The 260,151-nt window shown below is 47.7% G+C and overlaps 6 protein-coding genes and 1 long non-coding RNA gene across 10 annotated transcripts; 5 read left to right on the top strand and 2 right to left on the bottom strand.

Annotated features, from left to right (window-relative positions):
* The first annotated feature begins 3,892 nt into the window (after positions 1 to 3,892).
* On the top strand, positions 3,893 to 20,511 carry ZMYND10 (zinc finger MYND-type containing 10). The gene is made up of 12 exons (XM_078609824.1): positions 3,893 to 4,119; positions 4,476 to 4,584; positions 5,079 to 5,195; positions 5,989 to 6,042; positions 7,422 to 7,574; positions 8,153 to 8,241; positions 9,063 to 9,166; positions 10,518 to 10,690; positions 11,205 to 11,330; positions 15,177 to 15,298; positions 15,539 to 15,664; positions 16,587 to 20,511. Exons 1-12 carry the CDS (start codon positions 4,022 to 4,024, stop codon positions 16,675 to 16,677), a joined length of 1,362 nt encoding a protein of 453 aa, XP_078465950.1. The 5' UTR covers positions 3,893 to 4,021; the 3' UTR covers positions 16,678 to 20,511.
* A 9,884-nt stretch (positions 20,512 to 30,395) lies between these two features.
* Positions 30,396 to 75,043, top strand: LOC144729490 (ras association domain-containing protein 1-like). Of its 3 annotated transcripts, XM_078609821.1 has the most exons (8): positions 30,396 to 30,696; positions 34,655 to 34,747; positions 37,595 to 38,388; positions 60,360 to 60,470; positions 60,857 to 61,039; positions 61,505 to 61,628; positions 65,954 to 66,069; positions 66,855 to 75,043. In XM_078609821.1, exons 3-8 carry the CDS (start codon positions 38,257 to 38,259, stop codon positions 67,068 to 67,070), a joined length of 882 nt encoding a protein of 293 aa, XP_078465947.1. In that variant the 5' UTR covers positions 30,396 to 30,696; positions 34,655 to 34,747; positions 37,595 to 38,256; the 3' UTR covers positions 67,071 to 75,043. The 3 variants fall into 3 exon arrangements, with proteins under 3 accessions (XP_078465947.1, XP_078465946.1, XP_078465948.1); XM_078609820.1 differs by lacking the exon at positions 34,655 to 34,747 and having other exon boundaries at positions 30,397 to 30,696; XM_078609822.1 differs by lacking the exons at positions 30,396 to 30,696; positions 34,655 to 34,747 and adding an exon at positions 33,394 to 33,541.
* Positions 75,044 to 76,294: 1,251 nt separating this feature from the next.
* GNS (glucosamine (N-acetyl)-6-sulfatase) lies at positions 76,295 to 97,732 on the bottom strand. The gene is made up of 14 exons (XM_078609819.1): positions 97,523 to 97,732; positions 96,653 to 96,712; positions 93,056 to 93,259; positions 92,695 to 92,760; positions 91,714 to 91,812; positions 90,806 to 90,973; positions 88,300 to 88,382; positions 87,298 to 87,416; positions 86,456 to 86,559; positions 85,603 to 85,704; positions 84,914 to 85,018; positions 83,889 to 83,999; positions 81,377 to 81,537; positions 76,295 to 80,862 (listed from the first exon to the last, which is right to left on the bottom strand). Exons 1-14 carry the CDS (start codon positions 97,664 to 97,666, stop codon positions 80,793 to 80,795), a joined length of 1,596 nt encoding a protein of 531 aa, XP_078465945.1. The 5' UTR covers positions 97,667 to 97,732; the 3' UTR covers positions 76,295 to 80,792.
* A 4,544-nt stretch (positions 97,733 to 102,276) lies between these two features.
* Positions 102,277 to 147,894, top strand: TBC1D30 (TBC1 domain family member 30). Of its 2 annotated transcripts, XM_078609817.1 has the most exons (14): positions 102,277 to 103,827; positions 115,916 to 116,080; positions 134,499 to 134,560; positions 136,470 to 136,535; positions 136,890 to 137,015; positions 137,535 to 137,720; positions 139,098 to 139,272; positions 139,843 to 140,011; positions 140,415 to 140,520; positions 141,083 to 141,195; positions 141,979 to 142,130; positions 143,527 to 143,760; positions 144,160 to 144,357; positions 145,280 to 147,894. In XM_078609817.1, exons 1-14 carry the CDS (start codon positions 102,813 to 102,815, stop codon positions 146,035 to 146,037), a joined length of 3,525 nt encoding a protein of 1,174 aa, XP_078465943.1. In that variant the 5' UTR covers positions 102,277 to 102,812; the 3' UTR covers positions 146,038 to 147,894. The 2 variants fall into 2 exon arrangements, with proteins under 2 accessions (XP_078465943.1, XP_078465944.1); XM_078609818.1 differs by lacking the exons at positions 102,277 to 103,827; positions 115,916 to 116,080 and adding an exon at positions 130,485 to 130,557.
* Positions 147,895 to 155,361: 7,467 nt separating this feature from the next.
* Positions 155,362 to 158,266, top strand: LOC144729487 (uncharacterized). Its single transcript, XR_013587711.1, has 2 exons — positions 155,362 to 156,290; positions 157,747 to 158,266. It is a non-coding gene; the product is annotated as an uncharacterized LOC144729487 (long non-coding RNA).
* Positions 158,267 to 182,133: 23,867 nt separating this feature from the next.
* Positions 182,134 to 239,554, top strand: LOC144729484 (diphosphoinositol polyphosphate phosphohydrolase 1-like). Its single transcript, XM_078609815.1, has 5 exons — positions 182,134 to 182,864; positions 220,199 to 220,309; positions 227,166 to 227,210; positions 228,146 to 228,230; positions 235,286 to 239,554. Exons 1-5 carry the CDS (start codon positions 182,769 to 182,771, stop codon positions 235,501 to 235,503), a joined length of 555 nt encoding a protein of 184 aa, XP_078465941.1. The 5' UTR covers positions 182,134 to 182,768; the 3' UTR covers positions 235,504 to 239,554.
* Positions 239,555 to 240,498: 944 nt separating this feature from the next.
* Positions 240,499 to 255,394, bottom strand: LOC144729485 (protein FAM107B-like). Its single transcript, XM_078609816.1, has 4 exons — positions 255,373 to 255,394; positions 249,251 to 249,563; positions 248,953 to 249,118; positions 240,499 to 246,114 (listed from the first exon to the last, which is right to left on the bottom strand). The coding sequence occupies exons 2-4, from the start codon at positions 249,391 to 249,393 to the stop codon at positions 245,965 to 245,967; spliced, it is 459 nt and encodes a 152-aa protein (XP_078465942.1). The 5' UTR covers positions 249,394 to 249,563; positions 255,373 to 255,394; the 3' UTR covers positions 240,499 to 245,964.
* Between the last annotated feature and the right edge of the window lie 4,757 nt (positions 255,395 to 260,151).

The following is a 260,151-nucleotide window of genomic DNA, read 5'->3' as shown; positions in this document are numbered from 1 at the left end:
TGCTGAAAAAAACATCCACTTCATTGAATATATTAACAAATAAAAATAAGGTTTGCTTCTTACACTTCCCCTTTTGCATTTTAAGAGATCAGTTAAAGTGTGTGTTGCTGTAACTTAACGTGCCACAGCATGTGCCATTAGAAGGAGCAGCACTGTCAACCGAGGGGGGCAAGTCGACACGGGCCACCCAAGAGGGTGTCTCGAGGCCTGGGGCATAATTCCACTTCGGGGGCCCCTTTAACATCTGAGGTCTGGGGCAAACTGACCATCCTCCCTCCCACGGGGCAGCTCTAACAACTATACATTTGAATAGGAACATCAATGTGGGGTCCTTTGTTATGGATTCAGCATACTTCTATGCACGTGTCAGGGGAAGTTGTAAGCATTATATCATGTAAATCTTATGCACAATTAAAAAGCAAATAAAACGTGATGTTGGAGTATAATTGTATTCGCGATATGGCTAATTGCACACACTTGCTTTGCAGTTGTAAGATGGCTGTAGAAAACGCTTTCGTCTTTAATGCTGCTCTACTGAATTTGCTATCCACGTTAGCCAATGCTTGTTTAACATCATAGACCGTGACAACTCGGTACAGCATTGCCATGCAGTGAATGCGTGTGCTTTAAACTTATGTAAAGTAGCCCAGTATTTAGCACCACTGAGCCTTTTCACACGCGATATTTGTCGACTTAACCCGTTGTCGACATTTTAAGTCGACAAGAAAACGCCACATGGCGGTTAAGTTGACGTCGATGCAGTCCTGCACACTGCATGCAAATGTTGCACATTTCATCATAGGGTCCGTGATATATTGTTCGAATGGCGACATGTACTTTTAAATGTGTTTGCTAAAATGTATTCATCCCGTTTGGCAAAATGAACATACCCATGTTCACTCATTATTTATCTTCACCTGAGGACGGCTGCTTGCGTTGTGGCCGAAACGTCGTGAGAATTATTTTTTTATGTTTTATTTTTTATTATTTTATTACTTCCCTTCTACGTGACTTTACCGAAAGAACCAAGAAAATGAATCCCTGCAGTCACGAAAGCTTTAAATCGAAATTCATTATTTATATTTTAGTTTTATACCAGATTAGCAAGGGGCCGTCCATAAATGACGTCACGCACCTAGGGGGGGTCAGACATGTGTGACGAGGGGGGGGGTTAGAAATGTGACGTCACGTGAAAATGCGCAACTTTAAATAAATACTAGCAGAAGTACCCGGCGTTGCCCGGGTGAAAAATATATTTCTTAATAACCTTACATATATACACACCCTCACCATTCACCCTCACCACTCTCCCTCACCACTCACACCCTCACCAATCACCACTCACCCTCAACCCTCACCACACCCTCACCACTCACCCTCACCATTCACCCTCACCACTCTCCCTCACCACTCATCCTCACCAATCACACCCTCACCAATCACCACTCACCCTCAACACTCACCCTCACCATTCACCCTCACCACTCTCCCTCACCACTCTCCCTCACCACTCATCCTCACCAATGACACGCTCACCAATCACCACTCACCACTCACCCTCAACACCCACCCTCACCACTCACCCTCACCATTCACCGTCACCACTCTCCGTCACCACTCTCCCTCACCACTCATCCTCACCAATCACACCCTCACCACTCACCCTCAACACTCACCCTCACCACTCACCCTCACCAGTCACCCTCACCACTCAACCTCCCCTCACCACTCACTAATCACCACTCACAATCGCCACTCACAACCGCCCTCACCATTATATTTTTGCCCCAGTCAACGCCGGATATTTCCCATTCGTAGCAGTTTATATCAACTCTATAAGCAACTTATATTAAACAGGAAGCGCGATCCTAAAGTAATTTACAACCTTCGATTAGTCCTTTGTGCGATTCAAAGAATCGATTCCTGGCATGTTGGGGGTTTACATTTTGAATGATAGAGTTTCATTTTCATTGTTATTTTATTTTTTATTCTTTTCAGGAGTTTTTAATTACATTTTTGCCCCGGTCAACGCCGGATATTTCCCGTTCGTAGCAGTTTATATCGACTTTAAGCAACTTATAGTAAACGGGAATCGTCCGAATCTAAAGGAATCTACAACCTTCGATTCCTTTGCGCGATTCAGAGAATCGATTCTTGGCGCGTCGGGTTTAAAAGTAATTACACAGTTGTTTTTTCATTGGTATGTAATGTTTGAAAGTTTTCATAAGATTTTAAATGTATTTCCCCCCCCCCGGGCAACGCTGGGTATATCGAGTTTATACCACAAATGCGTGCGCATATTTTAACGGGAATTAAAAATGGCGTCCACCCGGCAGCGAATGCGTCGCTACCCGTTGCCAGGGGCAACCGCCGTCCAATGAAACTGCGTATGGTCCGGCGACACACAGACACACACACAGACAGACAGACAGATTTTCGATTATATATATAGATAGACAACACGTTCTACTTAATTAAATAGACTTTTTAATAAATGGTTTCTCCTACAACAGAGTACAGCGCCACATTAAATACGCACTACAATGACAATAGTTTAAAGCGATACTCTTAGGTTTTTTCGGTAAAGCCACGTAGGTAAAAAATAATAATGATAAAATAATAATGAATGAAAATACCTAAATTAAATCACGACGTTTCGGAGACAACGAGTCTCCGTCTTCAGGTGGAACGACCGCTTGTCTTGCAATCTAAACATCGTGATATATTATTTTAATTTAATTTTATTATTTTTTCTACCTACGTGACTTTACCGAAAAACCCTAAGAGTATGAATCCTTGCAGTCACGAAAGCTTCAAATCTAGAGTTTAAAGCGATTTGAAGCATGTTTTATTTTTGGGAGGGGTGGGGGGCAGAGCTTTGTGACGTCATTTGAGGGGGGTCTGATTTTTGGGGCGTCGTGTGACGAGTGGGGGGGGGGGGGTAACAAGTATAACCTGTAAAAACAAAGTTTTTCACTATAAATCCTTTATATGCGTGGCGGCTAGAGTCCTCTCGTCCTCTGGCTTGAGATGGCTGCCACCTATGGGTCAGATGATTGCATGGCAGCATTAAGCAATTGGTAATTAAATATAATATTTTTGTCCTAAAAAGTGTAAAATTTTTGAAAAAAAATTTCACGAACATTAATTGTCACGCACAACGAGTCTGTGTGGATAATGTCAGCTCGATTGGATCACGGGAAGTGGGTTAAAAAACGACCGAAAGATTTGCACGGTCGTAAGCAAGCAAGCGAACTTAATATAAAGGATTTTAAAATCGTCCAAAATCGCGTGACGTCATTTATGGACGCCCCCAAAAGTGGACAGAGCAGGGCTGATGATTTAAAAAAGACATGTCTTATTATTCTTGGTTCTTTCGGTAGAAGGGAAATAATAAAATAATAAAAAATAAAACAATACATTTCTCACGACGTTTCGATTGCAACACAATCAATCAACGGATGCAAATTGTCAAAATGTGGTGCGATTAACAAATATTCATACAAATGGGAATGATATGCTAATCAAAATCGAAATGTATTATTGTTTATAACGTGGTTGACACCATAAGTAGATCTCTTGCTTGTAATTCCATGTAAGGCCGGTAAAGTATATTAGTAGTTTTATTACTATTGTCCTGTGCTTGCCTGCCCCAATGGCGATCGCAACGCCGCGTGGTTGCCAGGGTAACGCGTCACGTGGCGCCTGCACGTGGCGGGCAGCGACAAAGAAACCGACGCGGCCGTCGATCACAACGCGGCCTGGCGTGGGGCAGTGTGCAAGAGGCGACGTTTCAGGCCAGTTGCCCTTCGTCGTGGCATTTACAACAAAAGCACAAAAACTAAAGTATGCAGTGGGCGGGTCCACGTCACGTGACTAGCGGTGGGCGGGGCCCGCGCCGTTGCCACGGGAGCAGCGTCCCCGTTGCCGCGGTAACGGCGAGGAACGAGGTGGAGGAGGCCGCGGTTCGAGTGCCGCGCCGGGAGGTCGCTCCCCGTTGCAGGAGGACGAGGAGGAGGCGATGGAGGCAGCGACCGAGTCCGTGGTCACGCTCGGAGAGGCAGAGGGCTTTGTGCAGTCGCTGGAACCATTCCCCATGTTGGAGATCGCCTCCCCCAGGTAAAGGGGACGGGCCCGACTCGCCCTCCACTCGCCGCCCTCCACTCGCCGCCCTCCACGGGGACTGCGCCGTGCCGCGTGTTCTGCTTAGTTGCCGCTCGGGTGATCTCGGTATGAAAGAAGAACACTGAAGTGCAGCCTCACGTGCACCTCATCTGGCTGTGACACGGAGTGTCCAGTGGATGCGATTACTTTCGTCCATGTGTTCAGAATCAGAATGTGTCTACTGGCTGAATCCGATAACCTATAAAGCTCTTTTCACAGATGTCCAGTAGGAATGTGTTGTCCTGCAGCACCTGTCTCGACAGTCTACATTGTCCAATGGTTCATTGTCTTTGTCGTGTGTGCGTGAGTAGGTGGATGATACAGCACACGTATATCGAGAAACTCAATATAGAGGCGATTTTGCAGGCAATCAATAAAGGTGATGAGTTTGTGAAGGAGTTCCTTGTCACATATGAAAAGGTGGGTCTTTGCTCACGATGCATCGCTATTCAACTACACACTGCATGCATCCGCATCAAGAGGTCAAGGGATGGCGTCGCGTAACTGCCAAAGCACTAAATGAATAATAACTTTATAACTTAAAATCTTGCATTATGTTCAGAATTTTGTCAGAAAAGGTATGCCATATATAAAAAAACATAAGGTGAACAATGATAATTACAATATCACGATATTTTCCCAAACAGACAATATTGTACTATTATGGTGGACCTTACGACTACATACCACAGTATGTGAAGTGGTTTCATTTATCTGAATGCCTTATGTGAAAGTTTTACTAACTTTTAAAGCACATTGTCAATGTAACCATTATTTATTTTATGTTTAAACTAAATATCCATATATTATACTCTTTGGGTCTTTCGGTAAAGCCACGTAGATACAAAAATAATAAATACATTTTAAATATATTAATCCATATATTAATCGCTCCTTCATGTTTATCTTTTCAGACCTGCGTCCTTGTCCATGAGGTTTTAGCAATAGAGGTTTGGAAGCGAAAAATATTCCCTATTATTTGTCGTGTGAAAGATTTTGAAACGAAAGCGACATTTCCCATATACATGGTGGTAAGTCACAAAGCACTCTTGTGGGTTTGCTTCTTTTCTCCATTTACACTCACCCTCTTGGTGAATGCAGATAAGTCGTGGCTCTTATTTAAACGATTCACTATTTCTGAGCTCTGACATTACCTGTGTGACCCAGAGCACAATCTCTCACTGTCTCGCTGCCATTGCCACCTGGGTGGCCAATAACTACAACTCAATGTGGATACAACTCACCTCCCACCCTCCCTCTTATCAGTTCTTTTCCCCTATAACTCTCCATACTCCACCATTCAGCCGTCCGTGCAGACCAATACAACATAATAACCACTGCGTCATCTCTCCTTCGTGCTTCATACACGCCACGGCCACATAATTGATGCCTTCCTCTTCCATAACGTTAGTGAAATTCACATTTTCCTTACAACCTCCATTGGCACTCCACGCATTAATACCCTTGTCACCTCATGCTCCAATAATTGATATATCCTTTCTAGTCTCCCATTCTCCCACCTCGCACCTGTTCAATCTGTCCCAACACTGCAGCTAGGACTGTTCACCAATTCCTCTGCTTTAATCCCATCTGCCCCGTCCCTTGTTGCTTTTCGCTGGCTTTCTATTCAACTGTGTTTTCACTTCAAACGCTCTCAAGAGTATACATATCTCCTTTTCTCAGCTGCTGCCTACCTCTACTCTCTGGTCTTCTTGAATAATCTTTGTGAGAGAGAGTACCTCCTTACTGGACTCCTCTTCTGATATATATTATGTTAAATTGCACACGTACAAAACACAGCTCAAACACTTTTATATTTTTCAGATTCGTCATGAGGCAACCATAGTGAACCTTCTTGAAACTGTCTTGTACCATAAGGTATGCGATACATTTGCACGTAATTTCTCTGAAGTTTATTTACACACTTACTACACTGTATGACTTGTATACACAATGTCAGGTTCCCCAAGCACCCTCTTCGGTGCAAATTCAAAAGTGTTCATTGCCGCCAATTATTTTGCATTCACCTCCATCAGTTAATGGTTGGCAGGTGGCTCAGCGGTAGCGTTACGAGTTGGTTTGAGGGGGTTCATGCAGCCCATTATCATCCCTCTGGTGTTGAAAAATGAGGACCACGTTGTAAGGAAATCAACAGTGGTTGTCCAGTAGATAGACTCGCCTCCGCCTTAGGAATGTGGAATTTCCACCAGTTTCTCAGGGCTGTAACACGAGATGAACACCACCACAGTGCTCATTTGAGCACAACATCACTGACTTTTGTTTGGATAGGTGTTGTTATGCTTTAAAAATTAGCAGGACATTAATATTACGTAGCATATCCAGCATCTCAATGCACTGTCTCAATGTACCGTCATGCGGTGTGCAGTACTTCACAGGGTCTTTTAGTTCTATTCAATTTCCATCAAGTGTTGGCAGAGTGTCACACGACAAAGGTTTGTGCTATTAAAAGCATTTTTAATTGACTGCAGTGACTCAACCTAACAGGAATAGCAATGAAATAAGATGTCAAAGGACATCTCCCACTGTTCAAATGTCATTATTTGACTACCTTTCCAAATGCAGTTTCGAACTGTAAAGGCAAGTACAGGACTATAATCTTCATATCCTGACACCATCTTTCCATTATCAGAGTAAAAGTAAAAGTGTCACCCTGCTGAATGTAGCACGGGGAAGTGCTCATCTCTAATTGTAGCCGTGAGTTCATGGTGCTAATTCCACATTGCTATGACAGGCTATTCACTCTGTGGGACGACTGTTGATATCCCTCAATAATTGTACTAACTTTATGAACAATGCAGATATGATACACTAAGTTGACCCTCGACCCTGATTTGAACTTGCAACCTTCTGACTGTGAGTCAGACATTCTTACCTACTTGCTGTATTGCCACCTTCATCCCATATCTTAGTCCTGTTTGTGGGTATCTTCACCTATAATACACCTTGCCTCCAAAGTTCAGGATGACCTGGCCATATCAACATCCCGTTCGTGTGTGTGCATGCATGCCTACATTGTAGGCAGCAGAGGGCAGTGCAGCAAAATACCTGTCCAGTGCCATACCGTACTTCTATTTTCCCACATCTATGCTTCCCACCTTCACCAATCCACACTGATTAGCAATCAAATCACCCCGCCAATCTGGACGGTGTCCAACAGAGCACTGACAAAGGGCTGTTCATTTGCATACCCGTGCACGTCTCTTTATAAGTGACACGTGTGAAACTGGGTGTTGTAGGACGCAGTGGGGTCTCTGGACGATCAGGCACTAGACCTGCTGGACTACGCGCACAGGAAGGTGACGATGTTGGTGGCGCGGCACCAGCAAGGGCAGTTACAACCAGAGAAGGCGCGTGACAAACTATCGCCCATCCACGCCTCCTCCTTAGAGGTACCCGTGCTCGGTTACCACTACAATAGGACGCACTGTTAAATAACAACATCGTATGAACAATATAACAAATAAAATCATGATAAAATTTATATTGTGAACCAGAATCATAACAAATGGTAAATTTTCTCCACCATAGTGAGCTATGGTGGAGCTATGGTGGAGCACCTGATTCACTTTAAAGTCTTATTTCTCATGAATAAAGTTCTAACCGTTTGACAGACATCCCAGCACACGTAGAATGTATCTCGGTATGTTTCTCCAAAAGAACAAATATAAATGTTCTGTGTTGCGTCTTCCTTTAATGTTGTAAATTCACAACCCTATTGTACATCTCTTTTTTATAGAAATGTATATTTTTCTTAAATTGTGATGATGTCTTCTCAATGCAATAATGCAATATGCACTTGCATTTTTAAGTGATTTACTTTAACACCCGGTTCAGTTTAATTTTAGAAAAACCTATCTTTTTCATGGAGACCAGTGTGATTAGTCTGTCCATGAAGTTAATCAAAGCAAGTTTTTCATCTCTGCCATTGTGGGAGTTTTCATTGACATTTGTGTCTTTGTTATGACAGGAGGTGAAGCAGCAGAGCGATGATTTGGAGTTTAATATTTCTCTGAAGTGTGTCTCGATTCTACGGTACTTGATTGATTACCTGGACAGGTGATTAACAGTAACCTTACAGCAGAAATAACACACGTAATTTTAGGAATATTTTACCAGTCTTAAGATATTTAATTGCTTCATACCAAGTGGGGCTAAATATATTTTCCATTTTAAAAAATACATCATTTCTCCAGCAGGAGCCAATCTCTAGATAGTACAACCACTGTATACTTTAACATATAATATTTATAGTCAATTGTTATATAGCTACATACCTTAAAAGTATTATTTGTCGACAGACACTTTTTGTGGTTTTATGTTTGCATATTTTTTTAATAAATATTTTCTTTTGCATTTCCAATTTGCTTAAAAATAAACTCTGCACTTCAGATTAGTAACGTATTTTCCATCTGAACAAATTACATTGTTGCACTAATTAGTCATACATTAAATATTCTGCCCAAGAGAATGATAATCTTGCATGTGATATATATTTTTACTGTAACTTAAATGGATATAGATGTTAAGCAACAAATGTGTATCTCTGCTCAAATGAGCAATGGGTCTATGCTGATGTCTTTTGGGAAAATTGTGGACATTCCACATTTCCATAGTGGGGGCCAGTCTTTGCATAGGATTATCATTGTTAACTTCCCATAAAGTAGAACTAATTTTATCTGCTCTGGAAGGATGATAGGCTGAGTCAACCCCAAATAACTATTTGAACTCACAGCCTTCTATTTGGGAATCGAGTGCTGTAATCGCTGCATCACTTGGCAGATTAAACTGCGGTACCTATGTACACGTGCTGGATGAGTGGTTCAGTCGAATGAATGTGGCTGTGTCATTAATTAGTCTTCCTGTTCCATTGCCCACAGCCTGCCGCTGTCTGTGCACACGCGCATGCTCAACACGCACAATGTGCCGGTGCTGCTGGTGCAACTATTAGACAATCGCCCCTGGATCCGCACCAACAAAGACGGTTTGTGTTCTCGTGACCATGCCACTAGCAATGAGCGAAGGGTCTACATCCACTTAATTACAAGGGGCGTTGGTCTCGCATGAGGGCACTAGCAATGAGGGATTTTCTTCCAATTTGGAATCAGACACGGATACCACAATTTCAGAATTCGTGATTACAGGATATTCAATTCCACAAGACTTTATGATTACAGAATTGCAAACACGGAATTGTCTGTGAAATAGATGCGAATTTGTACAATTGATTTGCTCAATAATTCCCGAATTTCCTTTACAATGGATAGACTATCTCAGAACTGTCTTGACATTGCTGAGCAACTTGAGAACAAGTCTCTCACACACAACACTACACAGTGATCATGAATGTTTTACAAGATTGGATTACGACATATCGATTATCGAAACCATTTATACTTATAAATATTAGCTCTCAGAGCTGAACTCGGTTGAATACAAGTGACATTTTTTGATTTTTTTTCAATCGGTTAAAAAAACATGCATTAAAAGACGCCGCTTTTTTCATCGATACAAAGCTCGACTCTATCCCAGGCCATCCTACACGAGTTTCAATCTACATTGTAGAGAACAGACCTTAACGTTATGGTTAGGCACACAATTCTAGTGCTGTACTGACACAATTAAGTCCCTCCAGTATATTTAAATATTTAATTGCTGTGATGTCACCAGAGTTATGACAGAGTGCCTGACCATGATCTTGAAGTATTTTTTCTCATTGATGAAGCATCCCTTAATGTTGGACAATCCAGGACACACTGACTCAGTATGTATCTACAAGATCAGAGCTACAGTTAACTCTCGATAATTATTTGTGAGAAGATTATCTGGCTTGTGGATTCAAGCGTTCTTGTGAGAAACAATATATGTGTGCATGCACACTTATCCTATTATTTCTGTTCCCCTTTTTCTCAAAGGTCAATAACTTACCCGAATAACCACAAACATGTTGACAAGTGAACTGATAAAAAAACACAACATTTGACATCTCCACCATCAATCTACGATGGTAGATTATGTTTTTCCAGCCGGTTTTAACGACACATTTATATATTTAAGCGATCTAACCCAACAAACCTCTATTATGGAATCTACAAATGTTTTGCATTATCCATGTTTTAGTTTTATTCGGGCCACCCCTTCCTTCCCCATTTCCCAAAATAATCAAGAGTTTACTCTTTTATGGATTCCATATTTCTTTAAACCATCAACTCCCTACAATTGAACATTGTGTTCTAATCACAGATTGCTGCCAATTTTACTTCTCCCGAGGGAGCCTCAGCAGTGCTGCTTCACTATCCTCATCGTTTCATTAACACTGAGACTTGAACAATCAGGTGCTGTGGAACTCTATGTGGACAACGGGTGGCGTGCGCGGAGCAGTGACGAAGTCTTTAAGTTGTCTAAACTCGATGGCCAGCTGTGGATCGCCATCTACAGCCTCGTGCTGCACAAGGAGAGCCTGCGCAAGTACGACTGTAATGCCTACAACAAAGGACAGCTGCTCAAGGTGCGTCGATGTTTGTTGCTTTTTATCCGTCTCCTAATTATATTTCAATTATGGCATCAGCATCACATCATGAGACACATCTGTTTGGAGCACTTGCAGAAAGCAGTGCATCAATATCAACATCTGTGAGGTGGCATCAGTATATCGTTATGACAGAGTTGAACTGCTTTTCGAGAAGCTTTTTTCTCATTAACGAAGTTTCAAACTTTTTTTGGAGAGCCCAGGACACACCCTTTATATGTTCATTCTGCTGGAGTTGATCATTTTTCTGGAGCCAATAAAATCAGTACCACTTGCCGTAAAATGTATAGTGAAGTTGTGTGGAGTAACTGGATCTCGTCATGGGATTGTGAAATGTCCATCACTGTTTTTGGCTGTAAGTTGAAGTTGAATGTCATGGGGACATAATTTTTTTTTTGTCCCTCCCAAAGTGTATTTGTTACTACGTACTGCAAATCCTTGTCCATGACTGATGTAATGTGAATGGATTTGTGCTGTGTTTTTCTCGTTGTAGCTCCGTGGATTTCTGACGGAAGTGCTGGTCGATCAGTTGCCTTGTCTGATGGACCTACAAAAGTTTCTCAATCACCTGGCCATGGTGGATCCCGCACCTCCCAAGAAAGACCTTATTATTGAGCAGGTAATAACAGCTATGGTTAAATGATCGCCAATCCAGCTTCCAAGTTGCTGGATAATTATCCAGCAACTTGGAAGCTGGATTGGTGGATCACACAACCCATCGTGTGCGTGAGTCGCCTATTGACATGTTGTCTGTGGAGGAGAAATATAGACAGTAGGCCGCTGACCGATGTATGCATAGATTGCACGTGAGTTTTTTCTTCTTCTAGGGACTGCTTTGTTCTGACATTGAAAAAACTTTGGATACTCAGTTATTGTGTTATGGATTAATCAAGAATTACAGTGCTCTTATTTTTACGATGATGGGAAACGTGACTTAAAATACAACAAATCTTTCTGGCTTGTGTTTTCCAATTCTTCAAATTACAGTGCAATTTTTCAGTTCCCATGACATCATTTTGTAAATATGAGGCTTAAAAAAGAGTAGACTAGCCTAGATTATTGCGAGTATGCTTATAGAAATCTTTTTTGAAAACTGAACACTTTAAAACTAAGATAAAAATCCAAAGTATATCATCTCTAATTTTGTTATTTAAATCAAGTAAGCCTTATTAATTTCTCACTGGTGAAATGTGTGGCTGGGAAATGTCACTTATGCTCAATTTGGCATAAAATTGAGCATTGCTTTGGCCCTTAAGGAATCTGCAAAAAATCTGAAGAGCGACAGATGTTAACAAATATGGTCTGTTAAGGAGCCTCTTTAAGAGGCTTTGTACTTGAGGAAAGCTACCCAAGTGCCCAGTTAGATAGTATTTCAATTTCATGATGTAAACGTACCCTTTGAAAAGAATAACCTTATTAGAAAGTCACTATTTTTCTTAGCCTTGTTGTTAATCTCACGTAAACAGTAAGCAAAGTGTAGTTTTGTTGCATGGATTTGTCATTCAGAATTACAAAAAATTGCCACTAAATATAATGACTGAAAATTGTCATGATTTTATCTGTCTGCCTCTTCAGTGAGAATGAGTCAATTATTTTCTCCAATTGACGCCCAAAAGCAATGGAACATGTTCTGCATTCTCATGACAGATACCTGTCTTCTATAGGAGACGGTGTAAGGATTCACTTCCCCGGTGATCAATAAATGTTTGTGATTCAGGGTCTTGATTCGATTCAAGAATATTGTGTTTTAACATTGTTGTGAATGTAGTTATTGTGAATTACAATCAACATAAACAGTACACATATGTTAAAATATCAGTTCTTACAGAAAAATGTATTAATACATAATTACACATGTACATTTTATCCATGATGATCCATGGCAACGCATAACGGGTTTGTGCATGCTACTTCTTTATGCTTTCAACAGGGTCCCATAGTTTACGTGGAGTGCCCTTGCCAATAACATCTGGTGATATACCAGCATTAATTTAACAAGCCTAAATGCTGATGAGACCCAGAATGAAAAAATACTGTAATGTTTCTCTGGAAAGCCAACATCCACTAATATTTTGAGGCAATTTCAAAACTTGTACATAATTGAGTACATTATTGTAATAAAAAATAATGTGAGATCGTTTCACAGAAGATGGCGTTGTGTGCATTTGTCATTGTCCATATTGAAACGAATTATAAACACAGAAATATGGATTCAACACTCTTTACAAAATTTGTTGAGTATCCTGGAGTTGCTTAGACATTTGGCCACACTCATTCTAGATTTCAGTAACTTCCTTATGGTTTTGGATTTTGTTTCAGAAATAGGTTTTCCATGGACTAAGCGCAGTAGTGCACACTAATGTTGTAAGATCGATAATGTAATACTGCAGCCATTTATGCACCAGACATATGCATTTAATAAAATGTAATATTACAAGAAATGCCCATGTCCATGAATACATAATAAAGGTTTTTGGGTTTAGATCGCTTTATATATAAACGTGTCGCAACCCTCCACCACCCGACACGGCCAATCAGTAAAAAATGTGTCAGGTTGAAAAAAGACAAATAGTTCAGTACTATAGCCCACCGGGTGTGTTGAAGAGTGAATCCACAACATTTACAATTTTTGAGTACGACGTTTGGCTGGTAATTACATCCAGTATCATCGGGCAATTTGCCAGAATAGTGAAGCCCTCCACCTGCTCCCGGTCTTAAATAGAACAGCAGGCTGACGTCATCGTTTAACCAAATCAGGTGCAGAGATCAGAGGCTAAAGTAGTGAACTATTTGTCTTTTGTCAACGTGACACATTTTTTACTGATTGGCTGTGTTGGATCACATTTATAAATAACGTGATCGAACCCAAAACCTTTATTATGAATAATATTGGTCGCGAAAGCCTCCATTAATACATTTTGTGTTTATCTAACACAGCCTCAATGAGTTTCAAGATAATTTATTGGGAGATTGGTGCTTGGTCATTTGAGCCAATTTCTTGTTAAATATTTACTTCTTGGAAGAAACCAAAATTCCAGGAGAAACACAAATTTAGGAGGAGATAATACAAACATTGTACGCGGAGTATAAATACAGGAGGAACGCTTGTTATCTGCATTTAATGTGTTATTCCTTGATTTCAGTTATTCCTCTACGTATGTAGAGGTCATGTATGTTTTTCTCTAAAGCACTGGTTGCCAGATGTGAACCTCCACACCGGGCATTAATGCTCTTGTTGGGAGAGAGTGATATATTTTGGTCTCTAGTTGTAATATCTTTGTTTTTAACTCCTTTTGACTGTCCTTCACACGTTCAGCACTTTAGTTTAACAGCTGTGGGTTTGTTTGTACAAATTATAATGGGATTCTATCCTTAGTGTACATTACTTAGTTGCACTGTTACATAATGCAATCAGGCTTTTTGCACTTTGTTTAATGAAACACAGCTTTTGTGCCGATGTGTCGTGCTAAGTACAAAAGGCTGTACCAGGCTGCAGTGAGTGCATTTTAGACATGCAACCTTTACTTGTGTTGTTGCCGTTTTTATATGAAATGTATGTCAGCGTGTTGCAGATCCATATATCTTCAGTCAGGGAATATCAAATGCAAGAGCACATCTAATGGCACTTCTCTTTTTTATCTGCATATTAATAACAGTATTTTTAAAGATGTGACTTGAAAATGTTTAGGGTTTTTGAATACTAATGAAGTCAGTCTCCTAATAATTTCAGTCTTGGAGAAAGTTATCATTTACCATTGTCAAGTAACGTATATCTGGTGTGCAAGAAGTTCATTATACATACATACAGCACTGAATATAACTTGCCACTTATTGTATTTAGGATTTGCATTTTCTGAGTGCTCAAATGCATGCATTTCAAAGCGATTCCAAGTGTTGTGAGACAAACATTACATAAGGAAACTCAAGGTATAAAAATAACGTCTAGAATAACATTGAGTAGCAACAGGAAATATCAAGAATCGTATGAATTTTTGAATGGATCAAATGAAAAATATACTTTTCCATGAATAATTAAACAAAGAAGTATTTCCATTATGTTTGACCGCACACAAGTGTGCCTTTAAAAAGGTAAACTTGCCTTCTGCTTTTTGGTTAACAGAGTTTCAATACAGGGAATTGGGTTACTGTATTTGCAGGGTGCAATAAGATTATGTGTTGATGGTAATGCGCCATCTTCTCTTATTTCATGTCAAATTAATGAAAACATCTGGATAAGAGTGACTTTAAAGCATGGATGGTTTTATGAGCTACAGTAATGAATCTTAGTTCAATTTCACCAGGAAAGAGGTTGTCAAACTTGCTATTTGGACATGGTTGTGATTGTAATTCTTCAGAGATCCTTTTGTATGTTATGCTGTCCGAATAAATATTCCGTAACCTTACATCTGCAATAATTACCAGATATGGACGACAGATAATTTCACTTTTTTCCCTTTTTCAAAAGATCCCGGAAATTCGGGAAAAATTCCTGCGTGAAAATGAGAACAAGTGGAAAGCCATTGCTAAGTACCAGATGAAGAATGCCTTCACGCCATCAGAAGCGGAGCTTCGGCAGCAAGCTCAAAGGTCTACAACCACACTGATTGTACCCACAATATTGCTTTTGTTGGTAAAAGGTAAAGGTGCATCCCTACAATTACTTGCTCATATCACTGCTGGCGGAATAGCCTCCACTAGAGGGCAATTTGCCCGATTCTTCCACACTGGCCAGAATTCTTGGGAGAGTATCTGCACTACCCCACCATACGCAACCTGACGTTTTGTGGGTAGATTTGTCTTATAATTGTTTCATTGGCTGTAATGCAGGTGGGTGGAGATGTACAAATCGGATGTGATGGAGGCCCTGCTGCCGGAGGAGGCGCGCTGCTGCGTGTGCGGAGCCACGGCCAAGAAGCGCTGCTCGCGCTGCCGCAACGAGTGGTACTGCAGGAGGTAAAGTTACGGCCATGGCTCTCCACGCCAGCTACAGAGGGGTTCTGTTGTCTGGCAAGGATGAGACTTCACAAAACCACAGAAGAGTGTGGTGAATCGCACTCTACAGGGCTGCCTTTGAGCCCAGCATCTAAGGTTGAGACACTTGACGATGTGCACCAGGTTCTGGGTTGGGTGACGCTAATCCTGAATTTACAAAAATATTTCAATCCATGCCCAACTTTACCAAAACTCTAACCCAACCTATTTATGTGCTGGTTCCAAAATTGCCGGGTTTTCACAGACTTAGATAGCACCATCATATCCCAGCTCTGCTTCCCAATGCTCTGTGAGCCATGAGGCTCTGTGGGTTTGGCTCCTTCTGTTCCAATTGCTCATCTACCCCGACAGCTAGAGGTTAAGGGTCAGAAAGTAGTCTTTAATTAGATGTTTAACAAAAGCATGGGTTAGCTTAGATTTTTTTAATTTGAAAATTAGTTTTGTTATCTTATATTGTGCACAATATTTAGAACACTGATATGGCCAAGAAGTTGAACTGAGCTGGTGAGGTCAAGGTGCGTACGTATCACTTGGGCGTTGACCCCGTAAAGTCACAATCGGTTCTGGGGATGGCCCAACTCAATGTGCAGTTTGAGAAGCGACTTCGGAGGCTATATCGGGGAAACGGCTGTTTCAGCTGGGGTGGGCTGCCATGAGAATTCGAGTTCCTAGACCTGGCTTGGTGCCAGCATAGAGGCAGCATTGATCGTGGGGACAGCCTGGGCCCCTTGTAGGTGACTTGAAATATGTAAATCTTGTGGCGTGTGAACATCTGCACGAGGGAAATCATATATGATGTCGCTCATGTTAAGTGCTTGCAAATAGCATTTTATTCCAATTCAAAGATAATTCTAACGTTGAGATGTTGTCTTTGGTTGTGCAGGGAGTGTCAGGTGCAGCACTGGCCAAAGCACAAGAGCGTGTGTAGTCTGTTGGTTGAGGAGCTCAGTAAGAAGCTCACTCTTGCAGAGTGAGCCACATGCTGGTGAGTAGATTACTGGGCGCATGTTCTGACTGGTAACATGACCCGAAGAGAAAAGTCATCGCATAGTCTGTAAGGCTGAAGTTATCACCATCGGCATCATTAAGAAGCGATGCTTTATAGATAAACAATAATATTAATATAAACCAATATTTGGACAATGGCCTTTCAGAGAAAAGACAGTGCTAAAGAGGTCATTGATCAACTGTTATGTTATTTTATATTTCTCAACATTGTCAACAGTGGTTATACAATGGAAAGAATCGCCCTTGCCACAGAAATTTGGAATTGTCACCACTGGATCAGGGGCACAAATAGGTGAAATAAGTGCTGCCCCTAAACTAATTTAAGCAGAGAGGTGATTTGGCATGACAATCGCGGTATTGTATTTATTAATGACAATGGTGGGATCATATGACCAGCTTGTGTTCCCAAAACACTGCCAATGCAGTCCTCAGAATGATATCGTTTCTCCATATGCATTCTTTTGGATGTAATTGTTGCTTTGAGAAACAAAAGCTATCGACTTTTACAGAATCCACTAAATTACTCTTGATATGAGACGATAATTTTAGTTTCTATATAATTAAACACAGTTACCCAGTAAATGTGTTTGCCATTTAGTGTGTACCAAGTGCATAGTACAGACATTGATCAACATTGCAATTATTTAACTCCAATGACAATTCAATTTATTGATGGTAATTTTTTTTATGTAAGTGAATTTGACAATTATAGCTGTTGCAACATAGTCCTAAGACCAGACTCTAAGTTGGCCTATGGAAGGCAGTACAGAAAATAGGTTGTTGACCTATTCTGTTTATTTACTATTAACTCGTCATATGGATTAGTTTGATCCGTGAATCTCAATGTACTCTCATCCAAAAAAATATCTCCAAAAGAATTTACCCAACATCTAGGCAAGACCTACCTAAAAATAATCTGGACACTCAGGATTTTCTGGGTAAATAGAATATTTTAATTATTTAATTACATTACTGATTTGCATTTTATGGTTGAAATATAGATTTCAAAAGCCCTTTTTTGGATAATGCAAAAATAAAAGTAATCAGATTTCAAATTCACATTTCAATTAACTCAGAAAGAGTGATGCCACGTGAGACATTAATAACGCCATCTCCTTACAGTGCCCGACTGCTGAGAATGATATAAATACGCTCATAGATTACCTCTTCCTGCCCTTGCCTCCGGGGAATTTAAAACCAAGCAGTCGTTAAAAAAACACATTAACATTTCTCCTGACCCTTACATGGAAATGTATAAAATGTAACAGCATAGCGAAAAGTTAACAAAGCACATCTCTAAAAAGAACTAAGACTGTGAGATAAGTGAGAAAATTATGTAAATAACATAAATACTAAAGTGCTTTGCTGTTTGTACAAGAACCTGGATGTAATTTTTTTCATCACAGTTGCTGAGAACAGGTCCAAAGACCTAAAATGCAAAGCGGCCAGAAACCAAGAGCATTATTGTAGTATAGCATATAGGAACTAACCTACTTCATAAAAAGAGCAAGGTTGTACGAGCTGGGCTAGAGAGACGACGGGAGTGAGTTTCGTGGAGCGCATGTGCTTATGGAGACGAAGTGGTGAAAGTCTCCCTATAAATATCTCGGTGCCCCATAATAACAATACCCACGCTTGGTTGTCAACATTGCTGACTCCAGAGGCCTTATTATAGATCTGTGCATTCCGAGTGTTGGTGGATGTTTGTCTCCAACAGTGTGCTTAGTTAATTGACTTGACCCATGTATACATACGTGCATATGGCAGACTAGCAGATTCAAATGTGGGATGTTAAACATACATCATAATATCTCAGTTACCCATAATAACAATAACCACACTTGGCTGTCAACAATCGCTGACTCAGATACATATTTGTCTGCTAGCAGTGTGCTAAGTTAATTAACACGACTCGTGTATACATACATATGACTTCCTAACAGATTCAGATGTGGCATACTAATCGTGCATCATAATAAAAAATAAGGCAAGTGCACGGCAGTGCCCTTACCTGTGTGGCAGTCAAGAGCCAATTGTCGAAGTTCCACATCCCTGTAGCAGGATTCACTCATTGTATGGCACCACCACCATTGGCTTCCTAAAAAGCGGTACGTCCTTTATCCACCCAATGGGGGTGAAGAGCTGAGTTTGATACCTAAATAGAATATGAACTCGCAGATTTTAGTTGTTCAGTTTATTGCTGTGACCACAGAGCCATCTGGCCCGTTAACTGCACAGCTGTGCATAAACATGTTTTTAAATATATATAAGCGTTCTTGCTTTACAGATTTAGAATTTTCATGTTCACCATCTGAATATTTTAAAGTTATCTTAGTGCAATGCTAATGCTATGTATTGGGCTAATTTTGATGACTTAACGATTAAACCTGTTAAGGATGCTGTATGTGACTGTCACAAGACAAGTCACATGGCTCGGACTATTCCAACATGCCAGTGAATTCATGCACAGTAATGCGTGTACTGTATGTGGTTATTGCCCACTTGTCATGCACAGCCACAGCCTTGGAAGACTTGCATACAAACAATTCATTTGTCATGCAATATATCAATTTGAGTGTTATACATTGCATGGAATTTATATATGAACGGACACAATGCACAACACAAGTCATGTTAAGCGTCGACCAAACCTAAAGAGTATAAAATGTCTAATAATAAGTATGTGGCCTTTTTATAGCATTTTCAGAAAACTTTGTGGCGATAGCAGAACATGATTCTTGTTGCCAAGGACTGGGCGACAACCTTGAATGTCAATGATCGTACGTTTACAGCAGCATCGTGGCCCTAACTGCAGATCAATCTTTAATAGGCGACAGGATACGTTTGTGAACAAGGACAACCAGGGAGGAAAGCTGTAACGTGACTACCGTGCACTCGTCTAGGTTCACGGTGAAAGATTATCCGAATATTGTCAGTCTTAGAGTCACATCTTAATGAAAGCCATTCATTGTTGGCAGAAGTTAAATGTGTTTGTTGACACTTGTCTTGGTGTTACAGTTCATGCGCCTGTAGGGAATATGTCTGGTGGGTTTGAAAATGCTGGATTCATTTTGTCAGAATTGGTCTCTACTTCGCACTTTACCATGCGTTGGTGTTCTTGAGAAAAATATTTGTTTAAAAAAATATTTGCTGTGTTTGTGAGATGCGAGAAGTCTGTTTTGATTGCTCTATCTGCTGTTTTTAGTTTGCTGTATTTGCCGTTATATTTTGTGATGGACAATTTAAATCCAATTTTCATTGTTACAAGAAAACCCAGTACATATTGTAGATTGCTTCTATAAAATAACTCGGAACACTGGATAATTCCCAAGTCCACAAATATGTCATTGTCCACAGCTCATTTGCCATCACCTCTGGTGCTTCATGAAATCCATGTCTGTGCGCAAGGTCACGTTATTAATTATGCAGCTGTGCGTGTTGATGTCTTTACTCAGCATGTATCTTGTGCTTGCCTTGGTGACATATATCTGTGTTAAACTGTTTATTATAAGTGCCTGTCATCAAAGTATAACATATAATCTAATTATAACTGGCAGGTATTGTACATACTGTAGTTCCTAACAACTTAACACAGCCAGACTGCAATGGAAGCATCTGTTGAAATGTGGAACATGTAGAATCACACGTCTAACCAGTGACATGAAAAATATGAAGTCTTGTCTAAGATTATTTCATTGCCTGTGTTGATCATGTTTTTTCTGTTGGTTTTATAGTGCGACACAGTCAAGTGTGTTTAAGCTATACAGTGCATTGCTACAATAAAAACTAGTTTAAAATATTATATGCATCATTTGACTTATTTCTGTGTTTGATTTTCAAATGTTTTCATCTGTAAAATTGTATGAAAGAGTACCTACAGATAAACTCCTCTTACTGCACCTCTCTACTTCTCTCCCTTCAGCTTTGTCCCAGCATTGAGCCATGCAACTTCCTGTTATCCGCAACCCAATGGTTCCTGTTATCTGCTAATGTGCTGTCCGGAAGTCGAGGCGAATTTATCCTGTTATCTGCACGCAATTGTAATGCGAGCGTAAACGGGGTTCGTTGCTGGGCTCTGGCCCAATCACACGGCCCGGGGTATTGGGGGGCGGAGCCCAGTATGGGGGCATATGGGAGGGCCCGCCGTTCACCTCGGGTCCAATCGGAAGCGAGGTGAATGGGGGTGGAGCCAGCAGGGCGCTATGGGAAGGCCGGATCTGATGTTCCGGAAGGGGAGGAGACAGGATCACGTGGTAAAGGGGATATAGGTGGGAACCCAGAAAGGCTCCGGGTCAGTTATTGGAGTGAAGAAGCTGAACCGCGTTGGGTGGCCGGAGGGGATCCGCGCCATTAGCCACGTTGTTGGAAGAGCTTCGGCACACCGTCGGCCAGCGGTGTGCGGAGTGGGGGAGCGGAAGGACTGACAAGGAAGCGCGTGTGGGGCGCGCGTGAGGAGATGCTGGTCCGCTGTCAGGACCAGCGGGGTGCGAGCAAGAAGCTAAATAAAAGAGCAACAGAGATCAGCAGTGTGTGACGAAGTCTTTTATTACACAATGATTGTAATTGTCGCTATTGTCAATAAATGAAAAATTAAGTTTCACAGATAATTATTTGACTGATAAAGGGTCAAATCAAGAAAGTATATAGTATCCCCTTAGGACATTATGTATGTCATGCATATGTCTGAATGTGTATGTTGGTGATTGCATTAAATATCAATCACGATATTTAAAATATATCAATATATCGATGACGACTGCATTTCGATTCACTACATGGTAGCATGTGCATAGTTGACCCAGGCATATTTCTAAATATGAAATATAGTTATTGATATTTACTGAAATCACCAACATACATATTGAGACATGCATGAGTGTGACATCTGGCCAGCCAGCATATCGCACACCCAGTCCTTGGGAATGGTATTTAAATTAAGATGCTGGGTTTAGATAATTATCATGCGGTGCATGTGGATCAGAGTGTAATTTACATGCAATACAAGCAAATATGCATGCCACTCATTTGCTGCCCTGTGGGAACGTAATTTTTTAAGTTTTTAATTAAGTGGCAGCAAATAGACCTCCGCGGAATCAGATGTGAAATTTAATTGCTCCATATTTTTTTTATCTGCAAGCAAGCACTGGTGTTTGAAATATAAATATATATTAACTGTAAATTTTAACAGGGTTTCCGATCAAGGATGGTTTGATCTAATGACTTGAAGCTATTAATGTATATATCCCTGATTTTTTGCAAAATGTAAAAACGAAAATACATTTTATACAAGCTAGAAACAAATTCTACCATGGAATGTTCTATTGCATTCCATGATTGTGAGAGTTTACAGCCCATTCTCAATCCACTTCTAGATAAAGGCCTCCACTGCTGCGTCAGGCAATGATTGACCATACTTCACTGTGCTGGGTGGGTTGTTGACGGAATAGAGAGCAGTCAAGGACCGATTCATATATTACTGATATTAGCCATGGCTGGGAATCGAACTCAGGTTCTCAAGCTCACAGCACAGTACACAAGCCACTGCACGAACACTCAAACTTTATTTATTTTATAATTATTTTATAGAAGTATTATATGACACTCAAAAAGTCAAAGTGTAATCCCACTCAAATGAGCACTGGGTGATTTTCAGCTTCACTTGGATGTCCTTGAGTCACTGCACTCAATTTATCCGCCATGGAGGGATGATGAGCTGAGCTGAACACAACTGGGATCTTAACTCAACCTTGCAAATGTCCGATGAGCACTCCAACCACGAGGCCACCTCCTGTGATAATAATCCTCATGTCCTATCCCCATATAATGTCCAAGAGCAATGTGTATGTTTAGTATTCATTTAATTTGAATTGTTGACAACCCATCATCTCTCTAAGGTTGATAAAATGAGGACCACTTTGTGAGAAAGTCAACAGTGGTTTTCCTATGGATATACTCGCCCCCACCATAGGAACGTGGAATATATATATTACTGGCTAAGGGCTGTAGACAGCAGATTTTCTGCTCACTTGAGCAGAAAATCACTGACTAAAATTAAAATTGTGCCGTGAAAAAGTATCAAATTGTGAAGGGTGCCTAATAAGTGCAAATTATGATTATGCGTGATTTTTTGCTGCAAATACAAAACGCAAACTGATCAGCAAAAAAATGCAGTTGTGGGTAACATGTTCACAACTAATTTGAGTATCAGTGTGTGATTGGAATCCGTGGTATCTGTCTGGTATCCTGGCTGTAAGAACAGGGATAGGTATGAGACAACAGCTGTGCATTCCTGCCAGAAACATGAAACACATTCCTACAAAAGTGGCAACCACAGTGGCAAAACCCATACCACTTAAAAATCCAATTAAACAGTCTTCCACCAAATTACACGTCTCAATGGCACTGAGATCTGAGTGAGATCGGGAAAATTAAAGTATACGAGTGTTTTTTGCTAACTTTCCAAGGAAAATGTTTGGTTCAAATATAGTCAAGTCAAAGCTATAGTGTCTGCCTACTCAAGCGAGCAATGGGGAAACATTCGTATCCTGTATCGGGTGGTGTGCTTGTGCTTTGTATCTCTCCAATGTTTCTGGGTTTTACTGCGTATTTTTCAGTTTAATGACCAAAGTTTACCTTTAAATGCTGAAGGCTTCTTTAAGAATGCTGTTCAAAAGCTGAACCCTGAAGAAGCTTGCAGAATCTGGAGCGAAACGTTAGACATGCCGAAAAACACGTGGTACAACCTGAACACATCAAATAGTTATCATCTTTGTTGGCAGCCCGAATCCAGCTGTGAAATTTTCTCATTCTGAGGAAGTGCCTCTGCTGATTTGCATGAAAGTGGTACTCATTTGATCATCCTGCAGGTATCCTTGGCTGAGTCAACCCCCGACTAGTAGTTGCACTTGCACACCTTCCTAGTAGGAGGCAAGTGCTCTTACCACAGCACTGCACGGCCATTGGGTTCTAGGACTGTGAGAGCTCAGTGAACTTTATAAAAGCGAACCGATAAATCTGTCAAAACAAATAAATGTCTTTACTCACAATATTTCTTGATAAATAACTTATGGAGTCCATGTTTGTCTCAGTACTATGCATTCTTGCACCCCGTGGCCCTGCAATGCCCTCACTTGGCTTTCAGCCTTTAATAAGCAAACTACGAATGAATATTAACAATTCTCAGAATGAACTGCACAAACAGCATATGCACTGGAGGCCCATTGATCGTTTTCACTATTACCAATTTATTTGACACCATTTTACATGTACACGTTACAACATATTACAGTATTTTATGTTATATACACGAGTATCTGACCACGTGGTGCTGTGATTCGTGTCTAAATGAGTTGGAAAGATGCAAGTTTAAATCCTGGTCAGGTCTCAACAGGATCATCTATCATCCTTCCTGGGTTGCGAAATTGAGTACCACGTGGTTGTACATCCATAGCGATCATTCTGGAGGAAGTATCGTGGACCTCGCCATGGAAGTGGGGACTTTTCGCCTTCAGCTCGGGGCCACAAATGACAATGGTTGCTGCCTCAACATACCTTGGACTATGGAGAAGCTCCGCATTTACCACAAGCACCCACACACACGTTCACAGGCACCCCCACACACACGCAGACAGTCACACACACACACGCACACAGTCACCCACACACACGCAGTCACCCATACACACGTAGACAGTCACCCATACACACGTACACAGTCACCCACACACACGTACAGTCACCCACACACACATGTACACAGTCATCCATACACACGTACACAGGCACCCACACACACGTACACAGTCACCCATACACACGTACACAGTCACCCACACACACACGTACACAGTCACCCATACACACGATCACAGTCACCCATACACACGTACACAGTCACCCACACACACACGTACACAGGCACCCACACACACGCACACAGGCACCCACACACACGTACACAGGCACCCACACACACACGCACACAGGCACCCACACACACGCACACAGGCACCCACACACACGGCTGCATCCGTGTCCAGGGATACTGGCGTGGCGTGATGGTTAGCACGCTGTATGTGCAATCCAGAGATCACCGATTCGATTGATATTTAGTTGCATCTCCTGACAGGGGAAGCATTGAGCAAGTTTCTTAAACCCCCTTGTCTGTTTCCAGCCAGCAGTACAAATGGGTACAACAGCAGCTGTTGATCGGTAGGTCCCGTGTGGTGGGGTAAAGTGCGGCTACCCCCACCTCTTCCAACACGCCTCGTCAGCTTAGAAGTGTCACCGAAGCTACCCTCGAGAGGGGCTGTCCAGCGCTCCCTCGACTGGATGCCCTTCTGCCAGCAGTCGCGTGAGCAGTGCATATCAGGGCTGCACCTTTAGCGTCTTGAGGCTTAAGGATTTCCTGTTGCTGTCGACACGATTTAGCCCAGCCCGGGTGATTGTGCAGCTCTGTCTCGTGACTCCTGCTGCCCTTCTTCTTCGTCTCCTTCCAGTGGCCCCCGTCAGGTCGCGTGACTCAGTCCCTGCCGACTCTCACAAAGGTCTCTCCGTGACAATTCGTGCCCTTTGTGGTCACGCGGAATGCCACTCGCGAGCCGGCAGCAGCAGCAAACCCTCTTGCTCAGCGGCAATTCACCCACCGGTCGATTAGCCATGAACATGCCTTTATATACCGAGTGCAGGGCAGAACAAAACAATGTAACATTGCAGGCAGCTAAAAAAAACCTACACGTGACCTTTGCAAAAGTCAAAGCACAGCAGACGTTCACAAATAATAATAACACTGCTTCAAGTGTACGAACTGCAGAACATGAACCTTGTGGTGGTACCCCGGGGGTGCCGTAGTACCCCGGCTCTCGCACGATGCCCGTGACGCAGTCACGTCTAGCCTGTTGGTGAGCGACGCGGTAGTCGACTCGTGTGGACGAGCTGTGCACCACGATGCTGCACCACCACCACCACGTGGGGTACACGATGCACCACCACCACCGTGGTGTACACGATGCACCACCACCTCTCAGCGCAGTCGTCGTCCTCGCTGCGTGTCGACATCGCGGAGTGGCACCGATGTCGGACTGATTGGTGCCCCAGTCGCGGAGCGAAGTTACCCCCTGGGCAAAATTAGTGTCCCAGAAATAAAGTATTTAATTGCCTCGGTCATTTAGCATTATGTGGTACCCCGGGGTACCGCCATGAGGATCATGTAATTGTTAATCTGGAGGTAGTAATCAAAGCGTATGGTTGCTTGGGGTGGCACTCGTCTGTTTAAACTGCAAATCGGTGTAAATTCCTGCTCATGAATATTAATGAGGGGGGCTGGTCGAAGTGGCGTGACGTCACGAGCGTTAAGGACAGACATTTCTGGGTGTTTATAGTGTTATGGGGATGGATGGCAAAGTGGATATTGCATTAGGTGTCATATGGATATTATTAGTCCCGCCATAGGAATGCGGAATTTCCACCAGTGGCCTGGGGCAATCAACGGAGGCGAACAGCGGTGCCATCCACATTTCGCAGGAAGACGCATTAGGTGAGATGTGGTACAACCCACCTGGTCGGTTTGACTCATTGTTAGTCATGGAGACGTTGATAACACTGGTAAAAAAAAAACAACGCTTTTTTCTGGCCTGGACTTTTGCAGCTGTGTTAGACTAATTTCAGGGTGCTGATTCCAAATCTGATCTCAGATTTGCTCTATCACATCTCATTTTTATGCTATCGGCATACCCAATTTTCATTGATTTTACCAGAAATTAACTCTGTCACTTATGATTGCAAGTTGTTGCGAGTCAGTGACTGCTTTAGTGTTAAAATATGGTGCTGTATTTTTAGGATAGTGTGTTTATAATATCATTTTATGTAGATATCCACATTTATTTAATATTTTTCTTCTGCAGTTTTTATTGAAAATGCTATATTTTATATCTCAAAAACCTGATGTGATAGACAAAAACTGATGCCAGATTTGGAATCAGCACCCCAAAATTACATTAAGACCGTTGGAATACCTTATGCCAGAAAAAGTGTGTTGACCAGTATAATTAATTTGGCGAAACAATGAAGCTAACATCCTGCTTATTCATGTGTTTTGGAATGCTTTCCAACATGCATTTGTCCCCAGAAGTATTTAATTGGCAATAATAACATTAATAACGTTAATTCTAGATAATAACATTACCTTCCAAGATGCACGACGAGATTACCACACACGTGGCGTGATGAGTGACGCAATCACCTTGGTCGACGAGGTTCATCCATCAAGCGCTGATTTAACCCGCAGGTTTTGGGTCACCCCAGACCCCGTGTGGCAGGTTTTCTATTGCGTAAGTCCCGAATAGCAACGCAACTTTATACTCTGGTTAAATGGACAGTATATTGGCCTTTCTGGACGAGAGTTATCGTGACCCCCCGGTACAGAGTGCACGAACGATTCCAGCTATAGTTGGGAAGCGTTAAAACGGAGCCAAAAGGCACTCCACCCCACGTGTTGTGTTACTGGTAGGAACCTCCTGGTAAAACTCAACGTTTAACCTACTCACGCCGGCTTGTGCCCGCCCTCACAGTCGGGCATATTTGCGGAATACACCACGCCGCCGTTGACCCTGGCCATTGACCGAGCAACCCAACGTTCCTACCAGCTCCCTCCGCAGGACAATGTGTTGATATGTGCAGTGTGTCATTTACTACATAATGAGCCAAGAATGTCTGTGTCCCGCGCGTGACGTCACTCCCCGTCGGCCAGCCCTCCTCATTAATAATCATGAGCGGGTGACGTCACTCCACATGGGGGGGCGAGGCGCCTCCTCCCCCCTCCTCAGCATCAACTTACAACCCTCACTACAAAGGCAGAACCCTCACGTCACGCGATCTCCGTCACGCTGTTGAGACATCGAAGTAAAAAGGACGTCTTGATCAACAAGGGATTATCACCTTTACATGTAATAACTCTGTGTCACCGCGACCTTACACATTGCACACGAATTGATGCAATGAATACCACGTCGCGCTCTGTTTGTCGCATTTACTGCAATACACCCGTCCTTGGACGGGCAACAGGCGAGTTACAGATTATGTTCTCAATGTGTGTGTCAAATATATACCGTGTCAGTGCGCTGTGTGTGCAGTTTGTGTGCACGTGTGTATTATTGTTAATGTGCTGTGTCTGCTGTTCCATAATAACATTGCAGTTATTATAGTTCACGGTGTTGTTGCGTGTTACTGCCATTGTCCACAGGAGGGCTACGCATGGTGAGACATTCCAATAACAAATGAACGAGATGTTATTTCTTTACCGCATTTACATTGACCATGTTACGGTGCCATTAAGAGGGGCGCATTAAACGCCTGCCTCTGGCTTCAACCACAACTCCCACTCCTCCTCGCTGTTCAACACCACACTAAAGTCCATATCTGCCATGCCTAGGACTCATTCATCAATTCTCCCTGCGTAACGGTTTGCATCTCTTGCACTTCCCACTGCCCGTTGTGTGTGTTTCCTGGCCTGCTTGTTCTTGTGCTGTTACAATAATCGATTTATTATCCCCCTTCCCCATTATGCTGACTGCCCCTTCCGTCCCTGTAGTGCACAAGCGTTCTTAGTCGCTCTGCACTACACAATTGTCCATGTTGTCCCTTCTACACACAACTCTAATCATTGCAGTAGCGATTGTGATTAATCTGCTAAACACATTACGGTAATGACCCTACCCACTTGTCCATCCACTGCTAGATGAGGCCTCCCCACGTCACGCTTGGGGGTTATTTGACCATACTTCACCACCCTGGCCAGTGCGGGTTGTCTGCGGGGAGCATAGAAGTAAAGTAAAATTGTTTCCCTCCACTGTCATCTGCTTCCAACAAGATAACACCTGTGACTCGTGCCTAATGGCCGCCCATTCAACAACTATCCAGGCTCAACCCCGCTTAGCTTCCCACATCTGGAGAGATCGGGCGCATTCCGTGTGATCTCGGCACAGGTCTGCTCCATGATCACGATTCACCAACACCCTTCTCCTGCACGTAGTCAGCCCATTGAGCTTGATGTACATACACGAATTGCGAGCTCCAGCAGTCGGCATGGACGTGGTGGGTGGGAAGCCCCTGAGTCGGTGTTGACAGCTCACCTGGACCCACACAGGCAAATGGGTATAGGGACTCTCCGCCCACCCACTGAATGACCTTGATGGTTTACTGTACCTCGCTATAATTCTGTATACAGTATAATACTAAATGAGCTAATGCATTATTCTCCTACAACAATCCATAAAACACCTCCATTAGCTTATTGGGTATGTCTTGAGATGTAATAACTGCTTACAGTTTTTGAAATGCGGATTTATATTGTATGGTACTACATATGCTGCCTGTGAAATGTCACGTTCCAGTCCAGCCCACCCCACTTGCCCCCAAGACCGACCCTCCCCTCCCTCTCTCCACTAGCCCCCCTTTGAAACCTTGTACCCCTAATCCCTGTACCCCTAATCCCTGTACCCCAATAATCCCCCAATGACGATAATAAGCACATTCACCTGGCCCAACATCTTACTCATTACCTCCCTCTCTCTCTCTACACCACCTACCACCACTACGCTATAAATTCCCCAAGGCTTTTCATTGTTAAATATGAAGTGAAACCATTATTACTATCATTGTATTATAACAACCCCTTCATAACTCGCACTTTAAAGTGAGCTTGACTTTACACCTGACAGATAGAGCCATGAAGATCACGGGGCATGTTTGGACTGATGGGAGTATTTTAGAATGTACCCGTGCTTATAGTTCAACATTCAGCAATGTGGAGAGACTGCGTTGGCACCGGTGCAGGGGCGCAAAATCACAAACAACCCAAACATGTTCGTCAATACCAATGCGACCTTAGGGGCCGTCCATAAATGACGTCACGCGATTTTGGACGATTTGTGACCCTCCCCTCTCGTCACACGGCGTCACAAAAAGTCAGACCCCCCCCCTCAAATATGACGTCACAAAGCTCTGCCCCCCCCAAACCATATTTCCATTTTGAAAATAAAACATGCTTCAAATCGCTATCGCTTTAAACTATTGTCATTGTAGTGCGTATTTAATGTGGCGCTGCCCTCTGATGTTGTAGGAGGAAACATTTATTAAAAAGTATATTTAATTAAGTAGAACGTGTTGTCTATATTTATTTAAAGTTGCGCATTTCGATGTGACGTCACATTTCTCAAACCCCCCCCCTCTCGTCACACATCGTCACAAATGTCTGACCCCCCCCCCCCCCTAGGTGCGTGACGTAATTTATGAAAATATACGGAATAGACAACGTTTCCGGCAATGGTCCTTCACAACATAATCTCTCTGGCCATTCACTGGCCACTCTATGTGCTATGAAGAAGGGCCATTGCCCGAAACGTCGCCTGTTATAGAAGCTTACTTTTGAGGCCACAACACTGTCGGAAAAGGTGAATGGTGGGCGGGGTCAAACGGGGAGGGGGCGGGTTCTGGGGGGAGCCAGTGGGCGTAGACCAGACGCGGTGTCTAGGGCGTGGCTCTAGCCCCGGGAGGCCGCGAGCTGATTGGCTGCTGGGCAGGTAGGGGGAGGCGGCGCCGCGCGGGTCACGTGGCTGCCGCTTCCCTGGCGCGGCGTCACTGGCACGTGCGCGGCGACACGTGCGGCACGCGGCGAGAGGCGCGCGCGCGCAGACACGGAGCCCCCCCCCCCGGCTTACGCAGCCCACGGAGATATGCGACGGCCCCGGGTACGTGCTCAGCATCGGGCGTCTTGCTTGGCCTCTGTACAGCAGGCAGCAGCACAAGCCGGCTAATGCCGAGTGGCCGATACGGTCGTGAGCGCACCAATATTGGTTGTTTGGCTGCTACGGAGACGACTGCTGCTGCTGCTACAATCGACTGCCGCTCTCTCCTCCCATTGCCAAGAGGCTGCGAAGACAAACCTGGGATTATTTTTCCTGCACCAGGCTCAACGTTTCTGTATGCAGGTGAGTGCGTGATTGATACAGAATTACAACTGAAATTCACGATCCTCGTTTACCATTGCACCTAACACAGCCCTGCTAACAATCCACCGCTGGATGAAGTAAATATAATCCACGCAGCGAGCGGTTTCGGCTGGTTATTTGACCATACAGTACTTAACTTCACCTGGTCAGTGTTGGTTAGTGAAGATGGTTAAGGCATAGACGTGTGAGCATAGCATAGTATAATAATTGTTTGAGTTGAACTATCCGCCCACCAACTGCCACGTAACCTATACCACATGTTATACAATGGTGGTAATTTCCATGAATATCGTCACAACACCTTCATTAAATTTCGATTTAAAGCTTTCGTGACTGCAGGGATTCATCTTCTTGGTTCTTTCGGTAAAGTCACGTAGAAGGGAAGTAATAAAATAATAAAAATAAAACATAATAAAACAATTCTCACGACGTTTCGGCCACAACGCAAGCAGCCATCCTCAGGCGAAGAATGAAACACCCCAAGCTTGGAGCGTATATTTAAGCTGGGTTAGAGGGGGGGGAGGTGGGAAGAAGAGCGCCTAAACAAAATAATTTGCATATCAAGAGGAATTCAGCATATGGAAAATGCGTAGGAGGTGGGCGGGGGGGGTTCCAAATCAATACTATGCCCGTGCATTATGCAGGATTAGCAGCATCAAAGGGGGGGGGGGAAGGGGGGGAGCATTAACAAAGGAAAGGAATGTTAATAGTATGTAGCTGTAGTTACTAAACAACCACGTAAAAAACTACAGTATAAACTGCATGACAAACTAAAGTATAAACTACATAGCATCATCAGTAAACTTACTATACTCTACAATAAGCTGAGTTACTAACAGTAAGTAATACATGAAAAATTCTACGTTGTAAAAAATTATATAATATGCTTCCATCTAAACTTTATTCTCTTACATCACACGCGTCTATACCGTACTATATACTTCCATAGGCAAAACCAACATTAAATTACATACTGTATTGCTATAAACCACCCTATACCTTATACATTTTTAATATAACACTATGTATTATTCTACCCACCCTAATGTGTATCAAAATGGTTTATTACGTCCTTCCAGTGATTGCTAAGCCAGAATCCATCTTCTCGGTTAAAATTGTCTCTGTGTTTGTAAATGTGGATCGCCTCATGTACGAATCTCTCATGATAGCCAGATGGCTTGCAGAGAACCTCTGTCTTGGAGAAGTCAATGTCATGTGAGCCCACTGAGTTGTAACAGTGATCTGCCACGGCTGAGGTGTTTGTCCTACAGTGTTTCAGGTCAGCTTTATGTTCACGGATGCGGTCCGAGACATGTCGTTTGGTTTCCCCAATGTAACTGCTACCACAGAGGCAACTTAGTTTGTAGACACCAGGGTACTGTATGTCTGGAACCACATCTTTTACAGACGGTACCAGATCACGGATTTTATGTACTGTGTTGAATCGGACCTGGATCTTGTGTTTAATCAGGATTTTGGAGATCTTACCCTACATTGCTGGGGTCACAAAAAAGATCTCCAAAATCCTGATTAAACACAAGATCCAGGTCCGATTCAACACAGTACATAAAATCCGTGATCTGGTACCGTCTGTAAAAGATGTGGTTCCAGACATACAGTACCCTGGTGTCTACAAACTAAGTTGCCTCTGTGGTAGCAGTTACATTGGGGAAACCAAACGACATGTCTCGGACCGCATCCGTGAACATAAAGCTGACCTGAAACACTGTAGGACAAACACCTCAGCCGTGGCAGATCACTGTTACAACTCAGTGGGCTCACATGACATTGACTTCTCCAAGACAGAGGTTCTCTGCAAGCCATCTGGCTATCATGAGAGATTCGTACATGAGGCGATCCACATTTACAAACACAGAGACAATTTTAACCGAGAAGATGGATTCTGGCTTAGCAATCACTGGAAGGACGTAATAAACCATTTTGATACACATTAGGGTGGGTAGAATAATACATAGTGTTATATTAAAAATGTATAAGGTATAGGGTGGTTTATAGCAATACAGTATGTAATTTAATGTTGGTTTTGCCTATGGAAGTATATAGTACGGTATAGACGCGTGTGATGTAAGAGAATAAAGTTTAGATGGAAGCATATTATATAATTTTTTACAACGTAGAATTTTTCATGTATTACTTACTGTTAGTAACTCAGCTTATTGTAGAGTATAGTAAGTTTACTGATGATGCTATGTAGTTTATACTTTAGTTTGTCATGCAGTTTATACTGTAGTTTTTTACGTGGTTGTTTAGTAACTACAGCTACATACTATTAACATTCCTTTCCTTTGTTAATGCTCCCCCCCTTCCCCCCCCCCCTTTGATGCTGCTAATCCTGCATAATGCACGGGCATAGTATTGATTTGGAACCCCCCCCGCCCACCTCCTACGCATTTTCCATATGCTGAATTCCTCTTGATATGCAAATTATTTTGTTTAGGCGCTCTTCTTCCCACCTCCCCCCCCTCTAACCCAGCTTAAATATACGCTCCAAGCTTGGGGTGTTTCATTCTTCGCCTGAGGATGGCTGCTTGCGTTGTGGCCGAAACGTCGTGAGAATTGTTTTATTATGTTTTATTTTTATTATTTTATTACTTCCCTTCTACGTGACTTTACCGAAAACACCTTCATTGTTGTCAACTTCATGGTGACATCATCGGTGTCACGCCCCGTGCGATGGACTTTAGACACCCAGGTGCTGCAGGTGCGGCGTGTGCATTGACGTCTTCTGTTCACGTCCTACTCCCACGTCGCTGTGTCCTATATCCACGTGGGCTGTGATGGGCTGTTTGGATGATGTGTACAAGTGAGTGCCTATTTGTTGTGTTTGTGAAGTTGCAGTGTATGGGCTATAAGTATGTGATTTGTGCATATTCCGTAAGTGTGCAATGTGTAATCGTAGTTTGTGCACATGCAAGTGTGTGTATATGTGTGTGCCCGTGTGCTGTGAATGTGCTGTATGTGTGAATTAAATGTGCACACTATACAACACGTGCTGGGAATGTCTGTGCTGTACGTGTGGGTGCTGTGAATGTGTTTGGTGCTTTCTGTGCTCGTTGTGTTGTGGATGTCCCGTGTGTTGTTCAAGTCTCCACGCGTCTGTTGTTTGTGGTGTGAATCTGCATGTGTTGTACATATGTGAATGGTGTATGTTGTATGTGCTCGCTATGTTGTGAATGTGTTTTACATGTCACTGTTTATGCCCTCTAGATGTACCATAATGTGCTTACTGTATGCCCAATATGTGTGATTAATGTAGTTGGTTTGGTACTGTATACCAGGATGGCTGTCAATACATTAAAAGCTGTGTCCATGTGCGCTCTGCACCATTGGCCTGCACGTCTGTTGTCATTGCATGCGCTTCTCTATGAAGCGATGTGCCTGCTAAATGTGTGTGCTCTGAATGTAATTACTGAAGTGACTTGTAAATGTGCTCAATGCCCATGTGTGCTCTGGTATTGCGTTAAGTCTCCATATGTGGCCGAGTCGTGTGTGTGTGTATACACGTTTGGTCGTTTGCTTTGAATTTGATGGATAGATGCATGGGTTGTGCTCTTTGCATTGCTGTAACTTAATGTGTATTGTGTGTGCTGTGTATGTGCTGTGTGCGTGCTGTGTGTGTGCTATGAGTGTGTCTTGTATGTGACATGAATGCGTGTCTCATCTCTGCTGTAAGTAGAACATCATACACTGCATGACAGAGTATGTGTTGTGTCTACGTGCAGAACGTGATGTGCTGGAAACAATGCGAACACACTGTTTGTGCTGGCGATAGTGGACGACAAGTCCCTCTTCACCTAAATAATATCCTCCACAAAACACTGGTATAGGGACTTCACGACCACCTTGTATGTTCAGCAATTTTTTAACATTGTATGTGCTGTATTGTATTTTGCTACGGTGTGTGTGCCTCCCCTAGGTGCAGTTTGTAAACATCGCCACTAGGGAGACAAAGGCGGCCGGGCGTGGTGCTGGCCACCCACCCCCTCGTGTGCCGTGCCGGGCTTCATAGGTGCTACTCGCTAACAGCACTTGCCCCTACAGTCTGTTAAGGTTATCCGGGGGCTCTTTGTCTAAGTCCAGCATATCCACGTTCATTCCCTTTGTTATTCCACTGCTGCACGATGACCTTCCCATGCCGTGGGTGGTTATTGCCGAAGGTGGTTACCATGGCCATTGGAGCACAGAAGTAGAGTACAACAATGTGTTTGTCTGCAGTGCCTTCTTGCTGTCTCACCACAACGCCTGCTTAGTTTGAGAAATATGATGAGATCGGGTGCATTCCGGGTGCATTCCGGGTGATTTGGTCATTTGCTAAAAGTTCATATTTGGAAGTGTTACAACTTACAACATTACAGCCTAAACAGCGTCCAGATCAACGCTCATAACGCTTCGATGAAAGGGATATGGGTCACGCGTCGTCAATGTTGAATCATTACCCGTGTGTCTGGTGTGTTTCAAGGTTAGGTTAGGATGAGGTTTATTGGTGTGGCGTGTTTTGACAAGTGTCCAGGGCTGGCGTTTATTTTTACGCAAGTCGTGTGCATGGTACTTGTACTCTCTGTCAACTTGAGTCACCTCATTCATCCATACATCGTAGCGCGTCCTCGTCCAGACACACGCAGGGGACAAGTTGGGGAGCACGCCACTCGGACGTGGGGGCTGCCACCTCGATTGTTTTCTCAAGGATCGTCCTCTTATTTGGATAGGTGGTCTTGAGATATAATTTGGCAATCTTAGGACATTAGAGTCCCTGCCTGCTATGGTCAGTTGTATAGTTGTAATAATCATGATCGTTAGACACACCACTCAAGACGATGCTTTCACACGCAGTGGTCTCCCCTGTTCAGCGATTGTGAGAAAACCTTCGTCCCATAATGTGGCCCAGTTTTTGCTCTGAGTACTGATGCGGCATTTTTGCTTACGACAAAAATTCACAAATGTCAGCAGCATGGGTTGACTTCTCCCAGCACACGAAACCCAGTGACGTCTATACGCCTACGCCTGGTACTCATTTAATTCTGTGCCGAGTTGATTTTTCTACCTTTACCATAAGAATGCCAATTATACATCTGCAAAACACTACTTAGCTGCCCCAAACTGTGTACACAGGGCATTCACAAGCGAAGCCAAGCGCCCTCTCTCCTGGTGAAAAGCACCACCACAGAAGCCACACGGTCACTGGTTACTTGGCAACGTTTGCCATGGGGTGATTGGTTTGTTTACTTGGTTAATTACTGTTTGCTGGCTGCGACCGGGTCTCGAACCTGGTTCGGGAGTTAATAGGCCAAGCTGGTCGGACCTGTTGGCTGTCACACTCGATACGCGTTCCCAGGACAAGCGAACGCCGCAGTAATCTGAGCCAAAGTGCAAACCATTCTCTGGCAGCTGTTGCTCTTCAGGTTTCAGAACACTTTGGTGCAAACGGGCTGCACTTGCTGCAGGAAATGCGTTTCCCTGGTGCCAGAAGTCAAGCAGTGTTTTTGGTTTTCAAGCCGTGAATGTGCTACAGAAATGTATTGTAAAGAAAATATTAAATAGTTGAAAGCCAAAATGCATTGTGGATGGATCACGGAGTTAGCCAGACCGTTGGCGCTGTGGTTCGAGTGAGCAACTCAGAGATGGAAGTTTTCTAATTTCAAGGCTTAGTTTGGGGTCTGATCAGCCATTCTTCTCTCCGGGGGCAATAAAACGAACACCTCTCTTTGGGGAGTCAACATAGGTCATCATGATTGACCCTCACCAATGTTCTGGGCAAGGCTGCTAATGGAGATACACTGACCCATTGCTTGTTTCAACAGGGAAACACTCTAATGTTTTAATAATATTTCTATGTTGTCATTCATAACATTTATATTGTGATGTACGGTATGTGTGCGTCGCTAGGAATACCTGTTTTTTTTCAAATGCATAACCTGATGCAGTACAGTCGTGCTTTATATTCTGAGTAAATACCTGTCCACGACACACCCAGTTTCGCAAACACACCCATATCCAGAAGAGTCTACAGCCGAGTCTACACACACTCACATTCACACAATACATACAGCATACAATACAAAGATCCCCCATGTAGCCTTAACAGGCTGCTGGGACAAGTGCTGTTAGAGAGCACCTAAGAAGGCTGGAAAGGCACACAAGGGGGTGGGTGGCCAGCACCACGCTCGGACGTCTTTGTCTCCCTAGTGGTGATGTCTACACATCGCACCAGGTACCCATTTGAGCCTGAGTTGACCTAGGGGAGGCCCAGGACCAGTAAAGATATTCGTCATCGATGTTGGTTGTGAGTGGGAATGGAACTCAGGTCGTCAGTTTCAGAGTGCAATGCGCTAATCGCTGCCCTAGGCTCCCCACACGAACACTCGCTCACAGAAACACCCGGGTGACATATGACGCATTTACCGTAGTTGTGTAGGATGTTGCTTAAGAGGGCGCTATTATTGCAGTTCCGTGGTTGTGCTGTTTAGCTCTCTTGTGTCGTTCAGCATGATGTCCGACGTTTCTCTCCACGTGCTGGGAGCTTCCTCAGGAACTCAGTGGAGCAGATCACACCAGCAGGGGCTCCCAGCACATGGAGTGCAGAGCTGTGTGTTTCGAGTCGTTCCTTGGCGGGAGTTGCCGGGGCTGTTCTCCGATGCGACGCTGCACTCCGTCAACCGTGGGGAATTCCACGATGTCGTTAATATGCCTCACGCCGCGACTCCAATGGCAAAAGCGGGACCTATTTCACTGATAAAACACAAAAACGTCAAAAATACATTACGAGCGTGCAGCAGTTGTTGTAAGGCAGCGACGTAGTGGCAACGAAGCGCTCCCAAACCCTCTAACACTCTCTCTGACTCTGTCGTTTAATTTGCAGCTCGCCAGGATGTGCAAGAGTGAGAGAACTGCAAGATTGAACTCAAGCAGCCACAATCGAAATGCCTCTGTACGCTCACCTCCCACAAATGACAGCCGATTAATTAAACCGTAGCCATCTCTGCCTTGCGTGATATTGTAGGAAGACCTCGCATCTCCACCTCCGAGAGGGAGCCCTTCAACGTGATTCCCATACCGTTTGCACGACAAGTTCTTCCTGGAAGACACGTGACTCGGTGAGAGTTGAGCACAGTTCTGCTCGTCCTGCAAAGGGAACGCCTTGACCCAGACATCCGTACGCAGAAGGAAGGACGTGACATCTACGACTACGGCACCTCGCTACCCGTGTGCTGGATGCTTGGCCAAAGGTAGAGGAATTACCCGCAGCTTGCCCGGTGAGAGTGAGTTGGCTTTCGCCCATTCTTTTTTCAACACCCAGTGCCTTAATTCCCAAACTTAAGGCTGGTGCCGCGTTATTGAGCAACGCCGAGACGCACGGGCTCCAGGACGTCTCGCGAGACACGGAAGACGGGAGATCGTGAAGCGAGCTGCGGTGGCGCGAGAGGTGTGGGGGCGGCGGTGCTGTTGTGGGAGGGAGTGTGGGGCTGGGGCCTGGAGGCCACAGAGCCTGCTGCCAGTCTCCTATGAGTTGGCGCGGTCGCCATGAGCAGCGGGTATTGCACGCTGGAGGAGGGCCTGGAGATTGAGCAGTTCTACACGGCCAAGGGCACACTGCCCACGAGCACCAAGAGCTGGGAGCACGCGGCGGTGGAGCAGGCTGGAGCATCTGAAAGAGTGAGTGACTGTGTGTGCATGTGTGTATCCTTGTGCGCTACGAGCCCTGGGAGCCGGGTTCGATTCCCACTCGTGGTCAATACCAGTGACGATTATCCGAACCTGTCCTGGGAATTATAAGCACGTTGCAAATCTGTGCACGTGTGTGGACATTAGTTATCTGTGCTTCTTTACAAATGCTCGCGTGCGTCGATGGAACTGCACAAGGGGGGAGTGGCGACGTTGTGTTAGTAGCACACCGCAACTCCTTCTTTCCGCCATGGTTCAATTCCTGGCTATACACTCCAGCTGTGGCAGTCGCGGCAAAAATACACTTGCCTCTAACCTCCCATAACAAAAAGCTCAACACATTTGTCAATTAAACTGGCCGAAAAGGGAAAAAAATGTTTCATATAAAGTGACATTTCTTGCAAAAACTCATCATTTTTTTGCTATGAACAACATCCCTTGCCAGGGACGTCCCTGCAGGTTGACTCAGCCCCGCACAGGTACCCGGCGTGGCGCATTGACATCAGCCCTCGGAATACCAAGGCAGCCCGGCGCACTGCTGCCTATCGCACCTTCGTGTGTGCTGTTCTGGCCTCAATAGGCTCTCAAAAGGTCCTCAATAACAGGGTTTGATCCACCCATCACCTTGGTCTATAGGGGCTAACGGGGGATCATTGATCGTGGTGACTCTCTTCGCCCAGCCGGGGTGCGTGTGGTGCAGCTGCCACTCTTCCCAGGCTTATTGAGCTGAACTCGCATCGGTCCCGTGACCTACTGGAAAACAGCGGCCTACGTGGCCACAGACCGCACCTATCCTGGCACGAGTGCCACGGTGATGTTACTGCAACTTAGTGGTGAATAATGGCAATTGTGCTTGTGTGAGTGTGTCTAACCAATCATAAAAATCGGTGGCAAATGGTATGTGAGAGTCACTTATTGGCCTCTCCTAGGTTTTCCCAGCCTTAAATGAGTACCTACATTCAACATTGTGTCATCATTCATAACAATAGTAATTTACAACTCTTTGTCAATCCACCAATGAAGGATCCCCGACACCTTTTATCATTGGGGGTTATTTGACCATACTTCACCTAAATGGTCAGTTGCGGGTTAGTGAAGTGGGCCACTGATGTTAGCAGTGGCCAGGGAGTCGAACTCAGCTCGTCGGGTTCAGAGTACACCAGCGCTAACCATTGTGCCACCAGTCCACCGATTGTAAACATTAGCAATGGAGAGACCAGGGTGGCTGGGCATGTGACCACATAGCCCTTTCTTGTGCCACTCTGGTCTTAAGATGTGCTCTCCAATAGCACTTGTTTACTGGCTGTAGACAGCTGCGTGTGTACGTTGTGTATGTGTTCCATACGGCTGTGTGTGTGTGTACACATTGTATATAGGGTCTATGCGGCTGTGTGTGTGTACACATTGTGTATGTGGTCTATATGGCTGTGTGTGTGTGTTGTGTATGTGGTCTATACCGTTGTGTGTGTGCGTTTTGTATGTGTTATATACGGTTGTGTATGTGTGTACACGTTGTGTATGTGGTCTATGAGGCTGTGTGTGTGTGTGTACACGTTGTGTATGTGGTCTATGCGGCTGTGTGTGTACACATTTTGTATGTGTTATATACGGCTGTGTGTGTGCGCGCGTTGTGTATGTGTTCGTGTGCACGGCTCTCTTAACGTTGTAAATGAATCACTGCGGCTGGGGAAGCGTTGGCTGTGTAGGAGGGACGGCGGCACACCGGTGGGGAGACTGCACACAAATGGCTTTTCTCACTAGCACACCTACGCATGTGCACAGACAAAGATCCCCCATGTAGCCTTTAACAGACTCGGGGGCAAGTTTTGTGAGCGAGCATCTATGAAGGCCGGCACAGCACATGAGAGGGGGGGGGTGGGTGGGCAGCACCACGCCGGTCCCCTCTGACTCTCTAGTGGTGATGTTTTATACACCGCGCCAGGTAGCACAGAACGCGTACACGGCTGAGTTGACCCAAGGGAGGTCCAGAACTGGTTCAGATAATTGTCACTGGTTGGTTTTGGCCCGCAGAGAGAATCAATCCTGGGTTGCTGGGTTCTAAAGCGCAGTGCGCTAACCACTACGCTACCGCTCCCCGCATACATACACACTCACGATACAGCCTCATAAAAGTGCACGCTTGAGCAATCTCCCATTGCAGCCTCGGTTCTTTTTCTTTTAGAGCAACGCTTTTGCAATTGGACGTGGGAGAGTGCCCTTGCACATCTTGTAATATCTCCCCACTCGTCAAGCCTGATACATTAGAAGAATAATCTTGACGTGCAGCGACGGAACTTGTGCATGCCGCCCCTGATCCTCTCCTCCCCCTGCGCCCCCCGACCCGTCGCCCCTTCTCGTTCGGCGTGGCCGAGTCGTCTCGGCCATATCCATGACGGCCACATCAGCCGTCACGCTTGCAACATAACAGAGTAGCCCTGGGGTAATGTTCTCATGCTTTGATTACCTGTACGGATAGACGGGCGGGTGTTATACGTTATTGTGAAGTCAACATTATAAAGGGAAATCGAGCACGTGGAGAATGGAGTACAATGCAGGTTGGATCTCATTGGTGGTTTTTGTTTGTGACTTCCATTGTGCGCTAACGAGGCTAATCGTGTTAATGTAATAAGTGGTTTTTTTTATCTTAACCGGTTCTGGGCCTCCACTAGGTCGACTCGGCCTCAAATGAGCACCTGGTGTGGTGTGTAAACATCACCACTAGGGAGACAAATGCGGTCGGGTGCGGTGTCTGGCCAACAACCCCCTCGCGTGCCGTGCCGGCCTTCATGGGTGCTCACTTTGTGTGTATATTTGATGAACCTCTTTCGCACCGTACGTAGCCAACGGTGCTAATCGGAGATACTGGGGAAGGACAACAAAGTAAACACAAAAACCACTTGCCCCAACAGTCTGTTAAGGCTATATACGAGGGATTTTTGTCTTTGGGAGTAGAGAAGACACATGCTCAATGCGGACGGGCGTTATTGACGTGCATTCCGGTAGCTCTGTGTGTCGGTGCGTTGTGAGTTAACTGTGTGTCGGTGCGTTGTGAGTTAGCTGTGTGTCGGTGCATTGTGAGTTAACTGTGTGTTGGTGCGTTGGGAGTTAACTGTGTGTCGGTGCGTTGTGAGTTAACGCGGCAAATGTGCGAAATGGAATTTTGGTCCAGAAGGTGAAAGGTGGCTGAGCCCGATGTGGCTGAGATCCTGAGTCTCTGATTAAATGGGGTCCTCACGTTTAATGAGCTGATGGTCTCAGCCTGCTCATGACCACACAGAAGAAGCATCGTATAAAATCAGGTGGTTATTAATTTGGATTATATTAGCTTTCAGGAATAAAATGTCACGTTTGATTGCCATACGACAAGCGTGCTCGTCGCCAGGGATCTGACTGGGTTCCACCGCCGTGGATGAGCGCAGTGACCCCAGAGGAGCATCTCTGACCTCTCCTTCTGGGGCCGCTGTGTGGCACACAGTGGTGCACTGCTCACGGCGAGAGTTCCGGATCGACTCCTTACACGCGCCTCTTCATATGATGCCGATTTCACACTTGGAATGCACTGTAATTGTGGGGAAAAAATAAAATAATCAAAACCTAAAAGAACAAAACAACACAGTATGTTGATTCCACATTGGCAGCGGTGTACTGTACACACATTTAACAAAAAGGCACTTGCCAGTGACGCTGCCCTACAAGGACAAAATATACAACAGGCGACATTCGAGAATTGGCCCTCTGCTGTGATTTATTTTTAATAAGAGCCGATACAACTGATGAATGAACGACAAAGATCCCCCGTATTGCCTTAACATACTTTTGGGGCAGGAGCACACACACACACGAAGCACACCATACACACGCGTGCGCGAGCACACACAACCGAGCAGATTATTCCACGTAACCGCGGCATGGATCGCGCTCACACTTTTTTAAAGGCACTGAATAAACTTATCAGCAGGTGCGTTGAAAATATTTACGAATGTTTCCTTGTGAAGATGACACGTCTCCCACTGCGGATCGCGGGAGCCCTGGGGACGCGCGTGAGCGACGCGGCTCCTTTCCCACCGCCTGGCACGGAGCGTCTCCGCGGCATGCCCTCGCTGGTGTTGATTGAAGGCGCGCTCCTGGAAATTAGCTTCTCACGCGGCGGCTCGGTGTTCCGTGTTTTAGGCCTTGTGCTTCATGTGGAAAGTGAGTCGGGACAATTACCTGCCTCAGCTCTCGATTCTCGCTTTGAAGTGCTGTCCCCTTCGTTGCCTTTTATTCTAAATAAGCCACGCGTCTCATTCATCTGCGGTTTCTGCGTGGCTGCAAAAAGGAATGTAGAATTTTCACCGCTGATTCAGGAGCGTCGATTTTGCATCTGGCCGGATAGCGCTGTGGCAAAGCATCTCGATTCACAATCAGGAGGCTGTCGGTTCAAACTCTGGCATGGCCAGAACATCCTTTGTTCGTTCTAGTATCGACAAAAACACGTCAACTTTACCAAACTGCCCAATGCCTATTTGACCAGGCCAACTTTAGCGGGCTACACTTGGCTGGTGAGGCTAAAGAAGGTTTACACCGGTTCAGAAATTAGCTGCTTATAAAACCCCAATGCTGTTGGAAAACATTAGTCTACAAGGCTCATAGCTTGATGGACTGAAATGTGATTTTACGTCATGGAGTGAAACAGACACTATCGTCTCTATTTATTATTCTCGAGGTGTTCTATAAAAGCTCCATCTAGGCCCTTCCGCCAGCAATGGCATGGGCAAGCGATTGCAGGGCTTCACCTTTACCGACCCACTAGAGGCCCAGGCCATGGTCACCATGCCACACACTGCCCTACGTGTTGGTTGAGGCCGGGGCGAGTGCCGGGGCGAGTGCCGGGGCGTGTGCTCGGCGAACCCCCGACTCCCCACCGCTGTTTCACCGGATCGGCCCAGGGCCGCCATCGTTGTTTTTAAGGAGCAGGAAAAGCTGTCGGCCTAAGGGAAGAGTGTTTTTTTTTTCCTCCCTCAATTGTTTTTGCAAAACAACACAAAGGTTATGCTGGGAGCAAATTACAAAAATGCATAAGAGCGCTTAAGTTCAAGATGTTTGTGCGCAGGCTGCGCAATCACAGTATCAAGCAAATCGAGTAACAAGGTGGGCAGACAGTGGTCTGTGTACATTGTGCACTTGGGGTGGTTGTATTCCACGCGTCCACTCGCAGCCATTTTGCAAAGCGGTTCATTTTACGCACATCCGACAGCGGCACGGAGTTTACAGAGCACTACGTGGACGCATGCCCAGTGTGCCCCTTTGTTTCGTGTGTGTGTGTTTAGTGTGTGCATGTGCACCAGATTAAAGAGTTACCAGCTGCTTTATAGATGATTAACGTATGGCTCGATATGTCAGCGGTTTTAATAAAGTCCACGGGAGAGGACTGTGGGGCCCCATGCGACCCGCCGTAAAGGTCCTGGGAAAATGAGAAACAAAACTGCTGTAGGCACAGCGGTACATTTGAGCGCCCGGCCTCGGACAAGCACGTTGTGCTCCATCGGAGCCCAGCTGCCGCGATATTGTGTCCACAGCTCCATCGAAGGAGCAAGCCCAGGCCGTGCGGCGGGCGGGCGCCCTGATCTCTGATTGCCACGTGGACCTCTTCGGTGGACGAGTGTCGTGGTCCAACAATGGAGCGGCGCGTTCTGAGAGACGCCTGCATCAATAATAAATTATAATTTATTATGATAATTATCATAATAAATTATAATTTAGTTTGATAATTATCATAACCCCCCCCTCCCCCCGCACTGTGGCAGAGCTCTTGACTCGAAGGTTTGAGTTGAGAGCTTACCTCAGCCCATCATCTCACAAGGGTAGATACAACTTAGTACGTGTGGTGCAATGCAGTGAGGTAGCCTGCTGGCCTCTCCGTGCAGCTCATTAAGCGGTGTTCTTCTTTGCTATACCTGCGTCATTATACTCCGAGCGCTCAAATTTCCTCCCACACTGAAGAAAAGAAGCCAAATACTTGAAAAGGCGCACAGTGAACTTGAGATCCAAAGCAAGGACCCTCGTGAAATTAGCCTCGACAATCCCACCAGGGTTGTGTTTTTGGAGTCGGTGGGGGGGGGTAAAGATCTGAAACGCGCGCTACTTACAGAGCGGCGTCTCAGCGCGAGCGTCTTCACCCTGATGTGCGCAGATGTCGCGCTCGCGACACAGTGGGCCGCACGGCTCCTTACGCTCGCGATAAGGGCCCCTCGGGTTGAAGTGTGAGTTATCGTGCGAGTCCTCTCTTCCTGTTGCGCTGCTTGTTTAGAGCGGAAACCGCATTTGCAAAAAACCAAAAAACAACCTCTCAAGCTGTCACGAGCGATAGGCGCCGTTTCCCATGCTCACTGCGGGGTTTCCTCACTGTGCAGATGCTTCCCCGGAGCTTCCTGCAGCCACGGAGGCCTCCGCCCCTGAGCAGCGTTGACTTGCATGTCGTTTACACCGCGGGCCGTTCGCGCTACGCCGACTTGAACCGTCAAGCACGGCATTGACCGTTGTGGTCTCGGTTACTTACTTGGGAAAAGCCACGCGGCCTAACCAGCTGGCAGGCTCGTGGAATTAAAGCGACTGTCAGAAGGCTGCAGGGACAATGCAGTCGGTTGGTTGATCTTCGACCTTCACGGAGTGTCTTACAGCCACCTCGACCTGAGCCCAACGAGCGGCATTCGCTTCCAGATTGTTGTGCCGTGGTCCACGCAAGCTGCACGCACGGAGCTGTCAAGTCCAAGGGCAGTATCGGCAACTCGGGTCTCATTGGAATCGGAGTGACCTCCACGGTCACAGGGCCATGGGAAGTTGCATTTGGTCAGTCAGCCTCGGACCGTTGGCGAATGGCAATGTACGATGATGCATGGAGCCGTCCACGTGTCAAAGATTACAACAACTCCCTTTGTGTCCCCTAGCGTTGTAACATTAAGTCACATCAGCAGATTCACTTTTACTCTTCATTGTTGCTCCACAGAGTGAAAGACAATGGACATTCTGGTAGAATTCAGCCAGAGCGACAGCGCCATGGTCCATTTCAAGTGTCTTCCCTGCCCAAACGAGAGATGAGATGGCAATTAACTCCACTGGTACAAATTCCACATTCCCAGGGCAAGGGTATTACGACTGTTCAATGCCAACGAAGTGCTTCTCATATCAAGTCCAATGAATTTCCACAATTAATATTTTGCGGAATATTGATATATATTTTTAAAATCTAGAATCCATAGCAGCATAATTTTGTATTATCTCTAGGCATGCAAGGTGTTGTCGGCACTGTAGTCTTGAGCTGTGAGGTGGCCATAAGATAGTAGTTCAGCAGTGAATTCTTGAATCTCTCTGTATGACACTTTGTATTTATGGGTTTTCTTTGGATACCTCCCTCAGGAAGCCAAACACTCATTCATAGATTCGGCTAAACGTCCAATTGCAAGACCCTCCTGAATTTTTTTATCAGAATTCCCCTCCGAGGCTTTTATAGGTAAAACAGAGGAAATTATTGCTACAAGCATCACCATAAATAGTAAACGATCGATTCCTACACACGAGTACTTATGGTGAGCATAACAAGCAACGCTGATCGAGGAGTCATTTTCATCGTGACATTTCATCGACCCCACTGGGACGATGAACTGAATCAATCCCCGGTCAGGATTTGAACTCGGAAACCCTCCTCCGATGGGACGTGGGCGCTTCTCCCTCCACGGGGCCACCCAGCTGAGGATGGCCGCACTGTACAGTGTTCCCGAGTTGAATGATAACCTTCGCTTTAGAATCTGTTCAAAGCCCTATAGTGATACACCTGTGTATACATTAATGCATTATTTCACTGTATACATAAGCAAGCGTTACCATGCCGTCAGCAGCAGCAGCAGACACCATGACTGTTTCTCTCTATTGAGAAACCAGAAACCACCGTGCTGTTGCTATGCGGGACGAGCGGGGGGCATGGCGAGACACGGGTGGAGTTGCCGGGGAGGCGTGCGCCATGGTGGTGTATGGCGGATTACAAGTTGCTGCTGTAGTTGGATTATTCAAGGCGGGTTCTGGGGATCCTGTATCGTTGTTCGGTATGAATTCACCTCCTCCTGCGCCTTTCCCCTGGCCACTGCAGCCAGACGGCGGCAGGTACGCTGCACGCGGCTACCGCCTGTGGTCCAGCACGGTGGAGCGAGGGTTGGTGGATCGCCACACACTAATGTTGTGGAGCTCCGTCCCGTGGGTGTCGGTGTCGAGGGGGTGCCATACCCTGGCTCGTCAGGAGAAGGCAGGACAGCAAGTGGGCTAATGTCCACCTGCTCCTTCTAGACGGATAGAGTGTTCCCTCTCGCACTGCTGGGTTCTCTACGCGTCCTACAATTCAGTGTAGCGTTCTTGGATAAACAATATTTATAAATAAATATTGTATTAAGTAGATGACTGATTCAGGACCATGGTTCCAATCGGGGATTGATGCTCAATTGTTGCCGCCTTATTGGTGTTGGTTTGATTGCCGTCCTGTTTGTACGATTTGTCGCTCTCTTTGTCTTAAGTGTAATTTGTATACATCGTTAATTTATGATCTCTTGGTTTTGTGCGTAAGCTGCCCGTGTCGGGACTCGTCAACGTTTGATGACCCCTCGATGCGCGGCCATGTTGCTGTGCGCCCTGTGTCCGTTTGTGTCGCCGATCTCCAACACAAGGGGCTGCACTGCTCACTGAAATTTCCCACCAAATTCTGCATCTCGTGACATGACCCCGATATCACGACGTGAAGAAATTGTGGGAAAAAAGTGGATTTTTTGTTGTTGTTGTTAATGACTGACAATCCAGGGTTGTTGCTTAATACACTCGCATTGGCCACGTAAGACATTCGGCACCGCTAACTTTTTGCCACCATACGTTGCACCAATCTCTACTCTCTAAGTGGGTTCATGGTCTTCGAATTAGGCTCAGTGTGAAACTTACAGCTCTGATATTTAAAAGCCGGCCTTTGCCGATTGGTTGAATGGTGACCAAGCACCAGTTCAGATATCACTCGCCACTGATTTTAGCTACTGCCAGGAATCAAACTCAGGTTGCTGGGTTCATAGCGCATTGGCTGGTTTTTCAAAGTAAACACCGGAGGGGTAGAGAGGGTGGTGGTTATCACGCTGCACTACGAACCCAGACAACTTGCGTGGCAATCAGTGGCAAGAAATACCTGAACTGGACCTGCTCCCGCCATCCCCCACCACCTCCACCGCCCTCCCAACCTTCACCAAAACACAGTGACCGGTACGTGGACGTGCGGTAAAACGAGCCCGCATGACTGGTAGGGCATAGGCAAGGCATTCATCGAGCAGTGGATTGACAAATTCTATAAGAAATATGATAATCGGCTGATTTTCTCCACCTTCAAGAGATATGACTTGCAAATGAATTCTGCCGTTGTGCCTTTGCAGTGACTCCGGTTCCGTCGCCGCGCGCTGCTCCGGGCCCTGTTTTCTCTCCGGTTCTCGCTCGCTACGTGACCCGCACCGCTGATGTTCGTGTTCCACCGTGCGCAAAGCGCATCACTAACACCGGACTAACCGGAAAGGTGGATTTTGTATTCTTGCGATGTAAAAATGAGGGTTTTACAAAATGAAAATGCACGCTTCATTTATTATTCATTGCAACAAAATCTGAGGAAATGTTTTAATGGCGATGACGCTTAGTGTTTATTTAGCTGATATATGTTTTTCAATCAACTTGTTCCATCGCTGATGATTAGCCATATGCTTATATGATGTTTATGCTCAACATAACAGCTTCAAAATAATTACAGGTTTATTTTTATATTGTCACTGCGAGGAAAGGAAGATGGATTTCTTCAGGAAATAAGATTTCTACCCTTCGTTTATGTGGGGCACACTGTTGGAAAATACGATTGATCATCAACAAACGTGCCCTTTCCACTGCCTCCCCATGCCAATGCCATCCCTCACAGTTCTGCAATGCCATAATCCATCTCGTGCCTGCACTTGAACTCATCTCATCGCTCCATCTCCACGATGGTCGTGTTCTCGGATGTGTTCTCTCCTTGGAATGCCATTCCATTGGCAGTCTTGTCCATCAGCTGTCATGCCTTGTAGCCATGTGTCCTGCCCAAAGGCAGCTTACGTTCCTAAGCAGTCAAAATTATGTCTCTTCTGTGAAAAGAACGCTGTCATGTGATGAATTTAGCACGCTCGGGAGACCACTTCCTCTGGGTGTCTATGCTTCTCTGCGGATACATGTAGATGAGAGGAAGAATCCATCAGTAGATGACTGCAGTTTCCACGGATCGACTTGGGGGGCACGGATTTTGAGAGTTGGAGATAATAGGGCCCCGGATAATAAGAGAAGCTGCACTGTGCATCGATTACAAAGCAATTGTGTCTGGCCAGGTGGCTCTGTGGACCCAGCCATAGGAGTGTGGAGTTTCCACCACTGGCTCAGAGCCATCAGTGAGAATGAGGAGCACCCCACACTTATTTGGGCATGGGAAGACCTTCACTTTGGCTTTGTTCACCATGCATGCACACCCTCTCTTGTTAGATCTTGGTTTGAGCCTGGTTAGGACTTGGATGCCAGGTGTTATAGGCTTGCGGTAGTAGGTAGTCAGGAGATAGTAGTACAGCCATGGATCCTTGACTATCTGTGTGGAGCTTTGAGCACTACCTCCCTGCATGTGGATTTTCTCTGCGTACTCTAATTTACTCTATCACCCAACACCAGAAATGTTTGAGATTTAGCGATCCTTTTAGGGGTGATTCAATAATTTTATTTACTTTTTGATAATGCTGTATATTCTTATTCTGTGCTGTAAATACTTAGATTCGACAGTATTTGTGTCCTATAAACACTCTACCGTAACAATTACATGTTGGAACTTTGTCAGTCCACTGCAGGATGAAGGCCTCCATATAACATGTCGATCATGAAGGGGGTTGTTTGACCATACTTCACCACGCTGGTCAGAGTGGGTGGGGGCAGGGATGCGAGGTCACGGGGTTCACAGTGCAGTGTCACGAACTGCCCCACCCCAGTAATTCATCGTAATTAGTGATACATTATTAAATGTATATTATTGTTATTTAAAAGCGTGAGCAGTACCTGAGAGAATCTGTGCAAGTCACCATTGATCGCATCAAAGATCTCAGAAGTAACCGAGGCATGAAGCTATTTTTATAAAACAGTTCTGACCTTTCAGTGCCCTTTTTTGTGCAAAGTTGTCGTGTTCGCGTACTCCAAGGCTGTGTCGCCAGCCTTGAGCCATCCAAGTCCTCTGTGTGGATCGTGAAACGGTGGTGAAACTTGAAAGAGGCGGCTGCGAAGATCACGTGGAGTAGCCCGAGACCTGCGTGTGTAATGGGGCTCCTGTTTTGTCCCCATTTTACTGAATTATTCATGTGGCCTGCATGTCACCAGGATTATCGTTCTGCATTGTGTTTCCGGGCTGTACCGCGCGTTGGGTGCCGCGGTGGTGAGATGTTAACTACCTCACCTGGTATATGGGAGGTCACGGGTCCTCCGGGTTTTCCATCCACATTTAGAATCAACGTACGTTTAGAGTATTTGTCTGCAGTAAATTCATGTGTGATGAGCCACTTTGTTGAGCTATCATTTGTGGCCAAGTCGCTTCTGAAAAAGAGTGATATAGCTCAGTGGGCCTTACCTGGTTAAGTAATAAATAGTTTAGTTTAGTTCGGCATTTCGCTCCACGTGCCAGGAACTCTTTCTGAAACGTTCGGTTCCCTCAGGAGCGAAACGTCAGACATCGCGCCAAGTAGCGCGCGATACGACCCGAGACCCCACGCAGTGGAACATTACTCATCCACTCACCGCGCGGTTCAACTCAGAACCAGCAGCGCCTTCTCCCGGCTTCTACGGTTCAACTCAGAACCAGCAGCGCCTTCTCCCGGCTCCTACGGTTCAACTCAGAACCAGCAGCGCCTTCTCCCGGCTTCTACGGTTCAACTCAGAACCAGCAGCGCCTTCTCCCGGCTTCTACGGTTCAACTCAGAACCAGCAGCGCCTTCTCCCGGCTCCTACGGTTCAACTCAAAACCAGCAGCGCCTTCTCCCGGCTCTTACGAGCAGGGGGGCGGCACTCACATCCATTGATGGTCCTGAGCCAGGAGCTGGTGCCTTCCACATTCCCATTATGGGGCCACGAATCTGTAGCGGAGACGACATGTGTCCTCTTTCATCCACAGCCATTGATTGACTTACAAACCTCACTTTGTCAAGCGTCCTTGACTTTCAGAGGCTCAGTGTCTGCTGTGAAGTGCTTTTTGGCAGAGAAGGCTTGGCTCACAAGGCTGTTGACCACACTTACTGACCAGCAAACATTCTTAAGGAGCGTGTTGACCGCACTCAACCTGTCCGTGGCTCAAGACTACCAACAGACCAGGGTAGCACCCGCCGTACATTGCAGCAGGAAGACATGGCGACTTCTTGTGACAGTATTTAAACCTCACTCGGTCAAACTACCTCATTGTGCAATCACAGCTATGTTCAACTGTAAGATAAAACACTCAATCCAACACACTCACATGTTAGCCCAGGTTGCAGGGTAGAGGAGTTGTATCTACAAGGGCAGCTTCTGTCGTGTCTGGTTCCAAAGCCGCTACACTGAAGCTGCTGTTGGCCTGCTACTTGCGGATAATAGGATGAGGTTACCGCTCATAATTGAAGAATTTATATCCGGGAATAACACGCGGATATTGGGACGATTGTCGCAGTTCACAAAAGTTTCCAAGGATCAATTGGGTGGACATTGCTGGTAATTCGTGTGTGGGGGGAATTGATCAAGTGCTTCTCCGCGTGATCTGTGGTGGGGGATGCAGAGGCTGTGACGCCCTTCACAAGAGTGTGCCATTGTGTGGCAGTGGCGAAATGCAAATGTGACATTTAAAATGTTATTTAAAAAGAGAAACAATAAGCTACTGCCCCTCGTCAATCCACTACTGAATGAAGGCCTCCCTACACTGAGTTGGTCATTGGGCTTGTTTGTTCATACTTCACCATACTGGTCAGTGTGGGGTGCCGTGAAGAGTAGAACCCAGAATCGGTTCGAATCGTATAATCACTCGCCACTGATATTCGCCGCGGTCAGGAATCAAACTCAGGTTTCTTGGTTCGTAGTGCAGTGCTGGAGAATGAACGATGCAGAGCTGGAGCGATGAGTGAGCGTGCAGGTCCCTTCAAAGTGGTAGGCGTCGTGTGTCTGGATTAGGCCATCCTCCTTCGGTATCCTAACCCCTGGTTTACAGGAATAGCAATCGGGCAGCAAGTGGTACATGGTGCACAGACGGACAAAAATCCCCCGCAATTCTCAGTAAACAGAATAAATATATATTTCGGAGAACATTTAAAACTAAATTCCTGTTGTGGGTGTGAGTGGGCTTTGCGAGGCCACAAATGCGAAACCAACGAATAAAAATGCAAAGACTTTGTTCATTCTCATCCGATCAGTAAGATTTGGATCACCGAAGTGTTAAGCAGTCGGAAGACACCGACTCACAGCTGGAGGTTTTGAGTTAATCATTCAAATCCCATGCAGAGGTCTACCTGACGGTCATTTGTCCATGGTGCCTCTCTGGGGTCGTTAAAGTGAGTACCACTTCATGGGAAGTCAAAGGTGGATACCCTTTAGAGTGGACGACCCTGCCATGAGAATGTGGAATTTCCACAACGGGCTTGGAGCCGCCAATGGAGATGAGCGCTGCCCCACAATCTGTGATTTTACTTTTAAAATAATTACGCTGTACAGTTTGTATCTGGATCCTGCCGTAGCATACTGTCTAAACAATACAGCAAAATTGTGAAATCATCCACCTGTCCACCCAGCAGTATTAATGGGTCCACCACAGTTGGTATCTCGGCAGGTCGCGTCTGGCAGCATAAAGTGTGGGGACTCCCACCTCGTCTGAGACCTCGTCTGAGACCTCGTGTGAGACCTCGTCTGGACCTCGTCTGAGACCTCGTCTGGACCTCGTCTGAGACCTCGTGTGAGACCTCGTCTGAGACCTCGTGTGAGACCTCGTCTGAGACCTCGTCTGAGACCTCGTCTGAGACCTCGTCTGGACCTCGTCTGAGACCTCGTCTGGACCTCGTCTGAGACCTCGTGTGAGACCTCGTCTGGACCTCGTCTGAGACCTCGTCTGAGACCTCGTGTGAGACCTCCTGGCTAGCATGGAAGAGGAGGCCCAAACCCCTCTGGAGGGGCTCACCTCGCAACTCCGTCAGCAGTGGCCTGAGTCGGCAATACCCCGGGGTGCACCTTCTACAGTTTCCGTGCACATAAAACAAACTCTGTCGCCGTGGTGGTGGTGGTGGATGTTTGTCCCTCTGGGTGTGGTTGTATTGACAGGACAGTAGCGTGTTGGGTTTCACGTGGGCTGCACGGTACACGCGTTGTGATCATCGTTGGCTTTACCCGTGGCGTGTTTACCCACGGGGCACGTCATATACGAGGCTAAAGTGGAGGAAGGTTGCGATGGGTTACCTGCGTTTGCTACATTTGCCTTTAGGGAATTGGTAGAACGTTCACGCGAGGTAATAAGAGACAGCTGTGCGTTTGAAGTGTTCTTTCAATCATGTTCAGGGTCTAAAGACCAAACGAGCCGAGTGCTCGGTCTGCTGAAAGAATAGACGGCAGCCCCTGGTTTTGTTCAGACCTTACCAGGTACCCGTCGGGGTGCTGTCGAGTGGACAGCACTCAACTCACAATTGGCCGGTTCAGAGTTCAAGTCCCAGTCTGAGATTGATTAGCTCATCATAATTATCCCTAAAATGTTGAAAAAGTACCGATTCTTGGGGAAACAATAATGCCCGTCATCATGTGAAGAGACTGGTTCTTGCCACAGCAATGTTGAATTTCCACCACTTGCTCAGGGCGTCACTCATATGTGCTTGGATATATTTAGTTTGTATGCACATCCTAGCAAAGACACGTGCTGAGTGTAGGTGACAGTTTAATCTGCTTAAGGCGTCTGTCTCGAGTCGAGCCGAGGCCGTGTGTGCCGTGTGCTGTGTGTGCCGTGCTGTGCGTGCTGTGCGTGCTGTGCGTGCTGTGTGTGCTACACGTGCCGTGTGCGCCGTGTGTGCCGTGTGTGCTGTGTGTGCTGTGTGTGTGCTGTGTGTGCCGTGTGTGCTGTGTGTGCTCCACTGCGTCACCCTTGTTGTGTGCTTGACCTTGCCACTGAGAGTGCAGCCTCTGCTGTGATGTCACCGGCACGGGGGATGCAAAGCAAAGACTCTTCCTTCTCCTCGTGCTGTTAGCAAGTGCCCATAGGCACTTGCTAACAGCACGGCTGTTGAGAAGTGGCACAATCGTGATCACGCTCTGCCCTCGGAGCCCAATGGCCTGGGCTCAGTGCACAACTGTGGCACTGCACGCGATCCTGCAGTATAAACACGAGGGTGGCCATGGCTTGGGGAGGCATTCATCCAGCAGTGGATTGACCAAAGCTGATGATGACGATGATGCACGACACCGGTGGGAACTGGTGTCTGAACCTGGCCTCGGTGGACTCAGCCGAAAATGACATTCGCACTGGGGAGACAGAGGCTGGGTGTGGTGCTGGCCACACCACCTCTGAAGTGACGGACTGGGCTAATAGGGGCTCGCTTGCAGAACTTGTCCCAACAATGTACGATGCTGAAATGGTGACCTTTATCTTTCATACTTTTCTGTTGTGCTTGCGTATGCGTGTTTGTTTGTACGTATGTTTGAAGGCATGGCTGCTGATCTTCATCTTGGTGAATGATGAATGCGTGCTGTGTGTGTGTTGTGGCGGGGGGCTGTAGCGTCGTGCTTGGCACGCTGCACTACGAACCTGGCACCCAAGTTTGAGTCTTTGCCGTGGTCACATGAAGTTGTTATAACGTGAATCGGCCCTGGGCCTCCCCTAGGTCGACCCGGCATGAATAGAGCCCCTGGTGTGGTGTGTAATTATCATCAGGACTGCGGAGGCAGGCGGCCGGGCTGGCGCGGTTCTATCCCCTCCCCCTCGTGCTCGCTCACAGCACTTGCCCCTGTAACGGCTGCTGCACGGGGACCTTTGTCTGTTCCTTGCGTGCACATCTCTCTGTGTCTGCGACTAGACTCGAACAATAAAATAGGTGACAAACAAACACACCTCGACCTTCCTGCTTTTCAGCTGCTAAGCGGCGTGAAGACAAGAGCAGAGATTTCCCGATAGGATGCACGTAATGGGGACCTTTGACGGACGTGCGGTGTTGAAAGCTGTCGCTGCAATGTCAAAAGCAAATGTTGTTGTGCGGCAGGGCTATGTGGGTTCTATTGTACCGATTGTGACCCAAAGATGACCATTACTTGGGCACGGGGAATTGTTGTGTTTGTGTTCATGCTCAGCTATTTTAGTGTCTTTTGTTTTGTTACATTTTTAAAAGGTGATGTGCACGAATTTTTCAAGATAGAAATGGCTTTCCGGTTGTGCCACGTGTTTTGTTCGCGATACAACCCAAATAACTACATGTTGAGTTGCTGAAGAAGCTCCCAACACGTAGAGGGAAACGTGAGACATTGTGCAGAACAGCGCCCGGCACGACCCGACAACATGGGAGAGTCATACAGCAACGTGAATGCAGTGGTAAATGAGGATTTAGAAAAGTTTTTCGAGTCTCAAACTAACATCTTAGAATCTTGAAATCATGTTAAAGAGATCCAGTTAAAAATGTAATCTTGCTCAAATGAGCAATGGGGCATTGCTAATTTTTGTTGGTTGGCTCTGACGGAAATTCCACGTTCCTATGGCAGACGTGTGAAGTAATGCCGCTCTTAAAATAGTACTGTGCTCCATTCAATCAATAGCTCTATAACTGTACAATAGCTCTAACCCTGCTCATTCCCTTTTTCCCCATGTATGATTATGCCAGGCCCTATGACATATACAAATACCATACCTCATGAGAACCAAAAGCAATTCCTTCGAATGTAGAATTTTCACGATGATCTCAGGAGCATGAGAAGAGGTGAAGATTGCCCAACGCCCGTTAGAGAGTAGCAGCTGCTACTATGCCACTGGATCGTTCACTCTCCAGTAATAGCCGTGCCTTTCTGCTCTTATTGTATCTCTCTCACACACTCACACACACTCGTGTGTCATTAATTGCCCCTGCATGTCTAGAATTGTCCACACCTATCACGATGGCAGGAATGTGTTTTTCCATCACAGCGAGGTGTCTCCAACAATGAATGTAAAATTGTGACAACTGCATTCCACAGCCAGTAGCGTTAACACGATTCAGCCAGAGCCCCGGTTGGGTACCCAATCACAAACTAGCATTGTGTGGTTTAAATCTATAATTTTTAGTTACTGTAATTAAATATTTATTTAAAAGATATCTTTTGCTGGTAAAATGTGTCCATCTTACAATAATATACAGCCCGTTGTCAGTCGATTCCTGGATGAAGGCCTCCCACATGCTGTGTGAGTTGTGCCGTGGGGAGGGGGTTGACCATACTTCTCCATGCTGGTCAGTGCGGGCTGGCGGCACAGAGCCCAGGTCCAGTTCAGTTGTCACTGCCACTGATGTGGAAGCTATGGTCACAAGGTGAACCCTGTTCACTTGCTTCATGGTGCGGTATGCTGTTCGCTTGACCAGGAGCAGTCTATCCATTTTCAAAGTCCTAATTCTAGATTTGAAGCTTTCGTGACTGCAAGGATTCATACTCTTAGTTCTTTCGGTAAAGTCACGTAGAGTGGTATATGTTATTGTAGCTGTAGGTATGATGGGCAGAACCGACCCCAAACCATCGCTTGAATTTGCAACCTTTGCGATTGCGATCCAACCACGGTGACGGCGGCACCGCCGGGCCACGCTGTGCTGCCGTGGTGCTGCCGTGAGGAAGGAACCGCTCTCTGAGACCAAACCACGGCGAGAGCAGCGGTGGCGGCAGGCCACGGTGCGGGTGGCTACAAAGTGCCGGACGTGTCCGGGCCCAGACGGGGGAATTGGCTCCCGGGCTGCCACGGCAGCGGCAGCGTCCTCGTAGCCCTCACCAAGGGGTGGCTCCGTACGCCTGCTGAAGGTCCAGAGAGTGTCCCGAGACACCGTGCTGCTTGATTATGGATAAAGAGGGGACTCACGAGGAGGAGCGCGATGCCCACATCGAAGCACTGAGCCCAGCACCACTGAGATCAGAATTGTAGGCGGCCGGTCTTTGTTGTTTCCAATCGACCTGAACGTAAGCCATCTCATCGCGGCGCGACAGCCTGCCCGTCGCCTGCCACGTCTGTTGCCTGCCGGCTCAAAGGAGCCCTCTAGGACCCCTTCTCCCCGTCGGCATCGCGGCAGTGACCTAGCATTTGGAGAGATATACAGTCCTCTTAATCGGCGAATTAACTTACACACACAGGTACAGGCAAATTAATCTACACGCAGTCTATCGAGTTGCCGTTGACACTTAAATGGTGCCGCTCCCGTGGTGGCATCGTGGTTGTCGTGGATGAAGAGAATCACCGGGGACGCTGGTGGATGGCAGCGAGAGTGGTTCGTGTGAATGCTGTCGCAAGAGGTCACATGGTTAGCGTGACGCTCCTTTGCTGACTGAGTGATGATTGAGTGATGCAGAGTACAGTATATGCAAATTATATCATGGTTTACTAAAAGTAAGACCAAACAATGCAACACCTTTGTAAACCCATTACTGAAATGATAGCCTCTGGTCATCGGAGATTATTTGACCATACTTCACCACACTGGTCAGTTTGGGTTAGTGAAGGGTTGGGGGCACAGGACTGGTTCAGATGTCACTCACGGTTGTTGTTAGCCATGATCGGGAAGCAAACTGATCTGCCGTGTTCACAGGCTGAGCAGCGGGCGTCTCAAATCCACTCGGGTCAAACTCGTCATAAAGGCAGCCAGGCAGGCCATTTAATTAAACAATCACTCGATCAGCCCTTGTGCCAGTGGATAGGGCAATTCCTCCATTCAGTAGCAGATGTGATCCTATTTTGTTTTTATTTGTACACGAAGTTAACAATGAGCGCGCTTCCCCAGCGCTGTTCACGCTCGGCTCACGGGACCTGCAATCGGGAGGTCGCCGGTTCGCGGTTCGTTCTCCTGGCGCGGCGACGCAGACGCCTGGGTCCCCCCCCCCCTCTGTCCCCTACCGCGCCGCCTCGGTCCGCCCAGCGGTGTCAATGGGTTCACCGCCGTCACGCCTTTGGTGGGATGCGTGCGGTGGGGTAAAGTGTCAGTTACCTCCACCATTTCACAGACGTATGTATGTTGAACTTTTTTCGCACCGTACGTAGCCAACCGGGTTATTCAGAGGTGTGGGGGAAGGACAACAAACTAAACACAAAACAGTTTAAACAAAAATGAGTTTTCAATCATGATTTTAAAGTGCATAGCTCCAGTGGATTCCTCATATCGGAAGGAAGAGCGTGACAGACAGACGTCTGGCAAGCGTGGAAGAGGAGGCCAAATACCCTTCAGAATGGCTCCCCCGAGCTCCGGTGAAGGTCTCTTCCACGAGCAGTGCCACAAGTGAGCGGTTGCAATGCTGCACCTTTGCCTTCGCCTGCCCGTTTAACGCAGCTCCAGTAATGCTCCAGTAGTGCTCCAGTAATGCTCCAGCAATGCTCCAGTAATGCTCCAGCAATGCTCCAGTAGTGCTCCAGTAATGCTCTAAGGAAAGAAAAGGTTGGCAAACCTTTGCCTTATTTATTTCTAGACAATGTAAAATATCTTTTTTTTTATTTGAATGAAATTAATTTGCGAATTAGACATTTACTGAAAGTAGCTGAGGAGGGAGGATATGCAATTTTATTTAAAATAACTTGTAAATTATGAATATCATTCATTCATTATGCACCACCCAGGGTTACTTTATTTATTTCTCAACTGTCAAAAAAGGCTATGTTGGTATTGAGGACAACTCGGTTCACAGTCCTTTATTTAGCTGACGCCAAAGTACGTTGAGAATCATTATCTCCTTCTGCGGGAGACTGGAGTAAACTGGATTAACTCGGGAACAGGTAGTTTTGTCAGTAAATTATCTGTACGTAATCTAATCTTGGGGATTTATTCAAACGTCTGGCCAGCTGTGATGTGGTTAAAGCTCTCTTTGTACAATCTAAAGGTTGTGAGCTGGCATCGCGGTCCAAATACTCCATGTCAATCGCATCACAAATGAGCGCCACGCATGGCTCAATTGAACCTGGAGACAAAACGTGATGTTAACACGTCATGTGGTGCTACGCAGTGGCTCACTCTCGCACAGCAACCAGCCAGTGGGTCTCTAATATCCGATCGAGCACAGACAACAGCACTTGCTAATTACACTCCCATGGAAATTACCGGGCGACTGTGGGACTTGAACTGTGAGCCTAATGGCTCGTTAACGAACACGCCAACGAGTTGAGCCGTCTCTCCTTGCTCGGGGACGAAATACCCCCGCAGAACGGAGCCGCCCGATGCCAATGTGTGAATGGCAGCGACGTGATCGGTAATCCACGTGGCGTGAACATGCAACTAATTGCTTGCTTGTGTGAATCGACGTGTACGTGAATGAATGAATTGGGAATAGGGTCGTGCTGTTTACGAGCGATGCAAGAGGTGTGGAGATGAATGGGGATGAATGTTGAATGACACATTTAGTGTGTGCACACAAACTTGTTCTGTGCATGAATACGAGAGTAAATGATGCCATTGAATACGAATGTGAATTGTATGCCCAGTAAAATCACGGGAATGCATGACATTGAATGTTCTTGGGTGAGTGATTGTAAGTGTATGACGTAGTGAGAGTGCTCACGCGAAATTGATTTCTCTAAGACGATGGTACTTTGCAAGCCTACTGGCTATCAACAAAGATTCGTTCATGAAGCCATCCATATATACAGACACAGACACAATTTCAACCGAGAGGATGGTTATAAACTGAGGAATCATTGGAAAGATGTCATCAACCACTTTGGGTCATGACTTGATTTTTGTTTTCTTGTCAACCTCCACCGTCAGCAGTGTGGATGTGTGGAACGAGGTGCAATGCCCCCCCCCCATCTCTACCCCCTCTCTCCCCCCCCTTGTCTTCTCCTACATTAACATTTGCTGCCCCGCCCATTCTGCTGACACACTTGGACTACGCCCATCTCTGAACCTTTATCAACAGTTTGCCTTTGGAGGCTAACCCCCCTCTCCTTTTCCTGATGACGACCGCTTGTGTTGCGATCGAAACGCCGTGGGTTTTTTGTTTTTATTTTCTATCTGCGTGTCTTTACCGAAATATCCAAAGAATATCATCAAGTTTAAGGATGAGTCATTTTCATGAGTGACCTGGGACTTTCCTCTGTCAGCAGAGAGCGATGCTTGCCAAGTACAGTCCCAATTGATGAATTTGCGGGTACTGGCGTTTTCAAATTTCCTAAATGTAGCCCTGAAGCTGGCACACAGACGGCCTACTCAGGGATCTCTAAGATCTGCTGTGAAGCAGGCGGCGCGTCGTGTTGTGGTCATAATTAGCGTCGTCATTTGTGATCAATCCACTGCTGGGTGAATGCTTTCCCAAAAATCCATTTCCATCAACCAAAGTCCCGCTACGTGACAATCCCGTCAGGACGTACACAAACATACACCACGCCGATTCCACCGCTCCATCTCCACGGTGGACGTGCTGTCGTGCACATTCTCGCCTTTGGTGGCCGCTCATCGTCCCCTTCAGCATCGAATCCTGACCAAGCACGCTTGCTACCCGTCACAGGCCTGCAATTGCTCGCTCATGATATTCGGCCCACTCTTCAACGCTTGCAAGCCATCTTCGATTTCAGCAGTTGATCTCTACCATTGAAAACAAACGTCTTGTACATGTTACAGGCGATGAGCATTCTTGCACATTTTATGTACAGCCCCGAGCACTAGACCTGTTGATGTGCTGCGTGCCACACGGACGGCGGTCGATCGGCTGACCGGTTTATCGTGCGAACGTCACAGAATGGGAACGTGGAGCCGCCCTCGACGAAAGCGGAGCTGCCTCGTGACGAGGCGGAGGAGAAGATTTCCTCGTTCAACCGCGCTGCACCCCGCAACGCGCACATGACGCTGGTGAGACGCTCCGTGAGCCGCCGACCCGCGCATGCACACACGTGTCGCGTCCGTGTATACAACGACAACAACAACGGCCTCATTCGTTCACAATGTACGTATGTTGAACATCGTTTGTGCAGTACGTGGCCAACCGTGTCGCAATAGCGACAGCGGTAAGGAGTCGTGCGTTCTTGATAGAGCCGCCTTCTTGACCTTGACAAGCACACCGACCTTCACCGCAAGGCATCTTTGGGCAGAGGCAAACCCCCACTCGGAGTGGCAGCCACCCGCGTGGGAGGCAAATGCCAGAGCGCGGCGGCGACCCTGGTGGCGGCCCACCACGGCTCCACTCACCTGCCGCGTGTCCTTGCTCCCTTTGTTCCGGACCGCCGCACCCCCTCCAGCAACCGGACGGCAGCTTCACGGGATTCATCGAGGTGCAGCTCAAGTTCCGCAGCGTCGACGGCTCCGAGAGGGAAGCTGGAACTGGCCGGGAGAGCGACGGCGATGGTGGTGGCGGCGGCGCGACCAGTGCTGCCCGCAAGCTCAAGAGGCGCTCGGCACGTAGTGGAGAGAGCACTAAGCAGGTACGGCTCTGGCGACCACAACGGTTGAATGAGAACAGGGTGGCAAGCGACAAGGCCACGGTCGCTGACAGAGGGGAGTGGTAAACTGGCACTGACCTATTGAGCCCCAGTCTACCATAGCCCTGACAGCCAGTCCTACCACTTTCGATTACCATGGTAGCTAATCTGCACCTAGCACGAAACTCAACCCCTGACCTTATCCCAGCACCTAACATAACCTCGCTTTTCTCCTCCTGTGGCTGACCGACTCTCCTCTCCGTTTATCTTCTTCTGTCGCGTGCGATGGCAGTGGCGATACGTTCAGGAAACTAAATGCCAATGTCGAGGTCTGCTGGCGACGACGAGAGGAGAGAGTTTGTGTCGTGCAGACTCTCTCTGTGCGTGAAGTGTCTTCGTATACCCCATCTCTATTTGTTAATGAACTCTGTGCGCTCCCCTCCCCGCGGCGCTGCCGGCACGTCCCAGGTTCACTTGAGCAGCCGGACGAGCGCCCTGGAGGTGTCCGAGGCCCTGGTCGCTCGCTTCCGCAGCGGCAACTCCCTGCAGCCGCGCTTCGCCCTCTTCAAGTGCACACAACGCGACGGGCAGGGTGAGCTCCGCTTAGCCCGACGCGTTCTCTTCGCTCGCGATCTTCACTCGCTGCAGGGACGCTTCGCCAGTTTCCCGCGGTTCTCTGCCGGGGGGAGGGTCCCCCCATCGCCGTGTTCAGCCAAATCGTTGAGAGCTGCGATGGAGGCTGCCCCCGCTCAGGCGAGCGACGGCACGGCGGCCGACTCCCTCCGGGCCTGCGCGTCTTTGTCGGAGAATTTAGGCCAGGGGTGGAAATTCCACATTCCCGTAAAGTGGCCCAGTATCCATAGCAAAACCACTGTTGTCTTTGAACGAAGATGTACTCATTTTATTGAACGATGAGGGATGAGAGGCCGAGTGAACTCCCAGCTGGTCGTGGTGCCACCTGACCAGCTATGCACAGGTGCAGGGCGTGTAGCAATGTATTGACGCATCAAGTGGTATTGATTCGTAAGCTCGCGATACGCACAGGGAACCATCTAAATTGCCGCAATGCATTGCATCGCCAGGGCGATGAAACGGTACACCCCCTGACTAAGCTCCATCTGTCCCGTCTGTACGGGATAGAGCGTTGCCCCCTCACACGCGTATGTATTCTCCAACTGCTCCGGTTTACTCCCACATACATAAACGTTCATAATTAATTGGCTAAAAACATATTTATAACATATGCACCTCCGTGCATTGCAAATTACGCAGCGCTGTCAGATGCATTTGCGTGAATGGCGGTACTCTATACGAACTCAAATTTATTAATATATTTACCGTACATTTATTTTTGCGTAAGGTTGAAGCAGCCTCAATTGAGTAATATCTGGTGTGGTGTGTAAACATCGCCACTTGGCAGACCAGGGCAGTCAGCTGTGGTGCTGCCCACATCACCCAGCTCTTTTCCAATTCTGGCCTTAATAGGTGCTCCTTAGCAGCACTTTCCCCCGTGGTCTCCGAGGCCAATGGGGGATCTCTGTAAGTAAACTCCGCGTGTGTACAGCCCGAAATCCCTTGGCACAAACAAACCCCTTTATGGCCACGTGGCTTCACACTGCACACAGGTCTCTTAAACCATCTCTCGACACACACAGTGTTGTTTTAGGGCATGCTAAGCACATTCCCCGTCGTTTAAGGCTTAAGAGTTTAAATCACGCAAAAGAGAAACACGGTGGATTGGAAAAAATAATTCCAAAATATTGAGAGGTTGTGAATGTGAGCGTGTGCCCTTGTCACGTGACGATGGCTGCTGCTGCTGCTGCTGTTGCTGTACAATGGCAGAGGCGCTTTGTGAAGCGCCGGCGTGTAGATGTAGATAATTGCGGAGTTAAGTGCAATGTAAATTTGAGTTCAAATCTTTTATACAAATGCAGCTTGATGCATGTATTTCATAATTATTATGAGTGGTATTATTCCTGGGGTTGTGGAAAAAATTATGTAAGTTTTAATCAGTCTGCATACCTGATGACTTCAGTCTTTTCCAACCCCCGGTCTTTTCCACGCTGCACATATGGCAAGAGCATCTGGAATTCCGAGCGCATACTTTTCAGAATTTCCTTGACTCTCCGATTAAACGCTCTGCATCACACCACCTTGACTTAACGAATCGTAACTAATTACATGAGCCGTCCGTAATGCCATAGCATGCGTGGACAAATAAGCCCACGTGTACGCACGCACTCACGCACGCACGCAGTGCTTACAACTTCATCGATTGTTAGGCAAGGGCTGTTTGCGAGCAGCTATGAAGGGCAGTACAGGTGGTGTTCAGTGCAATTTATGCCCAGCTGCTTTTGTCTTCCCACTGCTGATGTTGACACTGATTCATTATCTTAGTTTTTAGGGAAGGGGGAGAGAGAGTGCTGACCGAATTTGGGAGACTGGTCACTGCCGTTCCCTGATGTGCACAACATTTTTTTCCGACGCGATATTCTCCTTGAGATCAAAAAGTCATCACGGCCAGTGCCACCGATGCTACCACACATTGCCGTCACTTGTTTCCTATTTCCAGATCCTACAACTGTCGCACAGTTCATATTTGACCTCCGAGGTCTGGTCAATAAAATTCAACCGTCTGGCTCGAAGTCTTCCCCGCTCTCTCCCCCGCTGGGTGCCACCCCAGTCCCTATCTCGGTGCCCCCCACCGCCACCCTGCACACGTGCCCCACACAAAATATGCTAAGCGGTACTCATTTATCAATCGTGGATGGATGATGGGATATTTTGGTAATTCTATACCGAGTAATTTTACAAGCGAAACTGCTGCAGGAAACCTGCTTGCTGTACTGCCACCTCACAGCCCAAAAGGTTCCAGGTCTCAAGCACAACATGATATCTGCATGATCCACCAGGCGTGTCACGCCTTCCACGTGTTTATTGTGTCAGAGTCGCTTGGGATTAAATGTCATCTTATTTCATGGTAATTGACAATTTTAGGGTAGGACGTTTTTCTAAAAAAACTCAACAATACCGGTGACCTAATTTAAGTTTGATTAAATGTGTACCGAATGTGAAACTCCGATTTTTATAGTTTTCCATTCGGCTCATGACCTCCAGGGGCCATTGCCACAAATCAAGGTTAAACAGCGGAATTCCACACAGGGAGTTGGAGGCTTTTGTTGAAAATACCTTCACCAAAACTGGTCATTCAAGAGGCTTAGCCCAGGAAAGAGTCAAAAGTAAAATTGAAAGGCTCTCTCGGCTCAAATGTCACAGTGGTCATGGCCCTGAGTCGGTGGTGTTTATCTGTAGGATGACCACTGTTGACTTTCCACAAAGTGGTACTTGTTTTACGAACGATAGAGGGATGATGGGCTAATTTTGTCCCCGACTGCATATGAACGTTTCACCTTCCAAATATGAGTCAAGTGCTCTACCTGCAATGCCACCTGAACCAGATGAATAATGAACACTGTTGGTGCGTCTTCCATTGTGAGTATCATCTCCTGCTTCAAGGTTGCGCTCATTATTAAGTGGTGGAAAAGCCTTCTCACATTTTCAAGTCCACGTTTCAGGCACTGTCAACAGACCCCTTGAAATATCAGACGCACCTAAGCTGCGTTAACCACACAGCTGCAATCAGACACGCGGACAATGTCGAACGGCGCTTATCCGGTACCCTCGTTTGCCTTTGGGACTTAGGGCTGCCGCAGATTTCTACGGACGCTCCTTATTCCCAAAGCTGCCTGATTGGCTGCCTGCCTGACCAGCTTGTGAGGGTTACCACCTCTGCGGTACCAAAAAAATGTACACGTATCATGGTATTGAGAATATGTTACGGTACAGAAGGCCACATAACTGCGAATAATCGCGTTGTCCAGAGTGGCGTAATATCATTGTTGTTATTGTTATGCAACTGACAACAACCGGGACTTTCAGTTCCTCCGGGAAGACTGAAATATTTCTTAGGTCAGCAGCTACTCCAAAACTATTGGCGTCCTGGAAAATCCAGGACAGGTGGGAACCCCCCAGCCGGCCAGCTGGCGGTGCCGGCTGGCTGGGCAGCACGTTGCCTATTTAAGGAAGGCGGCTGGGAGCGGGGAAGGAGCGCGGGCTGAGAACGCCGCCGCTGCATGCAGACGCCAGCCATTCCTGAGCGCCGGCCAGGAGACACGGCGGTGGAGCCGGCCTCAAGTGGCTTCGTTCCGCCGCTCGTCGCGATGCCGAGCCCCGGGCGGGCGGGCGCCTTCACGCGTCCCGCACGGCCCTGCCAGCGATTGCACGGGGATAGACCGGCCAAAGAGCGGCGTAGATGTAATGTAGATGTAATGTAGATGTGATGTAGATGTGATGTAGATGTAATGTAGATGTGATGCGATCGCGATGTCTTGGTGACCTCCGGCCAAAAAGGTGAAGTCCAGGAAGTCAGAGTGTGTGGTGCATATTCCACGTGCGTCGCTCCGACTTGCTGGTGGCTCACCTGAAGATGCTTGACGCAGTTCCAATTGGACCGTCATATCCAATTGATAAATTTGGTTGAGAATCATTCCTTCAACTTTTTGGTGAGCTGAAACGACGCTTGACTCGTTGAACGCTTGTACACGTGGGCATTTCATTTGCGTGGTGGCTATATTGGGTGGTGGAGGGTTTCACGGCATAAATTTAGCCAGATCATTACCTGACTTTCCCCAAAAATGAATTATGAATCATGATATCGGCTGTGTTAGCCTATCACGTTAAATAAACAACTTCCTTGCCATCTGAACCTGACCTGTTCCATTGAGTGCATTAAACTGTGACGCAGTCCCTTTGGCTTCACATCCCACACGGCTGCATTCGCACGCTCGGAAGAGCCGAACGAGCGTGGTGGGGGTGCGGCGACGCCTCACGGCGCTGCGTCTGCTCTGTGTCTGGCAGGCTGCCACCGCAAGCTGGGCGACGCGGAGCGGCCGCTGCTGGTGAGGCTGCTCGCCGGGCCCGACCCCAACGCGCTCAGCTTCCTGCTGCAGGAGAACGAGACCAGAGAAGTTATTGTGAGTGGGAGAGACTATCCCATCTGTGTTCACCTCGGTTAACAATTACAAAAGCAATACAAATACAATAAAGTACAGCAGCTAAGCAAATAGCAATCGGACCCAACATAAAAACTGCGTCACTCGACAAATATAAAATGATGTACGAACACAAATCGAAGTTAAATGTTAAATTCTGTGACTGTGCTTGCATGCCTGTGTGGGGTTGTGCACGTGTGACGGTGTAGGCCTCCTCTAGGTCGATTCGGCCTCAAATGAGTACCTTTTGTAATGTGTTAACATCACTAAGGTGGCCGGGCGTGGTGTTGGCCACCTCTCCCCTCGTGCCGTTCCGCTCTTCATAGGTGCTCGCTAACAGCACTTGCCCCAACAGTCTGTTAAGGCTACACGGGGAATCTTTATCTTTTGGTTGTGTGCCTATGACAAAAATCACACGGAATGCGTCCGCTTTCGTCCGATCTCGGAAACTAAGCAGGAATTGAGTGAGCCTGGAGAGTGCCCAGGTGGCCGACGAGCTTGCACAGACAGAGAGAGTTACCATTGGCTGCGAGGGGCTACATGGTGGACAGTGCAGAAAAATCCATTGCTGTGCTGTACTGCTTCCATCTCTGTGCTTCCCACCAGCACCAACCCACACACGTGCAGATGTGTGCACGTGAACGCTTGTATGGCTCGTGTGCGCGCGATCGTGCGCCCGTGAATACAAGCGCACGCAGAACTCTTTGCACGCACGCGCGGCTTTGCGGGCGCACGTAACGGTTACGCGCGTGCGTCCGCGTGTGCAGTGGGAAGCGTTCTCCATCCCGGAGCTCAAGAACTTCCTGAGGATCCTGGAGCGTGAGGAGCGGGAGCACGTGCGGCGCGTGGAGGAGAAGTTCTCGCGCTACCGTGGCCTCCTGCGGGACGCGGTGGCGGGCGGCGGCCTCCTGCGGGACGCGGTGGCGGGCGGCGGCCTCCTGCGGGACGCGGTGGCGTGCGGCGGCGCTCCGCCGCACGCCTGAGCGGCGGCCGCCACCCTCCCGCACGCGCCGTGGGAACGACCGCGCCGTGGGATTGGACCGACTCGGCGGCCGATTTGACGAACGCGGCCTCAAGAGGCGGCGTCGATGGACAGGAGATGAGGAGGCCGTCCCTGCGGGGAGGGTCGGCCTTCCTTTCGAGCCATAGTGGCCCGCGAGGCCCACCGCCCATGAGCGGCCGCGTGGTCTCTGTGGCCTGCACTGACTTCCATGGGTTGGGGCTGTGACGTCATGATGAGCAAATGCGTAAAATGACATAATCACAATCACCAAAAAAAATACGTTTTTATTTATGCGGAACGAATACAGGTAATGTTACTTTCACAGGTTCACTTGCTTTTTGTTAAGGAGTAAAAATTATTGGAAGGCTTTAATTAATTAATTATTTGTGTTATTATAATTTTGGATTGTTTGCTTTTGGTACATTTTCTGTGTTGACTCCAAATACTGATGACTTTTTTTTTTAAATGCAGGTAGCTGCTTGTTTGTTGGTGTGAGTCTGTTTGTGAAGTGGTGGCCTCGTGGTTAGCACACTGCACTATGATCCTGGTTACCCAGGTTCTATTTCTGGCCCTGAATTTCCCCTTTGGCGAACTCGGCATATAATTAATACTCGGTGTTATGTGGCCCACGTTAACGAGAGGAAACAAAGGTGGCCAGGAATGTCGCTTGCCACACCTTTGCAGGCTTTGCTGGCCTTAGTGCTTGATAATCGCAATTGCCCTGGCAGTTCATGAGGCTCAACAGAGGATCTTTATCTTGCTGCGTGCGTGGAGAGCGGCAGTGCAGTGGTTATCACGCCACCTTATGGACCTCGAGACCCGAGCTTCATTCCCTTTTACGGCCAACTTCAGGACGAATATCTGAACCGTTCCGAAGCCTCGCCTCGGTTAACTCAACCTTATGTGAGTACCTGGTGCGGTGTATAAACATCACTATCGGGGTGACAAATGCGGCCGGGTGTGGTGATAGCCACACCACCCCCTCTTATGCTGCACCCGCCTTCATAGGTGCTGCTCTCTAATGGAACTTGCCCCAACAGTCTGTCACGATTGTACGGGGAGTCTTTGTGTGTGCTTGCCCACATAAGCGACCATTTCGTCTTCACCTTGCGATGTCTGTGATCCTGTGAAGTTGCAAGTCGTTTGGTGGGCTCCGTGGGCCTGTCCCAGAAACTCTTCTGTGCTCCTTTGCATCATCTACAACGTTTACCGCTTGCAGATAGTCGCTGACCTCTGCTTCTTCCTACCGAGACAATCTATACCGGTGTCTAAGTGAGTGAGTGAGTGTGTGAATGTATGCGAAGTGTGATTCCTACAGTGGACATGCTAACATTTGACTCGTGACATCGGCTCTCAAGAACGCTCTTCACCGAGTGAGTCTTTATATGTAGACACAGGCCCGAGCGAAGCGTTGTAGTTGAGCCACACGCTGTAAGGACGGCGATGTGCGGGTGAATGCTTACAAGGAATAGAGCGATATCTTGACTCCAAAGTACTTTCCCCTTGTCCCTGGAATGGGTGCGACTGAGTTGGATGGGGACTCCACTGCTGAAGCTCAAGCAGATAGTGCTGAGTTTGATGTCACCGATTGGACTCTGGGGGCACAACTGAAGTCAAGCACCGTGATACAATGATGTGGATGTCATTTCCCTGCTCGAAGTAGATGGTGATAAATTATACTGCCAGGGAATAGGGTTCATCATAATCATCGTTATCAGACACAGTCAATCTACTGTTGGATGAAGGTTTTCCCAAAGGCGTCGCCAACCCCCACGGATATGCGATGTAACAATTCGCTGAGCAGCGGCACACGAGCTCTCTTCATCGCTCCATCTGGGTGGATGTTCTCCTTTCCGAACTATTTCTGGAATATTCCTGTGGTGGTGACGAGTCAGGCCACGGTGCCCCACCGCTGTTGATTCACCACCCAGTTAAGGAGCCTCACGAGGTATGGTGATGATGATGATAAGTCATGGTGATGAGAAGTCATTCTTCACAGGCAGTCGATACCAATTGCGTCCCGTGATGTTAGCACAGTACTCTTCATGAAATCCACGCAACATTTTTCTATTCTCTTCAAGCAGAGAACAATTTAAATGCCCCCTCCTTTCATCCATCAACCAAATGACCATCAACGGCTCGCATTTTATGAGCAAAGCCATAACCGCATTATTATTATTATGACTTAAAAAAATATACGTTCTGCTTTCAACTCAAATTACAAAAACACACCCTACGTCGTCTGATAATTCTACAGTACACGCACTGAATTACACGTTGCATTTCAAACCTAAAGACTCGCTTGCCAGCATTGGCCTACCCCCGGGTATCACGGTGACTCTGCCTATGGGTGAGCAGACTCGGCGGTGGGTGACATGCGTTCGTGGTTGTGCGTATTTGCTAGGAACTTATTCGATATAAACTTTGGTGCTTTCCACTTGACAGCAGCCGATATGGCCTTAGCAGCTATTGCCCTTAGCTTGTCCTTTGCTGGCTTCAAGTTGTGGCACCTGTGCATGTCATTTTCAATGACTTCGTCTCGTGCAGTTGGTCTCTGCTGCTTTCATGAGATCTAGCCCAGTGGCTTTTTAGTTTTCCCAGGGCTTCTTGGGTGGGAAGCGCGGCTTCTGCGTGACCTGCAGTGGTCTCGTGCTTCGTGTCATTGACAGAACCCATTCTGCTTGCGCACGCCCTGCCAGTCTCGCCGTCCGATATTCAGAAGTCGTTCGCGTGTATGGTGGAGAGGGACTGGGCTTTATTTATTTGCAAATATGAATGCTGGACGTGTTCGTGGAGGTGCGCGCATCTCCTCCCAGCAGAAATAAAGCAGCACCCTTGAAGGGAAGAGCAAATCTGTTGAGAGTTAGCGATTTAAAGAAGACTGGACAGGGACAGATACTTGTATTGATGACGTGGTGTTGTAGTATTTGCTTTTATCCTGGAACGTGGAGTTGGCACATGCGCTCTTTCTTCTTCAAGAGCAGCCAAGGGATCTTGAATATCCACAGTGAGCAGGTCCTTGTGTCTGAGCCCCTTCGCACGGACAGCGCTTCGTACAGCAGGAGCCCCTGGTATTTTGGATATAAAGAGGACTGGCTCAAAAGGGAGTGTCCCCTCTTCTGAGCAACCACCATCACTTTGTTAAGCAACATTTTTTCATCTGCTGATCCTGAGCCAGTGATGGAAATTCCACATTCATGTGGCGGGGTCAAGTATATCAACATTAAAATGTAATTTAGACACTACCACCAAATCGTGCCGCCTAACAAAGCGGTGTCCGTGTTACTCACCCCAGAGGATGGTAACGGAATGCGATGGCCCTGTCCAGGATTTGAACTTGTGTCTCATTGTCGGGAGTTCTTCTGCCAACTGAGCTGTATCCCAGCCAAAACCAATGTTTATGGTCACATTTGGCAGCAAATACTACTACAGTTATTAATGATGATAACAGAACGGGTGGTAATTGTGAAGTGGCTTTGCAAGCAGCACCCTGAATGTACATGCCCTCCTCGTTACTGTCATGTCGTAAATACGACCCTGTTCTATTAAGTGTGGTGTTGTTATTTTTATATTTATAGGATGGTTTAAATTGTTAGTCAAGATCAATGTGAACTGTTAAACTTGTGTGTGCATTTTCAGTCGGTCAACTCTTTGTTAGATTTATTTAAAGATATCAGACAATGTAAATAGAATATGGTACAGTGGTTGTCCTATGTAGACTGACCACCGCCATGGAAATGTGGAATTACTACCACTGGCTCAGGGCTGCCAATGGAGATAAGTTTCAGCAATTTTGGCTTTAACTTGAAGTACAGTATATATATATATATTTTATTGAATATATTGATTTGAATATTAATTTGATTCTTAGGATGAAAAAGGAAGGGATGCTATGCAGCTCCTGATTGGTGCAAACTCGCCAGGTGTGGCGATGTCTGATTTGCTGTTCGGACATGCAGGTAGAGACGTAAATCTCAGCTTCAATGATCTGCTTGGTTCCCTTGTTCTTCAGACAATGCTTTTTGACCAAAGCCAATTTATTGGGTTTAGGTCTCACCAGTGCTGGTGGTATTTAGCTGCCTTGGGTTGGGTGAATGTTTAGAACCTGAGATTTGAAGTGAGCAAGGATTTAATACCTGGATGGAGTAAGGCCCCTTCAGTAAAATGTGAGAGTGAGCTTTTACATTTTTTTGTAATTTAAATGTGTTTGATCCATAATTCTGGTTGTAAATTTTCTTGAAATATAAATAAAATGTAAGGCAGTTTTACAAAAAGTCTTAAACGCGGTTTCTTTATGACAAAAAGCAGGTGGTTAATTTGAGGAAGTAGATACAATAGGTGACGATGTGAGGAAGGAGTTTGATATGTGTGAGACAGAGGTGATCTTGCAGTATTGTGAAATATACTCAAGGGGAGGTGATGCAGGTTTAAGGTGTTTGTAAGTTGCAAGATGGTTGGTGGTGGGAGACATTTCGATTGCACTTGGAAAGGGAATTGTGTTGAGAGAAACCGTAACGATGGCTGCATACTGCTGTATTGAAGAGCTGTGGATGACCGGGCATGTGAAGTTGCCCTCCACGGTTATAAGTAGTCGGTACGTTATAACAAAATCAGTGCTGTGAATTAGACGGCGAGATTTGTCACTGCTCTCAGTTATAGCTGAGATGCACGTTTTCACATTTGTGTAATATAAAAGTGATGTATTTAAACGATACATGAGAGATTTGTAATTCAAATGAGAGATATACACACAAGGCTACTGTTTATAAACGGAGAGAGAGCTGGAACTCAGAATTTATCTGCGTGGGTGGACACCAAACAGCCCTGGTGGTGGTGGTGGTGCCTCTGCACCCCACAAACTGCACGTGTCCCTGGCCACTGCGTGGCGGCAGCAGCGGCGGCCTCGCTCGCTACGCCGCCTACCCGCTAAGCCAAGACTGTGAAACCAGTAGTAGTACATTTACATAGGCCAAAGGATGTGCAATATGTTTGAATCAAAGGCTATTATTGATGTACTGCTCAAATCCGGTCCTTCGGCTTCTCGCGCGTGTGCGAGTCTTCTCTGCTTTCTTTAACTTATTGTTCATTCTTTATCGACTGCATTCGCGCCAGATGTACCAGATGTCGTCGTCGCAGCAGCGTTGATGAGCGGGCACTGCGGTCCCCTTCACTGCGAGTCTTTAAATCGCTTCCTCCTCCCCTGCCGCTGCTGCTGCCGCATGGAATGTCGCCCCGTGTCATCTCGTGTTGGCTGGCTGGAGGTACTGGTGATGGACAATGAAGTGTTATGCAGAAGACTTGTAACGCATTGCTCTGCTTCTTGGAGATGGGGGTTAAAAGCCATCCATCCCTCTGAATGGACAATGCCTGACGACGATAATGTATTGTCGAAAAACCAGGGGTGGATTCGTTAGCTAATGGGAGTGGAGTTTATCTTATGACCTTGGATAACCATGGTAGGATGGGAGTGAGACTTGGACGCTGGCACTTACACATTGCTACGAGCTATGATGCACGTTTGCTGTTAGCAGACAAAGAGCTAGGCGATGATACTGAGCGGAGCAATAATAAGAGTACAGTTGTATTGCGCTTATATTTTTTACAAATGCTGCATTGTAGATTCTGGATCCGTTGTACTCATGGAGATTAATCAGGGTATTTTAACATCGATGATTCTATAACCGGTTCACGAATGACGGCACGAATAAAAATGCATGTTTTGAGCTGGTACTGTGGTGTCGTTTCACGCGAAAGAGAAACTCGAGTTGTTTACACGAAAAGTGTAAATATGTGGAAGGTGAAACACGTGGCGCTGTTGCTGATGTTATCAACATGTGTGCAGCAAATCGTGTTTCTGGGCATGTGGTAATGATTGAGAAGGATTCCTCGATATGGGTCATCAAATACGTGCCTGCTACCGGCGGTGATGTTTTCTCATGGCGATTCATAATGGCCACGTCAGGGCAGCGAACGCGCGTCGTTGAGATCCCGATTTCAAATGTGGGCCCCAGTTGCCCGTGATCAGACTGGGTTCTCTTGCAGCGAGTTGATGGTGGTCTTAGCCTGGTCACGAATGACGCCACAAAAAAAACTCCCAGAATAATAATAGTTGGTGTTGTTGTTTCACGACATGGTGAATATTCCAGCTGAGGAATACAGAACAGATTTAGGCGCATTACCTTGTGATGAATGCTGTCTGCAGGACGGATAATAGATGCATCACCTTTTCTGGATCATAAGCCAAAGTTACGTACCATTGTCATTTGGTAGGCCATTCTCTAACACAAGGTGAGGTGTAATGCTCGATCCGAGAATTCTAATGAATTCCTTTGCCTTGTGACGTGATGCTGATAGCACAATCGAATATAATTGGAACACGATGGGTATCTAAAGAGTTTTGCCAGGCAATTGCTGGTGTTCAACTAACTTCGCGTTGTCATACGAAGCATATATTTCCACTTTCACGTTTTGCCATTTGGATAGTTTTCTAAGCAGTATCATAATGATTGTATTGATAGAATCAGACTGTGCTAGCATATGACTAACAAAAGCTTTGTTCTGTTCGTCTCATTGCCCCCTTCATTTACAGGCAAAAATCCGTTTAATTTTAAGTTTGTCAGTGTCGTTTTCTGTAGCGTTACATTTCAAATGTAACAGAATTTCTGAAATGTTTAAATAAAAAGAAGAACAATCATCAGATTATCTGGCAATGACTTTCAGTGTAACCGAATGCTCGGCTTCTCAAGTCAGAAATGTGCGGCTGCCTATGTGCTCTGTAAAATGAGCAGTTGGAGAACACGTGGTCATACCTGTCAACCCCTTATCAGTGCCTACTTGTTACAGACCAATTCAGACCTTATTGGTCAACCCGTGCCCTTATAAATCTTAACGTTCATCACAAGGGAGAAACACAAATAGACAAAACATGACAAAGCTTTCGTGACTGCAGGAATTCATATTCTTTGGGTCTTTCGGTAAAGCCACGTAGATAGAAAAAATAATAAAAAATATCACGACGTTTCAATCGATGTGTTACGATCATCAGGTGATGACGATTGCTTGTATTGCGATCAAAAAGTCGTTATATATTTTTTAATTATTTCTTCTACCTCTACGTGGCTTTACCGAAAGACCCAAAGAATAGACAAAACATGTTGCTCGTAACGGCTGTATGGACCTGAACTCTCCTGTACACGAATGTGGGTAAACCGTATGGGTTGACATGTATGCTATGTTGATATGTATGCTATGTTGAGTGAGCTGTCAAATATATTCTATCCATAAGATTTTTTTAATGGCTTAGATCGCGTAAATATAAATGTGTCGTTAAACCCGCCGCCACCCGACACATCCAACTCGTAAGGTTTGTCACGTAAACAGAACGTGCCAATTCGTTGCTAGTTCAGCACACCGCTTGTGTGTTGGAGAGTAAAACCACAACACTTACAATTAGAGTACGACGTTTCACCGGGTTTAACGACGCATTTATATTACCGCGATCTAACCCAACAAACCTCAATAATATTGGTCGCGAAAGCCGACGTGTTAAACCAATTCTATTCTATGCGGTCGCAATCGACTCGTCTTGGGAAGCTCAAATACGGAGTCCAAAGTGCGGCAGATCCATGTCCTTGCGGTCCTGCAGCTGCTGTTGTTTTGGCCGTTTAACAACCGGGCGGACACCGTATCTCTGGATTTCGAAGATGCTGCCCTGTAAAGTAAGAGATGTACCCCGAGCGTGTGTTGATTATAATTTAACACAAATCTGGTCCAGCACACACCGACGCGCCAAAACGCGACGTTAGCCACTGTCGAGAAACACTCAATCCGGTGCTCACATCGTCGTGTTCTGGTTGTGGTATTTTACTAAAGACCAGTACTGACATCATCACATTGTGCTGACTGATCGTGTGTTACCAGAGCATGTGCGCTCAATAAAGTGCATCGACTGTAGCTCACGCGTTTGACCGCCTCTCGACACACAACGTGGCCGTGAGTCTCCGCGAGGTCTCCGTGTCACATGCGCCGTCGTCATGCCACTCGGGAGCTCAGCGCCAGCCACTCACGTGCAGCACACGTGTGGACACAGCAGCAGCAGCACGACTACGCGCTACTTTTCCTGCGCTGTGTGCATCTCAATGCGAGTGGTTAGGAGCAGGACTTTCCTGCCATTGCCGAGCAAAGGTGCCTGGAATGTTGGGTCACTGAATAACCAATGCCGTCATTTGCATGCGGCAGCGTTTCTCCACATTCTTGTGCATCCATAGGCCAGGTTTAAAACAAAGTTATAATACACAAACCGCCAACATTAAAATTGATTCTCATCTGGATTCTGCATTCATGTCACCCCGTATTTCAGCAGGGAGATCCATGAACTTGCCCGACAATGCAAGCTCCACATACACATTTTGTCGAGACTTGTGTTAAGCACTGCTTGCAAGCACCGATTAAGAACCATTCAAGATACATAAGTGGGTATAAGTCTGCACCATACCCAGTCTTCTTCGTGCTGGTAATTACAGTGCAGTATAAATGGTACGATATTGTTTTTAGGCTGAGTATATCTAGAAGAGGTCCACGCCAGCTTCCGGCACCGTACTGGCTATGATTTGAGCCCAGCGCCAGGGCTGTGGGGGGGGGCAGCCGCCGACTGAGACGTGCGCGGGTGCTCATCTCTGCAGGCGCCGTCGCCCTTGGAGACTAAACTCCACGGAGTTCAGCGCACACTCGCATGCTACCTTACAGTCACATAGTATTTGTATATTTAGACTGATTAGTACCAGACTCCCACATGCAATTGCTACACACGGGTTTGCATGTGTACACGAGTTCGGAGAGTGACAAGCTCGATACGACACATTGTGAGTTAAGTTTGCTCGGACAACACAATGTCACTGGAAGGGATGACGGCCTGTGGGTTTGGAGGCTAAATGATGGAGCTGCGACCAAGGAGGGCAGTGCACCAGGGAGACCGAGTGATGGAATCCGCCAATGTCCAACGGCTATGGATGATGGCATCACAGGACCGTGATGTCAATGTCTCCGTCTTCATCAGCAACTCGGAGCTCACAGCTGATGATATTAAACACTGTGAAGGATTTACAACGCCCTTGAGTATTCACGCTCTCGATAAGCTCTCGCCAGGTTAGAGATGACGACACACGCTCGGTCCGCGTGTCATGAAATGAAATCGTTAGGCGACAGTTCAAGTCAACTTACTTTTTTAATAACATTTCAAAGGAAATTTCAATCGGTGTTCACGGGGCGGTGGTGGGTCGGTTCACGCGAGCGTGACGTGCGTGGCGGAGCAACACTCCTCGACCCAAGGAACCTCTCAGACGCCGCCATTAACAATAATGGTCCGATAGCAGGACCGTTGCATTGTACCTGCCGCAACGGCACACACACGTGTGTGTGTTTAACTTGGCTAAATCACCTTTGCAGAGGATAAATGGGTCAATAATCGCGGAAACGCGTACTCTCTGGATGTTTGTCAGTACTGTACCATTACGCTATTATAACCATGGTCTGTGTTTACATGACGAGACTCGTACAAGGTTTTTGGTGTTAACCCAAGTTTTAAATAACACTTCTGCTAACATTTGTAGCAGTTTTAGTAATACAGCTTTTAAAAGTTACTCATAACTTAAACTAAGAATTATCTTTAAATTAACGCAAACTTTATTTCAACTAAGCATTTGCAGAATAAAATGGGTCAATGCAAAATAAATCAACATATAGTACACGATTTAAATAACCTAGATAACACAAACACACAATATTTGTGAACATTTCAGTATTGGCCAATGCACTAAGAAGACATCAACTGCCACCAAATCCAACGAACCCAGAGTTCAGCAGCATGGGCCCCACAGAGAACAGCAGCTCCATCGCGATGTCAAGAAGAGACGCTCCTACGCATAGCTTAGCCACGGTAGACGCCTGAAAGATTGCAACAACACTGCAGCTCTGTCCACGCAAACTAAACAGCGACAAAACCAAATGGAAAAACACAAAGCCATTGGTGCAAGCGGTGCGATTCGGGCGAGTGGGAGGCGAGCAGATTGATATAATAGTTGAAGGACAGAGTTGGATTGGGTGCTCCACCCCACGTTGCTCCGAGGTTTTATTTTAGTTTACAAAGTGGCATTCTGGTGTGTACAGGGGGCTCGCGCGACGCAACAGGTCTGGGCCCACTTGGTGCGGGCAGGCAGCGGCGCTGTTCGTCTTTCAGCACCGATGATACCTGCCTGCCTGCCGCCGGGGGGCTGTTTCCCAACGCTTGCAGCCATTCCCTCGGTCGCTTCATTTTTGGTCACTCCACGTTTGTCCCTGCCCAGGTAGAAAATGGAACGATCTAAATATAGAAATCCAACACCGTGTGTCAACAGCCACAACCAAACGGGTGCCAAAATGACTACACTCACCTCTCTTGATGGTTTGCCCTTTGATTTGTCTTCTGTTGAGCGATTTTGTTGCCTGTTTCATCTCACAGGGACGTTTAGATGCTGCGGTCTAAACCACAATTTTCAAAGCTACAATCGCCACTATGTAGTTGCGAGTAGTACAGCACACAGCTTGGTTAAATTAACGAACTTTAAAACTATTGTGGTACCACAGGAAGATGCAGTGCTGGATTTCCTTTTTCATTGTATAAGCCCACGTTCGGACTGTTCCATTGTGGGGGGGGGGGGGGCGCAGCTGGAGGGAACCCAAGCAGTGGAAGGGCATTCACGGAGACGCGCGACTGCCCAACTCTTGCGAGGCAAACGCAACAAACCCGCACGCGCGAGGCACATCGCGCACACGGATTAGGACGCATTCGCACGAGGCGACACAATAGTGCAGATTCACGCCATTTTTAAGAATCGGTGGAAATAGTCGTTAAACTAAAATCAATATGCACCACGATCAATGATCAACTTGGTGATGTTCTTTCGGTTTTTGGTTATAAAATAAAACGAGAGCGTCACTCCTGGCAAGTCACCCGTGGTGTTCGGGTAGAGACCGGTCCCGTTTAGAACAACGTGGAACACCTCCACCACCGCCTCCCGCCACGTAAACGCTCCCAATTCAGATGGGATGGTGCGTTCCCCAAGCGTGTGGGTAACACGTCAGCGTGTGGGTAACACGTCAGTCGATGGCACAGGTGGACCGGTTTACTTGGTGTAGGTAGAGCTATCATTGTATTTCTCTATCTAGTCCCAGCTCAGCATCTCGACCTGAATTGTGGTAATCGTGCCACGTCGCCTCGCGGAGCACACGAACTCCACACAGGATCTGTAAACCGCAGCAGTGGGCCGCGTGGAGGCACAGCTTTCTCAAGCCTCGGTCCGCGTCCCGCTTCAGTCTCCCTCGGACTGAGCCGTCTCCAGACAATCTCTGAAGCTTGGTATCAAGTGGCTAAAGCGCTGTCCACATGAACATAATGCTATGACTTGAACGAGCATATCAACGTCGCTATTAGTCTGAATTCACAGCGGTACAAAATTGGTAAACATAGGCGAAGGTTTCGTTTGGCCAAGGACGTTCCCTTAATGTGAGCAAACGTATTTGCTAACTTGCCAAGCACTGGCACGTCACAGATTGTCACAATTCAGCAATATTTATGCGAAATAGCAAGTAACACGTCGCTTGTTGTCATTCATACATGCGGCTGGGTGGCGCTATACTCACACCACACTCCGATCACAACCAGGTTTTGAATTAAAATTGTTTGGGGGTGGACAATGCGAACACCTCTCCAATTTAAGAAAATGAGAACCACTTTTCTGTGCTGCAGTGGAGACTAAACACCGCAAGTGAATGTGGAATTTCCACCACACTCGCTCAGGGCTACTAATGGCGGAATGCCATCTCATCGCTCATTTGAACAGACAGCTGAGATGCGTAACAGGGCAGTTGTTTGAAGCCGGGAAAGGTCAGGTTTTGTTTGAAGCTTGAGAGATTGGTGATCCTTCCTCCGTACTTGAATACACGATTCACTGTCCTAGTGCCTTCACATCACAAGTTCCTGGAAGGCGGCGCTAGTTCACGCGTTATGCGCTTAAATTCCGTCTCAGTTCCTTAGCAAGCCACCTGTCTCAACGGAGGTCATCGAAGTGGGCTTTTACAAAAGTGTAAAGTATGAAACTTTTAATATAGAATCATGCAAATTATTTATAGCATAAGCAGCACCACCATTTGCAATGGGGGCAGTCGGTGGGATTTCGATGCTGCAGATGGCAGTCACGAGTCTGCATCGAATACGTGGAGGTGCTGTAGCCCAGGGCATAGTCCACCTTGGCTTGGGTTCACACAAAAGAACGGAGCGTTTAACTACTCACCTTCTATGAGCAGTGTGATTTTTAACTTGAAGAACCCCTTAGTACATTTATATGTTAAGTACTAAATATATTATTTACGAGTAAAATGTATCTTTTATCGTTATAGACTCTAATAATACTTACTTTTTCCTGTAAAATGTAAGTCAGTTGGGGTCATATAACCTGTCCACATGGAGTGTTAGTGGGGAGCTCAAGTCTATTGGTTCTACTCCAGGCTGCTAAGTCAGAGAGGATATTTCCAATGTGTTGCCAACTATGGATGCCAGGATGTTGCAGTTCACGGCCAAATGTGCAAGATGGATGAGGGCAGGTGACGGACACGAGAGCAGAGGCCGAGATAGGAGAGCAGCAAGGTGCAGACAAACCCAGACACTGGGAGCCGACGAGAGGAGACCTCAAAGGTTCGGGTGGCGACAACAGCTGATGAGTCTCACAGCAAGAAGCCGTGGTGGGTGGGTGGTGTTGGTGTTGGTGGGTGAGTGGTGGTATCGACATCGCTGGCCAGGGCGAGCTCTTGACCTCAACCCATTCTATGGAGCCCAAAACGTGTAACGACGCATTGATTCAAGGACGTAAAGCGAACATTACACTCACAATGCATGCGTTGTGAGTGTAAGAACCAACTATTTTGATGCATGCAAATTATATGCTCATGTTACGTTGAGGCCAATTGAGTGAACACAAAAACTGTACAAATGAGAGGCAGAAAAAGCAACGATACAAACAAGACGGTTAATGGGAGAAGACAAAAATATATTATTGAATCAAATTGCGGCCCCCAAATTGAGAAAACTGATCGATTCACTACACTGTGTGAAACACAACAGAATGTTTAACATCCACAGGTTAGAAATAATTTATAAATTAACACCATATATCGGGGCTAATGCTTCTTTTGGCAATGTCTTCTAATACTGCAGAAATAATAACTTGTAACAGAGAGCATCGAATGCCACTGAGTGTGACATGACATTGTCTTCGTTGTCACCCAACCAACTGCTGACGAAGCCCGAGCCTGATGATGAAGTGTGTCGACATGCCAGCCACAATCTGCTGCAGCTGTGGACCAATTTGGTTTAACTATAACTATAGATCACAGGGCTTCCGATTGACTTATGCCAGTGATTGGCTGGGTGAGATATGGGGAACCATGTGTGGTACTGGCACATGGGGCACAGTTAAAACTAAACATGAATAATATAAAAAACGGGCACACACACCAACAAAACAATCGACATTCACACCTGTGCATTCGCGTGGGCCCTTAGAGACCACACGGTAGGCATTCCCCCAGTTTAGCATGGACTGGGGAACATTTAGGACAACGCTTAGTGGACCACTCGTGTCGTGGAGGAGGCGTGAAGGTGGCGACGTCGTCAGGGAAGGAACCGTGCTCTCTGGGCGAAAGGTTTCCCTGGAAAAATGGCTGCTGGGTCGAACTTGAAACTGGAACGAGAACAACAAAACCCACAATCGTTATGAGAATTGTGGCTTACGGTACTTTGGTGGCCTTGTTTTAAGATTGATTTTGACTTATGCCGACGCAATGATCTCTTAATTAATTTAAGACTGGCTGCATTTGAAAACAAAAACACCATAAACGGCCATGTTCTATCCATTGCTAAATGGTCTCCCCTCATCCTTCATAATCCTGCAATGCCAGAATTGCGCTCCTGTGCATGAGATGATCTCAATCGAGCTCCACGGTAATTGCAAAGGAAGTGTTTTCTCCTTTGGGTGCCATTCTATCAATCAGTCTTGTCAAAATGTTATCATCCTATGTCTCCTGGCCAAAGCCCTCTTAGTTTTAAGTCAACAAGATGTCACTAATTTATCCCAAGCCCAGCTAGCTTTATCTTCATCTGTACTGGCTCCATCAACCCAACCAAGACCGGCTCAAAGGCTGTGTGGGAGGCCGACTCCGGTCTGCGGAACGCCGCTCGTCGTTGCGAACTCTCACCCCGGGTCGAGAGCCCCGGGCGAGCGGCAACTGGGGCCGTGGCACGACTGAAGCATGATGAGCCGCTGGTTCATGCGCACGAGCACCGAGGGGTCGACGCTCTTGGCGATGTTGGTCAGCTGATCCGGGTCACTGGTCACGTTGTAGACTTCGACATACTCCTGTGGGGAGGAAGCGAGGAGGTGTAGACTATAGCGCTGGGCGCCGTGTGTGTGTGTGGTGTACGGCGCTTATGAGGAAAAGTTGTGGCTTCACACAGGAAGTGATCACCGAAGAGCCATGACAAAGTGAAAGGGTTTTTTTTTCCTACACGTTTCTCCTGATGTGCAAAACAATCGGTCTATCACAGTCTTTTAATATCTGCCAAGGATAACTGTTTGTTTTGCATCTAAATGTATCCATTCATCGCACCTTGAAGCACCATGTACTTGGTTCATCAATACTCCCCAGGTTTAATCCGTGCCTGGAAAAAAAAACCTCTTCCTCTTGCTCTGAAATGCAGCTATCCACAGCATACAAAACACTTTCTCCGAAAGATAATTTATTCACTCTGATAACATTGAAGTTACTTTGAAAGTCTAAAAGTGGGCATCCTATGTTGAGCCTGGCCACTGTTATGGAAATGTTTTAATGTCAATTATTTACTCAGGAAAGCATCATCGAGTGTGAAGACTTATCCAAAGGTCCTGCATTGGGATGTTTGCACGGTTCCATTCATGACATTTGGCAAGCGACAGGAAACAAAGCCCAAGTGTAGAGCGACACGCAACACTGCCATCTCACCTCGCAGCTCCACCGAGCCCCGGTGGTCACTGACCAGGCCTGACCCTGCACAGCCTCTGAGACGCAATGAGGTCGGGCACATGCAGCGTGACCGTCATAGACCACGGTGTCACAATGGGCCACACATGGAGATGAAGACCGCTCTATTTAGATTCGAGCAGAGACCCCTTGACAAACGTGAACCTATCAGAATAACAGTACAGTCTGTGCAGCTATAACGAGCAACGCAGCCGAACACGAGCACAGCGTCCCGTCACACGGCGGACACGGCTGGCTGTTCGCCTCGTTTGTTAGTTGCTCCAAAGCCTCTCGTGTGATGACAAGGGCCTTGACGAATGCCGAGGCGAGCACTGCAGCACGCTCTTGAGCACCCATCACGTCTGCAATGAGTGGCCAGGTGCTAATTGATCTGTCCGCAGGTGCCGAGTGGCGGTGGAAACAACAGCGGCGTGGTTCAATACGTTCTGCGATGACTCGCAAGAACACAAGCGCACAGAAGCTGAGAAGCAGCCGGAGCTGTGTTTGGGATTACCGCATTGCATTAAGTAGCGAGCTCAAAATCTTTACCCACGAAAGCCTCTTGCTTTATGTACATCTCTGCTTGGGAAGTTGGTGGCAATGTGCCAGCTGTGCCCATGTGGTATTTCATGTCATTGTCAAATACCCACATCATTCAAGTTCCATGTCACCTTCCTCAGACCCAAAGTGTCGTGATGTTATTTTTTAAATAAGGTTCCGCTTACAACATTGGGCCAATTGACATTTTTTATTAATTTGAAAGGAATCCAAAGTGCCTGGAGAAAGATCTAACGTGCAAGGGGAGAATCTTTAATCACTAAACTTGTCAACCTTCCTGCTGTACTGCCTCCAAAGGGCACATCATTTTCCATGTAGTGCATTAGAAACTCGGAGCATAATGACTTTACAAGTTTAATACAATATTTTAATGTATTCAGAGTTGGTGATCTACAATAAAAAGTACTCTTAAAAATCTGTTAAATTACATGGACTGTTAAAAAAGTTGTCATTAATTCCCCATTCAAACCAGCACGGAGCAGCTCTCTGTTTTGGTAAACATTGGAGGTGGAAGTTGCGTATCCTTAAAGAACCAGTCATGCCAGGAAAATTCCACTGCATCATTTTATAACATTGTTTTAATTTCATCAGGCCTGGAAGGGATGATGTTCTAAATCTATTTACAACCTTCTAATTGCGAGTCAAGAGCAAATAACCGCAGCGCTACCCAACAGATGACAGGGGGACATTGCAGACATATTTTGGCAACAGCAATGAAGGCCACTGCCGTGTCACTGTGGCTTTCTCTATTTGCCAATGCCACACAGATCACACTGCCCTTAGACAGCGTGAGGCTGTCTCGTTATGCCTGTGTGTGGGGAGCGGTGGCTCAGCGGTTATCGCACTCTGCTACGAACCCGGCGACCCAAGTTCCATTCCCACTCATGAGCAAAAACCTTGGCGAATATCTGACCGGTCTTGAAGTCTGCCTTAAGTCGACTCAGCCTCAGAGAAGTACCCAGTACAATGTGTAGATATCACCACTGGGGCGTGTTGCTGGCCATCCACCCCCTCATGTGCCATGCCGGCCTTCATTGGGTGCTCGCTAGCACCACTTGCCCCAAACATCTATTATGGCTATATGGGGGATCTTAGTCTTGGATATGTGCCAATGCCTGCCTCAGTTGGGATGGGGGGGGGTGCGTTTCATCACCTCTGTGTCGGCAAACTCGCAGTACTGCAGGTTGGCGGAATTGGAGAGGGTGCGCACGCACGCGTACGTGTTGTTGATCGAGTCCTCGCACACGCAGTCCGGGAAGCAGTGCTGGGAATAGAGCAGTGCAATATTACCGCAAGACAAACGCCTGCACTGGCAAAACATTGCAATACATCTCCCTGCCTTATCGTCTCATCCATTCATTCTCTAAAAAAAGGTTTGATGACCAAATATTTCGAGGTTAAGAGGTACAGCTCCTTACTGTTACTTCCTTGTGCTCGATCTCACAGCTGCTGCACGGTGAGTACATGGTGCACCTCAATAAGGTCGGCCCTTTCCTTGCATTATTTGATTTTGTTCTCAGTTGCCGAGAACAAAGCCTGAAGATCTATAATGCAATTCAAGCAGCAACCGAGACCACTAATGATAGAACACCACACAGGAGCGAACACGTGTGGTGGTGGTGGTGTTTGGAAACGAGACGATGGGGGAGTTCCAAAGTTGGCCAGTACCGTCCTGCGACTACGGTAGTCAAGCACGAGAGTACGGACGAGAACCGTGATGCTGGCGGAGGTAACAAGGCGTGAAGTCCCAGTAAGACGAAATGGTACGCCATCCTATAATCTAACAAAACCAACGCCCGTCTGAATAACCGGCAATTCTCCATCCAGCACATGTTTCCTTCTCATCCCAATCAATGTCCACTTTTTATTGCAATATTTCAGGTTGTTTACCCTTTCCTGCTATATACTCCATTTCCCCACTTCCATCTCATCTTCTTGATGAATGCAATGTTATAAATATTTGATTCATATTTAATATATTTATGAATGATGCACTTTTTTCCCCACCGTTTCAATACAGCATCTGGATAAGCGGTCACACCGAGCGCTCTATAAATCCACATTGTTCTTGGCGTTTATGGTTATTATTACAGGGGTGCGTTTGCTAATGCCTTGGGTGATGAAGTATTTTCAGCCCACGCTTCTCTGTAACACTGCCAATGTTCGCCGGGCACTTACATAGACACCTGGGCCCAAGTTGGGGCAGTGGGGGTCGCTGTGGGCCCCCTGGCCCTGGTATTCGACGAGCACATCGGTCCTCCACGGTGCCTTGCTCGTCTCGTTCTGTAATCCCACGCAGATTCCCGCAGAGCAGGCAGACGGGGTCGGGTTAGCGCACTCCCATTGACCGCCACCACATTCCACAGCACGTGGCCCATTAGGCCGCATTTGTTGTGCAGCCATCAGGGCTCACGGAGATTTAGGGAGAAACTCGGAAGCACGCTGCTGCTGCTGCTTTACGATCGCGTAGTCACTGTGTGTGTGCGCTAATGTATGATGGAAACCATCAACATTCGTTTCTATTCTTCCAAGCGCAGATCCTTCATAGCCACCACTGGTCTCGCACTCCGCCAGTTCGTGACCATGGTGCGCCCCCTCCTGGCTACGATGGGAACGTTATTAATCAGCTTCAACCGTGTGCACAGCCAACACCTGATCATATTTATGAAAATGTAAGCTTATTGCGATCACATTTTCGACAATTTTCTTCCATATCTCTAACAGAACACTGACCGCCGAGTTGTAGCTGGTGAAAGAGCCACTTACAAAGCAAGGTGAACGATATAACATGTAATCCGCGTGAATGTAGATGCATTGCGAGAGGTTCAAATGTAGTTGACGTTCCGTGACGTCTCTGGGCGTCTCACCAGCAGCGGCAGCAGCGACATCCCGTCAATGTCGGTCTTGGACACGTCGAGGCCTGCCAGCTCCAGCAGGGTGGGGGCTATGTCCACGTTCACCACCAGTTTCTACAACAAGCGACAACGGGCAGTTACTCTCATCCCCTGCGCAGGGGGAAAAGCTGGGAGCAGGAATCAACTGTTGGATGGACGACAACAGGAGGAACAGCCAGAAGTGACAGTCACGTTCCTGAAGAGCTGTTGGTAACCGAATGGCACTTGGTTTAGATTTCCCAACCCAAAAAGAATGTTGAGTATTAAAATCCTGCTTGGGGGAGTGGTTGAATCAACTCTTCAGTGGCCTATAGAGTGCTAATATGAGGGAAGTGGACAGTGGTTGTCCAATGGAGAGACCGATCCTCATCAAGGGAATATTGAATTCCCACTGCCAACTCAGACGGGTAGAACATGTTGCGCAGCACTGCATTAGTCACTTTATCTTTTGGAGGCATAACCAGACGTTCAATATCCATAATCTGGCTTCAAATATATAGCGAAGGAAGCAAAAGATGTATAGACAAATGCAATTTACTTCCAATCAGATAGGAGCTCATTGACGGTAGAGGAGTGATGCAGTGGTAAGCACATTGACTCATCAACCAGGTGACCCGAGTTTGATGCCCAGCCAACATCAGTGGAAAGTGGTGTTTTTATGGCCACCCACCTTTGCCAGGCCAAACTTACGAGCAGTGACTTGAAAACAGGCCGTCAACTACCATTTATATTGATAAAGAGCTCATTAAGATCAAAAGTGCTCCGAGGTCAATTCCCACTGAAGCGGTGAAAGTTAAGCGAAAGTCAACGCGTGCCGCGTACGCACTGAGCATTTCTGGTTGGCCGCGACACCGGGCCCTCTGAGCAGCAGCGGAACCCGGATGTCGAACTCGTACAGCTGGGACTTCTCGACGGGTAGCGAGAACTGGCCTGCAAACAACGAGCAGATGTCACGCGCACAAACGTCGTCACAATCCCGCATTAAACTCCGCTGCTCACGTTCACCTCTTGTAGGTCATCTCCCTGGCATGAGGAGCTTTGGGGCAGCGTTTATCTCTGTTTCTGGCCATGAGGAAGTGTTGGAAAATTCCACAAGCTCATCACAGAGACCAGTCTGTCTAAAGGACCACTGTTAACTTCCCATGAAATGACAAGTTCAACTCTGGATTATCCCCATTTTATATCTTTAGGCAGATACAAAGAAAACTTTTAAACTTGCACTCTGGTTAATCATTAGCTACTCCCTCAATTGTGACTCAACGTACACACGTTGGCAAGTAAAACTTACTCCCATTGTACAGGTAAAACAAGAATGATACTGCTCACCTAATTTGTTTGATTTCCTTTACCCTGCTTGTTTTATCCAGGTCACCCCTCCCCACCATTACCCCAGACAATCAGAGTAAACTGTGTTCCATTTATCAACCCTGAAGGGGTGATGGGCCGAGTCAATCCCAGACTAGGATTTGAACCAGGATCCTCGAAATTCAGGACATGAGTGCTGCCCCGTTGCTAGTTTGAACAGGGACACACCGCCTAGACTTTTTGGATTTTTATTCATCAACACCAGGCGGAGAAGCAAAACCACACAAAATGCCCACTTGCGCCACAGAGTGACCTTCGGGAAGCCAAACGGCGGCTAAACATGTGTTCATGAGACCGGATTACCTGCGTGATAACCGTTGTCGGACGTGAACAGAATGTAAGTGTTTTTCAGGTCTCCAGTTTCCTCCAGCTTCTTGACCACTTTCTCCACGAGGTCATCAACAGACAGCAGAGTCTGCCACCTGCCGGCAAGCACAGGCAGGGCACACACCCGAGCAGTGGCGTCATATTAATCATCACCATCCATGACGGATCCATTGCTGGATGGTCTCCCCAAACCGTCGCTATTGCTCACGGTCATGCGATGTAACAATCCATTTTGTTGCCGCACGTGAGCCGCTTTGATCCCTTCGTCTCGGCAGTGGACGACATTTTGGCATCCGCTTCGTCGTTGGTCTTACTCGCTGGGTTCACAGCGGCCATGGAATCGTTCACTCCCACCACAGCACAATGATTCACCAGGATTCAGGGATCGGGACTGGATTCAAGACTATATTATTTAATCAGTCAAATTTTTTATCCTCTAATATATTATTTCTCTATAATTCATCCCATTAGCAAAATTATAGCTTATGCACACACAAGTTATGAATTGTAAACAAATGATCAATACCCACCTTCCAATAACTCCCCTTTCTGCATATTGAATCAGTGACACTCAACTCATTTGCCTCGGAGGTGACAGAGCATCTACTTTGTTGGAAGTCAATTGCAAACAACCTCTGCTGACTTTCAAATAAATGTTCAACGCTCAAGAAAAAAAGGGCACCGCCAAGACTGTTTCAAACGTCGGTGTTGTAACGGCATTCAGCGGCCCCCTCTGACAGTTTAACTGCTATAGTCATCCACCACCTGTCTGGCCTAAATTCTCAGAGGACTCCGCTTAATGTTTATAATGACAGTTACCGCTGTAGCAAAACAAGTGCCACACTTCAAAAGATCCACGTGGGACCTCCGGTGTTGCCTCCAAGGTGTTGCACGTAACATAGGGTACCGCAGCTCTTGCACTATGGCAAGGGGGGCTCTGTTTGATGCTCAGCTTGCGAGTACGAGCCGTGACGTTACCTCTTTCTGAAGATCTTGTCCAGGTACGCGATGGATGTGTTCGCCATTGGAGTGCGCGCCTGACGTATCAACCAATGCTTATTCTGAGAACAGCACACCAACCAGCACGTGTACCACAGCAGTGTTATTGTGAGTATAAAGTTACTGAACCATTTAATTGCAATTGCAAACAACCTGATAAAATAAATCACATGGATTTGGCCACCAATCCAGTCAGCCTGTGCTGTGGTAAAGAGAGCGCCTATCTCGCAATCTGAATTCTGCAAGTTCAAATCCTGGTCGGGGTTGAAATCGACTCATCATCCTTTGAGGTTACTCGAATGCATCTGTGCAACAGCAAGGTGCACTGATGTCTTCCTGGAGCTCCCCCGTCTATGCAATTCAGCAATGTAGTATATGTAGAGCAGTTGTACCCCAGTCATGTCTCTCAAGGACATTACGATGATGTGCCTGTCACGTTTTCACACCGACATTCCATTAATGAGGCTCAAACAAATTACCACCTGTTTGTTTCTGTGTTGTATATTGCTTTTTTACCTTCCCCTCCCCCCCAATGTCATCCCAATCGCACAGCAGTGCAACCCTTCATGTAGAAAACGGCCACACAAATAAGGGGGCAGCACTGTTCCACCTGCTCTGCCACTGACGATAATATTCGTCACATCACAGATCTCGAGCTTACCAAATTTAAGTGCAAATTTTTTTTGACTTAAAGCTTTTGTGACTACAGGAATTCATATTATTTTGGTCTTTTGGTAAAGTCACGTAGATAGGTTCAAAGAAAATAACAAAAACTACGACGTTTCGATCGCAACGCAAACGGTCGTCATCAGGAAAAGGGGGTTATAGCCTCTAAAGGCAAACTGTTTATAAAGGTTTAAAATGGGCGTAGCCCAAGTGTCAGCAGCATGGGCGGAGCAGCTAATGTTAATGTAAGTGATGGGCAGCGACGGCGCTGGTGGTGGGTTTCCACCAAATAAAGGGCAGCCAGGTAAAAATTAGCATGTTAATGTAAGATCGGAGAGCGGTCTCCAAGGCGAGCGAGCTGAGGTGGCTATGTTAATGTGAGAGATTAGCATGTTAATGTGAGAGATTATCATGTTAATGTGAGAGATTAGCGTGTTAATGTGAGAGATTAGCATGTTAATGTGAGAGATTAGCGTGTTAATGTGAGAGATTAGCATGTTAATGTGAGAGATTAGCGTGTTAATGTGAGAGATTAGCATGTTAATGTGAGAAATTATCATGTTAATGTGAGAGATTAGCGTGTTAATGTGAGATCGCAGAGCCACCGCCACGTCGAGGTCAGAGCACGGAGGTGGCCGTGTTGGCGTCAGAAATTGAACCTGTTAATGTAAAATCTGAGACAGACGCCATCCAGGCATCCACTCTACGTCCGTCTTTGTGGAAGAGGTACGTAGATGACACGTTCGCCATCTGGCCACATGGCCGACCAGCTCTGAACCAATTCCTCAACCACATCAATTCCATACACCCAGCCATCACATTCACCATGGAGGTGGAAAAGGATGGCAAGCTACCATTCTTGGATGTTTTAATCGAAAAGAGACCAGGTGGCTCAATGGGACACTATCTACAGGAAAGCCACCCATACGGATGCCTACCTAATCCTGACTCCCACCACCATCCATCCCAGAAGAATTCCCTCATCAAAACTCGACACCATAGAGCTCGATGTATTTCCGACCATCATCACCTAAGCCAGTGAACTGAAACATGTACACCAAGCTCCCAAGATGAATGGATATTCAGACTACACAATCCGTAAAGCTATCACCCCAACCGTTGGGAAAGAACCATCTGAGGACCCAACCAAAACCATCACCTTGCCATACATAGCAGGGGTCACCAAAAATATTTCCTAAATCATGATCCACGTTCGATTTAACACAGTACATAAAATTCGTGATCCGATCCATCTGTGAAGGATATGATCCCTGACCTGCAATTCCCCGGCATCTACAAACTAAGCTGTGTCTGCGGCAGTAGTTACATTGGGGAAACTAAGCGACATGTCTCGGACCGTGTTCGTGAACATAAGGCAGATCTGAAACACTGTAGGACCAATACCTCGGCCGTTGCTGATCATTGTTTTAATGCGGTGGGCTCACAGGAAATAGATTTCTCTAAGACGAAGGTGCTTTGCAAACCCACTGGCAGCAACAAAGATTAGTTCATGAAGCCATCCATATTTACAGACGGACACAATTTCAACCGAGATGGGTGCAAACTTAAAAATCATTGGAAGGACGTTATCAACGAGTTTAAGTCATAACTGTCTGTGATATTCCCATCCTGCCACCTTCCTATGTTCGTTGTTATTGTTAGCCCTCCGATTTTACATTAACAGGCTCAATTTCTCACACCAACACAGCCACCTGGATTCAAAACCAGGGTCTCAGCGGTGCCAGCTCGGACCTCCGATCCCCCCAGGGTTGCTCAGCGCCATCCTTCAAGGAGGGCGAGCGGACGAGCGTGGGCACACCTTGCCGTGTACGTTGAAGCTTTTGGTGCGCGGTGCCCGCGTGTCGGGGAAGCTGTTGGCGTACTGCGGCGCCACATCCCACGGCTCGTGGGGGGCGGGCGGAGAGATCATCATGAAGAAGGGACTCACGCGCCACCGGTCCTCCAGGAACTCCAGCGACCTGTTCGTCTGCCGCCCCACGCACACGCACAGACCAGCTCGGTGAGCGTTGGCATCATCAGATTACCCAGCGATGCTTTACGACAGATTTGGTTCGCAGCGCATCCTTCTGGGCCCCGTGTGTCGTACGTGTGCCTTTCGAGAAATTCTGAAATGCAATGGCTGCTCATTAGATAATTTTTACATTAAATATGTTAAGATTAATATTAGAATCATCTCTGTGTAACCGCCTATGTTTCTTCGTAGAGAAGGGAGTGACCACAGACTTGGTGTAAACTGCCACTGTAACCATATATTACAATCATAATACCTTTAGGAGGATCCTTAAGAGAAGAGATGACAAGCCACAAGTACATGCTCATAGTGATGAAGAGAAATGAGTGGATGGATTATTCTTTGCAAGGCAATGAAGTGAGGGTGATATTTGTTTGAATAGAATAATATAACTCCAAAATACAGAGGTATTTTTTGGCACAGTAAAACGTTTTTTTCTTAGGTACTCGTTGTTGTAATGTTTGTCCAGCAAGCATACTTTAATACTTGGGATGAGAATACACCAATAGATTAATGTACAATTCTATACAATTACACAACTGTGAATGGTATTATGTAAGCGGGCAATGTGCTAAATAATTGTCTAATGCAACAGATGGGTTATTTCGAAATACAGCGAAGCTGCAACTCCACGCATTATGCAAATGCATAAAACTTAGAATGGAGGCTGTGTGTGAGGAAAGTGAACCACTCACTATTAAGTCCGTTAAATAGTCCATCGTGTAGTTCTGCCCATGGAATTCTTCCTTGCCATTGTTAGACACGGTGTAGTTATAGTACTTGGAATTCTTCACCTGTGCAACCGAAAGAAAATGCGTACAGAACATGACTCTTACTCGATTTCAGTGAGACAAGACATCAATCCCTAAACACCGACTCCATCCCAACTATGTTCCCACACTCCTCCTCCTGAAGTCTTGAGCAGTGGTGCAGAGTTTGATTCCAGACTCGGAGGGCCTTTCCGTGTGGAGTTGGTATGTTCTCTCCGTTCGGCATGGGTTTGCTCCAGGTTTTCTGGTTTCTTCCCATTGCAAAAAAGAAACTTTATGCAATATTATCAGTATTGGCCAAAATATCAAAATGCTTAAAAAATTAGCACTTCATGTGATATGGCAAGGGCAATGCGGATGCATGCACGGTGCTTGCCTTACCACTACCCTTGTAATGCCATGCAACCTTTAAGAGATGTTCATTAACAGCCCTTATCTCATTTTTCTATGCGACTACACTGGACCCATGATACACTGGACAGTTTAGAGTTTGTGTGTGTAATGTCTATTTGCAAGTATAGCAAAAACAAAGCCATCAATTTACTTCTCAAATCAATACTGGATAGACACATATCAGTTAATGTACCTGATGGAGGTAAAGAATTCCCCATTCCCATGACCGGGGCCAGTATATCCATAAGAACAGGGGTCAGCAAACTGTGGCTCTTTAAATACTGCTTTGTGACGTTCTTGTATTCACATTGCGGCTTTTGAAAGAGTTTTTTTTACCGAATTCGAAAAAAATGTCTCTTCCTGTTATTTTGGTTGCCGACCCCTGCCCTAGGCGTTTCATAGATTAGCTGTGGTACAAACTACAACAAAGGGAGATTAATCTGATAGCAGAGACATTGGGCAACCAGACCTGCAGTGGCCCCGCCTCGTGATTCCCATTGTGTTGACACTCACCAAGCCCAGCCAATCATCCCAGCCTGGGGGCACGTACGAGGGGCCACCCACTTCAGCAGATCCATACTGCGCACGTACGCACAGGGGCAGAGAGCAGAGTCACCTTCTGTAACTTAGTTTCTGAGAAATATTTCACTGGTTACACATTTGTAATTAAAATATATCACCAACCTTAATCCAATAAAAAAAATATGGATCGGCGGGAGGGTGACAGGCAGAAAGGAAGGCAGACATTCAGAAAGGCAGACTGACAGACCAACAGATGTGCAGACCAAAAGAGCCATAGACTAGAGACAGAGGCAGACCGCCATGCAGCCAATGAATTCACTGATCAGCCAGAGAGACCAACAGGCAGCCCTACCTGGTTCAGGTACTTCCCAGCGAAGAAAGTCTGGTACCCAGCGGTGCGCAGGCGCATGGGCAGGGCGTGCGGCTCCTCGCGCTTCTGCCACGTTGCTCCGCTGCAGTTGCCCTGCAGGGAGTTGTTGGTGACGCCGTGGTTGTGCGGGTACTTGCCCGTCAGCAGGCTGCTGCGGCTGGGGCAGCACAGTGGGCTCGACACAAACTGGCGCAGCATACAACCACAATTAGTTATCATCCCCCATGCACAGAGAATACGGATCAGCCACAGTCTGTCTCACCGAGCAAGTGATACATACAAGTTCTAATTAAGTGGATGTTCGAGAAGATGTTTTATAATTCTGGCAGTTGAGCCTACGCTTAGAATTATAGAAACTCAAATACTCAAGTTTTAAGTTGAGCCATCAACAATGATGGCTCAGGGGTTGATAGCTTTCACTCATATGGCACGGTCAGTTTAAAGTTCTAAATTATCATATGTAAGTAATGAATAGATAATAATACAAATAAGATATCCATTATCAGTCATTTATCTCCTGTGGCACTAAAGTTGATGAAAAGAAAACTGTTGTGCACTCAACCACATCGTCTTTTCCACTTAAAGTGAATTTTCTCACTGGCTGATTTGGAAGGGATGATGTTTGATTATTGATTATGCAAGATTTTAGATGTAACATTGTCCAATGGTAACCCCCCACCCCCTCTTTAGTAATGCAACCTTACTGCTTGATTTTGAGAGTACTTTGTTCAAGTTTTGCACATTATTTACATTTAAACTTGGAAAGAACAGCATTGATTCAACAGTGTGACAATCCAACAATGGGCTCTGTAATTAAGTACATCAGGCAGCATGTTATTATTGGTACTGTACCATGCATCAGAAAACATGAATAACGAAAACTGAGACGAGAAGGGACTTTCCTGAGTAAGGGACGACAATGCGAGTGTTGTAAAGTTTGCTTTTTAATGAAAAACACTTTTCATTTTGCCACGGAGAAAGAATAGAAGTAATTTGACCCATGCATGCGCCTCCAAGGGTCACTGAGCAAGACACTTACCTTCATAGTTTCAACCATACACAGAGTGACTACATTACGCATAGACGTTCTTGTGTTAGAAGTATGATGAACAATATTACAGCCACCAGACTTGCTTTCGTATATTTACTTCAGAGTGTAACACTGCAGTGTCCTGTTTTTTATTAAACAAGTAATGCAAGCCACCAATTCTGCTGTCTGCTGCATCACTGTGTTGTGCAGTCTTCTCTCACACTCATTCAGCTGTTTTAGAGGAAGTGATACATTTAAATGGATTGCCTTAAATGTTTTACATCACTGTTTTGGGAGAATGTTTGCTTGACATCTGGTGAGTGTTAATTAAAAAAATAAACTTGCATGAACCCCTTTGTTCAACTGTGGCTTGCAGGTGAGGTATACGTTCTCCAAAGGCACTTAAACAAAAGGAATTCCTGTGGGGGGGGGGGGCATTGCATAAGCTCAAGCATGTGAGTCATCAGGCAATGCCCATTGGGTGAGTCATCAACTACGCTGGTCTATACAGTTACTTGCCAGTGAGGAATCCAACATCACAGATTGTTTTCACCGATAATAAAACTGTTTGTGACTGCCATCCACTTTACAACATATCTGTCCTAAACATTAATTTAATTTCCGCTGTCTGGGTATCGTTATTTTATAGGACTGCCATCACTTCCCAGTTTAAAGTTCCACTGTGTTTTGGGAAAGCTAAGACAAGCAGCTGGTACAGTGAGGGCAGGCAATGATCTCATTTCATCACATGTCTTGTCAACCATCTCTCGTGTGTTGTTGTTCAAGGCGATTTCGAAACACCTCACCAAGACAAGCTCTGCCCAAGCATTTTTTCCCTTAATGAACGTGGTAATATCTTGGATTCATATTTATCTCCAATCCCAATATTTTCCTTATAATATGGGCACCAAGCAAACATTCTTTGAAAACACATGTGTAGGCATGTACGGTCTATATTATATTGGAAGTGATATCACAATTTGTTCCAGTAGTGACCTAAAGTTGATAGGTGCTCACTAACATTACAAGCCTACGTAGAATTGGGCATCTACATCAGGGATATTTTAAAATGTGTACCACGTGATGATGTATACATCTATCATACCTGGTCCGCAAGGGGAATGACGATTGATCTGACCTTGGGGTATGAAGAAGGGCTATTGGCCAAAACGTCACCAATTATATATTTTTTTAAGGCCATGTTGTTTAAGGGGGGAGGTAAGGGTAACTCCAGACCAGTATATTTTTCAACTTGAGGGCGCCAATTACTGTTTAGTAAAGCAGTAGTATAGTGAAGGATATAACAGTGTATTTAAGACACCCCCCCCACCCCAACTGCATTATGGAACCAAGGTAGAGGTCCTCCCCCCATGGCCTAACCTTTCATTTATCGAGGTTGAAAACTCTTTTCTTTGGAACTGATTTTTGTGTTTAGTTTGTTGTCCTTCCCCCGCACCTCTGATGAGCAAGGTGGGATACGTACGGTGCGAAATAAGTTATATACACTGTACATGTCTTTGCAAGCCCCTTGTTGATTACCAGTAACTTCCTATGGGTCTGCAGAGCCCTGTTCTAACACATCAGCTCTAGAATGCCGGTCTATAAAGACTACAAGCTTGGCAGCACAGCACATACTCGCAACAGATGGGGGGTAGGTGGCACATTTACTATTTATGACTCTATGGGAGACAAACAGAGGAAGAGCTTATGGGTCTACTTCAAAAGGCAACACAACATGTTTAACAAACATGACAATGGAACTACATGTTGACACGTTTACAAATCATACCCATTGCTGTGAATATACAAATTTTCCTTCCAAACTTGGCCCAGATATTTGGAGACAAAAATAAAGTATACACCAAGTCCTGAAACACGACTTTTTCTTTTCTACAAGTGCTCAGGCTGACAGATATAGGTTGTGTGAGAGTGAGTATTGCGATAGAAGGAAATGGTGCTAAATTTCACAATAAAAACAAATGGAAACTAGTCATATCGTACTACTCTTGGCAGTTCAATTAAATATTCATTTCAACAGGGTTTATACACAAATATCATATCTGAAAGTACATTGAAGCTCATAACCATTGCTATACCTCTTAAGAGTGAATTCAAACTGAACAATACCCTTAAACTTCACTCCTCTGGAAATACATTTGCTGAAACATGTTCCATTGGGAATCATTATTTTTAACATAACAAACCGCACCTACGTATTGTACATACATTTTCCTGGATTACATTACTTCATTTAAAGACAAAACTACAGTACTGTACTTTTTTACTGGAATTCTATACTTGGGTATATTAACATACAATTAACTTACGTTTATTTATCCAAGAAAGCATCATTGAGTCTCAAATCGTTGTGCATTACTTTAATGTGAAATTCTGAGCAAAGGCTCTCGGATGCCAATCAACACCAGTGCCACAAAATACTCCTCTAGGAACACAAACACAGGCTGTGGAAAAAAAAATTCAGACTGGACAGAGTTGGCAGCATAGATGACTGGGGAAAGGAGGTCCAGAAATATCCTGCACGAGTTTACCATGTTGGTGAATGTGAAGCCTGCATCTCCAATAAGCTTCTGTGTCTTGCTTAGCGGTGTCTGTAAAAGAAACACAACAGTTAAGCTGCACTCTCAATTCACAGCACAGGCGGAAACCAAATACAGTATGCAGTTTGGTGCTTTGCGGTTCCAACTAAAATGGTGCGCAGGGCTCAAGTCGAGACCAATCGATAACCATAATAAGCATCTCATCCAAACATTGTTACACATTTACATTTCATATAATACTATGGATGGGACACAATCTGATTTTCTGTAAAGAAATCGTATGGGGCAGCCAGGGACAACCTCGGTGTTTTCAGACGTAATTGTCATCTAGGTTATGTGCAACCGACTTACACCTCACTGTGTGTATGGAGTTATAGGTGCAGGGTTATAGGTGCGGAGCGATGGCGCAGTGGTTAACGCACTGCGCAATGAACCCTACGACCTGCGCTAGATTTCCAGCCACGTCTAACGGCGAACAGGTACTGCCCACAACACGACCCCACCGCTTCGCCACCCCGCAATGACCAGCGTGGTGAAGTATGGTCGAACCCACATAACACACATAGCGTGGGAGGGCTTAATCCAGGAGCAAACGGACAAAGGGCCGCACGCAATAACATCGCGATCTACGACCTTACAAACAGCATCGGTTACATTCTACGTCTGGCAATGCCCAACATATTAAAAGCTTGGATGATCATTAAATCAAGTATATCGCAGTGTCCAAGCTAACGCATTCTCGACACCGACCCCCTGCAGGCCTACATATACCAACGGAGTGAGCGCCCGCTCCCGCAGCAGGGGAACTAGTCCAGACGGGGTCCCTTTAAACGCGTGGAGCGTCAACAAACAGTGCCGTACCATTCCGCCCAGCGAGACATCCTGGTCGTCGGTGAGGATCAGCACGAGGTTCGGTCTGGCCTCGCAGCGCTCCGCGTTTTGAAATGCGGCGGCCGCGACGAGGAGGAGGAGGAGGAGAGACCGCGTCGACGACGAGGGCGACATCTTCACGGCGCGCGCAGCGACGACGTTGGATCTCGTCTTTACCGGAAGTGGGCAAGGAAGGTGGGGCGGGTCTTGTGGGACAAGGGGAGGGGCTTGTAGGTATGTGGGCGGGGCTTTGCGGCGTGGAGATCTGTCGTGTGGGCGGGGCTTGTGTGGAGGTGGGCGGAGCTGTAAGTGAGTGGGCGGGGCACGCGGACAGCCGTGTCTGTCTGTGGGGCTGATGATGATGGCTCCCTTGGGGTTGGTGGTGGTTCGCGCGCTGGATTTGAAATGTAGAACATCGTTGTTGGTCCGCGCAGCAGTGTACATGAAAAACGCAACACATTCGTGAATAACATTGTGGCCTTAAAATTACAAATATATAATAGGCCACGTTTCGGCTAACAGTCCCTATCCATAGCAGCAGTATAATAATACTACATGGGTAGACCACAGTCAGTCGATCTGCGGGCAGGTGGGGGTGGTGGTGGTGGAGAGCGCCCTCTCATGCACAGCCCTGTTTCTCGATTTAAAGCTTTCGTGACTGCAGGGATTCATCTTCTTGGCTCTTTCTGTATATTATAATATTTTATTATATTATGTTATTTTATTTTTATTATTTTATTACCTCCCTTCTACGTGACTTTACCGAAAGAACCAAGAAGATGAAGCCCTGTCTCTCTTCACTGCGATCTGTCACCGTATGACGCGCTCGGTGGCCCAGGTCACTTGCAAATGGCACGAGCCTGGCCTTGAGTTCCCACCTGATAAAACTCCGTATAAAAATTTACCTACTAAATAAGTAAGTTATGCGTGAGGTCCCAGACACCAGATTATCTACATAATGTGGCGACATGGTCAGGAGTGATACATTCTTAATTTTAGAACTTTCGTGACTGCAGGAATTATTATTTGGTGTGATACATGAATACATGATTTGGAGTGATACATGATTGATCGTGATTTCAAAGTCCCCCCCCCCTCCATTGACGAAGCTACAAACTCCTTTCGGACAGTCCGGAACACAGCCCAAGGCGTCTTACAAGACAACAATGATAATGTGTAATTACTATCTTACGTTCGGGCGCGATTCAATATGTATTTATTTTAAAACCAAGCTATGTCCATAGTATAGGTTTTTGGGTTAGATCGCGTAAATATATACATGTGTCGTTAAACCCGCCACCACCCGACACAGCCAATTAGCAAAGCTTGCCACGTAAACAGAACGTGCCAATTCGTTACGAGTACAGCACACCGGTGGGTTGGAGAGCAAATCCACAACATTTGCAATCTGAGTACGAATTTCGCCACTAATTACAGCAAGCTGTGTCGGGTGGTGGTGGCGGATTTAACGACACATTCATATTCACGCGATCTAACCCAAAACAACATATATTATGGATGATATTGGTCGCGAAAGCCTACTACGTGTTGAACAAACAGCGTCGTATTTGCTCCTTCACAATGATTATATGATCACAGAGCTTAGGCAATTGTTGGCGCCGGTTCTGGCTACCGACCCGCTTCCCTGTGGTATCCTTGTGTTCTCAGACCCAACTTTGCAAGAGTAACGCAAAACACACACACACAACATCTCACAGCTTATAACAGCAGCCCATGTGCACTCTCACGTGGAACGAACTCGTCACTCTCCCACGTGCTTCACAATCGGCCATTGTCAGGCGGTAAATGACGCATTCACAGAGCTCGCCGAGCAGGTTTAAAAACCCGAACAACAGCAATTGGTCGAGAGGGCCCTGCATTGGTATGTCGTGGCTGTGTGTGGGAGGAATCCAGAGTCCCCGGAGAAAACGCACGCATACGAGGGGGGTAGCCCTTGCACGTATGCAGGGACAAGTTCACAACCCACTTGCTGTACTGCCATCCTGGCCTCCTCGCAGCCCAGCAGGTTGGGGAGTTTCACGAACGTACGTGATCCACCAACCCTTGCCTGCAAAGTGCCGGACTGCAGGTGTGTTGCTGAGATGGCGTTATTCCCTGTGACTGCTAAACTATGTTTGTCGTGGGATAAATGTGCATACGCCGGGGAGTGGTGGTGCAATGGTTAGCGTATTGCGCCCTGAGTTTGAGTGCAGCTAATCCGTGCCGAATATCAGAACTGATGCCGGTCCTTGGGCTCCCCGAGGTCTATTCGGCCTTACGTCATGGTCTGGGCGAGGTTTAAACATCGCTATTGGGGAGACAAAGGCGGCCGGGCGTGGTTCTGGCCACACCATCCCGTCGTGCGCTCACACCTACTTTAATACTTTCGGTCGGACTTGGCTCTTACTCGACCATGAGGTACACGCAGTTGGTAGTTGGATACATCTCTCTTGGGGGCGGTATAGCCTCGTCAATGGGTACCACATCCACCACTATACCGTGACGACGCCTCTTGGACTATTCAAAGCTTACCCGTGTTGAAGCGAGCGTGAGTTAACTCTCATGGGCGACCGAGCCATTGGTGGAAATTACACATTACTGTGACGGTGCCAGGTCGTCCCTTGAACACGCAAGTGTTAATTGTTCGATGTAACAATGTGTGTACTGTATGCATATTTCAGGAAACGTGGTGGGATATATCTTAGTGCAACGAGTCCTACAATATATGAGTTAGGTTATGCAATTATGGCACATATTCGAAGACCTTGTAATTCTACAGGTGAATATTTGAAATGATTGTTTTCAGTTTTATAGTACCACTGTGGCAAAAATAAATAAATGTATCTCCTTTATTTCAACGAGGTGTGAGAACCCATTGAGTATACGCGCCTTGTTTTAAAGGGCACGCTGTGTTTCCCAGATAAAGACGTGGAGAACAACAAGCTATTGAGAGCCCTTGAACGAGAGAAGTAGGTGGCGCAGTGGTTGGCACACTGCGCTATGAACCTGGCCAACCTGAGTTCAGTGCCCGGCCACGTCTTGCAGAACGTTCCCCCCACGTTACTCTTTCCCGACCCTTGGCCAGCCCACATCTCGCCAACATAAAGTATGGTGATCCCCCCCCACCCACCACGATACCATCATCCAGCAGTGGATTAACAAAGGGGTTGCGAATTTATAGTACAGTACTGCACCGTATTATGAATTATACAAAACAGGACTGCATGAATATTCTACGCCAGCTATTTTGTCGCCATGAGGAGTGTTCAATGGCTAATCGCGCAGCCGGTGTTGCCCAATGCGAACAAGACGCACACGGTATTGACATGACACACGATGGGGCTGATCACACACCTCCAAGAATGCACACTGTAGCGGCGTCCAGAATAGCCTCGCAAGACCACCACGGCCACTCATTGTCGCAGCTTTGTGTGTTAAACTATTGTTCTTGTGCGCGTGTGTGTTAAATTACTGTTCTTGCGTGTGTGTGTTAAATTACTGTTCTTATGTGTGTGTGTTAAATTACTGTTCTTATGTGTGTGTGTTAAATTACTGTTCTTGTGTGTGTGTTAAACTATTGTTCTTGTGCGCATGTGTGTTAAACTATTGTTCTTGTGTGTGTTAAACTATTGTTCTTGTGTGTGTTAAGCTATTGTTCTTGTGTGTGTGTTAAACGATTGTTCTTGTGTGTGTGCGCGTGTGTGTTAAACTATTGTTCTTGTGCGTGTGTGTTAAACGATTGTTCTTGTGCGTGTGTGTGTGTTAAACGATTGTTCTTGTGCGTGTGTGTGTGTTAAACTATTGTTCTTGTGCGCGTGTGTGTGTTAAACTATTGTTCTTGTGCGTGTGTGTGTGTTAAACTACTGTTCTTGTGCGTGTGTGTGTTAAACTACTGCTCTTGTGTGTGTTAAACTATTGTTCTTGTGTGTGTGTTAAACTATTGTTCTTGTGCGTGTGCGTGTTAAACTATTGTTCTTGTGCGTGTGTGTGTGTTAAACTACTGTTCTTGTGCGTGTGTGTGTTAAACTACTGCTCTTGTGCGTGTTAAACTATTGTTCTTGTGTGTGTGTTAAACTATTGTTCTTGTGCGTGTGCGTGTTAAACTATTGTTCTTGTGTGTGTGTTAAACTATTGTTCTTGTGCGTGTGCGTGTTAAACTATTGTTCTTGTGTGTGTGTGTTAAACTATTGTTATTGTGCGTGTGTGTGTGTTAAACTACTGTTCTTGTGCGTGTGTGTTAAATTACTGTTCGATAGAGTATAGTGGTGTTGGATGTGCTGTTACTGTGTAGGAAGTACATTATTCGTATTTTGTATATATTTAGTTAGCATGAACAACACAAACACGTGTATATGCACACACCACGTATGCAATCTTAACGAACAACTAGCTTTTAAAAAGGAGCTACTGTATTGCTAAATAAACACTTAAGCACAGAGCCAAAAATAACTTAACGTGGACATTACATCATTTCCCAACTTCACCAGCAACATCCTTGTTACGTTTAAGTGTGTACTGCACATGTATATGTACATGTAACCATTAATCTACGTCTAAGCAATTTTCATAAACTTGTAGCTGCAAAATACACCGCGTTGCCAACACGTATGGACACCGCCACTGTCATAATGATAATCCTGACGATGTTGCAATGGCTCATATTGTTTGGAAGTTACGTGGCGGAGTAGCCTCAATGAGAACGCGAGTTGTTTATTTATTTATTTACATGTCGAGAGGTCCCGCCCAGGAGGCTGTGGCCGGAGGAGACCGCGGAGCGAGTCGGGTCCCGGTGTCAACCCGGAACCCGCGCGCTCCCTCTCACCTGCTGCTGCTGCTATCCACGTCAACACTGGGCAGCACACACCTACAGCGTTGTTTAACTTCTCTCTCTCTCGCCTGAGTGGCCGTGTCTATGTGTTTGTCTCGAGCCGAGCCCGTGTGTCTCTCGCTGTCTCTGTCTGTCTCCCTGTCGATCATTTCTTTGTCGGCGTGTGTAGCAGCTGTCTCTGGGTCTGTGTGTCAGTCGGCGTGCGTGTCTCTCGTTAGTACTGTATATCTATTTGTCTCTGCGTGAGATACCTGTGTGTTAACACGCTGCGTTCTCTAAACTGGTGTAACTTCAATAGTGCCGCTGCCAACTTGTCTACAGTCATTAGACCACCCCTGCCTCGAGAGGAGCAGCACACCTGCCTCTGTGACATTACTACTCTCAGACTCGAGGGAGTTGACTGTCAGTCTACGACGCGTCTGTGGGCGCAAGGATGCCGCCACCTGCATAGCCATGGCCAGTCACTCGTCCGCTCCGGCTCTGAGCCTCAAGTCTGATGTTTCTGCTACCACCGCCGCCGTGTTGAGCCAAGATCTCGAGCTGACTCTCATTCACCTCGACGACGGCGACCATCAACATTCAGACGCCGACTCGCTCGAGGAGTGTTCTCTCGACTCGTTCGTCAACTCCGTGTCCCCGAGCCAGGACCCTGTGGGGGGGGGAGTTGGCGGTGGAGTCGCTGCTGCTGCTGCTGCTGCTGTTGGTGTTGGCGGAGGAGTCGGAGGCTCCACCTTGACCCCCCCGTGGGGTCGCCACGGCCAGCGAAGCGATGTCGCTGCTGCCCAGGGAAGCCGAGAAGAGAAGACGATGTCAGGACGACCCAGAGCTGCCATCAACGGCACGAGTGACTGTGGAGGTGGTGGTGGCTCACATTCCCCCAGACCCGCTGCCGCTGCTGCTGCTCCAGTGACGCTGCGGGAGCTGGCGATGCAGTTCACGGACGGGAGCGGCGTGTGCGGAGCGGTCACCCCTCCATGGGGCGATCCTCAGTACGACTCTGAGCAGTGGCACCACCACCAAGCCCGGCACCACCACCACCTCCTGCTCATGCACCAGCGCAATCAGCAACACCACCATGAAGCAGCTGCTGCTGCTGCTGCTGCTGATCCACCTCACCATCAGACGAAGAGGCAAGCTTCATTCGGGTCCAGGCGTGAACATTCCAGATCATCTATCTCAGGAGGACCACCACCATCATCAGGAGCAGCAGCGGGAGGAGACCAACACGGGGTGTCCTCAACCTCCCCTGGGTCAGGACGTGGAGACATGGGGCCTGGCTCCATGCAGTTGGTGGAGTGTCTCCTGACGGAACTCTACGACTCGGGACAACTCCTGCAGCGAGGAGAGAGCTTTGACAGCTCCACAGAGGCGTCGGGCACCGACCGCCCAGGGCCAGACTCCAACTACTTCCAGGAGCTGAGCGCACGACGCACAGTGAAGCTGCAGCAGCAGTACCTGGCCAGCAAAGGTGAGAGTGGCAGTGGAGGAGTCAGCCAAGTCGTGGAGCGCCTGGGTTCGTTATTTGTCTCTTACGTTTGTTAGCCGACTGGTTCGGGAGGTCTCGTACAGAGGCCCTCATGGAATCTTACGTCTCGAGTGTCAAGAATCGATTACCTGCGCGTTATGGAAAAGGTGCCTCGAATGCAGTGATGTCGATGTGGGTTGGTGGATCACCTAAAGATGGGACCGCCATGTCTGTGTAGGATTTGATCAAATGTTTGGAATAAGAATGTTTGCTTCATCTGCACCATATGCAGGCTTTCTCCATCCCACTCGAAATGATCGACCTTCTGCAAATATGAAAAAATGATTGGTCAAACATTCGAAATTGATTGGCCAACCATTCCAAATCATGACCCTCTTGAAAATTATTCTTAAGACTTGGACATTTTTCTTGAAGAATTGGCATTGAACTACACTCCAGTTTATTATTTTGCATTATTGTTTTTTAAGTCTTGCTATTGGGGGTGTATGGCTCATTCCATTGAATGAAGGGAGGCATTTTGGCGTTGTCAATGTACTGGTCAGCCACTCTCCGTGGGATACAACAACAAGTCCCACGTTGTGGCAAGATAAACAGTGGTTGTCCCGAGTGCCTCAGAGACACTAATTTATGTGAGCTCCGCGTCCCACATTGACTCGAGCATTGACATAATTTGTCTTGATGAATATATACATGCAATGATGACATGACAGTTTGTGGCACCTTCCACAACAATGAATAAACATGCCTTTTACATCTACAGTCTTAAAAAATGTTCATGTACATAATTATCTCAGAATAAATCTATTTGCATATGGTCTGCAAATGTGCTTTGTGCTGGATCACTGCCCACTGTTGAGTGGTTAAAATAAACTGACATCGCTTGCTGGTGCCAAAGTCATGTTCTGGGCAAGTGGCTATTGAACGTCTCTTGAGTCCCACTGGATACGTTGGAGCATTGCGTGGCGAACACTGCAATAGGGGCACAACCTAGGCTGGATTGACCTCGTGCATGTCCTGTTGTTGTAACGCTCTTAACCGCCCCTACTCGGCATCTGTGAAAAAGAGCGTTATAGCCCATCGGATTCCTCCAGCATAAATCTATATTTTGATTCTGCCATGGTCGGGTTAATATTGTCACTTGCGTCGTGCGCGTGGCTTGGGAATCTGACGAGGTAGAGTCGGAGAGTATTCGGCATTGTAGCGAGGTGTGTTCACCGCCACGCCACCATTGCCCATAGGTTGAATATGCAGACACAATACTGCACGTGCAGCACAGTGTCGTGTATGCATACGCACCCACGTGTCGTTTTGTGCATGTGTTTAGAGTTTGCGTTGGGTGTAGATATATACATGATGTGCTTATGACCAATTCAACCACCATCCAGAAAGACGCCGGTGCTATACACTCCTGCGGGGCTGCGGAGTGTGCAGGAGAGAGCTGTGCAGCAACATGAATTTTACTAAGCACCATGTTGAGATATAACCCCCACGACATTGACGTTGGGAGGCATCTCATCGAGCAGTGGATTGACCACATGGGCTGCTCTACATGTATTTTTTGCAAGTGTTTACATTGTAAACAGTGACCAAACACTTGTTAGAGATGTGCCCGGAGTCTCTTTGAATCCAGTAGCTGCAAAGGTTATTATTACCGTATATTTTGGGCACCACGGTGGCTAGGAGATGTTAACGACCTCTCAGAGTATACAGGAGGTCGTGGGTTCGATCCCGACCCTGATGCCTGTATATTTGGAGTTTGCGTGTCTCTCCCCGTCGTCGTGTGGATTTTTCTCCGGTCCTCCAGTTTTTCTCTCCACATTTAGAAAAATGCGTTTAAAGTATTTGGCCGGTATACATTTCAACATGATAAGCCACTTCGTTGCGCTATATCGTCTGTGGCCAGGTCGCTTCTGAACAAGAGCTGTATATCTAAGTGGGCCTTACCTGGTGAAATAAATATAGTTGTCGGGTTTTTTTACATGCACAGTACAATACAGTAGTTGGTTTTAGTTGTGTGCATGCGGTGATCGATTGCATTGAGTGTGGTCCCACCCTTGGAGTCTAGGGTTCAGTCGATCTCACCTGTGTAGTAGACTGGGTGAGCGACCATTATGTCCCTGCATTTCCAGTCTACCGTCCTTGTTGGGATAAGTACCGATATCCTGTGCCATGCTACATGTTAGCTTTGTGGTGGTATTGGGATAAGTACCAATATCCTGTGCAATGCTGCATGTTAGCTTTGTGGTGGTATTGGGATAAGTACCAATATCCTGTGCAATGCTGCATGTTAGCTTTGTGGTGGTATTGGGATAAGTACCAATATCCTATGCAATGCTGCATGTTAGTTTTGTGGTGGTATTGGGATAAGTACCAATATCCTGTGCAATGCTACATGTTGGCTTCGTGGTGGTTTTGGGAAAACCTCCGAAGGGTGCTGGGCAACCGCTCGGTGGCACCATGCCACGTCTCCACGAGACGTGTGTGTGTGGTTCTGCCTCTTCTTGTAAGGGACCCCAGAATGCAGGGTGCACCCATTATTCAACCATGTGCGATCGGGCTGTAATTAGCAAAGGTCATATCGGACAATGTAGCGATAACAGCCATGGTCATGGACCTATTATCGCGTTTAAACATTTGCACAGTGAACACTTGTCAACGCTGCACACCGACTCGCACCACGAATAAGAGCGGCAGTTTTACACACCGTGCTTACTGCTTACCCAGCAGTAGCTGCAGGATGTGCATGTGGGCTTTTGGCGATCTGTATAAACATTGCCACTGTTGCTTTTATGTGAAGCTAACGTGCCCGCCGACAACAATAGGCTTGTGTTGTTAGTGTAAATCCTCACCCCCCCTCCCCAGCGCATGTCCACCCACCCATCGGTGTCAATGGGTAGACCGCGCTCCGTCTATGGGCATGGCGCGAGAGGTGGGGTAAAATGTGAGTACTCCCACCTTTCATCTCGTGGAGGCCCTTCTGTCAGCAGTGACTTGAGCAGGCAATTGCAGGCCTGCACCTTTCCCCCGTTTTACTGAACAGTACTTACATTACAGTCAAAAACATCCAAGACAGGAATACATTACAGCACGTCGCTTCTAAAGACTCGAGGACAACACAGGAACTCGTCTTTGGACTGACTGCAGGACCGGAGCTCTCATCCTTGACCCTATTAGCCACCACTCCTATTTTCCGCAAATGTTCCTAACCACGGATAATAGGATATGCGAAATTGATCCCCCGCATTACAATGGATAAGAGGCCTTCTGTACGCTGCAAATGGTTACCCGACACTTGCTCTCGTGCACCTGTGTTTAGCCACCACTGATGGTTGGAAACCATTCTCTTCTATTGCCTTAAATGCCATTGTCTTTGTAACTCAATCGGCGTCTTAAGCACCGGCCACGCTGCTTGTGTAATACACGAGTGCTGTTCAACGCACGTCTCTCTGCGGTGCGCTGCAGTGCCACGATGCATGCGAAATGAGCACCTGCCGTTATGACGCCATGCGTCGCGAATACAATGTTGTGTCTGCACTGAACTATGCACCTCCTGAGTTGAATTCCCAGTCATCGAATGGCCACTGGTGAATGACATCTGAACTGGTCTCGGGGAGCGGTGCAGCATAGTTCTTCGTGCACCGCTCAGAACCTGGCTACTGGAGTTGAATTTACGGTCGCAGCTAAGAACAGTAGCGAGCGATAGCTGAACCGGTCCTGAGCGCCTCACTTCACGAACCTGCACTGACCAGTGTGGTGAAGTATGGTCCAACAAACCCCTATGACGGATATGGCCAGGGGGACGCCTTCGTCCAGCAGTATATTGACAAAGGTATCGCCACTAGTATTACTGTCCTGTATTAAGATCCCTTGAGATCGCAGGAAAAGAAGACGAGCTTGAGCGTATGCCTGTTAAAACGACCTTTTGACTGTGCTCCTCTCAATTGGAGGCTCTGAGCCACTGGTAGAAATTTCACATTTCCATGGTCTATCTAGGATGTCAACTGCTGACTTTAAGCAAAATCATATTCGTTCACTTTGCATTTCCTAGGTGGTTGATGGGCTTAGTTGACACATGAGCGTCATTTGTATTCATGACCTTCCACTTGAAATACAGAAAGTCAACTTTTTTTCAAGGTTTCTGCTTGCTCAAATTAGCATTAAGACGCCGCTTATCATTGTAGACGCCGAAAGGGCGATGCTAATAAGATGGAAAGTGAGCTGCAAAGCGGTAAAGGAATAACATTGATTTAAAATGCTTTGCCTTGCAGCTACACTGCTAGACTCACAATCGGAAGGCTGCGAAATCAAATCCTGGTTGGGCATCGACTCGGCTCATCATTGCACTCGGGCTGATAAGGGAAGGGACCACTTTGCGATGAAACAACAGTGGAGATACGGGACCCGCTGGCTTGACTCTCATAACGACGGTGTCAACAATAACACAAGTTATGAAACAGCTTGTTTACCACTGGCGGATGTCACTCTCGTTGAGTGCACTTGCCTCAAGTTCCGTGGTCGAGAGGATGTTTTTTGGAACGACAAGTGTCGCCACCTTTTGTTCATCCAACTAGCGGGGCCCCTTCACGCGCCGCTGTGCACTGTTCAGCTCTGCTCGAGCCGCTCCTCGGGGTGTTTGCGATCATCTGAGCAAACCCTGTTATTGACCTGAACTACATTTTGATGTGGTAGATGTGGCAGGCCCTGATACTTCATAGGGTACGCACACTTTTGTCCATGACCCATTGCAACTAAATTCATGGGACGCGTGCCAAACGTTTGACTCGCAATCCGAACGTCGGCAATTATAATCTCGGTCTGGAGTTTAACACAGCTCATCGTCCCTCCTGGAGTCAATAAAATAAGTTCCACTCCTAGAGAAGGTAATGCATTTGTTCGTTGTAAAAATGTGAACTGTATATGCTGTCAATTCTCGTTGCACTCCAGCCAGAGCCAAGTGAGACTCAACCCGGCATTGAAACGTCTCTGCTGGCACCACTTCGGCACAGGATGTCGCCGATGTTGAGCTATGACTACGGGTCCCGTGTTTAGTCGTCGCGGTGTGCTGACTAAAGAGTTCTCTCCTCTTTGTTATGGCCACGCAAGTCGGGGTTGTGAGGTAGTGGGAGTATAGCGCACTCATTATAAACGTGCCATGCTGTATTGTTTATTTGTCAAGATTAGTTCTGCTCTTACAATGAACAATTCAACTCGGCGTACAAAGTCTGATAATGTTGATGCAAAATAGCGGCTTGGGCAGCTGAACAAAACCGGAATTTCCGCTTGCTTTGCATACCAAGATGTGACTTCACACTTCTTGGCTCGGTGCACACCGCCTGGTGAATGCCATCAGCTGGGATAGCTGAGATTGTGACAATTAATGTAGGCACCGTCACGACAAGGCAATTGTAGACCCAGCCTTATTATGACTTGTCGGTACTGTATGACTTTCATCGCCAACTGCTGCTCTCACTTGTGCCCGAGGGGCTTCTGGTGAGCAGCCCGATCCTTGCATTTTTGGGACAACTTCTGGATGCTGTGATTCAAGTCAAACCACCAGACAGCTTCCAAAAACAAACTCGTTTTTATCGCAGCTGTTAAACATGACTGCCACCACACAGTGAGTAGCGCTTTGGTCAATGTGTAAGCGGCGATGGAACCCGTCGGTCTAAACGGTTTTAACAATGGGGGTAGACTAACAAGAGCGTGGTAGCCAGAAGAAAGAGTTTGTCCGAGAGCACGACCAGCAAAGAGATGGAGCTATGAGATCGGCCCGTACACAGGAACAAAAGGACTTGGGGATGGGGGCGGGGGTGAGCAAGTGACTGCAGAGACAACGTTGCGCGTCAAGTGTAACACGAGCCTCGTGCTTGCCCCTTGTGAAGCCAGACGAGCGTTGTTTTACAGCTGTTACACCTGGCAGGCGGATTATTATATCGCAGAATCGTGATAGATGGCGATGGCTTGGGAAGGCGTTCATACAGCAATGGATTGATCTGGCTGATGGTGATAGCTGTAGTTGGGAATTGAATGATGATGATAGAATCTGGCAGCCACACAGGAGCCCTTGAATGATACAATCGCGTTTTCTCAGCGTTTGCAAGGAAAGGACTGCTGGCTGAATCCGAGTAAGACATGGTTCACAACGTCCTGCCCCCACCGAGTGGCATTGTGGGGTGGTTTTCAGCTCCAAAATAAAGCAGGTCGCGGTCTGTTGGTCCAAAAAAGAAACCTCACAAACCAACCGGATTCATCTCCCCTTCCACATGGCGGCGTGCATTGAGGCGGCATGCCCAGCCGCACCGCATCGCGCCACGTGAAATCGGACTCTGATCCGAGAAGCTGAATCCCGCGTGGTCTGTGAATGGCCGCGTTGTGATCGGCAGCGATGGATGATGCTGAGCGCAGGATTTCTCAGGGTGCTCTCATGTCCACCGGGGCCACGATCACAGAACTGGGCACAATGTTGCCCTAATGGGCTTGACAGCTCGGCATAGAAGGCGCCTGTGTGAATGTCGGCAGTGTGCAGCATGCGTGTGTCGGGTTACTGTCGACGTGGGCGCCCTGCGAGGCTGCGTGTGTGTGTGTGTGTCTGAACAAGCCGGGTCAAAGTGTCCGTGTACTCCCACACGAGCCACTCTGTGGTCTTCGTTGGCGGCCCTGAGGCTGTGCTGGAGATTCCACACTCCTCTGACGGGGCCAATCTACAAAGAGCAACCACTGTTGACGTTGCACAGTGGCACCTGGCTAGATTTATGGTGTGTGTGTGTGTATTCTTGCATGCGTGTATTTGTGTATTGTGTACATAATTACGTGTTACATATTGAGTGGTGGAACGGTACATAGCGCACTTCACTATGAACCCGTAGACCTGGGTTCAATTTCCAGCCACGATTTACATTAGTGGTGCGTGATAACTGGACTGATCTTGGTTTCGAATGAGTTTCTGGGGATACAAAGGCAGTAGTAGCATGGTTGCGGCCAAACCACCTTTTGTTTTGTTGGCCATGCTGGTCTTTAAGGGTGGAACGAGTTGCCCTCCGGGGATCCTGTGACTCGTCTGCTTCAGAATAAATATTTAACATAAATAATGGATGGGGAATTCCACTTAATAATATATTTTACAGAAGTTGAAGGTGCGTCGTAAAATCCAACATGCGGCCTGAAACGTGGCACCTTGACATGAGCGTTATCATTGTGCACAGCGTGCAACCCATGTGCCGCTCAATCTCCGTGCCACTCGCTCCGATATGCCCTCAGTCCGCCGGATGGATGTTAGCAAAGTGCTCTGAGAGAAAATGTTTCCCAGTACTTTACACAGTTGTTAAAATATGTATTATTCGTTTGTACATCTGGAAACCCAGAGCAGAGTTCTGCATATACGCTGCTGTTACTGGTATTGAGTAGCTTTGAGATGAGTGGTATTGTCTTACAAGAAGCACCATTTGTAAGACAATACAATTTTAGCACTCCAATCAGTTCTGGCCACCGTTATTCTAGTGGGGTCCGTGTTATGTTGCTCTGCATTTTCCCGCGTCGTATTTACCGGTCTAAATGTACTGTGAAGAAGGGCTATTGCCGGAAAGTCTCTAGAATGCTTTAATCAAAGGCAGCAGTGTCATTGAATGAGAGGATTTTTTTGTCATAAATGTTGATTTTTGGAAACGCCCAAAAATGTTGTGTGTCTTTCTGATGTCTTTTAATCCGGACAATATAATAACATTTGTACACTCAAAACACTTCCCCCTCTCGTCCATAAAGCTAAATCGTGGATCTTTGTATTCTGTCTGTCGCTACGACCGTCATCTATGTACTGTAGTGTGCACAGTTATTGCACAGTATCACCACAAGGCGATACTGTGTAATACAATACAGTACTGCAGTGTGTGGAGTAATATTGCCTCGAGGGACAGTCGGGTGTGATATCGCTTCTGTGGGAGGTTACCCGAAAGGAACAATTTACCAAACCTGTGAATATTCTCTGCAAATGTGGTGATGACAGCAAATTACGTGCGGGACCTTTTACAGCCGAACAAATTAGCACGCCCGTGCGATAATTGTTCCCACGGTGCAGCGTTCAGAGAGCCGAGATTATTGGCTTGAAGCTCAGATTATCTTGCAGCCCATGAACCATGGCCCCAAAGTCCAGCGTGCAAACTATGATGACCCAGCGTTATATATGCAATCTTTGAATGCGTTTTTACCTTACGAAATTCACCTGTGTGGGATGTTTCTGTTATGGCCTCCTGTGTTGGTTTTGTCTGGGCATTGTTGACTCTCCCACGCCCACACATGCGAGGTAAGCACTTTGCAACGGCACTGGTGAACTCTTCCAGTGCACAACCTTCAGAAACTCTGTCAGACATTTCTGGCAAAACAAATAAATGATAAAACTTGATAAAATATGTAATTAACTATGGCCTACGACCAAATCGCATGGAATGTGCGTGCAAATCTCGTCACATCACGGAAAACGGTGAGGGCTTGGATGGGTGACAACTATGGCGGTGTAATTCGGCTGCAGGGTTATACTGTCGTCTGTCGGCCAAAGGGCAGTGCAGAAACATCCATTAATGTGCTGTACTTTGCTCCAACATGTATGCTCCCCACCCTCGCCAATCTGACGTGACGAGCGTAGTGGAGTGTGGTGAGATTTAACCCCTCGACTGATAGTGTGGAGAAGGATGCCCTCACACAGCAGTGGGTTGTACATTTGCAACCTGTTCAGATTCAATATCTCTTGCAAGGGGAAACGTGGACGTCTATATTGAAATTGTATTTTTAAACAATACAGTACTGTAATTAATTTATAAAATGCAACATAAACGTAACTAGGCGAACAAGGGGGCTCGTGGAAGATATGGAGACACGCGGCAGCTCTGTGATTATCTGGTGATGACGTCCCCCACGTTACTTCATGTCCGCCAGTCGCAGCTGCCACTTGTCAATGTATCTTGGAAATCTGGTCCACAACAAGCAGCTGATGATGAAATCCGGGGCCTTCATTTGGAATACAAGTTGTGTCTTCATCACACACATTCTTTTTTATTTATCTATTGTGTCTTTATGTCGTCGTAAGATGTATTTATCTATTTCCCCACAACACGCCGTCTCGCCTACTTGCCCTACCCAGTGTGTGAGGTGACCTTTCCGGCTTGGCAACCAAGGGAAGACGGTGGAGGGGGAGGTGTGGAGCTCTCAGGCCGCATGTCGTGAAGGTGGCTTGTCCATGAGAGTCCCTCTGGAGGTGTTTGTCCTTCCCCGTCCATGCTGGCCACACGCGACACACACCGACACCACGACCTGCCGGTGGACCTGCGGTGTCCGCCGCTGGCTGTCGGAGGCGAGAGAGATTTAAAGAAACCGGCACCATTGTTTCAACTGCCTCTCGGGGAGATCAAAATGAAACACGAACCTCTGAATTGCAAGTCCAGCACGCAAGCCGTGAACCCCACGACGGCACCCCCTGCATATTGGAGAACAATTCCTCTTCATAAGAATAAAGTCCTGCCAATGACTCTCCCTTTACTCCACCTGGCAGGAGATGTTTCAACTGTGAAGTTTGGAAATGTCTCGACAACGCTTCGTGAAGGCTGCAATGGTTTACAGCGGTCACAAAACCGTGTCAAGGTTACGTCTCTCCTGGCTCTCAGAAGGAAGCCGTGTACAGTACTGTACAGCACATGTGGTATAATCATGACTGTACGTGCATACTATGGTTTGCTGGCTCAGCTGTGGGTGGTGTTCACCGGTGTTCGTCATCATCTGGCAGGGGGAGAGGTGTCTCCGTCAAGAGAATGAATTCCTCGCGTGCCTCTCTCTAATTTAGCAAACGCGACCAACAGTAGTCGGAGTCGGGACGTTGGTGGAACGGGCCGGGTCACCCTCGGGGTGTCCCACCCCAACATTCCGTCACGGGAGCTTGACTCAGGTGAAACCTGTTTGGCTGATTGACGTAATTAATGAATTAATGAATTACATTTTTGAAACAACTCGCGCAGCAGTTCATAAACAAACCTGCCTTGTGAAGTCACGAGCTATTACTAGTGCACTGCGCCCATCTCATTTACATAACCCCGCCCACTCTGTCACTAGCCCCGCCCAGTCTGTCACTAGCCCCCCCACTCCGAGTGGCCGCCTCCTCGCCCCCTCCCCCACCTCCTCCTGCTCTCCTGCCAATGCGTTGAGCGTGAGAGGTCGGCAATGTTTCAACCGGCAGAGCAAAAGCATGTGAAGAAGTTGGCTTGGCACCCCAGCCACAGCCCTTCTGAAACGGGGCTGTGTCCTTGCCAAACGGGAATGTTCGGCAGCAGAGGCGGCGCTGTGGATTGACCTCTCGGCGGCTAGGCAGCGCTGTGGATTGACCTCTCGGGGCGGCTAGGCGGCGCTGTGGTTTGACCTCTCGGCGGCGAGGCGGCGCTGTGGATTGACCTCTCGGTGGCTAGGCGGCGCTGTGGATTGACCTCTCGGTGGCTAGGCGGCGCTGTGGATTGACCTCTCGGTGGCTAGGCGGCGCTGTGGATTGACCCCTCGGTGGCTAGGCGGCACTGTGGATTGACCTATCGGTGGCTAGGCGGCGCTGTGGATTGACCTCTCGGTGGCTAGGCGGCGCTGTGGATTGACCTCTCGGTGGCTAGGCGGCGCTGTGGATTGACCTCTCGGTGGCTAGGCGGCGCTGTGGATTGACCTCTCGGTGGCTAGGCGGCGCTGTGGATTGACCTCTCGGTGGCTAGGCGGCGCTGTGGATTGACCCCTCGGTGGCTAGGTGGCGCTGTGGATTGACCTCTCGGGGCGGCGAGGCGGCGCTGTGGATTGACCTCTCGGTGGCTAGGCGGCGCTGTGGATTGCCTTCTCGGGGCGGCAAGGCGGCGCTGTGGATTGATCCCTCGGTGGCTAGGCGGCGCTGTGGATTGACCTCTCGGTGGCTAGGCGGCGCTGTGGATTGACCTCTCGGGGCGGCTAGGCGGCGCTGTGGATTGACCTCTCGGTGGCTAGGCGGCGCTGTGGATTGACCTCTCGGTGGCTAGGTGGCGCTGTGGTTCGAGTGGCTGCGTCAGGAGGCTACTGTCCTCACACAATCCCAGTTTCGGGCTTGAGCAAAACAAATAATCCCCAATGTATTTCAATTGTGTTACTGGGATCCTTTAATGAGACAAAGAATCCATTTAGAAATGTCTCTTAGCAGTGCGCATGTTATATCAGAAACTGTCTCTGGAAGAGGTTCATTCCAGGACATTTCCCCAAAAAACGATTCCACTATTTTTTTTATCCTTCACACAGGAGAATGCACAGTTCCTGATCGTTACTTCATATTTATTAACCTGACAATCTTTACCCGCGTAAATAATCCCATCTTTATGTGCACGTGTCTGTATCGGCGTGTATGCATTTCAGCGTAGTGCTTAGTGCACTGCGCTATGAACCCGGTGACCCGATTTTCGATCCCCGCTCACGAATCCTGAACTGGTCCTGGGCCTCCCCTAGGTCGACTCGGCAATGGGGAGAGAAAGGTGGCCTGTGCGTGGTGCTGTCCAATATGTGCTCGCTAACAGCACTTGCCCCAGCAGTCTGATAAAGGCGACATGGGGAAACTCTGTATCTACCTTTGTGTATCATGCAAAACGTACCTCTACGGTCTATAAGGTTCAATGGTGGATCTGTACCTGCATGTATGTGCATGTGACTTTATCTCTGTGTATATCTCTATGGATGTGTGGATATCTCTATGGATGTGTGCATATATGTGTGTTTCTATACAGGGGAGCTGTGGTGCAGTGGTTAATGCGTTGAGCTATGAACCCAGAGGCCCGAGTTCAATTCCTGCTCACGGTTAACACCAGTGACGATTATCTGAACTGGTCATAGACCTCTCCTAGGTCAACTCGGGTAAAATGAGGACCTGGTTCGGTGTGTAAATATCGCCGCCTGGGAGACAAAGGTGGCGAGGCGTGGTACTGGCCACGCGCCCGCCGCGCGCGCCGTGCCGGTCTCCACGGGCGCCGCTCGCTGACGGCACTCGCCCCAACGGCGTGTTGAAGGCTACGGGGGCCTCTCTGTCTCTGTCTCTCTGCAGACGTGGAGGAGCTGCTGCGCGTGCGAGCCGAGCTGCAGGAGCGGGCCGCGCTGCGCTCCACGCAGCTCGTGCGGCAGCTGCGGCTGCGCGACCGCCGCGCCGAGCGCCTCCAGCGGCACTGCGACGTGCTGACCGCGTGCCTGCAGGCCGCCTCGCAGAAACGCCGTGAGTGGCCGTGGGGCGCGCACACTCGCACGCGTCCGTGCCGTCGTCTGCCATCCATCATCGAGGGTCGCCACGAAGAGTCGTCGTCGTCACGACAATGACCGTTTAGTTGTCTGTTTCATCCTCGTCATTTTAGTTGACAACATTGAGATGAGTATCTACATCATCAATGGCATCCTCATTATCACAAACACATCGTCAACTTAATGACCATACGAGCATCTTGCGTTTAGTTTCATCACCCTAACCATCACATTCTTAATGACTGTCATTTATCAGTATAATCATCATCAATATCCCCATTATTAGTGGCATCATAATTATGATTATTACTGTCCATCAATCACTAGGTTGACGTGCATATCTATCATTGAACAGGGCTAAATTTCAGCCAGGCCTGTCCAGAATGGGTGTTTAAGAAAATACTTCCGCAGGCACACATCACATCCAGTAAAAACTCTCGCTGTGGTTGTGGCTAACAACCGCATGCCACTACTGTCCTGCCTCCAGGACCACGCGAATCCTGCAGCATCACAGAAAATATTCCTTGAGAAACCAAGCCCTGCCAATGACCATGCATTTTGCTGTCAGCTTCAGCATCATCAGCATATCTCACATTTTTATGGTAACCTACATCTTCATAACAGCGCTCAATGATCATCATCATTCAGCAGCAGCAGCAACTGTCTTCATCATGAAAATTGTATTCACAATGACTCATTTTCATTATTAATTCGGCTAAAAGAACCATCATGACTGAGATGAATTAGTATTGTTATCATCATCGTGACCTTTATCAACATCATAATCATGGCATTCACCTTCTTGTTGAGGATTATCATTTTCACAATAACACAGGGTCATCGTCATGACCATGAATCGATGGTACAATCAATGTGGTCGTCGTGCGTAGAGGGGGGCCAGTACCTTAAGGGAATGTGGAATTCCCACCACCTGGCTCTGAGCCAGCAATGGAGGTGAGTGTTGCCACACTTGCGTTTGAGGCGGTTTGACTCGACTGGAACGTCTGTAGATGCCTGTCGGTCATTTTGTGAACACATGACTGTCGCGTATGCCCATGAAACGTGCTCTCTTTGTATCGGCATGCATCTGGGCTTCCAAAGATGAAGGTGGCGATGGCTTTATGAATCCTGCTTCTAAGCCGTTATCTGCGGCTTTATACTCCAAGATTCATGCTGCATGCTTCACGAATGTGCAATCTGTGCTCTACGCTTCCCACTACGAGCTGGGTATGCTGCTCTGTGCGTCTTCGTGCTTCACGACGATAATTCACGAATTGTGCTTCTTGCTTCACGTTCCCTGATCTGTGACCTATTTTCTCCGCGTTATGCTTCACGGCTCATTGTCCACGATGCGTGTGCCCTGATTTATGCCTCGCCCTTCCTAATCTGTGGTCCTCGCTTCATGATTTGTTTCCTATTTAAACGCTGAGCGCCACGCTTTGTGCGTTACGCTTCTTCAGGATGCGCGGCACGCTGCGGCCCTGTTGATTCATGGCTCGTGATCTATGCTTCGTGCGCCATGCGTTTTGTGTAATTAGGATTCAAAATCTTTATGTGTCTTGCGTTTAATGATCACCGTCTGTTCTGCTTGATTCGCACTCCCATTGTCACAATTCAGAGTGAGTGATCCACCGTTACCATGTGTGTGTTGAGTTGCTTCGGACATGCCCTTCATAAGTGCTCGCTAACAGCACTTGCCCCAAAAGTCTGTTCAGGCTATACGGGGGATCTTTGTCTTAGCTTTTTGGTACTAAGATTGTGTACACTTTACAAATGGTGGGTTGCAGTCGACGATAAAACCAGAGGTGGAGTTTGACTTCTATATTTGGGGGAGGGGGGGGCATGGGTTCACTTTGTCCTTCACATTAGGAATCACGGGTGCATAATTTGTTTATTTTTAATCCTTATTGTAAACTACTGAAGATAAATTAATAAAGGTGTCCAGTTTGGGGGGGTATTGCCCCCTCGTGCCCCCCCCCCCGCAAACTCTGTCCACTCAAAAGGTTCTCATGAGTGGAGGTCCCAGGAATACGAAAGATAGAAGTCAGCCATTGTGCATAGCATTAAAACACTTTTAATACATTGGGGTTCATTTAATGTTCCTGAAGGACGCAGGTCCTGTGTCTTAGTCGACTGGATTCAACTGGATGTTCGTTTGGTTCTAAAATCTGCCAGGGCACTGGGGCCACGTCTGTCCTCCCTTCCTGATTGAGCAGTGATGGAGGAGTACCTCTGGTATCGGTGCCGCTCTCACAGCGCAGGGCAACGGTGAGGGCGCCGTGTCGCACAGGGACCACAGTCTCGCCTGCGCTAGATGCACAGTGGGGGGCAGGCACTGCTACGAGGCTTCACCCAATTAGGTGATTAATCAGCAATGTTCTTGTTTGTAAAATGTTAAACATGACTCGAGCACATGTGGCTCACTTTCAAAATGTTCATATTTTATAGAGCCAGAAATACCCCTTTTATTGGGATTTAATGAAGCAATCATTAATAATAATTACTTATTTACTCAGGAAATATCAGGGATGATGGTCGATACTGAGCACAGAGTGGCAAGTAAGGGAGGGGACAACCACCGCTGCACAGATCAAGCCACGAGTTCGACTCGTGTGCAGAACTGGATGGATTGTTGCATCACGAGGCCGGGAGTGATGGTGACTACTTGGGCAGATCGTCCAACGATGGTTAGATCATGGCTGATGATGTGACTACATAGATTCTTACTATTCCATGGGCCACGAGGTCAATTCATGACAATGAATTGTGACAATTCATTGACGTATTGGGAGCTCCATCTGCCATGAAAAATGCCATTCACATTCCCACTCATATCCTTCCATGTTATTGTGGGTTGTGTTTTACCATCAAACTGGTGCTCACATTTTTCATATAACTTTGCATCATGCAGCCTGATAGCACTAGCAGAGGGCTCAACTCCCAATTGTTAGGTTTCAACTTCGAACCTAGGTCAGTGGTTCACATTGCCCAAAAAAAACAATACGACTTTGCGGTAAGTCGCTAGGCCTTGTCCTATGGGGAGAGGTACTGGCCCCCACCATCGCTTCCGTTCCTCCCTTGAAACAACTCCCATCTCTTCTCCCAAGCCCATCATCCTGCTACTGCTACTCCCTAACCCCCCCCCCCCAGCTACGACCAGGCCTACCTAAACTCCTATCACTACCCCAACCCCGATCACTACCTCTACCCCTCCTTAACCTCTCCCAACTGTTCTCCTGTCACCATAACTACGCCGCTACTTTTAATGATATTCGTGGGTCTTTCGGTAAAATCACGTAGATAGGTTCAAAGAAAATAACAAAAAACTACGACGTTTCGATCGCAACACAAGCGGTCTTTATTTTAACCACTGTAATATCTTGCCTTGGACTAACACACGATATAAATCTATTTAAGATAAGAATGCAACGTTTCTTCACTCGATCATAACTGCCAATCGAGTCAAGATCATCTGAGCATAGATCTGCTCTGACTTGCCTGGGCATTGCACGAGCGGTGTGAGCTTGACTTCGTGTCTCCCTGTGTGTTTCATAAAACTATAAAGGGGCAGCCCCTCAATGTCTTGCTCATGCCACTACTGTTGGAAGGGCCTCCACTCGAGAGCTTTGGAGAGCTCCTCTCGAGGGTATTTGGCCTACTCTTCCATGCTGGCCAGATGCCTTGGAAGAGGTGGGCGATTCCCACACTTTAGCCCATGGCCTGGGATCTGCTGATGGACGAGCTGTGGCGTTGCACCCATTTAGGTGGCCGAGTGGCCACAGGCAACGACCACGTTCAGTGACCCACACTCTGCGGTGTGGCACCGCCCACTGCACCTTCGTAGCTGCCTGCAGCCATCGCACAGCAGAGTCTGCATTCATTATGTCTCAGGAATTACAAAAGTCGGACAATGTGCTGCGGTCAATGGCATTACAAGCATTCTGTGTGGGGGACAGCACGTGCTCGCGTTAAACTGATGCTGCAGCACAACGATAGGGCAGCCGGTGCCATGAGAACGGTCATTCTTCTTCTGCTCGACGTAGCATGCCCCACAAAGGTGTTGTCAGCCTTGGGGGGCTTGACGAGATGCAGTTGAATTCTTTGATAGTAAAAAACCGAAGGTTATTTTAACACTAGTGTGACGATAGAGTGATATATAATTGTTTCATGTCATTGTAATGTGTTTACTGATTAGGTTAGTTCCATGGAATTGTTTGTTTAAATTTAGACGAGGTGATTGTGTGGGGATTTACGGGGATTAATGCCCATGACACAGAACTAAACCTTGCACAGCTGTTGGGGAGAAGTCTGCTCCAGACAATGTGGGCCTGTCGTCTCGTTACCAACTGCAGGCACCCAAATCCCATAAGTGTACTCCATGTTCAGTTTGTAATGAAATTACTGATACTTGGAACACCCTGGTGGATTGCCGTTTATTATTATGATGTACTATATAGGAATGATAATAATGGCACACAACAACGATGACGACGTCGATGATAATGATGATTATGGTGACGACAACTTTCAGGTTTACGAGCAATTAAAAGCGTTCCCGACGCGTGACGACATCGCCATGTCAGGGCTGGGTAGGGAGACCGCGAGCCACAATGCGTGGCTCGGTGGGCCCGGCCCTACTCTGACGTCACAGTCCGTGGCTCCACCCACCGCACCCCCGTACACCCCGACCGCTTCCATCTCGTCGAGAACGCATTCTCCACGACGACGGCGGCCGGTGGTCACTGCTGGCATGAAGATCCCGCAGGGTGAGTGTGCGCTCGCTGTGCCCGGCGCGTCCGATCGCGTGCGCTTCCTCGTGGCCGGTCAGCCGTACGATCGGTCAACCTGTTGGGTGCATCGGTCGTAGCGGGGCACGCAAACGAAACAATTAATCACGATTAGAATGATTGTGCTTGGGCATTGCTGTTCCTTTTATTGTTGTTATTTGTTTTATGGTTATTGTTGCCGTAAATATAAATCTTAATATTACGTCTTGTGATTTTACTCGTTGTCTTTTTAAAGGTAATTTTAAATGGTGCGTAATTACATGTTACATTTCATAGTGTGTTATTTTTATGATGCTATGATGAGGTCATGTGGTGTTGTGGCAATGTTATTCACATTGTGTACAAACGCTGCTCGTCCCACGACTGCTGTCTTGCGTGGTAGTTTTGGTGTAATCGTTACGTCCTGAATAACGAGCGAATCTCTCCGCTGGGTGTCACGGCCGATGGACGCGGCTGGTGGTCAGACACTCGCGAGTTCAAATCCCGGTCAGAGGGTAACTCGGCCTCGAATCGTTTTGGTCCGTTCGATCAAATGTGAAATGTCAACAATGGTTGTCTTACGGAGAGACTGGCCCCTTCCATGGGAATGTGGAATGTCCACCCCTGGTCCAGGGCTGATTACAGAAATGAGTGCTGCCCATTGCTCATTTGAGCAGGGAGACACTTTGACTGAGTCTCGTAATTATTATATTATTGTGATTGTATAATTGTCACACTATCAGTGTCTTTCTTGCTGTTTCATGAGAGTTGGCTTGGTCATCTAATTTTACACTTCTGTACTTGTAAATAGCGTAGTGTATGTTCATATTGTTACATATTCGTACGGTATTTCTCAACTAGATGCTGTCTTATTAACTAGATGCAAATCTTTTGAGATTGCAGTCACTTAATAATTTGTGCGAGAGGCGTTCATGTTTCTCGGATTTCCCACCACGTTCAAAAATAATCTCTGGAATTGCCCAAACATCCTATGCAGGACCCTCCTGGACAAGAGTCTGGTGTACTCAATGAAAATTACCTAGATAAACAATTCTGATACCACATTCCAGTATTATTAATCCCAGGACGCTCTTGAGCTGAGTAGTGCACGCAAACATAAATTAATCTAACTTACCACGCATTCCTCTTCATTTCTGTGCATTCTATACCCTTCGGGTGAATAGCAGATTGCAAATGCAATTGACATCCGTTCCACTGCATTTTGCTCAACCCGTGTGTGAGCTGCAAGGCAAATGCATTTGTATGTTTTGTGCCTGTGTCTTTGTGTATTGCCTGCACAAGGTTGTAATAGTACACCGTGTTTTCTCACTAATTGTAATTCAATTGAATATGGTTTAATATTGAGATTTGAATATAATTTGTCTGGACGATTGTAGAAAATCTGACATTGATGGCGTTTTCATCTCAGAGGCTCCCTCCCCTCCACGTGAGCAAAATGAGACTTTCCACCGCTTTGTAGTCTTCTGACTCGATAAAGTGCACGACAAATGCCATTTACTCTTTGTTGAGTTGCCCAAGGCCAAGAAAAATGTTCAAACTCGATTTATTTTTTAACATCGAGTCTTCAAAAAAACCTTGAAAGTTTTCCATTGAGGCTTTGTAGTCGGCATAATTGTTATTGTAGATTATTATTTTATTACAGTAATCTGTCATAATGCTCATCTCAAACCATGACCATATCTGCGGTTAATTATTGGCCAGTACAATACCATTTTTCAGGGAAGTCTATAAGCAGGCACTTTGGCTATAACCAAATCGCCCTGTGGTGGCATCTGCTCTGTGAAGCCAAGCATGGTTGAGCCTGGCTAGTTAGTTGGATTGGTAACTGCCTGTAAATACCTTGGGCTACGAGATTGTGAAGAAATTACAGTGCAAACATGTATTTTAGAATCCATCTGTGTGGAGCTTTTAGTGGATTTTCTCTGGGTATTGTGTTTTTCTCCCACATACCAAACACTCACAAATGGAATTGGCCAAACATCCTAGTTCAGGATCACATATCGAACGATCAAACGTTATTGGGTAAATAAAGGGCATTGTTAGAAGTAAAGTGATTGTTCTATGGAGAGACTGGCACCCCTCGTGTTAATGTGGAATCTCCACCATTGGCTCATGGCTGCCAACAGTAATAAGCGTTACCCCAATGCGTGTTTGAGCATTGGGAGGCACCGATTATAACCATGAAAATGGCTATACAAGTCCATAATGGCATCAGATAGTATGTGGTTTCTCGGCATGATGCACTTCTGGGATTTACAAATATACCTTGTGAGTGTATTAGTACAATCTTGTTTGTTTAATACAATAATCAGCAAAGGGTCTGTTTCATTAGGCCAAGTTCATGCTCGGTTTCAATTACCTGAGTCTCATCAGCAAAGTGTGGCCTGTTGCACAAACTGCTGGGTTGCCTGCTGTTATCAGCAACAACACTGGCTGAACACAAGGGGAGCAATTTGGATCAGTGATCGTAAATGTGTACAAAATTGATGGACATAGGCCAATAGACTATGAAAATTTGTTTTTATTTCGACATGGTGAAATAGAGCCATGTCTTTATTAGTTTAACACCCACATGTCACCACAATGCAACAACGCCCATGTATGTAAACACAAGTAGTCACAAGGAGGGAAGAGTGGTGCAGTGGTTAGCACAATGCACTGCGAATCCACGACCCGATTTTGAATCTCGGTCTTGTCTCCCATCACTGGAGAGTGGTGGTACGTGAACTGGGTTGGGGACCCCCCCCCCGCCTTCACCAACATGCACTGACCAGCGTGGTGAAGTATGGTGAAATCACCCCATGACCGACCAGGCGTGGGGGAGGCCTTTATCCAGCAGTGGGTTGACAAAGAGCTGCATGCATTTGTTGCTAAGTGTACGGGACTTGTTGTTGTTAGCGATTGTCAGGGGGGTGGCCTATGGATGTGCAGCGCTTCAAAGCTCACCTTCGGTGGCTTGATCTGCTGTAATATTTCAATTATAAAACGCTTTGTGAAGTGTGGGAGTAAGTTCAGCACAGAATGTTATTAGCCAAAGGAGATGTTTTAACTTTTTATGCCCTTTATATAATGATGCATCGATCGTTCGACTAAAATAGATTTTTACATTCGCAATACATGTCTCGAATCATGCGTGTGAGAAATGGGTATTTACGATTTTAGAAAATGCTTTAAAATGCCTATGTTATATGTAGGCTAATTGAGCGAACACACCTATAGAGTTATACAACAGAGGGAATAATCAATATAAATGAAATGGTGAAAAGGAGGCAAAATTATAACTGCTTTAATTGAATCGTCACTCCCAATCATGAGAATTTAATCAATTGGTGTGGGGCTGAGTTGTTGTACAAGTTTGTGCCCTACGAGACACTAACTCAGTCATCTTTTTTTAAATATGGATGTATGTACAAGATTATTTACGGGTTTTTATTATAAACACTATGGTGTGATTTCGTTTATTAGAGCTCATAAATATGTATTAACTCACGTCGACGTAACACCTCTTGTTATGATTACATACTTTTGCAGATAATAGAAAAATATGTAATTTATATAGAAACGTTACCGTTGATTTCTGCTCAAATTAAGATGCAGTGGGCACCGTCTGTTGACCGCTCTCCACCGGTGGTGCAAAGTCAGAAGAAGATGATGGAGGTCAACTGCTATTGGCTTGCAATAAAAGGGGACTCGATTTTACTCTCCTTGGGAGATGATGGGCCAAGTGCCATCTCTGAACAGTATTTGAATGAAATAAGTGACCTTCTGATTGTGAGGTTAGAGCTCGGCGGTGGATATTTTGGACATTAATTTCATGTAATTTTTTTTTTTAATGTGGCTGGTGAATGGCTCACGATGCAGTGTATACACAGTATTGAACTCTTTAGACTCACGATGCAGATACACAGTATTTAACTCTTTAGACTCACGATGGAGATACACAGTATTTCACTCTTTAGACTCACGATGCAGATGCACAGTATTTAACTCTTTAGACTCACGATGCAGATACACAGAATTGAACTCTTTAGACTCACGATGCAGATACACAGAATTGAACTCTTTAGACTCACGATGCAGATACACACTATTTCACTCTTTAGACTCACGATGCATGCAGTCTTCTCGTGTCCACCTCTCATCAGAATGTACGCATCGATAATTTACTGCCGACATTTATATTCCAAATTACTACACGCCTGTCCTTAAGATTGATCGATCAATATCGGCCCGCTCTTCCGAACTGAATCGGGTCGCGTCGGGCAGCGCCTCCACCAAAGCCTTCCATCCTGCCCTTAAAATACAAGAAGACACATCAACATGAAGTTCTTCCTCTTGTAGAGAACTCTCACGACGCACCACGTCCTGCGGCGTGTCCTCGAGACGCGAGGTCGCAGGAAGGTCGCAGAGCGCGACGCGCAGCAGCAGCTCGTGGGCAGTGACTCGGGCGGCAGGCGAGTTCTACCGGCAGAACACTCGTGCTGCTGCTGCTCTGGGCACTCGTGCTGCAGCTGCTGCTCTGGGCACTCGTGCTGCTGCTGCTGCTCTGGGCACTCGTGCTGCTGCTCTGGGCACTCGTGCTGCTGCTGCTGCTCTGGGCACTCGTGCTGCTGCTGCTGCTCTGGGCACTCGTGCTGCTGCTGCTGCTCTGGGCACTCGTGCTGCTGCTGCTGCTGCTCTGGGCACTCGTGCTGCTGCTGCTGCTGCTCTGGGCACTCGTGCTGCTGCTCTGGGCACTCGTGCTGCACGAGCTGCATCTCATTTAGAGCCTGAAAGTGCAGCCACGACCGTCCCTGCCCTGCCTCTGTGCTGCTGGCGAGGGCTGCCGTGGGCAGGGGGTGGTGAGTGCGTGTGGAGCACTTGGGGGTGGTCAGTGTGTGTGTGTGGGTGGTGTGTGTGTGTGGGTGGTGTGTGTGTGTGGATGTGTGTGTGTGTGTGGATGTGTGTGTGTGTGGATGTGTGTGTGTGGGTGGTGTGTGTGGGTGGTGTGTGGGTGGTGTGTGTGTGTGTGGATGGGTGGGTGGTGTGTGTGTGTGTGGATGTGTGTGTGTGTGGGTGTGTGGAACACTTGGGGGTGGTGAGTGTGTGGGTGGTGTGTGTGTGTGGATGTGTGTGGGTGTGTGGATGTGTGTGTGTGTGGATGTGTGTGTGTGGGTGGTGTGTGTGGGTGGTGTGTGGGTGGTGTGTGTGTGTGTGGATGGGTGGGTGGTGTGTGTGTGTGTGGATGTGTGTGTGTGTGGGTGTGTGGAACACTTGGGGGTGGTGAGTGTGTGGGTGGTGTGTGTGTGGGTGGTGTGTGTGTGGGTGGTGTGTGTGTGTGGATGTGTGTGGGTGTGTGGAACACTTGGGGGGTGGTGTGTGGGTGTGTGGAGCACTTGGGGGTGGTCAGTGTGTGTGGGTGTGTGGGTGTGTGGATGTGTGTGGGTGTGTGTGTGGTGTGTGTGTGTGGGTGGTGTGTGTGTGTGGGTGGTGTGTGTGGGTGGGTGGTGTGTGTGTGGGTGTGTGGAACACTTGGGGGGTGGTGTGTAGGTGTGTGTGGGTGGCGTGTGGGTGTGTGGATGTGTGTGGGTGTGTGGAACACTTGGGGGTGGTCAGTGTGTGTGGGTGTGTGGATGTGTGTGGGTGTGTGGATGTGTGTGGGTGTGTGGGTGGTGTGTGTGTGTGGGTGGTGTGTGTGTGTGGGTGGTGTGTGTGGGTGGGTGGGTGGTGTGTGTGTGGGTGTGTGGAACACTTGGGGGGTGGTGTGTGGGTGGCGTGTGGGTGTGTGGATGTGTGTGGGTGTGTGGAGCACTTGGGGGTGGTCAGTGTGTGTGGGTGTTTGTGGATGTGTGTGTGGATGTGTGTGTGTGTGGATGTGTGTGAGTGTGTGAGTGTGTGTGAATGTGTGAGTGTGTGGATGTGGGTGGTGTGTGGGTGGGTGGTGTGTGTGTGGATGTGTGTGAGTGTGTGTGAATGTGTGAGTGTGTGGATGTGGGTGGTGTGTGGGTGTGTGTGGGTGTGTGAGTGTGTGGGTGTGTGAGTGTGTGGATGTGGGTGGTGTGTGGGTGTGTGAGTGTGTGGATGTGGGTGGTGTGTGGGTGTGTGAGTGTGTGGATGTGGGTGGTGTGTGAGTGTGTGGATGTGGGTGGTGTGTGAATGTGTGAGTGTGTGGATGTGGGTGGTGTGTGGGTGTGTGAGTGTGTGGATGTGGGTGGTGTGTGAGTGTGTGTGGGTGTGTGAGTGTGTGTGAGTGTGTGTGGGTGTGTGAGTGTGTGGATGTGGGTGGTGTGTGAGTGTGTGTGGGTGTGTGAGTGTGTGTGAGTGTGTGTGGGTGTGTGAGTGTGTGGATGTGGGTGGTGTGTGAGTGTGTGTGGGTGTGTGAGTGTGTGTGAGTGTGTGTGGGTGTGTGAGTGTGTGGATGTGGGTGGTGTGTGGGTGTGTGGACAGTCGCCCGTCCACCTCGTGTCCCCTGGCGGCCTTCACCGGTTGCTCCTCGCTCACAGCACGTGCCCCCCCCCCCCAACAGTCTGTTCAGACTTGACGCGAGATCTCTGTCTTGTGTGAGTCTCTATTTATGGTCGTGATAAAGTATATGGATGGCTGGTTTTTGCATGCGAATGGAAGGTTGTCTGGGTGGGTGTTTTATACGTGTGTGTGGCATGTGTGTGTGTATCTTGTTGCGTAGTTGTGGGTGTGGTTGTGTGCGTGGCTGGGTATCCTTTTGTCAATGACGCTGCTGGATGATGGTCTGCTCATTCCACGTGCGTCATTGGGGTTGATCGTCATGGCACGATCTGTGGTGGATATCTGACGGCCACTCGCCAAGATTGACTCAGCCTTAAATGAGTACTTGGTGCGGTGTGTAAACATCGCCACTAGGGAGACAAAAGCGGCCGGTCTTCATAGGTTGTGACTCGCTAACAGCACTTGCCCCAACAGTCTGTGCAGGCTATCCGGAGGATCTTTGTCTTGATGTTGTGTGTGTGGTGAGGTGCTGCTGTGCCAGAGCCCGACTCAAGTGTTGAAGCCACTGGACACGCGGCCACTGCTGATGTCATCTGCAAGCCAGTCGCCAGGGCGACGGGCGCGTGTGTGCTGTGTGTGTGGTGTGTGTGCGCTGCGGGTGTGTGTGGTGTGTGCTGCGTGTGTGGCGTGTTTGGTGGGGATGCGTGTGTATGTTGGGTGTGTGTGCTGTGTGCTAGGGATGGGTGTGTGTGCTGTGTGTGTGTGTGCGTGCTAGGGATGGGGGTGTGTGTGCTGTGTGTGCTGTGTGTGTGCTGGGGATGGGTGTGGGCTGGGTGTGTGTGTGCTGCGTGTGTGTGTGTGCTGTGTGTGTTGGGGATGCACCACCACCATCTGCTGCTGCTGCTGCACCCTCGGGTGCGGCGCTGCCAAGTGGCCTTCAAAATAAAGGCCTCCCTCATCACGCCCTTCCACACTGCTTAGCTTTAGTAGAGCACGTTTTGGGGATGGATTAGGACAATTTAAAGTGGCATTTCATCGTCGTGAAAACTTAATGTAATGCGCCCTGTTGGGCCTTTTGCAGAAGATAAACAGCAGCTTTAAATCACAATTACATACGTTTGTGTGCAATTTTACGCGCGCACAATGTACTGTAAATATACATTCCTGCTTCGGCAAAGGGAAAATAAAATACCGTAAAATTATACAATATTTGTTTTAAAATCGGAAAGCATTGTAGTTTGACATTCAAAATGAAAATGTACATTGCGGTGTTTAGATTTTTTTTCGCTTAATCCAAATATATCTGTATCCTTGCGTGACAATTATTGTCTATTTAAATTAATACTGTACAAGGGGATACTACAACTAGCCTTTTAGAAACCTACTTGCTGTACTGTCTCAATGAGGCATCCTGTTACCCAACAGCTGGATTGACATCCAAGACGCTGACACTGAATATAGCTGCGGCTAAACATGCATACGGATGAAGGTTGCATCTTGACCGCAGGGTCATGGGTCAAATCCCAGTCGCACAGAGGGCCGGGCACAATGCTCACAACCTACTGTGTTGTGGGCACTAAAGATCCCGTGACAACATTTACAAGAGCACGTCTTGCATTCCCAATGTGTACATGAATCACAGTTGTTTTACCGGTTCTTTGATTGGTGCGCTTTACAAATCTAGGAATCGCTTTCCGCTATCACTTTACTGCTGTATCTTCGTCGTCATGGGAGGAAATGTTGCAAGTCGTTACACTCGTGCTAGGCCACTATGCCGCGGAATGATCATGCTGCTGCTGCTGCCTTGGTAGTGGTGAACAATTAACAAATCAGTTTTGAAATTGAACCGTGGCCCCCGAATTTCGGCGGGTGGGGAGCCACCCGCCGAAATGTCGTCTTAATGACATTATAAAGGAGAGGTAACAAGAACGGGAGAGTAAAAAAGCAATGCGTGGAAGCGCATTGCAGCTGCTGGTGTGCTTTTTTTCCGTGGACGGCACCTGCATTGCTGAGCCAGGAACGGTGGGAGGGAGGCTCTTACGCAGCAAAGGGCTTGCGATTCCAGCGGTGTCCATAGGAGCAGCCCCTCCCTCCCCGTTCTCACGCTGTGAATTATTAAAAGAGAAGACACCCCGTCACCTCCTGCACCACCCAGCCACCACCATTCCCTGGGAAACCGAGCCGGCGATCCACGCCTTCGTTTCACGCCATCGTCGCCACCGCGTTCCCTGCGAGCGGTGGATAAATGGACGGCGTTCTTCTTTTTTCACGGAGGAGACTTCCGCGCTGATTTTTTATTTATTCCACTGCTCGTCCATCGCACGCCAGCCCGGCGGAGGGGAATGCCGCCGCCGTGGGCTCCGCTGCGGATTTGCGGGGAGGCGTCGCCGTTGTTTGGCGGTCCTCGCCGTCGAAAATGTATCATCAATTTTGCAGCTGCTCCGGTTGGGCTGGAAACCCGTTTGTGCTTTTGGGGTTTAATTATTAGGGATCGTCTGAGCCTGAACCTTCGCGAGCGTCCGGCGACGATCGCCAGGCTGCACGACTGATGGTGTGAATCGGCTGCCGCGGCTCATCCGTCACGTCTTCTTGGCGCACCATGGAAGCCGATGGAGCGTTCCGAGGCAGACGGACCTCGCGTTTGGGGCGGTGGTTTTTGCGTCTTCCGTGCGGCCGATGAAGGACTCCGCGTTTCTGGAAATGTCGGCACGTCCATTGCCGCATCTGCGACGATCAATAAAGAAGAGCGAGTGGGCTCTGCAGCATCGTGATTTGGTTGATGTCCTGTTACGGACATTGAAGTCTTAGAATTTTAAATTATAATAATTATAGCCTGCATGTGGTGGTGCTTGTAAACAAAACTAAAAAAAGGCCACAAATACTGAATAGTATTTTTTTGTTGTTAATCCGCTAATCGACGTGACTTGTCGTGGAATTGGCAAATCAACAACAGCAGCGGCAACAACATCAACATCCTGGCAACGAGATCAATTTAAAGGGGCGACTAAATCTGTCGGCCACATGGTGCTGGGACGCTCGCTCTTCAGCATGGCCGTCGGGGCCCACGACGCCAGGGACGTGCAGGAGAAGGGGGCATCTCCGCTGGCTCTGGGGGGGGCTCGCAGGGAAAGCGCCGTGGGGGGCGGCGTCCTGGGCAGGGTGCTTCGTACCCGGCATGGCATTTCCCGCAGCGCACCGCGTCTGCTGTGTATGCTCGAACCAGGTGCGTGGTGGTCTCGCTCATTCACCCTCGGGATCGCTCCCGATCCACTGTGAATCATGACACGCGTGCAATGATAGGTAATAATACATCTAAAATACATGGCAGTAATTATCATCCTTTTGTTAACATGCTGCTGGATGAACGCCTGTCCAATGCCTATCAGTCTACTCCTTCCAGTCGTGTGACCATAGCTCACTACGCAGTGCAGATTGATGAAGGCAGAGGACCCAACATCAGTTCTAATCCCTTGCCACTGATGTTAGCCGTGACCAGGAATCACATTTAGGTTGCTGGACTCACAGCGCATTGCGCTACCTCCTGCGCCACCGCCTCGACATCGTAAGTCGCATACTGTACGATATTTCCCATTCCCCCTCCCCCTTATCTAAACAAGTACATTTCAAATTCAGATTCTCAGAAAATAAGTTGAATTAACATTTTATTTCTTAGAAAATAAGTCGTAGACAGTCGTGCTTCACCTCGTGCATGCGGTGTGCGGCTGTGACACGTGTCGGGACAGACGGAGCGGCACTGCCGAGTGATGAGTTCAAATCTAGGTGGTAACCACCCTTGATTGATTCCGATGTTCAAGTGGAATGTGCTGGTCTCAATCCAGTTATACGTGATCGCTTAAACATAAATTCACGTTCGGTTGTCACTCAATCCAGTTGATTATATTCGGGAGAATAAAACCCTCGATTTGATTGACGTGCAATGAACGGATTTTTTTGATGGTATAAAAGTTGTGACTGTGTGGATACGCAGAAGTCTATTGCAGTGAATTGAGAATGAGTTTTTCTCCGGCCATTCTTTGATGCAAGGTGGTGCACTGCTCACGGTGTGAAAACCAAATGTGTTGTTCATCATCATCACGGGACACGGATAGAACAAATTGGAGTGTCTATTGGAGAAAACTAAAACTAGATTGTTGGAGCATATTTGAATGAACTCTTTGTAACTTGTGATTGAATAATGAGGCAAACAGATGGTGCCTGTGGCTGAATTGAGATAGAGTTTCATCCGTTGAGCAATGGTCCTTCCAGAGCAATATATTTACAAAGTCTCCGATGAGCATGGTTGGCTACGTACGGTGTGAAAGAAGTTCAACATAATACATACAGTACACCCAAGGTAACCCAGCAACAATTATGACCATGCTGATTCCCACCAGCAGCAGCAGGCTGAGGCCTGTTTGACGCCTCTGCTTGATGCCCTCGTGACCTGATTAGGGGCCCGGTTTAGCAGAATACAGAAAAAAGTTCTCAATACTTGCGCAGATAATTGGTTAAAATGGCAAAAATAATTGTCAATTATCAAAATATGTATTTACACGTTCTAGAATGTAAAATAAGTAATCCTTTGATACATTATTTATGAGAAAAGTTAATTGTAAAATTTGAATGACCTTTTGTTAACGTTTATCTTAAGTGAATATTATTCAATGGCCACTGACATTCAGTAAACATGCAGTTTGAATTCATACAGTACTTTGTTATACTGGATTGACACCCAGACCTTGGTATGGTCTGAGTGCTCGACTCACGATTGGAAGGGTCTAAGTTGAATTCTCAGGTTGTGGATCAACTCGGCCTATCGACCTTGTGGGGTAAAGAAAAACGACTGCCACTTTCTGGGAAGTCAACAGTGGACCTCTTGTTAAGACAAAAACCAACCTGGTCCCTCCATGAGAATGTGGAATTCTCACCACTGGCTCAGGGACACGGTAGAGATGAGCATCGCTCCATCGGCAATCGAGCAGGCAGAGTGAACCGTACACATCTCTTGGTGTGATGTATTTCCTCAACTCTTCAGACATTCTCTTGTTCTGTGGCCACAGTCGGGCAGTCTCATCCACCCAGCCTTATGCACACATTTAAGATGATGTTAAAGAGAAACCACTTTGTTTTTAAATAGCATTTGCTTTCTTTCAATTAAATCGAAATTGTGTGTCATTGACGTCACGGCAATGAGACCGTGTTGACCCAGGAGGAACTGATGGGGGGGGGGGGCGTTATCTCGACTCCGCGTCTGTTCAGTGTCCATAGTGACGCAGCAGTGTATGCCTGCAGCTCGGCTACACTGCGCTTTGCGATCACATTCGTGCCCTGCACAGGCAGTGAGGGGTGAACGGTGGGTAGCAGTACAGCAAATAGGTCACCGGCTTGTCTTTGTGGAATTATTTTCTTCCACCCCACTTATGTTAGCCGTGGCCAAGAATAAAACCCAGGTCATCGGGTCCATCACACAGTGTGGCATCTGTGACAACTCAGCAGTGTTGCTATAACAATGCAGCACAGCGATATTCTGTTGTGGATATTCCAACACGCTGTATGTTCACTTGACGACGAGCCACTACCCCATCGACTGTGTGGGGTCCGCGGCCGGGATGTCCGGCTCCCTGACGTGTCTCCGGGTGCTGCCGCGTGCTGCTCGGCGCGGTGTTGTCCGTCGTTTCGCTCCCTGTGCCGGGAGCTTCTTCAGTTCCTCCACTTGCGTGGCCATCGTCGTAAGCAGGGAAGTGGCCATCGCAATAAAAACGTGGAATGTCCTCCACTGGCCCTGGACTGCCAACAAGAGATGGACACCACCTCGCTGCCCTACTGAGCAGGGAGACGCTAACTTCACCATTCACGATCCACAACCCCATCGGTCGAGAGCAACTCACCCAACCGCTCGCTCACATTTACACACGAATTCACTTAGATCATCTATCGGCGGTGAGAGGCGTACCGAGTGATGGCTCTGACCACTGCGTATGAATGGGGACAGCTGTACCAAGTGGTGGAGCAGTCCATCTGATCCACCCTTTCAGGGGGCGGGGCAGGGGTGCACGAGGCTGACCTCCCCAAGCCATAGCAGATGGTGCAGGCCGTGTGGCTCTCAGGACTCGGCTTTAGAGACGACGCTAATCTCCCGGGCACAGTGCGAGCATGCGGTGCTCGGGTGACCTGATGCGATAGTACAGCCGAGCGTCCAGCATGGATGAGCAAGGTCGGTGAACGCACATCTCAGAAGTGCCGAGTCAAACCACTCAGGCTCTGGGCGGTGCTCCGTAGTGATGGGTGAATTGAGATGTCGCTGATGATTGTGATTATTCAGGTTATGAATTTAATCATGATCGTGGTGGTTGAATGTGATGTCGGTCATCGTCATGATGACGCTGGTGGTAGTGATATTGAGTGGTGGATTTGATGATTATGATGATCACCGTGGGGCTAAGTTACTGAAAATCCCTGTATATATTTGCTGTCTAAATGCTAACACTAATATGTTTAAAAATGAGGCATTTTTCGGTATTATTATTTGTGATGATAGAATTTAAATGCATTCATGTGTGGTTTGCTTCTTCCATGATCCGGCAGGAAGAACAAGGCGCTGGTAACCTGCTGCCGTTGGTCGCATTTGTCAATGTCCAACTTTACTCCTCGAAAGCCACGACTCTAGCAAGTAGCCAAGCGTCGTCCCCCAGCTCACGTGAGCGTGCGGTGGGCTTCCTCTCCATTGGTGGCCCCGAACCAGTGGGGGAACCGTCCCCACATTTCTACGGCGTGACCGGTATCTCCGTAGGACATCCACAAAGTGGTCCTCATTATCCCTTGATCCCAGAGAGATGGTGGCTGAGTCGACCCCTGAAATGGGATTTGAGCCGAGTGCTTCACTGAGAGTACCACGGTCGGGTGAAGTTTAGAAGTATGCTGCTCTAAATTAAATACTAATCTCTTTAGAACTGCTTTTTGTGTTTAGTTTGGTGTCCTTCCCACGCACCTTCGATTAGCACGGTTGGCTACGTATGGTGCGAAAGAAGTTCAAAATACTGTATATACATACGTATTGGTGCCGTGTATGCAGAACCTTCAATATACTGTGGTGTGCTCCATTAATGCATGTGCTGTGTGTGGTGTGTCTGTCTGGGTGTGTGTGTGTGATTCTGTACCACACAGGCATCGACACTCGACTCAAGTTCACTGTGGCGCCATCACCGGGAGCTGATGGCTTTCAGCAGGTGAGACGAAGGCAGCCGTGCTTCGTGCTTCTGGAGAAGGTTGTCCACTTGGCTTTAAGAAGCTGCCATTCTAAGACGCCCAGCGATCTGTCGGCATCTGTTGCGCAGAGCGCCTGCGAAATAGCAGGCTAATTCGTTGGTGGGCTGCCCTGGTATATCCATAATATCGATACAATTATATATAAATATTATATATGAAAAATGTCATGTAAAAGACGGGGGATAAGATATGCTACTGAAGCCACTGAGAATCGCAGTCAACTTGTGGGACGCACAATCCAGTGGTACAGTAGTCTACTGTAGAGTACCAGACTGTCACTGCATGGCGTTTCGGCGCAGCGGGGAGATGCAGACGACGACCGCTTACCTCGCTTGTTTTGAATTCCAGGAATGTGGTTTCGAAGCAAAATTATAAATTTGTTTGCTCAATTTGTCTGCGTCTCCTCAAGAAGTAACGGCTCTGTGTGGGACGAGGTATATCCACCTCCCTTCTTTCGAGGACACGCCAAGTTGGGCCTGAGTGGCCGCAATGTGGCTTAGGGAGCTGCATTGTAATGCAGGAATTCAAACCGGCACCCGGGCATTAGCCATGAGGCAGCACTAATGTGCATTGCATACCTTGAGGCAGTGGTGGAAATTCCACATTCCCAATGGAAGGGGGCGGTCTTATCTTTTGAATAACCTCCTCAAACTTCCACAAAGTGGTACTTGTTTTTATAAAACCTGGATGATTGGCTGAGTTGACCCTCGGCCAGGGTGTGAACTCGTTAAGCTTCTGATCGTACATTGCAGTACCCTGTCTCGCTCATGCCACCGCTGACGGAAAGGCCTCCTCCGCTTGAGGAAGCTCTGTAAGCCCCACAAGAGAATATTTAGCCTCCTGTTCCACGCTGGCCACACATCTTTGAAGAGGGGGGAGCACCCACAGTTTACCCCACCACACCATCTGCCGATCCATTCGCTGTGCTGCGCTGATTGGTGGACAGAGGCTGGGAGCATTAAACAAAAAATCCGCTGGCAGATCCAACCAGCCACTTCTAGATCGCAAGTCCCGTGTGCTAACCATGACACTGCGACAGCATTGATTTCATATTTATTTTATGCAATTAACTTGCCGATTAATGGCCAACCATATTGCACTTGATTGGCATTTTCAATTAATTCAGTTTTACCCAATCTTGATTTAAAACGAGCATTGGGCAGACAAACAGTCAAACGACGGGCAGCGGCCGTCACGGTTAAACTCTATTGGGAGATGAGGGAATGCAATTAAATGTGACGGTGCGGTAAGTCGCGTAGAGCCTCATCTCGATGCTGTTGGCAGCCCGGATGTGTTGCTGTGCTGTTTGACCGTTGCTGTGGTCATGGACCAGGGATTTGCTTTGTAAGTGCTGGGAGTGACAGGTCGGTGTTCTGTTGTGGCCCGTTGGAACGTTTGTTTGTCCACTTGGGAAATACTGCCGTCCGTTGCTGGGGCCAACTAACATATGTTTATGTAAACTGCAGGTGCTTCTTAATTACAGCACTTTCCACTCTAAACGTGACAGCCAACGATGACGAATTAGATCTAATGAGCCTCCAATCGGTGCATAACAATAATTATTATTATAATAATAAGCGTGTGGTGATGCACCATGCCACCCTCCCCCACCAGACCTTGAGGGGATAGTGATGGCACGGGAAGGCTTGCAACCAGCAGATGATGATGATAATGATTACGTTGACAGCGATGATTATGACAGTGACGATGTTACTGTTAATCACCTTGATATTGATGATGATGATATCTATAATGTTGATGTTGAAAATGATGCTCATGATGAGGGCGGTGGTGATGATTATGTTGATGTTATGATGATAGTGACGCCGGCGATGATGATTCAATGGAACGTTGTCCCGTGTCCCACAGTGGTACGATGCCCTCAAGGCAGTGGCCCGTCTGCCCACCGGCATTTGCAAGGACTGGCGCAGGAGGGTGAGGCACTCCCACACGTCTGGGCTCTGGGACCACGTTTGCTATTCGCGACCATCATGCCGGTGCTGTGATTCTGACGCGGTTTGCGGCGGTTTCGCAGCGGGGGCTATTTGCCTGCCGTGTGAGCCCAATGGAATCATTTGCAGGTGTTTTTTTGAAATGTGGAAAATTTAGACCTTGATTTCGATGGACTCAACACATACGTTTGTTTAAATGTGGAAACACGGAACAGAGATCTGCTGGTGTAGTTCTCGAGTGTTTGTTGTTGTCTGGGCTGACTGCTAGTGGGTGAGATGTGGTGGTTCTGATCGGAAAGCTCCGTTACAGGTGTCTCACTCTGGCCCTGTTCTACAGGTGTGGCTCACTCTGGCTGACCAGTATCTGGAGAGCAACGCCATCGACTGGGAGAAGACGCTACGTTTCGCCTTCAACGATCGCAGCAACCCCGACGATGAATCGATGGGCGCGCAGATTGTAAAGGTCCGGAACTCGCTGTCTGTTCAAGAAACAAGCGCTCACCCTCAACCCTCCTCCTCCCGGACCTATTGGGAGCACCCATTTTCTATTTGTTTTAACTCCTAGCGAGAGGACAGAAGAGATATAGACCAAATATACAGATGTAGGGAGGTGAGAAAATGTAGACAAAAGATTGAGCTGTAGGTAGATGAGATAAGATAGATGTAGATGAGACAGAAGTAGTGAAATGAGAGCAACGTAGACAAGAGACACAGATGGAGTTTAATGAGATGAGCTATACAGACGGGATGGGGATAGACGAATTCGTATTTCATGTTTATTAGATTGTAATGTCCATCAGCTTTTTAACTCGAGCTAGCGTTTCATCCAACCTTGTATGTTCATGAATCTGGGAACCCCCCCCCCCCCCCCATCCCAAACGGAGCTGTTTGAGGCCCTGGGCATTTCCTTAGTTTGCTCATGCACAGCACGGCCACCCCGCTGCTCCTGCTGCTGCCACTCCTGCTGCGTCTGCCGCTGCAGGACCTGCATCGCACGGGCTGCAGCGCGTACTGCGGGCGCGAGGCCGAGGGTGACCGTGTGGTGCTGAAGCGTGTGCTGCTCGCGTACGCTCGCTGGAACAAGGCCGTGGGCTACTGCCAGGGCTTCAACGTGCTGGCCGCACTCGTGCTGGAGGTCACCGAGGGGGACGAGGGCGAGGCGCTCAAGGTGCCCCCCCCCCTCCCACCACCACCACCACGGGCCTGAGCCTCCCTCGTCGTTACCGTGTCGCAGGTTTCACCCCGAGGGCTGGAGATGGGAGTTGGAGGAGGACCCGTGACGTGACTCGCTCTCGTGGTGTTGTACAGGGATCTTGGTTCGCTTTGTTACGCACTGTCAGCACAGTACTGCTGGGGAACAGTGCTACCTACAGAAGGCCGCTAGGCTGAAGAAAGTGTTTCCATAATCTGTAGAGGTATTATTGCTCACATGTCTATATAGACTTTATCCAAATCCGGGAATATAGCCCTGGGCCAAGATAGGAATATGGAGCTGGCATGGGCCCCTCCCCTCTCGAGCCGTAGTCTCCTCGACAGGCGCCGTCAGTTAGCGAACAATCAGCCTTTTGCCAATTATATCCAGAAAAAGAGGTAATTAAATCCCATGTTTATTTTGGCTCCAGCCATTGGAATGTGGAATTTCGACTGCTGGACTTGAAATTAGACGCCAGTGATCTCAGCCAGTCAATCCATAGCACCTGGGTCTGTGCTGTGACCTCCTGTGAGTGAGCCTTCATCACGTTACGTTGCCTCAAGGTGCACCTAGCCTGGCACAAGCGCCTTGGTGACATCACCGCCACTTGGTGGCGAATGTCGGTGGTTGTGGAGGTGTGTCCGCGTGTAACGTGTGTGACGTGTCCCTGCTGAGCGGATGTCTCTCGGCTTCCTGCTTCCTGGCTGTGTTATCCTTCGGAGCTGATCTTAATGGAACTTTTGGCTTAGTGAGTTTCCACCATCTCCCACTGTACTGCCATGCCTACAGACAACGTGGGACCCGACTTGTATAATGTATGGATTGTAAGATCGCAATAAGGCAGCGACTTGGAATTTTATCGTTCAAATCTGCGACAGGTGAATCTAAAGTTTTTTTTCCCTGCAAAATAAATAACAAATATATTTGCCTGGTGATTGCCTTCTCAAGCACTTGGCAACACAATTTGCCCTTTAATATTTTTCTTTCCACACCTTTCTGTTTATTCCATTTTACCCAATTATAATTATCGGACTTTTCCCAATTGCTACATTATACCTGCACCTTCCTGCCTTTGTCACTCTCTCCATTGCTTCCCCTTTCACTACCACCCCCTTCTTTACCACCCCATTGTCATGCCACCCTCTTCACCACCACCTCCTTTGTTGATTTCGCTACCACCCCCTTTCAGTGCTGCCACCTCCTTCATCCCCCCCCCCCCCTTGTTCATCGCAGCCTTCCTTGCTTCCTCACTGCTGCCCCCTGTAGTTCCCGCCCCAATTGTGTTTCCACCACGGCTCCTGTGCTCACTCGGCGTGGCGTGTGCTGCCCCCTGGCTGCTGCCCCGCTGGTCAGGTGATGATTTACTTGATCGACAAGGTGCTGCCCGACAGCTACTTCGCCAACAACCTGCGCTCGTTGTCCGTGGAGATGGCCGTCTTCCGAGACCTGCTGCGTCTGCGTCTGCCCGACCTCTCGCTGCACCTGGACGGCCTGCAGCGTGCCGCCAACCGCGACACCGGAGGGACAGGTGGGGGTCACGTGGGGTGGTCATGTGGGAGTATGTGGGGGCATCGGTAATTAATATCTAAACCGGTAGTTAAATTGGATGTAGTAAGTGACTGAACATCTTAATATATAGAGGACCGTAGAGATTGGCTGCTGCCATCCCACTTGTCTGCTTCCTCGCACCTCTGAGTTGTTCTATCTCTTCAAGATTGAGCGAATATTGTGCGCGTTAAAAGTTGAAATCATTATTAATATTACAAGAGCTTAGGGAAAAGAGATAATGGGAGGGAATGCCGATGTGGAGGAGCTTCAGGAAATAACTAGAAAGCGACGCGTTTGGCTTGCAGTCAGGTGGCGGAGCACAGGACGGATGGGACAACACCGTGAGCTGTTAGACTAAGTCTGAGTGTACGCTACTTGGGGGATGTTTAGAAAGTAAAAGTCTATTTTACATAGCGCCATTCACTCAAGGCCTCAGTGCTTTACAACACAATCCCAGTAAAAACCCTTCACACTCAAACCAGATGGATACTCAAGAGAAACCTCGACTGACGGAGCTTCCCTGACGGTCTTTGTGTGTGCGTGCGTGCAGGCAGCTACGAACCGCCGCTCACCAACGTGTTCACCATGCAGTGGTTCCTCACGCTGTTTGCCACGTGCCTGCCCAAGGCAGCCGTGCTGCGCATCTGGGACTCTCTCTTCTTCGAGGGTTCCGAGGTCATCCTGCGCGTGGCCCTCGCCATCTGGGCCAAGCTTGGAGAGTAAGCGATGGCCGGGCGAGGGGTCGCGGGGTCGTGGGGTCATCCGGGGATCCGGTGCCTCGCTGTGTTCAAGCCGCTACGGTACATGGAGGGCTCACATCGTCGCGTCTTGACAGAGACCTTTACAAAAAGTGGGTTTGGAACCTACGCCTTGTGGACTGGATATGGGCCCACATGAGGCTTCCCACTCGGAGCATCTTAGCTACACCGATTGGGCACTAGAGGGGAATATTTCTGACTTTGCAACCTTGTTTTCAAATTTTTGTGTAAGCCCTAACCATTGCCCACATTATTATTGGATTACGCTGAGGTGTGTGTGGCCCACCACCAAACATATTTGGAAGCCGTGTTTGGGCCTCGGTAAGGAAGAGGTTCCCCCACCCCCTGCGCGCGTGGTGCCCAGGCGGATCGAGCACTGCCGCAGTGCGGACGAGTTCTACAGCGCCATGGGCCAGCTCACGCAGGAGATGCTCGAGAAGAACCTCGTCGACTGCAAAGAGCTCATGCAGGTGGGGACGACGCTCGCACCGGTGACAGGGCGCGCCCGCCTCGACACGCGGGGCCCGGAGCACTCCGCACTCGACAAAGCGGGTCGCATCGGGACTCAAACGCGGGATTTAAAAGGAGCGCCCCCGGTGGCAGCCGTCCTTATGTGGCACAATACGACTGCATCCGGTCTTGCAAGGGGGCAAGATTTCTCGAGTCGTGGGGCGATGACGTTTATAATTCTGAACGGATTCATTGTGTCGTTGGTGGGTTTTTGTTGAGAATGACCCACAAAGAGTCGATCTCTCAAAACTCATTCTCAGATCTCGTTCCGTGATCCTTTGAAGCGATCCACACTATTGGGGGCGGTGCACTTTCCGTGCATAGCAGTCAAAACAATTAGTTTATTTATCTCTTCCGAATATAAGCCAAATTCCTATGTCACCGACATTAACTTTTATGTGGCGGTTGACCAAGCGGTGCCATTGTCTCATAGGTGTCTCTGTATTGGTTCACTCGATGTGACGGAGGTGGTTCTGACGTTGCTCCCGGTTGAACACCTGGCCCTGTCTCCGTCGTACGCAGACGGTGTACTCCATGGCTCCGTTCCCGTTCCCCCAGCTGGTGGAGCTTCGAGAGAAGTACACCTACAACATCACGCCCTTCCAGGCCCACGTGAAGCCTCACGGCGCGCACGGGTACGCTGCTACAACACCACGTGTCCGCGTGTCTGTGCACACGTGTGTGTGTGTGCAGTTGGAGCCACTACACGCTGCTTGTAATGATCGGTAATTACAGAACGCCGTACCATGGGGGCTCGCGAGGAATGGAGCTGGTCGATAACATTTAATTGTTTTTTTACCTTTGTGTGATGCGTGCATGCCTGTGCATGGCTTCTTGTGTTTAGTTCTGTGCGTGTGTGTGTGTGGGCGTGGGTTGCTCCTTTGCTGCCCCCCCTACCCCATAGTCTTGAACTTCCTTCCCTCGGCCATCGGTGCTGTTGGCTTCCCGCCTCTATTCAAGTCTATGCTCATGGCCTTCTCGTTCACCTGGGCCTTTGCCAGAGTGCCTCTACAAAATAAACACGCCCATCGTTTCTGGAGAGTCTTGAGATGCTGTCACATTTAGTTCATGGGCCAGAGCGGAAATTGCTCCCACCTAAGGTAGCAAATTCTTAAGTAGTATCGATGTGGCTAATAATAGTACATCATTTGTAAAAGAAATAAATAAAAATAATAATACAATGAAAATAACAAAATTAAATCACGACATTTCGGAGGCAACACAAGCTTCCTTGCAGTCACGAAAACTTCAAATCTAGAATAATTTGTTAACTTTACTAATTTCAAATGGCTACCACATCGTTCACAAGCGGTGATTGTGTCTGGTTCCCGTGGCCTCATGAAGTCCCTCTATCGATACACTTTGCGCGTGCGTTCTGGTGAGTGAAGCGTGCGTTGCTGTGCGTGCGTTGCGTGCAGCGTGCCGGTGCTGGGGAGCCGGGACCGCGACAGCGACGACGACCTGGAGCTGGAGGACGACGACACCGCCGCCATCCCGGTCACCTGCCTGGGCCCCTTGGGGGGCCTCTGGCAGGTGGGGACACAGCGGCCGCACGTCCCGAGCCTCCGAGGTAGGGGCGATACCGCTCGAGCTGACGACTGAGACGACGGTGACGATGGGGAGGGAGGTGGCCGAGAGGCTGGCGGTGAGAGCCACTGCTGAGTGGCTCTGGAGGCGAGGTGCAGGTCAGGAGTAAAATACTCCATTTCAGGTCGAATCCAGTCAGCGTCTTGCTGTGGACTCGAGTGAGGCGGCTGCGAGTGTGAACACACTCGCCGTGACAAATTGGGGCACACCGGCTTGCATTTAAATAGCAGAGCTGTTTTGATTATGGTACAGGGATCGTAGTCTTCACATGGGCCAAAAGCATCCCACGGTCGCGATTGGTTTAAGTGTACGAGAGGCCGCACTTCACGGGAAAGGCATGCAAACAACCAGGGATGCAGTGCATTCCAGCAGCATCCATTAAAGAGCTGTTGTCTACGGATGTGACTGTGTGGTGTCTCCACTCACACGACCAGTGGGGTGGTGGTGCTCGTCTGTGAGCGATCCTGAGCCAGAAGTGGTGTTCACAGTCCTTTGCTTGGTGGCAATATTTTTAGAGAACACCCACTGTTGACTTCCTAAAAAGCGGGAATGATTTTGTCGACCCAGGAAGGAGGAGCTGACTCAACCTCTGACCTCTTGAACTCGTGCTTCCCGATCATGAGTTGAGCCAATGCTCTAACCCACACTGACATCCAAACACCAAGATCCTCGGTTTGAATGAGGAGTGAGTTGATGGGCAACATCTGGGCACTTGACTATGAAAAATCTGACTGTAGATCTCTTTATGATATTTAATCATTCTGACCAGCATACAATTACACTGGTGATGTGATGACGAGGTCGCTGATGAATATCACAGTGATGTGTATGTTGGTCTTCAAGATCGTGAGCTATTTTTTATTGAATTAGTTACAGTGATGAACATTGTTATGTAAATGATGATATTCATGAAATTATGCTCGTTATATTTATACTAAGATGAACCTGATAATTAATGATTAAATATCATGTTGTATATGAGCCTGATGATGAAACTTTATAACAATTAACGATGATCATATGCATGACGTCACTGATGCAGATTAAAAAGATGATACTGACACTCGGTGATGGTGCCGACAATGGGAACGAATTACAATGCTGAGAGCGGAGATCACCTCAATGTTGACAATAACAGCGATGCTGACGATGACTGTCGTGATGCTGACGACGACGATATTGACGACGATATTGACGATGATTTTGACAATGACAGTGATGACGACGATTCTGACGATGATGGTAGTGATGACGATAATCCTGGTGGTGATGACGACAACGATACTGACAATGACGGTGGTGGTGACGATGACGGGTAGCGATGACGACGACGTCGATGCTGGCGACGCTGTAACGGCTTCCCCCTCCCTGTGCCGTAGACCACGCCGGGGAGGAGGGCGGCGGTGGCGGTGGGGGCGGCCGTGGCCGCAGCGTAGCCGAGGCGAGCCCGGGGGCCGTGGGCTCGGGCCGCACGGCCGCACACGAGCACCAGGCAGCGCTCAACAGCATGATGATGGAGCGCATGAGCACCGACATCCAGGCTCTGACGCGCCAGTACGGGCGCATCCGTCACCGGCAGAGGCTGCAGACGCACCTGGTGTGCCCCCGTACAGGTGCCTCCTCCTCTACGTTGTCCCTCAGGTCGATCGTTTGTCTCTTGGTCTGCCTGTCAACCTGGCCACCTGTCGGCATCTGTGTGCGTGCATGTGCAGAGCCTAGTGGGGAGCGGTTAGCATGCCGCGCTACAAACCTGCCACCCGAGTTCGATTCCTGCTCAAGGCCAACACCAGTGACGATTACCTGAACCGGTCCTAGGCCTCCCCTAGATCGACTCGACCTCAAAAGAGTACCTGGTGTGGTGTGTAAACATCGCCACTAGGGAGAGAAAGGCAGCCGGGCATGGTGCTGGCAACCCACCCCCTCATGTGCTGTGCCGGCCTTCATAGGCGCTCGCTAACAGCACTTGACCCAAAAGTTTGTTCAGGCTATAGGAGGGATCTTTGTCTTTGCAGAGCCTAGGCCCATGCTACTGTCGGGGCCCAGCATGGAGCCCCCACCTGTGCTCAACCACCTGATGCTGAGCAAGCAGCTGCAGCGCACGGCCTGCGAGAGGAACTGCACGGTGGTGCGCGACGGGGTGGTGGAGGGCGCCACCGCCAAGCGCAGCGCGGGCGCACGCAGCCGCCGGAGCAGCAGCGACAGCGCCCCAGGTGACGATGCCCTCGCGTGTCACGGGACTTTGCTAGGGCTCGTAATAGCCATGTTCGCTGCAGGTGCCGGGGTCCCGAGCTCAAATCCTGGTCAATGTTGTTGCTATGCTGGTCGTGTAGAGGTAAAAATATTCTATCCGTGTGCACAGTCACGTGTGTGTGCATTTTTGTACGTGGCCGTGTACGGATAGACCGGCCTCCACCATAGCAATATCGAATTCCCGCCGGGTGGCGAGATGTTAACTACCTCGCCTGGTAATGCAGGAGGCCGTGGGTTCGATCCCGGCCCTGACGCCTGCGGTATATTTTGAGTTTGCGTATCTCTCTCCCCGTGGGTGCATGGATTTTTCTCCGGGTCTTCCGGTTTTTCCCTCCACATTTAGAATCAACATCACGTGTTTAAAGTATTTGGCTGAAATTGTTTTCCACTTGATAAGCCAGTTTGTTGAGCTATCATTTGTGGCCAGGTTGCTTCTGAAAAAGAGCTGTATAGCTCAGTGATCCTTACCTGGTAAAATAAAACATTTTTTAGAATACTGCTACACCCTTGTTTTATCAGAGAGGCAATTTGATGTTTGACTTATATACAGAACACTTCAGCAAGAGTGGAGACTAGATCCATTGGCAGAAATTCCACACTGTCCTGGGTGCGAGGGGTGATGAGTGATGGGCGGGGGTGTGAGCAGTCTCTGCTTGGTCATCCATTGTTGACGATGCTCAAACTGGTACCAGCTTTTTATGTACCCCGGAGCAATGATAGGCCGAGTCAACCCCTGGCCAGGATTGGAACTCGCGACCTTCCTAAACCAAGTCGGGCACCCTCATCTCCTTCACGTGCAGGGGGGAGTTGTTGGCCAGGTGCTCGCTCGTGCTTTGGCGGCAAAGCCAAACGAACGGCACGTCTCCCCCCGTGCCGGCGCAGGCTCCCGCTGCAAGCCGGACAGCCCTGACGGAGCGGGCGTGACGGGAGACGAGCACGAACCCGCACCGCACGGTCGCGAGCCGCGCGGCGACGCCCGCCCCGACGTCGGCTCCGGCTCCGACGCCGGCTCCACCAGCACTTTGGGGAGCGCTGGGGACGAGGGGCCCCACCGCTCCGACGGAGTGACCGAGGAGCCCGCCGAGGGCGGCTCCGCCAGCACCGTCTCGCCGTCGTCCGGTTGCTGCGGCGGCTACGGCATCGACGCTTCGGAGAAGCCGGCGAACCCGGACATTGCCCGGCCCAAAGAGCTCGCGCCGCAGCCGCATGGACGCGGGGAGACCGCTTCGGACGGCTCAGATGCGGCGAGTGCGGCGGGCGCAAAGGATGCTCGGTCTTCGGACAACAGCTCTGCGGCGGCGGCGGCGGTCCCGGACGAGCGCCCCGTGGCGGAAGGAGGCGTCTCGCGGCCCGTGTTCGGGGACGGGGACGAGAGGCGGCCCAAGTCCCGCACGAGTTCGACGTCGTCGGCCGCGAGCGCCCGCTCGGTGGAGTCGCGCGGCAGCTCGGACGCGAGCGAGGGGCGGCCCGGCTCGTCGGCGGGGCCACGGGCGCCGGCGTTCAACCCGTTCCCCAGCGCCAAGACGCCACGCAAGTCGGCGGCGGCAAAGAATCTGGGGCTGTACGGTTCGGGCGGGCGAACTGCCGTGCCGCCGATGTCTCGGCACAACGGACGAGCCAGCGGCAAGGCCGGCAGCTAGGACTTGATCAGAAACATAGAAATATAGAATATTGAACGGCAAGAGAAATGGTGACGTTGTTTCCACACTCCAAACGAGCGGTTGGTGGTGACGTTCCCTTGTTTGGCAGTTTTGAGCCAACGATGGAAGTTCTTCACTCCTCCCGCGAAGGCCAGTCCCCATAACGTCGCCACCGTTGGTTCCCGTGAAATGGTACTCTATCTACCCAGAAAGGATGATGGGATGATTTGACTCTTGACCAGGGTTGTAACTGGCATCCTTTCGACGGCGAGTCACGGGTGCGTGTCTGTGTGAAAATTGAGAGCAAGGTTCGATTGATATACACTTCAATTGATCTATTGTCACACAATGTTTTCTCATGCTGCAATGTATATATACACATCTATCATGGTAATGATAATGATTAATATATTGAGTAATAATGAAGCAGTGTCATTTCTAAATAATAGTTTATTATAATAGTTAAATAACATTTTAAAAGTCCGTGCCTCCCATCTCCAAAGAAGATTGGGGAATACCCGTCTTCATTGGCGGTCCAAAGCCAGTGGTGGAAATTCCACATTTCTTTGGAGGAGGTCACCCTCTCCATATCATAACCACTGTTGGCTTCCTCCAAAATGGTGAAAAAGTGTGCATATTTATGTAATCCAACTATCGTGTGAATTTAACGCGAAGAAGACTTGGATGGGTTATTTACAGTGCTTATGGTAAAGTTATGGTGTGGTGGTGTTCGGCACCATAGAACATCTATGACATTTGTCGCATTAAATAATGACAGCCCTATCACATCTCCCAGTGTTGGCAAAACAAAAAAATAGGGTTCCTAAAGCAAACCCATAGGGTTTACCCACATTCCTGTACAGGCCCATACGGCGTACAGCCGTTTCAATACGGGAATTTGTTTTTAATTTTGTCTATTTAGTTTTATTTTCTCCCTTGTGATGGGACTTTGTAGGATGAACCTTGAGATTTATAAGGGCACGGGGTGACCAATAAGGTCTGAATTGTTATTTAATAAGGTAGGGCACTGATAAGGGGTTGACAGGTTTGCTAAAGTCGGGTCCCAGTAATCCCATAATACCGCTGCCTCCAGCGTGTGTGCGTCAAGAAGAGGACTATTGTTTATCATGGACTCATGGATCATGTCTTAGGATTACATTTTCCAAAAAAGTAATTCCTAAATTATTTAAAAAAGGAAAGTCGTGGACAGTTTGTGTTATTATGAAGATAGTAGCAACTAATTCAAATAGATGATGCTTTAATAGTCATAGGGTAAATCAGCCTATGATAATATGAAGAAAGTATGCATGGGATTAATAGAGAGTACTGTGCTCGACCGTGTTTTGGAAAGGCCAAATACAGGATTAGGTGACACCGAGTCCTCGAATCTCTGGTCATCTGTAACTATAAACCATCAAGTAAAACTATCCCAACACTTCGTGTCTTTCTACCTTGCCTACTCCTCAAGTCGAGGCTGCCGTGTTTTGTCCAAGTTCGAGAGGAAATAAAAATGTCACATTACAAGACATCTTGTTCATAACAGAAGCAAAGCCTCCAACGAAAATATTCGCATATCGTGGGATTTGTCGTAATAAAGACAATAAAAAATTTTTGACTTCGTCCCATAGGTAATTGTAAACACGAGATCAACATCCAAAATGGCGCAACTCTCATTTCTGCTCGCGGTTGTGATATTTTTCACATTTCAATGTCGTCATTCCAGTCATGGCCTAGTTAACGAGACATGGTCCTAGGCCCAGATGTAGAACAGAGGTTAATGCAACAAAACCAAGCTGTGCATGTGAATTGAAACTTGCTGCTGTTAAGTTTATGTATATAAAAATACAATTCAAAGATGTTCTTTGGTTTTTGTTGTTGCGTTAAACCTGTCCATAGGTGCGTGTATTAGCTCTCAGAGGCTGATTTTAGAGACCTGTTTTAATGCTGCAATTTGACTGGCATTTTGTACAACATTGTACTATCGTATGGCACTCGTACGACGAGAGGGACATGGATTGCATGATGCAGCGAACATCTTTCTCTTCGGCTCCTCTGCTTGATCCACACGCTTGTGTAGTTGTGCTGTGTTTAGCTTTCCTTGAGCAAGTCGGTGAAAGGACAAGTCAAATAATACCTTCTCCAGCTCTGTCATTGGCACTGCCGTACAACTAGTGGTGGACATAATCACACGACTTACTATTCATTAGAATATCACATGCATCATTTAGGCATTCAGCAAAATTTGAAGACGAACTCTATTTTTTTACGTTTGTATTCAGTAGACTGGCATCCCTGTCACCATCTTATCATTTCAGTCTCTATCGCTCTAAACATGCCAAGCAGGGCTCCTGAAATTCCGTCTCCAGGTGGGTTGAGACCTTTCTGGACAGGGGGATCTATTGTTATGATCGCAAATGGTCCCAGTAGCATGTGTGTGGGTGCTTAATAAATGGGATGGGCCTGGAACAGGTCCCATGCTGCTAAGCTGTGTAATTTCACTAAGTCACATTATCGTTCAAAGTAACACAACTTGAATTAAATCTTGACTTAAAGCTTTCGTGACTGCAGGAATTCATATTCCTGTTTTTGTTTTTTGTTATTTTTTTTAACCTATCTACGTGACTTTGCCGAAAGACCCAAATAATACAACTTTAATTGTAAATAATGAAGCACATTGAGTTTAATGTTAACATAACCAAAACAATCAAGCACGAAATTACTGCACAGTATTGTAACCTTTATTACTGGGACGTGTTCCTATTACGATTCTGCTAAATGGTAACCGCAAAACCGGTAACCGTTTCCATTGGAATTGTATTCGGAATAGGTGGGCGCACCCACACTTTACCCCACCACCACCCATTAGTCTGTGAAGCCCAGTTGTGGTTGTTGTTGCTGCTGGGGGCCAGGGGTCTGTGGTGAAGCCCAGTTGTGGTTGTTGTTGTTGCTGGGGCCAGGACTCTGTGGTGAAGCCCAGTTGTGGTTCACCTGGCCTGTTGCTCTGTGTGCGGGCGAGTCTGTTCTAACCGGGGGGGGGGATCCCCCCATGCGGCTCGCGGAAATGCTCGATGCGGATTTGAACATCCCCGGGTCCTCCTCGTGCGGGCTGAGTGTTGGGCACAATTGTGACGGCAGAGGGCGGCAGCTCGCTACTGGGGCCCACAGTCGGGGCCCTCTGGGGGGCCCTCTGGGGCAACGCGAGACGAAGCTCCGCTGCTGTGACGATGGCGTCACGGGCCCACACCGGACCTGCAACACCGGTTCAGATAATCGCCGGTGGCGATTATCTGAACCGGTCCTGGGTCTCCCCTGTCCAGATTCGGCCTCAATCGAGTGCCTGGTACGGTGTGTCAACATCGCCACGAGGGAGACAAAGGCGGCCGGACGTGGTGCTGGCCGCCCACCCCCCTCGTGTGTGCCGTGCCGGCCTTCACAGGTGCTACTCGCTCGGAGCACTTTCCACACAATCATGTGAAGGCTATACGGGGTGTATTTGTCTTGTGTTCTCTGGACAAGGCGAAGAAGCATGGGAGTTGGGATTGCACGCGGGTCGTGATCCAGGCATCGCAGCCAATGGAGGATGACCGCGCGAGGCCGCGGCGGAGAAATTGCGCCCAAGCGCCTCGTGTCCGATGCTGGACACGAGGAGCCGCAGTGGCACCACGTGACACGAGACGTCCAAGTGGCACCACGTGACACCACGTGACACGAGACGTCCAAGTGGCACCACGTGACACGAGGAGCCGCAGTGGCACCACGTGACACGAGACGTCCAAGTGGCACCACGTGACACGAGGAGCCGCAGTGACACCACGTGACAATGTCCGAGTGACACAAGTCAACCCGTATCCATGCTCCAGTGAGCGTTGGGTGACACGAATCTCCACCACCTGCATTGAGCCAGTGGTGGAAATTCCACATTGCTTTGGTGGGGGCAGTCGTTTGCATAGAGCAAAGCGGTGTTCATTTTAATGGCCCCTGAAAAAGGATGACTATTGAACTCGAAAATTCTCAACAGGCGAGTTGATTGCTTTGTAGCCGCTGTGCCTCCTGGCTGTGTTGAGTTTTATCTCAGTCTGTCATACTCGATGCAGCAAAGTTTCACTGAGGCTTAAGGTAACATTTTCAGGAGGTCCTACTTCGTAATTTTTGGCCCAATTCCATGAACCGTGTTCAATATTGTTACACGTGAGAGGCGACTTGAATACCAACATGACAAAGAACTTAAACCCGCGCGTGTTGGTGTGGCACCTTCATGCTGTGCTGGAGCAAGCAGGTGTGACCAACACACCACTCATTCGCCTTTGCACCTCATACTTATTTTATGCTGAGTCGACCTATCGGAGGATCACGACAGGTTCGGATGCTGCTTGCCACTGATATTGTGCATCTTGGACAGGAATCGAACCCCATGTCGCTAGTAATTGTAGCGCGTCGGTGTGGTGTACAGAACCACCGGTCCATATACAAGGGGAAACGAAATGTCCCGTAGAGCCTCTTAGACTGTTGAGGCAACTGCTGTTAGCGAGCACCCATTACGGTCTGCACGACCCATAAGAAAGGTGTGGCTAGTGCCACACGTGGCCACCGTTGATTCCCCAATGCTGATGTTTACATCCTGCACCAAGCGAAGTAGTCATTTAAGGCCGAGTCGACCTAGTTGAGGCCCAGGACCGGTTAAAACATCGCTGTGCACTGATGTGAGACATGACCGTGAATCAAAGGCAGGTCACTGGATGTGAAGTGCAGCACAAAGCACATTGACAAAGATCCCCGTATAGCCTGGGACTGTTGGGGCAAGTGCTGTTAGTGCACGCACACACAACACATTGACAAAGATCCCCGTATAGCCTGGAACTGTTGGGGCAAGTGATGTTAGTGCACAAAGCACACACAACACATTGATAAAGATCCCCGTATAGCCTGGGACTGTTGGGGCAAGTGCTGTTAGTGCACGCACACACAACACATTGACAAAGATCCCCGTATAGCCTGGGACTGTTGGGGCAAATGCTGTTAGCGAGCACCTATGAAGGCCGGTGCGGCGCACGAGGGGTTGGGTGGCCAACTCTACGTCGGCCGCCTTTGTCTCCAATGTTTACACATCGCACCAGATACCCATTTGAGGCTGAGTTGACCTAGGGGAGATCTAGGACTGGTTCAGATAATGGGCACCGGTGTTGGTCGCGAGTGGGAACTGAACTCGGGTGGCCGGGTGTCCAGCGCAGTGCGCTAACCGCTCGACCACCGCTCCCCACAGCACGCTTTGACACACGCACACTCCCCATATCGTATTTGTAAAATCTCAAGAATGTTCCTTTCCACTGGGGACAGTTACCGCTCGCAGCGTGGCCTCCACGCGAGGGCCACACAATCGTTGTGTATCGGCAACACGCGCGACAGAAATAGGAGCTGGTGGTGGGAGCCGCGGCTTGGACGGCCTCCGAGCGCGAGTGTACGAGTCCGTGAAGCGCGCCCTATATACACTTAGCCGCCGCGCCTTGATACATGATGCACGCCGCGCTCCACTTGTATCACCGTGCCATGGTGACAGCTCGGCGCTTAATTTCCCATTGAATATTTGCCGGGGTCGCTGGTCGCCTGGAGGAGGCGCGTGGCGATTGTCGCGAGAGCTCCTGGACGTGGCGTGCCGGAGCGGAGACTCACAGCGGCGAAGTGGGGCGGTCGCGTGGCGGTGCTGTCGGGTGAGCTGGGTCAGCCACCTCTGGGAATCGTTACTGACTGCCATTGTTCGAGTTCCCGTGGGGAGCGGCTGAAGATGATGGCAAGGGCCAGACTCCCCGAAGGGTTACCGCGAGTAAACAGAAGTCATTAGAACAACTCCAGAGGGATTCTGAAGTGCAGCGTCTCGTTCAGTGATTCCCCCCCGCCCCATCTCGCCACAAGCAATTCGATTGTCACAATTCAAGGTTTCGATTTCATTCAATTCTCAATTATATAGTTGCATCTCGTTGGTACCGCTTACATTTGTTTCAGCTCGCGTGCATTTTGCAGTATTTTGTTCGCTCACTAACGATAGCACAATGTTTATAAATCATAATACATTATCACAAGCTGGTGTATGTCATCATCCACCATGGTCAATCCACTGCTGGATGACCGTCTCCCCAAGCCTCCACGACCTCGCACGATTGCTCCTATGAGAAGCAGACGAAATGTCGGACTTGTTTTAATGGAATCAATGCATCGATGATGCATCGTTGCATAACTTGATGCAATCCCCAAACCAAAATGTGAACTTCCAAATCCGAGCCGCATCCCCTGCCAAAGTGCCACCTGGCCGGATCGGAATGTGCGATTGTTTCTTTATTTGCGAGCAACCACAGTTAGCACAGGCAGAGCCAATTCAGAAATGTGAGACGGTGCTGCTGCCGCCGCTGCTGCCATGCAATGCTGGTGGCCTGGGGACTGTGGTGGATGGATGGTGGGTCACGTGTGGTCCTTGAGAACGCGCGCGTGTTCTCTTCGTGGCTTCTCGGACGTGGTTGCCGCCGTGGCTGCGTGTATTTTTGAATTTCGAGGAACTGGTGCTCGAGAAGCTGACATTGAGACCGGTGGCTTACGTTCATATACAAAAACAACTATCCTCCGTATAGCCCTTAACGGGCTGCTGGGGCAAGTGTTGTTAGCGAGCACCTCTGAAGGCCGGCACGGCACGCGAAGAGGTGAGTGGCCAGGACATCGCCCGGCTGCCTTTGCCTCCCCAGTGGCGGTGTTTACAAACTGCACCAGGTACTCATTTGAGGATGAGTCGACCTAGGGGAGGCCCAGGACCGATTCAGATAATCGTCACTGTGAGCGGGGAACGAACTCGTGTTGCCGGGTTTGTAGCACCGCGTGCTCACCGTTACACTCAATACTTCCATTTACGTAAGTTATGTATTTTAATTTTTAAAAAGTTAATTTCCATCCTCATGGCATTTTCAATTATTCATGCCTTCGACACTGTCACGGTGAAGATTATTTTAAATGTATTTCCCTTTTTTCCATAATACAGTCCTTTATTGAACTACTGTATTTCAATAATATTCGCAAAGAATCCTACCTTTAATCAGGCAGAAACTCATTTAGATTCGCTGTCTCTGGCAAAGGAGTCGTGAGGTCATCAATTTGGGAACCATTGTTCATTTTTACTTGACTCAGTCCATTATCCCTCTAAGGGCACCGAAACGTGTACCTCGTGGAAAGTTCGGGGTGTTTGTCCTACAGAGTTTGGCAGCGCTACCAATGACACAAGTGCCACCCTAAGAGTGTTTGAGCAGGGCCGACACTTTGACCCTGTGCTCGAACAATTGAGCCGATAGTGATTTTAAAATGCGGGGCTTGTTTTAAGACTGTGGTTTTGGGGGTTTTTTTTCTCCCTATGAATGATAAATAGTATTCTCTAACATCAATTTTACATCAAACCACATTTCTTGAATAATTCTGATAAATTACCAGGCAGCTGCACAACTCCAAGTGCGAACTGCATAAAACCTGTCCCCGAGGCAGCCACTGAATACTGTCCTCGGCTTTCGAGCATCCCACTGTTTTCTCGATGACCACGAAATCGGTCTTCCCGTCTGTCAGTGCACCCGTTACGGGAAGTGGTGTTTCATGGAATAACATCGAGTCGATATGTCCTGAAGGCCCAGGGACGCTGCTGCACCGCGGTAACTGTGGCATGACACAACTCGGTACAATGCTGAAACGTGTCGTTCTCTCTCTCGGCATTGTGAGATATTCTTCATTTTCCTCCTACCGTGATGTGCCCTGTTCATCTTTGTACCCCAGAGGTGCCAACCCGGCCAGTAGCAGACGCGAGTTACAGAGAGGCGCGATGGCATCGGCGACATTGGATTGTGGTCACGCTGACTTTGGTATAACGGCTGTGGGCTGAGTCGTGAGCAGCAGTCGCTGGCTGCGGCGCAGGCGTCAAGTCGTCGCTACGCAGACGCCTTCGCTGCTTGCCGTGAGAAGCAGGCGAGCATTCATGGGCAGTGATGTTGTGATCCTAAATTGGTGAGCGAGTGCGGTTTGCTTGTGTTTAATTAAAAGTAAGTAGGCAAATAAATAATTAACGGAGCCTTGCTTATCTCGCAAGAGCCTCACAGAGTCTCAAGATTCTTCCACAGGAAGATGGTGCCATTCCTCTGTCAGGAGTGTTTCGTTAGTGAGAAGAGATTGGGAAGACCTCAAGGAAACCCACGCTTACGACAGGATAAGACCCATAGTGAGGGGTTCACAACACCACTTGCCATACAGCCACCACCACCACCCCCATCCCATTGTCTATTTCCCAATCTGCCTATAGCCTTGCTCAATCAAGACGACACGTGTCGACTCTTCACCAACTTCACTTTGCTGTTTGTTGCTGGCCGCTTGACGATTGGGGCCTTGGGCCGTTGGTAGTTATTTCGTGTATTAGTTAGTTCGTGTATTAGTTAGTTAGTTTATTAGTTGGTTAGTTCATTGCGTTTTTTCGCCAGCTGGTCAAGGATTAGGCAAAACGTAGCCCACTTTTTATCCAGGCAATTGGAAATCATAGACTAAGTGTTACTAAGCTAACATTAAAACTATTACATTATTTAAGAATCGAATTTAAGCAACAGTGTTTATCCAAAAAATATTCCCGTGGCCAATTTTCAGCCCAGAGCGATCCTCCACCAGACAGTGATACGATATCCGTGATGCTCATCAGTATTTTGTACCATCCATGCAGCGTCCCAGCAGATCCAGTCGGTGGCAGCCCGCATTATTGGTACATTGTGTCTGCATTCCAGTTATACAGTAACCATCTACGGAACACTGAGCACAAAGGAGGCCCTAAATATTAACAAGATCATTAGTGTGAGCCGACTCAGAGTGGAACCTTCAATTAAGCTGAAGTCACAACGAGTTAAAGAGTATCCCTCTCAAATGAAGATTGGAGAACACTTACCCTCCATTGGCTGCCCAGAGTCAGTGGTGGAAATTCCACATTGCTGTGCCAGAGGCCAGTTAATCCATAGGACAAAGTGGTACTAATTTTATTGAGCCGCAGGCCATGATGGGTTGTGAGAATAGGTTTTCCCCTTTTTCTGGCAACAAAACAGGTGTCGAGATGTTAAAACACCAAACTGAAACCTTTTACAAGGAATCATGTCTGCAGTAGCCACAATACTTGTGGTCAGAATGCAAACAAAAAACACTGATAATAAATGCATTGTCTTTGAAACGGATTAGTCCACACCAGAGACAGTTTTCTTTTGAGCTGAGTCCCTAACGGTGTTAGACCAGAGGACACCGTTTGAGACTAAGCTCAAAAGAAAGCTGTCTCTGGTGTGGACCAATCAGTTTCAAAGACAATGCATATATTATCAGTGTTTTTTGTTTGCATTCTGACCACAAGTATTGTGGCTACTGCAGACATGATTCCTTGTAAAAGGTTTCAGTTTGGTGTTTTAACATCTTAACAGCTGTTTTGTTGCCATAAAAAAGGGGAAAACCTCTTCTCATATTGTTGTACTGGCAAAAGAGGTCCCATGATGGACATGATGATGGCTTGTTGAGTAGATCTCCGACCAGGATTTCTACTGGCAACCTTCTCTGATCGTGGGTCAAGAGCTCTGACGTCAGCGCCACCCAGCCAGTAGAGTACAGATTTAGGATGGAGCTTTCGATTAAGCTAAAATATATTGCAGTCCGCTATAAGGGCGATTCCATAGTAATGGGATTACAATAGGAATGCAGCCATATGAGACACTAAATGTATTGCACCAACCTACTGTGCATAATCATTTCTCAAATATAAACAGTCCGATCGAAGGTTAGGTTTGATATCCAGTGCTGTCATTTTGTCTCCGTGGAATTGTCCAAACACATCGAGCAGATGGTGGTAGCTGGCCATGGCTTGAAAATAAGATGATGGGATCGACTTCACTGGGAGCTGGGTGTCGCACGCCACCACCACCCCCACCACGCCTAGCCCATGCCTCCCCCACGCTGCGTCCCTGCCTACTTGATCCTGATGTGGAAATTGGATGAACGCCACCCTTGCTATTCATAGCGCAGCATGATTGCGAAGACCGTTACATGAGAGAAGTCTCAAAGAGTATGTGTATACATCATCATGAACACAATTCTCACCATCATCATTATCCGTGCAGAGGCAGTACAATGATCTCCAGCGTGCGAGAAAACAACAGTGAATGAATCCGATAGGCAAGCTGGTCCCTGCCACAGGAACATGGAATGTCCAACACTGGTTCAGGGTGAGCATTGGGAGGTTCCACTGTCCAGTGTTCCAAAGAGCATTTGAGCACTCGGTCTTTTATTTATATAATAATAATAATGATAATGTGTTAACGCGTACGAAAGGTGAGGTGACATCTTAGCTGAGAATGAGGCCGTAATTAACATCTGGGCTCACCTACATTGCCTGCAGTGTAGTTTAGCCTTCACGGTAATTACACACTGTTCCATGTGTGTTTCGTGTGCGTGCTCTCTGTATGTGTATGATTATATATGTGTGTGTGCTTATACATGTGTATGATTATATATGTGTGTGCTTATACATGTGTATGATTATATATGTGTGTGCTTATACATGTGTATGATTATATATGTGTGTGCTTATACATGTGTATGATTATATATGTGTGTGCTTATACATGTGTATGATTATATATGTGTGTGCTTATATATGTGTATGATTATATATGTGTGTGCTTATACATATGTATGATTATATATGTGTGTGCTTATACATGTGTATGATTATATATGTGTGTGCTTATACATGTGTATGATTATATATGTGTGTGCTTATACATGTGTATGATTATATATGTGTGTGCTTATACATGTGTATGATTATACATGTGTGTGCTTATATATGTGTGTGCTTGTGTGTGAGTAGTGTGTAGAATGTATGTAGTATGCAGCGCTAGCCAACTGGCGTGGCTGTGGCGGCAGGGCCGCGTGGACGCATTCCGCCGCCTGTGCTGCCGCTGCTGTCGCTGCTGCTGCTGCGATGCGGAATGTGGTGCGAGGCTGCTCCGCGCGACACCCCCCGCCCCCCAGGCGCGACACCGCTCAGCCCTGGAGGCCACAGAGCACTCGCATGCAGACCGGGTTGCGTGTTCACTCGCCACGCTCAACGTACACCGGTTCTTGATTCCGCGCTGCGTTGTGCATCATGGGAATTTGATTTTCAGAAATCTGCCCTCTCGTTGATAACTCTCTCTCTCGTGGTGGCCCTTCCGCCAGCAGTGGCTTGAGCGAGCAATTGCAGGGCTGCGCCTTTACCGTTTACTGTGGATACCAAGTTTGGACACGGCAGCAATTATATTTATCCAGTGAGACATTTTGCCGCAGCAAGGAGATCCTACTCATCGTGATCGTCAGCAGCAGCAACAGCAGCCATAATCAATCCACTGCTGGATGGAGACCTTCCTAGGTTGCCACCGTCGCATGGGTCTGCGATGTAACCATCCAGCGCCTGCACGTGGAGCTGATGGCATCGCTCCGTCTGCTGGGTGGACGACCCTCCCCTGCGCGCGCGGCTCTCCTTGGCTGCCGCTGTCGTTCGCCTCTAGCGGCAGCCACCGCCGTCCCTTCTCGCCACCGTGGGCCGCTCCAACCCCCCTAGACTTGTCTAACAGCCAATATGCCGTCTGTGTGTGTTGTTTTGTGTCTAACCTGCTCTGTTCTCCGATGCCCTCGTAGTCATCATCACCATCACTGTGAAGTTTCCCACCATCGCGATCGCCTTCAATGTGCACGACCCATAACGCAGAGGGGAGTGCTGAGTTTGAGTCTGCAACTCGAGATGCATCGTTCCTCTCGGACCAGCTCGTTCCAGATCCTGCTCTGGAGATATGCATCTGGAAGGCTCACGTGGAGGAGCCATGCAGGGTGAGACGGGACCTGAAAACTGATTCTCGAACAAAGATGAAGAATAAATGCTTTTGAAATAAACATCGCTCTCAAAAGGCCGCGGCGTGCCTGATGGGGGTGTGTAAAAAAAACTCTTTATTTCTCAAGAATGGGATTCATTGACTTTCTGAAGTTGGTGGCGTTGACATTGCCAAGACTGAGCAACTTTCAGCTGCACCAAGACTATAAGACTTAGCAGATGAAATGAATGTATCAGTAGGATTGCGGATTTAAATTAATCACGCAAACCTCAAGAATCATGTTTACACACTCGCTCTTCCGCAATTGCGTAATAAACTAGGGAGGATCACTTGTTATGTTTTCATATTTTTTTCGGGGCGCGGTGGCGTTTTGCACGCACCTGGAATCCGGCTGAGAGCAGGAGGCGTTGAATCACGCGGCGAATCTCATAAACAAATGAGACACACACACACACCGCCACAGGGCACAACCATCCACCACCACCACGGGGGGTACACACCAACAGAGCGGACGGGCTGCTCGCCTCCCCCTAGCAAGGAGGAGGAGGCGTGCGTGTTCGCTGCACCATGCGTGGGGTTTCTCCGGGCAATCCAGTTTCCTCCCATAGCCAAAATAAAAAAAATGACTTTACCGAACATCCCGACCCAAGCAAGAGCATCCTGATCCCACCTTAATATTAACTGAGGCTGTCGTGTGCAATGTATTATTATTTTACTGTGATTTTCACAAGTTTGCTGTAGTATTGCTATCACATGCACAACAACACGTTCTTGCGGAGGGAGCTGGGAGGAACGTTGGGTTGCTCGGTCAATGGCCAGGGTCAACGGCGGCGTGGTGTATTCCGCAAATATGCCCGACTGTGAGGGCGGGCACAAGCCGGCGTGAGTAAGTTAAACGTAGAGTTTTATAAGGGCACCACGGGGTGACCAGCCCCTCCCCACCCAGCCCCACCCCCCCACCCAGCCCCACCCAGCCCCTCCCCACCCTCCCCACCCAGCCCCTCCCTGCACGACGGACACAATAATCCCATGTTGGCTGGTGTAACCAGGAGGTTCCTACCAGTATAAGGAAAATGTAAATGATCGTTTGGAATACTGTAGTAGCTACATCAGTGGGCAGAGACGCGTGATCGCTTGGCCAGCTGGTGCAAGAGGAGGTGACACGTGTGCTGAACCATACTTTACCATGCAGCTCAGTGCGGGTTAGTGGAGGGGGGGGGCGAGTTTACACATCACTCGCCACTGGTGTTAGCCGTAGCTGGGAATACGCCGGGCTCGCTAACCACTGCTGTGTCACTGCTGCCCTCCTATGTGCCGTGTATAGCGAGTTGGACAGCTTTCATGTATTGGGTAACTACAAAGAAAAATAGAGGAATGCATACGTGTGCATAATCGTGTTATGAACCTTTTACAAGCAGAATTATTTCGCGTAGTTTAATCTCGTGCATTGGCGGTGTTTTTTTCTGGAGCTATTACGGTGACACGCATAGACTCCGCGCTGATCGCCTCTGGTTGTGGGCGCGCCAGTGAGCGATCTTGGCTTGCGCAAGTGGCCTCCGCTACGTGTCTATACCGGTATTTCCTACTGCTATAACTTCGTTAATGTTTAACGTTGTAATCAGTACAGGAAGGTTTAACACGAAGGCTTTCGCGACCAATATCATCCATAATATAGGTTGTTTTGGATTAGATCGCGTAAATATATAAATGTGTTGTTAAACCCGGCACCACCCGACACAGCCAACTAGTAAGAGTTGTCACGTAAACAGAACGTGCCAATTTGTCACTAGTATACAGCACTAGTGTATAGTGTAGTGTATAGTGTAGTATATAGTGTAGCAAACTAGTACAGCACTAACCGGTGTGTTGGAGAGCAATTCCACAACATTTACAATCTGAGTACGACGTTTCGCCACTGATTACAACTAGCATCATCAGGCGGACACCCTGATCGTGAAAGCGGACAGCTACATCTGGCTGTGTCGGGTGGTGCGGGGTTTAACAACACATTTATATTTACGCGATCTAACCCCAAAAAAACCTCTCTATTATGGCAGTACAGGAAGGTCGAGGATGTGGATATTGGAAACGTTGAAGGAAGAGGCTATGCGTGGAAATGAAGATGAGGGTAAAGAGAGGATGGAGAAGAAGGTGGCAGCCCTGATGCTGCTGCTGCTCAATCAGAGCACCAGCAGAGGAATCGGTATCAGTGAAACATCTCTGCACATTCCTACAAAGATTTCTTACGTGTTTGGTTACATGGTCTCCTAAAATCATTAACCAATATTGCGTGTGTTTTTTTCTTTTCACAAAAGGTCGTACATTTTTATGGGTTTCCAGAAATTGCACAAGCTGTTAGGAGTGATAAGAGAAAAACTTGATGAATGATGTAGACATCTCAGCGTGTGCTGATGGGTGCTGGCTGAAGAACGACGCGTTTAGCATCGTGCTTCGTGTTGCAATTGTCGTCTTTGAGACTCTTGATTGTCTGCGATACATCGCCGCTGGAGGAGCTGAGACAATAGCCGGATAGATTGCTCAGTGGTTGTCTATTTACCCAGACCAGTCTGATGGTGTGCGCAGACAATACAGGAACAAACCGGTCTCATGGAGCCTTTGAACAATAGGCTAACTCACTCGTCTATGATGCAGTGTTTAGACTAAATAATGACTTAATCTCTGATAGGATCTTTATACAATAGACTGACTGATTATCTATCTCTGAGGGGGTATTTGTGCAGTGGACTGGCCGACTGGTCTCTGATAGGGTGCTATATTTAAGCGATGACTTCATAATGTATGATCCACTTTGGCTTTTCCAATCATCTCACAGATATGCGCAATACGTGCCACCATCAGCTTTACAAAACTAGGCCACTACGTGAGCAATTTAAACACTAATTACCTACTGTAATTGCCTTTAATCGACTTTCATGACTTCCTCCTGCGGGATTGAGATGGATTATGGAATTGCAAGACCACGAGGAATGATGATGACATAAGGAGGCCTTCATCCTGCAGTAGATATAATGTGGCCAACGATAGAGGCCCTCATTGCATTACAATGCGCACTTCGAATGGGAGTTTAATTACATTGCTCGTTACACTTAAAGGCTGCCACTGATGTCAGCCACGGCTGGGAATTCAACTCAGGCGGCCCGGTTTACAGTGCAGTGCACTAACCACTGCGCCACCACTCTCACTCCACCGTGCCCACCAAATGTTCATGGTAGATGGTAGATTGGGTTCCCAAGTGGATGCTAATGGCCGTGGGCAAATATGGAGCGGCCACATCTGAAGTGCTCAAGCTTTGAGAAGATCCCGAGATTAAGTGAATTTGATGGTTTCAACGACGCTCTCAGGTTCTAACGTGTTTGGACTGAAGGTGCTCATCGCTCCTGGAACCTCAGAGCCAGAGTTGGAAATTCTACATCCTCACAGTAGGGCCCTGTCACAGACGAATACGCTCTCCGCGGTTTCCCCCCGGATTTTATTTCAACAGTGCCATCGGCATCCCCTCTTGGAAACGAAGAACTCCTCCAGAATTCTCACAAAGCAGTGTCTCATCGCCCCGTGATAGACATCACTTGGTGGAAGGTGACATCACGGAAATGTTTCTGAGATCCCTTCCATTCACCACGTATCTACATGAAGGGACGCTGCACTTTCCCATTCGCCCTGCTGCAGAGAAATATTTGTTCGTGACAAAGTGGCATTTAAATGCTCAGAAGCAGCTAATTTGGTTGACCAATTCAAGCAAAAAATGGAATTCCATACGACGCGTTTTTTTTTTTACAGTCAACGGTCTCCCCACCATCTTGGCCTGAGGTCTCCTTCCCCTTGGTCGCCAGCTCAGTAGATACAAAACTAAGGGAAGACAAGTCACATGATATCGCGACCAGGGCTCTGCGCAGAGCATGTGGCCCCGCGTATGCGCTGGTCCGAACCACGGCTCGATGTGGAAATTCTCCCCACGCGGGCGGCAGAGCGACAGGAGGGGGGGGGGGGTGCCGAGGCTTCGCTTGAGACGAGCTCGAGGCGAGACGCGGATCGTCACGGCCGCCCCCTCTGCAGCCCCGTGCAGGCGATGGCGCAATGCCGAACGAGCCGACGAGACGACCGCCTCCGCTGTCACGCCGAGGAAGCGAAGACGACGAAGAGGCCTTGCCCCACCCCGCCAGGGCGGTGCTCGAGCACTGAGACTTGGACACGGTCTGGGAGGTCACAGGCGGGGTCACGCCGGGTCACGGAGCAGTGCAGCCTCACTGGCCTGTACGAGAACACACGAGCTGGGAAGTCAACAGGGTTCCACAAGTGCAGTTACATTCCTAGAGATGACTGATTTTTTTTATGCCGTATTGTGTAATGTACTGTACCTACATATATACTCCACACATGTAGGTACAGTATTTGTATGAAGACACACTCCCGTGCATGTACACATACACTCCAGCACATATGAGGCTCGTTAGGGATTAAACCAAATGGATATCTTCGCATGTTAAGTAAGCATCACTTTACATTTGTCTGTTTTTGTACAGTGGTAGGGGCTAAATGCATCTTAATTAAAGCGTGACGGTCCTGTGTAGTTCGTGCTGAGTCAACAGTGGACGTCCAAGAGGACAAACTGGCCCCGTTCATGAGAATGTGGAGTTTCCACCAGTGGCTTGGAGTTTCCAACAGCAATACCAACCCCGGCATAGCACGTCTGAGGCGAGTGGGGGTGGGGGGGCACTCTGGGATACTGAGGGGGGGCCACTGGGGGATACTGAGGGGGGGCACTATGGGATACTGAGGGGAGGCCACTGGGGGATACTGAGGGGGGCACTGGGATACTCAGGGGGGGGGGGGCGGGTAGCTCTGTGAGACGCACAGTACTGGTGGTGGTTTCCAAGGGTAACAAGAAGGTGGCCCCGTTAGACGCTCAAGTCACGTGATGTGTCCCGTGTCCAAACGACAATCGGGACGAGGTCCCCGGTCAGAACGCGCGGCGCGGGGTTCGCGGTGCAGCGCGCTCCGCCTGCCCGCGGGCCGCGAGGGACGGCGGCTGCTCGTGTGTGTCGGCCTTCATCCAGCAGTGGGTAGACACTTGCTGGTGATGGTGATGATCTGTTATCGGATGGTATTGATGATTCTAAATCACTCTAACCAAACCCCTGGAGATAGCGACAATTGTTTTCATCGCTTTATTATTTCACATGACTGAATATATTTCAGGGGGCTTAAATCATTATCACCGAACGGTCCCCGGGTTGCTGCTCGACCGGAGAGGGCAGGTGCATTGTCCGTGGGGTGCCAGGCGCGTCACGAGACATCATCGCACGCCAAGCAGCAAACCGTGCTGTGGACGCCACCCCGAGACGAGGGACGCTCGTTTCGGCACTGACAATCTCACTAAACATTGCCCAGCATATTGAACCATCACTAAAACTGTCCTCGGGGAGTATAATAGCGGTGAGGGAGGCCTGTTTGTGTTGATATTATTATATACATTGTATGAAATAACATTGTCCGTGCACCGTGCCCGCAAGGTGATTGTACGAATTCATCGAGCGATTTTCATATTCCAGCCGTGGGATGGTTAAGTGGATGCAGCTGTGACATTTGTCCCGAACAATACACAAACTGTGGCCTGCCATTGACACATTAACCACCCACTCGCTCTCCATGAGTCATAGCCAAACAGGGCTCCACTGCATACTAAACTCTTGTGGGGAAAACATTACCCGGCTCTTGTGTGTGTGTGCATCGTTTTCATTGCGGTGCAAACGACAATTGGCATTCGGTCCACCTGGGAGGCAATGGTGGTTGATCACTTGACCCACAATAATAATGTTGCAAGTTAGATTCCTGGTCAAGGGTCATGTGATTGTGCAACTCTTTTGTCAATCCGCTGCTGGATGAGGGTCTCCCCACACCACGCGGGTCACGTAAGTTAATGTCCATACTTCACCACACTGGTCATTGCGGGTTGGTGATTTTGCTGCATTTCCGTCTGTTGACAACGTAACGCACCCCACAGCAGCCCCCTGCACCTGCTTTGTGCATAGTGCTCGCCCATCCAAGCACTCTCCAGGGTCAACCCGGCTTTGCTTCCGAGGAGTCAACGATGGCCATCTTATAGTCAGCCTGTCTCCCAGCATGGGAATGTGGGATTTACACCATTGGGATCAGGGAGAGAACTTGACTGAATCGGGAGACACTCTCCCAGCACGACAGTTGAAACAATGAACATATGTTTGAATTTTCCCACCTCTGTCCACCTATCCGTGTAATGGTTGCACCAAAGTTAGTCGATCGTTAGGTCGCTTGTGGAGGGATAAAGTGTGGGTACCCACATCCCTTCCGAGGTGGCCGGCCAGATACCCTCTAGAGGGGCGCGCTCTAGAGCCTCCTCTCGTGTGGAGGCCCTTGTGCCAGCAGTGGCGTGAGCGAGCAATTGCAGGGCCGCGCCTTTACTTTGGTTGATGTTTGGTTTGTAGTCAGATTTGGAGGAGGAGTTATCACAATGAAGTGGCTGAGCAGGGGTGAACACGCTTTACTGGAAACGGCCGGAATGCTTGAGTCACTGCAGGAAACCGCCACTGAGTGCCCTGGGAAAGGGCTGCACGTGACATGAAGCGATAAGCTACTTGCGATTCCTGTCCAGGGCAGTGTCTAGGGCTCACTGATTTCATTGCAGCCTCTCTCAAATGCCAAATACCCGTGATGAGACAGGAACTCCCAATGTGACTTGGTCTCAGAACGGGAGGCTGCACTGGAATGTGAAGCAAGATGTCACAAACAATATGGCATTGTTGCGCTTGACTATGAATGCATGTGTGTGCAGAATATATATGTAGAAATATGTTGGGGAGGGGGGGGTAAAATATAAACCGCACATTCACCGTGATTGGCATCAGTATTTACGTTATCCAGCCAGCCAGGAGGCGACGTAATTAGACCGCTTGACTTAAACTCAGAGTTGCAAGTCAATTTCCAGTAGTGAATCGACTCGGCCAGTCATCTCTTATCAGTTGATAAAACGAGTACTACTCTTAGTTAGAGGTGGCCGGGTGGCTCAGAGGTGAGAGCCCTGAGCTGGTACTGCTGAAAGCGTGGGGTCAAATGCAGGTTTCAGTGGCCTGTGATTAAACTGGGGTTTGAGGTGTAGAGAGTTGATTGTTTCAATCTGGTCACCTAATGACTGTACAAACATCCATATGGCAGAGCAAGTGAAGAAGTGCTGCCTTTGTATTGTGTGGCCTCGAGGCCTCTTGAAGATGTATCTGTGGGGTCGCTCTGTAATGTGCATCGCTGTGGGCTGTCCGCTCGCGTGCAAGGTGGCGCCGCGCTGTGGGAGGTCTGAATATTTTCGTCGTCTCAGGACGCCGATTGCATCATCAATTTTAGTTTCAGGAATAAAAAATAAAATCGCGTGCACCACTTTGTGGGAAGTCAACAGTTCTCCTGTGGAGGAACTGGTTGAGACCACGAGAATCTGGAAGTGCCATCGCTGGCTCAGAGTCGCCGGTGCCGATGAGAGCCGCCCAGGGCCCAGGTTGAGCAGAGACGTGCGTTTGGCTTCAGCGTGACCTGAGAAATGTGAAATATTCATCATGAATCTTGCGTGATTATTGTTGTTATTGAGAGCCTCCATCGCCCATTGAGATGGTAATTGTATCAAAACTGGACTGGTTGCAGCTTGAGTGAAAAAGCGAGTTCAGTCCCAGTGACCCAATTTCACGCTCGATGAACGGGTGTAATTGCGTAATTTGGCACGGATACCAAACAATAAACCTTCCCACAAGCCATCATCCCTTAAGTGTGTGCTACCACAAAGTGAACAATCTCACTGCGCCCTTATTATCTCATGTGAGATTCCTTCCCGGTGATGTTCTCTGGGAAATTGTACAGCATTACAGCTCAATCTAGATTTGAGTAACCATTACAGCTATGTGTTTCCCATCAATGCACCAAGCCTCGTATGATTGTTTTTATTGCTGAGAAAGGATAATTGATATGTGATGTTTTAAATGGTTAGCTATTAAATATTGATACATATATATTTTTACACCAGTTCGATCCCATCTCCCAGTACAGTAGTGGGGAAAAAATGGGAATTTGTTTTTACATCCCCCATGGCCTCTGTCCACCAGCGATATACACGTGTTCGCCACAGTTAGTCGATCGGCAGACCACGTGTATTGGGGTAAAGTGTGGGTACTGCCTTCTCAGCGTGCTAACCACAATGCCACCCCTCCACCCCAATGGAATACCGTGTTGTAAATCTGCAAACAATTTAACATAGAGACAAAAGACTCATTAGCACACATTGTACTTGCTGATCCCAACTCGTGGTAAGTAACATCACAAAAACCAAGCGATTTGTCATGGATTTTACCTGTTATTTAGAAAGCATGTGGCGTCTTTTGTTTAAAGGATACATATTTAACCGGAGCGTATTAATTGAATCGTCCCTTCCTGGTGTGCCCTCTGTTTGTATCTAAGCTTTGCAGGGTGGTTACCGGTAAAGTCTGTCTCACGCTGGAATCCCTGTGTATGAATGTGATTTGCAAGCTGCCCGGTAACACCACCCCACAGCTTCGAGCGCTTGGCTCACAATCAGAAGGTTGCAAACTGAAACCTCATTCAGTCAGATGTCAACAAAACCTACGCTCCCTCGGTGGTCAATAAAACGATTCCTGTTTTTGCTGGAAGTCACTGGTAATCATCCTTTATACAGTAATCACATTGTACGCAGGAATCTGTATGCAATAATCATATTTATACGAGTATTGTAGAGAATTATGGGGGAAAAGTATAAACAAGTTGAAATGTATTCTGTTGCTCTACGTCATTAAAGTGTGTTTAGTTCAATGGGCCATTGACATTCCAGACCCTGGACACCCACGTAAAAGCAATGTTCCATATTAAGGGATATTCCAGGTGAAATATCCCAACCAATAAGTACAAGTAAAATGTTATAAAGCAGCACTTGTTTGAATCAAGAAAACTGGTTTCAACCTTTTGGGTCTCCTCAGCAGAGTGAGGCTTGTCATGCGAATGCTGCTCGGTTATCAGAAGTGTTTGGCAAGAGCACTCGTTATGAATACGACGCCTAATGACCCAGGGAAGCCTCGCTGAGTCTCAAGACTCGTGATCAAGAGGACCCTGCCAAGTTCTTACAGTGGGCATCGATGTACAGTATATTCCAACTGAGTAGTTATAAACTAAAGTGTTGGGCCCCATTCAACCCCCAAAACAATCGCACTGTTCCACATAATAGACCATGTCGTGATTACCAGGTTAGCTTGATCTCGGGTATACAGTGATATTATCTCTCGGCTTTCTGGCATGGTCTACGTGCATTGGATGCTGTTGTCCTCAGTTTTCCGAGCTGGCCTAACCGTGTCTGCGGCTTAATTTATCCACAATCACTTTACATTGTTTGTAATTAACGTAATCACAAAAGGTTATTCACCAGTATGGTACATGCAAAATAATGGCAATCTGATTAAAATAAAAAATGGAGTCAAGGGGTGTCCTCACTCAAAGCAGCAGTGGGGCGGTGCTGATTTCTCTGGACCCGAGACTGAGGTGGAATCTCCACATTCCCAGACGTGGGCCAGTCCATAAGGCGAGCAGCGTCCACCTCCTACAAAGTGGCACTCGACGTATTGACGCCAGAGGGATGATGGGCCGAGTCAGCCCCCCAAACAGGGCTCTGAACCCGCAGCATTCTTGTTGTGGGGTGGAACTGTTCCGCCAATCTGATTAGAGTGCTGCAGGAGCAGCAGCAATGCTCCGCTTCTGGTGCGGCCTCCACTCTGAGCGGTGCTCACCAGCACTCACTGGCTGCTGCAGACCGCGTGCTGGGTCCCCCAGGCAGCACTCGCTGCGACTCGACTTCACACCCACGGCTCGCTCAAAGTTCGCGGAATCTGATTCGGCAGCGACGAAATGTTTACATTGTGCGGCTCCGTGCGATGAACACGTTTCGCCACTTTGTTTGGAGGTGAGGTTGAACGCGTTCCACAAGAACACAATCGGGGCTTGTGCCCGGGTAAAGGAGAAGCTTTGGAAATGTCCCAAGCTTTCCTGGCAAACTCAGCAGCGAAAAGTGCCATTGGGCAAGACGGTCAACAGCTCTACAGATTAAATGACGGTTGCCACACTTTCAGATTCATGTCATACACCCCCTTAGCGTACACAAGTCCCCTTGAGATATTTATTTACAGTGTGTGCCTCTGATAACATTTTCGTGCTTAATTCTCGTTTTCTTCACAGGACAGAGCTTATTTGAATTCGCGTTGGGAGATTTGTAAACATTTAATGCGTTTACAGCATTTTCCAAGCAAATAAAGAGATGCTTGTCTTTCTTTTAGTTGGAATAAGATATAAACAGGATCAGTCAGTTAAACATAAATAAATCCCAATCATTTTGCATTTAATTGAATATGTGCATGGTATTGCCATGCTTGCAGGATCAGTCAGTTAAACATAAATAAATCCCAATCATTTTGCATTTAATTGAATATGTGCATGGTATTGCCATGCTTGCAGTGCAGTGTGAATAACGCTGACGTAGCACTGTTCGCTCTCAGCATCTCTGGTGCAGCACAACGACTTTCCAATGTAATTGCTTAACTGTCGCAACTGTGGCAATGAAAATGTACTCCCATTCTTTAACGGAACCAGGATCAACGTTGCATTACTTCTAAAATGATGGTGCAATTGACCTTAGAGTATGACCAGACTCCAGCAATTGCTGTCATTTTGAGTGCACTCATGGGGTCAATGTGCCATTTGTAGCAGTTGAGTTAAATAATGTCATTTCAAATGTCCTTTGTGTAACCACATTGGAACATATTGAAATTCATGAGCGCGCTCTTTCTCAAGCACTCTGCCCAAGCGCAGGTCCACGGCTCAAGTTTCCTCCATCCCGTCCGACCTCACCTCACACTCTGTATGTGTGTACAGTATCTTAAACTTCTTTTGCACCGTACGTATTCAAGCGTGCTAAACGGAGGTGCGCGTTCACGTGCACTCCAAGCTAACGCGACTGGAGCAAGCTAAAGTTGTTGTCCCTTGTTTTCCTCATTCGTGTTTGTAATCTCATACTCAATAAATGGTGAATAACTTCTGTTTACATAGCGACAAGTTTACATAGGGACAGGTAATATGTTTTATTTTAATATCAACTTTGGTTGGTGACATTATCATGCAGGACTCGAGATTTGTAATGTTAGAACAGCGTGCAATGGCCTTGCCTTGCGAAATAAGTGGCATGGTCTTTAAAGCTGACTTCATCACAGCCTACATGCATTGGTAATGCCTTGCATAAATTGCAGCTGCGGGAATGAAACTGTCGAATCGACAAATAGGCAGAGTGGTGAGCGCTTTAGCGGAATGGGTTCTCAACTGGGCCTACGTGCATGGCCTTGAAGCAGTACGGAATCTTCAAAGAGACACCATGAACCAAAATAAATGGAATGAATGTACACGTATGGCCTTTTTGTCAATTGCTCCTGCAGCCTATAGACACCTGGAAATCATATGTGTCACCCATTCAAGCACCATAAAGGTGCATTGAAAAACGTTGATACTCCGACTGATGCTCCTGCTGTTGTGGAGTGACTCATGCAGCCAGCTATGGCTGCAAAGATTGGTAGTACATGTTGTTAACGTCGTTTATTGTGAAAATTCGGTCACAATTCCTATGACCACTGTTTCATTGCTTTTATGGCTTTATTTTGGTGATTTTCCAAAAGTTTTTTTGGTTTGGCCATGTTTGTTTGTTGTAGTACAGAGTTAGACTGATGGACTTAATCTAAGTTGTCTTGTGGTTGTTGTTGTTTGACTTGCATCCCACTGGGATTTTTGCACACAATGTTGGTGTACGGTGCTTTTTCTGCAATATTTTGCTGTCTTTTCTTGGATTTTCTGTTTGCACATAGTCACTTTAAGATGTTTTCTTGTTCATGTTTTTGTTTTTTGTTTGTTGCGGTTGCACCCGATTCAAGAGCCGAATGGCTCACAGGGTTATACCTAATAAATGAACTTGAACCATCCAGGCTCAATGCTGCTTAGCTTTGGATTTCTGAAAATATTTGGCACGTTGAAAGTGATGTGGTGATTGGCGAAATGAATACCGGGCTATTAAAAATAACATTCGTATTTTTGTCACTAAAAATATAAATTGTGTTTGTTGCTATGGTTACAAAGTAGCGACTTCTTAAAGGTGGGCATGTAGCTACATCAAATTTAAAATTCGACCTTTGCTCAGGAAAATTGTGCTTGTATAATGAATACCTGATTGGGATTCAGTCACAGGGGAAACGATCTGAGCTTACAACCTGGATTTTGCCTTTCTGCCACGTGAACAACCAACATTATATGAAAATTAGGATTCTGAATGTCGATTAAATTAACTTTAATTTTCCCTTTCAAGCATGATGCTTTCTTTGTCTCTCTCTCTCTCTCCCTCGTACCCTTGCCATCTGGTTACACTCCCACTCCCATGTCACTGTTTGCCTTTGCGTTTTACGAAGACCGAAGACCGGTGAGAGGAGGGCGCCTTAAGCAACAGCACTCCCGAATAGAGTTGAAATGTTAAGTTAAGTCAAGACTGTGGAAACCGCAAATCTAAATAAATCTTTCTTCGTCCGCACAATATTTACGCAACTCCTACACTTTGAATGCCTCTTAACAGCCCTGTGCCATGGGACAGCTGCCCCATTACCACCCCTAAGTTTAGGTCTGATTTTGGTTTACAGTGGCATCCCATGATTCATTGATATATCCATCAAGACAATTTCCTTAGCTGGTGATACTGTTCATGCATCGCATTTTGCATGTTAGAATCAGTTATTTACGATTTATGGAAGTTGTATATAATTTAGATGAACAGTGCGAACAAACCTGCGTGCGTAAAGAGCGAGAATATGAGAAATAACACGAAACAATAGAAGAGGAGAAACAATTGATTATCTGATTGAGTCGCGACCCTGAATTGTGACAGTTAAGTTGCTGGGCGATGAATTGTTGCATGCCTGGGAGAGATACTCCAATATACTCCAACTTTATTCCAGAAACACTTCACCTTACGGGATATATGTGGCCATGATAAATACTCGGTCTTGCAGCAGATAGATAAAGATGATGGTGACCATGAAGACGATGATACATTGGCCATGTGTTTTTCCAATCTGACGGGTTGCCTCAATGTAAAGAACAACACGCGGCTGGGAGTGTACACAAACTCACATTTGTGCCATAAAGCTTGCAGTGACAACTACCAGCCTATCCCGAGGCCAAAGTCCCCGGTGCACCTTCTGCGTCGTCGGTAAGCTCCTGACTTCAGCGTGACTCTGCAGTGAGCGACCGCCTCTGCTGCCTCGCAGCTCTCAGAACTTTCAAAGCAGTGGATGAAGTTGACTGGCCATGCTCCCATCCCAGCACTGATGGCTTAGCTCCACAAAGGGGAAGAATGGCACACATATTAATTCACAGTTAATCCAGCCCTCTTGCACTGCGGATGGAGTGGTTGCCAGTTGACCAGTTGACTCAGCCCATTATTCCTTTGGGAAATCATCAGTAATGTCCCGGTTCGCCCCCCCCCCCACCATCAATACTAGTTATTTGTTTTGTTATTACTATCTCATTTGTAATGTTTCTCATTTTTCTGCCTTGTTTGTTCGATATATTGGAGCATAATATAAAGAGTACTGTCTATAATTTGCACTTAATTTGCCTAAATCGTATATAATTATAATCAACTCTCACACGCACGCAAGCGTACATGTAATTGATGAATCAATGTTACATTACCCTATTGAGAGACTTATCACCACAATAGGAACGTGGAATGTCTATTCCCAGAGGTCACCAATGATGATGGGCACCACATTGAATCACATGTCAATACTGCCATGAGGGTCTCAATCATCAGCGTTAGCGTGTTTCGCAAAACGGTGGTAATTCCTCACAATGGTGACAGATTCACCGTCGAACCTTAATGAACTGGCCTAATTTAATGTTTAATATTGATTACAATATTTTAGCGGGATAATCCCTTGAAATGGGAGCCTCCGTTTTGTTCAGAAGGGTGCCCAGTGGCGTGCGCTGTGCCGCGTGGCACCGCTCTGAGTCTCCTGCTCTTCTGCAGAGGCTCCGAGTTCGCCGATTTACCCCATGCCTAAATAAATAGAAAATTTAACTGGTAATTGGCCAAAACATCACAATGCTGACATTTTACCTAATTACTCAATTGGGATTACACACAGTAGAAACAGCCCCCCCCCCCCCATTCTCCTACTGGGAAATCTTGGCAGGACCCTCCTGACAGTGAGTCTTGAGACTCGGTGGGTAGACGAGAGTAATAACAAATAATACAAACATAGCAAACGCACAAACAAACACGAGTTGTGGCCGACTGCGGTGGGGAGGCATTGCCATCTGTTCGGGGCTTTAACCGGCACGCCAGGTGCTCTTCATAGAGGTAGCATCAGGGTGGCCATGGAAATATAAATAAGAACGATCCTTGTTCTTACGTAACTACACACACCCAGGTCTCTCTTGCAAAAGTAAAACTAAATAACTCGTGTTTCATTTTTGTCACTCATTGCGTAGTGTTAGACATACGCTTGTACTGTACACGGCGACCCGTTTAAAGAAATGCCACTAAAATGACGGGGAGAAATAGAGAATTTTTTTTTCAAAGCTTCTACACACCTCCCACCAACATTAACACGTGTATTAAATGTGTCTCTTCTGTCAGCATTCGATCAGCCGCTCAGAAGGAATCGGTGGTGTATCTATAAATGGATCAGCCTGTACAGTACTCTACTGATATATTCTAGACTTCTCATTTACATTGTAATTACGTGTGCCTTATGAGGACGCTGCATTGACAAAAAACGGCATTTGATCACCATTGTTACCTAGGTTTGTTCTCTGATGTGTTCCTATTCCTGTCCCAATGTAATTGGCATTACGCATCTCTGCACGCATCTCTCCACACTTTTCTTCGTCAGTTTCCATAATTTTATCCACATGTTATGGCAGGGAATATGCACGGATTGACAAAATTACTATATTAAGCAAATATATATGCTGCCTTTCATTATGAAATTCCATCCTGAAAAAGCACTCAAAATGCAAATCTGAGACATTAATTTGACTAAAGAAAGGTAAAAAGGGCTTATGCAGCAGACATTGATTGAATGGATGATGGCTGATGGAAGAAACTCGTGACGGACTACCCCTAACGGAATAGGATCGCAACCCAAGAGACAATCACTGTGGACATGGGGTGATGATTTTAGCTCATGTGCAGGAGAACGAGAGGTTGTGGCATCGTGGGACCATGCGGAGTGGCGATGACATGGGGAGACATTCATTCAGCAGCGGATAGAGCATGGCTGCTGATGATAATGCTGATCACCTAGATTTCAACCAGGTTGATATTAACACACGGACGCATTGGTCTGTCTCGCCAAAGTATATTGCCAATAATTATATGCTGTTATGTCATCCCACAATTCTATCCAACTCCACCCAGGTCATTATGGCATTGGCCATTGGCATTGGCCATAATGACCTCTTGGCATCTTGCTCTTCCACAGTCCACGTTTACATTTTTTTACCGGTCGACAGATGCTCATTGATGTAACTCATGTGATATAGAAAATAATGCATTTGTTTAATGTGTTCAGATGTAGGGACTGGAGTTTTGGCAGCCCTGGCATCAAGATTGGTGCGTCGTCGTGCCAGGATAACATATCTCAGGGTTACATGACTCCGGTCACCCAACACCCACATCTGATGAGGCCAAGTCATGCAGTCAAGGCTTGTTTTGGGGTTATGACGTGCACCGTTCACAAGTGATCAAAGTTATAAAAAGCCCAAACTTTAAAGCACGCATGATGATGTACGGGGTTCAGCGCCCACCTTTGTGTGTTCCTGTGAAAATGAGCACGCATGTGTGTTTGTGACAGAAGTTGATGGTGTGTACATTTATGGTACATGCAAAATGGGCGTCGTTACTTATCAAGAGTGTTACTCAACACCTTGCAGATTCGCCTCTCTTAATCTCGTATTCATTGGCAAATTACATAACAAACCCATGAAATACACGTCTCATGTGTATGTAGGTATGGCAACTTTCTTTTCTTCTTTAATTGGACTCCTGACAACAAAAACGTACGAGGTAAGTAACTTAAGCAAAGCTGTACCCTGATGTCGTGTATTCTACGACCTTAAATACTATTGCGAGGAGATAGTGTATTTATTTGTAATGTTGTATGGTACATTGACATTTTATGGCATTTAATTAAAAAAATAAATGCAATTATTTATCATTACAAAGTGTGCAGGTCCAAGGTGCAATGAAATGGTTTATCTGAATGGCATCTCCCCTCGTTAAATAAGTACAGAGTGATTACATGTGACTTATACATTAAATTGTGTTGAACGTTAACAGAAAGTATACCATTCTATGGTGCAAAAAAAAACATTCTGATTTTACCAAACAGTTGCCAAAACAAGATAATGAATGACATTTCCAGTGTGTATAGTCTTACGTATAAAAGTACACTTTCTGCAATTAGCTGCTGGGGCCCCAGCTGCCGTGTGCTCATTTGTAAATTCAAAGTAGATATCGGGTTCGATCACTCCATCCCACATCTGCCACACCTGCTTAATAATTCCCACCGACGTGTGTCATTACAACAACAAAAAAACATGTAACTGGAGTCTCAGTTTGGCGAAGCACATACACATTGCTGGGCATGGTGGCGAAGTTTAAGTGTTCAAGGAGAGCTGGTTTCAGACCATAGTGTGGACATGAAAGAGGAGGCTTGTAGTCCATGGCCCAGAGCAGAAATTGCTACCACCTAAGGTATTAAAACTCGAGTAGTACCGATTTACTTGGCTCAAGAGTCAGGTTTATTTATAGCTCACCCATTTTGAAACGGTTCACACATGATTCCCTGTTATTGGTCACATGAAGAAATTGGAATCGCGAAATGTATGCCACCTCTGGTACCACCAAGTTTAATATCGGGTCAGCATTCTAGGTCAATTGTGACTCCCAGTCAAATACAACAAATTGTGAATCAACCCACCACTGAGGTCTCATCTCCCAATCTCACACCAAATGACTGTCATAATAAAAACACATTACCGTATTTTCAAATTCCAAAGTACGAACTTAGATAACGAATCTCAATGCTCTCGCAAGAGTGAAGTTAACGCCGTCGATGCCACCACACCTCACCACTGCTGGCTCGCTCCTGCTAGCTCTTGCAGCTATTAAACAGTTATAAACTCTGAACTATTTTACATGTTACCAGCTAAGGCCCACTGAGCTATATAGGTCGTTTTCAGAAGCCACCTGGTCACAAATAATAGCTCAACGAAGTGACTTATCATGTGGACATTTATAGCAGCAAAATACTCTAAACGCATGTTGATTCAAAATTTGGAGGGAAAAACTGGAGGATCTGGAGAAAAATCCACACAACCACGGGGAGAACATGCTAGCTGCAAAATACAGATGTCAGGGTCGGGATCGAATCCACGACCTCCTGTATACCAGGCGAGGTAGTTAACATTTCCCCCTGACCTCCATGGATTGCTCTTTCAGTATCTCAGCATCTGGCTGAAGGTAATTCCTTTGGTCACTGATTTCTGCGCGCCCATTACAATGTATTGGTAAGCTGTCCTCCATTGTAACCTTCTTTAGCCGGTTGCATCTTGTGCAATGATTTTTTCCACGTTCCATCCAACACTTCCAAGTCACTGACTCTATTCTGGCTTGAAATCCCCAGTATCCTCAGCATGCAAAATATTATGGGTATAATTGCTTTGTTAAATTCAGCCAACAACTTCTGCAACACACTCCCCATCTTTTAAAACTGAAGTAGATTTTTCCGTTTCCAAAATATTTACAGAGGTTTAAGAGCTCAATGGCTGCACAGTTTATGTAGTTAATGGGATATTACCTTCTTTAAAGATAGAATAAAAAACACATCGAATCAATCGTGCAGCTCCGTTTATTGCCGTGACTCAGCGCAGGCCAAGCTCTGTGTCAGCGGCATGTTCAGTTGAGCAATTGCCATTCCAGTTGCTTAGCGGCTAACAAGTGACAGGTATTAGATCTGATCCACAGCCAAGTGTGTGAATGTTTCCATTGAATTATGGCACAATTAAAGACCTCCAGGGGTGAGGAGTGTACATGTCATCAAACAAGGGCAACCTCAAAGAGTTGGCGTGAATTAAAACTATCACTGCTCTTGAGTCATCCACAAATCTGCACAGCAACCGGTTTTGCTGTATTACAAAACACGAAGTAACAATTGACGTCATTGTGAACAATATAGGTAACATACATAAGCTTATAAGCATAAATCGGTCACTCCACTTTTATTTTCACACACGCATAAGTCACAAGGCTTTCTGCTTTCTGGGATTGCTTCATTTCAGCAGCATTTGTTCAACACAAGCAACCTCTGGACCAGTTTTGACATACAGTGTCTCATGATCTCATCAGCGTTTATTTTCCAGTATGGCTGTGACCTTGCTAAGACGAATGCCCATGCTGTGCTGGGGAATACCCTCAGAGGTACAGCAGCTGTAAGGGAGTACAATACAACCAGTGCCAGATTATCTTAGTTGCAAAAGTAGCTACATATGCTACGGGCCCCGCACTTTCAAGGGCCCCACGCTAAATACTTTCAAGCTATCAATTCCGGTGCAGTGATTCTGCACTTGCTCTATTACTATAGTAATATACTGCCTTCAACTTTTATGAACGACTGGGTGTCTAAGGTTAGCGATTTGTCGTATTATCTGGCTGTATAGCAAACGACAAAATACAGTTACTCTACTAAGAAAGTAAAAAAAATTGAGTTTTAATGTTTACGTGTTTTTATTTTATTTACGGCCCCTTTATAACATCACATGCTACAGGCCCCGCAATAGCTTCATCCGGCACTAAATACAATGCAGCGTGATCGGAATATTCGCCTTGACCAGTGAACCGCCCACACCCCATGCAGTATTTGTGCATCTGTGTAACGTGTCATATTCTATATATATTCACATATCCGCTTTTTTTAATATATGCCTATACCTGAGTCCCCAGCGAGTTTGATATTTGACATTGTACTGGCCCCATGGTGGATAGTATACGTGTTTGCTATAATAAAGATCTCCCTAATGGCCTTATGGGAAAGTGATGTTCGTCAGCATTTACTCCAACGTATGTAACCTGCGATTTCCCCAAAACAAATGCAGTGTCGTTTTTACGATTGCTCCTATAATATTTTAATGTTTCAACATTCTGGTAAATCCATCCCAATTAATCAAACTCAATATATAGATGACATATCAGTCAATAAAAACATTCCTTACATTGCTCCATATGAATGTTCAATCTCTACATTTTTATTGCGTTCTCACCCGATTAATGTTTGCTCTTCTCAAACACAGCAATGTGAGCTTATGCTCTCAACAGCTGACTAAGTGCAGATGTCCATTGTTGTTACTTTATGTGCTTAACCTTGGGGAGAATAATGTAACTGTTTGGTCTAAGTTCTTCATTTACTGCTCACCAATGTTATCACTTAATCTGTAATCCTTTTAATACTTACACACATCACACAATAAGCAATGTCGTATCTACAGTTCCATTTTAAGAGTGGATTTAGACGGGTGTGGTTTGTGACATCATGAACCAGCCCAAACTATCATCACTAGGTTTTCAAGCAGAATATGATCATTATGATATATTCTTGCAAATGGCGATATGTTAGAGAGCTACATGCGAATGTCGAGGCCTGCTAGCCACGATGAGAGGGCTTCAGCAGAGTTCGTGGCGTTTTGCTGTTCATCCTCCGTTGAGGGGGCGCATACGTATAGTGGCGTACTATATGTCCCATAGTCTGGGTTGAAAGACGACAATCGCACTGTCTCTATGGGTCTCTACGTATATCTGTGCCTCTATGGGTTTACGATATGGTAAATAGTTTGGGTCACATGGTTGCAATCGCACCAGAGGCTTTCCTCTGATTTTCCATGAATGAAGGCGATGTGCGTATCGGTCTGTTGGCATTCTGATGCAGCTGGTGGCTCGGGCCACCGCGATATCTTCGAGGAGGAATGGCAAAGCCGGCTGGTGCGCCATGTTCACGCTTCGAATGCGTCTGTGGACACGTCCACGTTACGTAAGTTCACGGCCTCTTGTTGGCTGGCACTCAGAATCAAAGTATATTTATACTGGAGGAATCCGGTATAAGGGTGCAGTATTTCTGCATCCTATCGATGTTTTTTTTACAAACCTCTGAATATATAACAGGACTTATGTAAGCCAAACACTCTGGCGATTGCATGGAAACCCGATGAGCATTATCGGCACATAATTAGACAGCCAAGCGCCCTAGCTGCGGGCGGTCTCAGCCGTGCAAAGGCGACCCCTCTGAACTCTGGGCCACCTCGGGGAGGAGTCGGCTTGCTCACGTAGTTTGTTGTTTATATATATGGTGTAAGTTTACGTCTACCTAGGACCCCATAGCTTAACGGGGCATCTGGAAGCAGTCCACCAGCATCGGTTCAAGAAAGCCCGACTTGCGCTGATGAGAGGCTGACTGTAAAAATCAGGTAGCAGGAGGCCGTCTAACTTAAATGATGTGTAAAAACAATCGTTGTATTTTTGTATGTGGAGGGACAGACGTGTGGTGAAGGAGTCGTCGTGTCGCGTGTTCGTGTATGGGGTCGTTGGCGATGGCACGGGACGACTTCTGCCACCTCCCTACGCAAGATGGCTGCGCGCGCGACTTACTCGCAACTCTGAACCCGCGATTGGCCCAGACCTCGTCACGTGGGCAGAGTGGGCGGATCCCAGTGAGCGTGCCGCCGGTAAGGGACACCACCTACGGCTGGAGTGGGAAGTGCAGAAGTGCAGTGGCCGTGGTGCCAGTGGTGCAGTGGCGGTAGTGCCAGTGGTGTGACTGGCAGTGCCAGTTGTGCACAGTCACACACAGCTCGACTCTTCGCGCGTCCCGCGTCAATAACAACACCGCTGTGTGTGGCCTTTAAAGGGACATTATATAATAGGCGACGGTTTGGGCAATTTTCTTATTCATACGAGTTGGAGATTGCTCGTGTTTACCCCATACGGCATGAGGATAAATACATTTAAATCATGTTCCTTATGGAATGTATTCTATTGTATGTGCTATGACGAAGGGTTATTGCACAGAACGTCGCCTGTTAAATGCATTTTTTCTTAAAAGCCACATTATTATGAACAAATGTGTTGACTTTTTTTCTTGGCATATGAATAGTTTATCCATTATTGGCCATTGAATAACGCTCTCTTCAGTCATCATTGAACCAATCGATTTGGAGAAAGTGCTGTCTGGCGAACGGTCATTGCCCAAAACGTCGCCTATCATTTTTCATGTTAAGGCTATTGTTATTAACGAATGTGTTTCATTTTCATTTAATAATAGATGTGTGTGTATACACAGAGTCTGGTTCCATATTTACTCCGGCCATTCGTCTTAGCAAATTGAATTCGAAATAAGTATAACCCGTAAAAACAAAGTTTTTCACTATAAATCCTTTATATGCGTGGTAGACAACTTAATATAAAGGATTTAAAAATATATTCTGCTGTGGAGGACGTGGGGATCGATCCCGCGACCTTTGGCATGGGAAGCGAGGGCGCTACCAACTGCGCTTCTCTGCCACGGCCTGTGGAGGGGTTACGCTCTGGGCTCTTATACTGTGACGTTCAGCCAAAGCCATGAATGAGTTCTATTTGAATATATGTAAAATCATTTTTTTTGCCTAAAAAGTGTAAAATTTTGGGAACATTAATTGTCTCGCACAACGAGTATGTGTGGAAAATGTCAGCTCGATTGGATCACGGGAAGTGGGTTAAAAAACGACCGAAAGATTTGCACGGTCGTAAGCAAGCAAGCAAGCACGCAAGCAAGCACGCAAGCACGCAAGCAAGCACGCAAGCAAACAAGCAAGCACGCAAGCAAGCAAGCACGCAAGCAAGCAAGCACGCAAGCAAGCAAGCACGCAAGCAAGCAAGCACGCAAGCAAGCAAGCAAGCACGCACGCAAGCAAGCAAGCAAGCACGCAAGCAAGCAAGCACGCAAGCAAGCAAGCACGCAAGCAAGCAAGCACGCAAGCAAGCAAGCACGCAAGCAAGCAAGCACGCAAGCAAGCAAGCGAACTTAATATAAAGGATTAAAAAATATATTCGCCTGTGGAGGACGCTTGGATCGATCCCGCGACCTTTGGCATGGGAAGCAAGGGCGCTACCAACTGCGCTACTCCGCCACGGCCTGTGGAGGGGTTACGCTCTGGGCTCTTACATTCTGACGTTCAGCCAAAGCCATGAATGCGTTCTATTTGAATATATGTAAAATATTTTTTTTTTGCCTAAAAAGTGTAAAATTTTGGGAATTGTTTTCACGAACAATAATTGTCTGGCACAACGAGTCTGTGTGGAAAATGTCAGCTCGATTGGATCACGGGAAGTGGGTTAAAAAACGACCGAAAGATTTGCACGGTCCTAAGCAAGCAAGCAAGCACGCAAGCAAGCAAGCAAGCACGCGAACTTAATATAAAGGATTTAAAAAATGGGAGTGAATCTATCTTGGTCATGCACATTCCTTATAACGCCATCGTGATCGTAAGAATACATTTCAAAAGATCCGTTTAATGCGATTAATCGATGCACAGATACACTGGTTCCTCGCGGGCCCAGTTGAGCCAGCCTTGGGTGCTTCGTAAAGTGAGGGATTTGTGGTTTTACAGAACTGAAGGGTGGAGATTTAATTAACAAAATAAATGACTGTACAATATGCATCCCTTCACACGCCTGTTCCTCCACATGTAAAATGAAAGTATTTAGTACACCTCCCAAAAGTCACACAGCCTGATCTCTGGGAGTACACAATTTAAACAATTGAGAATAGGTTTTCCCCTTTATTCTGGCAACAAAACAGGTGTTAAGATGTTAAAACACCAAACTGAAACCTTTTGGCGTCCTCTGGTCTAACACCTTTTGAGACTCGGCTCGAAAGAAAGCCGTCTCTGGTGTGGACCAATCAGTTTCAAAGACAATGCATATATTATCAGAGTTTTTTGTTTGCATTCTGACCACAAGTATTGTGGTTAATGCATACATGATTCCTTGTAAAAGTTTGCAGTTTGGTGTTTTAACATCTTAACAGCTGTTTTGTCGCCAGAATAAAGGGGAAAAGCTATTCTCATATTTTGGTGACTCGCAAAGGAAGTGCCATGATTAAACAGAATTGGTTCAACACAAGTAAACTTGGCTGGCGAACTGCCATGCACATTGTCTACCGTATTCTTTGGGTCTTTCGGTAGTCACGTAGATCGTCATCAGGAGTGATGACTATCGATGACGATTGCTTGTGTTGTGATCGAAACGTCGTAGTTTTTTGTTTATTTTATGATTATTTTTTATAAATTTGACTCTACGTGACTTTACCGAAAGAGACCCAAAGAATATGAATTTCTGCAGTCACGAAAGCTTTAAGTCAAGATTTATATTGTTTACCAATTAATATTATTTATATTCTCCACAACGACACTCATGACTATTTTGAGATGTGCATTATAGACCTTTCGTTGAATTAGCACCCAATGTCTGAAACAGAGAGATCCTTGTCTATAAGTAACGCGGCATCTGGAAGGTGGTCACCAGCACAATTGGTTCGAGCAACCCGTACCGCTGGTCAGACACAGAATCTTTATTTGGACTGGAGGAATCCGATGAGCTATGAAACTCTTTTTAACAGATGTCCAGAAGACACTGACTATTGAATCCGGTAGAGCATCATCTTGTCTTGTTAAACCAATGCTACATACACATGTTTGCACTCCTAGAACACCGGTGTGGCTGTTGGGATGTGTACAACGTGCTTGTACTGTATTACTAATGCGTGCAGGATTATTCTGTGAAAAATAGCTTTATAGTGCAGCGGATTCCTCCACTATAAATTCTGATTCATTTGTATATTCACGCGATCGAACCCCCCAAAAAAGCATGCATTATAGATGACATTGGTCGCGAAAGCTACAAACTGATTTTCTGTCTGTGGATCGGATTATAAGGGGGCGTGGCCTTGCGGTGTGGGCGGGGTCTAGCGCGGCCACGTGACGCGCCCCTGGTTAAGATGGCGGAAGTGCAGGCGGGACGTGGAGGCAGCGCGGAGCCGCGGCGGCAGCAGCAGCAGCAGGAAGAGGAGCGGCAGCAGCAGCAGCCGCAGTCGCAGCAGTCGCTCTGAGCGGCGGCGGAGACGCGGGGATCCCTCGGCAAGACTGCGAGGAGACGCCAGTGCGGGAGGAGACGCCAGCAGGGGAGACTCGGCCTCCTTCTTCCCCGACCGAACACGATGAGCGCCCACGCCGCCGCCTCCCGCCGCCGCCGCTCCCGCTGCTGCTGCCCGGGCCCGCGACCTTCCCCCCCGTACGAGTGACGCGCGGCCCGCGGTGACTTGGCTCGGCTTCATTTTATATTTCACTTGAGACGTGGCTGCTGCGTTGTCCAGTCCGTGTCGCTGGCGTTTAGCTCCGGGGGCTGCTTGCCTCTGACACCCACAGCCACCACCACCACCCTCCGGGGTTGGCTGTCCGCCGGGTTGGAATCCGGCTGCGGGCGGGAGGGAAGGGCCGAGAGAAGAGTAGCGGGAAGGAGAGGAGCTGTGAGAAGAGCGAGCCGGGAGGAGTGGGGGTACCAGAGGGACGTGAAGAGCGGCAGAGGGAGGACAGGCGGACGGGTCCCCCCCCTCGGTCGACATGGACCTGAAGGCGAGCCAGACCCGGACGTACGACTCTGACGGCTTCGTGAAGCGCGCCGCTTGCCTGTGCTTCAGGAGCGAGGCTGAGGAGGAGGTACGTGTGTGTCCCGTGTGTGTCCGTGTGTTTCTACTCTCCTCACCACCAACCACCACGATACCTCGAGTACTGCCAGCGAATAGTGCTACCGCATTATTACGAACAATAGGCGTGAACACACTCCTCGGGTAACATATCTTTTCAAGAAATGAACGAGTTAATACAGACGATACAAGACGGTGCTATACGCCGTACAAACGAGATGCTGCAATGCAGACGAAAGACTCCAGTCTCGGGGAGTACAAGCGAGGTAATCCGAACAAATTGACGAGGCAGTCGAGACGAGTGGTCACGAGGCTTGCAGTGCAGGTACGACGGTGCAGCTGCAGTCCACACACAGCAGTCCACGCGAGGCGTCTTGGTAGAGACGAGGGAGACACTAGAGACATTGGCGAGGTGCGCACGGGCGGGGGGGGCCGTGCAGACGACGAGGCAGCGGCTTCTTGGCGCTTGACAATGGCAGGCGACTCGCCGCCTTTTCCGTGCTGCTCTCTCTGCTCGTCAATACATCGCCTCGCTTGCTGCCTGCAGCCTCCAGACGTCTCGCGGCCTCGCTCCAATCCTCCCCCGTGCGAAATTGACGGTGGTCAACACTGGATGCCACTGGTCCATGCACGCCATGGGAATGTGGAATTGACACCGCTTGGTCAGCACCGTCAGCAAAGTTGAGCGCCGCCCCATACCGCATTTTGGGAACGGTATCTACTGAACTATCAATAAGCGGACGTTACAAATATTTTTACAGTAGGAAATTGTGTCTGTAAATATATAAATTGTTATAACCAATTTACCAGCAATGCATTCGTACTGTGCTACATTGGCAATATACAAATTCCCATAACGTATTCACCAATAGTGAATTGGTTTTCTGTCGGCCACATTAGAAATCTAAATACTGTATTTCAATTGGCGTAACGTATTCAACAAGATTAATCGTAGATTTGTTACGTTTCGTTTCTAGTAAAATAAATGATTCAGAAGGCCTCCATGGGTTCCCAATTTAGTACGAGGGGCAGCACCGCCTTCACAAGACAACGGGACCTGCTGGTTACCATGGTAACTAATTGGTTAGCATAATTATTTTGACCGAGTATAACTTAAATTTAAATTTGCAGAGACAAGCTATCGCTGGCATATATTGCCACATTCTTTAGGCTTATCCAGATGTTACTTTACTCTTTAGAGATAATTTAGGACCAAAATGCTACAGAGCGATTCTTAGCATGTACAACGATGCTGTTTTAAGTGTCCATATGGTGGCGTAAATAATAATGCAGCAGATACAGTAAAGATACGTGCGAGTTGATAGGTTCGAATCCCAAACAAGGTCAAATCTCATTGTATTGCACGTTCCTTGCAATCCATGGTGATGGTGACGTGAATACCACAATGTGAGGCTGCACTTTTAACTGACGGGACACATGGCTGTGGTTCCCAGTGTGGGTATGGGGGCACTAGCTACAATAATAATTAGTTGCTGTTTTATATAGCGTCATTTAGGCTAATTGTATATCACAAGGCTGTACAGTAATTGTGTATTACTGTATTATATTTTAGCCTATCTTGTGATTTAGTTTATAATACATCGTATTTTAAGAGCTTAAGATGCACCTTTGTTTCGGCCCTTGACAAAATATCATGTACGTGCAGCATGTATATGTTTTACATCCTGCTGTTCTCAATGTTCTAATTTTCCACACTTTTGTGACCCTGAGAAACCCATCACCGTCCAACAAAGATGTGCACATTCAAGAAGAAACAATTTCCGTTTTGCATAATCCAAATTTAGCCGTGACATGGGCACACAGTGCCGCTGCTCACGGTGTCAAGCGAACTTGTGCATTCACACAACTCTCACGGCTTTAATGACCTCGTCGTGCACGTGGGTGGCTGACCCTGAACTCAGCCGTTAAGTCCTTCACCGAGAGGTCGCCAAGCATGCCACATCACCAGCTGAAGCTGTGGGCTGCCGACTCTTAAGATATTTGCTGTGTACTTCTTCGGCTTGGCGAGCCCATCAAAAGCCACAGACTGCCTATCAGGTGAGGCAAAGAAACTGCGTTAGAAGGCGGAAGACTTGCAACGTTCGTAACACTCCCTTTTACTCAACCCCCCCCCCTTCTCCATAAACACAACAGTGCCGACAGTGAGACCCGCCAATGTGCATCGCCTGTCACCATTTGGAGCGCTGCGTCAGTGGCTGTTGTATGCTGTCTACCCACAGCTATCGCCCCACAGACATAGGCTGCGACTTCTAGTCCACATTGCATTGCTTTTGTGGTTATGAATCAAATGCTGCTCGCACTGGAGTGTATAGTAGTTGCATAATTCATGATGAAGTCACTCGTTCACACACTGTTTTCCAGCCTGTTTGATGGCACTTTAGGCTTTGGTGTGGGAAGGGTTGGGTGGAGGGTGGTTGGTCTAAAAAAAGTCCCTTTCGGCTTCCAAGACGTTAACGCGCTCTCTGCCTTCTGCTGGTTTGTTTCGAGCCTTTTATTCCGTGATGAAGCGAGTTCCACATTGTTGCTGGCAGTTTCATCACCGTCTGTAACTTACTGTTTCACCCGAGTCCTTGGCATGGCACTTGCACACGGCAGCTTTGTAAATATAATGGTGTGCATATTTGTTCCGAGAAGCTCGTTATGTGGAACACCTGACAGACAATTCTTTATTTAAGAGCCTTGTCAAAAATACCTACAGCTTTCAAGGCCTGGGCAGCAAAAATGCGGAGAATGTGATGCGATGCTGCCTGGTACACCACACAGGCTAAGTGTTTATAGAGAGGGTAAACAGCAAATATACATGTGAATAATAGAACATTCATATTGGCTAATGGAGTAAATGTAGGTCATTGTCTCTATGATTTAATGTTATTTGGCAGCGCTCTCTCCATTGGCGGCTCTGAGGCAGTGCTGGAAGTTGTACATTCCGGTGGGCAGTTACCAGTTTCCCCATAGGGGGTGACCTCTGTTGACTTCCCACGAAGTTGTGCTCGTTTTATTGAGCCCCCCCCCCTCAGCCACGACGGGCTGAGTTAACCCCCAATTCGCATTCGAGACCACCTGATTGTGAGTTGAACTTTCCAAGACAAAGTCACCCAGCCGGATTGCTGCAATAGCACCTTTAAGAGTTTTACTGCCACCTTTGTGAAAAATTACGATTAAAATAGTTGTGAACCGTAACTTTATTGATAATGTATAATACATGGAAACAAAAATAAATCGCAAGCTTGGTGATCTCATATCCTCCTTCCCGTTTATATATTGAATCAAACAGGAAAGTGCAACCGTGAGTTTAACTGCACTGATTGTGTCAATGGGTTCAATGCTTTTTGAGGCATTGAACGTAAAAAATGATGTCACCTCTTTTTCACACGAGCACTTTTAACTTGTCATGCCGCTCTAGAGAAAGTGCTGCATGTGCTGTTACTTCCTACTGATTTTGGAAAAATAATATGTATATAGACCAAGATCTCCCATATAGCCTTAATAGACTTTGGACAGTTACTGTTAGCGATCACCTATTAAGGACGACATGGTACACGAAGGAGTGGGTAGCCAACACCACGCTCGGCCGTCTTTGTCTTCCCGGTGGAGATTTTTACACACCACACTGGGTACTCATTTGAGGGTGAGTCGACCTAGGAAAGGCCCTGTTCAGACCAGTTCAGTTAATCGTCACTGGTGTTGGTTGTGAGTGGGAATCGAACTTGGTTCGCCAGGTTCGTAGCACAGCATGCTAGCCGCTGCGTGACCGCTCCCCCCATATATGTATATGCACACGCACACATCAATCCGCTGCTGGATGAAGTCTTCCCCAAGCCAGAGCAGGTTGTGAGGGTGAATTGGCCGTATGTCAACATGCTGGTCAGTGTGGGTTGGTGAAGGTTGGGAACATTAATGTGGAAGCATAGAAGTCCAGTACAATAATGGATGTTCCTGCACTGTCCTCTACTGCACATCACGTAGCCCCCCTACAAGCTCAGTGTGACACAACCTGTTTGTGCACGTTAGTCGCCCATTCAAGCACCATCCATGCTCACACTTGCTTCGCTTTCTAGCTCTGACTTGGGACTCATTCCGGGTGATGTTGTCAAAGGCCCCCCGTTCAAGTAAACGTCGCGGTAGTGTAACGCGTTGCCGTAATTGGTATCGGCCTTCGAGCACTGTGGTAGCTGGAGTGCTCTGCTCAAAAGTTGAAAGGTCTGCGTTTCATATCCTCGGTCGTGGGTTGTCTCGGGCCCGCATTCCTCTGGGGTCAGTAAAATGTGTTCCACTGTAGGAAGTCGTCGGTGGTGGCTGTTCTGTGGAGTGACAGTTTGCTGGGTCAGAGTCGTGTGCGGAGATGAGCGCTGTACCACCGCATACATTTGAGAGTGGAAATCATTTAACGTGATGACCTTGTTGCGAATAGAGAGGTCAAAATGTTTGAAAAATCAGATGTCAAAAAACCTGTACTGACGTAATGGGTCACGAGAAAATGAGATTATTTTGGATAATGTTAAACAACGGTATTATCAACAGCAAACCCCTAGCATTTACATACACTGTAGAGGCTGTCACTTGCCTGGTATGTAGAAGCACTTCATGACAAAATAATGATGTTCAAGTAAAATTAATTGCTTGGTCAAGTGAGCAATTGACCATGTTAATCTCAACTGGCAGTCCTGTATCATTGGTGGAACGTTTGTGGTGTCCCATATCTTAATAGGATAAAACTAAATGTGGGACTCATTTGGGCTGAGTCAACCCCCAACCGGAATTTGAACGTTTGACCTTCCAGTTTAGTGCTTTAACACTATCATTCGCCATATGCGTTTCAAGTTAGGTGGTAATTGCGGTGTTTTTAACACAATGTTATGACTCTTTATTGTACCTTGTTCAACAACACCTTCCTCTTACCTTCTCTGTGTCTGTTATGAAGTGCCATAGCCTGAAGCACTGTTTTATTATTTCTCATTTGCAAGGCATTGCTTTCGTTTATAAGGGAGCATTTGTTAATGGCAACGATACCAATATATTTAGAGCCTTTTGGAAATTTGCTACTCCAACATAAGGCGTTCGCCACTGAAAACAATTTGACCGCCTCCCGTAACGAACACTGTTGGGTCAGCAGCCGCCAGCGCGTGCGATGTGCGCTTATACAAGAGTTGGCGCGTACCTCGCAATCCAGTCACAAACGACCTCTCAGCAGTTGTCTCTAAATTGCCGCTTTGCTAAAACACGAGCGCGCCGCTGGATATGCGCGGGCTTAATTATTGGCAGCAGTTTCTGATATTGGTGCCAGTCGCGTGGGGCCGTAGAGGTGACCAGGGATAAGTTTGCAGACCCCACGTTTTCATGACATGGTGCGTACATGCCGGACCCTGGTTCTCTGCCGGGCTGAGTTATTCCTGTCACTTGATATATCCAGGAAAGCCTGGCTGAGTATGATTATTCTTTTTCAGGAGGCACTTTCATTAGGGTGTTTGTTCCTTTCGTTTTAAGGAGGGTTTCGTGTGAGGAAGAACTTGAGTTTACCCAGCATAAAAGGCATATATGGTGTGTTTCATTAATGGACCCATGTGTTGCCTTATTTCCACCTTGAATCCCAATGTATTGCGAGAGTTTAAAAAATCTCTGAGAGCCATCAATCCTTGCCCCCAAAGCGCTACATTCAACACGTTGGCCACCACGGACGACGCAGCTTCGTTCATTTCTGTCCCGTTTCAGCCCACACTTCTCCCTGTCCACATGCCCACCCCTTAGATCAACCCAATGGGGCTCGTGTCCAAACCCAGGGGGGACACCTTCACAAGAATCTAGGTGAAAGTGGTGGTATGAATTGTGTTTTTTGGGGGAGTGAGCTCAGGTACCAGAGCAGGTGCACTCTACCTAAAGAGGTTATCTTGGGCTACAGCTCTGGGCCACTCGTGGAGAAGTGGACTCTGTTATAAAGCCGGGCAGGTAAAACCCTGGCTTGGAACCAGTTCGGTGTGAGTCCAGCACACTTAGAATGATTCGGTGAAATGAGGTGAGGGGGGAGAATGTTCTGCGGGAATGCAGCTGGTCGGGGTTGGGCAGCGGCTGGGGCCTGTCGGCCTGCGTCGCTGCGAAGCAGAAACAAGTTTGTTCTTGTGTCGCTGCCGTGTGATGCACGGCAGGGTTGGGGCGTTGTGGAGAAACTCCTTCTGCCCTAAAGGGAAGTCCTCTGCATTGCTACTGTGGGACACAGTAAAAAGATAATCATGCCACCAATGCAGTATGTGACGTGCTGACATTTTTGTTATTAAAGTTTTATTGATCAGCTATGAAGGCGTTCCAAGTCAAAGGTCAAAATCTTCTGGGTAAAAAAACACAGGCTCTGGGTAAAAAAACACAGGCATTTGGTGGCACTCGCCTCTTCGACCAATTGTGATTCTGAGTTGTCATGAGTCAGCATTACGATTCAACACCAGGATGATGAATATTTTTCTCTCTTATGGTCTCGTTTGTATTCTTTGGCTTTTTTCATCCGAGTCATTTTTACTTAACTTAAATACAACAGAATATTTTTCACGATTTCATATGTATATCGTGGGTGTAAGAATCGATTTTGACGTTTAGCTTTTTCCCAAATTGTATTAAGTTTGTGCATTCGCTGCCCATGTCATGATACAAAGTATACATTTAGATTTCTCTCAGAGCAGTGCAATCCTTCCTGAGAGCTACCTCGAGATATCTAAGTGACGTCTAGTTCACACAATAGGGGGCATCTTCCCTATACCCCCCCTCCACTGCATGGCACATGAGTCCTTTGTTAGTAATCAACTCCAGTCAATACATGCCCATTCATTGGCACAGGAAAGTGAGTACACTGCAACTACATTTTTGGCTAATTTCCGCACCATGTATTATTGTATAATTTTTTAATATTTTATACAGTGACCTCTCTCCCATATGGCAGCCCCTGTTGACTTCCCCACAGTGTTGCTGTTTATTTAGAGTCTGGGTGGATGAAGGGCCACGTTGACCCTGGCTGGAATCACAATCTAGCAAATGGTTGTTGTGAAGTGGCCCTGAGCATGGGCAAATCAAAGAAGCGCCTATTGGAGGTTTTACGAGCAGATATTACTTGTATTTGAAAAAGATCATTGATTGGTATTGTCTGTTGTGTATTGTGCACGTGTGTGTTTATGCTAGAACGACAAGATTAATGTGTGAGCTAATGCTGTAACGTCTGTGGGTGTCTGCAAGTCAAATAAAAAAAAATACAGGGGTTGTTGGCAATGATACAAATGCACAAAGAAAATTGACATCTGACTTTAAGTCATTATTCTTTCTCTATCCTGAAAGTGGGCCCAATGACCACAATATATCCTGTTACATTGTTTGTTATAAGGTTTTGGTAATGATTAACACTAAATTTATTTAAAGACTTCTCTATAGCAGCATGTGTTGGAAAGTGCAAGAGGTCGCTTGAAGGGATTTTTACAAGTAGTTAATTACAGGTAGTCCTCTACTTACGATGGAGATGCGTTACGACGACCCCATCGTAAGTCAAAATATCGTAAGTCGAAGATGGCCTAGCCTACCCAGGAGTCTTAAAGAATGGTCATATTTTAACGAAACAGAGCAATTTACAGTACCGTACTGTATAAACTATATACTGTATGTATTTATTAATTACAATGCTGTATTAGCCTACCTATATGAACTGCAATTTAATAGAAAGTTTTTTCGGGAAACAATCCTATCTGCTCTAAACTTTTAACATGCATTGAACGTATCGTGATAACCCTAAAATGAAATCGCTAAAGCTATGTATCATACATGCATTGAACATATCGTAACATATATTGTACTGACTCACCATGATTCGTACGCTGAGGCGAAATGTAAAATATTTAACAATTTTGTTATATCGCCATCGTAAGATCGAATATCGTAAGTCGGACCATCGTAACTCGGGGACTATCTGTATCTCCTACCAGTGGCTGTTCACTAACACAAGATCATGCAAGAGTTATAAATGGACATTTCATTGTTGTGAAAGCACAATTGGCCTACAATTAAGCGTGCAGACTCGTATGTATGGTGTAAGCTTTTGTTTTTTAATATGTGCACCTGTTTGTGCATTTGCACATTTCTCTCCCCACATTGGTTTCTGCAGTTGAATCCCATGAGCAATGGAGGCTCCCTTAATTGACTGACCTGCCAGTGTGATTTTATTTGTGCTTATAGATGTCTCGACTGGGTAGCTTGAGCAGTCATCACCGTCACCACTGGGACACTTCTGTGTTGACAGTTAAATTGCTTCCACCTTCCCTGGTAATTTCCGCAGGGGATTAAAGCAACACTGCCGCAAAGTGGATACTCAAGACCCTGTGACATCATTTCAAAGTGAAGGCCGTTGCGCACAGACAAAGCATCTCAAATTAACAATTCGCGTTCAGCTACATGAGAATTAATTAATGAAACTGCCTGTTATTACTGTCAGCCTTGTAATTCCTTGTAAAATTAGGTAGTTTTCTGTGAGCTCTTACCTACGAGGCTGATTCCGTTGTGCTTCAGAGAAGCTAACAGTCTCAGTGGTGTACAGTTGCAAGTGTCAGTGCTGTTAGATCATTCGCCAGCCCTGTTAATCTTGGCTAAATTCCCACCACAGTCAATATAATTTCTGCCCAACCTCGCACTTAATGGCTTGATTTTGAAAGCCAGATCTTGGAATGTGGTAGTGGTGGTGATGGCACCCATGCCTGAAGTGTTAGTACTACTGGCCTACTTGGCTATTTCTCAATCTGCAATAAATAATCCCAAATATGGGTTGTAAAATGTTCACATCTATACGAAAGTGGAATGTGCCAGTATAAACAAATGATGTATTTTCATGTAAGCTTTCCTTGTGGTGCTCTGCTTAGTCCACTCTACTTATAATGAGAACAGAATGAGTAGTTAAAATGCAGGTCAGGGGTCAATTTACCGTAGTTCATTCAGGATGGATGATGACGTTAGCTGGGTAAATGTGCAGTGCCTGTCATATGGATATGCTGGCCTCTACCATAGGCATGTGGAATTTCAGCTGCTGAAATTAATGAGCACTGGCCAAATATTTGAGGAGGGACACAACTTTGATTTTTTCACTCTGAAGGAAGAAATCGAGTGCTTATCTTGTGGACAAACTGTCCTCTGCCATGGAAATGTGGAATTGACACCACTGACTCGATCATCATTAAAGACGAAGGTTGCCACGTGCTCACCTGAGCTGGGGACACCTTAATATCTCTACATTTGCACGTACAATGTTTTCTGCAGTGAGACATTTTTCAATGGTGGATTTTCAGAATGTTCCGTTGTGGCGGGTGTTTGTGAAGCATCCGTCACTTAATTGGAGTTGATTTATGGGACAGCTCGGTCTTGTACATTTTACATTTTCTTGCTGTACTTGCAGACTGAAATTGTAAATGTATGCGTTGCGTCATCACTCTCTTTTTAGTCTGTGGAAGCCTTAGAGGCCATGTGAAGTGGTGTTTGGAACGTTGCGTTAACTGGAGCAGTAAGTTAGTGTGTTTGTGATAAGGTAGTGTGTCACTATCTGAAGATTTGTCTCGATTTGGGATGATGATTTGATAAAAAACAATATTTGTTAAACTAAACATTGTCATGAAATTATCACGTATTGTGGTTGCTGGGGTTGTGGTGATCGATTGCATACAGATAATGATCACAAATAAATCTGACCCACATGATTTAGTGCACCTATTTGTGGCACAGTGCTTAGCGCAGTGCACTGAACTGGGCAACCTCAGTCTCATCCACGGCCGACGTCAGTGGTGCGTGATATCGGAACCAGTTTCAGGTTCCCCTTCTGCAAACTGCACTGACCAACGTGGTGAAGTATGGTCATACAACCCCATTACCAACATGGCTTGGGAGGTTTATATCCTGCAGTGGATTGACAAAAGCCTGGCAATTATCATGGGTGTAATAATATATTTGTAAATAAATTGATGCATCATTACATGCCTGATGCTGAACCCCTTGTAACCGACCCCCTTGGAAGGCTCCCATTTGAAGGGCTCCCTTGAGCAAAGATTGCTCACCAGGTGGTTGACATTGGCACTTGTTGACAGTGGTGGGGTTGATTTGCTCAAGAGGTTAAATATATGTGCAACGCTTGCACAATTTGAGTCTCCCTTGTATGTCTTGGTATCCTCTTGAAACCATAGCTTCTCTCCACCATCAACCGTCCAGTCAGACCCCTTCATAGAACCTCAACCTCTGTCTCCCCCACTCCATTTGATGACAAAGTTCACTATTAGACCTCCAGACTCCACATTGAACCTGCAGACCCAACATTGAATCTACAGACCCCATTGAACCTATAGCCCCTCGCCCATTGAACATGCAGACTCTACAATTCACCTATAAAACCCCCATTTAATCTATTTCCCCCCATTTTATCTTGCGTATGGCAATATGTTCTTGAGCTCGATGCTAATGTTGAGGTCTGCTAGCCACGACGAGAGGGCCTCGAGGAGAGAGTTAATTTATTTCTGATATTCATCCTCCGTTGAAGGAGCACATCCTATGTTGGTTTTTACTCTATGGGCCATATTTTGTGTTGCACTACGCTTTGTTTTTTAATTTTCCATTTGTGTTTCCACATTGAACCTATGGCTCATCTGCCTCATTGGGATCCATTTCCATCTCCCCATTAAAGTGGTGCAAGTTATTCTTTATTCGCACAATATTGAGGTTGGTTCATTTGAAATGTCTTCCACCAGCACGGTTAATAACATTGATGCATCAATGGACTATAGTGAGCAAAGTTCTATCTGGCAAACCCGTCATGGGTTTAACAAAGTAAATCGGATTACTAGGACCACTCTGTCCACACTCGTGCTATCAACTTAAGAAAATGGAAGAAAAATCGATCTTGCCAAATGCTGCCAAACTCGCTTACTTATACGAGCCATGCGTCTGAGTCAGCATGTATCATTTATGGCTCTGGGTTGAACATTTTAACCCTTTACCCATACATGTGTATTTAATGTGTTTCCTTCTGTATCTGGTGCTGTGTAAAAGCAGTCGCCTAATAAAACTGGCATATTGCTATTAATCCAAACTTCTGCTGTTAATAAATGGTAAATGGCATTTGTATTGAAATGCAATATGGCTTGGAAGATCTCCCGCTTGTTGAACGGTCAGCAGATGCTTTATCATATGTTGTAATGTAAACTATAATGTACAGTGCTGCCATTTTTCAATTCACTGCTGGATAAAGGCCCCTCCACGAAGTGTCCACGATGGAAGTTGTTTAACCAAACGTAACCGTGCTGGTGAAGGGGAGGCCCAGGAAAAAAAAACCCCGTTACTGACGTTGTGGGGAAACCTTTATCTAGCAATGGATCATGGCTATAGATGATATATTATCCATTACATGCCGCTTAAATTCCTCAGCAACTCGAAGCACCTTGCATCAGATCTCTTCTCAAGCATTCAGAGGGTACCATCAGCGGCAGCTCTCTCTGTGTGGCACGAGGAGACTCGGCTTCTGCCTGCAAGTGTCCATTAGCCTGCCAGTAGGGGGCGGTGATTGTGTAAATCGCACGGAGTAATGTAGCCTTACGAATTCGGAAAGTGTGGACCACAGTGCTTGCACCTAATGGTGTACTAATTTTAAATGACATTTAACGTCCGCTGTGAAGCAGATGGCACGTACTTAGGGTTGGTACACCCACAGCATTGACCATGGCGGCCTACTTGGTACAAACCGCAAATCCCCACAACAAGCAGCGGACGTGCTACTGCACCAGGGCCATAACCAATGATAAGGTCGCACGCACGACGTAACTGCACTGTAGAAGCACACGGCTGCACCGCACTATGTAAGCCCCGTTCGGCCACTCTCCCTCCACTCCGGGACGTTCACTCTGCACAAATAACACGCTTGCTCAAGTGGTGCACTCCGACAATTTTCTCGGCCCCAGCAGGAGGACGTTTTTTCATTTTCCCCTCCACGCCGAGCTGCGCGGTTGTGATTTTCTGGGGCTGCGGGGGGGGGGCACTGTGTACGGACGCTGTTAGGTTGATTAACTTGCACGAGTGCTCGCATCAAGGAGGTACATGCTTAAACGCTGTGTCTGTGCCCGCCTAGTTTGCATCTCGTTTTGCCAGTGTTCGTGTTGCATTTAGCAGCCCTGCAGTGGGCAGTGAAGAGTTGGTGTGTTATAAGTGCTTATAACTATATCACCCAGAATCCATTCCATCCTGGAAGCAGGGCTGAACCTGTATCGTTTTGGAGTGCGTGTGGCTTTCCATTTGAATACGGTAATTTGCAGGAAATTTTTCACCATTGGGATATTTGGCCAGTAGCAGTTACGTTGTGTTGTATTAGTCATCGGAGGCCACTGGAGAACCCGGAGGGAATCTGCCACTACAGTGCACCTTATCGCAGTGGAGCTGTGCAAGTGATTCACTCTTTGTATCTGCCGACTAAGCCCTGAGAGGTCAGCTGACCGAATTGCAATACTGTAGTCTCTGTTTGAATGTAGTTGTGATCATACTGAGACCCATCATGCACTGCTCTCGAACATGGTTTCATCTCGGCTAGAAAATTGTATTTGGGCTGCAATGTCAGCAGGTGGTGGCACTGGACTGCACGGGACATTACAGGGTCTTTAATGTGAATTAAAACATTTCTTGAACCTAATCCTGAGAGTCAAGCGCGACAAATCATCGCATCGCAGTGGTGAATTACATTGTTTCACTGGGAGTCTTGGTGCCAGACGACAACTGTTTATATTACGGAAAGTGGAATTTTCAATTTTAACGATCATGAAGACATGAGCTTAGTCAATCCCCCACTGGGATTTCAACTGGCAACCTTTAGATTGTGAGTCCAGTACCCTTTCTACAGTGCGACTTGCCGGATACGTTTCTACGCTGGTTGGTGTGAAAGCACCGTTGGGCAGTAATATTTATCAACTTGTAATTATTTTTACGTTCGCACACGCGGTACAATATCCCATTACAAGGAACCGCTTTAATGCGGAATATCGTATTGTTTATTGCCTTGAGCGCTTTTAAAATCCAGTCAGTTTCCCCAGCTTCATTTCCAAATGTTTCCTTTTCTTTTCCCCCCACTCGATAAGTCTCAATTATACTGTCAGCATCTCTGCACAGAGCTAAGCATTTTATCATTTTAGATCAACATCAAATTACACATCGTGTCTGGGAATGGCCCTAAATTTCTATAATTTGCATGAACATGATACCGTTAAAAAAACTGTCTGCTGCTGCAGTGCACCCTATCGCTGTGGAGCTGTGCAAGTGATTCACTATTTTTGTATCTGCCGACTAAGCCCTTCGAGGTGAGCCCGACTGAATTGCTGTACTGTAGTCTCTTTTTAATGCCATAATTTGTGATCGCACGGAGACCCATCGCGCACTACACTCGAACCCGGTGTAATCTCGGCTGGAAAATTGGATTTGGGCTGTGATGTCGGCAGCCGGTGGTGCAGGCCTGCACGAGGCATCAACGGGGTCTTTAAAGAAACTTCACGGCACACGGTGTACTTTTTTGTCATTTCCTGCAGAAAATATCATCCAGGAATCGAATTGCAACCCTGCAAACTGTCTGAGCGATGGTAGTGCCGTACACGAAGCTATCGAGGGAGCCAAATGTAGCATTTAAAAGTGAAAGTGCCTCCCTGCTGCTCAAACAAGGTGGGGGTGAGCGGTGCTAATTTCCTTTTAGGCACCGAGCCAGTGGCATTCAAAACGTCTGCGGCAAGAACAGTTAGACACCAACACTTGTTCATAGGCACAAAGATGATATATGGTCCATATCTCGGCCACTCGCACAACCACATGGGTTCAATTTACACACAGCGCATTCATGTATTATTTTAGTTAAGAGATCACCCGAACACATGCGACCAGATACACATTTAGAGGAAACGGCTGAAACGCATCACCTAGGAAACTTACCGCACTGTTCTCAATGGAGACGTCTACACAGTTTTACTGAAGTTTGGGAAAAAAATAAACATTGGTCACGATGTAATTGTTGCCGTAGGTACACAGCCCTCAATCGCAGTCTCTTTGTCCCACACGTAGGTTCGGTTAGACTGCAGAACAGTTTTCACCGTAATAGTGAAACATTTTTACTGTTAAATGATTCCGTACTCAGTTGAGTGGTGCTCATCTCCATTTTACAGCCCTTACCCAGTGGTGGAAATTCCACATTCTTATGGTTGGGATGAGTTTTTATAAAATAGACAACCTCTGTGGACTGGCGCACAAAGTGCTACTCACATTAACCCCGGTGGGATGAAGGGATTAGGTGACACCCCGCCTGATGGGTGTGCACGGCTGTGCCACCCATCCAGGTTTGGCATGGTATTGGCAGAGAGATGTAAATGATTGTTCACCGCACATGGAAGCGATGAGGACAGAGTCTTCGTGCATGCACGCGCAACTGTTGAAAACGCTGCATGTGTAAACAGAGCCCGAGGCCATACATAAATATATGTATGTATGCCGTGCACCACGGCTAACCAGAATACTTGTATTCTTGTTCCGTGTGGCCGCTTCTGTGTCTCCGAGCTCATGGCCAACCCAAGCGGCTCATTGAAAGTGTTTGTGAGAAGGTGCTCTTGCGTAAAAATGGTGCTCCATTTGTTTAAGAAAAGTCGAGCAGTGTCTTCACACTCAAACGCTCATTGGGACTGTGCTGATTTTCATTGATGACACCGAGTGTTGGAAATGCCACATTTCTATGGCGGAGGCATGTCTCGGTGTAATGTGACTGCTGGTGTCTTCACTCAATTCACTACTCATTTCATGCCACTACGTTTGTTTTTTGCAGATTGGACAGAGGCTAAATTAAAGTAGTCCCTTCCCCCAGCTGCTCAAAGCCTCCCATTAAAAAAAAAATGCTGATATAATTCTGGCAATTTACACGTAGGCTTTAATCATGCCGAGTCGCAGGTGTGTGACGCCTGAAGCCATGCTGATTGATTTAGTTAATTAGGCTCTGCAGCTGTGCGGCCACCGCGGTCTAGATCTCTGCAAGGGTTGGAACCTAGCACAAGCAGCTTTCATCTCTCCGTTGTCCGTTATGTTACAAATTGGAAGCCAATTAAGGTTCAATATCTCTTCTAAGATAGGATCGAGTAACCACAGTTTTACAAGGAGAGTTTTCAGGACGATTGCCAAATTTGGTAAATTACCATTAATTTACTCAATTGGGCTTACACACCGCAATCTTCTCTGCTTTCGTACGGCTGATGTAGATGCAGAGCAACACCGATAATTTAATATTCAGGTGGTCAAGCCAGATCACCGCGTCAGCAGCAGCAGCAGCGGAGTGTATATCGCTGTGATGTCTTTTTCGTATTTGCAATGATGGCAATCATCACCCCCTCCTGAAAACGCTTGGCAGGAGCCTCCTGAAAAGAGTCGTGAGACTCTGTGAGGTTTTCCTATGTAAACAAGCGTATTCAAAAGATAAATATATATTTATATTTGATTTCTTTACCAGTAAATGTACAATCTTGTTGTATGGTGGCATTGTGCACTTGACTAACAATCTGCAGTTCAAACCCTGGTGTGGGGGGTGGTCTACTCTGGCCATCATCCCTCCTGGTTCAATAAAATGACTACCACCTCAGGGCTGCCAAGTGTGCTGAGCACTGCCCCATCTAATTGAAGATGTCACTAACTTGACTTTTTTTATATCTATAATGTGTTCAACCATTTCAGAAAAACATTTGTCTAATGAGTGAAATCAATGAACATGGCTTCAGGCTTTGTAAATCTATTTTGCGCTCAGCAACTGGGATAAAAAAAGATTTACGTTGTACTGATATTGTGCTGGAATCATAAAACAAGCTCAGACAACCACTATTGATCTACTGCAAAGTGGTACTCATTAACCCTGAAGGGATAATCGTCTGAGTCGACCCTTAACCAGGATTTGAACGCGCAGCTATCCAATTCTATTGTGAGTGAAGCACTCAACCCATAGCATCACTGGGCCGGTATCTAATCTAACAAAGGCACACGCAATAAAGTTTACTGTTCACCATACCTGTTGGCAATATTCATGAATTCCAGTTTTCTGTAACCTCTCGACGTATTGGGGGCATGATGTTCTTTAGCGTAATGTCGCTCTTGAGTGTTTGAAATGCTGCCTGCGAGATTAATATCGCTGGTAGGAAGATGCTGGTTTAACCCTCGTAAAAAATACACAATAGCATTTTTTCGTACAAAATTTAAGCATTTGATCAGTCCTTGCAGCATCATGCATGGCCCTGTTTCCACACGCCAGCCATCGGAAAGACAGCCGCATTGACGTATCGTTGGCACGGTGCTGAGTTCCGGGTTTCAAACCTGCGTCGCCTCCTCTCCTGTGCTTGCCGCACTGCAGGCCGCCGCGGTTCCTGCGCGCGAGTTGATCGGTGTTTTTTCAGAGTAGCTGCCCCATGCCAATCACGCGAGCGACATAATCGCGACATGGGAGCAGGGCCAGGCTGCTTTTGGACCGCACGCAATGCGGGCGACTGCGCTTGCCTGCCTTCCACTCGCAACGCTTTAGCGGCCGCCCCTCTTGCGCTGTCGCCCATTGGTTCGCGGTGTAGAATATCCAATGTGACAAGCAATACGTGTGCCATCCACAGAATTAAGCCTCCATACAAAGCACTTTTGAGATGTGGCAGTATAAAAAAACCCCATCAAAGTGTATCCATGTTGGATGAGGATTACGCAGTGTGTTGTCATGAGCCGGGGGTGGAAATTCTACATTCCTTTACCGGGGTCAGGCACTACATAGGACGACCACTGATAACGTAAAACAGTGGTACTCATTTTCTCAATTACAGATGAAGCTTCAGATTTTTGTTTACAAGATGTTAACTAATGACTACAGTTCACTGTCAATCCATGAAGGCTGTGTCGGTAAGCAGAATAAGAATTTTTATCCTTGGAGGAATCCGATGAGCCATGCAGCTCTTTTTCAAAGATGTACAGTTATCATGATGTCCAGTAATGGAGGTTGTTTGGTCATACCTTACCAAGATGGTAATTGTGTGTTGGTGAAATAAAGTAATAAGTGCGTGAATTAATTAACTGGCGTATTAAAAGTAACAACTTAACAAGTAAGTTTCCCTTTTCCAAGATGTAAGCAGAAAGAGAATCCGAATCATGCCAACTGCTTCATAGACACTTCACCAGGTCGCAAGAGGGTGAGCCAGGGCCTGAGCGATTCGTTACTCATTAATATGCACCCTGTCCCTTTGGTGTCTGACCAGACATTAGTTAGGTAATTGTAGTTAATATGTTTTGTAAGCGTAATGTAATGAATCTGGGCAGCCTGGTGGTCTGTACTCTCAACTTGAGCCAGTTTGCACAGTGTCCGTAATTCCATTCTTGGTGTTTTTGAAAGAATATTTACCAAAGCCGTTTACAGGAAACTAAGCAGTCAACACCAGTTTTGTAATACAAATTGCACACTTGAAAATTGTGTGAAAATAAAAATGTAATCACTTTTGTGGCTAGGTAGTGTTGTGGTTAGAATTTCTAATCATGTGCCCTAAGTTTGTGAATTGTAAGACCTGGTTGGTTAACTTGTCTGAACTGGCCTCGCCACACCTTAGATTTGCATGGTTGGCTACGTACGGTGCGAAATATGTTCAAATACTTACATTTCCCTGATTCCAAAACTGACCCAGTGCGATGAAGTATGATTAGATAACTACCTCTGAGTGACAGGGTTCACATGGTTTGGTGGGTGGCCTTCATCCAACATTAGATTGACAAAGTTTTTAATTATAATTATTATTCATCACTCCTTCAGGCTATATAAAATTATGTCACGTGGTGGGACATCGGTAGTGGGTGCTGTACAGATCAGCTGGCTACCACCGTAACTATGTGGAATTTCCAGCCCTGGCTCAAAGCTGTCAGCACAGATGACCACCACCCCATGATCATTAGAGGTAAGTAAGTGTCCTTTATAAATGAACGAATAATCGCAGTGTGCTCTCACCTGTTAAGTAAATGACATTGACTGATAATCCCCCTGCTCAGCACTCATTTACAGAAGGCAGAAACGTCAGTCCTCGGCATCCCTTGGAAGTGCATCATCACCCGGCCAGGGCCTTCATTATTATCAGACTTTTCACTGCAGAGAAATGACCCCCGAGATAAAGCGGGCTGCATTTGCATTACGTGCTTAATGGATTTAAGGGAAGTGTAGCTTTCTGATTTCCACTTGGGGACGTCCGCAGTGCTGTAGCATGGATCTCGATGCCGTTCCTCCCTGTAAGCGATGCTAATGCACCCAGCGGGTCCCGATTACCGCCCCGCTTTACCCGCTGGAGGGAGAAACGGAGGCAGCGTGGCAGCCGCGCTCCCAGGCTCCGTGCCGGATCGCATTTCTCGCCGGGCACACCTGATGTGCCAAATCCTGGTCCCCCACTTGCAGTTGGCTTGCTCACTTATTACTGGGGGGAGAGGGGGGTCCAAAAATTATTTGTCTTGATCCTGGTGGCGTGATGTTTGTATTCATTCCTTTATTTCACGGTACAATACAATGTGGATTCAATCTAAATGGCTTCCTTAGAAGTGGCATTGGGGCTTAGAGGTCTAAGCTCGTAGTCTGGGTTTTGTTTGAGCTGCCTGCTGGTCAAACGTTCTCGAGTGTAGTGAGGTTGATGGTCGCAGCCCAGTCATCGGTGACTGCACAACATGCATTTTCTATTTGGCTCTGTGCTAATTTTGGTTAGGCACTGATTGGCCAAATACTAACTCTGAACAATTTAAATATAAAATCTTGACTTAAAGCTTTCGTGACTGCAGGAATTCATATTCTTTGGGTCTTTCGGTAAAGTCACGTCGATAGGTTGAAAGAAAATAACAAAAAACTACGACGTTTCGATCGCAACACAAGCAATTGTCATCAGGAGGAGAAAAAAAACGTCATAGTTTTTGTTATTTTCTTTCAACCTATCTACGTGACTTTACCGAAAGACCCAAAGAATATTAATTTAAATATCAGTTTTACCATTACAAACCTATACCCAATTTAAGAGGAGGATTAACCCAGAAGTGGTGGCAACAATTGAATACTACTAAAAGCTTGGTTAATAAGATCCACAAATTGTGCCCCACATGTCAATACAGATTCGAGGAATACTACCGTACTTATCAATTTGAAACACACGACCACCTTGGATTGATTTTTATAAATGATGAAGGTGTAAGGATCTTTGGGTATAGAAGAGTTTCTAAATTCATGGCATCTGCAGCTTGTCTATTCTATGAAAGCTCTATAACTTACTGATTGAGCTTCCACAAATAAAGACTTCCTTGACGTTTTAACGAGACATTAGACTAACAGCGTCAACTCAATCAAAAAGCTGTCTTCTTTCAGCAGTGACCTTTACAATGGGTGATGATTGCTTATGAAAATCTCTCTGGGAGTAATTGCCTGAGGATTTGGGTGGAAAAAATTGGCTGAATGTTTAACTGTCCACGACCTCATTCGTACCGTGTCCAACGTGCCGATTCGGGCACGATTATCTGGTGTGAAGCCGAATCCTTACTAAGCATTAATCTCACTTTGCAGGTCAATGGTCAGAAGGCTCTGAAAAAGGGCCAACGTTGCGTGTGCCATGGTTGCATTTTGCAGTTGGCCGAAGTTTTCTGCGTTTAATATTTCGCTCATGAGATCGCATGCGTAAGAGCTAATGAGTTTGAACATGACCTGTTGCAAAGGTCACTGCACTTTTTAAAATTGAAATGCCTCTGGCACTTGAGTGTATTGACTGTGGTGCAACAATCTGAAGCAATCTTGCACTAATAGTGATTTAGTAATCCGTTATTTTACCCGTGAAGGCCTCACCAGGTCTAAATCATCGTCTCAGTAGGGGACCGCTTGGCCTTTTTTGGAGTGAACGTTTACAACCGCCCCACATGGCTCGGGTCTAATTTCGAATTGTCATGGAAACACAGCATGAATCTCCAGCAAAAGGACTAACGTATTTAAATATTAGCAAAAACTTTCAGTCCTCTCCTCTGCTTTGCTGTCTGCCTTTATCAACGTGCGCATGTCATTATGTTCGCCTCTAATGCGTCTGGTGGCATCAGCTGTTGAATTAACAGAAGCTATTGACAGTATCGAGCTGTGGCTAGGTGAAGAGATGCAAATGAGGATGAATAATGAAATGAATTCAGCCTGTGACCTTCCTGAAACCCTAATGGTTTGGTTGACAGTTGAATCTACTTGTATTTTTTATGGTCCGAAACATTTTAAACTCAAGTCTCCTCCCTGGTGTGGAAGTCTCCTATCTTTGGCCTCTTGCCTGGTTTGAAATACATTTATTGACTGTGTGCACTCCTTTGTGTGTTTGGCCCCAACAGACCATTATCACATGAGGATTTGTGTCAGCTTAACTTTGTAAAGGAGGACCCGCCCAAAGCAGCCATTGTAGCCAATGGGAAGCATGGTTGTTACTGCTACTACGACCGCAACACATGGCCCATTGGCTCAAGTTAGGCTTGCCGTGAGTGGTTGTTGTATCGTGTGAGTGAGACCGTATGCCAGGTTCAGAGACGGCTTTTTTCAGCAGTGATAATGCCACGCACACACTTCCTTCATTGTGCTCGTGTTGTGTCTTGTGTTTATCTTGTGTGTCGCGTGTGGAACGGAGCATGAGATTCTCTATGCACTGCCTGCTGGATCGATGCCCTTTACTTTACAATTCAAGTCAAAAGGCAGTCTCTCTGCTCAATCAAACAATGGGGAACTGCCTTCTTCCTGGTTGCCCGAATAGAGCATGCGGCTGATTTTCCATATTTCCTTGAAGAGGCCTCTCCTTCACAGAATGACCGCTGTTGACTAACCTGAAAGTGTTATGGTTTTTATCGACCCCAGAAAGATGATCGGCTGAATTGACACCTGACCTGGATTTGAACTTACAACCTTTCTATTGTGAGTCAAGCACTCTAACTACATGAAGCGTTATATTTAACAGGGTGAGAAGCCATTCAGATCCTGCATTGGTATGCAGTGTGGATGGTTTTCATTTTAATTAATCTTCTAAAAATGGTCCCTCGACGATAAAATTAAAGCCTCATTAAATTTGGCAATCAGGTTGAGTGTTTAATTTCTGAAATGACCTTTTAATTCATGGCCCTTAATTAACTGAGTGAGTTAATTGAGATTTTTTGACCATAAAAATGGCTATTATTAGCTACAAGTAATTTTCTAATTATATATTTGGAATATGACGTTAGCACACAATGACCTACTGTTGTAAATTATGCCAAAAGTTATATAATTGACACCTTAAGGCAGACAGCTGGTTGATACATCCTCACAGAACTTGCCAGGCCCCTGCAGGAATCAAACTGGCATCTCCCTGCAACATATTTCAGATTGCAACAATCCCTTCTGGCCACTACCAGCTGTCATAAGAATGTGACCCTGCATATTGGTCTGCGCGTGTACGCACATCGCCAATGCAGGTGATAAACGTGCTAGCCTAATCGGTATGAATTGCCCAATTATAGTCCTCGCACTGTTTAGCTGTGATAGTGAAGCAGTGGCTTCCAGATTTATAATTGAACCCACCAACTTGAGCTTGACACGTGGCCGTGGCAAAGATCACCGGCTCCGGGTCGCCCCCCTTTCTCCCCTTCAATCTGTACTCATTAACATGGTGGAGTATGGCCAAACAACTGCCATGATGAACGTGGAATGGGAAGCCTTTATCAAAATAAAATCAACGAGTAGATGTTGTGCCCAATGCTGCTGCACACGTGTAAGCGTAATTCATATGAATCGTAGTGCTAGGTGGGTCGAAGCAAAGGCACACGTGATAACTCAATATAATTTCTCCACGTGTGGTTTTATATTAATTTGTTTGGCAACCAGAAGGGGTGTTCGTGAATGGATCATGGCCATGACATGAGGTGAGTGGTTTCACGAGCCACGCTTTGCTGATGAGACTCTGTGAAGTCGAAACCATTGTAATATTTTCATCCTGGAGGGCCCTTGTTAATTGGATTCAATGTTAAGTCACTCCTGCATTTAAATACATACCACCAATTATGTAATAGTTATTCGTAATGTAGCTATTGCACCCCTCCCCCACCCACAGTGATTCGATGAATTGTTATGATTATATTCGAGAATCGATTATTTAGAAAATTTTGGTGAATTTACGAGCCTATAATCATGGCCACATGGGTCATGTAAATGAACCCAGTACATGCCATTATAAGAATTACAAAATAATTATTCTTACGCACGGGATTCGATCTTTGAGGATCGATATTAATTGAGAATAACTCGCTGTTATGCTCCTAAAATGTATGTCTCGTCAGGTGGCACTTTGGCAGGGCGTCTGACTCGGTCAGAATGTTGGAAGTTCAAATTCTAGTAAGGGGTTGACTTATGCAATCATTAATACAGGGTTAATGAAATGCTTACCACTTTTTTGTGAGAAGTCGTTCGTGGCTGTTCGAAGGATTCACTGGACACGGTCATAGAAATGTGGAATGTCTACCACTGGCTGAGGGCCGCCAATGAAGATAAGCATCACTTTTGCATCATAATTTATTCACGAACTTGCTCGTTACTAGTTTTGGCAGTGCTTGGCAATCAAGTCAATCGGTGACAAATGGAATCCCTTGTCTGCAAAGCCCCGTGTTCATGCCACAAAGCGCAATCTAGAACTGTGGTCATCCTCACGGGCTTTCAGATGTGCTTCTGCGGACATTTGGAATGCTCTTCCTTCCGATATATAGGAAGCCACTGGAACTATGACATTTTAATTCTAGATTAAAAACTCAATTCCTTAAAACTGCTTTTTGTTTATTTTTTTGTCTTTCACTGCACCTCCTATGAGCACGGTTGGCTACGGACGATGCGAAATAAGTTCTGCATACATACAGATAAAGCTCTGGATAAAGGGAGGTTACAGAGCTAATTCCCAAACCTGTAAGAACAGTTAGCAACTCGCTCCCCTCCCCTGTTGAGTCTTGTCCAAAGCAAGTGGCCAGTCTTGTTTTCCAGGTCACCTGGTGTCCGATGGCAAAGTGATGAACAGTGTGCAAAAAATTGCCAATGCCAACTTGGCGAGAATATTGTTTTGCTCGGTCATGGGTGACCGGCATTGAGTGCCGTCTTGCTCTCACCAAGTGGAAACTTTTTCCATCGGGGTAAAACAACACGAGTTCTTTTTTGGCCACTCCAGGACTCTAGCTAATGATCATGAAATGTATTGCCCATGCGCTGCTTAACCCTCCAACGGCTGGGTGGCAGGTGGTGGGACAGATCCCCCCGTAGGCTTTGCATCTCGTGGCGTCTGCTTAAGGTGCCTTGCTTCACTGAGCCTGCTGCCAAGATTGCTAACGATTTTCAGTATTTTTGGGCGTTAACTTACAGAAGGGTTTATTATTTGTTTCTTTCGGTTAAGTCACGTCTAAAGATAAAATAATAAATTAAATTAAATAATAGAATACGACGTTTCGATTGCAACACAAGCAATCATCATCAGGTATAATGAAATAGCGACATAAAATCTAACCAGAAAACTATAGACAGACATATTAGCAGACAGATATCACCAAGATACATAGCGAGAGCAACACAGGTAACAGAGAGGGGTGATCGTCTCTGTGGGGTGGCCTTAAATAGACACCAAGATACATAGCTCTCGCTATGTATCTTGGTGATATCTGTCTGCTAATATGTCTGTCTATAGTTTTCTGGTTAGATTTTATGTCGCTATTTCATTATACCTGATGATGATTGCTTGTGTTGCAATCGAAACGTCGTATTCTATTATTTAATTTAATTTATTATTTTATCTTTAGACGTGACTTAACCGAAAGAAACAAATAATAATTCCTGCAGTCACGAAAGTTCTAAAATTAAGATTACAGAAGGGTGTGTTTGGTATATTACACAATCTGGCTACATAAATATGACCGACATGAATCGTATCTTTGGGAAGAGAGCAGCCTTGTCACTGCCGCTGATGTTTTGTGTGACTAATTGGCTTCCACACCCTATCAGCAGCCAGTCTCTTTATTTAGAAATCAGGTCAAGTCCACGGAGGTCCAGAATCACTTTGGTGCGGACGACTTGGGTGTGAGTGGCGAACATAAAATAACGAGACGTAATATCCTAGATACTTGGGTTGCAACGTGTACCGTATCCCAGTACGTCACTACAAACATTATCGTGCAAAGGGACCGTAGCTATGGACATAATTGAAGTGTATTTGGATCATGAGAATGCTGAAATTAAGATGGGAAATTAAATTCCTAGTTTTAACGATGAATACTATGGAGGTTTGAATGACCAGACGGTGCTGTGGGCTGCGATCTTAACACTTGGGCAGAGGTTACAATTGCTCGGCATTACACTGGCTGCCGTTAAATGTACACCACTCTTTAGGAAGTCAAGTGGTTGTCCTATGGAGATACTGTCCCTTGCTTTAAGAATGTGGAATTTCCATCACTGGCTCAAGGCCTCTAACCGAGATTGCCATTCCGGTGAACATTTGAGCAGGAAGATCGATCGACCATTTACTTGATCCCACAATTATCAAATTCGTTTATTTGATAACATATAAATTATTTCTGTTCACAGAATGAGCGGTTCAATATGCTGTTCCTATTCCGGCCTGGTAGGAGCAGAGCGGTGTGTTCCGTTGGTGTGCAGTGCATCGGGCGCCGTATTGGCATCAATTAGCGGAATGGTTTTTATTGTGACAATACTTAAAGGGGTTTATTCAATGTCGGCTTTGCGCTGTGTTGGGGATGCAGTCGCCGTGTGGGGATACAGTCACGTTACACTCTTCGATGGTTTACCGCTGTGCTGCGCTGGCTGGGAAGTGTCGGCATGGATTCCTGCATAAAAGTCGTAGTGGGGCGACGAGAGCCGTATAACCATTAGGACATTGCTTTATGATTTAGATGAGTCACATTTTGGACAATATTTCAAGTTAAATTCAATCCCTTCAGCTGTGGAGGTCATTCAACAGCCCTTAAAACAGCTTGCAAAGCTGGAAACATGAGTCTATATACATGCGGAAGGGTGTTTTCAACAGCAAAGCATAAGAGAAATCTCCAGCAGGTTTTGCATGTCAAGATGATATCACCGTTCCAGTGCATATTCTTCACACAGGCTTTTGATGGCCACTGAATTGAGAACACTTTGTAGAGAGAAGCCCCACACTTATCTTGCCACTTTGCAAACTTGCTTGATGCACACTTGTGTATTGCACATGACTTACACACGCACATAAGTACATGTGCATTGGCATATGGCCACATCCTATTATAAATCAGTGTTTTTTTATTATTGATAGCGTTTATGAGAATTGCACGTTTACATTAGTGTAGTATTTAAAGTTCTTAAAAGTATACTGGGGATTCAGTTTGCCTAGTGCTCGGATGATTTCTGTTAACCCCAGGCTTTGGGTGGGGGGGGGCAGCCTCCTCTGCCTGCTGTCTGTCACCGTGAGCGTGTTGTGTTGCCCGTCTTGATCTCAGCGAGACCGTAAATCATTGTGAACTCCTCGCCATGTTCGTGCCGGCCGCATCTTCACGTGGTTTCAGAGGTTTGTTTACCACTGCGGCGTGGTGAGCTCTTTCAGCTATCGTTGAGAGACTTCTGCCCCTTCACTGTCGCTGAGCAGTGGCAACATGGAGTCGAGGTGCTCCCTCCTGGGAGAGGGCAGTTCCTGGGTGTGGACTTCTATGTCTGTTACCAGAGGGCAGCAGGTGCCTGTCGTGTTTGGAGCTGGCGACTTCTTTATGTTTTTTGTTTCAAAAAAGTAACGTGGGTAGTTTGAATTGTCTATAGCCGTCGTGTTATGAGTTAGCAGAGTCCAATGTACATGTCTAAAGGGTGTGATTTGTTCCTGTCATTGACGGCCATAAAAATGTCATTGGATATTTTGCGACGATGAGTGTTGATGATATTAAGTAATGGCGATCCTGAAATAGATGTGACCCATAGCATGCAGTATACACGACCAACATGTTATGCACACTTGTTAATTAGCTCAACTCCCCACATATATATACACACACCTCAAGCTCCGTTAAGATATTTAGGGTTGCACCAATAAAAGGGATGGCCATGTTTTATTGGGCCGGGTGGGGTGCTGTTGGCATAGAATAGAATCACAATAAAGAGGCGGTTACAAGTAAAACGTCGAACTGGGGTTTGAGGGCCCACTATCTACCACTTGCAGGATCGATAGCGAGTACCAGTTTGTGGGAATTTAGCTGTGGTCGCTGTGGAGACGCCTCCAACACAACCATTTACAACCTTCCCACCACTGACTTCGGGCCGCCAATGCACCCGAGTCCTGCCAAATGCTAATTTGAGCATGGGGACACTTGGACTCCGACTTTTGAAGCATCTGGCGTTCAGCCCAGAATGGTCCAGTTCTCAAGGTGCTAACCACTTTGTCCTAAACTGGTAATGTTGGTGGTGGCGCCACGGGAGGACATCTGTTTTGCTTTATTAACACATGCAGCATGTGAACTGTAAGGAACACAAGAAAGTATAGCTGTACACTTGTGGGCATTTCGCCAAAAAGCCCATGGCATGGATAGACAGTATTTTAGTAGAGTTGTATAATAAGATTTTTTTAAATTCCAACTAATTTATTTTGCTTAATAATAACAATGTTTTAAATTGATACAGCAAGCTTCACTTAGTATTAAGGCATTCTTGTATATTTGGCCGTATCCTCTTTTGAGTGTGGATGATTAAAGCTCCTAGCAGCTGATTAAGTGCAAGAGGTGAATTAAAATCATAGCTCTTCATCTCTTCCTATTTTGGCAATACGTTTCCATTTCCTTGATTTATTTACCTTTTTCAACATTGATCTCATAAATATTTTCCCTGTATAAACCATCCACTTTCCAAATATCTTTGTTAATTAATTTTCTTCTTAAAGTTGATCTCTGCCAAGCCCCACGCGTGGCATGAACAAATATTGTAACGAAGAGGAGAGGGATGCCTTTCACAAGGTCAACATGGCACCAGGTGTGAAGCGGCACGTGGAGATGTGTGGAGATGCGCATGGCCTTCTATGATCACGTCTAAAATAGTCTCCTTTAACTTAAAGAGCACCGACGCTTTGCACGTCCTACTAAAACACCAGCCATGATAATAATAACAACATCATCATATTCATTCCCTTTGTCAATCCACTGCTGGATGAAGGCCTCAAGTGGTGTTGCTCATGTTGGCGTGGTAATACAGGTGGATGGTCCGCAGGGCAGTACACGATGCAGCGGATGCGTTCGAGATGCCTGCCGCTAGGCGTGTACATGGCAGGCGTGTACATGGTTGGCGTGTACATGGCAGGCGTGTACATGGCAGGCGTGTACATGGTTGGCGTGTACATGGCAGGCGTGTACATGGCAGGCGTGTACATGGCAGGCGTGTACATGGCAGGCGTGTACATGGCAGGCGTGTACATGGCAGGCGTGTACATGGCAGGCGTGTACATGGCAGGCGTGTACATGGCAGGCGTGTACATGGCAGGCGTGTACATGGCAGGCGTGTACATGGCAGGCGTGTACATGGCTGGCGTGTACATGGCTGGCGTGTACATGGCTGGCGTGTACATGGCTGGCGTGTACATGGCTGGCGTGTACATGGCTGGCGTGTACATGGCTGGCGTGTACATGGCAGGCGTGTACATGGCAGGCGTGTACATGGCTGGCGTGTACATGGCTGGCGTGTACATGGCTGGCGTGTACATGGCTGGCGTGTACATGGCTGGCGTGTACATGGCTGGCGTGTACATGGCTGGCGTGTACATGGCTGGCGTGTACATGGCTGGCGTGTACATGGCTGGCGTGTACATGGCTGGCGTGTACATGGCTGGCGTGTACATGGCTGGCGTGTACATGGCTGGCGTGTACATGGCTGGCGTGTACATGGCTGGCGTGTACATGGCTGGCGTGTACATGGCTGGCGTGTACATGGCTGGCGTGTACATGGCTGGCGTGTACATGGCTGGCGTGTACATGGCTGGCGTGTACGGCGTTTGTTTGGCTGCGCGGTCCCTCGGACTGCCACGGCTGTTGCAGCCATGCCGACTGCATGTGTCCATTTTTGGCGAGAAAAATAAGAACAGAACGGACAATCGGCTGCCGAGGCGGAGGGAAGCGAGGTTTACTTTGCACTTGGCGCATGGAAAAAACGCACACCTGTAGTGCCGCGCCAAGCCGCGCGGCCCAAAAAGCAGTTCCTGCTCTTGCTCGTGCTTGTTTACACACGTGCGTGCGCTCCGTGTGGCGAGTGCTCGAGTGGCCCAGGAAAGGGGCGAGAGGAGCATTGGGCAGCACGGTGATGATATGACTCGGCGGGCTGTGTGTATTTATAGCCCGGGCCACAACGTGGAGCTCCTTCCAATCATGGGCCGGTGAATGCCGAGACGCGCGGCGTCTTCGTGGCGGCGGTGGTGGCGGTGGTGGCGGCGGTGCGAGAGATTGCGTGACTCCGCGTGGTGTCGGTGGCCCCAATGTTTCGGCGGTCCGAGTGAAGATAACAAAATGAGGTCCCCTCAGTTGCAATCTCTCTCCTGCAGACAGCATTGCAAGGGCTACTTTAAAACAGTTATTGATCTCTGGTTACTGATGCATTGCTCGAGGTTTTAGAAGTAATGTAATCAAAATATGGTGTTTTAAAAGTAACAAACATGGGATGTTTTCTCTGCCCTCTGCAGCTCATAATGCCTGCAACAGCGTTTTATACGTGAGCCCGATTGTCGCCCATCCAAGCATTATCGAAGCTTGCCTGTCGAACCCTGTTCAATGGTAGTCCATTAATTTTTCTAATTTTGAATGATTTTATGAACATGCTAGGTACAAGGCTGACTGTCTCCATCTCTCTTGTCTAAGGTTGAATGTATAGCAAGTTAGAACTCTGCATCCAGGTTCGTTTATAGAGGAAATGACCTTCAGTTAATATGTGCTGGATCACCTGAATGCCTCCGTTGAATTTCCGGCGTTCACATTGGCTCACAACTGTGAGGTCTGTTCGTGTTTCTGCAATCAAATGCTGGGCTTTCTTGGAAATTGTACGTGTGATGGTCAGATCTGCTGAGGATTTAATTTAAATGTGCACCGTTGTTTTCGGTGTTTAGATTAAATCTCCAAGGTTCTGCAGTGAGATAATAGTGGTGTTTGCCTAATTTTGGCATCGTGCTTTTAGGGTCCTAAATCCCGAATTTACAACCAACATGCCGCATACTCTTCAGGGTCATTGCACAATGTCTGGTGCATTGTAAGTGTTTGTGGATGGCACTCGTCTGTCGCATCCCAGTACCGTTTGTTTTGTGGGCTACATCCTGCTGATATTGAAACCGGTCCAGGGTTTGCCTTGCTTCAACAAACGCGGCTCGAAAGCATTTAGTGCGGAAGGTTCATTGGTCAATTGACTTGAATGTTATTGTTGTAGTGATGAAAGACACCTTGTCACACCTGGAATCCCACATCGGCAATGCGTGTGCAGTGTCAGATAACATTTATGTACTATCGATGCAACGTAGAATTACTCTTTGCCACTACTTTTCACTTTAATATGGTAAATAATGGTTTTATTGACCATATTGTTCATCAATCCTCTCGGAGATCAGGTGGTTCGAACGGTGTTTTAAGGAGCTTGGATACTGGAGCCTGGTGTCCCAGACAGCATGAGAATCTCTTTTTTCTGCAGATGACAATTGCTTGTGTTGTGATCAACGTCGTGATATTTTTTGTATTCACTTTATTTTTATTATTTTATTGTTATTATGTTTTCTATCTACGGGACTTGACCGGAAGAACCATAGAATAGCATGATAATCCTTGATGAGATTTTGAGTAATTTTTTTTTATTTTACTGTGATTCCTCTTAATAGTGTTTGCTTTTTGAACTTGTTTGTCCTTAAATATATATAATTGTTGATTGTTTTCGTGGTAAATTAAGAAGCGCCTAAGTCTGCTCTCTGGTTGCTTGGGTCAAAAGTGAGCTCCCTCATCTCGGCCCAATCCTTGCCAGCTGGCACAACTTGACAAATAAATGGATCAAACTTAAATCTTGACGGAATATCAATGCTGTTAAATAATTCAAAGATAAAACCCGTTCGGTCATGACATGTACGTGAGTGAATAGATCACTGGGGTTATATTGTGGCCTCGTTTTCATTACTGTGTGCAAGGTTGTATTTGGTGGGGGTGGTAACGTACGTGGGTAACCCAGCGCTATGATAGCCATGCCGTTATCCGCTTAAGCCTCCCCAAGTCTCAACACTTTAATATCGGAGGCTCCTGCTTGTGATGTTTGGCAGATGCCTTGCTAAGTATTTTTCATTATTGAGGAATCCACCAACTCAGAAAAAAAAGTCCACACAGATATGTCACCAGCCTACTGCTGCTTATATGACCATCCACCGGGACTTGATGGGATGAACATCATCTCGTGTTACCACAACAGCGGGGAACGACGTGCAAATGCATTATCTTCAGTAATGTTTTGTATTATTATTGTTTTGTTATTATAGTATTATTACGCAACTGACAAAACACTCGCGAGACGTACAGATTCCCCACGGCAGCCACCTCGTAAAGCGGAAGATCCTGGGAAATCCAGGACGGGTGGCAACTCAATCTATCCACAGGCAATGCCTGCGGCCTCCGTGTGGGCGTGTCCACACATCCACACATGGTGATCTCCGAGCGATCCACCAACTCCGCGGTTGTATTGGGGCTCTGTCGGTGTGACGACGAGGAGTTCCACGAATCGTCCGCGGGCGATGTGCGATCAGCGGCCACCTGTCCTGACTCCAGAAAACCACGACCGGTAGAAAATAGCCCTGGAAACTTGGCCTGAGCGCCGCGGCACGCCGGCTAAATGGGTTCACATTAGCCTCGTCTTAAACGGACGCATTCACGTGGATGCTTTCACCAGCTGTCCGGAGCTTTATTTATAATGCCATAGGCAAGCACATTATTTTTTCTGTGACTTTTTATATAAAAAATAAGTTTGCTAGCAATTAAGTAGTTTTGCCTTTTGTGAATGCTTAAAATGTTATGGTCGTACTTATTAAGAGTTTAGTACAAGAACAGTGGCGTGCCGGTACAGTGCCATCTCCCTTTTTCTTGGTGTCGGGTTTCTCTGGGCCCTCGCGTTTCTTTCCACATGCGAATGGTCGCGAGGGATGTTCCTCCTCTGTGTTACTGCAGGATCCTCCTGCAAGCGTGACGTGGAGTGAGGCTTTCCTTGGTGAATGGAGCATTATTTACAGCTACCTTTTGTAAAAATAAATCGCCGTATGATGAACGTGAGTGTACCGTACGTGCACTTAATATCCCGTACCCTAAGCGTTGATTGACCTTTTGTAGGGTTACATTTGTGGAGGGTTCCAGGAATGTTGTGGAAGGGATGGGATGAGCAACTGGAATGTTTGGAACTGAACAGAGCAGGTTGTGATGAGGAGCATGGAGGAGGGTAGGTTGCTGACACACGAGTGCCATCCAGAGCCCAAAAGTGAGATGGTTGTGGTGACGATGAGACCGTAAGATCGGTCAATTTAAGGGCGCGTTGAATGTGTTTTATAATTGGCAGCCCAAAAGTCAAATGGTGGGAGACGCAAAGAGCGGGGACCTTGGTGGTCAAGTGTCGGCAATGCCGCAGTATGCGGGACCTGACGGAAGGAAGAAAGCGAGGGTGAGGTGCGGCTGCATCGGCGACATTTGCCGTGATGCCGTGCAAGCGCACTGATCGTTCTCAAGCTGCGTGAAGCGTTGGGGCTCATGGTGGCTTTGGAGCGCGAATGAGCGTTTATGCAATCGGTGAGCATGCAATTACATCATTTGTCTGGACCTTTCCACGCTCTCAACATTCACATAAATCCTACTCGGTTATCCACGTGTGTGTGAACATCAACGTATACTATTCATGAGGTCTTGAATGCAGCAAAATGAGTAGCTGTTATCATCGCCAGCACCACTACTATTACCATTGTTAACGTTGGGTGCTTTATGTTGCAATGGTTACCTCATCACCCCCACCATGATGATTACTTTACAATTTGGCGAGCTGCAATTCTATTCAAGAATTAATTGCTTGTAATCCAATATTGCGATCAATGTAGCACATCTCGTGGCTGCAGGTGTCGCATGAGATCATTAATTATCATTTTTTTTACTTAACTTTCGTGACTGCATGAATTGATATTCTTGGTTCTTTCGGTAAAGTCACGTAAATAGAAAACATAGAAAAAAATGTAATAAAATTTTCACTAATAAAAAAATAATAATAATAAATTTAAAATAAAAGCAAAAAACCCACAATAAAAATAAAAAGTCTCAAATTAAATAAAAAAATTTGAAAGTAATACAAGCAAAAAAAAAACTTACGACGTTTCGATCGCAATTTATTATGTTTATTTTTTATTTAGAATTTTTTTATTATTTTTTAGATTTTTTGTTTTCTATTTACGTGACCGAAAGAACCAAGAATATTAATTATCATGTAAGAATCTACTCGTACATGTACTCTATTCAGTGCATGTGTCGTGAGTCCAACTGAGTTGCAGATGTTATTCTTCAGAGGCAACACATTTATTCATAACACGTATATACAAAGACAGGCCAGATACAGCCTAGGGTGGTGACCACCCAGCTAACTACACTATACGTAGGAGTTACAGCTACGAAGGGTCGGACCCTCGCTCGGGTTCCCAGCCACATGTTGGTGCCTCTTCAGACGTAGGACGTGGAGCTTCCAGTTTGTAGACGTGGAGCTTGCAGCTTGTAGACGTGGAGCTTCCAGCTTGTAGACGTGGAGCTTCCAGCTTGTAGACGTGGAGCTTCCAGCTTGTAGACGTGGAGCTTCCAGCTTGTAGACGTGGAGCTCCAGCTTGTAGACGTGGAGCTTCCAGCTTGTAGACGTGGAGCTTGCAGCTTGTAGACGTGGAGCTTCCAGCTTGTAGACGTGGAGCTTCCAGCTTGTAGACGTGGAGCTTCCAGCTTGTAGACGTGGAGCTTCCAGCTTGTAGACGTTGAGCTTCCAGCTTGTAGGACGTGGAGCTTCCAGCTCGTAGATGTGGAGCTTCCAGCTCGTAGACGTGGAGCTTGCAGCTCGTAGACGTGGAGCTTGCAGCTTGTAGTCGTGGAGCTTCCAGCTTGTAGACGTTGAGCTTCCAGCTTGTAGGACGTGGAGCTTCCAGCTTGTAGATGTGGAGCTTCCAGCTTGTAGACGTGGAGCTTGCAGCTTGTAGACGTGGAGCTTGCAGCTCCCAGGGACCCACCTTATATCCTCCCGGGTCGGGGCCGGCTCTGCCCTCGGCCCCGCCCACCTTCGCGGGCGTTCTAAGCTCCCTCTTGATCCCTCTCGAGAGCTCTCCCCGGACACGTGATCACCCCCCCCCCCCACCTGGGGCCCTCTCTGTGGACACTCCGGATCACGTGTCTACGGGGTCAACCAGAGTGTCATGGCCTGGTGCAACCCTGTCCCTGGGCTGACACTCTCCCGCCCCCCCCTCGTGGGAGCCCGCACTACACGCCACGCGTGGTGCCCGCGCTATCCCAGTGCTCACCAAGCCCCGCTAGGGCTGGTACTACACCCGCCTACGGGGTGTACGCGATGACTGTGCATCGCACGCCGTGCTCTGCTAGAGCCGGCCTCGCACAGCAACACACGGTGCTGTCCGCGACGTAGGAACATCGCATGCCATGGCCCTCCCGGGCCGGCACCATACAGTGACATCCCCAATGTCACTACACATGTATTGTGAGCGTAGATGCACATTTGAATCGATGATTCGATCCTCTTATCAAATGCCAAGTCACGTTTTTGTTACATCGTGCTTCTTGCACGACCAAAATATTGACAGCAGTCGATTTGGCCCATCATCCTTTCCTGGAGTAAATAAAACATTGTGAGTCGGCAGTGGTCGACCTGTGGAGATTTGGTCCTTGTTAGGGTAATGAGAAATTTCCATCCTTGGCTTCGGCCAGCTAGTGAAGATCAGCATCTCCCCATGCTCACTTGAGTGTGAAACACCCCGGTGTTTAATCCGAAATGAAGCAAAGCTTGAAGGGAAAGGAAATATTATCATGCTATCGGTGCGGCGTTTATTCAATGATCATTTCTGTTATAAAGTGCAACTGAAAATTTTCGGTAAATATTTATCTTTGCCACAATCTGATTGCTGGAGGATGTGCTCGCTCCTACAAAATGTAATTGACCCTGAACTGCTGTTGGTGTGCAGAGTAAAGCGGTGTTTATTATGATGCCAGTGAAACGTGAGCCTCAAACAACATGTATATGAGACTTTGATTATAAATGTCAGTGTAGGGGATTGATGTACGAGTGGAAGTGGCTGGGGGTCCCCCTGGGGTGTGTGTGTGAGCACAGATCCAACAGCAGTGGGAAAAAAACATTCAAATCCTGAGCTCCCTCTTGTAATTTAAGACAGGTTTGGATTGCCCTATGTAACCATTCCCCTCCCACCCCTATGATTTGATGAATTTTCACAATCCAAAGAATTCTTCTTTAACTTTTTGTCATTTTGCTTGCATAATTTTTTGATGTTTTTCTGTCCCATAATTGTAAATTATGAAGTGCTAGACGAGTGACATAGATGCTTGAGCCATTTTGCGTTAAAAGGGTGTGGTGGCAACAGGACCGTAATCTACGCTGATGAAGTTCTTTAATAACGACTTCTTCACACGCGCGGCAGGCCGGCCGACCCAGCGCCCTGTCACGCTCCCACCTACCGCAAGGGCAGTTCATCTCACCCACAATAACAATTGGATCGGCCACTTTTAAGTCAAGACTGTATGTGGCAGCAGTAGTCTTCTTACCCCACTGCCAGTCGCTCGCATTCCTTTGGAATGAGTGAATCTTGGTGCGTGATAATCCTTGGCATGTCTGCACATTCACAACACACGTGCACAAACGGCTCTTTCCCATTTGTTTTGGAGTTGCCCCGCGTGGTGTGTGGCGTGATGAGCGACGTCTCGCTTCACGCACTGGGAGCTTCTTTAGGAACTGCTGCGGTAGAGCTATGCAGCGCATCCACGAAACCGAAAGCAGCGATTGAGCCACAGGGAAGGATTTGCATGACAACATTTTACTTCGTTTTGGGATTTTTTCTGGGCGATTTTGTGACCAATGCTTGACTTACAATTGTAAAGTTAGTGGTGTTTTGCACAATCTGTTATTCCTCGGTCAATAAACCAAGTGCTGCTTTGTTGAATATCGACATTGGTTTTCCCCCAAGCCGATTTTCTGCTCTTGAATTGGAGTCGTCAGTAGAGACGAGCGTCGCCCCAAAGCTTTTTCGAGCACCGAAGTGCTCCCACCCAGTTTGCATTTAAGCGTCTAATTTAAACCTTGTCTAAGTGCAGGATAAGCCGCCGAGTGCCCAACCGGCACACACCTCATTCGTGGCAGATATTTTATACCAGTGAAGCCCTCGTGTGATGTCAGTCACACCTATGGCCCCTTTACCCTGTGGTAAAAGAACATCTGCCTCTCTCCACTGCTGGCAGCTTCATGCACGCAAGCCTTTTGCTGTGAAGGACCTTTTAGAGAATATAAACCTTGCGTGACCCTTGCGTAATCACATTGCCCAACAGCTTGTGAGCAGCGGAGATCATATACCTGCCTTTAATGGCCTGAGAGTGGAATAAATGCCTAAGCCAAGACACGAGCAAGCCCAATGGAGCGTCAGGGCAAGTGATGTTGGCGAGTGCCTATTGAGGCCTGGATGACACAAAGACAGAGTGGTGTGGCCGGCATCACACCCAGCCAATGCTGATGTTTGCACACCACATCCTGTAATAATTTAAGGCTGAGTAAGGGGATGGCTAGTGCAGTGGTGTATGTATGTTGAACTTCTTTCGCATCGTTGTACGTAGCCAACCGTACAAATCCTAGGTGCGCACATGCACGTAGGCAAAGCTTTTCGACTTTATGATGTGGTAATGTATATATACAACGTTTATACTGGCGTCCAGGTCTTATGTATGGAACCAATATGAAGGATGTCTGTGTGTGTGTACGCCATATGATTGCGTGTGTGAGCGTGCGTGCCCCACGTACTTTTAGCTGGGTCAGGGTCAGTCGACCCAACAGTCAAACTCTAGGCAGCCTTGCTGATAACCTAGGCCCACGCCTACCACACTGCGCACACGTGCAGAGCGCCGCTGAGTGGGCGGTCGAGGTCAGGGTCGTTTTGACATCAAGGAGAATTTGACGTCATTCAAAATGCCCTCTCTAGCTTTAACGCTCGCATTGCTGATATTGGTTCGCTCCTGGCTCACAGGAGAGTAAATGTAAGATTCCAGCGCTCGACTTCCGTGAACTTTGTGCCTTGTTTTGCTGATGTGAGAAACCTGCAATGTGCAAGAGGCTTGGTGAACGCGGCAAGCGTGGCACATCCAGGATTGTCACTGTGCGGCTGGGACCTCATCCTGTGATTACGGTCTCATTCTCCATTACTGTTGTTAATGCACAATGCCACTTCCTGCCCCATGTTCTTTCATTTTGTCCATATGCTTGCATGCGATTCCCTGCATGCATGCTCATTAAGCAATCTCTTAAATCACAATTATTTTCCGCTGCTCAAATTATCATCGAGGCAGCGCTTATCCCCAGTTTAAAGCTCTAAACCAGTGGAGCAAGGTCCACATTGCTGTGGCGGTGCTGAGTTTATTCTAGGGCAGGACCAGTTAAGATTTAACTTGCCACTGATGTGAGCCATAGCCAGACTCCTCTACTAAAGAGATTGTCACAATGTTATCTGCTCTGGTAGGAGCTTTGTTCTGCTGTACACACAAATGCAATGAAATCGGACGCCTCGCCTTGCTCGCCATGGATTCGCATCGCTCTGTAGCGTGCAAAGGTGTGTGAGCATAGGCAGCTCTACACACGTTGACGGGAACACGTCTGTCAGTGTTCGTCTCTCCCAGGGAGCGGTGGCGCAGCGGTTAGTGCTCAGCACTACAAACCCAGTGACCAGAGTACGAGGCCCGCTTACGACCAATGATAGCGATTATTTGAATCGGTCCTGGACCTCCCTTGGGTCGACTCGGCCTCAAATGAGTATCTTGTGCGGTGTGTAAACATTGATACTGGGGAATCAAAGGTGGCCGGGCGTGGTGCTGGCCACCCACCCCTTTGTGTACCCTGCCGGCCCTCCATAGGTGCTACTTGCCAACAGCACTTGCCCCAACGGTCTGTTAAAGCTATGAGGGATTTCGATTTAAAGCTTTCGTGACTGCAGGGATGAGGGATCTTTGTGTCTTTGTCTCTCCCACCAGGTTCTGCTCGTGAGCACGAAGCGGTTTCCGGACCGGTGGATCGTGCCGGGTGGGGGGCTGGAGCCAGAGGAGGAGCCGGGCAGTGCGGCGGTGCGGGAAGTTCTGGAAGAGGTGAATGGCGAGTGCCTTGACCATGTTGCTGTGTTGTTGCGTTCTGCTCGGGGTACGTGTGGGACGTCACTTAGTGTTTTCTTCGCAAGCCAAATGGACGGTTCTGTGCTCCTGTTGTAGATATCTCCTTGCAATTGTAATATCCCACTTGGCCATTGACAACCATTGACTTATACACATTAATTTAATTATTTGCTTTTCTTGTGTGCCTGGTGCTCTAACTGTGTGAAAGTCACACATGAAAGCATTCGCAAAATAAATACCTTTGACGATGTTTGTCCACCTTGTCACCAGGAGGAGCAAGGGACTTTAGTTGATATTTTCCCTGCCTCTGGAACGCTATTTCAAGTCGCATCAGGAATGCTGGCACAATCAAATATTTTATTTCAAATTTAAAAGCGTATTTGTTAGATTTAGCCAATTTTAGGTTGTTTTGATTGGCCAAACGCTTTTTTGAGTATTTAATTGTAAAGCAACATGAGACGCTGCTCAGCGGGAAGAATGCGGTACAGATGCAAATTGTGTCGTATTCTAACTTAATCTTTATCACCAGCCATAGTCTATCCACTGCTGGATGTACAGTGTCCCAGTACCTTCACAGTTCATCACGGCTATGTGATGGTTAATCCCTCAGCTCTGTACATGATGTACGCTAAGCCCTGTGTGTGCTACTTGGAAAATCTAGTTGTTTTTTATGTTTGGCTTTTGTCTCGAGTGTCACGCACTCAGTGTAGACTCATTATCCTCAGTGCTAAAACGTGCAAATTATGGACGTGTGTTTTTCTATTTCTCCACCAGTTATCACCTAAATGTGACGTTGGATTTAGGGCAAGAGGCAAAGAAAAATACACTTTCTGTGCCTATGATCAGTAGAATATCACAGTGTCTCCGTTACATCGTTACCTTGGTGACACTGGCATGATCAAGGCACCAGTGTCACTTTCTCCAATGAGCTTTGGGTGGTACGCGTCTCTAAATAGGCTCGGAGCCAGTGGTGGGAATTCCATATCCATATGGGGGTAGATTAGTTCATAGAACTGCCACCGTTGACTCCTGCCCACTTATTGTCTACCAAGTTCTGATTATGTTCACCGACCCAGATTATTACTTCAATTGGTAGCTTCATCTCAAGGTAAAGGTGCAGTCCAGCCTCCACTGGAGGGAGCTCTAGAAAACCTCTCCAGATGGTGTCTGGCCTACTCTTGCTGGCCAGACGTCTGGCAAAGTTGGGAAGTACCCACACGTTATCCACCTACTTGTGACCTGCCCACCAACTGGCTGATGCGTCCATTTATACTGCTGAGTGGAAAGAGGAGTGGAGATTTAATAAACTTTCCCCATTGACCCTGCATCTATGAAGTATATGATGATGCTGGTGGGGTCAAGTTGTCCTTGGCTGGGATTTGAGCTCACAATTGGAATTTGTAATATTTGGCCAGCCGAGCTAAAGTATATGCCAGACAATGGCACCTCTGGTTGTGTCCACTGTACATTAATTGGGTGGAGTAGTCCCTTTTGCCATGTGTGTGTGCTTTGCTTGATTGGATGTGAAAGCTGTGTTAGATGAGCACGCATAAGCAAAGCACCGAGTGCATGTTGTGTACATGTGGCCCACACGTGCAGTGGTATCTTGTCACTGGTAACGAGGATCGCCGCTTGTAAACAAGCGGTTGCCTCGCCCTGTAAGGGAGCTGTGTACTGTGCAGGCAGCATTTAAACTTGGCGGCAGTCTTGCGTCCTGTTAATTATTCCCCCGAGACTAATTAAAGGTGTCTTATTTTGGTTCTCTGATCCCAGGACATGTTCTCAGAATCCTAAGAAGCCTAAGTCGAACCTGTATGTGGGGTAAGCGTAGGGGTGGGGTCTTTGCGCATGGATCGGCTGTAATTCTCTATTACATATCTTGGGAAGACGCCTTTAAATTAAATGATGCTAAGGTCATTACGGTTATGGTAATTGTAGTGAAGCCAGCTGAGATGCCCCGCCGTTAGCCTCTTGGACGCACTCCACAGCAATGCCTAGAGACTAGAGAAGGGAGACATGTAGGAAAGGAGATGAAAGGAATTGTGAAGTCCATGATCCACTTGTATTTCAGTTCAATTCCACGTTGTTCATCTATCTGGGGATGCCCATTGATGTTCAAGATTTTATTTGATGTCTTTGATAGGGAAAGCCATTAATATTTAGCTGTTTATTTACATTGTTCACATTTGTGATTCTGACTTTTTACAGAAACAAATGGTGCTGCAGGGTCTTTACTGTCAATCTTACAGTGGATGGTAGTTCCATGTGAATATTACTGGTTCAGCTGGATTTTAAATGTTGACTGTGCAGAGTTTGCTTACAAGTTGGTAAACGGTGGAGGGTATACGGTGTACGTCCTGCTAGGCTACACTGGGTTCTGGGGTCAACAGTTACGTCAAAATACCCGTACTGTGCCCAGTCATCATCATCATCCATCATTTGTTTGTCTTTATTTAACCAATGCCACGGAATGTCAAATGTTCACCCTTGACTCAGGGGCCACCCATAGGGAGGGGTACTACCCCAACGCCCATTTTTATGTGTTATATTTCGGTGGGAAGGATCATGAGTGTAAAGTTTACTCAGGCCATTATGAAGATGAGTACTGGATTGTTGGAAGTCAACGTTGAATTTCCACCACTGGCTTGGGACCGACCATGGAACACGGTACTGCCTTGTTTTACAATGCAGACACTTTGACGTGACTTTTGAAACTATTCACGAGTCGTAGGAGCAATGCTTAATTGGAAATGTGATATACCATAATGCAATTCGTTGTACGTACAGTATCAGTATCGGGTCCGAAATGAAGACTCTCTTAAGAAGGAGAGAGTGGTAGCCGTCTTGGACAAGTTGAGAGTGAGTTGTCGAGTCAGCCAGGATGCGTTGTAAGAAGAGAGACAAACCGCATCGGAATACCGGTGATGGAATATGAAAGCGCCAGGGCGACGATGGACAGGCAGGCCTGGAGGTGGTGCCAGGTGGTGAGCCAAGACGTGAAGGACTGCAGTGAAGGTGGCCCAGCATGAGAATGAGTGGAGAAAGAGGAATAGCAGACGGCAGACCCCACGTGAGTGGGAAATCTGCCAGGAATAATGCAGTATCCAATGAAAAGCAAAGATACTCTGGCAATCAAATTAACATTCCTGTAAATCGTAAAATATAGTTTCGACCAAACATCCCCAGGTACGATTTTGTTTCTCACAAGGGACGTCATTGTGCGTTGAACGTGGAGACTTTCTGAGTGGCAGCTCCGGTGGCCACCCGCCGCTTATTGAACGGGTACAGGTTGGGACACGCAGACGCTCGGCCCCTAAACGGTACGAGACCCCCATCTGAGAAGTCGCACTGCATCTGAGATGTCAAACTGCAGCCGATGCACGGCAGTGTCTAATGGCGCCTGACCATCGCTGTGGCGACACCGGCACACGCCGTCAGTTGCGCGAGGCGAAGCGAGTAATCAAGGACTCATCCGGGAGTCGGGCGCCAGTTCAGCCCGTCCAGCCGTGTCCTCTGCGAGTCCAAGCGTTCGTTTATATTGAAAAGCGCTGAATGTTTTTCAGGAGAACAGGACATGGCATGCGTCAGAACGTACAGTGCTGTTTCTAATTGAACAGGGCCCGTTTGCATGAAGTGTTGCTCATATCCTATAAGCGATCCAAATAGGAAAGTATATTCTAAATGAACGCCGTGTACTATGTGAGTGAATGGCACTCAAAGATGGCATTCCACGTACAATAACAGTCGTTATACTTTAGCTAAATATAATCAGGCTATCTCCCCCTAGGTATTGCTGTCCTTACGTTGCCACTTATTCAAATAACAAATGTTTGTAAATATTGCGAGGGCAAATGACACATTTGTGTCCTTCCAACAAATGTATTCTCCTCGCATACAGGAAATACATTTTATGTTCTTCATATTTTATGAATAAAGTGAATAGTTTTAGTAAGGAATAAGCTACTCGTGACGGATACCATCCAAATTAGAGGTATAATAATAATACTTATTTATTCACACACAATTATGTATGTTGAACTTCGCATATCAATTCAACAATACAAGATAAAAATGTATTGAACGTGGTGAGGATAGCGATGCAATGCTATTGGGAAGGGGGGGGTAGTACAGTATTATATAATCAAGTGCTAATGTCATTGGGTGTAGCCCCATGTAGTTGGGTGTTTCTGTAAAAATAGCAGATCGCAGGGCACGGTGCTGGTCGTGGCTATGAGAGAGCTACAATTTATACAAATAAACACTTGTAATTTTAATTAGAATAAGTTGAGTTCTCTCATCTCAAGTATCTCCAATCCTTGTTTTGCTCTAGGCTGTACACAAGTTAGTCACATGATTCACACTGTTGTGAACAGCAAGTGGGCTTGGGCAGGGCGCGTCCTGCCTTGAAGGGCAATGGACAACGATCAAGAATGGTGACGGAGATGGATTGCGCCCCCCGCGAGGACGTGCGCTGAGGAGACGGAGCAGTGAAATCTATTTGCGTGCCGGTGCTCGGCGGATCGTTACATCGCAGGACCATGAGATGACTGTGGCTTGGAGGCATTCTTGTCTCCAGCAGAGGATAGACTATGGCTGCTGATGACGATGAAGAGGTTGAATTGCATATAATCTGGCTTCCTAATGGGAGACTGGTGATGTGAGGTCACGTGTTAGAGTGCACGCCTCTCCCTTGGTCACGTGTGAGAGTGCACGCCTTGCCCTTGGTCACGTGTAAGAGTGCACTTGTGCTCTTGCGAAACAGCAGGCCGGAGCGCGCAGCTTTGACCTTCAGCATCGTGGACCTTGCCACGGAGAGCGTCTTCTCAAACGTCGACGTTGAGTTAGCGACGCAGGAAGCAGTAAACGTTATCGCTGCTGAGCGCTGCGCGACTATATATAGAGCCCCTTGCGAACTGGCCACCCTGCAGGCAAAGCGCATTGGGCAGTGGGCAATGTTCATTGTGTTGAACTGTACATTGACAACGTTCCCAAAGTCATAACCGTAAGAGCGAAACAGCTCCGGAGATTTCCACGATTGTGCCGTCGAGTGCCGCGACTTGATTTAGGGCTCTGACCGCGCTTCGTTCTGCACGCCGATCTAAGCGAGGGAGAACGTGAGCGGCTCTGTTCAGTTCTTGAAAAAACGCCCAGCGCTCAGACCGAAACGTCAAGAGGACGTGCCAGGGAAGCCCACGAGCAGTTCAGATATCACTCGCCACTGTTCTTAGCCATGGCCAGGAATCGAACTCGGGTGGCCGAGTACATAACGGTCGACAGCTTACATGGACAGAGAGAAAGGGACCTCACTGTACACTTTCCTAGCTGGAGAACATGGTATTGCTTTTGCTTCAGGCAGGAGTCCACTTGCCCATGACTTTTCTGTAGTGTGTGTGTGTACGTTTGTGAGCACGTGTGCGTCATCTTACTACGATACAACATTTATAGACGGCACTATCACAACACTATTTATACAATGGTGCCAGAGCTTTATTTGTTCAGAGATACTCACACATGGAGTGAGGTGGTGGGGGGGGGGCACAGGATGTTTAATGAGATTTTGTGCGTGTTTGCTGAGCGGGGCAGTGCCAGCCTTGTGCTGTGTCACTGCAGTTGAGGCTTAACCACACGCATCGGTTCCAGTCTTCCTGTCACTTGGCCCTATGCAGCCCATGATAATGAATTTCTGGAACAAATATCAAGTTCAGGTGCATGCAGAGTATGCTCGGAATTCCATCCCAGGATATGGAGTTGGTGACATGGTGGTTTAAAACACAATGGAGCAGGTGAGTATTGCAGCTGTAATTTGGAGGTTGTGATGGGTGCTTTAAACTCTACCCCAGCAACCACAGATTTCTTTCCTCGTCAAATTTCGCTCAGCGAGAGAACCTTCATCTACTGGCCAGTGGTTGATACTAACAACGGGGTGATAGCCAAGAGCGGGAACGTGCTAGAGGGGACGTCTAGCATGTCTAGGACCTAGACCGATCGTTTCTTCATAAAGCCCGGAGGCATGGCGACACTGATGGATGAAGACCTCATCCAGTGGATAGATCGTGGCTACTGTACAAATGATATGCTTATGTGGGAAAATGGAGTAAAAAAACTGGATAACTGAAACAAAAAACAGAACCATTAAAAACAGGACTAAGCATGTGAAAGAACAGAATCTATCCGTAGATCAAATTGTGACCGTAAATTATAATAATTCATCAAATATCTTGGCTGTTACATGTCCTTTTGGACAGCCTGGAACACGGCGCGTAGTTACGTAGCAACAGACACCTTAGGTTGGGTTCCATCAGCTTGTATAAGGCAAGCAGTGGCACGGAGCCATCCTCAGGGTATGGGGAGTTGGGGCGACTGCCCTTGGCCCCTCGCTTTGGGGGGCCCCGCGCTTCGACGTCACAGCGTCAAATGTAATACTCCCGGTTTAGTTTGAAGGTGTTGTGGTGGGGGGGGGCCCACATTAGGGTTTGTTTCTCTGTCCTGCAGCCCGCTATGGATGGGCCTGGAGTGACATTTGTCTTTGTGTTCCAGTTGCCATTCTATAGCACCTGATAAAGCCAGACAGCCCCAGGGCGACATAAACAGCTGATTTAGTGGCCGTGTAGTAAGCCAATAATCTTACTTGTGTAGTGAAGTTTAATAAAATGTCAATGTTTAATTCTTCTTTCCTGGAGTGCTGTCCATGACCACCGCACAGAATGTTCCGCTTAAAACTTCGTCTTTGCATTTGAAGTTGTCATCGTCACTTTGAAAGCGTGCCGCCTCGTAACGAATGCACGGGAACCAGTGTTAATCGTTGTTCATCGTGCTTCTCTGTCATTTTCAGGCTGGTGTAAGAGGAACTCTGGGAAGGTTGCTGGGAATATTTGAGGTATGCAGCAGCGCATGTTCATATCCTAATATAGCCAAGTCGTGTCATGATTCAACAATGCCCTCCCCATGTGCACCTTGAGGCATCGTCTCTCATGGGCCGTGCAGTGAAGTCTCTGTTGTGAAGCTCACGCTTCATGCATAGAGTAATGTGTGGCGTAAGAATCTATCATTTTCAATTCTATAAATAGATGATGGTCAATTTGTGTTTGTACTCGGTGGTTTTGCTAGACACCTGTAGACATTAGAGGAGCCACATTCACCCGTGGTGTTTGACATCAGAAATGTCAAAGCTGTATTCTTTAAATCGGATTGCAACCCTGAACCGTGACAGTGGACTTGCTGGGAAGGGTGAATCGCTTGCACAAGCCTGCATTGCTAGGAGAGCCGAAACAATAAAGGCCAAGGTCTCCCTGCTCAAACAATGCAAGAGTGGCAGAGCTGATTTGTGATGGTGGCCTTTAGCCAGTGGTGAACATTCCACATGCCTATGGTGGGGGACGTGATCTCCATGAGACGACCATGGTTGACGTCCTATCAAAAGCGCAAACTCAGGTTGATGACTATGGAGAGACGATTGGCTGAGTGAACCCCCCCCCACCCCCCTCAGTGTAAATGACTTGTGAGGGTCTCGTCATGAGTGGAGCGATCTATGTGCAGCCCTATCCTGGTACTTAGACCGTACTACGGGTAGAGCGTGTCCCCCGGCGTAGGCATGTTTAACTTCTTGCTCTGGGGGTAGTCGGGAGTGGGGGGGTTGACCAATGGAGACGAGTGCTGCCCAAAGCTCGCCTGAAGTGAGGGCGAGTCATTGACTCTTGACACTTGCAAACTGGTTTTGGCAAAAAAAACACAATTCTCCAGGGGTTAGGCGTGCGGCAGTGGTCGTGACAGGGTCGTGTTCTCTATGCTTCGCCAACGCGCTCCTCCCCGCAGAACGTGGACAGCAGGCATCGGACCTACGTATTCGTGCTCACCGTCACGGAGGTGCTGGATCAGTGGGAGGACTCTGAAAACTTAGGTGAGCAGCGCCCCCCCGCCCCCCCCCCTCCACGGCGTGCCGCCGAGTCCCCTCCCAGCGCTTCCGCCCGTGCCGGATCGCCAACGCCTTCCGCCCGTGCCGGATCGCGTGCGTTTCACCAGCACCAGCCGATTGTTCCGCCGCAGGCTCCGAGCCGCTCACTCGAAGGCTGTGTGCGTGTGCAGTGCTCCTTGACCCTTAGGCCGAGGTTGACCCTCAACCCACATAAACCCTTAACACATTCGGAGGGTTAAACCCTTTACAGGCCGAGGCTTTACCCTTAACTCAGATTAAACTTTTAACTTTGAGAGTGATAAACCTTCAGGATGACTTACCATTAAGTTGAACTAAACTTAAACCCATTATCCATATAAACTCCTAAACGGGTTAAGTTCATGTGTGTCTTGGCTGGGTCATAGGAGCCAGAATTCAAGCCTTAAATGTCCACATGCACCCTGTCTCCATACCCAGTTACTGCAATGCTGGGTTATAGGCTCTAGTACGCCATTTGCTGTGCAAATGCCTTTAAGAGCAGAAGGCTTTTATTACTTTGGAGCAAGTGATTAGGTTTCTGTAATTCCCATCTGAAGAAAAAGAGACCTCTCGTGGTTCTCACCACAATCAGAATGTCCGTGTTTGCAGAATAATTTAAATTGTGGCAACACACACCACACACACACCACACACGAGCACGCTCTCACTCGTGCTCAAAGCATAATACTAACCACGTGACCATGTAACATCCATATTGTAATATTGAACAAGAGGGTGAGTGCAGCGCCAAGAGGGCGGTGTGTCTAGCCCGCCAGTGACGCGCGTTCTGGTTCAGGGTGGTTTCGATGGAACGTTGTGGCGAGTGTCCGTGCGCCGCCGTAGATGCCTCCAAAGGTGCCGTTCTGCAGGATGCGGCCGGCTGATGGAGCTGAGCTGTGTCAAGCTCTTACTTTGCCAGGTCTTCCAAGCCCTCGCTTGGTTTGATATAAGATTAATTGGTTGCTATGTTTTATACTCGGCCAGTGTTGTTCAGTCGCGAGGGCTGACTGCCAGGGCAGTCGCGTACTCTTTCACCGCTGTAACGCACTTTCCTACTGAGTGAGGCCCCTTGGGATGCATGTGGCTACGGGGAGTGATCAAGGGCTGTGTTTTTATTTGTTGACCAGTTGTACTTGCAATTTAATGGTTACAAATCTTGGTTTAGGTTTTACTCAGCCCATTACCCCTATGGGGTCAACATAATGATAACTACATTGTAAAAAGTCAGGAGTGCTTTTCCAATTTATAATATTGACCCCTGCCATAGCATTTTGGAGCATCTGGCACGGACTCATGACTACCAATAGCAATGAACACTACCCCTTGCACATTTGAACAGGGATGCACTTTGACTTACCTCTGTGCGTAACCTAATAAGGTTCCTTCACATACATATTGGTATTATGGTGTTAAATCAACACAGCCGTTTATATTACATCTGCCAAACATAGTTCGACAGCTGTTTTCCCAAGGTACAAATTTGTATTCCGTTTTAGTGCATGCGGTACTTAAGATTTTCCCCATGCTTGTGGGGCAGTAATTTCTTGTTTGTGGGCATTTATTTGCCAGTCGTTGCGTCCTTCCTATCCCTGCAAGAGCTCATTAAAGGTTTTGAGTATCCGTAATGGAACACGTCAAACGTAATGGCCATCAGGAGGGCTGGAAACGATCGTGTCTTTGCAAATGTGCGTTAATTACCATTATTGACAGCCATGGACCAGCACCTTGGTCGTCTCCTATGTCTCTGGGTTCATCTCTTGCTAATGCTCATCTTCCCCTGCTTGCACAGGCACTTACACGGCGGCTTAAACATACTTGCCATGCTCTCGCACACACGTGGGAGGATGCCACACACGTGGGTTCACTTGGCCCACTTGCTGCACTGCCATCTCTTGGCCACCGCAGCTCAGCGAGTTCGGCAGTTTCACAAATCCACATGCGATCCACCAACCCTTGCATCCGAAGCGTGTGCCACCACGCCGAGCTGTTGGTACAGCCAGCAGAAGTTGAGGAAGCCCTAAGCCTGTGCTGTAATGGGTCCTCTGAATGTCTGGCTTGAGCGCTGTGGCACACTGAGCGTAATGGATAATTTGAGCTTGAGTTTTGCCGTGTAGCTTAGGGACCAGGTTGTATGTGGAAGTGACATAATCGCATAATCCAAATAGTTGGCCGTTTCCATCACACCGGGGCTTGGGGTGGGCGGTGGATTGCTCGGCACGCGCTGTGTGGCGGCCCACTTGGCTCGGTGCGTCCGTTACGTGTGCAACGATTCGTCGATTAAAATGCATTTTTATTATCCCCCTCCTCCCTGCCAAACCCGCATTGAGTTCATGAAATTCCACAATCTGGGGGTGTGATTTCATTGGTGAATATATTCCGTTTTGTTTTTAACGTCTATATTGTTTCTCATTTGTATATCTTGTTCGCTCCATTAGCTAAAAATGTAACACGAGCAAATCACCTGCGTGTGTTCTCACGCTTGGTTCTACGCATGCCCTGAGCATGATAATCAATTTCCTTACCGCAACTGCTGATGATGTTGAGACCCTCACCCAACAACTCTCTCCTCTACAGCCTCCCCAAATTCTTCCTTTCCAAGCTCCAGATGCGGCTGCCAGACTTCACACCTGTAAACGAGACCATCTCACCGTCATACTCTAGTCCCCCCCCTCCACTGGCTCCCAATCCAGATAAAATGTTAAGATGGCACTCGCCGTATTCGAGAACATCCGTGGACTCGCCCCTGTCAGCCTCCTGTCAAAGCCTACCGTCAACCTTCGCTTGGTAGGAGGTCACTCATTCTCCTCTACTGCCCTCATAATCTGGAACAATCTTCCTCTGGCCATCCATACTGTTTATTCCCTGCCCTTTTCGAGGCTTCGTCTTTTAGGTACACACCCACAATGTCGGGTACAATTTGGATGTATGCATCGTCTCAAGACGCTGTTCTGGAATGGTGGGCGTGTTTATTTTATAGAGAGAAGCTGCCACACTTTACCAGAGGAAATTGTGAAGGTCTTTGAGGCTATTTTAAAACTTAACTTTTTTATTTGACCAATGAAGGCCCACTGAGCTCTAGCTATATTTCAGAAGCGACCTGGTTCCCATAATAGATAGTCAACGAAGTGGTTTAGCATGTCTACATTTATAGCAGCAAAATACTCTAAACGCATGATTCTAAATGTGGAGGAAGAATACCAGAGGACCCGGATAAAAATCCACGCGACCTCGGGGAGAGAGACACGCAAACTCCAAATATATAAACGTCAGGGCCAGGATCGAATGCAGGATCTCCTGTATACCAGGTGAGGTAGTTAACATCTTTCCACTGGCGCTTGAACAAGGGCAGGGAGTGAACAGGTAAAAGCTATTTGTGTTGTGGGTTTGAGACTTCCCTTAACTTAATTCGTTGTTATTCAAATTCAAATGTCGCATGCTTTGCTAATGTTTCTCTGAGCCTACCGGAGCGTTAGGGGAAGTCGCACACTTGGTAGTTGTGGTAAATTTGGCCATGTCTCAAGTTGCCTTTGATAGGAGCCGGTGCACGACAGCTGTCCGAGTGCCTGTGCCGAGCGTGTCACCGATCCTAGTGTGTCACTGACGCATCACCGCTCAAGTAGGCATGCTGCTCCTGCTGCTGTCATTGTGATATTTGTGTGCGTGTGATTTACGATATTCTTATTTAAGTGCTGAAGTTACCTCCTGTTCCTGTTTTGTACCCTGAATCACCCATCTAATCACAGCTATGTTTACTATATTTGAGACAGCTGGGTATCCCATGAAGGCTGGATGGTACGTGACTTGTTGGAGTACTGAGCCATCACTGCCACTGCAATCCATTATGCGATTATATCTGTGCCAGGAATTTTATTTGTCCGTTGTTTCCTGAAGTAGGTGAAGCGGTGCACCGAGGACCAAATTAGTAAATATTTTGTCTATTGAACCATTAATTTGTCTGCACAGCTGAAGGTGGTAGTGCACTCTCGAGGTTTTGTGAGCCTGGCCCTTGAACTATATTGGGATCGTGCCTTTGATGTAGGTTCTTAATTAGGAAGATGCTTCGTATCACTTTGCCAAAAGCACATTAAAGAAATGAAACCAGTCTAATGTGAGGATTAGTTTAAAGTCTTCTCTTTATGCGCTAATGGCTTAGACTATTGATTCCAAGTAATGGCATTGGTCAAGTTAATTGCCTCTGATCAATTGTTGAATGTCTGGTTCTTGAAACTCGGTAACTGCCTTATGGTTAAAAATCAAAGTGACTCATTCCTTGAGCAAGCAGAGCCATGTTTTTGTCCCCTGCTAATGCTGGGCTCGTGGTGTAAATTCCACATTCCTTAGGTGGGATCCAGTCTCTCTACAGGGCAACTATAATTGACTTCCCACAGAGTGGTACTGATTTATTTTGTTGTATCTGGAAAGAAGATGATGGGCTGAGTCGGCGCCCAACTGCGATTTGAACTCGTAACTGTCCAGTGTTGAAGCAGTGGCGATGGCTTTGTGGGGGTGGGAGGGAGTTCTTCATCCAGCAGTGGATAGATGATGGCTGATTCTCCCAGATGGCTTTATGTAGAGTACAGTGTGGAGGTCTTTTCAGCGATCGAGAAAGGTGAACGACTCGGAGCCACGTTTCTTCTGCCGACCTTGCCCGGCAAGTCGAGCAGTGTTCTCCAGAAAATAATGGCACCTCTAATTAGAATTCCTTCAATTACGCACGTGTGCGTGCAGCTGCATTAAACAGGGCAATGTGCGTGTGTGCGTGTGTTTACTTTCGCTGTGCTGCATGCTGCAAGGGGGAACACGGTACACCACATACAGTTGGGGTTTATATAGCTTCCAAATGTAGCGGCGTTTTAAGATGACGCTGTGCAGAAAGTAGGACGCAGACTCCTGTCCAGCTCTGCGCTCTTAAGGGCGTTCGCCCACGCCGAGCTACCCAACCTCTTGAGGCCAATCCCTTTATCTTCTGGTACAAAGTTGAGCATCAAAGCCACTCTTCAACCCGCGTGCAAAGGCATTTCCCTGGGTAATTGTCCCGGGCGAGCGGCGCGAGGAGCCCGCTCGAATCTGCACGCTCGTGGGGCGCCGGGGCGCTCGGCAGTGACTGCTGCCGGCTCCGTGCGTGCTTCACGGTGGGCAGTTTGGGTTATAAACCCCGACGTGTCTCGGCCGTGTCGTCTGTCCGCCCGGCGCTATTGCGCATCGCTCGCGCCGCGTGCCACCCACGGTCGCAGTGATACCGGGTGCCAGAGCAAACGGAGTCCCGGGTCACCGGGTTTACGTGAAGCGGGAGGAGGAATGAAGCTTCGAAGGAAAATGCGTTCGCGTAAATCGCAACGCACGACACCACTAGTGACCGTTGAAGAGAAACAAAGTTGTTTCTCTTATAAATACGCTATGTGTGATGGATACGGCTGTAAAAATAACACGTAAATCAAAACATAGGATGACACCCAGTAGTGGCTGTTAAAAGTCAAACAAGTCTTTCTTCAACAGCCACTCCTTTTGTTGTAGCAGTAGTAGCAGTTGTGGCTGTGATGTATGCATTACTTTTGCAATCGTTTCCGTCACGTGGAGTGTATTTAACCCGAATTAACTGCAGGGTGTCCATAAACGTATCGTCTATTAGAAATAAGTCTCGACAGTAGTTTTGAATTGCAGAAAAGAGTGGACGACAAAACACTGGCAAACATGAATTGTCTTAAGCAGCACATAACAGAAGCATCAGCGAGAGAGAGAACTCGCATGGAGACATTGGAAAACAGCTGGGACTCTCAAATCCCACGCGAGTGGATTGGGAACCCAGTCACGAGGACTCTCACAATCCCGCCGTGTGGAGCATTGGGTCGTTTATCCTTGGGAGATCGGTTTAGATGAGTCCTGCTTGGTGGGAAGTCTCTTGTTGGATTATCCCATGGGAGAGACTTGCCCCTGCTACCCCCAATGCACATTTGAGCAGGTGGACAATTTGACTTTGAATAGATAAAAAAGTGATAGGTGTTGACATTAAATCTAATCGGTTGTGCTGCTGTTAATATAGGACATTAGTTATTAGCTGAATGGTCAAATAATAAAATAACGTGTTGAAGCCATTAATGCCACTATTGTCAATTTTTTTGTCCCAATGCCCGCTGCATTAGAGGTTCATTTTCACAAAAATTAGCTCGGCACGAGCCATTGGCGCCTCCTAGGGGCTAATGACTGAGTGGCAGTTTCACGGATGATTGACAGCCAAGTTGGATGGCTGGACTTTGTTTAATTAATAAAGATGCGACGATCTCCGCCGCAGTGCTGCTGTGGCTCTGGAGGCGTCCACCCACGACGCGGCAGCCAGGGCCCGGAGCCGGGACGGCGCCCGGCCAAGAGCCCAAATTGCAATTAATTTGTTAATTTGGCTCTCTGTGATTGTATCACAAATGTCTGCAACTCCCCCCCCCCCCCATCGTATTGAACTCACACCCAGCAAGGCTTTCTTGGTACAATGGCTAAAAGGGACATTTGGATTAAAACCAAGGGACAAAGTGGCTCCTTGATAGAATGAGTGTGGGGATTGCTCATCTCTGCCATGTCCCTCAAGCTGGTTGTGGAAATTCCACATTCCCATAGCGGGGACCAAATAATGGGGAAATACAACCAAGCTCAACTAAATTCTGTCTTATTCTCCCCGTATTTGTTATGTTTGTTTACTCAGGAAAGCCTCACCGAGTCTCAAGGCTGTTTCAGGAGGGTCATGCCAAGTTCTCAATTGAGTGAAACAACAAGCCATTTAAGTGGAGTAAAATGTTTTATTGGGTTCTTTGTATTTCCTTCCGAGAGAAATGGACAACTTTTAAGCCAAACATGTTCTGGAGGAATCCATGAATAATTCACAACTGGTCCCAGGGCTGTTTCTGGGTCTGACTGCGCCCGATGACCTCGTAACGATCTCCCATCCCCAGCCTGCGGGTGTGCGCCACCCACACCCCGACCCCGCGCTCCACGAGTACCTTGACAAGGCCACCCCCTCCGTGTTGCGCGTGCAGGCCGGCGGCGAGAGTGGTTCAGCATCGAGGAGGCCATCAAGGTGCTGGAGCGCTACAAGCCGGTGCAGGCGGCTTACCTCAAGGGCCTGCACCAGAGCCGCCGCAACCCCAGCAACGGCAACGCCCCCCGCCTGACGGGCGTCCCCGACGGCACGGGCCCCAACTCGGCGCCGGCGCTCTCCCCGCCCACCAACGGAACTCCCACCAACGTTAGATGAACGTTCGCGCGTGCCGCCCCCCCTTCCCCGAGGGGAAAGGCCGGCGTGTAACCGCGGCGGGTGGGAGGGACGAGCGGGGCCGGTCGTTGTGCCGGCGTGCGGGACCTGGGTCGGCGGCGGCGGCGGCGTCGTCGTTGGGCGTTGCGATCGCCACGCGAGGCGGCTCCGTGCCCCTCGCCCCCCCCCCCTCCCCTGCCTGCCCTCCCTCCCTCAGCTGGGTTTGTACAGTTTTTAATGAGACGCACGCAAGGAGACGTTGGTAATAAACGTGGGCTGGGGGGCGCTCCCTGCCCCTTAGCGCCCCCCCACTCTCCCCCCCCCCCCCTTAAAAGTGCGATGCACGCCGACTTGCACGCGAGATCCCCGGTGAAGTGGTGCCCTGAGTAAATGATCCGGCCTCGATATTTCACAACAGCTGTCCGCTCCGTACAGACCGCAGCAGCACTTAGGAGTTCACTGGTGAGCCCCACAGACTTGCACCACTGACTGCAACGAATCTCTATTACTGCATGCAATTGTATCCGGGTTCTATATTCGACTGGCAAGACTTTTCAAGAAAGCATTATCATTTGTTTAATTGTTATTTTAATATATTAAAGTTGCTATGCAAAAGAAACGTATTATCAGATAAATGTAATGAAATTCACTGTTCTGTTGCAGAGTGTTAATTCTGTACATTGCAGCATTAGAGAATTGAAGCATTCGCTTTTTTTCAAATCGACCCTCAAGGTTTGTTTAGTGTTTTCACGTTAATTTAGTCGTTACTCACCAAAGTGCAAAGGAGATGGGGCTGTACGACCTGGCCATTGTTTCTGCAGAATAATCTTTGGTGATACATGCGGTCAAGATGGATAAGCTTGGTGCGCTGTGCTGTCCATCTGTGGTGATGCCCCCATGTGGTGCCCTTCGTTGGCCATCGCTCAGTTTCTCCCGAGTCAAATGATCAATGGGGTCGTGCTCATCACTGCTGGCAACCCTGGGCCAGTGGTGGAAATTCCACATTCTTAATTTTGTGGGCACCCACTCTCGCCTTATGTGGGTCGCCACATTGAGATCTCATCCAGAGCTCCACATTTCTGTTATCAACCAGTAGGGATAATGACCAGTATTTGAACTCTCACCTTCACAATTAGATGTGACCACCGTTTCACTGTATCAATGGTCCAGATTTGTTTTTATGAAACACTATGCAACCACCTTCTGTGGAAGTAACACAGATACTTGCAAGCTCATAAAAAAGGACAGACAAAATTACACCCAATTTGAAATGTGAACTCTAAGTTTGACCAGAATCCTTGACCAATGAATAAAACAAGGGTAGATTAAAATTCTTGACTCGCCTGAGAGAAAAGACGAACCCTCGACTCCAAACAGAGTGAGGGCTACAAGTTACCGGTGGAGTTGCGGGCTCGCAGCCACCACCCTCGTAGCGAGTCAGTGCTGGCTCCCGAGTCTCAAAGCCTTGGTGCAGAGGCGGGCGGTAAGACGCTGGCATTAGAGAGGGACCGTTTAAGTGGCACAAACTCAATCCTGCTTCGGCACTCTACCATGAGACGTGAGCTCAAGAGTCCGTGAAACATCATGGACGGTGCGATAATATTAGTTTGACTCATTGTCGGGGAGGAAATCAAATGTCTGTTTTGCTTGCAGGAAGTAACATGTCTTCGGATCTCAGGATCTAGAGCCGAGTAGAAAAACTTTAACATTTAACAGACAATTGGCAGCAGTGGAAGGCGCAGTGGAAGTTGGCTCGATACATGTTTTTTTATTTAGCGGTATCTGGAAGACGTTGCAAGTTAAAATGTGGCAGAAACATTGTGTGCATCAGGTCTGCGTAAAACAGACTAGTCACTCGCTCTGGCCCATCACTGTAATTTAAAACGGCACGGTGCCACTACTACAGAGATGTCATTTACACAGCAAAAGACTGAACGTCATTTTACAGGCTGGCAACACAAGTGTTTACAGGCTCATGTGAAGGTTGACCTGACGTTTAAAACGAAGGTGTTTCAATGAAAGAAAGGGGAGAGAAATTTTAAAGAGAAACATGTTCATGTTTATATGTTTAAAGTCCGTGGATGGCTTTTTTTGTACGTAGACTCAAACCGCAATAGGCTGCGGTGTTCCACAGGTGTTAATTGGCACGCGGCCACAGAATTTGTGAGTATTAACATAGGATGGAGACACATTCTAGACGTTTGGTTGGCTAGCTCATCCGTGTCATGCCTTCACGTTCATTCATTTGTGCGTTCATTCGTTTGTTATCCATGTCACCCAAAGCGTCGCGTCCGTGCTTGAGTTTATCCTGTACATAATTATATATATATTTACCCACGAGTCCCGTTGTCGTTGGCTGTTGGGAGCCACGCGAGTTGCGACGTTGGTAATGTTTTAACGGTAAAGGTACAGCTCATGCAATCCCTGGTGTAAAGTTCTTTGTAAATGCATAGATTTTTTGCAAAGACGAATGTGTTGTGAATGCGTCGCAGCTTAGGTTGGCAAGGGCTTGAATTATCGGACTTGGGTCTGCACAGGGCCAATGTCACCACATCACTGAGTGTGTGGGGGTTGGGATTAGGGCTAAAATAATCATGAAACCTATTTGAATGAGCAGCAACCAGATGGAGTCGATCCGCTTTTCACCGTCTGTGCCACGTGCCTGCGGCCCAGTGGCCCTCGCCTTCATTTCCAGCTCCTAGCGAGCAGAGTAAACTCCACATCCCCATTTACTGAAGCTGGTTTATCCATAGGATGATCGCTGTTAACTTCTCACAAAATAGTTCGTTTTATCAACCATATTAGGGTTAAACTGGCTGTCGACCCCCATAACGGGGATGTAAATGCGCAGCGTTTCGATTGCGAATCCAGTGAGCAATGGGGGTGGCCGAGTAAGTTATTAACGGTGTGCTGTTGAATGGCAACGTTTTTGGTCAAATTGAATGCCGCTGAAGCGGCTTCTGATGTGCAGTGGGGGTAGTAGCACCGCCAGTGTGTATGATACTAGTTGTATAAGTGAGCTACTATGAATATATTAATCGGGCATTATATCGAAATTTAAACGTGTAAAATAAATTAGGCCCATGAAACTGCACATTTACACATCGACTGTTCAACTTAATGCGTCTTTAGTCACTACATTTGCCTTTTAAATTGTCATTTGAAATTGCGCAAATGTAAAAACACGGATTTAATTTAACTGTAAAAAATAGAAACGGGAATTGTTGACAGAATGGCTTTTTATGGCACCTTTTAAGGTGAAACATTACCAAGTTGTTTGAAACGAAGTGGGAATTGTCGACTTGTGGCGTGTCTGGGGGTGGATTTCCCGTTGGACTCGTGGTGGCGCCCTGCTGTGGGCACCGCGGAGACCCCGCGGTGACGGACCCCGAACACGACTCCCCCCTCGCTCGCTCTCAACTCCCTCCCTCGACTCCCTCGCTCGCTCTCAACTCCCTCGACTCCCTCGCTCACAGCAAACAGGGCGCCTCTGAATATTTCGCGCGTCCTAAGTCCATGGGCCACAGCGCAGATCGGTACCATCTAAGGGTAGAACTACTTTAGTCGTACCAATGTGACAAAAGGGGCGAATAAGAGTGACTTACTCCGCGCCGGCTGATCGTGGCTGCTACGCTCCCCGTCTGTCCGTGGTTCCTACCGCGGCCTTCTCTCCCTACGAGAGCGAACGAATATTTTACGGCGTGCGACAAGCTACAATTATTATTTGAGAACCCACTAATTTCAAACGGTTACTGCATAGTTAACTTTTATTTGCCACATACATGAATTGGAACCACTAAAGTTAGGCCGCATCTGGCAGTACAGGTGAAATGTCTGGCCGAGGCTCATGGACTTTCTGGGCCGCGCCGTCTTAACCAAGATTTCTCACGAGACATGTTTCACAGAGTGAGTTGACGCGCGCGGGCATGCGGACTCCGCACGTACACCTCTGTGTGAAGATCGACGCGCGGCGACAGCAGGAAATTGCCAAAATTTTGCAGCAGTTTGTGTTCGGCGGCTGTTTCTTGTGTACAATACAAAGCAGATGTACAAAGTGGCTCGTGTTTCGTTTGTTATGGTTTGTATGAACTTTTTTTTATGCCCGTTCGATAATTGTTTCCAAGTCACGGCGACTTTCACAGTCTGTCCACGAGGTGGCCTCGTGTCGTCACAAAACCCAGCACTCTGCCTCGAGTCGACAGCAGAGGGCTCTTGGCAACCCGTGTGGCGCCTTCTAGGGGATTCGGTCTGATGTGTTGAGGTATATACCTTCAAGTATAACCGTTGTATAATCCTGGGTGGCATCTGTATCCTACTTCAAATATCCTGAATTGATTTGTGCATTTGTGGACAGGCATATGTATGGACAAGTGGAAATTTGCAGAAATGTGGCCATTTTTCCACCAAAGTAGATTTTTTAAGACACGAATGGAACTCAATTTGTGTTGGGATTTGTTTCAACAGCCAGTGAACACAGACCGGAGATTGGACCAGCAAGCGCATGTGTCCACTCACCTGCCTGACTGTGTGCTTTATCGATGGTGTATCGTGCCATGTCAGCATCCGCAGTCGTGGTCAATTTCCCGCTGGATGAAGGCCTCTCCAGGGCACTGCCATTTCACACGGTCCCGTGATGCTGCTCCTGCTGCAATCCAACCCAGTCTCAACGGAGCCGATATCACTCCGTGTCTGCTTCATCACCAGTTTCATCCATTCGCCATCACCCCTTCCAGCAGCAGTGCTCTGTCGAAGGCCCCCACCACCCTCCTTTAAAGTGAATGGGATTACTCGACATTGTGTTACCTGGCCAATTTGTTCCTCCTGAAATTCATACTTGCATGATGTAAGTTCCATTTTCTTTGTCAGTGTCAATAGTTTCCAGAAATCGTTTTAATTAAGTTTCTTTAATTTAGAGTTACTGGAACTGGTCTGTCGACGCACTCAAATTTCTCAAATCGGTAACGCGATCGCCACGTGACCTTGCAGAGCAAACGACACTTAAGCCACAGTGAAATTTATTTACTGCATTTTGTTAAAAACACCAATAAAGGTACATTCAGGGAAACATTAAACCGCAAACAAGATTGCGTAACTGGATTTCAATTTACGTGAAGTCAACCATAGTCTTGTAACCAGGACACTGCGATCCGACCTTCGCTCCGTTGTTGGCAGCCTTCGCTTAAACCTCAATGTCTCCACCAGTTAACCCGCGAGCCTCCACCAGTTAACCCGTGAGCCTCCACCAGTTAACCCGTGAGCCTCCACCAGTTAACCCGTGAGCCTCCACCAGTTAACCCGTGAGCCTCCACCAGTTAACCCGTGAGCCTCCACCAGTTAACCCGTGAGCCTCCACCAGTTAACCCGTGAGCCTCCACCAGTTAACCCGTGAGCCTCCACCAGTTAACCCGTGAGCCTCCACCAGTTAACCCGTGAGCCTCCACCAGTTAACCCGTGAGCCTCCACCAGTTAACTCGCGAGTCTCCACCAGGGCAATGGGTGGACTTGCACCAGACAAGCACAGGCTTCCTGTAACATGGCAGCATAGGCAGGACAACCTTTCCCTCAGTAAAAGCTTGTCTTCGTTTACATTTATAGAGCCCCTTCGCTCAAGGTTAACACCCGGTGACAGAACAGAATGTTGTAGAGGGTGGGTGGGTGCTACAAGGGTTGAGGAGTGAGTGACCATGATAAAGGGCACTTAGGGGTCAAAGGGCTACGGGGGAGGGACGAGGAAGAGAATGGGCTATTGATGAGAGGTGAACTCTACGGTAACCGGTTAAATACATTTACATTTGATCAAAGTGGTCTTCATAAAAGTTGAACAAATGACATTATTAAACTGCAGGCTTACGTTATTTTAGCTATGCTTCATGAAGGCTGGTTGGCCAGAAAGTTGAGATTCCTCTTTCAGTGACAGTATTAAGCAAAAAAAGCCTCAATTGGTTCACAGAAAATGTATACAATTATTGAAAGAATAAGTTCACTAATGCAGAAACGTGATAATTTTTCGTGCCCTATTTCACAATGTGAACACAGGAGTTAGAATGTATGTGATATTTATTTGTAGCTTCCAGATACAAATCGTTTAAATATTACAGATATGCTCTGGGATATTCAACAATGAGAGGAGAGCACTGGATTATCGCTCCAGAGTGGGCCGCTGGTCACCGTGGCATGAGACGTCTAAACCAGTGGTTCTTCTACCCTTGACTGCAGCCTTGCACCCCTTGGGGGTCTCAATCGTCAGACCATGTGCCAAGTTAATACATTCACAGGGTTTGATGAAACAAAGTAGTTTTACTTACGAGCCCGTGCTTAATTTGTGTTTCTGTCCACGTTTCGCACCCCCAGAAAGGGCATCTCGCACCCCAGGCCAAGAACCACTGCTCTCAACCAAGTGCAGCACAACACGACTCCTGCTATAAACGAATACAATCTTAATGATAGAAAAATACATCTTCACACCGGTTACTTAAATACGAGTTCTAATATACCAAATTGTGTTTTTGCAAATGGTGTATAAATGTACAGTGATATTCTTTGGGTCTTTCGGTAAAGTCACGTAGATAGTTTGAACTGATAAGTTGGAACCTATCTACGTGACTTTACCGAAAGACCCAAAGAATATGAATTCCTGCAGTCACGAAAGCTTTGTCAGATTTACAGTATGATAGGTACAGTGTTTTATATCAACCAGTTAACACTGACGTGTTCAGCCACATGTTCCCCAGAGTTCGCTGCTTCTTTAATAACTGTAAATCGGTGAAGCTACAGTGTTTAGTCAATGTTAACTTTGTGAGACATCTCCTAACATTATATGAATTGCCATCTATAATCCTCATTGCGGTTAGTCACTGTTATGATCTTTACGATTATTTACAGCATCACCAATTCACATGACTCATCTCTTTTCCAAATGGATGAACAATGCCTTGCCCTTGTCATCTGCATGACTGTCATCAAGATGATTTCATTACAACAACCTTTGCGTCACAGATGTAACCGCACGAACAATAACCCATTATCGCTCAAATCAAGAGTAATTTTAAACCTTAATCCCTTTCATTCCGTTGGCCGTGTGCCTGCCCTCGCCTGCTATTAAGGCAAAGGACACCGCACGGAAAGAGAGAGAGAGAGACATTAAACGCCGGTGCCTGCGAACTGGGTGTCTTGTCAACGAGCCGTCACCACACCGTGAATTCCTTCACAACCGATACCGACATTTCCGTGAGGTCCGAGCTGCGTCGACACTTCAACGAGCAAAGGAAGCGATCACCTCCACTGATGGTCTTAAACCAGTTTTTTGAAATTCCACACTCCTATGACGAGGACGATCGCCGTCGACCCCCCTCCCACAAGGGGACGGAGGGCCCAGCCGATCCCCGACCGGGACTTGAACTCGCAGACTGCGAGGTCAGCGCTGCCACCCGGCAACTTTTGCTCAAACGCGTTCGCGCGAACGTTCAGACCACTGCTACGTTCAGACCAAGCGTGGGCACGGCGACCTAACGGCAGCAACAAGTCGTCTTGTATGAACACTTGTGCAACATTTTAGCGATATTCAACATTTACGCAGCACGGTTAGCAGTGCAGATACGAAAAAACATTCCCGTGGATTGTTGAAAGGGGGCTCGACACGAGGCTTGGAAAGAAGCTGCCCGTGAATTGATCGCTCGATGTAACATTTATCCAGCGGTAAGAGAGCTTTGGGGTCATTGTTCCACCAATCATGACTGTGTCATCACTGGCGGTCTGTGCGAGGCAGAGCCCTGCAAATCTGCGGTCAAAACGAAGCGTCTCCACACCCACACGCAGGGCACTCGCATCAGACTCAACATTGTCAGCCTCAGAGCAGCATTCCTCCCCGGTTGAGAACAAAAATCATCGATTGTCTACAATGCATCGAAATAAACGGTCAGATCTTAGACAGCTGGGCATTGGTAATACCATCGCCGCTGGGTTGATTAAACGTAAACCTTGGCAGTGTGAAGCAACTGTAGTCCAAGTGAAATTCCCTTCATATCCAGGATTTAAAAGGTTTTCAGAAATGCTTTAAATAGCATCGCACACGCATAAATGTCCGGCGTCTTAAATAAGGCCGTTTTGTCTTTAATACAGAATCGTTCTCACCGCAGGGCGAGCGATATTTTTGATTTTACAGCGACGTCTCTCGTTCCCAGTGTCTCGCATTCAAGTCCGCACCCGACTGATCTATCAGGACCCATCCTGCCGCCAGACCTCTTCACCGCATGCATTGGCAGCATCTTGGACACACAAACTTGAGATCTTCTTTGGGTCAATAACATTCAAATCCGTACACTTGGTATGGCATTCAAAGTTAGCTGGTCTTGCGGATCCATGGCCAATTTAGTTTTTTTTTGTAGCAGCCCACGTCGCCACTTGCATTTGAGATGTTTCTTCTCTGCAGTTCACAACGTCGGTATTCTCGCAAGGGGTCGTCAGATGTTTCCGATGCACATGAATGACCGGCACATTGCACTTGTCAGCAATGCGCCGGCCACTGTAATAGCTTTCCTGCTCTATGATGCCCACTTTGCAATGGTTTTTACGAGTAACTCTATACAGTACGTGTATCATCATACAGTATGCGTACATTGTACAGCGTGTCCACTAAACTATCATCCTTTATTAAAGAATTGAGCCAGGTGGCTCAGATTTAGAGCCAGGTGGCTCAGCGTTAGAGCGAGTGGCTCGCAACCAGAGTTCAGACCCTGGTTGGGAGTCGACTCAGCCCATCGTCCTGACGACACGACGACCACTTTGTGGAGAAGTCAAACGTGGTTGACCTAGAGATACACGCCCCAGCCATAGGAATGTGGAATTTCCACCACTGCCTCTGGGCTGTAAACTGGAGGGGAGCATCAACTCATTTGAGCAGCAAGTCACCGTGACCCGACTTTAAATCAGGGAACATTTGACCGTCGGCAGTGTGTTTACCAAGAGGCTGAGTGACCTTCGGCGGCGCGTGACAGCAGAGAAGCGTTGCGGCAAGCGCCTGGGCCGCCCTCCCACGTGGATGTGAGGCCAACGCCACGAGGAGGACGAGCGGGACGAGATTGGTACGGTGAACATCCTCACGCGACCACGCGTGCGTGTGGCTCGTTTGGCTGAGCAAGGTAACAACTGCCGTCAATAAAGATTTATGAACAGATGATAACCTCTATGGACACACTGTATATACTCTGTGTATATATGAAGCCGATGTAAAACCCATTTTTCCTTGCTAAAATATCAATTTTTTGCACTTCAACAATCGGCGCTTTCCCTTGACAGCCGTGGAGTGTGCACAGTGAACAGAGAGTTGTGCACATTAATTGAAGTCCTTGACATACAACACATTCCACAAAAGTGGAAACTGTACAGTGTATAATGACATGCTGACAAAACACGGATTTTGTAACATTCACAACAGTCACACCATTCAAACAAGCTGTGGGCGGCACTCACAACCATTAATGGTCCTGCGCCGGTGATAGGAATTCCACATTCCCATGTCCGTGCATAGTCACTCCAAAGCACAACGAGCATTCACGTCCCGCAATTTGGTTCTAATTGTAATGACCACAAAGGACGACGAGATGAAAGTCATTTTACACATTTGGATTTGAACTTCCATGTTTCCAACTGAGCGTCACATAGAATGTGACCTGGCCGGCTCTGTATATGTATTACAATAAATGAACACGAATCGCCACCGTTCTCAATCCCACCAATGGATATCACCCACCGCTCAGCCAGGGCCGAGTGAGATTCCGGGCCGTGGCTGACATCCACGGCTCACGCGGTGGATTCCACATTCCTATGGCCAGTGCAATCCATCTCGTCGAGCAGTACTCGTTATCGACCGTGGATGGATCGTAGGCAGGCCAGCCTAAATGTTTCCAACCGGCGAAGATGCTCCACTAGGGGGGTCCACGTTTCGCAAGCGTAGAGAAGGGAGGGAATGACTGTGGCCGAGAAGACCTGAAGCTTCGTGCGGAGCGACAGACCAGGTAGCTTCCACACAGCGTTACGCAACCGATGAAAAGATATTGCCGCTCGACTGATTCGGAGTGAGACCTCTGCTGTTAAACTGGAGCCGGTCATAAGCACACTGCCCAGGTATGGGAAACTCTACACTCTCTCTCACACGCAGACACAAACACACATACACACACATACACACACATACACACACACATACACACACACACATACACACAACCCACACACATACACACACACGCATATATACATTCAGTGTAGAGGACACTCGCAGTGTGTATGCGCGTAACATCGGCTCTGTTCACCGTGCCATGTCCGAGTCCACTCCCGCCGGGTTCCGGCACGGGAAGCTCCGCTCGTCAGGGTTCTCCCCTTCTCGGTGCCGCCCCGAGGCCCGAGGTCGTCACAGTTGTCGTCCTCGTCGTGGACGCTGGCGCCCCCCCCCGCCCCCCGCGGGCGTCATGCCGTGCCCTGCTCCGTCTCCATGGTGACGATGCGCGTGCGGCGCAAGTTGTCGCGCACGCGGATGAACTCGGGGATGGTCGCTCCGCCGGAACCGCCACCCGGCTGCTCCCCCCCCGGGCCGGGGAACTCGAGGTCGCGGTCTAGCTGCGGCACGGCACGGCACCACGCGCAGCCGTGGGACAAACGAGACGAAGCCCTCCGTTGACCACGCACCACGCTCCGCACCACACTCTACACTCCGCACCACGCACCACGCTCCGCACCGTGCTCCGCGTTCACAGACGGCTCACGCGGTGGATTCCACATTCCTATGGCCAGTGCAATCCATCTCGCTGAGCGGTACTCGCTATCGACCGTGGAGGGATGGATGGCCGAGTCAATCCCGCCCACCCCCTCGCCCCGACCGGGATGTGGACTGTGGAGTACTCCTGGTGGCTCAAGGATGTGGACTGTGGAGTACTCCTGGTGGCTCGAGGATGTGAGCTGTGGAGTACTCCTGGTGGCTCGAGGATGTGGACTGTGGAGTACTCCTGGTGGCTCGAGAATGTGAGCTGTGGAGTACTCCTGGTGGCTCGAGGATGTGAGCTGTGGAGTACTCCTGGTGGCTCGAGGATGTGAGCTGTGGAGTACTCCTGGTGGCTCGACGATGTGGACTGTGGAGTACTCCTGGTGGCTCGAGGATGTGGACTGTGGAGTACTCCTAGTGGCTCGAGGATGTGGACTGTGGAGTACTCCTGGTGGCTCGAGGATGTGAGCTGTGGAGTACTCCTGGTGGCTCGAGGATGTGAACTGTGGAGTACTCCTGGTGGCTCGAGGATGTGAACTGTGGAGTACTCCTGGTGGCTCGAGGATGTAGACTGTGGAGTACTCCTGGTGGCTCGAGGATGTGAGCTGTGTAGTATTCCTGGTGGCTCGAGGATGTGAGCTGTGGAGTACTCCTGGTGGCTCAAGGATGTGAGCTGTGGAGTACTCCTGGTGGCTCGAGGATGTGAGCTGTGGAGTACTCCTAGTGGCTCGAGGATGTGGACTGTGGAGTACTCCTGGTGGCTCGAGGATGTGGACTGTGGAGTACTCCTGGTGGCTCGAGGATGTGGACTGTGGAGTACTCCTGGTGGCTCAAGGATGTGGACTGTGGAGTACTCCTGGTGGCTCAAGGATGTGAACTGTGGAGTACTCCTGGTGGCTCGAGGATGTGAACTGTGGAGTACTCCTGGTGGCTCAAGGATGTGAACTGTGGAGTACTCCTGGTGGCTCGAGGATGTGAGCTGTGGAGTACTCCTGGTGGCTCAAGGATGTGAGCTGTGGAGTACTCCTGGTGGCTCGAGGATGTGAGCTGTGGAGTACTCCTAGTGGCTCGAGGATGTGGACTGTGGAGTACTCCTGGTGGCTCGAGGATGTGGACTGTGGAGTACTCCTGGTGGCTCGAGGATGTGGACTGTGGAGTACTCCTGGTGGCTCAAGGATGTGAACTGTGGAGTACTCCTGGTGGCTCGAGGATGTAGACTGTGGAGTGCTCCTGGTGGCTCGAGGATGTGAGCTGTGTAGTATTCCTGGTGGCTCGAGGATGTGAGCTGTGGAGTACTCCTGGTGGCTCAAGGATGTGAGCTGTGGAGTACTCCTGGTGGCTCGAGGATGTGAGCTGTGGAGTACTCCTAGTGGCTCGAGGATGTGGACTGTGGAGTACTCCTGGTGGCTCGAGGATGTGGACTGTGGAGTACTCCTGGTGGCTCGAGGATGTGGACTGTGGAGTACTCCTGGTGGCTCAAGGATGTGAACTGTGGAGTACTCCTGGTGGCTCGAGGATGTGAACTGTGGAGTACTCCTGGTGGCTCGAGGATGTGAACTGTGGAGTACTCCTGGTGGCTCAAGGATGTGAACTGTGGAGTACTCCTGGTGGCTCGAGGATGTGAGCTGTGGAGTACTCCTGGTGGCTCGAGGATGTGAGCTGTGGAGTACTCCTGGTGGCTCGAGGATGTGAGCTGTGGAGTACTCCTGGTGGCTCGAGGATGTGAGCTGTGGAGTACTGGTGGCTCGAGGATGTGAGCTGTGGAGTACTCCTGGTGGCTCAAGGATGTGAGCTGTGGAGTACTCCTGGTGGCTCGAGGATGTGAGCTGTGGAGTACTCCTGGTGGCTCGAGGATGTGAGCTGTGGAGTACTCCTGGTGGCTCAAGGATGTGAGCTGTGGAGTACTCCTGGTGGCTCGAGGCTGGGGCAGCACGGACGTGGTTTGCGCTCCCCCAGCATCGAGCCGGAGCACTAATGAGGCGGAGCCCCGCAAAGGGGCCGCGTCCCAAGTGCTCGATCTGCGCCCATCTCAATCGTGCAAGAAGCACATTGCAGCCCGCTGCTGGACGGAGCACTCGGGGGTGGGGGGGGGACAAGCCGTGCTGGTCGTGGAGGACGTTTGGCCACATTCCACTCGACTGGGGTCGGTGCGGGTTGGTGGTGGACATCGCCCGCCACCGATGTCAGCCGTCGGTGGGAATGGAACTACGATCACTGCGTTCATGGCGCAGTGTGTTAACCCCTGCTCCACCACTCCTCGCTCCTTGTACGCCATTTTACTTTGGTAAATCTTTGACCGGGGTACAGCTACGATCTACAATATACAGATTCCCTAGCACGTAGCACGTCAATGATTGACGGGCATGGACCCGGCACGAGCGTTCGAGTGTGGCGGTGAGAGTGGGGAGAGCGGGAGCTGGGGGGGAACGAGGAGAGGGGGAGGAGAGGGGAGAGTGGGAGGATCGGGGGAGCTGGGAAAGGGGGGTGAGTGGGGGGAGCGGGGGGAGCTGGGGGAGTACGAGGAGCAAGCGGGGAGAGCTGGGGGAGTGGGGGGAGCGGGAGCTGGGGGGAGCGGGGAGGAGCGGGGGGAGTGGGGGGAGCTGGGTAACTGGGAGAGTGGGGTGAGTGGGGGGAGTGGGGGGAGCGGGAGCTGGGGGGAGCGGGGAGGAGTGGGGGGAGTGGGGGGAGCTGGGCACCTGCTCGAGGCGCTGGAAGCGCTTGAGCAGCTCCTGCTGCAGGGCGGCGTTGGGCTCCGGCTCCTCGTCATGGTGGAGGTGGTGCCGCTGGCGCCCCACGCGCTGCTCCCACTTGCGCTGGTCGAGCACACGCAGCAGCTCAGGCTTGGGCTGCAGACCCTGGCCCCTACACGGACACGCAGTCGCACACAGAGACACACGCACATAGTCACGCGGGGACACACGGACACACACACGGACACACGCACGGGGACACGCACGGACACAGTCGGAAACAAAGTCACACGGAGGTGCTCACCGCTTATTCTTCATGAGCAGCTCCCGGTGCATGTCCTGGTGCCGACGAGACTCCTTCACGGGGTTAATCAGCTTCTTAGGCTTGATGAGGCCCGGGGTTTCGTCCCCGTAGTCCGGCTCGGACAGCATCGCGTCCACCTCCATCGGCTCCGCGTCGCCTCGCTCCTCCGCTTCCCCTTCCTGGCGCTCGCCGCTCCCCAGGGTCACTCCCGGCACGTCCGCCCAGCCCGGGGGCCGCTGGTCGGGAGGTTCGCGATCTCCGAGCTCCCCGCTCACTCGTCCGGCTTGGCACGAGTTCCCGCGAGCGTCGGGTTCTACGCGACCACGGTGCACAAAGACGGTCGCCGCTTTCAGGTGCTTCTCTGCGACCGTCTGGAACGCTCTTCCTTCCAATACGAGGAAGCCACTGGAGCTTTGCACTTGTAAATCACCATCTAGATTGAAAACTCATTTATGTAGAACTGCTTTTAGTGTTTCGCTTGTTTTCTTTCCCCCGCACTTCCGATTAGCACGGTTGGCTACGTGCGACGTGAAAGAAGTTCAACAAAGAAATGCGAGAAGCTGGACACCCGAGAGAGATTGCACCGTCTCCACAAACGGGAGGCAGAAGCCACCCCTGGCTGGGCTCATGCCCACACTCGCTCGGCACAGGCCTCGCCCGTTCCGTGTGGCTGTGCGATGACAACCGACTGCGGTGGGTCTCTAATTACACTGCAGGTGTGGGTGGTTTAAGACTGAAGTGTAAACTTGGCAACAGCTTTAAACTGCCTTGCAGACAAGTTCATAATTTTTTAAATATATTTTTTAGGTCTTCTTTCCCAGTTTATTCTCGGTGGGCTATTGGCGTCAACATCACGAGACGGAGACCCAAACTGTAGACCTCTCACAGCGGTGGGTACCCCACGTGTCTTGCAGCGGCTGTGCAAGAGATTGTTCACGCAACCTCTTCTGGAAAACCCTTCAAGTCGCCGTTTTATCTCTGAACAGTACGGGGCACACTTTCACTCACACTTTGCTATGAGATTGGTGTGTTTTCTCATTACACTTAAACAATAATATTACATTTTTTTAAGAGATGCAATTGAGAAAATGAAAAACAAATTTTTGTGTAATGCCAATGATTTATCCAGGATTGTTTTGTAAAGTCATTGGTGACTGGGCTGAGACCAGCAGCTTACTGCACTGGAAACCGGATGTAATGATGGGCATCTGCCTGGATTCAAACCCAGGATTCCAATAGTTCTGGCTCACGGCTGTGACGACCTCTAAGCTATCCAGCCACCTCCAAGCTCGTGACTTTGACCTTGATTTCCAAGTACAAAGTGAGTCACACTTTTCTGTAAATAAAAATTTTCCTATGTGACACTCGCTCCTGCCGTGTAAATGTGGAATTTCCATCGCTGGCTCAGAGCAACCAACAGAGATGAGTGCCACCCCATTGCTCTGGGAGGCTTGGTATTTTGTTAAAGTAGTGTAACAAAAGGCAATGTGTTGCGAGTCGATGTTTGTCTCGAGCTCCACGCAACGTTGACGCCAGCTGTGTGCGCAGGGTTTGATACGAAGCCACGGGTCACGCATTCATCCCGGCCGAAAGTGCAAGCGCGCGATTGTTTCACAACGTCTGCCAGTATAAATAAATAGTCTTACTCTGATAAAGAGAGAAACACATTCACGCGAAGTCCTCCGCTGTGCCGTCATGCCATAGGGAAGGCTTCTAAACCGAACCATCACACCACATCGGCCTCCACACGCGTGCCACAACACCACCACGTGCCACAACACCACCACGTGCCATCAACTCGCTCTGTGTTTGCGAAATGTAGACCCCGGGGACATAACATCAAACTGAAAATGTACATTAATGCATTTTCTTCCTTAGTCAATTATATTTCTTACGTTTTATTGTAATAACTGTAATCTAGGGTAATTCCAAAGTATAATTATATACTTTAATGTTTGGATGTGCGTAAATAAAATCCAGCACTTTGGGGGTGGGATCGGTAGATTATCCACAGTTCATTGACTCACAAGATGTGGCCTCTAGCAGACGGGACACAAAGTCGGCTACTGACCTATGAGGACCGATGCTGACACATAGCTGGGCATACCCACGACTTTGGTATCTGCGGGTACCACCAGGCACTGTGGTTTGCCTCCCAACACTGCACACACACAAAAATGGGATTGGCCAAATATCCTAATACAGGATCATCCTACTGAAAGCTGATACGGTTGTTGTTTTTCTGGATAAGCACTGCTACCAAGTCAAGTACATACACACACACAAACGTGTGACATGGCGAGCGAACGTCGACATCCTGCGTGAGCGTGCAGTCGAAGCGCGCTGCTGGACACAGAGCGACATTGTTCGACGACGCCAGCGTCAAGTGGAAGTCGCTCCGGTTGTCTCGACGACCGCGGTATTCCGAGACCGAGAGAGAGAGAGAAAGACAGAGAGAGAGAGATGTCTGTCTTGTAGACGTGCACCAGAACAGAGAGCCCCATCGTCGTCGCCGCTGGCAGCGAGCGAGCTTCCTTTCTTCCCCCACCCCAGACAAAAAAAACGGTAAAGACAACAGCGGTTACCGGTTTGCAGCACACGTGGCAGTGCTTCGCAATAACCAGAACAACTACAACAACACAACTCAATATGGCCTTCTAAGGAAACATCTGTACTGGGTGACGTTTCGGGCAATGCTCCTTCTTAATGGCACAATAACCGTAACAGCTCGCGCACGTTTCCCACCGAGGCACGAGAGCAAACGCCCCACGCGGCGACTCCTCAGCCCGCAGTGCGCGCGTCACGCGCCTCCCTCCAGACACGGTCACCGCTTCCTGGCTCTCGGAACCGGTAAATCGTGGAGTGTGAAAACGGTTACCGGTTTGCCGGTTACCTTCTACCAACCCTCGTATCACCACCCACGTGAGCGACTTCACGTTGAGAGAGAGTGGCTGTATCACCGTGTCCACAGCTGCAGACCAGCTGATGCGAGCTACCGTGTGTGTGTGTATTACTGTATTCTTTGGGTCTTTCGGTAAAGTCACGGAGATAGGTTCAAAATAATAAATAAACAAAAACTTCGACATTTCGATCGCAACACAAGCGATCGTCATCAGGAGGAAAAAGCGGGAAAGCTACTTTTAAAGGTTTAAAATGTGTTTAGCCCAAGTGTCAGAACGAAGTGGGCGGGGCTAGTGAGCGGAGGTGGTTATGTTAATGTGAGACATTAACATGTTCATGTGAGACATTAACATGTTCATGTGAGACATTAACATGTTCATGTAGAATCGGAGAGCAGTCGCCACGGCTGAAGAGTTGGTTAAAGATCTTACGAGTCCTGGAGAACTTAACAATTTTTTGGTACGCCCAATGCAGGGGGCGACACGGCAAGACATGGAATTGCTTGTCCCATCTTTAGTAAAAATAAAACTAACATCGGAAAGTGACAAGATGGAAACCTCACAGCCAGTTATGACTTAAACTGGTTGATGACGTACTTCCAATGATTGCTGAGTTTGTCCCCATCCTCTCGGTATATGTGGATGGCTTCATGAACGAATGTTTGTTGATAGCCAGTGGGCTTACAAAGCACCTTCGTCTTTGAGAAATCAATTTCGTGTGAGCCAGCTGTATGAAAACAATGATCAGCCACGGCCGAGGTATTGGTCCTACCGTGTTTCAGATCCGCCTTGTGTTCACGAGCACGGTCCGAGACATGTCGCTTAGTTTCCCCAATGTAGCTACTGCCACAGACACAGCTTAGTTTGTAGACGCCGCGGTATTGCATGTCAGGGATTATATCCTTCACAGATGGGATCAGATCACGAATTGTATGTACTGTGTTAAATCGAGCCTGGGTCTTGTGTTTGCTCGTGATTTTGGACATTCTCAGCGCGCCGCGCTAACCACTGAGAACTCCAGTGACAATCACCGTCGGGTCTTGCAGTGCAGCACTTTCTATTCCCCCCCCCCACCGGTGAACGTGAAACCGACACCGCAGCTTAAATGAAGGCAATGGCCCTGAGGCTGATGTCGAGGAGGAAGTGACGATAAGATAATTATGACAATTCGTTAAATCGCTGAAAGTGCAAGCGGCTGGTAAAAGGCAGACACGGACACGTCCATGGGCGTGGGGGCTGATGCTCAATTGGAGCGATACCGACTCATCCGGTAGCTCGTGTTGTTGCAGTGTTGGACAAACACACGGCATCCATAAACTATATCGCCTGCTGCTGCTTTACAAGCTGTCATAAAGTGTCTGTTTAGCTTACACACGGGGAGCGGTGGTGCAGTGGTTAGCGCACGGCGGCTACGAACCCGGCGACCCCAGTTCGATTCCCACTCACACCGAACATCGGTGACGAGTGTGTCGACTGGTTCCGGATTACCCCAAGTCAACTCGGCCTTAAATGAGTGCCTGGTGCGGTGTGCAAGAGTCATCGCTGGGGAGACAAAGGCGGCCGGGCGTGGTGCTGGCCACCCACCCCCTCGTGTGCCACAGTGCCGGCCTTCATAGGGGCTCGCTTGAAGAACTTGCCCCAAAAGTGCATGCAGGCTCTATGTATACGAACATGTGTATGTGTGGTGTGTGTGAGTGGTGTGAGATGTGTGAGTGGTGTGAGATGTGAGTGGTGCGAGTGTGGTGTGTGTGCGTGGTGTGTGCGTGGTGTGTGCGTGGTGTGTGCGTGCGAGGGGTGTGTGTGCGAGTGGTGTGTGTGCGAGTGGTGTGTGTATGTGGTGTGTGCGTGTGGTATGTGCGAGGTGTGTGCGAGGTGTGTGCGTGGTGTATGTGTGTATGTGTGTATGTGGTGTGTGTGCGTGGTGTGTGTATGTGGTGCGTGTGTGGTGTGTGTGGTGTGTGTGGGTGGTGTGTGTGGTGTGTGTGCGTGGTGTGTGTAGTGTGTGTGGTGTGTGTGCGTGGTGTGTGTGGTGGGTGCAACCTCGTGCTCACACGAGCATCAGCAACCGAATGCCAGTTTTCTGACAGAATACGTTACCTATTAGGCATGGAGTGGGCATGCACGGAGTCTACCGATACGTGGATACTCAACACAATACGTCAAGAACGCCTGCCAGACCAATTAATATAGTTAACACTCACTTGAGCAGAAACACGAAGCACACACACACGCGCACGTACAAAGATCCCTCCGCATAGCCTTAGCAGACAAGGGACACGAAGGGGTGGGTGGCCAACACCACGCCCGGCCGCCTTTGTGTCCCCAGTGGAGGTGTTTACACATCGCACCAGGTACTCGTTTAAGGCTGAGTAGACCTAGGGGAGGCCCAGATCCAGGTGGCCAGGTTTGTAACTCAGCACGCTCTCAATAACACACACAGAGAGGTGCTTAGCTGCTAAAGCTCTTCACAAACTGGGCTCGTGAATAGTTAAATGCCCCCTGCTCCGGTCAGAGGATATCCGTGCCCACTTTGCTATCATTACAAGGCCAGTTTCGTGTCACGTGTGGGATGGGTTTGACGCTGGTGATGAATGGTTACGTGTTGTGTGTGAGAGAGAGAGAGACACACACGCAAGACCATTAGACATTGCGCACCTCCATTCAGCACGGCTGGCTACGTACGGTGCGAAAGAAGTTCAACATCTAAAGCAGTCAAAGATCCAGGGATAATGATTTTGTGTAATCACTGCAAGTGCTGGATTACACAACAGGGCAATTGCTGCCAATCATTACACTGGCATCACGAACGCACTTGCATGGCTGTCACAGTGTGCATGCCTGATGAGTTACGCGCTTACAAGATTCACGGACACGCAGCGCGCTCGACACGCAGCGCGCTCAACACAAGGAGGTCACTGTCGCTACGCAAGATACCGCGGGGATTGTTGAGAATTTACATCCCGTATTAAAACAATAGTATGACGTATGACAAAGGCACACACACAATAACACAAAGACAAAGCTTCCCCGTATTGCCTTAACATAGTTTTGTGGCAAGTGCCTATTACACACATACACACAAACATCTGCAGTTGACACAAAACAGTAACATAGTAATGCATTCGCTTACAAATTTAATTCTTAACTGCAATTCATGACTCAACGATACATCACGTAAATGTGCACGAAATGACGGTGGTGATGGTGGTGTTAATGAAATACCGGCACGGCGAGGACTCGGAACACGCGTGCGCAGCACCCCCCCCCCCTCTGTGTGCAGCCCCCACACCCCCCTCTGTGTGCAGCTTCTAACCCCCCTCTCTCTCTCTCTGTGTGCAGCCTCCACCCCTGTCTGTCTCTCTCTCTGCGCTCTCCCCACCTACGCCTCTCGCTCTCACGGAGCAGCGCTGGGAGGCCCCCTGCCCCGCCCCGCCCGCCCTGCCCTCGGGCTGCCCGCCCCGCCCTTCTGCCCTCACCGCCCTCGGGCTGCCCGAGGGCTCGAGGAGCTGCCCCCCCCGAGGCGTCGTCTCCGCCTTGTACGCGAGTTGGGGGGTGGGGGCCACTCGCCCGCACAGACACCGACTCGCCCCGCTCCGCGATGGGTGTCCGTCCCCGTGTGCTCAGATCATTATCTGAACCGGTCCTGGTCCTCCACTAGGTCGACTCAGCCTTCAACACTTGGTGCGGTGTCGTAAACATCGCCACTCGGGAGACAAAGGCGGCCGGGCGTGGTCCTGGCCACCCAGCCCCTCGTGTGCCGTGTCGGCCTTCACAGGTGCTCCTCGCTAACAGCACTTGCCCCGACAGTCCGTCAAAGGCTGCACGGGGGATCTTTGTCAGTGGTTGTTCCTGCGCGGACATCGCCTGCCCACGCGTCCCCCACCGATGATGCACAGACGAGGGGGGGGCGAGGGGGGGAGGAGGGGGTGGGAGGAGGAGGAGGGGGAAGGAGGAGGGGGAAGGAGGGGGAGGGAAGGAGGGGGGGTCTCTTCCTCGTCAGGGCAGGCGCGAGCGTTCCCCAGGCAGCCTCCCCTCCCTCCCCACTCACCACGGCCGCTGCGCGCTCTCGCCGGGGGCTGCCCCCACCCCGCCCCTCTCCCCCCCCACCCCGCCCCTCTCCCCCCCCACCCCGCCCCTCTCCCCCCCACCCCCGCCCCTCTCCCCCCCACCCCGCCCCTCTCCCCCCCACCCCGCCCCTCTCCCCCCCCACCCCGCCCCTCTCCCCCCCACCCCGCCCCTCTCCCCCCCACCCCGCCCCTCTCCCCCCCACCCCGCCCCTCTCCCCCCCCACCCCGCCCCTCTCCCCCCCCACCCCGCCCCTCTCCCCCCCCACCCCGCCCCTCTCCCCCCCACCCCGCCCCTCTCCCCCCCACCCCGCCCCTCTCCCCCCCACCCCGCCCCTCTCCCCCCCACCCCGCCCCTCTCCCCCCCACCCCGCCCCTCTCCCCCCCACCCCGCCCCTCTCCCCCCCACCCCGCCCCTCTCCCCCCCACCCCGCCCCTCTCCCCCCCACCCCGCCCCTCTCCCCCCCACCCCGCCCCTCTCCCCCCCCACCCCGCCCCTCTCCCCCCCACCCCGCCCCTCTCCCCCCCACCCCGCCCCTCTCCCCCCCACCCCGCCCCTCTCCCCCCCACCCCGCCCCTCTCCCCCCCACCCCGCCCCTCTCCCCCCCACCCCGCCCCTCTCCCCCCCCACCCCGCCCCTCTCCCCCCCACCCCGCCCCTCTCCCCCCCACCCCGCCCCTCTCCCCCCCACCCCGCCCCTCTCTCCCCCACCCCGCCCCTTTCCCCCCGCCCCTCTCCCCCCCACCCCGCCCCTCTCCCCCCCCACCCCGCCCCTCTCCCCCCACCCCTCTCCCCCCACCCCGCCCCTCTCCCCCCCCACCCCGCCCCTCTCCCCCCCACCCCGCCCCTCTCCCCCCCACCCCGCCCCTCTCCCCCCCACCCCGCCCCTCTCCCCCCCACCCCGCCCCTCTCCCCCCCACCCCGCCCCTCTCCCCCCGCCCCTCTCCCCCACCCCGCCCCTCTCCCCCACCCCGCCCCTCTCCCCCCGCCCCTCTCCCCCCACCCCGCCCCTCTCCCCCCAACAACATCCTGTGCCCCCCCTCCTGAGGTCGCCAGCACCCCTCCCCCTCCCTCGAGGTTCCCGTCGCTAGGCGACACGAAACAAACAGAGAGTGTCCACACTCTCGTGTCAATATCGTGCACAGATTTGTATATTAAGCACACAAACATGTCTCTACACGGAGTACACACAGCACACACACAGTACACACACAGCACACACACACACAGCACATACAGCACACACACACAGCACTACACAGCACACACACAGCACTACACAGCACACACACAGCACTACACAGCGCGCACACGCTAAGCACACATAAGGGGCGTCAATAAATGACGTCACGCGATTTTGGACGATTTTTGACCACCCCCCCTCGTCACACGGCGTCACAAAAAGTCAGACCCCCCCTCAAATGTGACGTCACAAAGCTCTGCCCCCCCCAAAACCAGGACGAACGCGGTGACCAAGAGCAGAATCCATTCCTCTTGGGAACAAACTACATCAACAAGTTGCATCACTCAGCCACTCCGTGCCGAGTGATGTATCACTCGGCACGGAGTGGCTGAGTGATAGCTACTTTTGCTTCTAGGATAATCCGGCACTGCGTAGACCAAACATGGTCTTGTCTTTAGTATGGTGTTGTCATGCATAATTGTATCGTCCACCAGTCCACGTACTAGACGATGACAGCCAAATGCAGTGCATGTCATTATGTCGGGGCAGCTGTGGCGCGGTGTGATTAGTGCGATGCGATATAAATAAAGACGGTCGCCTGAGTCCGATTCCCGGTCACGGCTAACATCAGCGGCGAGTGCCATCTCGACTGGTTCCGGGTGCCCCCCTTCATCACCTCGCACTGAACAGCATGGTGAAGTATGGCCAAACAACCTCCATGAACGACACGGTGAGGGAAGGCCTTCACCCAAAAGTGGATTGACCAACATCTGTAAATGATTATTATTTCTGTAATGGACAACGACTGTGACTACAATTGTAATCTTAATTCTCACAATTGCTGCAAATGTTCGTTGGGTCCTCATACAGCAGTGCACGCTGCCGAGAGAGGACCGCGTCCATGGCAACCTTAGTTCGTCTGCTGCACCGTGCAGAGTGCGGATGCTGAAGATCGATGGACACCAGAGTGCAAGATGAGCTGTGAAGGGGGCTGCGTGGATCGACGCCGACGTCGTCACGAGTCCAGGCAGAGACTGCCCGGCCACGCAGAGACTGCCCGGCCACGCAAACGCCGCCGATCGCCCCCAACGCACCCTGGCCAAGGGGTTGTGTCGGCGCAAACTGGCGGAGCGATGTGGCAGTCAAACACAATAATGATGACTGCGACTCGTGAAGAAGGGGTCATGAGCATCACTCACCCTCCTCCTCCTCCTGCAGGGTCGCGAGGGAGGCTGAGACGTCACACGGCTGATGTTCACTGCGGAGCTCTGCCTAAGAGAGGACACAAAAGCACGGTTGACTACGTACGGTGCGAAAGAAGTTCACCATGATACACATACAGTGCACGTACCGCCCGTGTATAGAGAGCCCTTTGCCAGTCCACTGCTGGATGAGGGCCTCCCCATGCTGTGTGGATCGTGCCGGGGGGGGGGGAGAGTTCACCATACTTCACCACGCTGGTCTGCGCGGGTTGATGAAGGAGGGGAGCATAGCTATGGAGGTAGCCTCCAAAGACGTGACATGCACCAGCAGGTTCTAACCCGCTTAGCTTCTGAGATGGGGCGCATCGCGGGGGTGATCGTGGCGGTGCGGTCAGCGCACTGGACGATGAACCACCCAGCGGCCTCAGTTCGGTCGCCAGCCACGGCTAACATCACTGTCCAGTGACGTATGAACCCCTTGACCATCCCGCACGGACTAGCGCGGTGAAGTATGGTAACACAACCCCCTTGACTGACGCGGCGTGGGGAGACCTTTATCCAGAAATGGGTTGACAAAGGACTGTAAATATGTATTATTATTGTTGATAGACCATGGGTTCACATCCTGGATGACATCATTATGATCATCATCCATACAGTCGTCGTCGTCAGTACTTCTGGATAGCTAAGATGCACCTGTCGTGTGGAAAACCTGATCCCTGCCATAGGACTGTGGACTTTCCAACGCTGGTACAGACAGGACCGTATGATGGAGGTTCAGTAATTCCCAATATTTCAGATATTAAACCACATTGATGTTGGACTCTGATGTGTAAACGGAATACAAATTCAACGGCCTGCCTTCATGTATTTAGAAGACCCAAAATGGGGACTGCGTTTAGGAGTGGGGGGGGGGTGTTTGTAATCGTTTGAGAGAGAGAGGACAAAGCGAGGCAGCAGTCGCGAGCATCGGGATGAAGTTTCCCGTCGCCCGGGCACGAGGCAGCGCAGAACAGCGACACGAGGATGACCAAACGATGCCCCCGTCTCCAGAGTTGACTATCGGGACAAGCAGAGGGCGCTTCGGACAAGAAAGGCTTCCTTTGTGCCTCGGCACACAGCCGTGGCCTCACATCCCGGGCGATGTGACCCCTGGAACACTGCGCCCGTTGGCCGCACGAGTGGTGAAGTATGGGGCTCGTCTGGCGTGCCGGCGTCCTCCCCAGATGAAATGTGGAATTTGGTGGCACTCCTCTCTTCGGCGGCTCTGAGTCGGCCCGTAAAGAAGTATTCCCATGAACACGTATTCCCATGAACAAGTATTCCCATGAACACGTATTCACATTAACACGTATTCAAATGAACAGGTATTCCTATAAATAAGCATTCCCATGAAGTATCTTACGTTACCGCGGCGTGCATGGCTCAATCTGTGTAACCGACCTCGGTTCCTGAAAAAGCATGCGGCACGTGGAGTGAAACGTCGGACATTATGCCGACCAACACGTGGTAAAAAGCAAAAGACACACCCAAGAGTTACAATTTTAAAATT

Source organism: Lampetra planeri, chromosome 32, assembly GCF_965212315.1.
Source record: "Lampetra planeri chromosome 32, kcLamPlan1.2.h2, whole genome shotgun sequence".
NCBI lineage: Eukaryota > Metazoa > Chordata > Hyperoartia > Petromyzontiformes > Petromyzontidae > Lampetra > Lampetra planeri.
This window is presented reverse-complemented; position numbering and strand designations above follow the sequence as displayed.

Excerpts from the sequence above, each read along its gene's own strand:
- TBC1D30 (XM_078609817.1), top strand. The coding sequence starts at position 102,813 with ATGGCCAGTCACTCGTCCGCTCCGGCTCTGAGCCTCAAGTCTGATGTT. Across the intron at positions 140,521-141,082 it reads ACTGCAAAGAGCTCATGCAG|ACGGTGTACTCCATGGCTCC; the intron begins GTGGGGACGACG and ends CGTCGTACGCAG. Across the intron at positions 142,131-143,526 it reads GCACGTCCCGAGCCTCCGAG|ACCACGCCGGGGAGGAGGGC; the intron begins GTAGGGGCGATA and ends CCTGTGCCGTAG.
- LOC144729484 (XM_078609815.1), top strand. The coding sequence starts at position 182,769 with ATGGACCTGAAGGCGAGCCAGACCCGGACGTACGACTCTGACGGCTTC. Across the intron at positions 182,865-220,198 it reads GGAGCGAGGCTGAGGAGGAG|GTTCTGCTCGTGAGCACGAA; the intron begins GTACGTGTGTGT and ends CTCTCCCACCAG. Across the intron at positions 227,211-228,145 it reads GGTTGCTGGGAATATTTGAG|AACGTGGACAGCAGGCATCG; the intron begins GTATGCAGCAGC and ends TCCTCCCCGCAG.
- LOC144729485 (XM_078609816.1), bottom strand. The coding sequence starts at position 249,393 with ATGGAGGTGGACGCGATGCTGTCCGAGCCGGACTACGGGGACGAAACC. Across the intron at positions 249,119-249,250 it reads CTGCTCATGAAGAATAAGCG|GGGCCAGGGTCTGCAGCCCA; the intron begins GTGAGCACCTCC and ends GTGTCCGTGTAG. Across the intron at positions 246,115-248,952 it reads GCTTCCAGCGCCTCGAGCAG|CTAGACCGCGACCTCGAGTT; the intron begins GTGCCCAGCTCC and ends GCCGTGCCGCAG.
- GNS (XM_078609819.1), bottom strand. The coding sequence starts at position 97,666 with ATGTCGCCCTCGTCGTCGACGCGGTCTCTCCTCCTCCTCCTCCTCGTC. Across the intron at positions 91,813-92,694 it reads GGGATGATTGGCTGGGCTTG|GTGAAGAATTCCAAGTACTA; the intron begins GTGAGTGTCAAC and ends TCGGTTGCACAG. Across the intron at positions 87,417-88,299 it reads GACAAGATCTTCAGAAAGAG|GTGGCAGACTCTGCTGTCTG; the intron begins GTAACGTCACGG and ends GCTTGCCGGCAG.
- LOC144729490 (XM_078609821.1), top strand. The coding sequence starts at position 38,257 with ATGAGCAGCGGGTATTGCACGCTGGAGGAGGGCCTGGAGATTGAGCAG. Across the intron at positions 60,471-60,856 it reads GCAACGCGCACATGACGCTG|CAACCGGACGGCAGCTTCAC; the intron begins GTGAGACGCTCC and ends CACCCCCTCCAG. Across the intron at positions 61,040-61,504 it reads GTGGAGAGAGCACTAAGCAG|GTTCACTTGAGCAGCCGGAC; the intron begins GTACGGCTCTGG and ends GGCACGTCCCAG.
- ZMYND10 (XM_078609824.1), top strand. The coding sequence starts at position 4,022 with ATGGAGGCAGCGACCGAGTCCGTGGTCACGCTCGGAGAGGCAGAGGGC. Across the intron at positions 4,120-4,475 it reads TTGGAGATCGCCTCCCCCAG|GTGGATGATACAGCACACGT; the intron begins GTAAAGGGGACG and ends GTGCGTGAGTAG. Across the intron at positions 15,665-16,586 it reads AACGAGTGGTACTGCAGGAG|GGAGTGTCAGGTGCAGCACT; the intron begins GTAAAGTTACGG and ends TTGGTTGTGCAG.